Consider the following 288358-nt stretch of genomic DNA (forward strand, 5'->3'; position numbering starts at 1 on the left):
CCTCCTTATTCAATAGAAAATCAAACAAATAAGACCGTCACACAAATGCATCATATATTGTCTTCTGACTATTTTTGCTGATGAAATGGATAATGTAACACATTCTATGAGTGGAGAAGCAAAATTCTTCTCCTTTAAAACAACTAGTACATAAAATATAACATACTCCCCAGTTAATGTTTTCTAATTTATATAATTTTGTGATAAATCTTTCAACAGTTACATAACATACTCAATTATCCTATCGTGATCTGAGTAATTTCAACACTGTTTGTGAGATTCGATCAGATTTAATGACACCCTCAAAGTAATGAACTATTGGCGACCTCCATCTCCTCACATTTTCTAGTCTTGTAAAGTGAAAACCACGCAAACACGCCATTACCACTCCTATTTTCTTCTTTAGTAACTCTGCTGGTACTTCGTGATCTTCAAACGCATCGTATGTAATTGACTTCTTATTTATTACTATCATAAATTGACTGGCTATGAACAGTGATGAAAAATTCTGGTACGCAGCCATTACCTACTAAATGACAGGTCTTTGATTTTGCTACAACTGGTAGCGCTTATGATTTGCGAGTTGAGCAACTCTTCTACCTAATAATCGCACGGAGAGCATTAAACGATTGGATTGGAGTTCAATGAAATCAAATCTAATATAAGAATCACTTTTTTTTTTGTACGACACATACACATCATTCTCAACACTCTAATTCGTCACCTAAAAATCCCACGAAGAAGGTTGAACGGTTTGATTGGTTCTATTCACAGGTTTTGTTCACAGGTTCTGTTCTTTTCACAGATTCTGTTCTGTTCATAGGTTCTGCTCACAGGTTCTGTTCACGGTTCTGCTCACAGCCACTTGATAATCACTCGAAGAAGGAATAAACTGTTTGATTGGAGCTTCCTAAAATCTAACAGGTATCCAATCTAGCATAAGGAATAGTTCTCTTCACAATTATTTTTGTAGAACGCACATTTGCTTCATGTTCAACACTCCATTTGCCCAATTCACTAGTTATATTTTAATAAAAGGTTCTGTTGTCAGGTTATGTTTATAGGTTCTGTTCACAGGTTCTGTTCTGTTCATTGGTTTTGTTTGGTTCACAGTTCTTCTCATAGTCACCTGATAATCAATTGAAGCTATTCAATCTAGCATGAAGATCAGTTCTACTCAAAGGTTCATAGTTCTGTTAGCAGGTTATGCTCTGTTCGCAGATTTTTTTCTGTTCACAAACTCTGTTCTGTTCACGGGGTTCGTTCTATTTACGGGTTATGTTCCCAGGTTACGTTCATAGGTTCTATTCTCAGATTTCTTCTTTTCACAGGTTTCATTCTGTTCACAGATCTGTTCACAGCCACCCATTCATCACTTGAAGAAGGTCGAACTGCTTGATTAGAGTTTCCTGAAATCAAGTGGTTACCAATCTAGAATAAGGTTCAGTTCTGTCCACAATTATTCACATTACATTATCTTCACATTATCTTCAAAGTACTCATTCACGCTCTTGTGAATATCGATGAATGTGCTATCTAATAAATAATCACACTCGAATTTGCTACTTTTAAATCCCATGAAGAAGATTGAACGATCTGATTGGAGCTTTCTGGAATCGGGTAGGTATCCAATCTGGCATGAAAGTTAGTTCTCGTCATAGGTTTATAGTTCTGTTCACAGATCATGGACTGTTTACAGGTTCTTTTCTGTTCACAGATTCTGTTCTTTTTACGGGCTATGTTCTATACATAGGTTCTGTTCACAGATTTTTTCTGTTCACAGATTCTATTCTGTTCATGAGTTATGTTCTATTCACAGGTTCTTTTCACGATATTCATAGGTTTTGTTCACAGGTTGTATTATGTTGACAGTTGACAGGTTCTATTATGTTGACAGTTGACAGTTCTACTCACATAATTCTGCTCACAGGTTCTATTATGTTGACAGTTGACAGTTCTACTCACATAATTCTGACTTTTTATGAGGAGTTCTAACTTCAAACTTATGATTTGTTAGTATCAATTGTTTATTTTTTGAAAATATTGACTGTGATAGTCAAAATTTTGCCTTTATTCTCGAAATTCTGACTTCAATCTCGTAATTTCGAGATCCTACTGGGAATCTATTGTCTCTCTACTGACCAATCTGCTACCCTCCCACTACTCAAGCCACTGACCGAGTTGAATGCACCGAACATCATGACCACATGTTTTATGATATCTTTTCGTCGTGTATATACCTTTTTTCTTGGGTTCAAATTAGCAGAAGACCGGCCCCTCGGGACGTGACTCACCAATTATTTCTCGCTAGCCTCACGATCGTTGAATTCATGCAAATATTGCGAAATTGTTCCGAAAACGTGTGTCTATACACGAATATTCCATGCAGTGAAGTAGATATAGGGATATTTTGGGAAAGTGGAACCCTTGATGTGACATATTTTGGCATGTGGCAATTAAGTGACACTTTGGAATAGTCTGGTATATCAACTCTATTGTCAAACCTATCCATGTCCTATACCCTTCACAAATATCGGAGTATGTTGTAGGATAGTTGTTCTTGCCACCGATATTGCTGAGCATTCAATCAAGATATACATATAGTATTCCTGTGAAGCTATTGCTGCTTCTCTAGATTGATAGGTCCGCAGATTTTTTTAAACAGAATTAGAAGCCAAAACTAGACCCTCATACAAGAGTTTCTTTGTCTTTCTTTGCATTGTTCTCCACATACTACTGTTATGATATATCAGTGATAATGACCTGTTTTTGATTGACTATTGTCAAGGGATTTACCCGAAAGTAAATCAACTCCATTGCTCCTTCAGCTTGATAGGTCAGCTAAGTAATTCCTTTTGAACTCCTCTATAAATTCCTTTGTCTCCTGTTTTTTGAAGTTCATCAGCTCCTCATGTACTGTTTCATTTCTAATGAATCTCGTTTGCTATCAAGACAACCCATTTCGATGAGGGTTGAATAACCATGAGCTCCGTGATCATGAGAAGGATAGTTCAATCATAGAAAAGAGGCTAGAGTGAAATAGAATGAAGGATCTGAGCAGCATCTCGGAGGAATCAGTCAATTTGAGAGGTTGAGAAGCTGATCTTATGGACGATTTTTCGTACGTCTACTGCAGAGAGATTTCTAGATTTTTGTTGCCAGGAAATGAAAGGATTCATACTTTCAACTCACACAATATCTCAGACATGAAAGAAGTTCATGAAGTCACAAGGTCACTGGAGAAAATCATTGAACCATGACTTGAATGTAAACTGAATGAAAGTGAACATATAGTATCTGTTCCTATCAACTTTAGCACTAGATTTTTCTTTGTCAAAAGTTTTTATTAATAATTTTTTCTTCCTCTATTTGGAAGTTTTCCACAATTTTAATATTGATAGAATAGATGCCAGAGGGGCATTTTTTTCCTCTAAAAAAACTTAGCATTGAACTATGTCTCAGGAATCAAACAATTTCAAAATATTTCTGATGATCTTGAGTTGACAACGTGTTCTTTTCTAATGAGTTCTGGGATATCTATCTATCAATATTTCTAGTCATTCATATATTCATATCGTCAACACACCTGTTTGAACAATCATATTCCGAAAACAAGTTTTTCCTGAATAACTTCTTGAACTGGCAATAATCAGATTGAATATTGAATACGTTTATAACAATAAAAAAACCACTTATATGTAAAATACAACTCTTATAAAACAAATGATCAAAATGTTAAAGTTGGTACATTCCCATCGCTCTTTTCATAAAGCAATATTCATTGTTACCAAACTAATAAACAGATCACGCATATCATAACTTTGTATGTAATTCCAGCAAATGAAACTTCAATATATATTACAGAAAAAATTATATAGATTTTCAATATCAATTAAATATATTATTGTGATAGCCCAAAAGACCCATCAAAAGTCAGCTATCAATCGTTTCGATACTTAGATGAATTTCAAATATTTCAATTTATTTTTTTTTTTGTTTTTAAACATTTCATTAGAACAACGATGAAAATAAAATAAAAACAACAATAAAAATTTCAATTTAAATCTTAGTTGCCATGGAAATGATATTACAGTTTGACACTTGTGAAAGATTTAAGTGTACTATTGTCAAAAATATTCACCTTAAAATTTTTCGAATTATTTTGTGTCATGGCTGCAAGATTGAGCGTAAGAGAGAAAATTGAAATTGTACGCTTTCGGGAGATGACCTTAGAAGTGCTAGGGAGGTTTGTAGAGTATTCAATGAGAGACATCCAGATCGTCCTCGTATTAGCTGGGGTACGGTAAATAAAATATTCAATGAAACTGGTGCGGTATCAAAAATGATGTTAAAAAGTAATCCTGTACAAAGACGAAACAGGAATGATCTAATCATTTTAGATCATTTCGGAAATAATCCTAATGCCAGTATAAGGAATGCCACTTTAGATTTGAATATTCCACGAGACACTATTCGGAGATGTTTCAAGGCGAAGAATATTAAACCTTTCAAGAAGGCGACGAAGCAAGACGCCTGGAATATTGTTTATGGGCCCAAGGGGAATATTTAAACAATAGAAATTTCCTAAAAAATATTTTGAATACCGACGAAGCCACTTTCACTACAAATGGAGTAGTGTCATCACAGAATTGTCGCTATTGGGCAGCGGATAATCCTAACTGGGTAATAAACTGTAAAAGCCAGTATTCCAAAAAAATCAACGTCTGGTGTGGGATATTGAACGAACGAATTATTGGTCCTTTCTTTTTTGAGGAAAACATTAATGCGCAGAGGTTTCCGGAATTTTAAATACAGAGTTTTGGGATGCTATTCACGAGCTGCGAATCAATGAACGATCAAATTTAATTGTCCAGTTGGATGGGTGTTCAGTTCATTATGCCAGAGATGTGAGGCAATGGCCTAACGAACATTTTCCAAACCGATGGATAGGCCGTGGTAGTTCGTTTATAGAGTGGCCACCCAGATCTCCAGACCTCACAGTTTTGGACTTTTTTCTCTGGGGACTTCTCATACAAGCTAAGACTAAGGAGGTCTTACCTTTTAACACGGTTTTTAAGCATAACTGATTTGTTCTGTTATCTCTAGGAGTGTTTATTTTATTTAGAAGAATTTCAGGTCCAAGCTATCAAAAAAAAATAACGCATAGGTTTTTTTGACCCCAATATTCATAACATTATTGCAAAAGACTATAAATAGCATAATAGTAATTGAATTAACAAAACTATTCAAAGAAAAATAATAACATATCAACCCTGAACGTTGCACATTCAATTTTTTTTTTAATTTTAAAATTGGAAAAACAATATCTTTATTGTTAAAATATCCATGGTACCAATATTAACTGTTGTCTTCTAACTTGAATTATGTTTTATTCAGAATCATCTCCTGCAACTCTTTTTTGAAGTTGATGCAAATTTTTTCAATTTTTTCAAAAACTGAGATTATTTTCAACACCTGGTACGTCACTGCTCAGATGCAACAACTGACTTCAATAACTATATAATATTGATTTTTTACGGGTTCCAATGAATACAGGTGTGTTGAAACTCATGGAAATTGATTAAATAATATTGTGAAATGTCGATTCGATACTGTTATTCAAAGTTTAGCCGCACGTCTGAGTGAATGATTTTCATTCCATATAAAATACTATCACGCTTCCATTCAGTTTTCATCTGAATTTCACGTAGACACAATCAAATCAGCCTTACCTATTAAACGCATTCTGCGTGGATGTATGTCTAACAATAGGAAAGAGGAGCTCTACAATTTATCCTTCGCTTCTCAATTCTCAATCACAATCGCCAGTTTTCTTTATTCCTTTGTCTGGAGATCTTTGTTAGCATAATACATTTTCAAAGACAAGATACTACATGGCACTCATTACTTCCAGATAAATAGGTCATTATTACATTGTATATAAAAACAGGATTTTAGTCCATACAAATTAGGTCATTTTCTCACCTGTAAGAATATTTAACTAAACTACATGTTCTGCTGATAGCTTTATCACACTGTTGGAAAATAATGAACGAATTCATAAGAACTTCGTTCAAATAGTTCTGTTCTATCGTTTTGAAGGTATTTGAAACTTCTGAATTGTTGGAAGTGACAATATTATAAGGAGAATGTCACAACGTTACTGTCAAACAGTAATCATGGCCTGCTTGCAAAATACCGAATGGAAATACCATCTGAAGGGATATTTTCACAAATGAATGCTCATAAGTCCGAAACTTGACTAGGTAGGTATACGCATGATATATAAAGAAAGAACCGCAAACTTTAAAAGCTTTCTGAATTTGAAATAATACTTTTAGTCACTTTCTCAAGCAAATGCAAAAACTGTTTTTTCACCATTCTGTATTGAAGTAACGGCGATTACACTGTAGTGTAGAAAGCCTTCAAGTATCACCTAACTCCAAACCAAATTTCGGTACCAAAGTATTCCTTAACTCAAAGATATCAGCATCTTTAAAGGTCATGATTTCTGAAGAAAGAAATTGAAATTACTTATTTCTTGTTAGGAATCACACGTTAAAAGGTAAGACCTCGGTAGTCTTTAGCTCGCACAAGTTTCGACTTCTGAGGGTTGTCGTTCGTAGGGGTGCGACAGCTGGTTAACGGAAAAACAGAACAGACAGGCAGATATTTCGAAAACGGTAACAGATAGGTAAAGGGAAATATCAGGGAAAGTTGCTAATACCTTCTAATGGGAGTGTCAACCACGAATTGTCGCTAATGTCCGAATATGCTCTTCATTGAATTTTCAAAGTGATCCGGTGTCTGGGTCACCAGAAACGTATAATGTGCCACCATGATCAGCCTGTATACTGTAAAATTCTTACGTCTTGACTATTCGAATTTCAAGGACGGCACCGTATGGTATTTGTTAATCATTTTTCAGATTCTTACGTTCCTTCAAATTGAAAAAACTTTCAAAATTGCAAAGGAGTATTCACACCTGGCAATACGCCGACGCCACAATTAATATAAACCCTTATTATGAGATGATTCTGCAACCGTGTTAGGAATCTCACGTTTAAAGGTAAGACCTCGTTAGTCCTCAGCTCGCACAAGTTTCGCAACTTCTGAGAGTTGTCGTTCGTATGGGGGCGACAGCTGATTAATGGAAAAACAGATTTTAAACAGATTTTTTTAAACAGATCAACGTCATGCATGTTTTTGGACACCCACAACTTTGTTTGACTTTCTATATTCAGTATTGAATTTTGAAATTACCGTACCCAAAAATTATTTTGCATAGGTGATAATTAAGTATGGAAAGTTATATTTTGCCCATAAAATAGAGACAATTCCTCAATGTATATTCCAGTCACAGGCTGCCTGTTTTGGTCTACAGTCAGGTAGATGGCTCTTATTTTTGATGAAATCTAGCAGCCTTAAGATATGCTTGATGACAAAGTTGTGAGCAATATTCCGGAAAAAATCCATTAGAGCCTCTTAAAGGATTGATTATGGTAAGTTTCTCCTAGGAGCTACCTTAGCAACGCTACATTGTGCTGAAACATATTGCTCTTCGATTTGACACCAGCGAAACGTTATGCTGTGTCATTCATAGAAAACTGTCTGTGACAATGTCACCAACGTCCCAGAATCCGTGTTTTTCGTTTGCATAACTGAAAAATTGTTAGAACAACTTCTCAATTGTGGATCATATGAAGTTTTTGAGTCAAATATCCTACATCTGACAGATATGAAAAGACTAGACTACAAGACTAGTACTTGGTTTGTTGGAAGTTATTTTTAAAATATATTTTTGGCAAAGAACATCATCGCTGAGGCCCAACCCTCAAAATAGCATCCAGAGCTCAACTTACAGTCAACATACCGAGGTTTCAGTTTCAGTTTCTAGGTTTTGCATCATGAAGATTATTGGTTTCAGCTCAGCTGTCAATTGATCACAGTAAGCTTTGAAGTTCCATATCACAGACAAAATACTTGATGTTCAAAAAATTATTGTGAAACACCTACAAATATGTGAATCATCGACAGATTTATGATGAAATAGTTGTTGCCGCGGCTTCGCCTGCATGGAATTTGATTTGTCACATTGAGTTTCGTGACAGACCATTTCAAACAAATAGTTACGATATTTTTTTATCAACCCAAAACTTCAGATTTCCAGCTTCAAAACTGACGAAATTCATACAATCTTTGAAACCTCATAAAAATGGATGCTTATTTAAGCTATACAAAGAACCTACCTGCATATTTGAAGATTCTAGTTTCAGTAGCTTCGGCTTTATATTAATATAAGAGCGGGCAACAGCTAGTAAGTTATATTTTTACTTTGAAAATGCAATAACTAAAAAAAATATGCCAACTTCACTTGGTAATGAATAGCTTTGGAAACCAATTTATGTTACCTATAAAGAAATTCGCAGAACTAACACAACCGTCAAAGACTTCTGCCCGCGTTCGGGTCGCGTTCTCGGCGATGGCGCTTCATTGCTTACACACATCCATTCTCACAAACATTCACATTTATATTAGTATAGATAATAACTGAATATATTTGAACCAAATCTTTCATTTTATTGACAATTTTTACAACTCCAGTTCTCGAGGAAATTTGTGAAATAAAGAAAATATAGTACTGGTAAGAATAACCCTGTGTAAGTCCTCAATCGATTCCGGTAATAATAATAACGAGTGAATTTTTAAGAGGTATAGGATTTGATTTTTCAAACAACCCAAAAAATTTTAAAAAATTGATGAAATATTTATTGAAATCGATAGAACGATCAATATACTTTAATATTTGAAGATGATTTCATGCAAATGTTGTCCGCGGCTCCATGGACAACATTTTTCGATGAAAATGTGGATCTTCCTCCAACTTTGCCAGCGCCCATTCACCAAATGGTAGACGTTGTGGCTTCAATTCTTGCACCAGCTGTATCTTATAAGGTTTTACACCCAAATCCTTTCGCAAAATTTTCCACGTAATGGAGTAACAGAAGCCCAATTGCTGCGAACGGCGGCGAATCGACATTTTACGGTCATCACGAACACTGGCGGATATAGCCGCAATATTTTCTTCGGTCCTCACTCTACGTATGCGTGTTGGTGGTTTAATGCCCAATAATGTAAACTGAGTTTGAAATTCAGTCACAAGCTTTCCAATAGCTCCCTCAGTAGGCCGACGAAACTGCCCATAAATTGGAAGAAGTGCACGATGCACTTTCTTCACCAAGCATAAATTTGGATAATAGAATTCAATAATTTGCAAGCGTTGTTCATTCGTGAGTCGATTCATGGTTAAATTATAGACCAAACTGGACAAGTTTGACAATGACACAAGACACGATTCACGCATGATCTGTCAAAAACAATGTTTCCAAAAAAGATACCAGCAAAAAAATCACTCATTATGATTTTATTTTTCCCAATCCGTTTATCTCAGTTTTCTTACTAATTTGATTGCACTATCCCTTGATACGTCTCTTGGAAGTGATTAAAGTATCTCGATCTCTTTTATAAACAAAAGAATTCGTTACAGGTTTTTTGCAAAAATGTGATGACTCTTAGCGACGTCCACGTCTATCGGCCTTGAACGTGAAGACTCGATAATTAGAATATAGATTGATTGAATTACCTTGGGCCACTCTTTGTCATCTCCAACTATAACAAACAAGTCTACTTCGGTAGACATTTATTATTCATGTAATGATCTGTCGTGGAATTCGCAAGAGTCCAAATACTGGTTATGCGTCAAATAGAGATTTTGAGAATTTGACGACGACCACAAGCTATCATTTTGAGTATTACTTGAATTAGAAGTAACTTGCAAGGGTCATGAACTTTCTTTTTTAATTTCACTTCTACTTTTATTACACTTCTTCACATAGAGTGGGAAGTTCCAAAAAAGTGGAAAAAATCAAATTGGTAATTCTCAAAAAGTGTATAAATCCTGTCCATATTTTTTCCAGGCATAAACTGGATAAGTCCAGATTAAATCTAGAATTTGTTTTTGCAATCTCTTGTTTCCAAGAAAATAATTATGATTTCGACTTCTTTCCGAATAGAAGAACCTCTATTATGGAAAGACATTGAAATTACATGCGTTAGGCTGCTTCCATGTGTAGCTATATGAAGATAATCCTTGACAGCAGTGCTTGTGCGAAAATAACAAAACAACCTTCAAATCTGAAGTCATTTTCAATTTTTTTTCAATTGCAACCTAAACTTCAGCTCTTATAGAAGAGCTTTACGTTTTCATCTTCGATCTATTGATTACTTACTTGAGAAAAGTTATCACATAGGATGATTCCTGACAAAAAGTAGTTGGAAGTATTTAGGAAACCCTAAATTTTAAGTTGTTCCATTTTTTGATACAACAAAATATAACATTTCCGCTGTTTCATACAGAAAGAATATGAATTCAGGTGGAATTTAGCTTTATATTTTCTAAAAATAAGTAGCCTCAAACAAATATAAATCAATGAGTTGAATTACTGTAACAATTATTGAGGCAGTATTAACGACATTCATAATTTCTTCATCGATATGTTAGATAGAGAAAACTGTGAGAATGTAGTATCTGATATCAAGAAAACGGAGCTCCACATCATAATAAAATGCAGATATCTTACACACGTTTTCCATATCAGGACTGATTCCATTCACGCCATAGGTACCAATTATATCATATATCAAGTCAGTTTACGAGACACAATTTCAGCGGATACACCGAAAGATATTATTTACGAATTGGCGAATAGTGAAATATCGAAAATTTCTAACTGAACGTCATCAGGGAGCTTGGAAGATTGAGAAGGAGGGGAAAATGGCGCAGTGCGTAACATACAGGAGTAGGTATACATTCGTTCAGATTCTGGATATTATTTTTAACATATCTTTCATTCACTATAACGAGACGACGACTCGAGTGACGACAAACAACACGCTCCGATGTTCAAGTTTATGAAGACAGAAGTGATTGAGACAGACAAGTTTTCTTCGTGTGGATTCCTTCACATTTAGAAATCGCTCTCAACGGAACTGCGAACAAGCTGAAAAAGAAAGATATCTCTAATTCTCTTACAGCAGCCACTCGGAATGTGGAAGTTTCAAAAGATATCATCTTTGGAAACGTCTCTGTCAATTCTTCCACAAACGCAATATTCCTAATAGACCTTTACACTTACTTCTCTACGAAAATGGTCCATTCATTACGAAGTAACATACAAATTCTTGAATTTCAAAAAAGACTGACATCACTACTATTGAGCCTTAGCTCAAGGCTAGTACTAGAGTGCCACCAAGACTTAGCCAAAGCCTCGATGTATAATAACATCATCCTGAGGTAGGTTAAAGGGCACGGCAGTAGTGAAGGTAATCGCATTGCTGACTATTTAGCCAAGGAAGCGGCTGAACTAAGAATTTTAGAACCCAGTGGCACATACGGCCTGATGTCTTCGACAATTGGGGGACTAGCCAAACGTCACACCCATGCTCAATCCCTAAAGAGATCGGGTGGATTGGAAGGATGCAGTCTTGCCAGGATCACCCTGGGCGACCTTGGGAAGCTGGCGCCAAAGAAATATCTGGCGATGACCAGGAAACATCTAGGCTTAACAGTAGGATTTCTGAGTGGCTACTGTCAACTAATAAAACACCTCTTCAATATGTGGATAGTGGACACACCTCTATGCAGGATGTGTGAACAGAAAGATGAAACTGTCAGGCATGTCCTGAATTGGACTACAACAATGAAAACTGTTCTGAAAACTATATATATATATATATATATATATATATATATATATATATATATATATATATATATATATATATATATAGGGTAATTCGAGGAGAGATGGGCACAGTTTTGAAAAACGAATGGTGTCACCATTAGTATGCAGACTATTTGCTAACCACTGTTGAAATATGTTAGTATAGAGATTATAACACACAATGTAGTGCAACATTCACGTCGAAATGGATTTATTTGGGATCTATTAGGAAAAATTCTCACCCTTGTCTTTGTCCATCTCTCCTCGCCTTGAGAGGAGAGTCGGGCACCAACAAATTTACCGGTAAGAAGAGATGGGTATAGCTTTAAGTTACACTAAGCAACAATTTTTTGTGATTTTTTCGCTGGAAATCACAATTTCTACCTAATTCAATTGAATTGTATCCCTCTACTTTTCCAATAGGCAAAATATCGAAAGGCAATGTATTATCAGGTATAGGTATAATGAAAGAGAATTAAACAAAGAACAATTCAAAATGAGGCCTGAATGTGCTAGGCTGTTTTATTAAAAGAAACAAGTTATCCAAGAACATTTAGATAAATCGTTACTAAAACCTATCATGTTCTGATATCTTGCTGAGCTTGCCTCGATCGGTTTTGACAGCACTATGACAACGTCCTCTTCATCTGCATAATTCGTCTCGTCGGTTTCCTTAAATTTCATTAACTTCTCTACTCTTTTATGAAATTTGACTTCCAAGCCTTCTGAACTTTTGCAAATTATTTTGGCAACGAACAAACGGTAGGCCATTTTTCCAGAAACTCTCACTACCACAAACGTGCCCTCTTGCAACTCTTTTGGCTCATCTTCTTTAACTTCCTCAACTTCTTCTTTCCATTCGTCAGTACTGTCGTCATGTAAGGAAATGGCCTCATCACATTCGGACTCATCGTACTGATAAGAAAGTTTTCTTCTCCTTTTTTTTCTCTTTATTTCCTTTCTCCATCGCTTGCTTTTCCTTAATTTCTCTCTTCAAAGCTCTATCCCTCTCTTTTTCTTCAACTTCCTTTTGTTTGATTTCTTTGTTAAAAGCTCTCTTTCTTTTTCTTTCTTCAACTTCCTTTTGTCTCATTTCTTTCTTTAGAGCCTTATCTTTCAGCTCGTTTATGCTTTGTTAAAAATTTTAGCCAGCTGTTTGACACAAACTCTTAGTTTTCCGGCTTGACCTGTCATTACTGATGGTATTGGAGAAATATCCATGAGCAATTTTGCTGGTGTGAGTTGCACGGATACACTTTGGGATCATGAAATATGCAAATTTGACTTGGAGTCAATTCCACTGGAGGTCACTGATATAGCACGACTTTGAATGTCCAAATCAGTCATATTAGACTCAGAGTCAACAGTTCTTGATATGTCTTCATTTGTGCCATCATCACCCAGAAATGCATAATCAGGGATGGCGTCACGGTTTAAAGGGTGTATTCCCGTCGCTTTAAATCCATTGGCACCGGTTTCAACAGTAGCAGCCTTATTCCACGCTTGCCCCAACAACTGCCCAAACACGGCTCTGTTAATTTTCCGTGCGGGGTTGTTGCGCATAAAAGTGTTGCACATACAGTTCCAATGACTTTTCAAAGATTTGAAGAAACTTCTGTCCAAGGGCTGAAGGAAGTGTGTGGTGTGACTTGGGAATCCCAGCAATATAATATCATTTTCTTCTGCAAATTCAAGCATCAGCACATCATTTGTATGGCTTTTGTGGCCGTCTAAAATTAGGAGCACTTTTCCAACAGGTTTTCGTGGAATGAAGTGGGAAGTAAGCCATTCCTTGAAGATTTCTGAGTTAACGTAGGCCTACTTTGCACACATTGCATAATCGGGCCCTGGGGGCATACCGTCCCCCCACTCCTCCTTGCGATTTTTCCCCTTGAAAATGCAATATGGCGGAAGAAAAGTTCCTTCTGCGTTACAACTGGTTACAACTGTGACAGTTTCACCCCTTTCTCCGGATGTGAGTGACGGCACGTTTCTTGAACCCTTCGCCGCCACTACTTTTCCTGGCTTGTTATTCAAAGACAATCCAGTCTCGTCCATGTTGTAGATGTTAGAAGGCTTGCCTAATAAATCGTACTTCTCCATTGGAGTAAAGCAAATCAAAGTAGTCACTCACATCTTTTTTGTTGAGAACTGTTGCTCGGGCCTCTAACTCAGTTATCGAGGATAGATGGGCACCTGCCCAACTATCCTCGTGACTTTGATGCCCATCTCTCCTTTTTGTTGAGGAGAGATGGGCATCTCGGCCATATTGTTTACATGTTCGTTAAGCGACTCCAGGCCATTTAACATTATTATCCAGCCCCATCCTAGTTATGCCAAAGCATAATTATTCAAAAAACAGTAAAAACGAAAAAGTAACACATCTTTAAAAATATGACCGAAAAATTTTGAGACCTTACCTTGACAGTGGTTTGTAAATAATATAAAAATATAGTCACAACGACTTATAAAACGACTCTACAACAATGGCCGCGCTTGCTCCTCCAACTAGCAGCGGACGAAATGTTAATAGTTCCTTAAATAACCGCTAGAGGATATTGTGCCCATCTCACCTCACTGCCCATCTCTCCTCGAATTACCCTATATATATATATATATATATATATATATATATATATATATATATATATATATATATATATATATGATATGAAATATGATAAAGAAAATAAAAGAGCTAGTAATTCGAGTATCATTCAGAATTTTCCCACTTGACAGTGTCAGCCAAAATTTTTATGAACTGTCATTTATTAATGTTTTTCTATCTGTTTTTGAACCATTTTATATTTTATTCTCACGTTAGTAAGTTCTCCACATTTATATATTTTTTACAAGATATATAATCTTATTATTGTAGTTGTCCTGACGAAGGTGTGAAATATACCGAAAGCTTGACATATAACAAAGAGTTTTCTTTGTAACAGCCCAGCTATTGATATATATATATATATATATATATATATATATATATATAAATGACATAATTATATATATATATATATATATATATATATATATATATATATATATATATATATATCTAACAGAATGAACAAAGAAAGCAATAAGTCAAGAGAAACATGGAAGATTATTAATGATCTCAGGGGAAAGAGTAGAAAGCAAAAATTGGACCATCCATTATCATCCACCGATTTCAATAACTATTTTTGCATGATAGGAGAAAAATTAACTGAAAATATTCACATTCCGTACCATCCACTTGATAATTTAATTGATATTGATATAGCAGATAATTTTATTCTATATGATAAACCTCTCAGAATTGAAAGGAGTCTTTAGGGAGATAAAAAATAAACACACCTCAGGAATTGACATCTTCTTGAATATTTTCGAAAATCTACCAGGCAATGCTGCTTTATCAGTACTGGTTGACATAATATCTCATATGAATTTTCTCAAAACATCTATTGTTATTCCTCTCCATAAAGGTGGAGATATTGGCATCTCTTCTAACTTCCGACCTATCTCTTCAATAGCAACACTTGCAAAGATTATAGAAAAACTAGTCAAGAGAAGACTAGTTGATTTTCTCGAGAGAAACCAGATATTGAACAAATGTCAGTTTGTATTCCTGAGTAGAAAAAACACTCATGATGCCATTTTTTCATTATTGTACAGTCTATATAACAAATTGAATGATGGAGAGATTTCAGCTGCCGTGTTCTGTGACATATCGAAAGCGTTTACTGTGTTAGCCATGATACACTGCTTCGGAAATTACAGCAGTATGGTAATAGAGGTGTGAGTCTTATTTGGTTTGAATCTTATTTATCTGAGCGTAGTCAAATTGTTAAAACGACTAATTATTCTGAGGAAGGAAAAATGAACTGTGGAGTTCCACAAGGCTCAGTCCTGGGTCCACTATTATTTCTTTTGTATATAAATGATCTGACATCTATTGATATTAAAGGAGAGTTCACAGTATTCGCTGACGACACTACAATTTTATGGCATGATCAAAATCCCTCTGAACTTGAAACAGTAATAAATCATGATATCAGCAATATAAAAAGATGGTGCGACGCAAATCTCCTCAGTTTTAACATCTCTAAGACGAACGTATTTTGCTTCAAATGTTCCATCAGCAATTTACAAATTGACAACATTTTTGTTGAAAATAAACCATCAACCAAATTTCTGACACTGATTTGAAATTTGAAGACCATATCAAGAGTCTTAAATCAAAGTTATCCTCAGGGTCTTATGCAATGAGGCTGACATCTTATGAGTTGGGATTTGCTGCTGCCAAAGTAACATATCACTCTCTCATAGAATCTCATCTACGATATGGAATTCCTTTCTGAGGTGCTTGTACTCTGACAACACTGCAATCAATTTTATTTATACAGAAAAGAGATGTACGTTTTCTATGTAAAGCAAAACCACGAGATTCTTGCAGACCATTGTTTAAGGAAAAGAAAATCCTCACTGTAATATCTATTTTTATTATTGAAACTATATGTCTCATAGCAAAACATCAAAATCGATTTTCAATTAACACAAACGCCACTCGACAAAGAAACGACTTTAATTTGTCCATTCCAAAATATTCCCTCATTGAAGACTCTTTCATTTATAATGGGTTGAAAATGTTCAATCACCTACCATCAAATCTGAAATTTGCATGCAATAACGTAAACTTTAGGGAAGTTTTGAAGGATTTTTTTTGTGAGAGAGCCTATTATAATGTATCAGAGTACTATTAAGATACTTTTCATGTAATCAATATTGAAAACTTTCCAAATAAACTCTTCATGGCTATATTCGTGCAAGTGATGTATTGTGCTATGTAAATACTAATTGTTTTTGATATTTTTTTTGTTCTTTGTACATATGTTCAGTAACTGTATGTATATGACTTTGGATAAGCAGATAATAGTACATAAATGAGTGGTATAGCTCAAATATATCTTCAATAAAATCCCAAAGTTAAAGTCTTTGTTTTGCAGTATGAAATGCTTCTTAATTTTGGAACTAAGAATCAAATTAATTCAAGAACATGTTGGTGGACAAAAATACAGGCAGAAGAAGGAAATTAAATTAGGTACTTTTATAATGTTGCCAAGTTCATACCAAATGGTAATGACGTCACGACCACCGTTTTTACTCGATTTTGAAAAAACTACAGACAAAATAATTGTAAAACATATGAAGCGATGCACTATTGTACGTGTAGTTTTCATCTATGTGGTTATCCCAATATCAGTGGCAAGGTTTATCGTAACGATATCATACTAAGCTTCCAAGTCAAAAGTTGACCTTGCAACTACTTGTTTGGCAACATAATGAACGCCACAAATACATCACGGTGTGTTTACATTCGTTTCGGTGATCACTGTACTTTTACGGAAAATAAGGCAGTTCCGGCGGATGTAGGCTAGGCAGGATTGTATGAATTACTGAATTACTCACCGTGAATTTTCTGCCTCAGGAAATACGTGCAGAGATTTTTACGAAAGACCCGAAAACCTTGAGAACTTTATATAAATGTGGGTCGTGAAAGATTGATTGTCAGCCAAGAAATTTTCATTTATAAGTAGTGGCGAAAATTATTTGTCAAGTCTTTTTTGAGCGTAGATTTGCATTACAATATATCTCTCCAATGAAATAGTGGGCAGTAATGTTAGATACAAATTGAAGTGGTAAAAACATAGAAATGTTCATTTCTCTCTTCAAAAGAAATTAAGTTTATACTTCTATATCCTACAACCGTATTTTATGTCAAAGTTATCTTTTGCATTAGATAACATTATTCCTTTCAAGAAATGAGATAACCTTTGGGAAAGTGGCGATGTTTACATTTTTTCTATTACTGAAATGATACTTTTCAACGTAGAGTACATACCCATCAAGGTGGAGGATTTGACACTCTCAGGTTTTTGCGCCAATTGAGCCTAAGCTCTATCCCCAGTAAGAGTTTTGCATTTCTTTATATCAATCTATTTCGAGAGCAATTAATAAAAGTTTTTGTACCTAAAGCAATAATTGTGCAACTGCTGCATTGGAAATTTCGTAAGGTTCATTTTCGAACTCACTATCGCTGCTTTTTTCCACAGTTTATAGTGATAGTTGCGAACAAAAACCATGTGAATTTTCAAAAATATACCCTTACTGAGTAAAACATTCAAAGTGAAATGGAAAACTTATAATATGCTTTCAAAAAATATATTTTCGTTGCAATAACCATCTCGGATATGATACTCATAAAATACTCAGCTGTGCCCGTGGCTATCTGTCAAAAGAGAAACAAAGAAATAATATGACACAGCTAATTAAGTGGATGACATTTTCAAATATGAGACCACCGTCGAATTAAAAAAAATGAGTCGCTTACATTTCCACTCATATTCTGAAAAAAAACACAGTAACCATTCGTACTAATTAATAATGTCAAGGTTCGGTCAAAGAGAGTGCTACAGTCGAATCTTCCTTATGAATTGCCTACAGTTGGGGCAACCATAGATTACGCCACTAAATGACGTGGCTACTACATCGATCAACCTGAGCTTTTGATGAAAAAGTTTTCCGGTGGGTATTCACCAGATTCCACTGAGCTGGAACCTATGATCTCTTTGAAATTTTGTTCATAAGATGTATCTGTTACTAGTTAAGAAATCATTCTCTCATTTGCATTAGAGTCATGCAAATTCATCGATCCATTTTTTTCGATAAAAAAAAATTGCAGAACTGACAAAACACTTCTAACTTCTATATCTCTCACCAATAAACAGCTGAAACTTTGAACATGTGTTAGAAACGAGTGTACCGACATGAAAAAATAAAAAAAACGCCAATTGAATGTACCTACCCACAAATTTGAACAACAGTCTACGTATGTGTGTTATTACTAACGCATGTGTTATCATTTGTTGCCCCAACTGTACATAATTTAACTGTTCCCAGTTCGTTGACTGCTGGAGCAACTGCTTAATATACTTCAATTATTCGAGATTCGAGAATTACATCATTTCGGATAATTTGTTAATTTGACTGTGTGATATTACTTTTTTCGTGGGAAAGTGAGATGAAGAAATTGAAAGATTACGGAATCGGAGGCTGAAGCTTGAATGAGTTGCGTATTGTTTAAGCCGTCAGGAAGAATAAAATTATATCATCGACTATTCTTCATGGCTGGGGAAATGCAGAACATCTTATTGTTAGAGCTTAGTTGTCATGATGAATGTGATTCCCATATTCATATGATAATGAACCATTATATATAGCGGTATTATTTAATGTTCTAGAGATACGATTGGACGTGTCACTAATTAAACCATTTCTTCAATTTTCTATGTAATTTACGGTTTTGCGACAGCACTATGTGAAAAAAACGCATCGCAAACAATTCTGCTGTATAGTCTCATAGGGGTGAACCAAGTTTGAAACAAGTCTGTAGTCGGATAATCATTCTTTAAGGTTAAGTTAGGTTAGGTCCAAAGTGAGTAGATCTATTCGACCCTCCACCGCAACCCGCAATGTGCTCTGCTGTTTCATCAGTTTCCAAACAGCGGCGACACACAATGTCTTCCGACCGTCCGAGTTTCTGCATATGATGATTCAAATGACAGTGACCTGTAAGAAGGCCTGTTAGACATCGTAGTTCATCCCTACTGTAGTCCAACAACTGTTTGGTATCAAGTTTAGAAGGGTGAATAAACGCCTTGGAGTGAGCCAATCCTGGAAGATTCTGCCAAAAGTCCAGCACCCTCCTTCGCAAGGGAGTTGTTCTTCGAACTCAAGTCTATAATTGTGAAAATGTTGCTTTTTCAATTGGCATGAGGGTTTGCTGGCCAAACTTCGATGCTATAGTTTGTCGGATCATTTTTGTGGGTGGCTCTCCCGCTTGTAAGTGAGAATCTCTGGAAGGAAGATTGACTGGCAAGCGCGGGTAAAGTACCTCGGCCTCCTAATAGACCGTAGGCTCACCTGGAACCCGCACATCATGTGCGTTGAATCAAAGATCGAAGGTCGGATAGCTAGTCTGTACCCTCTGGTCAACAGAAAATCCAAATTAAGCGCGAAGAACAAAATTATCATCTACAATACGATGTTCAAGCATGTCATCATGTATGCTTCAGGCGTCTGGGGATAAGCGGCTCCGTCAAACATTTCCATCTTGGAAAGATTACAAAACAAGTTAATTAGGATGATTGTGAATGCTCCTTGGTTCGTGCGGAACGAAGCCATCCGCAGAGATTTGCAGCTGCCTTACATTCGGCAGTCCATTCAGTCGAGGAATCAGCGAGTTTTTGAAGGTACGGAAACTCACGAAAACCCGTTAGTTAGGGAAGCCACATATTATGCTGTAGACGACCCCTCCCGATATAGAAGGCCCCGACACTCTGTTGAATGAGGCCCTCATGTCCCCCGTTAACGGACGAATAGCTTTTTCTTCCATCCCACCCCAGGCAGGTAGGGGTACCCCGAGAAGGGCGGTACGGATGTCTGAAGACTTCATACCGCCATCGCATCAGTCATGAACCCATTGGTCCTTCTCGAGACCAACAATCAGCTAAAAGGGTAAGGGAGCTGGGCTCCAATTCCGAATGAAACGAAGATGACCTTCCACAAAATGTGACGTAATCCATCTTGATTTCATGCAGGTTGAAGCCTGGCTCCCTTCCCCTTTCAACTGGTGTTTGTCAGAAAGACAAACGGGTCATGACTGGCGTTTGTTGGTGGCATGAAAGTCCTGAGACATCCATACCGCCCTTCGCTGTATACCCCTACCTGGCTGGGGTGAGATGGATGAAGATATTATTCATCCGTTAACGGAGGACATAGGGGCCTTATTCGACAGAGTGTCGGGGCCTTCTATATCGGGAAGGGTCGTCTACAGCGTAATCTATAGCTTCCCTAACTAAATACAAAATGTGAAAAACCAAGAAAAATACTTAATAGAAATAACTGCGTGAACGCAAGCGAGACATAAGTGGAACCACCTATTGGTGTGACATCCAAGTCATCTTGATTGGTCAAACCACTAACACTGACATGAAAACTTGGCAGCCATACTCTCAAGGGCATACACTTTTTCAAATGTTTTTGTCTGTAGTTGGTTTTTGGTATGGTAATTTTCAAAATATAAATTGATATCCATTAAAAAACTTTATATTTCATCTTTTCTCGAATTTTTATTCGGTACTTTGATGAGCTGTCGCGAATGAGGAAGCGTTGTCACGAACTATTATACTATTCGTATCCAAATTTCGGATCAATGTGTTTTCAAACTATTCTTCGAAAATATTAGCTTCCATGTTCTTATGATAGTCAACATTACAGTCCTCAAGTTTTTTCCACGTAATCTCAAAGAATTCGGAACTCATACTCTACTTCCTTCGCAATGCACAATGCTTAGTCGTGATCCTTTGTTTGCAGGCATGTTAGGCGTACACATTTTCGAACCATCAGTCCACCCTTTCGTAACTATGTCGTGAGTGTCATACTAAGTTTCTTCCGAATAGAAAATTTGCCGTTGTTCTTGTCTATATATTATATATTCATTTTTTCGAAGTATTTATTAGGCAATTCCACCATTTTTCTGCTTTCCATAACTGCTTGACGTTTGTTTATTATTTTAACTGTCAATACTAGTTTCTTTATCCAATTCTGAAGAATTTTGTCACAGCAGCTCACGTTATGGCCGGAAGTATTCAATTTCTTTCTTATGATTTCAGTTTTGGGAATCTCATTGCTTTTGTAACAGTCGTATATTGTTTTTTCATTGATTTTATTAGATGAACATCTGAAGGTTTTGGTAATCACGTATCACATCGCGTCTTGCGTTCATTAGGTTTGTTTATGACTATTTTACGTACAGTTGAGAAAGGAATTTCGGTCAAATCTGATGTTGCTTGTAATATTTTGTTTCCCTCGAAACCAAACTTGAGATGTAGATACTTATATACGTTGAAACATAGTCTCTTTGTTTCAATATTCAAATGCATCCGAATCTCATTCAGTGGTATCTCTTTTTCGCATTGTTCACCATCGCTATTGGAATCACTACACAGGAAAGAGTATGCGTTGTTATCACACTCGTTATAACTATAAGTACTTGTCCAAGGATACCGAATTTTAAACAGATAACAAAAATTTAAGTAATTAAAACTGCATCAATATCGAATTTCAACACTCAAATCGCGATCAGTTCCTGAACTGAACATTGCCAACACGACGGCTCGCATTCAATTCGTCATCGTAACATGACTACAAAATTTTATTCTATGACTCTTCAGCCAATAATTCAGTCAACGTGGACTACTTGGCAGCGGCTTCATTTCTTTGTATTGGTTTTTTTTGTCCTTCGAGGGCGCCGATACTTTAAGTGTGCACAATACCAGTTACTTCGAGTATACAAGTGTTTTGCATGTTCGGAGATTTTCTGATATCGAAAAGAATATATTATATCAAATAATTTGCATCAAATTTTGTGTAAAAAATGGATTGAGGTGCTCAAAAACACTTGAAATGTTGACAGAGGCATGAAGTGATGGTATACTCTAATGTAGTGAATTGAAAGATGCTATAATGATATAATATTCCATCTCATTTATTTTATATTCATTGCTCAGTGTACAAATTGAAAGCAACTTCTAAAATACAATATTCAAAGTGGAATGAAACATCTAGTGAATTCATATGACTCTATTTGTTGGTTTTATAATTCATTAAAATAAATACTACTATTGCATCTAAGTCGTTAACCAGTTACAAACACCCAAACGGCACCAATTAACTCTCAAGAAATCCAAATCTTGTTTTCATAAGCAAGTGGGTGGATGAATTATCAATATCAATCTCGGAAGAGACGATTTGAATAATCTTTCTATCAGCGGCACGGGCTCAAGAAGCCTTTAAATCAAATTTAAAGGTGGCCAGGCTAGTGTCCGCTTCGTATATTTCACTGCCGCAAAGGCACCGCTCGAAAACCAATCAAAAGTCTCACAGATGCATAAATAATTTCGATAACGATGGGCGTACAGACATCCGAAGAGATGAAATGTAAATATCACGGATTTCGATTGAGGAGATTAGTTCTGTTAGTGGGGTTCAATGAACGCGGGAAGTATTTGTAGAAGGTCTTGGCTGAGGGAATAGCTTTCAATGGGAGATATCGGATAAGGATTCCATTTGAGGCATATTTATTTTTTCTGTGTTGGCTACTCATTTGTCATCACTGTCAGCTGTCATTTGTAGACGATGTTTGGAATATCAAAACTTCAAGATATATTTGCAATTTGTGTGTTTGTCGTTAGTGTCAGTCATTATATGTAGTTGATGTTTCTATTGTCAATTTCTGAGTTCAATTTGCGTTTTTATTATATTCATTTTCCAACTCTCAATATTCAGTACAGTAAGTCTCACTGAACGGATCAACTTGCATCAAAATTTCCTGTATAAAATCTGTTTTTCGGATGAATGTACGTTTAGTTTGAATAGAGAGGTGAATCGGCAAAATTATCGATATTGGAGTGATACGAATCCTCATTTATACCGTCAAATTCATACCCAACGACTTCAACAACTGAATGTTTAGGCAGAAATCTTAGGTAACCACATCATAGGATCTTTTTTTTTATCGAAGTCCCTTGAAGGCCCGTTGCATGTGCTCCAAATAAAATACGATATCGTCTACATATTTCTGGGTACTCAAATATAACTTTTAAAATCTTAAAATAACAGTTTGGTGTTGAGTGTTGATGTTGGTGTTTTCTCTCTGTTATCTCCAGAATCTTTCGTAAAACAATTTTGAGTCATCTAATCTCTATCTCTATATAATATATAAGAATCTTACAAAGTTGTGTCAATCCTCATACAATTCACAAATTGTAGAATAAAGTTATATGTACGTAAGCCAATTTTTAAATGTCTACATTTTCTAAATATTACAAATTTGATTTGACTATATATTTTATTATTTCGAATTATTGAATTACTTATTCATTCATGTATTCAAAGCGCAAGGTTTGTATGCATATTAAATAAATAAATTACTTCTGTCAAACGAGAATCAAAGGAATTTTCGAATCTCCGCAGTACTGCCACACTGGCAGTTTTCTCAGTGATACCATAAAACACTGTACTCATCAGTCGACAAATTCGATTTGACACAAGAAGCCATAGACTTTCCAAGAAAAATTAAAACAAGACGCCCCACACTGAAAGACAAGACTGTTTCAAAACTGGACACCGTCATGGGAAATTTAATAACTTTATGACTTCGGCTGAACCACATGTAGTGAAGCAGATACCGGATGCTTCTGTGGGAATGAGGGCGGATTTGGAGAAAAGTTAGTCCCGCACATAAAGATAATATGATTAGAGATGCTAAGGATGCAGTATTGGTTCTTGTACAGCTTGTTTATGAAGAGGATTTGATTTCTTTTTATTCCTGTGAATGCAAGGTACAAAAGGTACACTTTTGTGTTTTGTTAGTTTTGTGTCAGCTTAACCTTAACCAATTTTTTATCGACCTCTAGTAAAATAAATATCTATAAAGTGCTGGTTGATTTACCGTGGGGATTTTTCATTGGACTTTCAGCGGTTTTCTATCATTATTGTTGACTGATCTATGATAGATTCGAAACTGAAATCCATTCAGTTGTGTTTTCCTGAAATTTCTACTCCTTTCAAAATATCTTCTTTTTCATTTCTTCACTCTTACTTTATCTTCACCTTATTCATATTTATTCACTCATCAACTCTCACTATAAGTTCTGCTTATAAATTCATGGAGCAACTATTGCCTCTCCACAATAGTTTTTTGAAGTTGTGGTTTAAATTATACTTGATAAATATACATAACTCTTTTGAATAACACTTTACTGTGAGATTTTCACTGGACAGTTTACAAAATCAGCGCACGTGTTTCGATATACAGAAGCTTCCTCAGGCCTAGCTAAATTCTTACTAATCGGGCCTTATATAAATTAACAATTCGAATCATCTGACCTTCCACATACTTGATAATTTTATCATGGCCTTGGAATAAACTATTTACATATTTAAATATTATACAAGGATTTTACGAACGCATTTAAATAAATATGTATTGAATGCAACTCACGTGTGTTAACGTATCAAATAATTAACTATTCAATAAAGATTGAAACAGCAGAGCATATACTTTGTGCCTGCCCCGCTGGGGACGCAATCAAGTTCTTAGAGTTCGGCAGATCCGTACTCTCACCATTTGACCTGAAAAAACACTCATTAAACAAACTAATCAGCTTCGTTAAGAAGCTGAGTTTATTTGGTCGAGTGTGAATAGGTGTGAGCCACAATAAACCCTTGTGGGTTGCGGTGTAGGGTCGAATATACCCACTTACTTCAGAACTACCTACCTACTTATGAAAAGATATAAGTGGTTTATGCACGATGGGACTCCAGCTCCTTTTGGTGTTCTTGCTTTGGTGTTTCTTGATATCACGTAACCTAATCGCTGGATTCGACGTGCAGGACCTCAAAATTGGCCAGTTTACAGTTCTGATATGAATCCTCTAGGTTCATATTCATGGGGTCATCTGAATGCTCTTGTTTATAAAACTCCTGTACTAGATGTGAATGACTTGAGTAATCGAATAATTGACAATTGCATTGTCAAAAGGAATACTCCAGGTATTTTTGAACGTGTCAGACAATCAATGACAAATGATGATAGAAGATGGTTAATTTGCTCGTTTATTTAAAGGTCGAAATCGTTTATTATTTACTTGGATGTTTTTAAAAGTGATATTTTTTTCTCGAAAACGAAGCTTGATATGAAGAAAACATTAGCGACGAAAAAGCTGTATTTTTAGTTGCTTAATCTGATAAAAATTAAAAACTACAAAAAGCCAGTACCGTTCTTGTTTTTTTCTTTATATTGTTGGTCGAGACGCCACTGGATCTAATAATTTCAATCTAGTTCAGGCTAAAAAAGCGCCTTATCACTTCAAATAACTGTAGCAAATTTCAACAAAATCGGTGAAAGGATATTTATAGTATTTAATTAATACCGTTTTTTTTTTAAATTTCAACGCCCTTTATCCCTGAAACAAAACAACTACGGACATATGTTCATAGGAACTTTCCTTAAAACGACCTAACGAATCACCCTCTGAAGTTTCGTACCCTAGCTAGGAAACACCCTGTATTGGTGGGTTTACCCACCAATTTTCGTATTTTCTCGAAAAAAAGGCAATAATATCTAGCTCGTAACTGTTGTTTATTTAGAGACTTTGAGTCACAAACTGCCTGCAGTCGATTAACAACCTTTTATGGTTCGAGACGAGCAATCCACACGCCCATGATTATTGACGACATCCCAAACGTCAGCAAATAATGGACATTCCAAAATAAAAACAAGTCGACAGCATCATATCGATACGACTAGATCTTATCAGACTTCCGGTGGACTGACTTCACATACTAGGAACAATGACAGCAAGTCCTTTGAACAGGCAGCCCATAATAAAAGCTGTGAGCGGGACAAAATGAACGTAGGTGTAACTAATAGAACAATAATTGTTTTTTCGAGACTGAAGGTGCAGTAAAGTTTTGTTCAATTATGAGATATAATTGGTTCACTTTTAGAGGATTCTATAGGGAATTGGTCATTTACAGAACTGGTCTGTGGACGTAAAAATATTCAAACTGCATTTTGTCATATCTTTTGGAGAGAAATTCAAAATTTGTTTACTGAATTGTATTGATGACCCCATAATGTACTGAAAAATAATATAGTCAATCTAGGACAATCTAGGAATGTATTAGAATAGATATAAAATAAGCTAAAATGTTACCTTCGACACAAAACTTTCCATTGTACCACACATGGAAGCCATTATGTCTGCTACAAACAGAATATATGGATTTATTACACGAATCTCGGAATCATCTACATCGAAAACCTTATAATATGCTTTCGTCAGATCAAAATTAGAATATGCATCCATAATCTGGAATCCATCTCATCAGTTGTATACAGAGAAAATTTAATCAGTACAACGTCGTTTCTCTCCTTTAGATCAGACAATATCTATCCACCAATTGGATTTCCCCATGATACATTTTTAGCTAGACATGCTATGAATAGCTTGAGTTGCCTCGTGATTGTCACTCCATTTTTTTTTAAACTAATTAATAATTTAATTATTGACACACATATTCTGCAAAAACTCAATTTCAATGTACCAAGATCAACCTCTAGAGTGGTTAATCCCTTTTATCAACACCACATACAAATATTCTGAAACGTTTACCTCTGCATAACATATGTGCCAAATGCAATTCTGCAAGTTGTCAGCTCGACATATTTTACTGTTCCATTTCTGAAATTAGGTCTTTTCACTTCAGCCAAATCTCTATGTATTGTTTTCATCTTATAACTTATTGTAATTGTATTGCATTGTGATTTGACTTATACCTATCCCTGTTGAACTGTAGAACAATGTATAAATAAGTAAATGAATAATAAATAAATAAATAAAAAATCTATATACTACCATTGCCAAAATTAAAAAACAACATATTATCCAGCACCAAAAATTCATTGCAACAATCCTGATGAAAGAATTGAACCAAATGATGAAAAATTGACACACCACAAAAACCACCACAAAAATGAAACGTTATATGAAATTAAAAATAAGTAGCCGATCAGTTGAACACCACATACACTAAAATAGTTTTGCAGTATATAATTAGCAATATCAGATAACTATAGACCAGTCGCTTTGAGATCATTGATATCAAAAATCATGGTCAAAGACGTATAATTCCATACCCTTGAATATTTGGAAGGCTTCAACAAAGCCATCAATATGGCTTACGGAAACAAATTCAACAGGGGACCTTTTATCCTATGTCACCCATATTTGGAATAACGCAATCGAGAAACATGGAGAATCAAGAGCTGTTGCGCCTGATATTTCAAAAGCCTTTGACCGTGTATGACATGAGGCTTTGCTGGCCAAACTTTGATACTATGGCTTTTTGTACGGCTCTCCAGCTTCCTGAAAAAACTTTCCCTGCGAGTATCCATCGATGAATTCGTCTCAAATAGTTTTACAATTAACGCTGGTGTTTCCCAGGGATCCATTTGGTCCTCAACTATTTTTTATTGCATATCAATGACTTATTGGAAAAAACCAATAATCCAATATATTGCTTTGCTGAGGACAGCACACTTGTTTCGTCATTCCATTTCTTCTCTCAAGTTCCTCAAAAGCTTGGAACGCTGTGTTGAACCAGAGAACTGTACACACCTCAACAACTTCTGATGCTTCATAAAGCTCAGATCAGATCTTCTTTGAAGTATTGTTCTCGTATATGGAGCTCCTCCCCTGAGGATACCCTGGAGCTACTGGATTCCATCCAGAAGAGTCATCCGCCTGATTGAAAACACGAACATCACTTGCAACGTTAATAGCCTGGAACATCGGAGAATAGTTGGAGATGTGTCTCTTTTCTATAGATATCTTCACGGAAAGTGTTCAAGTGACTTGGCACATTTGATTCCACCAAGAGCGGTACATATTAGAAATACGGGACGGACTGTGGCTGCTCATCGTTTTGGGGTTCAACTCAGTACCCTTCGAAGTTCTCTGTTCAAGAACTCTTTCATTTGGAGAACTGCGTTTATGTGGAATAAACTTCCTGAGATCGTTTTTCCAAATAGATTCGATCTCCAGCGATTAGATTCCAATGGGAACCGCTACTTTCGCAAAAGCACCGCTCTTAGAGCACCTTAAAGATTTTCTTGTAGTGCTTGTGTTTTGTCCTTGAGATTAACAATTTCCTTCGTTCTTCTTTCAACAGATAATGAAGAAATTAAGAAAATATAAATGTTATGAATCCTGTCTTTTGTAGAGTGATTAGAAATGGAAAAATATTCATTCTCCAGGTTGAAAGTGACCAGACTTCCATTTCCAATTACTAAGAGTTCATTCCAAAGATGGATATTTCTCAATATATGAATGATGTAATGAAGATACGTACTGTCGTCCCTAAAAATTCTTCTTTCCATTTGAAAGAATCATTCTATGGCTGGGATTGAATCAAATGATCATATGAATGTCTATAAGTACTGTCATTGTGACAAGCTATCCCTTGGTGGTGAGATAATAAGAAAAGTGAATATTACTGGAGTTTTATCCTAACATATACCGTTATTTTTAATCATTTTCAAGAGGAAGTTCAAACTTCCTCTTGAAGATGGTCACAAATGATCATCTTCAAGTGAGTGGTGATTGATGTTGGAATAAAACTGCAGTGATATCCATTACTACGTCAAAGGTTCTAAACAGTGCAGAACAAGTGTCTGAAACTTCTAAGTACGAGTTAAGAGTTCAACACCCAACTATTTTCCTTCAAAATATAGTTACTATCAATAATTCTTATCACTTTAGTTTTAAATCCGTAACTGCTGATATATGTGATGTTACCTAACTCAAATATTATTCAGTTTGCTCAAATTCGTCTTCACAGCTAGAAATGTATGAAACTAAAGTGAGAATGAAAGAGATTACATCCGTTCTTCTCTCTTCATAATTCAACCATGTATAATATATGATTAAGTGCTGGTTTAACAACGTTCCTGTCGGCCTAACACCAAGATGCAATTTCAAATCTAGCACATAAACTTCAATAGCTATGCACGATTAACAACGTCCTACAATTCACACCGTTGCTCAATACTTCCGTCCTAAGGTCTAGAACATAATAACACAACTTCATGAATGATGGAACATGCCATCCGACAATAATAACGATGATGTTAATGCAGCTAATGACCCTACAACAAGTATTATTGATCGTCTGATTTTTTATTTGTTATGTTCCGAAAAATTGTAGCAGAAATTGATGATGACAACGAAATATCCTGATTTATACTGTAAAGGAAAGATTTTTCAGGAAAGAAAAGATTTTTTGCTTCAGACCCCTCCATAATTATCCTAACTGGAGGACATATTTAGGTTGAATCACACAGAAACTACTCCAAATGTCCGTCACGGGTGTAAATACTTGTCTCCATCAGAATGTCATTTACTTCCGTCTAGATGTGTATTGGCAAGCAGATTTTTTCCTCACAGTATAGTTAAGCCTCGACTCGTATATTCAGCAGGCATATTATCGGTGAAACTGTTCATCATCCCTACCACAGTTTGTCAATTTTAGCCCGAAGTTTTGAGTCGAAAATATACTTCTAGGTCATGAGGTCCGTAAACCTGTTTGAATTCGATTCTCCACATTTTCCGAAGTTTGTTTCAGCTGATCCCAAACAGCTCAACGAAATTTCCTCTTCGAATTTGCTCTCTCTCTGGCCTCCCCTTCCATAACTACATATAAGAGGTAGATTCTAGAGTATTCCCAATGTTATTGTTGCCGATGTAAATATTTATGATCCCCGATACTCTTGTGAATTACAACTAGTTTCTTCACTCTAACTAGTGATCGTTTTTGGTTAATCTTCGTCCCCTTCTTCTTCCAACCATCTTGTATAAGTTATTCAGGTCCAGCTGCAAACGACGTTGGAAAACCCTCTTCCTGCCTCTCTCATTATTGCAATATGAACTGAGTAGATTCAAGTGTGTTTCCAACGCTGGTGTTGGTGAGATTTTCATTACCTGTTTTTCTCAATACGTTTTTGCACTCTAACTACTTTGGTAATAGTGATCGCTTTTGGTTCATTTTTGGCCAAGACACCAAATATGATCAATCGATCATATGCCGTGTCAGCCTCTATATCTTTCTCTATCTCTCTAAATATTGATTACAGGTCGGCTCAGGATCTAGGGCATTTCCAGAAACTCAACCTCATTCAAAAATTGTATTTGTTCACGTCGTATTCTGAGAGAGTTTAGCTCCTTTGTCTTGAGCCTTTTGGTGAACGTTACCAAGTTCATTTGAGTGGTCTCAGCTTTTAACCATCTTGTACCAGTTTATCAGAACCTGCTGCATGTGAGCTCCCACTGTATGTTCTTACATTTGTATTGGACTACAATGACCAAGCTATCTTCATAGAAACAGACTACATATCCATCATGGTCTTGAAGATGAAGTAACTCTTCATTAAAACGTTGACTTGTTCAAATGCTACAGGCATTCAACTTTCCACATAAAAATCATTAGCACTCATTGGTAAGATTCCTTTAGAGTGTTCTTGTTTTACTGAATGTTCAGTTCCTCATTTCTTGGTTCAATTGAAAGCCATTTGTGAGTACATCTATAGGACAGTGGAAACTATGCTTCCTACTGGGATCTCAATTTCGTAACTCTCCGAGACAAAAACCAATACCAACAAACACTATATTTCCATTTGTTTGGTTCAACTTTTCAGGAGCGAATCCTGTGAAAGACTGCATTCTTCAAGTATTTCTTCAATTATCGTGAATTGTGTGTTTTTTCATCAGATGTTATATATCAAAGGTAGATTTATTTTCAAATGGCATTTTGATATACATATTTTCATTCATTTCGTTTACCTTTCTGTTGGTTTCTTCGTACTTTCATTTACTCGTTTTGCTCAATTTTTTTTATTCATCTATTATTGTTTCAACCCCAGTGAAAGAGTAAGATATAAATAAAATAAATCAAACTGAATAAATATTCATGTAGTACAGCTGATGATACCCTAACATGAAAGGAATCACAGCCATCTATTCCGAGCGAAATCAACCGTGAAGATATTCATTTCCGAGAGTATCAATAGCACAGTCATCCAAGTAAAAATTTCAATAAATCATTTGGTAATTATATAGCAACATGAACATTCAGAAAATGACTACTGGAATTTCATCTTGAAGAAAATTAAAATTAGACATTGGATCCATTTGGAAAAACGTTCTTACTTCTCCAAATGAAAGAAGTCTCAAACAGTAAAGTTCGAGGTGTACTGAGTTGAACCTCATAACAATGAGCAGCCACAGTCCGTCGCGTATTTCTGATATGTGTCGATCTTGGTGGAATCAAATGTGCCAAGTCACTTGAAAACCTCCAGTGAAAGTATCTATGAAAGAGAGACAACTCTCCAACGATTTTGCAAAATTTTTGGAAAAATCTATAAATAAAAAAATGGTGCATTTCTTAGAAAATAAAAATTTGTTTTCTCAATGTCAATTTGGTTTCAGAGAAAACAGGTCCACTGAAAAAGCCATCTTTGAAGTAGTTAATTTAGTCAACAATTCCTTTAGAAATCAAAACAAAACTATCACTGTTTCGGGTATAAGAGGAGTAGCGTTAAACATCTTTGAGGAATATTTGTCTGATAGGATTCAGAGAGTTGAAATAAATGATTCAATTAGTGAACCTCTATTAATAACCAGGGGCGTACCTCAAGGAACGGTGCTTGGCCCTATCTTATTTCTAATATACATAAATGATATTTTTTCAGTGATGGACTTCGAAGGTAATATAACTTCTTTTGCGGATGATACAGCATTAACTTTTGTCGGGAACACATGGGAAGAAGCTCATAGAAAGGCTGAGGTAGGTATGAATATAATTTTCCACAGGCTAAGTAATAATTTACTGAGTGTCAACGTCAAAAAAACAAAATTTATTGCATTCTCCTCAACAGAGAAGGATCAGTCCACTATTACAGAGTTGTATTGCCAATTGCATATTTTCAATTATGGAATATCATTGACTTTAGGTCGATGATGGTCACTATCTTGCACTGATGAGTGGCTAATGAGCCCGAAACCGGTCGGCAAGTGTGGCCGTTCCAAAATTGAAGGTCGACTCTTTCAGTTGTATTGCCAATTGTATATGCAGGAAATTTTCTGTGAAGATTCCTGCACTGACGCCTGTCGGATATAATCCAACACCCTTCGTGGTATTAGCCAGGGGAGTAGTTGTTTTCTGAAAGACGTCAGTCCATTCAACCTACTGTGTAGGTATATTCGAGACTGGCTTGAACGTTTAAAGTTCATTTCTTTAGATTTGTTTACTGCCAGTATTCATACATAGCCCACTGACTTATAAGAAAGAAGAAAAAAATCCTTTCTTGTAAGACAGGTTGGAAAGTCTGCAAAATACCGCTGCGAGTTCATTTGCGCATTTTCTAAGTACGATAACGGGACTTCATCAGGGCCATACGCCTTGTTGATATTGAGCTGTTTCAAAATTCGTCTGACTAGACGCTGTCAAAAAGTAATTTCCGGCATTAGACCATTCAAAATACGTTATATATTTGGGAAAATTGATAACAATTTCGCATTGGGTAAGTTAAAAAACATAGATTCAAATGTTTCAGCACATATTTCGAATATTATATACGTTGTTTCTGCACCAAACTATGTATTGGTCAAATGGAGTGATCCTTTTCTTGAATAATTAAAGAACATAACAGTAGAACATAGGAGAGGAAGGCTTGAAACTGAATCATAACATAATAGATTCATGAATTCAAAAAATTCACTGGATGGCCAAATAAAATTGAATTTTTTACTCTGGTGAATCTATTTTTCAAGTTTATTATATGTACATTCAATGTGTTGGTGAATTTTTTCATGTTTGGATTTTCAGTTGGTTCATACCTTGACTCTGAAATTTTTTGTAATGCTTAAAATTTTGATTAGTCTAAATCCAAACACTGGTAAAATCATATGTCCTCAAGCAGGTACAAGGTCACATCATTTAAATTGTTGTGTATATAGAGCACTAATTGGGTAGAATTCAGTCAGTATTAATACGCCTGAAGAAGCTAAGCAAAACACGTGTTGCGGATTTGTAAACTGCACAGCCAAAATCTCACAAAAAAGTTTAACTTGAATATTTCTGCAATTTAAACAAACATTTTTGTGGGGCCTTTTCTATAAGTTACAAATCACACATTGACTTATATTGCTCCATAATTTAATCTCAGCGAATAATTGCCGAGAGATAGAACATACAGAGTGGTCCAAGGAAAAGTATGCACCTTGCTTTTCTCCTTTTTTTGTAACTTAACGCAAAAATGCTCGGACAGGTCAATTTTGCTTTTGAGGGGGACACATTTTAGATGTATTTTTCTACCTGTGCCTTTAATCCCCTAGCGAGGGTGAGTAAAAACCCTAAAATTTTAAATGGAAAGTGGGGTCGAGTGATTTATCATTTGAAAGGGCACAAAATTATCTTTCCAATGATACCTAATTTGTTGTATTTCACTCAAACATGTAGGTATTATGAAGAAAAACAACTACAACCCAGTACTTTGAAATGTGTAATTGACTTAGTAGAATCCTACTTCAGCAAGTGCTAAAAATGTGACCCATTTGCTTCCATACAATAATACAGATTTTATTCAAATCTATTCCTAATATTCTGTAGCATAACAGGTGTTATACTTCTGCATGAACGTTTGCCTAAATTTTTTTTGTACACTAATCTGCTGTTGTTATTTGAACCAAAAAACGCACGAGAGAAATTGAGGAATGTAGTAGTGATATAAATGCCGTTTTTTTCCTCATTTTCATTAACACCAAAAATATCTATTCAAGTAAATACAACAAATTAGGTATCATTGGAAAGATAATTTTGTGCCCTTTCAAATGATATATCACTCGACACCACTTTCCATTTAAAATTTTAGGGTTGTTACTTACCCTCGCTAGGGGGTTGAAGGCACAGGTAGAAAAATACATCTAAAATGTGTCCCCCTCAAAAGCAAAATTGACCTGTCCGAGCATTTTTGCGTTGAGTTACAAAAAAAGGAGAAAAGCAAGGTTCATACTTTTCGTTGGACCACTCGATATAATGACTGTACTATAACTTCAACATGGAACACTTGTCAAACCCGATGGTGAAAGATGAGGGTAACAATGTTATTCATAATAAATAAATATGAATAATTCCAATTATCATTTCATTTCATACGCTTCATTGAGTAGCTTATCCTTGGCTGAGTTCACTTGTTGATTTCTTTTATTTTATCGTTTATCTCGCTATTATTTTCATTAGATGTGGGCTGTCTATAGAAATTTGTTGTTTGGCGGCGTAGATTTCGAAAAGAGAAAAGCTCGTTTCTAGTGATATTGATGTGGTTGTGTTAATGGCGTTTTAGTAAAAATGTGATGAGATTTAATACTAAACTTGTTTAATTCCATGTTAGTTGAGATGTAATTACGTTTCTCATTACCAGCATTAATTGGGAATATAATGACCGACGGATTTTATATATTTAACAAAAAGTGCAACTTTTTCATATGAAACTGGATATAATTATTGATTTGCGACTGATAATATATTCTTAACTTTTCATAAACATATATAATTTCTTTCAATTCAAGTTTAACTCCCAATTTTGTGTTATACAGTCTTATGTATTTTCTTTTCCAGAAATTCTTTTTTGTGAAGAAATTCATTAGATTCTGCTCAGTTTTTTTTAATATTTTTATAATCATTACGCAGTCAAAATTTTGATAAATATCTATCGAATATGCAGTGAATATATAATGAATGGTTCAAAATAGCTTATTCTTTTCTCATGAATTCTTCTGAAAATATTCATCTTCCAAAATTTAAAAAAATAAAAATTGTACAGGTAGTTACACCTTTCAGTTCACCCCAAAAAGTACTGCTTAAATTCAATGTGTGTTTCACAAAAGAGCTAAAATTTGTACAGTTCCTCAACTTTTCCAAGGCCAGAATTTATAAGTTGCAATTTTTCCTCTTCCATTTGTTTGATTTTCAAACTTCCTCTGAAATGAAATAATAGTGAAATCAAATACAAGTAAAAATAGAACAATTGTATAAATGAAAATAAAGAAATAAAAAAGAAAGAAAATAAAAAGTGAAGAGATTCCAATTCATGTTAGTTCACGACGTTTCGATTGTTAGTATCTACAGTCGTCTTCGGGTGATGACTGGACTGATTCCTCCGAGAGATGACTATTTATAGGTCGTTCGAGTACTTTCACTTACCCCCGCTTTCCATTTTCCGCTTCACTGGTTCCGTGGGAGATGACCGCTTGGCGGAAGTTGTCCATTTTTCGCTTGATGATGGGTTTCCATATGTTGCGTATTTCTACGCTGGCTTGGCTGAATACGTTGTTGGACAACATGTATGCGGCTTCCTTTAATTTTCTCCTAAACCAATGTTCCTCTCTGTGCAAGATCTCAGCTTGGGACCACTCGATGTTGTGTTGATGGGTCCAAACATGGTCTGCTATTCCAGATTTGCTGGTTTCCCCTCGCTGTGTGTGTTTCTTGTGCTCGGCAATGCGAACATTCAATGGCCTCTTAGTTTCACCAATATGGGATTTTCCGCACTCACAGGGTATCCGGTAAATGCAATTCTTGGAATCGGTAAATGCAATTCTTCCTTGCGAGGCTCCTGCTGTCTTCTAGCCAAAGTCTTTTCTACCATCGTTTTGAAGTAACCATTCCGTTGAAGATCATTTTTGATGATGTCTAGTTCCTTCTCGAGACCTTCCTTCGTATTACAGAGCCCAAAAGCACGGTCTAATAGAGTCTTGATGATTCCTCTTTTAGTCGATTGATGGTGGTTGGATTCGTGGTTCAGATACTGTCTCGTATGAGTGGGTTTTCGGTATACAGATGTTTCCCACTTAGTATCGGTCCTCTTCACTGAAACGCCATTCTTAGACGTTTTGGTATTTTATATAGTAGACAATGGAAGTCCGAACTAGTGAAATTCATCATGAAACATCATGATTGTCAATCACCTTCAAACAAATTTTATTAACACTTACTTAATTCAAATACCACTTTTGACTAGTTTTCTTGACAATTATTACCTATCTTCATTGGAAGAATACTTTTATAATTCAGTCTCAATTTTGCTCTCACACTGTTAACACCCATTTTTGTCAATGAAATTTAATTTTTGAAAAAGGACTTCGACCTCCAAAAGTTATATTTTATGATACTTTCCGCTTTCCATCAACTTTAAGCTGAATATCCAAATAACATAAAAGAACGATACACGCGATATGTTGATTTTAAAAAACCCACTATAAAAACGTGACCTCCTACGACACCGGTACAGTATTGATTTCTGCCAAACATATGTTCTCGAGAAATATATATATAGAGTCATCGTTATGGGAGAATACAATCGCAGAAGAAGAGTGACAGTAGATTTGGATGATATCGAAATACTTCCATCGAAAGTGAGCGTGGAAAAATTGTTGCAAGTACCTGTTGGAGACAAGGAAAACGTATTAAACAGAAATAATAAAAGTGGGTTACGAAAAAGAAAACAATCCGGATGCTCCCCCCTTCAAAAGAACATCTGTGTAAAATTGCCAGGTAAAATTTTTGGCGCAGGACTTGCATTGTTTATATTCAATACCAAACCTACAATTCACCATTTGTATTGTGATACTGAGACCTTCATTCCAAGTTATATGAGAAATAAAGTGATACATATACGATCTGACAGATTCAAAATGGTAAATTGGTTACTAGTAATTATTCATAGTATGATATAGTTCATGTGACACTTCATTTGGCAGTTTTTCAATACTGTGTTCTTTGATAACTCAACAAAATGATTTGTTTGTAAGGGGTAAGCCGATTTTTTTCAATGAATTCATAATAATGAAATCTACATAAGTGCTAACATGAGGTACACTGAAAAAGTCACCTCCGTAATTCTTAATAAAAAGTCTGGTTACTCTCTAGTTAGTTTATAAATAATTGCCTATCGAAGTTGATGAAACTAATGTTTATATACTGAGAATTTGGAAAGAGTTATCCATTTTACTTTTACAACTCCGATTTTCCACTAGTAACCACAATTATTGGAAACTCTTTATTGACAGGTTTTAAAAGATTGGAAATGCTAAGATAACACATTTCGTAGGCCAGAAGACAAAATATTGTTCAGGAAAACATTCCACGTTGATATTTCCAGTCTTCAACATTTCACTGAATGATGACTAGTTAAAATTTAAAGAAAATCAGGGCGAACATGTCTTTTCTGAACTTTTCATCCTTTGAATATATCAACGATTGATTTATTCACAATCATTCATCCATTTTCGTGGACATGAAAATATATCAAGTCATTGACAAATAGAAAAAAAGTTCCATGTTCCAGATTCTTTTTGAACTCGGTTTTACTGACATTGTACTAACTTTCAGATCCAAATAATGACGATTGTTTGTCGTGTATGAAAGGTCGAGATGGATATAGAAAACCACTCGTGGACTTGTTTGGCAACCGACAAGAAAGTCAACTGTTCAATCACAGCAAAATATATGGTTCAGAAAGAAGAATCGAAGTTCCCATTTTTCAACAGGAAGAGAATTTGATTCATTCACCAACAAAAAAACCTGGTGAGTAAAAGTCCCCACAAGAATCGATAGTTCGACCTGGAAATTCATTCAATTATTTTCTTCGCAACGACGTTTTAAAAAAATATTTCACTCAGAAATTGATAAGCGCTACTGAATTGTATTCTGGTTCATATCAATTAGTGTAATATTTACTACTACTTTTTATTTTTTGTTTTCATAGCTTCAATAACTAACAAAGTTTTTCATTGAACTGTGCTGAATTGGGTCATCCTGTAGTGTTTGAAACCTGTTTAAATATTGAAAATATGTTTCCAATATTAGAGTCGAATAACTTCTATTTCATATTTTTTGTCTTGTCTCTTCTCTAATTTATAGTCAGAAACTAAAACTAACTTGATAGTACTGACAATTTCTACAATATTGAAGCTCTACTTGGATAAGTCATTCAAAATCAATTTTATAATGTACCTCATGTACATGTATTCATTTTATTTTTGGTACACTCCTAATAAAGTCTTGAACATCAAACTAATATTCACCTCAACCTAATTAATATCAGGGGTACTACAGAATTCAGAATGTACTCCAAATTCATTTGTGCTGGTCTAAAAAATAAAGTCACCAAATAACTAATAAATGTATATTATAGCACTTCTGCCTGTTTTTTCGTGTCTATTGAAAACAAGATGTTCAAAGGAGATATATCTGGAATATTTTCCAAAAAGTATAGCTTTACTCATATCAATTCAATATCGAAAAATGTTCTGAAATTCATTCATCATAGTTGAAGTCAACATCTGGAGAAATCGTGAAAACAAAAAGTTAAAAAAAAGTTTATTGGTACACCAAACTGTAACTATACCAATCAGTGGTCATTTTCAATTTACTTCAGTAACGATAGTAACCTAGTTTCCTTGGAGTAATAACTTTTTTCGATTCGAATTCGAAGGAACTTGTATTGTGCATATTTAAAAATACTACTTTCCTTCAGGTTTACCCACGATTTCACTATTCTCAAATTGCTATTGTTCCACTCAAGAAACAATGAAATGCATCAGGTGCATAATAAAACCGAAAGTTTTCAAGATAAATGGACTGTCTCGCCACATGGCCTTTGGTTAAACTAGATACGTATTGCAAAGTATTAGTTCACCGAGGTTATGATTCTTTACTTACTATGATCTCACAATAGATATTAGTATACACAGAATCTCAACTGAGAAAGTAAATCATAGACCATATCATTTTCAGGTGTCTATGGCAGTATTTGCCAAACGACTCCTTTTTATTCATTAATTTCAGCAATTAATTATATGATTGTCAACTGGGTTATGGATGAAGAGTTTATTCCATGATATTTTTCGATTATCAAAGTTATCAATTATTTCAAATTGGTTGAACAAGTGGCACAGAAAAAACTTTCAATAATTTCGAAATATTGATTTTCAAACATTCCTTTTAGGAAGTTATTACAACAAAGCATTATTCATATCATGCCTAGCTGCTAAAAAACTGCATCAATTTCCTTTCATTTGGAAAAACGTTATCAGGAAATGTATTCCACATAAACGCAGTTCTCCATGGAAGAGTTCTTGAACTCTTCCATGGAGAACTGCGTTTATTACAAACGCAAATTACAAAATATACACACTATATCAATTTTTACAGAAAAACACGTATATTCATATACTTATACACGAATGTTCAACAAGTTTTAACCAAATCCAGAAATTCATCAATTGCATATATAGGATTATTGGTCAAGAAAGTTTACACACTTTTTTCAAATTTGTTGATAGAACTGTCCCTTATAGTCCTCGGCAGTAAGTTATAGTAGAAACTTCCAGCCCATTCTGGTGCCGCTTGTGAGAAGATTCCCTCATCCTTTTTTTGTATCAAGATGGAATAGTAGAAAGCCAAAAACTTTCTTTCTCAAAAACTAATCACTCCTAAAAATACAACCCTTCAATTCAGATTTCGAAAACTTTTTAAGTGTATTGTGATTTCTTGTCGAATATCCGAGTTTTTCTCTATGTTTTTAATATTTTTGGGAAAAAAAGTTTTTGGCTTTCTACTACTCCATCTTGATACAAAAAAAAGAAGGATGAGGGAGTCTTCCAAAGAAAGGAAGGAAGTAACTCTATACATGGATGTGTAGATCATGCAAAGAAAGTCTGAAAGGAAGTCTGAAAGGAAGTCCTCCTGAAACAGCTACTTTCATATAAACATTGAATTATACGAAAGAAAAAAATTCTTTCTAAACAAATACTTCTATATGAACACTGAATTATACAGAAGATACTTTTCTCTACTCAGTTTGTATTTCAAACATTTGTTGTGTAATAAGATCAGATATCATTCACATGAGTTCTACTTTAAATCAATGGTGACAAATTGCACTTACATAGAACACTGCCATCCTTACTGGTATACACCGATGTTTCGTCTTAAGACACTTGCCCTAAGGCTCTTCAGTACCAATTGGATAACATTATGGAAAATACACACACTTCATTCATGAATTACGATTTTTTTTTGTATCAAGATGGAGTAGTAGAAAACCAAAAACTTTCTTTTCCAAAAATTAATCACTCCTAAAAAATATAACCCCTTGAATTCAAATTTTTAATGTTGTTATGAACGTATACTAATATTTACAATGAATAAATTCCCAGTACAGAAAGTATTTTATTTTTTTTAAAGACTGGTCTACACGATTATCGATATTCTAGATTGAAAATCAGTCGTATAATTCTTTTTTGATTAATGAATACACGACTACATTCTGTTGCTTGTGTCCATGTGATAATGTTATAACTAATTGCTGAATGAGCGAGAGCATAGTAAACATTCATTAGCGATGCTTTGCTCAGGATATATTTTAACCTGTAATTAGCAAAAAATGTTTGATTTAATTGTTCAGACCAATTGAATTTTTCATTAATGATAATGATAGGCTACCCGTTTCAATGAAAATTGCATGTATTTTCGACATTCGACATAAGTCGAATAGGAATATTTATTCCTATCACATAATTATTCTGTTCAATATTATTGTATATATACTGTACCAGGTCTGATGTTGCAGTTTCTGTGAATTTTTTTCCAAAGGAGTCAGCAGAATAAATTTTTCTAAAAAGTTTGAGAGTCTCTCATGCATGCATCTCTCCAATACTTTAGATAATGGACTGAGAATGGAGATGTCCCTATAATTATCAACATTTTTGGAGAACACGCCTATATATAGGTATTGTTTCTGATACTTTCAGAACATCTGGGAATTTTCCCTTTTCTACGTAGAGATTTATTATTCTGGCAAGAAAAGGAGATAAGAATTCTTTGCAATTTTTTATGAGTTCAATCGGAATCTCATCGATACTAACCGATTTCTTATTTTTTAGTCGACATTTAATATTTTCCACTTCAAACTCAGAAAATGGTATAAAAGACAATGTATGGTTGTTATAGTCATCTGTGGAACCAGAGTTATCAACACTTAGGTATTTATATGTCTGTCTGAAGTGATTATTGCTGTGAAGCAATCGTTCATTCCACAGGATCTGAGCTCTGCGATCTTGCCTTATTTTTAGTACTTAGTATTCTTCAGTATTTCGAAAATATGTTTATTTGAAATTTCAGGTTTCAAAGAAAATAGCCCACGTCTGACCAAATCTGATGAACAATGTGAAACACTGAAAGAAACTCCACAAAGGAAAAGAAAACCTTCCATGGAAATAATAGATTCTCCAAGTCCTGGCGTCGCGAGAACATTCAGTTTCATTTGTTTTTCCAACATTCCAGAAAATGAAACCCATAAACGAGGTGAGAAATATGTTTTTAGAAATCTCAAAAAATATTTGAAATCTAACTAGAAAACAAAAGTTGAAACTATCGTACTTGACCTGTAATTGAATCCAAAACATCTACCACACTAGCGCATATTTGTAATCATTACCACAAGAAGCCATCTACGAGTTAGTGTGACTCTTTGAGTTTCTGATCATTTTCATTTCGATGCAGTGACAAATTTTGAAAAATATCAATTTTGATAGAGGTGATGATAGAAGTTTGATTGGTAGTGTCATAATATAGATCCAACAGCAAGTTTTTCAGCTGTATCAGGAATCCATAATTCAATCGTATATTGATTCGAAATTTCAGGATTCAAAGAAAATAGCCCACGTCTGACTAAATTTGAAGAACAATGTGAGATATTGAAAGCGACTCCTCAAAAAAGAAAACGTTCCGTTGACACAGTAAATGAAAGGAAAATTTTGCAAAGAATAGATGGTTCGACCCCTGGCATCGGGAGAAAGTTCAGTTTCATTGCTGTTTCCAAAAGTTCAGAAAAGAAATCGCAGGAACAAGGTGAGAAATATGCTTTGAGAACTCTCAAGAAGTATTTTTAAATCCGCCATTTTTATGAATTTCGATTGAAGCGATTTTTATTTACGGTGCGACGCGTAACTTTCACGAGACCGAAAGGATTTTCAATGAACGTTTTGCGAATCGTCCTGTCTGTAGAAAATATTTGAGGGAACTTGTATCCAAATTCACAACTACCGGCAGTGTACATAACAAAAAGCCCCCAAGTCATCTGTCCATTCCGGAAGAACAGCAAGTGCAGATAGTTGGTGAAATAGTAGAAAATCCTGAATAGTCTACTTATTCCGTCGCGAATTTTTGTGAGGTGTCTCCTTCACCAATTAACTGAAGATGACCCTGATCGAAGAACAGAATTCTGCGAAATCGTGACGGAACCATTGCAGGGCATCCTACCTATTTCCACAATATTTGTTTTAGTGACGAATGTAAATTTTTTTAAACGGCAATGTTCACAGACAAAATTGCCATTATTGGAGTGACACCAGCCCTCACGTTTTCCGGGAAACACATACCCAATATCCAGAAAAAATTAACGTTTGGGCAGGAATATTGAGAAACCATATTGTAGGACCTCTATTTATTGATCAAAATTTAACAGGGGAACTGTATTTGAATATGCTGGAAACTACTGTTAACCCTCTCATCACTGAAATCGTGATGAGAGGGTGAAGATCCAAATAACTTCAGACATATATCCATGCTCTCAACACAATCTCTGAAATTATAGAAAAAATTGTGAAAAAAAGGGTATTAGCTTTTCTCTATAAATACAATATATTAATCAACTGTCAATTCGGCTTTGAGAAGGCGAAAGGCACAAATGATGGAATCTTTTCCTTTCTTGAACATGTCTACACACATCTCAACAATAGTGAGGTCGTAGCTGCAGTATTCTGCGATTTCTCCAAAGCTTTTGATTGTGTAAATCATGAACTTCTTTTGCAAAAGTTGAACTACTATGGCTTGAGAGGAGTGTGTAATGACTGGTTCAGGTCTTACTTAAGTGATAGAAAACAGTCAGTAAGATCAAACGAAAAACTATCACACACTAAGGATATCTTATGGGGCGTACCACAAGGATCAGTACTAGGCCCGATTTCTTTCCTCATTTATGTAAATGACCTGGTGACTCTCTCAATTCAAGGAAGTTTTACCATCTTTGCGGATGACACCACGATCCTTTGGCATGGAAAAAATACTTCTAATATGAAAGAAACTATCTCTAGTGAAAGTTGTGAAAAAATGGTGTGACACAAACTACTTGTGCTTTAATATTAAAAAAACAAACCTACTCACCTTCAGCTGTAATATTAACAATGAATACTTGAATGGACAAATTCTTGAGAATAAAAAGCAATCCAAATTCCTGGGAATCTTCATGGATAACAAATTAACATTTGATCAACATATTTCAGCTTTGAATAAAAAATTGGCATCAGGATGGTATGCACTTCGAATAGTTTCAAATGAACTGAGCTCATCCACAACAAAAATGGTATATTATTCCCTGATTGAGTCCCACCTGAGATATGATGGTGCCTTCTGCGGATTTTGCAGTCAACAACTTTTTCATTCAGTGTTTGTTTTGCAAAAGCGAGCGGTTAGATACTTATGCAAGGTGGGAGTACATGAGTCATGCAGACCATTATTTTTGAGAGGAAAAAATTCTCACTGTTACTTGTATTTTCATACTTGAAACTGTTTGTCTGATTCACAAAAAACATAACATGGTTGGAACTCCGGAACCAACAAATTACATAACCGGGCAAGTAACTGAAAATAACATACATCTTCCTGTTCCAAAAACCAGTCAGACAAAGTATTCTTCAATTTATGAAAGTAAAAAGCTGTATAATCGCATACCTTACGAAATAAGGAAGGAAAAAAGATATAAAAAGTTCAGAAATCTTGTTAAAGATGCCCTTGCAACTAAAGCGTACTACAATCTTGATGAATATTACAATGGAACTTTGCTGTGATTTAAAATAGGTGTTTTTTTGTTGTTTATATTGACACCTATACTTTAAATTAGATTTTATACTGGGATATACAGTATATATAATGGAAACACCCCCCTAAAATTTGAAGTTGCAAACCGATTTTAAAAAATTTGAAATGTTTATTAAAGTTTCAGGGCATACTACGATATTTTTTCTTAGTCGAAAATCGGGATTTTTTATTAGCGATTTTTTTATTGAAAAAATCACTACGCCACTGGATTCAGAGTGCCTCTAAACAGGTGTGACCAAAATTTCATGAAAAAATATTCATTATTAACAAAGTTATGACAACTCAAAAATTCGAAAACTCACACAGCTAACAGTCACAAAAAACACCCTATATCAACAGATATAGTATTTTCATAATTATATATAAAATTATTACAATGTGTTAAAACAACGATAAAAATAAAATAAATACAACAATAAAAATTAATTGGCGCTCCGGGGCGACTTCATTGATTCCAGTGGCGCATTTGCTTTTTCAGCTGCAAGAAAACCCGGAAAAACCTGCAGCACCACATCATCTGAAGATCTTGATCTAACAATGTCCTCTCTCTCATAAAACAAAATGTAGGGAGTCTCCAGAGGCTCCAATAAATTCAATGCATCGCCAGAACACTTCGTGACACGACTATCGTCAATCTTAAACCAGTCCGTTTCTTCTTTGACCAAGGCGTAATAATGACCACATTCAACGCCAGAACCACAGTGAACAATGACTGCATGAATATTATAACAGTGGTCTGCTAGGTTGAAATGTTCTTCTATTTCGAACCTTCCAAAGAGTTTCTTGCTTTCGTTAGAGGTTGAGTCTTGTTTGAAAATCATCAGTGTTATTATTAGATTGACTGGTGCCTCAGCTATACTTGTTTCCTTACTAACTTCCAGTTAGTTTGGCGCATGTCTGACAATACAGTTGATCATCACCTGTTAAAAATTCCATTTTCAGATGATTTAACAATAAGCTTTGCACGGACTGGTAATTAGTCGTATTAGGAAAAGCTAGATGAAGTTCCAGAAATTCACATAAGTTTTCAGTACTTCTTGAACATTTACCACAAAGTAAACAAGTGAGGATTTTTCCAGCAAAAGATTTACAAACACAAGACGAGATGGGTTGTACATTCAGTCCAGAGCGGCTGGGAGTATTGATTTTGCTATTGTTTTGCTCACGAAGAGTATTCAACAAGAACCCCAAGAATTCGGAACAATCCTCTTGTTGTCCTAACGTCCTAACGAGTATCTAGTGGACTTCAAAGACTCCAGGAAATCGGTTGGAGGTAAAGATGATAACTTCTTACGAAACTGCAGCTGCATGAAAAGTTGTTTGAGTTTGATGAATAAGCAGGAAACATTCTCGTTCTCGTTCATCATTAAAACTTCGTTCTTGAAATTCTTCGTCATGAACAACACTTGTAAAATGCTATTCATGTAACAAGTGTTTCCTAAATTATCCAGATATAGCCATGAGAATATTTTTTTATGGTTTCAACAATAAAGTGCCGCCAGATGAAAAAAAACAAATAGCGTAAATATTTTTAATGAAAATAACGTAATTACATTCAAGTTTTCACGCAAATTAACTAAAACTAAGACCTAAAATTTCAATTTAAATCTTAGTTGCCATGGAAATGATATTACAGTTTGACACTTGTGAAAGATTCAAGTGTACTATTGTCAACAATATCCACCTTACAGTTCTTCGAATTATTTTGTGTTATGGCTGCAAGATTGAGCGTAATAGAGAAAATTGAAATTGTACGCCTTTCGGGAGATGACGTTAGAAGTGCTATAGAGGTTTGTAGAGTATTTAATGAGAAACATCCAGATCGTTCTCGTATTAGCTGCGGTACGGTAAATAAAATAAATAAAATATTCAATGAAACTGGTGCAGTATCAAAAATGATGTTAAAAAGTAATCCTGTACAAAGACGAAACAGGAATGATCAAAGCATTTTAGATTATTTCGGAAATAATCCTATTGCCAGTATAAGGAATGCCACTTTAGATTTGAATATTCCACGAGAAACTATTCGGAGATGTCTCAAGGCGAAGAATATTAAACCTTTCAAGCCAAAATTTTTACACACACTTCAAGAAGGCGACGAAGCTGGAATATTGTTTACGGGCCCAAGGGGAATATTTAAACAATAGAAATTTCCTAAAAAATATGTTATATACCGACGAAGTCACTTTCACTACAAATGGGGTATTGTCGTACAGAATTGTCGCTATTGGGCAGCGGATAATCCTAACTGGGTAATGAACTGTAAAAGCCAGTATTCCCAAAAAATCAACGTCTGGTGTGGGATATTGAACGAACGAATTATTGGTCCTTTCTTTTTTGAGGAAAACATTAATGCGCAGAGGTTTCTAGAATTTTTAAACACGGAGTTTTGGGATGCTATTCACGAGCTGCCAATCAATGAACGATCAGATGGGTGTTCAGTTCACCAATGGATAGGCCGTGGTAGTCCGTTTATAGAGTGGCCACCCAGATCTCCAGACCTCACAGTTTTGGACTTTTTTTCTGGGGACTTCTCACACAAAAGGTTTACAAAAACCGCTCAAGAGATAGAAATGAACTTTGTGAAAGAATTCGACAGGTATGTGCAGATATTAGCCCTCAAGAACTAAGGAACGTAATCAGAAACATTCGTAAGCGCTACGACGCATGTATCGAAATACGTGGTGGATTAGTAGAGGATACTAGAATATGAGTTAGAATTAATTGTTGCACTGAATCGAAACATTTCAATAATTAGTTATTAGTTACGTTTATTAAAATGTTTTGCTTCATTGTTAGTTGAATTGTGTGAATGTAATTCCGTTATTTTCATTAAAAATATTTACGCTATTTGTTTTTTTTTTCATCTGGCGGCACTTTATTGTTGAAATCATTAAAAAAATGATATATTGTGACTGTTAGCTGTGTGAGTTTTTGAATTTTTGAGTTGTCGTAACTATGTTAATAATGAATATTTTTTCATGAAATTTTGGTCACACCTATATAGAGGCACTTTAAATCCAGTGGCGTGGTGATTTTTTCAATAAAAAAATCGTTAACAAAAAATCCCGATTTTCGACTAAGAAAAAATATCGTAGTATGCCCTGAAACTTTAATAAACATTTCAAGTTTTGTCCCAAGGTAGAGCTTTTAATACTTGACATTTCAAAAAAAATTTATTAAAATCGATTTACAACTTCAAATTTTAGGGGGTGTATCCATTAAAAATGGGTCACATTGCCATGGCACATGAACTTATGTTCAAATTGTATACATTTGTTTTTTACATCTTTTGAAAGGGACTATACAAACTATTTTGTCTACAATTTGTTAAGTTTTATTTTCTATATTTAATCTATTAGATATGTGAATTTAATTTTGCTCAAATTGTGTTTCTGTGTATTTGTGTTTTTGAATTGTTTCTTTTCTCGAATTCCTTGAAGTGCTATATATACCAGATGTTTTAACAAGCTTTGTCAGTAAGATTGCATTTTCTTGGACAATAAAGTATATGTCTATTCTATAGGGTTGTGAAGCATTTGTATAGGAGCTTCAAAAAGATTTGTCACAAGACCCCCCTTTCCATTTGATTTTTCCCCACTTGGCGCCCAGTCGCCATCTTGAAAGTTTCATCTGTCAATTTCACTTAAAAATAAAGTATTCATGCATTAATTTCATTATCCCAAATTTCAATTTTTTCAGTTGACCCATTCAAAAAATAAAAGTGGGGGACCTTACAGAAATGCACTCTATATTGGTTAGCAAAAGCAGACATATTTTCATATTTTTTCGTGAATAATTTAATTACTAAAGGGAATATAGTGATGATGCAGATTATGGTTTGAATTTTTGAATATCGTTAATTGCAAAACGTTTTAATAGATTGAATTGGAGACCCTGACGTGAAATTAGTCTAATAACTGACACTCGCAAACCACGTTTTAACTTTCGTAACTATTTGTCAAGTCCAAACATGCTTCTCAAAAACTGAAGATTTTTATTACTCTAGTGTAAATGGGTCTTCAAAACACCCTACTCAGAATATTTCATTACTTCACGAATATCTTGAGAATACATCTGAGTAATGTCTTGTTTGGGAATTTCCTTTTTTGTGATACTTTGAAGTCGTTCGAAAAAAAACCCAGGTCCCAACTACCCAGACTCTCAAGACGCAAGTCTACCGCAGACAGTTTATGAACTTGAAAATTAAGGATTCAACCCGGAGGCCCTTTGTTAAAGAACAGTCGAACGTGCAGAGGCCGAGCAGAATAAAGGCAAGAAGCAGAAGCTGAAATATTCATACTAGTCCCAACATGTCCGACAACATACCGGCCTTGATGCTTTCGTGTGGTTCGATCACGATGGGTCGCTATTTGGGCACTCTTTTGTGGGGTTTAGCGCTTTTCTTCGCCGCGGGTCCAGGCTTTGCATTCAACGCTATTCTCGACCTACCTGATAAACAATGCGTGCGAGATACTGGGTGTGCAAAATGTGAAAGAAATTTTTATGACAACCGTTTATCGAAAATTTTCGGTAGTTTCATCACAAGAAGACTAACCATTTCATAATTTTGTGAAATGTATCAATAATGAATACAAATGAATTCTATAATGTTGTTTCAAAAGTTTCATCCGGTTTTATCTGTCTTTTTTAGACTGTAATATCTCAGTGAATACTTATTCAATTCTATCGAAATATTAATTACTTCTTGGATAAATTAAAATAAAGAAAGAGATTCTCAATCGATGTTTTTATTGAAAAATAATCCATACTGTTATGATTGTGATGAAAAAAAATTATGGAAGTTGCAAGAAATACAACTTATAATTTCAATTGTTTTCACCTTCTTCATCGTCGTCTTCCGACCACTCTAGTATTCCGAAGTCCTCTGCTTCATCGTCTATAACGACATTTATCTCCAGGTATTCCATGAATTTGGGTTTGAAGGTTCTGTCTCCACTGACATCGTTGTGATATGGTATATCATTGAGACAAACTTGCCCATTACGCTGAGCACAAGTTGACGGGCATTAACCCCAATTTTCTACATCCACATCGCGAACCAGAACCACTCTTGCAGTTGCAGAATATCCTGTTGAGCAGTTTCTCTGAATTAGGTGCTAAAATTGTTGTGATAGGTTCCAGGGGTTCGTGACACATTGTTCAACCTCATTCCTGGAGTTCCAAATCATGTCCTAACCAAGTTTGAACTTGATAATAAACACGATTGAAATGCTGGTGAGCTGTTGTATTCATTGGTGGTTTATTCAGTTTATTCAGTTTTGTAGACTTGACGTATTGTTAATAAGGAAGATGATCGATAATGTCCACAGATTTAGGAGCATTATAGATTGTCAACGAGATCTGAATTTCATTCTCAAATAGTCTTTGAAAGTACAGTTGACCTTAAATGATTCTTTAACAACGCGCTCTCCTCCATCAACATATATGAACTATTTTTGAAACAAATGTTCTAGGGAATTTAATCTTCTACTCTACAATATTGATATCGAAATAAAAACAAACCCATGGGAGATAAGACATTAGCAAAAAATGTGCGAAAAATCAATTTCTGTGACCTTTGAACTCTGATTTTAATAATCGGGTTGACCCTACTATATGTAGGTTTTGAGACAACTTTCAGGATATCATAATACAAGTTTATACGAGTTTATAGCAGGTTATCTCAAATTCCAAGGTGATCTTACTGAGACAAAAACGACGGGGGACTTTATTTTATAATATGTAGTGATGAAATGGCCGAATTCAGAGACTTTTAATTTGTAAAAACTTTCTGAATTCAATAATTGATCAGATTTGTGTAAATTTCCAGCTGGCATCTGATATACTAATTTGAAAATACGTTTAATTTATCTTTTTTGCAATTTTAGTATTGGCCTAACCCAAAATGACTACTAAATATTGCATATTTGAGTTTAACAGGAGGTGACAAATATATTTTGAAAAGTCATGTGGAGATAAGTTCGAAAGAACTCAAATGCCACAGCATTGGTATCGAAAATTTTGAGATTACAGTCGAAATTTCGACTACAGCGCCTGCTGTAAAGGTAAAAAACGAAAAGTTCCAATTTTTGGCTCACCCTGTACTCTCCCTAAACCACTCCACTTTCCATACTCGATACGGAGTGCGCCCCACGTAGACCCAGTCCGAACTTCCCGCTGACTCACTCGATATTCTCTCGGATCGCAGTCAGTTGTTTGTTTGCTTTCAACGGAGGTAGATTGTACGTCGCGCAATTAAAAATCGATATACACGTGTTTGTGATTTCGAATTATCGGTCGTTAATTTCCGTGTGACAGAGACTTGCCCACTTGGATTATTTTGGTCGATAACGCAGAGTTCTTAGGTATGCAACTGCGTCTATTTTTATAAGTTTATTGGCGAAAATCGATTCGATGCGTCTGTGTTAAATTTGTTTGCAGTTTTAGTTACTTGTAATTGCAGATGAGCATTTAGGCTTGCGCCAAGTTTCAAAGAAACACTTACTCAATGTCATGAATATTTGTTTAGATCTCATTTATCAGTTATTTCTAACCTCAAAACCGTCTGTCAACATTATCTTATCGAGTTCAATAGGACTGTGGGACAAGGTTTGCAAGATTTAAACTATGATAAGCGTTGACACAAAAGTCAATATGGTGTTAAGTTGTTAAAAGAATCAACATGTTCAATATTTCACATCCTAACTACTTACTTATTCATTCTTTGTTTACAAATAATGATCCTAATTCGACTATAATCCCAATAATAATGGACCAATGTGTTGAGAACTAAGATTTCAGTGTTCTGAACATTCCTACAAGGCAGAAAGTTGGTTGAAAGAGAGAATTTGCAACGATGAACTCTGGTATACCTTTAATGATGATGGAGAAACCTAAGTTTTTAGTTGAAGATATAGTGTAAATAGCAATAACAACGGTGTACCACAAGGGAGCATTCTTGGTCTCTTTGTCTTGTTATGTGTAGCCAATATATCTTATTTGTTGACAATCTTTTACATCGGGTAATTACGTACGATATGAATGGTTGTGAAAATTGCATGGCAGAGTGTATCAAATATTGAATATGTTTTTTACAAAAACTGCTTTTGCTAGTGATAAAGCTGTAATTCACGCAGACAGAATTGGAATATACATAAGTCGATCGATCAATCATATACATTTGTATGTTTTAAGATTATTCATTCAATAGCTTGTATTTTTATGTTAGACTATACTTATTGCTCAATATATATTCTTACATTTTTATTCTAGTATTTATTCCTGGACCTCACTCCCGGTTTTTCAATCATGATTTTTTCCATTATGATTGTCTATTAGCGTTCTAAATTGACCATTTACTAATAGCATATTATTTTTTGTCCTTGTTCGTGACCATTCCTTGCTAATTGCTCTATTTGGATCCCCTGTTTTTAAAGTTACTTATTCAAAGCAACATGTCAGGTTTAGTTTTTATAATTCTATTATTTGATAGCTACCTATATCAATGTTCAGTCATCAAGAATTGTTCAAAAAGCATATGTTATTCGTATCTAGCTGTCAAAAAACAAAATTCTAATTTTTTCCAGGATCTCTCATATCTGTCGAATTCATTTTCTTTTTAGTATCGAAATGTGAATGAAAAATGAAAATTCAACTCACAACGAAAAATTATATTGCGCTTTCTCGTTTCAGGAATATAGTGAAAAAAATACCCTTTACTTAATGAATTGTCAAATTTAGTATCGTGTCGAAAAGATATTTTAGCTAAAAAGAAAATACTTCAATAAATAAGGCAGTAGTTATTGAGATAATTAAGTATCGATAATAGAAAGTCATATTATATATTGGGGATATCATCAAAATGTTTCATTCAGGTAAATATACTGAGAAATATATGCATCTGTCAAACAAAACAACAATGAAAATATGATATTCTACAAGGTACTGTTCCTGGGACAGTTCTCATCTCTCTGTACATACTATAGTAATTCTGCACCAAAACGGTAACAGTTAAAGTTTGAAATGAAATTTGAGAAACTGATTCTATAATACGTAACATTGATTTTGTATTGAAAGTGTGTTTTACAAACTTGAATTAACTAATAAAAACTGTGATTCCAAGTGCGGTTCTTGGTTGCCCCTTATCTGAAATTCCACATTTATAACTAACCGTACAACTACAAATATAGCCACTTCATAGGTTTGGTAAAATCATTTTGACTTATTTCAAAGAACTGTTAGAAGTACACATCACTATCATATTTTTTACGATTTGAAGTGTTCAAGTTAATAATATTATTCACGAAGTTGTAAATTTTGGCCTCTGAATCTTTCAATTCTACTTTTTTGTGATATCCTATGAACTAGTCGGTCATGACATATCTTATCCTTGGTTTTTTCGAGTTTTTTCTCATCTACTAAATCTATAATTTTCAATAATGTCAATCAAATTATAAGTCACAAGTTAATACCTAGCCATAAAAATAGTGGCGTATTGAGGCAAATATTTACACAGGTACCATCCTTTTTCAATTGTCCTTCATAGCTTCAACATCGATTTGTCCTTAAAATGGAAATACCTTGAGAAAGCACGCACTTACCTAGTTTTAAAATTATTTTTATTTACCAGGTAACAAACCTAAGGCAGTCTAGTCTAATTAGCTTCAAGAGAGCAAAGCCTTTAATCTGATACTGATACTATTTTAACCTTGATTTTACTTACTTGTGATGCACCGTTTGGAACCTTTGGTGTAATAATTAATATAACTGGAGTTTTTTTCCAACACCAAACCGTTATTTTTAACACCTCGACACGTGTTTCGATCACCAAGTGATCATCTTCAAGAGGAAGATTTCACTGGTTTGTCTTTGCTCTGCTATGGTGTGGTGGTGTATTTCTTAGTCAAATATTCAAAATATAAACAATTTTTATAGAATGACAGAGATTACTAATTGTTACAATTGAAATACCTATATGTCACCAGTTCCTCCACTTTATCATTGAACAAACTACTTCAATCTGATGATTCGGGGTTCTCATTCATCTCATCTCTAACACCACCATTTATAAGTATAGGTAAATATTGTTCATCGTGCCATTTTCAATGATTATAATAATAAATACTTTCAGTGAAGAGATACCAACCTAACCTAATGTTATGTTGGCAACATTGGAAACGTAGCAAGCGCCTTTGACAGATGTCAATGATTTTTGGTCCGTAGTTTTTGATGTTCTTGGTTTTGCCGATGTACATGTGATCATTGTCAAATTAATGAAACATAGTTCAATACCTATGTTTTTAGGTTTATATTAAAACCTTGTTGCAACCCGATACCGACATAACATTGACCAAAAATCATTGACATCTGTCAGCAACAAAGGTGCAAAAGCCGCGTTTCCATTGTTGCCAGCATAAGACCTAATAAATGACAGAATTCAACATCTGCAAATGATAAATCAAGGCAGAGATACTGGTATGAAGCTATCCGGATAAAGTAGATACATCGATAAAAAAATATTAAATTATTTGTGCACCCACCATTTTTCAATATGATACACTTGACTAGCTCAGTGAAAAAAAGAACCGTTCTAGTTTTTCAATCCGCCTGAAGGCGTAAAAACGGTGTGGAAATATTTATTTATTTATTTTACGGGATCACCCCCATTTGAGAATAAAATTAACAATTATATAATAAAGTAATATACTACATTACATTAACTCAAGTTATTATAAAATACATATCATAATACTACCATGCAGTTAAGAGATTGTTTTTGAATTTTCTGAGAGATATACCAATTACTTCCAATTTTCTTTCATTAATAAGTCGAAGTGTACGATCAACAGGGTTATGTAAGCCATAATTTGTAGAATGAAACCGTAAGTGAAACAAATCGCTGGGCCTTAGAATTCTGGGACATTGAAATTAATATTTTCTAGAATTTCAGGAGCAACAATTAAGCCATTCAGTAACTTGTATATGAAAATTAGATCAAAGTTTTTCTTCCTTTTTCTCAACAGATTGAGATTAAGGATTTCTAAAATGTTGCTATAATCATGGTCAATAACAGGTATACTCATTCTATGAGCACAAATTCTTAGGAATTTGTTTTGAACTCTTTCAAGAGTAAGATTGTGATTGCCATAAAATGGAGACCATAACATTGAGCCATAATCTAATATTGATACTACCAGAGACAAGTAAACTATCCTTAAGACTTGAAGGGACAGATGTTTACCATGTCGTAGAATAAATCCAAGACATTTTGCCGCCTTTACCACAATATAGTTCAAGTGGTCTAAAAATTGAAGTTGTTCATCAAAAAAACACCCAGATCCTTCACAGACGAAACATAAGATAATCCATGGCCATTAATTACATAAGAAGTATCAAATTTTTTATTTCTTTTATAAAAACTTATGAAACAACATTTTGAGATATTCAACTGTAAATTATTCTCGGAGCACCATGTAACCAATCTATCTAGGTCATCTTGCATTAGTGTTGAATCATATAGTGATCTTATTGGCATGAAAACTTTGAGATCATCTGCGAACATCAAAAAATCAGTATGATGGAAACATTCAACAATGTCGTTAATAAAGATATTGAATAACATAGGAGCGCAATGAGAACCCTGAGGTACCCCGGATGGCACCTGAATTATAACCGATGTAACGCCTCCAACTTTAACTTGTTGGGTTCGATTACATAAGAAACTTCTGAGCCATGTTACATGTTACATGAAAAATCACTCCAGGAGAACATATCTCAATCTTACCTGGAAAACTATGACGTGAAGTTTTTTTGTCGAATCTTTAATCAGTAAAACATATCTCAATCTTGTAGGTGTACACCAGGGGTCGGCAATTAGTTTTGGGTGGGACCCGGAAACTGTGGTAAAATTTAAATGTGGTCCAGAAAAAAACAACTGATAATAATTAGGTGCTACATATGCATTATTTTGGTCTCAAATAAAATTCTGAATTATAAAACAATAGACCTAAAATTAATATGAGAAACTACACGGACGGTCTTAAGCCAGTTTTTTATAGTTTGGTTCTCGATAGGAACAGCAAATTCAGGTGTGTCTTCTAGGTGGGCGTCTGTTGATCTCGAACGATATATATTTTTCAAAAAATGTATTTTTGAGAAACATAGTGGCCAAATTTATAGCTACTTTCTTGCAATTTTCATGCGTTGCCCAAAATTCTTCAGTGAATACATTTATACATTTGCAAAGATACATCTTGCAAATCAATTATCTCTATTTGAAGTGATGACTTTGACAGATTCAACAATTTGGCAGCCACATTTGTCCATTCTGTCTCAACATCAACTAATTCGCACAAATACAGGCTAAATAGGAAACTAATGAAACCATATTAGTTGTAGGTACTTGTAAAACAGGTTAACTAGGCAACTTATTGAAATAAAATAAGTACTAAGTTGACTTATATGTAACTCAAAAATATTATTTTAATTAATAAAGGTATTGTATAACTTATCTACCTATTAATTCACACTTGCTATACAACACACAATATTTGGTGGTTCGAGGTTCGACCTTTCGCAGTCTGTTTGCGGACCGCAGTCCGCCTGTTGCTGACCGTTGGTGTACACATTCATTTTTCGAAAATACGCATTTTCCACCCCATTTCTACCCCCTCAACAGCTAACTGAAAAGAGAAAAAAACGCACCATAACTTGAGAGGTTGATCCAAGATTTGAACCTGTAAATGTGAAAAGTGATAAAGAAAATTCAATATAATTTAAGTTTCAACGGTAATTTACAGAATTTTGGTATTTCCTGAATATTTACGGTAAATTAATGTCCAATGTAAGAACTTATCAATATTATTATAGAAGAAAAACGAATGAATGAACAGTTTTGTTCTACTTTATTTCTTACCTACTCTGTATACTATAATACTTTATTCACGGTTCTGTTCAAGGGAATACCATTCTGTATCTTATTTACACTTCGGTAACAAACGACTGTCTTTACGTTGAGATTCTTCTGAGATAACCCAGATACATGAGAATGAGTCGCATAAATTTGCTTACATTTGACAATCATCCTTTCAACCGTATTATTAACACACTGTAAAAAGTGATAAGCGTATAGAACAATTCCCATATCAAATTTTTATATGCGTGTCACTACTTAAAAAAGTTTTTTTTAAGTAGAGCTATTGAAAGCGCTCGCATATAATAAATAGAAATTATAAAGATTCAAATCCTGTTTTCGATTATATTAATATCAAAATACTGAAAACAAAGGAAAGTTAGTTGCATCATTCAAAATAATATATGCATGGGACTGATAATATATTTTCCCTAACAAGAATAGTTTAGGTTAGGTTAGGTTTGCAGCTATCACGATAATCCATGTCACAAATCAGTTTTTAATGCGTTTTTGGCAATAAATATTTTATTAAAATCTCTACCACATCCCCATGACATTATACTTAAGGAAATATGCCGTTGCAAAATATATACTTAAGAGATTTTTTTATCTACAAGCAATTTCATTTGCTTGTAGTTAATATTTTATATTTTGAAAATAAAGCTCTACAGCTAGGACTCGGTGTAATGTCAAATATAATTCTCATGATTCTTTTTTGTAGAATAAATACACGTCTTGCACCAGTAGAAGTACCCCACATTAGTATATTTTGAGCCGTATGAGAATAGGCCAAAGAATAATAGACCATCTTGATACCATCTAAGTCAAGCAACTCTTTGAGCTGGCGTATTGCAAATATTGCCTGGTTCAATTTTTTACACACATGGTCAATGTGAAGCTCCCAAGACAAGGTTTTATCTAAGTACATACCTAGGAGTTTGACTGTATCAGATAGTTGGACGTTTTTAAGATTCAATGTCTTTCTCAAGGAGAAACCCAAGTGAATTATTTTATTTGCATTCAGTTTCAGTTGGTTTCTGTCACACCAAGAAATCATTGCGTCCATGACTGAGTTTATATTGAATTCTAACTCATCTATTGTGTTACCAGACACTGATATAGTAGTGTCTTCTGCGAACATTACGGTGTAACCATGTTTGATATATTTCCGGAGATCATTTATATAGATTGAAAATAGCAGCGGTCCTAATATTGAACCTTGTGGTACACCAAGCATAATATCTTGAATATGTGATGCAGTGTTATTCAGAGTTACAACAATTTTTCTGTCAGATAAGAATGAGGTAATCCATTCAAGTAAGAAACCTCTGATACCAATGTTGTACAATTTAATCATCATAATTTCATTTCTTACTGAATCGAATGCTTTCGCTAGATCAAATAAGATTGAGACTACATACTTTCCCTTATCAATGTTATTGTAAATGAACTCAAATTTACTAGCAATAGCTGTTCTAACCGATCTAGCTTTTCTCAAGCCATGTTGTTGATCAGATAAGATTTTGTATTCTTCAAGGAATAGAACAATTCTATTTGCAACTATTTTTTCTATTAGTTTTGATGGCACACTTGATAATGAAATTTGGCGATAGCTGTCAATATCTACTTGGGAACTTTTTTATGTATTGGTATAACCTTTGCAGTTTTCCAGACTTCAGGAAAAACTCCCTCAAATATTGATTGAACGATTATTGGGTGAACATGCTGGAACTGTTATCAGTAGCGATAATTCTCTACAGTTTCCAATTTTCACTCTATTACCAATTCTGAAAATTAGTGATAATCTCGCCTTCTTCCACACATCAAAAATTGTTTCTGTCTCCAAACAATGGATGAAGATATTTGCAAATTGCCAGAAAGAGTGCCTCTCAGAAATTTGATTCCACATAAATGCAGTTCTCCAAATAAAAGAGTTTTCAAACAGTGAAGTTCGAAGTGTACTGAGTTGAACCTCAAAATCGTCCTGATTTTTGATATGTACCGCTCTTGGTGCAATCAAATATACCAAATCACTTGAACATCTCCTGTAAAAGTATCTATAAAAAAGGTTGATCTATCAAGGTTGCAAGTAATGTTCGTATCTCTAACCAGGCGGGCGGCTCTTTTCTGGATGGAAACCAGCAGCTTCAAGGTATGCATGATAACAATAATCCAAAGAAGGTGTGAGCTTTATAAAGCATCAAAAGTTGCTGAGGTGGGTATATTTTTCTGGTTCGGAACAGTATTCCAAGCTTTTAATAAGCAGCCTTTGCAATTCCAGTGACATGATTGTGCCAAGACATATTGGTGTCCATTTTGACCTAGCAGACAAGCCCTATTAGCCTTGAACAGACAACGTGTTACCTCAGGGCTAGTACTAGAGTGCCACCAAGATTTAGCCAAAGCCTTGGTAGATAATAACATCCTGAGGTGGGTCAAAGGGCACGACAGGAGTGAAGGTAATCGCATTGCCGACTCTTTAGCCAAGGAAACGGCTGGATTAAGAATTTTAGGACCCAGTGGCACCTACGGCCTGATGAAATCGGCAATTGCGGAACTAGACAAATGTTACACCTATACTCAATCCCTGAAGAGATGGTACGGATTCAAAGGATGCAGTCTTGCCAGGATCACCTTGGGCGACCTTGGGAAGCTGGCGCCGAAGAAATATCTAACGATGACCAGGAAAAATCTAGGCTTAACAGTAGGATTTCTAACTGGCCACTGTCAACTAAGGAAACACCTCCATATTATGGGTCTAGTGGACACATCTCTATGCAGGATGTGTGAACAGGAAGATGAGACTGCGAGTGTCCGGAGTTATCAGCAATGAGAGAGTGTGTGTTTGGCATGTCTTGGCCTACACCTGTCGATATAAAGGAAATGTCTCCCAGTCTCCCTTCCTGGAAAGGACAGGATGGACGATGACCTAGGAGAACAACTCCTCGGGAGGATGTACAATGGGTCATATGTAGCCTAAGTGCTGTTGGCCTACACTCTACAGATACAGATACAGACCCCAAAAAACTCATCGAAGCAGAAAGCGGAATTGTCCCCCCTGGCATTATTATATCCGTCTCTGAGGTAAGGTAGAAGTAGAACGTGTGTCAGATTGTCACTCTGACAGATTTTGTGCCAAGTACCTGGATTCTTGAAATCGCCACTTACTGAAAAATGAGAAAATGAGTTGACTATGTCCTGCGCATTTTCGTATTATTTGTTTTCCAAGACTAAGGTTCTAGGCGTGCATTTTGAGAATAGAAGAATTCTATGTCTGATTATGAATGACAAAAGTGGGAGTTCTAGTGGGTGGATGAAAGTTTAAAATACGTTTTGTACAAAAAAACTCCTAGAACTGACTTCGTGTTGAAGAACATATCTGGGGTCGGTAATAGTAATAGGCCCTAATACTATACAGGTCCTTTGCCGTTCATAAGATTTGCTGTTGGCAACAGATATGCGAAGTGTGGTACGTATGCTACGTACATATGGTTATGACAAAGAAACCAAAGTAAAATCGTCCCAATGGAAGAGCCCAGGAGAATCAGTACCAAAAAAGCACGCCAAGATGGAGCAAATGTCAAGGTTTTGCCCAACTTTTCCTTCGATTACCGTTGCGTAGTGCACCAGGAGTCCTTACCACATTGTCGTTTCATGCCTAAGCCACCGTATTCACCCGACCTGGCCCCTGCGACTTTTTCTTGTTCCCAAGATTGAGAAGACCCATGGAAAGACGGCGTTTTGCGACGATTGAGGAGAGAGCTCGAGGACCTTCCAAAAAGTGTATATCGGAAATGCTGTACGAGTGTATTATATCTGAGGGGGGTTTCTTTGAAGGGGATTGAATATAAATTGATGAATAAATCAATATTTTTGAGAAAAATGAAAATTCACTTAATTTTTTGAGCAAACCTTGTATACAGAAACTAGATCATATCAAACCACAAGACCAACTGACCGTTTTTAAAAGTATATACCTCTCGAGTTTCCTCTGACCTAATTGTTCCTAATATTATATCATTAAGACATTACTTATATTTCATAACCCACATTAATCCAACACTAGTATTTTATAGGCCATCATAAATTCTCGCATTTTTCTTTCAAGTAACATTCACACTCTGATAGTCGCTTGCGATTCATAATTGTTTGCTAAGCCTTAAAATTACGATAATGCTGCTTCAAGGTCAAAGCTCTCTCCTCAAGTACTGTGAAATGTGTTATCATTATTAGCAGGTACGATGATAAATATTCGTTCAATATGTGCATGGAAGAGGTACTAATATTTTGTATAAAGCAAAGACTTGTTTTCAAATATTTAACTGACTAGAAGGAGAGTCAACAACCAGGTGTGTGGTATATGGACAAGGCAAATTACCGACTTGACTGTCTTGAAGTTTCTTAGAAATATTTCGTTTTCGTTGAATATTGTGGTTGGTGAAATTTTATCTGTTTCCCCAGGAAATTCTATATTATCATTGAATACTTTGGTCATTCGCCATATATTACATTGATAATTTCTTTCAAACCACCAAAACAGAGTTTTATAGCTAATAGCGTTCCTTCCAAACAGCAATAAAACTTAGGAAAATTAAGTTACTGGCAATCTAATTATAATCACAGAACCACACCTCTATTTGCTCTCCCTAAAGCTCACAGTAATCTTGGCAAAAATACACCTCTCTATAGACTGTGCAAAGTTGTGATGATAGATCCCATCATAATATCAAAAAACCCTTCTTTTTTCAGAAACAATATATTTTCACTCGTTCGATTGATGACTTATTTATTTTGTTGAAATTCATGTTGAATATAGAATAAAGAAAGTAACTGAAAATGGCCTTATAAGCCGAAACCGGTCGTAACGAATAAATAAACACAGTAGAAACCAGACAAAAGTATTTTCTTTATTCTATATTCAATATATTTTCACATTATCACAAATTGGTAACTTGAAAATGAGCAAATCAAACGAAAGAAAACATGACAATCGAGACAAAAACGCACCTCTCCACAAACTATGTCAGTTTAGAATTAATTTGGATTTTTTCTGTTCATTTGTACACACATCGGAAAAGTCTAGGTATATTTTTAAAAATGGCAATAATTTTTTTTAGATCGCTTTAGGGAAAAAAAGTTGACGGGTGATTATTAAACGAATGTAACTGACAACAAAATTTATTAAATGGTCAAAAATACTGACTGCGCATATAAGCAAAACTAAAAAAAAATATGGCTCTTCTTTGGCACCCCGAAAAAAAATCATAATACAAAAAAAATTGGAATCAGTACAAAGTATGGCTTCCACGCTGGTTTATTACGGCCCTACATCTATCGTGCATCGACAAAATGAGATTGTCAATGTCTTGTTGAGGTACATTTGCCCATTCAGCGATTAAAAGCTCTCTCACTTGAAACGCTGTGTGAATGTTCCCCATATGCGGAGTAATTCTTCGTTGAAGCATGTCCCACACATGCTCGATGGGCTTCAGGTCCGGTGATTGTGCTGGCCATGGCAATACATCAACTCCTTCGTTGGTGAGCCAGTCAGTCACTAGACGCGCGACATGTGAACGAGCATTATCGTTTGCTGGTGTTGTTTTCACCAACAGCACCAGCAAACGGACGAACGATAGGTAGAAGAATGGTGTCGAGGTACTGTCGAGCTGTGAGGGAGCGATTTGGAAAAACGAGATCGGTTCTGCCGCCGATCATGATTCCGCCCCATAGCATTACTGTACCACCTCTGTATGTGTGGACTTCTGGACGTGTCTCAAACGTTCATTATTTCCAGGTCGTCTCCACAGTCTTACTCGACGAGAATCTGGATGAAATCCAAATCTGGATTCGTCTGTAAACAAAACTGTGGCCCAATCATTTACATCCCAGTTTTGATGTTCTTGTCACCACTCTAATCTTCTACCGCGATTGCCTCTCGACAAAGGTGGACATCTAAGTGGCCTTCTGTTGTGGAGATCTGCTTCATGCAGTCGATTTCTGACAGTATCACGACCAATGGTTACCTGTTGCGTCTGCTGCAACACGTTAACCAAGTCAGGTGCTGTGATTGTCGGTTGTCTTCTTGCGGTTAAGACCAAAAATCGGTCTTGAACTGCAGTTGTAGCGCGTCCTCGCCCTGGATGTTGTTCGGCTGGACTGCCAGTTTCACGGAAACGCCGCCACAATCGACTGATAACACTTTGGGAGACCCCCAAACGAAGAGCTACATCATTTTGTCGCATGCCACCTTGAAGAAGTCCTATAGCTCTATTCATCTCAGCCAATGGTAAGTGATGGCGTTCCATGTTAAAGCACAATATTTCCAGTTTAATTGCTGAGCAAGAACTGCATAGAATGTACAAACTCGACACTTTCAGATTATTCATTTTAGCCGAAAACCTACAGTTTGTAAAAAACTTGATAAAAGATTAGTTATCGTTTTTGCAGGCTTTGTTCAACCCATAGAAATCTACAGGGTGGTCGAGTGTACCAATATAACCGAAATTAAACGACTCATGCATTTATTTTTATGATATTTAGTATGTTATAAAAATATCCCTAGAGTTTTCCGATGTGTGTATATATGTATGTAGATACTCTTCATTTATCAATCACATACTAAAAATTGTATAATGATAATATTCACTCTTAAATATTATTGTTTATATTAATTATAATAATTAGTTTTGTAACCAATTAATGGAATGGATTTTCTGTAGATTACATATATATAAAATAAAATAAACAAGTAAAAACTGACAACTTTGAAATTGACAGCCATGAAAATAACATCTAGGCGTCATTATTTTCGAATTATACTCAAATTTAAACTTTTCAAATGTTACCTCGAAAACAGCAAGCAAGCTGTAAGAGTGAATGATACTACTAGTGATCAAAAGCAAGTTAATTGTGGTGTTCCTCAAGGCACAGTATCGGGTCCCTTATTAATCAACATTCATATTGATGATTTATTCAAAATGCCCAGTGAGGATGAATTCATTGGATTTGCTGATGACACGACAACATTTTATGAGGCAGAAACCTGAAGAACTAGTGGAAAATTGGTTTGACTGCCGTCTTCTAACAGTCAGTCTACGAGAAACCAACTTTTTCCTTACAGCTGAAATATACCGAATAGCTGACTATATAGGAGTATTGAAATTATCAACACTCGGTATAACAGCGTCGGTCTCAGTTTTGCGGGTACATTTAAATTCATTAGAAAGTATTCAGAGGAGATTTTCAAACTAATCTGCGGTAGACTAAGGTGTTGAAGACACCATCCTGGCAAGTCATGATGACCCCCTTAGTTTCCGACTTCAGCCTACTCGACCTGAGGAAAGCGAAAGTCAGGCGCTTTGATAAGCCAAGGTCTCCAATGTTATTGAAGAAGATCCCATGCATTGGCTTATCCTTGTGTTTCCGCAGAAGTAAGGTGATCTCTGCGGCTTTTAAATGAGTTTTTGCTGAACGGGTTCCAACTCGATGACAGAGTTGTGGTCACCTTGTTCAGTGTCGAAATCTAAACCGAGATCATCAGCTGCTCGGGCAACTGCCCTGAAGAGAAATGTTCCAATTTTTGCTCTCTCATGGTCTCGGACCATGCAGAGAAGGGGATCCAGTACCATTCTGTCATGTGGACACTTCAAAGTCAAGAGTCCACGGCCTCCCTGTTGTCGGGGGAAGTACAACCGTGGAACGGACGATTTGGGATGCAAACTCCTATAGAGATGCATCATTTTTCGGGTCTTCACGTCGAGTTGATACAGCTCCTTCCGAGTCCACTTCACTACTCCAAACGAGTAAGATTGGAACGGCAAGCAACTTTGTTCTTCCACGTCAGTTTATTATATTTATCATTATTATTATCAGAATTTCAATCATAGTCAGTGTTCTTATCAAATTGAACCATAAGATACAAGTAACCCACTATTGATACCTGACTTTTTCAGGTATATTTTTTTAGGTAGATTTATTACTTAGGTAGACTAATAGTTACTAGGTTATAGTATATACGGTGTAATTTAGAAGTAACTTATGCTTGAAGAAGCTATTGTATAGCAAAACACGTGTCGCGGTTTTTGTAAAACCCTTATAGTGAAAATCATATAATAAACTCTATTTATTAGTACACTGAAAAGTATTAGACTTGGCCACATATATATTATGAACTGATTTTTCTGTTATCAAAAGTTTTTTTGTTTCATTGTTAGTTTTATTGAAACCTGTATAACAACAGTGAGTTTCCTTTCAATGGTAACTTAACTAAAAAGCGATAATTGGAATAGGAGAAAGTAAACCTATAACGACACCGCTTACAATTTCTAAAAAACTCGATTTTTATCAATGTGCCGAACTCTCTAATGAGGTTTTCACTTCGGTACGTTTGTGTTAACTATTGCTTTTGCGTTTTTATGTTTTTCTGCCACCGAAAAAGGAAAAATAGCTCAACTGTTTATGACTTCACTTTCCCTTGCGACACACACCTCTAATCACTATTTACACTTTCATTTTTTCGGCATATTCCATTTTTTCCAATATTGAAAACGCTATAACATCAGAACACTTTCTAACAGACCGCGCAACCATGGAAAAGAAAAAACAATAACGTATTTTACAAATTTGGATATTGTTTATGATTGATATCTTCCCAACCTTACGCTGCGCCGTACAGAAAAAAACATGGGACTGGAATATTGGGAAAGTTTCACTTTCAGAAAAATTACGTTTTCAGTGATGGTGTTGATGTCTACCGCAGAAGCAGACGAGACGTCCATATTAGAAGTTTCATTCGACCATAGTCCACCAGCTCGGATTTTGTTTTCTCTAATCAAAAAAGTGATAATTTAATATGTTTCTCTCAATGGATGGATGTAGAATCTTCTAATTTCACAACACAACAAAAAATATTTTTTGAATGTTTCCTACACTAAATTAGTCAATTTCTACTAATTTTGGGGTGATAAAAACGAAAATAACAATGAAAAATTTTTATTAGCTCTGGTTTTTGAGATACACAGTACTTAATCTTAAGAGTAGTTATACTATACGTGAAAAGTAAAAGTACATAAAACAATATTGTTATGTTTCTTTTACAATATTTTAAGTACAAAATTAATAAAAAAAAACATTATTCTTAGTGTTTTGACAAACAAAAGAAGTTTGTACCACCAAATTTCAATTAAGTCCATCCGATTCATTGTAAGATCGCTGTCGTTTAGCTTGTCTTTTATAAAACACTTCTGGAGCATCCCTACATACAGACCAGCAGTAGTCTGCAAGCATTGCTTCATTCCAACGGCCCTGATATCTCTGTTCCATTAAGGCAATGTCTTGATGGAATCTCTCTCCATGTTCGTCACTCACAGCTCCACAGTTTTGTGGGAAGAAATTAAGATGAGAGTGAAGAAAATGAATTTTTAAGGACATGTTGCATCCAAGTTGGTGGTAAGCTTGAAGAAGCTCTTTAACCAATGCTGTGAAGTTATCATCTCTTTTGTTACCTAAAAACCCATGTACAACCCCCTTAAAGGCTTCCCAGGCTCTTTTTTCATTTCCTGTTAAAATCATGTCAAAAGCAGGATCATTTACGATTTCACGGATTTGAGGCCCAATAAAGATGCCTTCCTTGACTTTAGCATCACTCAACCTGGCAAACTTTGCTCTCAAGTACTTAAAAGCTTGTCCTTCCTGGTCCATGGCCTTCACAAAGTTTTTCATTAGTCCCAACTTAATATGTAATGGGGGAAGGAGAACATCCTTAGGATCTACAAGAGGCTCGTAAACTACATTTTTCTCATTAGGGTTTAGGTCTCGTGTAGGCCAGTTCATTTTTTTAAAGTGAGATTTTCTATCCCGACTGTCCCACAGACACAAAAAACAACAGTACTTGGTGAACCCTAATTGCATTCCTAGGAGTATAGCAATGACTTTCAGATCACCACAGATGTGCCACTTGTGTTGTTCATATTTGATTGATTGGAGAAGTGTTTTCATATTTATATACGTTTCCTTCATGTGAACTGCATGACCTATAGGAATAGAGGGTAGCTGATTTCCATTATGCAGAAGTACAGCTTTTAAGCTTAGTTTTGAAGAGTCTATAAACAGTCTCCATTCAGATGGAGTGTGATCCAAATTCAAGCAGTCCATCAAACCATTAACATCAGAACAAACTACGAGGTTTTCTTTTTTCTCAAAAAAAGGAAGCAAATCTTTTTGACGCTGTCTGTACTGAGATATTTTCACATGATGTTTTAGAAGATTCCACTGTTGTAGTCTTGACCCTAACATCTCAGCCTTTTCCTTAGACAAGCGAAGATCTCTTATAAGGTCACTCAACTCTGCTTAACTAATCCTGTGCGGATCACTAGACCTATCGCTTACCTCAAAATCAGGGTCATAGGATGTAGAAGGATGGGTTGCTCCTTCTAAACAGTCTTCATCACCTTCCTCTAAAATTTCATAGTTTTGGGGTGGAGAAGGGACTGGCAAATTGTCTGAGTGTGGTACAGGCCGAAGAGCAGATGGGAGATTAGGGTATTTAACCGTTCCTCTTTTCTTCATAGATAAACCTTGCTTAATGGGAGGAGTTAAGCAGAAATAACAGTCGTCTGTATGATTGGTAGGCTCACGCCAAACCATAGGTACTGCAAAAGCCATTGCCCGGTTTTTATTTTTCAGCCACTCTCGCAATATGACGGAACAAGAATTACAACATATATGAGGAGCCCATGATTTATCTTGGTCCCCAACTTTCACACCAAAATAATGTTCATAGGCTGTCTTAACGATAGGTGTCATTTTACGTTTCTGAGCCTTAAATGTTATTTCACCACATATATAGCAAAAGCTATCGACAGAATTCACACACTTTCGAGGCATTTCAGATCAGCACTTAAATTAATTTAAAAATCAACTTCACACGATAATTTCAATAGCAACCACGTGCGTACAATTGACAAACTCACCTAGGTTATGTTTACTACTTAAGAACAGCTGATGAGAGGGGTGTTATGTAAACAAACATGTGTACCAACTGTTGGTTATGAAATATTTCATTTGTTGAAAACTCAATATACATATATATAATATAATGATACTATATCTTGAAAACAAGAGCTAATATATAATTTTTATGGTCACTTTCGGTTTTAACACGTGGAAATACATTAAAATCATCTAATTTCAACCCCGAAACAAAAACTTTGTTGTGTTGTGTTTCAAATATTCAAAAACATGAATTTTATATAAATATAAAGAAATCATCTTGGACTAGTTCTGAAATTACTACTCCTCTCTCATGAACCAATCAAATTTTGAGGAACAATATCACAATTAACCTGTTCACTTGCAAAACAAAACTTACTAGAATCTTCTGGGACACGCTCAATAGATAATAAAATTGTATTAATTACCGTAGAAGAATCGAAAAAATTCATTCATTCTGTTGATGTCATTTTCCGCGACATGGTTTTATTCGGTCTACAAATAAGTTAGACATTCTTGAAAGAAAATGAAAGTATCAAATTATGTGGAGTGAAACAATGTTTAATTGCCACAGATTTGTAGTTGATTGAATTTTCTCTACCGCGTACTGTACGTATTCAATAATATCTTCTTCTATCAAGGAATTGCGCTGAAGTATGTTTATTTTGAAATTTAGTTATTCATTTATTTATTTGTATCCAAACAGACCGGCTGGTCTAATTACATGAATGAATATACAAATATATAATTTTACAAATAATTTATAGTAATTTACAAGCCATAAACATGAAAAATGAAGATAAAAGTAAAAATAAAAGTAAAAGTGAACTATGATTTTTACAATATTAGTGTCAATTTGACAAATAAGAAAATTTATTTGAGTAGTAATTATAATCAGTGATGATAAATTAATAATTTATTATTAATTATTATTCACCAAGTGAACGACATATTGAAAAGAGCTATGTTGTCAGCGGATGTTCCTGCAATTCTGGAACCCTTAGGTACCAGTCGAGATGATGGTAAACGACCAGATGGCATGTCTCTCATACCATGGAAATACGGTAAACCTGTGGTATGGGACTTTACTTGCGTTGACACGGTCGCGGCTTCCCATCTAGCCGAAAGTTCCAAGTCTGCTGGAACTGCAGCATTGTCTGGCAAGAAATTGAAAAGGAAAAAATACCAAAATCTTGGAAACAACTATCTGTTCCATCCAGTAGCGGTTGAAACTTTTGGTGTCTCTGGCCCGGAGTCTCTGTTATTCGTTCATGAACTCGGAAGGAGAATAGGCCAAGCAACGAAAGATCACCGTTCTACCTCTTTTTTTGTTAGAAAGAATTAGTATTGCTATTCAACGTGGCAATGCTGCTTCAGTACTTGGAACTATTCCTCCTTCACATAATTTTGATGAGATCATGCATTGCCCTAATTTCAGTACGGAACTGAAACCTTTTCGAAACAAGCCAAAATATGTGGATATTTAGCAGTCTCCTATCAAGGTTAATTCACAAGTGACTGATCCACCTTCTTCTTTTTCAGTGCGGTCAGTGGACTCAGGTCATTCTTGGCCCCAAAAAATGAGTTGCATTCCTCGTAGAATTGGTACCATTTCAGTGGAAGCGCTTCTTGAAGCAAGAGCCGAATCGATCCCTCTACGAAACCCTTTTTCACTTGGAAGGATCGATCGCAGCTTGAGAAATGGTTCTTATGGAGATTCTGTGAAACGTGTTCTTCCTTACGAATCAGTAGAGAGTTGTCCTGAAAATCTAGAAAAGAAAATTGGATTGGATAATTTAGGAAACACTTGTTACATGAATAGCATTTTACAAGTGTTGTTCATGACGAAGAATTTCAAAAACGAAGTTTTAATGATGAACGAGAACGAGAATGTTTCCTGCTTATTCATCAAACTCAAACAACTGTTCATGCAGCTGCAGTTTCCTAAGAAGGTATCATCTTTCCCTCCAACCGATTTCCTGGAGTCTTTGAAGTTCACTAGATACTCGTTAGGACAACAAGAGGATTGTTCCGAATTCTTGGGGTTCTTGTTGAATACTCTTCGTGAGCAAAACAATAGCAAAATCAATACTCCCAGCCGCTCTGGACTGAATGATTCCGAACAACCCATCTCGTCTTGTGTTTGTAAATCTTTTGCTGGAAAAATCCTCACTTGTTTACTTTGTGGTAAATGTTCAAGAAGTACTGAAAACTTATGTGAATTTCTGGAACTTCATCTAGCTTTTCCTAATACGACTAATTACCAGTCCGTGCAAAGCTTATTGTTAAATCATCTGAAAATGGAATTTTTAACAGGTGATGATCAACTGTATTGTCAAACATGCGCCAAACTAACTGACTGTTATAAGGAAACAAGTATAGCTGAGGCACCAGTCAATCTAATAATAACACTGATGATATTCAAACAAGACTCAACCTCTAACGGAAGCAAGAAACTCTTTGGAAGGTTCGAAATAGATAAACATTTCAACCTAGCAGACCACTGTTATAATATTCATGCAGTCATTGTTCACTGTGGTTCTGGCGTTGAACGTGGTCATTATTACGCATTATTACATTATTATTTTTATTATCAATAATTTCAAACAAAAGTATCAAAATGTAAAGCACCCTTCAATCTTCCAAGGATAGAATTTTAAATTCATGTCTAAGTTGGGTAGTTCTAACTGCATTATAATCGGGATATACATGATGCTTTCTTCAATATATGTATCTTAAAAATTTGTTTTGAATTTTTTCTAGCAAGAATAATGTAGTCTGGTATTCTTCATGCCAAATTATTGCACCAAATTCTAATTTGGGCCTTACTAAGCTTTAATACAAAATTTAAGGGAATGTACATTGGTAAAATTGAATGATTGTCTAATTAAATAACCTAGCAATCGGTTTGCAGACTAAGCTATATTTTTAATATGTGTAGAAATGGACAGTTGATAGTCATGAGTAATTTCCTAATCCTTCACCTTAGAACACCAATTTAGGGCCTCTTCATTCTTTCTGAGGCTCTACGGTTCTAGCTGAATTTACAAATGAGGAAAATGAACTTTCCAGCTTTCCAAAAGGACTAGAAAAGAAGTTTGACATACTACTTATTTAATGTAATTGCAATAATATCATTTCAACTCGTCACTCAAAAATATCTAAATAATGCAGAAGTTTACAAAATATCCACTTCCAGTCAGGTCATTTTCATGTTACATTGCGATATGAGCTTCTTCGAAAACTGAAGCCAAGTAGGAATCCATTGTAACACCTCTGTATCAAAGCAAATCTTGTTCTTTGTAACTTCGAGGCTAATCAAAGTTACTTCCACAAATCAAGATCAATAACAAATATAGACATTCACAGTCAACTCAGTCCAAGCATAATCAACAATGACTTTATCATTAATAAACGGCGAATAAAATTTAATTGGTTTCAATAGAAATGCGATTGCATCTAATATACGAAGCAGTGAGTTGGCAGATCAAGCTGGAAGCTAGTACCTTAGCGTAAAATAAGTATAATATGTTAATATACTCGAATATGCATGGCCTACCGCTGTGTGAATTATTATTTCGCTTTGTCACAGCGATTTTCTTTTGCTTTCAGTTTTGCATGAAGCAGTCATAAACCTGTCTATGGTTATTTGAGTGGAAAAACATTCGACCTTGAAGTAACTACTTCACCACGGTTTCATTTGTATTTTTAAAAACAAGGATTCTCATTCACCTTGAACTTTGAGGAGGTGGATTCTTGCGACGCGTCACTCAAAAGTTCCTTCTCGCTATATTTTTCGAAAGCACGTTGCTAGGTTACGCAAAGCAACGTGCTTAAGAAAATTGTGCATATTATTCAATGCTTGGGAGTCGATATTACATGCGTCGTGGAATATATTTATAAAAAACATTCGAGAAAGAAAAAAAGCATCAGACGATGATGTAAAACGATAAGATACTCATCGAGGTGTTTGTTCATAACACATGGGCTGAAAAGTTCGGGCCTAAGAAAGGAAAGGCGTTTGTTTTTGTTCAAAACTGACTTCATTCATCAACGTTATATCCATCAAGAGTCACATAAGGTAAAACACCCAATTTTTGACACTGCACCAAAGATTGACACTTCATTATAAGGAACTGCAAGAATTTCCATAATATACTTACGCTAACCTCTCTGTGTTGGCTAGGCCAAAACTAGAATATGGATCAATAATGTGGAATCCCACGTACAATTAATATGCATCTGCAATAGAGTACCAAAGGAATTTCTGAAATTCCTCAGTTTCAAAGTTACTGGATCTTATCACCCAAGAACTTGTAATTACTCTGATCTGCTTTATGTATTTGAACAGAGAAATCAGGCATCTGTTTTATTTTTATATTATAAGTTATTGAATGGCAAGATAGACTGTTCTGTATTACTACCAGAAATTGAAATCTTAGTTCCAAGACTAGCATTTAGGTACAATAATACTTTTTTATGAAAAAGGGCACAAACGAACTCGATGTTGAAGTCAACAAACAAGCTCTTTAATATCGATAGTTTTTCTTATAGCCTATATAAAATTGAAAATAAGTTTCGTGTGAAGTGATATTGAATAAGTATATGTTTTTTCTTTTACTTGATGAAAAAATATAGTCCATTGTATGATTTTCACTATAAAAGGTTTTACAAAAATCGCTATACAATAGCTTTCTCAATCGTAAAATGATAAGTTACTTCTAAGCTACAACTATTTCATACTATAACATATTACCTACTTGTATGCCTACTTTCTATCTGAAAAGGTCAGGTATATATTCATATGGGTCATGTCCGATGTTTCATTTAGGTCAAACTGGAAGAACGTTCAAAGTCCGCATAAAGGAACACAGAAATAGTTTCCAGAACAGAAAAATAAATTCCACATATGCCACTCATTTAATCACAGAAGGACATGAGTTCAACCATGAATTTAAGCCCCTCCATTTCCAGAAGAAAGGTTTGAAACTTAACATGTTGGAGAGTATGGAATTGAACAAATTTAAAAATCTCAATATCTTATGAACTATCAAGAAAAGTCAAGTATAATTACGGTACTTTGGAAAATGTAATTTATTCATATAGCGAAACACGTGTTGCGGTTTTTGGGGAAACTTTTATAGTGAAACTCATACAATGAACGGTATCAAGGAGTTTTTAGATATGAGGTATCCAAATCGGTTGAATCATCACATTTATATAAAATTCTGTTTTCTGCGTAATCTACATTTTGTTTCGTGCAATACACCATAAAAATTATCACGATTCTTAATATAATCGTTTCAAAATACAATACGATGACTTCGTAAAAGTGAGTAAGTCAACCCACATGATTGAACCATTCGAAAACGTGGGCCATATCTGAACAGTTCATGTCTGTATCGTTTTTATTACTAAATCATTTTCAAGTAATGAATTTTAGTGCAATGATGGTAAACAATTGACACAGTTATTTTACGACAAGTCTGAAATTCATTTATTCTTGGAACATATTCCACTAGCTGCACCCCGTAATGCAAACAACTACCGATTGCAAATAAATGAACTGATTTGTTATTTATATTGGTGCGATGCTCCGTAGAAATTAGGCAAATTATGAGAAATTCCGCAACTCTCTATACATCATGAACACTGTTAAAAATAATTGTGAAAAACATGGATATAAAGGGTGTCCCTGGACTTCCTCTTTTCCTCTCGGGAATGTATAGATGGGGTCAAAATATCACCAGTACTTCATATAACTTTTTTTCCTAAAATCCTTCGTTACCAAGTAACGGGCCCTCGGAGTTACAAAATGAAAAATGTTTTTCTTTAATAACTTTTCAAGTGAATATTCAAAATCATCCAAATTTTGGTAATTGACTAAACAAATGAATTCCTTCGATGAGCTTTCATGCAGGAGTCAGTTGTTTTGCTACAAAGTCAGGAACGGACTACCCCCGATGGTCCACACCCCAAAACTTTGAAATGGCAGATATTTTTCAACAAATTAAGGTTACTTGGACAATTTTATGAATAAAAGTACTCGTGTGGAAAGTCGATCGGAGCAACGAGTCTTGATAAAAATGTAGTTTCACTCGACGACATCAAACCCGCTCGTCCACCATTATTTGAAATGAATAATTACCAAAGCAGAAATAATAATGATAACGTTAATTCAACAACATTTATCCTGAGATGTCTACCATTATTCGAAAATATTAGTTTTTAAGGAAAATGGAAATGATAGGTAAAATATTCATAACGAATTTTTATAATGCAAACACGTTTAACTAACGAAACTCAAGAGCCTCAAGAGCAAACAGAAATGAAAAATTCGCTACAGAAACTGCTCGATATGACCACCTTCTCTCTCTATACATTTTCTTAGTCTGCGAAGACACCCTCTCTGTATTTGAAATAGCATTCCAGGGTCGTTTCGTATGGCTTCACAATGTAATGTTATTCTATTCAACAATGCATCTCTTGTGTGAATAGGTGTAGCGTAAACAAGGCTTTTTAGATGCCCCCACAGAAAGAAATCCAATGGATTTAAATCCGGAGATCGCGATGGCCATGAATATGGCCCACCTCTACCAATCCATCTATTGTGGAAAATATGGTTCAGATGGTCACGCACAATCGAAATAAAATGAGGAGGAGCGCCATCATGCATAAACCACATATCTCTTCGGGTTTTTCAATGATTCCTTTATGTCTTTTCTTCTTTCTGTTGTCGGTGCTTTGATCTAGAAGCTGTATTAGCTGTTTTGCATTTAGCGTACTTTTTCTTTGTAGACTTTGATAGGTTTTAACAATACTCTGTCTGGTGTACCCCTTTTTTGGGCCTATATAATAAGCCAGTGATTAATCTTACACTGTTTCTCCCGTATTTAGTCAATATTCCTTCTGGTTAATAATTGATATTGTCATCCAGATCGCACTTACAAAACGTTCAATAGATTTTGAACAGATTTTGACTAGAATCTGGAGACATTACACGCGATAAACTCAATCTAATCGAATTTCAGTGTTAGATTAGGAATCACACGTTAAAAGGTAAGACTTCGTTAATCCTTAGCTAGCACAAGTTTCGACTTCTGAGGGTTGTCGTTCGTAGGGATGCGACAGCTGGTTACCGAAAAAACAGATTTTAAACAGATTTTTTTTTCCAGATTTTTCAGATTTTTCAAAAATATTCCCATTTCCTTCGGACTATAATATATTCCATCAGAACATTTTATTATCATTTATTTAATGCCTCACAATAACATGTCTCATAACAATTTATGCCCGAGTGTATCGAATAGCTTGTCACTATCAGTTCGTAAAAGCCTTAGCAACTTCTTTTTATGGATTTTCAAACGACAATGCAAGCTGTCAATTATGATTTGTCTGCATAGTTTTTCATTTTTGAGAGACTGTTTCAGCTTTCTCACATACATTAATTGAGATAATTGGACCGAGAAATGATAGTTTTGAAAGAAATGGTATCTGAACAAATAAGAGTCGAAGCAATTGGTAGTTAAATATTAATATGCTGAAAGTTGATATTGGAGACACAAAATAATGAACCATAATTAACAGAATCAAATGGGTATGGGATAAAAAAGAGAAACTATTAGAGAATAATGATATTTTTGCAAGTACCGGCTCCAATTCACTATCTTCATTCGAGATGATTCTGGAACAAATGGTGGAAGAAAATATTGATTGTGCTGAATTTAAAAAACAGTTTAGCATCATACTGTGGAAAACACTGTATGAAAGAATTCAGCAAGAATAATACCTCAGAAGTTAACGTAGACAAAACTATTAAAGAAACAAAATGCAAAAAAATGTAAAAAAGTATTTTTTTGTCAGATTAGGCGAATTCCTCTAGATATTCGTCAGATTATGAGACAGCATGTCTAAAACATGAAGATGAACCATATATATCTTAATCTGACGCGCTTGACTATTTCATAATTGCGATTATTTTGCACATTATAATAATGGCCGCGAGTTTGCGTCAGATCGAAATCGTCAGATTATTGAATAAGAGCTTTTTTTGTTGCACTTAACACCCCCTTAGAAAATCTGACGCGCTCGATGAATTTTTTTTTTTACTTTCAACCTTTACGTACAACCACCCGCATCATGCAAACGATCAGATTAACATACGAACATTACGTAGGACATTGATGCTATCAATATCTGATGTATGTCCATGCAACAGTATTTTTTTACATATTTAAAAATCTATAGCCCACCGATGAAAAGGTATATATTATATAACTTTTTTTTCTTCTTATCATCTAAGCTTTGCAACCTAATATGTCTCTATGACAAAAGTATTGCCAAGAAACCACTCCTGTTACAATGCCTCATAAAAAATCGCGGCTATATTTCACATTTTTTATTCAACTAACGCCAATGCTCCGATAATATTTTGATTTATATCTGAATAAGTAAATGGGTTCGGTATGAAATTATTGCACAATGTTAATTTTTGTTTATGGTGTTCATAGTTATTAGTGGACTTTCACTATTTGCACACAATGTATGATTGATTTTCGAATTATTGTTTATATTGTTGCCTAACAAAGAATTGTGTAAGGAACCGCCAAACTTTCGAGACAATAAGTAGACCAGGAAAGGTTAGGTTTGCAGGGTCATATACAAAATTATAGAGAAGTGAGTCTCAAATACTCTTAGATGATCTTACCACGTTCGATCGAACCATATCGAGTGGTCCAACGAAAAGTATGCACCTTGCTTTTCTCCTTTTTTTGTAACTTAACGCAAAAATGCTCGGATAGGTCAATTTTGCTTTTGAGGGGGACACATTTTAGATGCATTTTTCTACCTGTGCCTTCAACCCCCTAGCGAGGGTGAGTAACAACCCTAAAATTTTAAATGAAAAGTGGGGTCAAGTGATATATCATTTGAAAGGGCACAAAATTATCTTTCCAATGATACCTAATTCGTTGTATTTACTTGAATAGTTATAAAAAAAGCAAGAACATTTACTCGATATTGTTGGTGTTAATGAAAATGCGGAAAAAACGACATTTTTATCACTACTACATTCCTCAAAAGAATTTAGGCAAACGTTCATTGATTCAGTTCGATTGGTTTTGAAATTATTTCAACTTTACTGTAAAAATGGTTCATTCCATTCCTAAACGAATTGAAATTGTTAAACTTTATTATCAACATAATAGTTGTGCTAGACTTACTGCTCGCCTCTTTAATAACAGTTATCCCGGAAAAAATGTGAATGATTCGTACGTTGCCAAGTTAGTCCAAAAGTTTGTCGATACCGGATCTGTCTGTAATGTGAAACACCAGCCACGGAAACAGATCAGAAATGAAGCAGTGGAAGTCGCTGTTTTGGGACATGTTGAATTGGATCATTCTCAAAGTACCCGTCAGCTTGCTGCAGCCTCAGGTGTCTCCCGTTCGTCCATAATACGGATATTAAAAGCCTATAAATTTCATCCGTACAAAATTAAATTAGTACAGGAACTCAATGAAGATGATCCTGATAGAAGGCTGAGCCAGCTACTAACTGATGATCCGCACCTATAATTCAACACGTGCTTTTTCGATGAGAGTACATTTTTTTGAGTGGAGCTGTGAATAGGCCTAATTGCCGTTACTGGGATAAAAGTAACCCACACTTATTCCGAGAGGTCCATACCCAGTACCCTCAAAAAATCACTGTCTGGTGTGGCATATTAGGTAGTCATATCGTAGGGCCACTTTTTATTCCTGGGAATTTAACTGGTGAGGTCTATCTGAACATGCTTGAAGATACAATTGATCCTCTCATAACAGAAATAATTGAAAATGACCAATATCGTAATGATGATCGGCTTCATTTCCAACAAGATGGAGCACCTCCTCACTATGTTGCTCCGGTAAGAGAGTTTTTAGATGACCGGTTTCCTGGACGGTGGATTGGAAGGAGAGGCCCCATCGAATGGCCTGCCAGTTCACCTGATTTATCGTCTTTAGACTTTTTCCTTTGGGGACACTTGAAAAATAAATGTTTTGCTACGCAGCTTGAGTCCATAGAAGATCATCGCCAACGAATTATAGCAGAGTGCAGTAGTATAACACCTGATATGCTACAGAATGTTAGGAATAGATTTGAACAAAATCTGTAGTATTGTATGGAAGCAAATGGGTCACATTTTCAGCACTTGCTGGAGTAGGATTCTACTAAGTCAATTACACATTTCAAAGTACTGGGTTGTAGTTGTTTTCCTTCATAATACCTACATGTTTGAGTGAAATACAACAAATTAGGTATCATTGGAAAGATAATTTTGTGCCCTTTCAAATGATATATCACTCGACCCCACTTTCCATTTAAAATTTTAGGGTTGTTACTCACCCTCGCTAGAGGGTTGAAGGCATAGGTAGAAAAATACATCTTAAATGTGTCCCACTCAAAGGCAAGATTGACCTGTCCGAGCATTTTTGCATTGAGTTACAAAAAAAGGAGAAAAGCAAGGTGCATACTTTTCGTTGGACCACTCTGTATAAATGTCTTTCATTTCTTCTGCATCAATTTTTTCATTAGGTACGGTAACTGGAACGATAACTGAATTATTGTTTGTTGATATTTGTTGAAATAATCAACTTAGCAGCCAAAATCAAACAAGAATATTATACTGCACAGTTTATTAGATTAATCAATATAAATTTCACAAGTCTGAAAACGAAAATTACGAGAGCTGTTTTGTTTTTTGCGCCATTCTTATGTGTTTGGGTAACACTTTTTTCTGAATACTAAAACCTAATTTTTTTCCAGGTCGATCTTTCACGTGCTCAACTCCTATGTAAGTATAACCTGTTTTTCTCCTTCAAGAATCTTTTCAACAAATATCCTCAGTTTTTCATTGTTCGCGTCATAACAAATAATCTGTAATTGCACTCTACAGTGTCCCACATTGTTAAATAGTTTTACAAGCAGTTAATAATTCAATGCTGTTCTTACTATGTAAATAATTGCTATTGAGAGGCGCATAAAAACGTGCAAATCAGTTTATATAATCATCATCATCATCTTTATATTGAGCCGTGACTAAAGTACTGTAGTAATAAACTATATTGACGATGTAATCAAGCTTCAATAATAATGTTTCTTTTTTCATGAATGATTTATTTTACGGGGAAATTCTACAAGATATGACAGTAAATTGTACTTGATAATTTATTTTGCTATTGGTATTTATTACCTGTTAACCAATTCTGTGAATTATTCAAGAAACACTCCATTATAATATGTTCACTACACTACACGCCTGAAGAAGCTACTGTATAGCCAAACACGTGTTGCGGTTTTGTAAACTTTGTAGTGAAAATCTCTCAATAAAGTGTTTGGACTCGCTTGCCAATAGTTTAGTTTTCAAAAACACAAACAAAAAACTAGTTTCAGTTTGGAAAACAAACTCGAAACTCAAAATCCACGAAACAGACAAAAATTTGTTTGAGTCGTGTGTTCTGTTGTGAGATGAGTGTAAATCAGCGTTTCTGGTGAAAGTTTGGTAATTTTCTTTGATCTACATTATAAGCTCTATAATATATAAACTTGGTAGAGTTGAACATGTTAGCTCGCACAAGTTTGGACTTCTGAGGGTTGTCATTCGTAAAGGTACGATAGCTGTTTAATGGAAAAATCATATTTTGTTAAATGTTTTCTTTATTAAAAACTGGCCTACATCATGATGCTAGCATAGCTCGAAAAATTCGTTTCTAAAAACTCTGTTGGTATGTTCTAATGAGCCCCAAAATATCAGGTAATATTGAAGGGTAGACTGCAATGCCAGTAGCTTAAGTATAGTGAGTGACAACGTGTCTCTTATATTTTGTATTATACTACAAAGAGAAATTAATTTGGTGGTTACTTTGTTCATGTGCGATTTTCAAGTGAACTTTGGATCTAGCATTAACCCCAGGAATTTCATTTTATCAGCGACGTCAATACATAAATGAGGATTGGAATCATGACATTTTTTTTGGTAGAAGCTATATATATCACATTTTTGTTGATCTCAGTGTTATTTTTTGATTCGATCGAGAATATTACAAGTTCTGTTAATATCATTGATGAAAATAAAGGTAGGGGACAAAGTACCTAACTCTGAGGTACTCCTGCAGTGGTTTCCTTTGAATCTAACCGTTTATCATTCAGAACAATGGTTTGAGATACGACAGATATGATTCTACCCAATAATATGGTTTACGTCGTATCTCTATTCCTTCAATTTTCATCAGTAATAGTTTGTGATCTACTAAGTCAACTGAGGTCATAAAAAAGTCGGACAGTTATTACTTGTACTGTATATTCCTAGTTACTTTCTCATTTTACTAATGTCAGTTCTGTGTTACAATTACAACGCCATGAATTGCTTTCTCACATTGCACACCTGGGTTAGTACTTCCTCCGCAAACTTAGTTACAGTACTTACCGTACTTACACACGTTTCAATTGGTACTCTTTTTTTAACGATTCAACTGGTACGCTACATGCAGGATACGATGTACCTCATGGCCAGTGTTGCCAATAAAGTTCGAACTACTCAAAATATTCGCGTTTTCAGTATCTTGGCGCATTTGTTATGCTTTCCGATTTTTGTGGACTCTCTGCATTTTTTACAACCTTTCGCTTAGTCTCAGTCTATCAATTTTTACCTCAGATTGCCTCTGGCTCATTAACATTTAGTGTTGGAAAATACGGTCCAAACAGATCTTCTTTACTATATATTTTTCATGACAAAATAGCTTTCATACTCATGTTAGAAGAGTGACAAAGACAGTAGTCCGGACAAAATAGACGACAAAAAGGGTTGAGCTTACAAAAATTACCAACATGTTGATTTTTTGTATAGACCTCAAATACGTCACTGAAAATGAAATCGCGAAAGTCCCTATATATACCACTTGTGCGTTGTTTTTATTTGATGTCAGATGTCACAAACAGATCTTCTATACTATATATTTTTCATGAAAAATGGCTTTTCGACCCAAAATAGACGAAAAAAAGGGTTGAGCTTACAAAAATTTCCAACAAGTGGGTTAGCTGGCAAAAGTGACAAATGCTGAAAATTTGAAACGTTTCTCGGCGAGATAGGAGAGTATATGCTCTGTTACCAGAACCTGAAATTTACTTGTGAAGAATAATCCACTCCAGGGTGTACAGATCAGGGTCTATGTCCCTCAATCTAGTGAGGACACGATCAAAGATCAGTCTGTGACCACCTTCATCGAGGTGAGCAATACAGATGTCTGGCTTTAGAAGTAGGTCTCTTGTGACGAAACTCGCATGTGACAAAAGGTACACTCTTCTTGGAATTTCGTTTATTGATCTAATATTTAGGTTTTGGAAGTTCAAGATGCAAGATGACTCGACACCAAACCGTTATTTTTAACCCCTCGACACGTGTTTCAATCACCAAGTGATCAGCTTCGAAAGGAACATTAGTCTTCCTCTTGAAGATGATCACTTTGGATCTAGATGAACACTTGGTGTTCAAGAGGAAGATTAATCTTCTTCTTAAAGATGGTCGCTTGGTGAGTGAAACACGTGTCGAGGTGTTAAAAACAACGGTTTGGTGTTGGGTTGATATTCGGTTCCATCTGACAATACTTTGGATTCATTTCTGCAAAGCTTTTTCGCCTTTGGTTTGGGTGAATTGTCGTTTGAGAGTGAGCGTTTCCACATCTGCTTGGGGAAAGTTCAATTTCTTTCCTGTTACAGGGTCTGTTTCTGCTGCTCAAGAGCTTCGTACAAAGTATAACCTGCTCTTTACGAGGCCAAAAAAGCATCATGACCGCAGGATCAGAACTGAAAAGCTCTTTGTTAAGATTTCACAGGGATTCCAGTTAGGGCAACAAGCCGTAACAGTTAGGATTAGGCTTTATTCAACGTAAATCTCTTTTAATGACTCTTTGGTTACTTTAGGATTCATAAAGGATCTCTCAAGGTAACTAGGAAAAGGAGATCCATCACGGCAGACTCCTCAAGGTTTTCTGCGACGAGGGGGCACTCGATATCTAGAAGGTCCATCACATAACTCGTAGGTTTCCCCCACTAGTGATATATGGCCTTTGATGTCTACCGCAGAAGCAGACGAAATGTCATATCTGATAAAACGTGATAATTTGATATATTCGTTAATTTTCGATGAATGAATTTCGTAAATTAGGCACCGAAGTCTTTTCTAAGGTTATGATTCAAGTATGCGTCCGTTTTCCATTAGTTCGTTTCGCTCTTTTGCGGATTTTTGAGATCAACCTGTCCTTGTGTTGTGTTGGCAACACTGCTCACGGTTTAGTACCGTTAGAACTCTGTCGCTGCTATTAGTTTCGATAGTGGTACCCATTAGAGTCCAAACAAACTTTTTCTTTTCTGTTTACTTTAATGTTCCCAGAAATCAATTATATCGGGGATATTATAGGCGTGGGGTTTGGATTTATGGCTTTAGATTTTGTTTAGGTTATTTTGTTTATTTACGAGCAGGGTGATCGATGTGTTCCTCAATGTGGGTACTGTTCAGGTACCAGGGCTGATTCAACTCGGATTTCTAAGAAGAATCTGACAGGAAATATTGTTTTTGGTTTATACAAATTATGGCCTAGCTGGAAGGAATATTTACTATGAGAAGTTGTCACGCGCAAAATGATATATTTTGAATATTTCACAGACTTGCGTACCTCAGAAGAATATTTTCGTAGATCAGATGATCTGATAGGATGAATTTTTCATGTTTTGTGGGGTAAAACTGGATTCCAAATCTGAACAAAATGATTCTTCTTTTGTTGGCTTTGAATTATTGTTGCCACCCAATCCGGTTTGTACAAATAAGTACAAATTTTACGATATCGAACTTTATGAGCTTGGCTTACGTCAAACTGTAGGAAATTCAACTTGCACACGTTTTCTGCACCAGTTGGTGTTTATCTAATATGTTTATATAGAGGATGACCCAAACCATGTCTTTAATTAATTTATTTATTTATTTATTTACGGACCTGCCATTTTACAATAAACATATAAATAGTGTGAGAGAAAAAAACAATTGAACAATAATATAGAATACTGAGAATACAAAATATCAATTACTTATGAATAATAATAATCACCAGTTTCTTCATAGTAGGTCTATAGGGTTAACCTGATTATGGTAAGAATATAGGTAAGTATTAATCAAATGAATCAATAGAGATGCTATTTTTTTGCTAGCCTAAACATTCTAGTAATGGATTCATATCATCATTTATAACTTTAGGAAGATTGATATAAATCAATTTCAGCTCGGCGGTGCTCTAAAGTAGATAAATTCAAAAGTACTCATAATTAATCGCACTTCTGATATTAAAGCTTGGATGCACATGATCTCAGAAAAGTATTTTGTACTTTCTCAGTCTGATATAGAGGACTCAATATCACGCAATTACTTTCCAAAACCGAGCACACAAAAAAAAAATTCAAATGTAATAATAGAGAGTTCGTCTATGGATCGTTGAACAATTACCATTAATTTGTAAGTGATCCATATGTATGTGATCCAATTTTTCGTTTTTTGAGTTGCTTTTAATTTTCAATGTTTTTTGTAAATTTTTTTGTCAGATCTGTTAAAATTTTTCTCAGTGTTTTTCAGGAAATTTTTGTTGTAACATAATCCCACTTTTTCTCAGAACTTATGTGTGTCATGTGAAAATAAGACATTCTGATGAGGTTGATGTAAAACACCATTTTGTGACATTAGGAAAACGTTTATTCATGTTAATAAAACAATTAAATGTGAAGGATGATTTGATGATTTTTAACAAGTTTGTTAACATCAGGCTTGAATTTACTCGAAAACAGCCGTGTCAGTGCGTTCGGTAATCTGCAACCGATTTCTCTTTTTAGTTAGCAATGTTGCCACAGCACTAAATCCACGTTCACACAAATACGATGATGGGAATGCTATTTATCGTTGAACGATGGACCACAATCCAGGGTACAATTGCGGGATTGGCTTATGTAGCCAAAATTCTTGATATCCATTTTTGAATTTTATTTTTATTTTTTCGTTTGTTATCAGTTCTATGAGTTCGCTCCCATCTGGGGTGATCCTGCTGTTTTGACATTTGAAAAAGGATCCCAGTCCGGTATTTCCAATTTTAAAATGTCTTGGAATCGTTTTGCGTTCTGTGGAGGTTCTCCAAATGTTGGCAGTAAACAAGCAAGTCGTCGTTGTTGAAGGATACTGCTGACAAATTAGGGAAATTGCGAAACTCACGTCTGCCGATATTATTCTTGTATAAGAGCAATTTGGCTACAAAAGCAGCATTGACATTTTTTGTTTAATTCAAATTCAAGTCGTCACCTTGAAGTTGGAGATTGACATTATTAAACGTGCGTTAAGCGTAAAGGAGCGGTAAAGTTTGTGTCGAAGCAAAAACACATTTTCAAATTAGCCATCGCCTCCCAAACCGCTTCAACGTCTCCAATCTTCTCTGTGCCCTTTACTGCCCCCCTATAGGCCTCCAGCGCCGACAATGGGGCGTTGTCGCCCACTTTGAGAAAACTAGTCTACAGTGATGACATTAACATACAATAAGAAAAGTAACGGTCCAAGAGCTGAACCCTGTGGCACAACATACTCCATGTTTCCTCCACTAGAACCAAAGCCACGGTTAACAATTTGTTTGCGATGTTTTGAATATGTTTTCAACCATTTCAAACGTTTATTTCGAAAAAACTCGCTACGGCTCTGCCCACATGGTCGAGTGCCTGCATCCTACATCTCGCTAATTATGAAAACAAACACGGCTCTCGTTCTCAGCTAATCTCGACGACTCAGTATAGTGATGGAAACGATGGATTATCGGCTAAAAGCGAGAGGAAAGTGAACGCGACTTTGTTGAAGGTATCGCGAAGAGTTACGAAATTGTATGATTCAATCCAAGAGGAATGAACAGGGCTCTGAGGCCATTTTGAAATAGGTTTCGTGTTTGAGGCTTGCCGTTTACTTTCAAGACCATACATTCTGTAATAAAATTTGTTTAATCTATATTTTCTGTTGGGAATTATGACAAAAGAACAACAGCACCAAAACCTGATATTTGAAAAAAAATTCGGAACCTGTAAACTGAATTTCTCATGAATGTTTTCCAAGTATCTCCCAAGCACATTGTTTCGCCGTAAGACACTTGCCTTGGATTGAATCTGGATAACATTATAAGAAAAAACTCACATTTCTTTCATAAATTACGATTTTTATGTCGCGGAATAAGTTTGATATACTTACGTCATCGATGACATCGTAATGACATTCATTCATTACTTGAATAAATCCCAGCCAAAAGGAATCTTGTTTAATCCTATGAAATAATTTGAAAGGGTAATATTTTTAGGATTGACTAGTTTTTAGGAAAGAAAGAAAAAATGTAGGAATCTCCCAAAGATTTTTTTGTATCAAGATGGAGTAGGTAGGTAGGTAGGTCTAAAGTGAGTGGGTCTATTCGACCCTCCACCGCAACCCGCAAGGGTTTATTGTGCACTAGTATGGAGTAGTAGAAAACCAAAAACTTTCTTTCCCAAAAATAATTCACTCCTAAAAATATAACCCTTTCAAATTAAGATTAGACTAGTTCATGAATTGAACGAAGATGATTTCGGTAGACGTATCGAGTTTTGTGAAAGTCTCACTAAACGGATCAACTTAATGATAATAATAATGTTTATTTTTAAATATACAACAGCACAAGATAGTAACATGTTATATATTCCAATACAACAAACATGTAAACAAAGCAATACAAACAAACATGGAGAAACCCACTAAAACCGAAGTTGTGCGTGGGAATTCTTCAGTTGCATAACATAACTGATGTGCAGAATTGATTTTACATTCAATCAAGGCGATGACAAAAACTTAATATTAAACTAAGACTAAAGGACACAAATGAATGATTAATTTTTTAATAATAATATATATATATATATATATATATATATATATATATATATATATATATATATATATATATATATATATATATATATATACAGGGTGTCCCTGGACTTCCTCTTTTAACGTTATCATTATTATTTCTGCTTTGATAATTATTCATTTCAAACAATGGTGGACGAGCGGGTTTGATGTCGTCGAGTGAAACTACATTTTTATCAAGACTCGTTGCTCCGATCGACTTTCCACACGAGTACTTTTATTCATAAAATTGTCCAAGTAACCTTAATTTGTTGAAAAATATTGAAAAATATCTGTCATTTCAAAGTTTTGGGGTGTGGACCATCGGGGGTAGTCCGTTCCTGACTTTGTAGCAAAACAACTGACTCCTGCATGAAAGCTCATCGAAGGAATTCATTTGTTTAGTCAATTACCATATATATATATATATATGCTGAACGGGTTTTTCCGGGTATTTGATACGTGTATGTGATATTATCTCTAATTTCACCGACGTTTCGACAAAATCTTATTTGTCATTATCAAGATGTGTTGTTACGTGTTCAGAAGTTTGTTGACCTTGCTCAACTCACTTCTTACTATACTGGTAAAATGGTATTCGTTACGTGTTCAGAGATAGAGTAGTCCATAAACTCTCTACTACCTACTACTTACATGTTGTTGAGTTTTACCTGAGTTCTTCTTCTTCTTCTTAGTTGACCTCATCTCCCCGTTAAGGTATCGAATATGAACTTCTGAACACGTAACAGCACACCTTGATAATGACAAATGAGATTTTGTCGAAACGTCGGTGAAATTAGAGATAGTATCACATACACGGATCAAATACCCGGAAAAACCAGTTCAGCATATTCCTCCGTGAAAACTTCAGATTTCATATATATATATATATATATATATATATATATATATATATATATATATATATATATATATATATATATATATATATATATATATACAAATATGAAAGTTATTGAGTGTCTTGATATAGAAACAGAAGTTAATATCGGACATAGCACTCATGAAAGTGGCAAACCATAGACACGTGTTTCGGGCTTTTGGCCCATCATCAGTATGGTGCAGCCAAGTGTAAGGATGGGCAACACTTGGTTACCAAAAGATAGAAATACAAATGCACGGAGCCACCAACAGGAGCCAACCGCACATTTGTGGTTTCAGTTGATAGTGTTGCCCATCCTTACACTTGGCTGCACCATACTGATGATGGGCCAAAAGCCCGAAACACGTGTCTATGGTTTGCCACTTTCATGAGTGCTATGTCCGATATTAACTTCTGTTTCTATATATATATATATATATATATATATATATATATATATATATATATATATATATACATCCCGATATCAATATGGCATCCATACATTGAATGCGCTGATAGGGCGTCCATCATAATTTGAAGAATTTACCGAATATATTTCATGGTAAGTACTAGAAAACTGATTTCTGTAGGCTGGCATGACATTTTTACCACCATAAAAAAATTGAGTTCACTATTGATTCGATAGTAGAGCGTCCGTCCGTCAAACATTCATAAGAACTCCTCAGTATACACCATCATCAGACATCTGATTGATAATAGGGAGTCCAATAAGTATATTTTCATACATGAAATAGATTATTGGGAATCCTTACAACGTTGCCAATATTTACCGCATTAAATGTAGGCAGCAAGTGGGTTTTAATTTCTTCACATCTGTTTTTCAACAAGCGTTGTGCCAACGACAAATTGCGTATGGATTTCAGGTAGCCGGTATGTATTTCATTTTTACATAGGTACCAAGTGATATTGACTGATCATGAAAAGTTTATTCCATAACGAAATTTTCAATATCATTCGATAATTTTTGTCTTGGTTGGCATATTTCCATTTTAACACTGTATGATATTTAAGCGAGCCGAATATAATGATAGGAGAAGTGAAACCGACACATGCATGGTGTGATTATTGAAAGTTCAACTTTAATTACAAAAAGTTCATTGTATATTTCCATTAGAAAACAGCAAGAATTCAAAGTATTCAAACTAGTTGAAGACGCCAAAATGACAGACGATAGGATAAATAATATGAATTACCAAAGAATGTAAATATTCACGGCCGTAGATGACAGTGTAAAATCTGTTTTCAGCGTTTGCGTGGTTTGCAGGTTTTTATGCCTGACGTTTCGTCTACTACTGCGGTATACATTATCAGAGGCGATGTGGTAACGGTTGCAAAGCCCGAGTTCGTGGTCGAGTTGTTGTTCCCGTTAACTGAGTTATTGAGCATTGAAAAATTTGGTTGTTGAAAATTGGACGTGCCTGAGTGTTTTGTTGAGCACAGTCATATTTACTCAGTGTCATATTTATTCCATTTGGCTGATACACACTACACAGGATAGCCATCTAGAAGGCATCAAGACCTGTCAAGATTCATTTCCGTGTATGGTATACGATTTTTCGAGTCATGCATTTTTCAATATTTCTTTAAGGACTGACCTAAATATTTTTTAATTTTTTCTAGAGTTTTTCGTTTTTAATACGCTTTTATTAGGTCGACCTGTATGTATGTATGTAACTATGTAGTCAAATCTAAGAAAACTAATTTAACCATCTTTTAAAGATCGTAGCGTTATGAAAATTGGCTGTTTTATGTGATTTTGATGACAATATGGTAGGTACTCTGGAGCTGATCTGATGATGGAGCCGGAAGATAGGCACTAGGATTCCATGATGAAATATCGTATCATAGTCGTGTTTGGTCTTGTAATGAACGTGAATCTCTTTTTATCAATGTGCTCCACAAGATCACATTATAAAAGTTCAAAAACATTATATTTTGTTCATTATGATTTTTTTTAGTAACATAACATATTGTTTTAATTTTTCTATATATTTATCATTATATCCTGTTTCTGTATCAAATAAAGACATTCGGTAAGTTGAACAAACTGTTTTAGCGCAATTTGTTTATAAATTGTGTATGACCGTATGGGAATTCAAAAAATTTTTATCTTCATAATATGATATTCAGAAAAAAATACGATTTTTAATTGTTTATGAACGTTTTTTTATATATCTCGAATGTTCAAATGATTATTCGGAGAATGTTTTCTATTTTGAAAATCATAATTGACATTTCTCTACAAATTGACAGAAACATTTTTCATAATTAATTTTATCATTTATTACCAAAACAATTTATTATTAACGCATTCTTAACCGTCAGAGTTAGTATCTGAGTTTGATACGTAGAATGCCTGAATCAGTTTTCGATATACTGGATGGTTAGTATTTTGTTGATCAACAATCATGCCGTACTCGAAGTTGAAATTGTCATCATCCCAACAACATCGGATGCACTCATCACTGTTTTTCTACTGCTTTAAGTTTTACTGCAGTTAGATACCTACTATGCAACTACAATGAACTAGTTTCAGTAATTCTAAACCTGCCAATGATTCTGGTGTTTTCATGGACAAAAAGAGAGTCTCAATTTTTTCTCATCCCCAATCTGTAGCTGTTGTAAGATTGTTCAGCTATGTTCGAACTTGACTAGTCTGATCAAGAAGTGCTTTTTTCTTCTTCAGCAGTCTCCGAAAATTATGGTTGAGGTGTCATTCGATTCGGAATAGCGTCTAGAAAGTTTTTGGGAACGGACAACTTTCGGAAATGAAAATAGCAAAAGTTATAAACAATTTAGTGAAAAATAAAAAACGGGTTTAGTTATTTCAAAACTAATTGAGATTTTCAAATTCGAAAATAGGAAGAAATTTTCTATAATAAAGTCTTAACTCCCGGAACTGTATGACCAATATTTATAATTTTCCCGAAGCCCTGAAAATGAGATCGTAATCGGATGTTTGGCCGCCGTGAACCGTGCCTGTTTGGGCCGTTTTTACAAAAAAAAATTTGGCATATAAAATTTATAAATCAAGGAATGAAAGAATTCAGGCAGATACTCAAATGCTAAATTAACAATAATCTGTCGGTGAAAATGTTTATTGCAATTATTCGATTTATTACGCTATTGTTAATATTTTTATTTTCACCACTAGTTGACAATTTTTTTTTAAATGTTTTTAAATGTTTTCAATTATTTGGAACAAAAAAAAATTAAAATTTTTCATTGTTTTATAAATAAACAATTTGTAATAAACAAATGAATTTTTTCATTTCATTTTTGTTCTTGTTGCAATTAATGAATGAAAAACAACCCTGTATTTTTTTTTTATTTTTTTAATTTTTTATCGAATTTTATAAATTTTGGCGCTCTATAATCAATCTATTTTTTCATCATTTAAATTATTATATTCATTAAACTAATGGAGATACAATGAAAAATCGCTAGACTCATTTTTTCTCCATTAATAATAATAATAATAATATAATAATAATATTTATTAACTTCTCTCGTTAAAAAGTATAAAATTTCTTTCACAAAATAGTACACAGTAACAAGGAAGACGTCCATAGTGTGTAAAACACAATAAACATAATACAATACAAATTAAAAAAATGGAGTGTAAAACATATTAAATATAAAACAACACAAATTTAAAAACATTTACCGTCTAACATACAAATGGGGTGTAAAACATAATAAATATATTACAATACAAATTTATAACATTTATAGTCAACATACATATGAGAGGGTAAATTGTTTACTAATAGCTGCCCGTCTAGAGTGAAGAATTATTGGTTTGCAAAAAATTCATTGATGGTGTAGCAGTTTTTTTGGATGAGATAGGCTTTCAATCGTGCTTTAAAAATCGAAATATTAGGAGATTCTCTCACTGTGCCGTCTAACTTATTGAAAAATTTTGGGCCAAGGTATAGATAACTTTTCTGAAAAAGTGCAGTCCGATGTGCAACAGTTACCAAAAAATTTTTTGATCGAGTTGAGTAGCCATGATTTTCTCGATTCGCTTCAAATGAAGATATATTTTTGAACACATAAATACATGATTCATATATATACAACCCAGCAAGAGTGAGAATTCTCAATTTCTTGAAGGAATCTCTACATGACTGTTGCCATTCTAGATCATCAATTATTCGGATAGCATATTTTTGGAGTATAAAAACTCTTTGTGCAGAAGATCCCTTCCCCCAATTTAGAATTCCGTATCTTATATGAGAATTGATGGTCGCATAGTACAGGCTGAGCAGAACTTCCTTGCTGCAGTGATTTCGCATGAATCTTAGTGCGTAGCAATTTTTTTTCAATTTATCGCAGAGTAGGTCAATATGTGGATTCCACGTAAGTCTGTGATCTACAGTGAGACCAAGTATTTTTGTTGTTGGGCAAGATGTAACCTCCAGATCGTTATATTTAAATATACTAAGAGGGTCATTCCTATTACCTAATGAGAATTTCATTAACACTGTTTTGTTGATGTTGAGTGGTAGATGGTTTTTAGTAGCCCATGTAATTACTTTATTATAGACCACTTCAGTTAATTCTGGAAGTACTATGGGATTTTTTGCTTTAATCAAAAGGTTGGTGTCGTCTGCATATGCAACTATATGTACCATTGTAAGATCATGAAGGTACTTTATTAGATCGTTAGCATAAATTAAAAAGAAAAGTGGTCCCAGTATGGATCCTTGAGGACACCCTGATTTATTGTTATTGATTGACTTTTCACACCTTGTACAATGACTTGCTGTTTCCTATTTTGAAGATATGTCTTTATCAAATCGTGAGCAATTCCCCGCACCCCAAGTCTATTCATTTTCAAAAGTAATAACTCGTGATCTACACAATCGAACGCTTTTGAGAAATCTATGAACAAACCGCACATTTGAAATTTGCAGTCAAGAGAAGTTATTAAGTGTTCATTGAAGTCATATAGAGCTGTTTCAGTACTTCGATTTTTCGTAAAACCATGCTGATTCGATGAGAGAAGGTGATTTGCTGTTAAAAATGTTAGCAGTTGATTTTTAATATTTAACTCAAATAATTTGGATATACTGGATAGTAAACTTATTCCTCTATAATTATCATATGTATTAGGGTCTCCTTTCTTGAATATTGGAGTAACTAGTGCAACTTTTAATTTTTCAGGAAATATGCCATGCTCAACAGAAAGATTAATTAGATATATTAATGGATTACACAACTCATGAGCACATTTTTTAAGGAGATTGTTTGAGATACTGTCAACTCCGCTAGCATCTGAATTTTTGAGTTTATTCACCATGTCAAAATAACCAAATTCTGTAATTGGACGTATGAATACGGAAAATGGCGAATTATCAACATTACCTTCCATAAAGTTAATATCAGTGTCCCCGTGTTGTATGACGCGAGTAAAATTGATATTGAAATTATTGGCCACATCAGTACTTGAAACTTCATTTTCACCATCGTAGATTATAGTTTCTTTATATTTGTTACCCGATTTTTGTATTTTTCGAATAGTTTGCCACATGGTTTTTGTTTTGTTAGTAGCAGAGTTTATTTTGAGATTATTGATTATAATATTGTTATTCCTGAGTTTCTCTCTATAAGTTTTAGCTAACTGCTTACTAATATTCTTATACTCATTATTTATTCTAGCACATTCTGAATATATTCAGCTGAAGTTTGATTTTTTTTATAAAATTATTCATTCGAATTATTCTAATTTTTTACAAATTTTTTTTTTGAAATATTGACAATTAGTGGTAAAAAAATTGTAAATTAACAAATGCGGTTTTTTGCATTGCACACAATTTTTCAAGAAACGCTATTTTTTTTTAATCATAATTTTTATTAAAGATTAGGATCCAAAATAAATTCAAATATGTTATAAACGCATTTGTTTATAACAAATTTTTAAACAATAGGTGATGAAAAAAATATTTTTATGTAGCTTCTGATTTGAAAAAAAAAAATATACTAATAATAATAATCAAAAAAAAATTGTTCTTCGATTATTTAATAAACTTTTTAATTCAAAAATGCAGTAAATGGTTAATAAATAACTGAAAAATAATAATTTTTCAATATTTTGGAAGTAAATCAATTCCTAACCGTTATAATCATAACTCTATGGAAGGAAAAAAATTCCACACTTTTAGTTTGAAAAATATCACACTTGCAATAATGATAATCGAGTGATAAAAAATTGTTAATTAACAATAGCATAATAAATCTAATAATTGCATTAAAAATTTTTTACCGACAGATTACTGTTAATTTATCTTTTGAGTATATGACTGAATTTTTTCATTCCTCAATTTATATATTTTATATGCTATAAATTTTTTTTTGTAAAATTAACCTAAACACGCACGGCCTACACGCGGCTAAACACCCGATTTAGAGCTCTATTTCAGAGCTCCGGGAAAATTATAAATATTGGTCCTACAGTTCCGGTAGTCAGGACTTTTCGATAGGAAATTTCTTCCTCTTTTCGAATTTTTTTTTTTCGATTTTGAATATTCCAATTAGTTTTTGAGATATTTCCAAATAACTGGACCCATTTTTTAATTTTCACTGAATTGTTTATAACTTTCGCAATTTTCATTTCCGAAAGTCATTCCGAAACATTGGCAAATGTTTCTCTGAAAATAGCTCAGCATTCTTGGATTATTCTTTCCTTCAGTGGCTTTATTGAATCAGATTGCGTCGTCTTTAAAACAACCTATTTTAAGTAAGTGGCCCAGAGGAAAAAATCTAGAGGAGATAGGTCCAGGGATGTGAGAGGCCATTCAGTAGAATCTCTTCTTCCAATACATTGATCAGCATAATTATTATCTAACCATTGAATAACTGGAACTACAAAATAATAAGGTTCCCCATTCTGTTGAAAATGTAATACATTTTCTTTCAAAGATAAATTGCCGTGTATGTCTCTGTGATTCTCTAATTCATGAACTATCCGAGGTTCGATAGATCTTTCTAGCATGTGATCATACATTTCGCCATTTACATTTTCTTCTATATACAGTGTGTAACAACGAAAACCTAACAGAGCCGTTTTTGAATATAAAAAGTAAGATTTTCAAAAAAGCTCGGACACGTCGATTTCTAATTGAAGGGGGACACCTTTCAGACTAATCAGATTTTTTGTAGTACGCACCCCCTCAGAGAGGTGCGTCCGACGACCTTTATTTAGATGGGGAAAGTAGGTCGAGTGGCACCTTGTTTTAAAGGTCTTTCGAATACCTTCACAACTCTGTTAAAAGAAAATTTTTGTAACGATTAGTTTTCGAGATAATTTGAAGTTAAAATTGCCATGTTGATAATACATTAGACAGACCACTCGGTAACTTGTATGCCTAAATAAAAAAAATTTTAAGCAGTTCTTCTTATCAATTTTTTGTTAAATAACAACGTTCGATTGTTTTGTTGAAACGGGTCGTGTATTGTTATTTGTTTAAACATTTCTTTCACTACTGCCGAAAGGGTTTCAGTTATTGCTTCATTTTTTGGCAACGACCAAAATGCTAATAAAACATCAATTTTATTTAACGAGCAAAAACCTGGTAAACACCTAAGCAGAAATCACGTTCTGGATTTGGTCACAAAATTCAGGGAGACAGGTTCGGTTTTAAATGAAAAAAGTGATGTTCAGAGAAGGGTAGTGAATGACGATAATGCGATTGTAGTGTTTGGTCAAGTCATCGCCAATCCCAGGTTAAGTACCAGAGGTTTATCCGCAATGGCAGGAATAAGCCATATGATCGCATGGAGAATCCTTAAAAACCACAAATACCATCCTTACAGAATTAAACTTGTTCGTGAACTCAATGAGGATGATTTTGACCGAAGACAGGAGTTTTGTGAGGGCATGAGTGAAATATTAATGCAAAATCCCGAACTGCTTTATAACATCTGTTATTCGGACGAAAGCTCATTTTATTCAAATGGTTGCGTGAACCGTTACAATTGCCGTTATTGGTCGGATGAAAACCCAAGACAATACGCAGAAATACATACCCAACATCCCCAAAAGTTGAATATCTGGGCCGGAATATTAGGCAATCATATTATAGGTTCATTTTTCATTGATGGAAATTCAACCGGTGATTCTTATTAACAACTTCTTGAAGAGGCAATTCAACCTTCATAAGTAGGTGCCACTCAATTTACCTAAAATGTAATGGTGGTAACCAACCCCATCCCCCGGAGAAATCTCCTCGTAATAAACAAATAATTCGACATCAAATGGACACGTATTAGCAGGTTGTCATAAAAAGCAAAAATTTATTTTTTTTATGAGAGTTCTGAACGTAACTTGCACCTTAAAAACAATTTGATTTATTTTAAAAAGAGTTGAACTCAATGCAAATACCTTTAAAACTTCAAATTATCTCGAAAACTAATCGTCACAAAAATTTTCTGTTGACAGAGTAGTAAAGGTATTCGAAAGACCTCTAAAACAAGGTGCCACTCTCCTTCCCTATCTATCCCTATCTATTATCGAGACGAATAAAAAAAATAGAAGAGGCGTAAAATATTCAAGTCTTAATATTAATGCTACGATGGTAAAAATCATGTTTTTGAAAATTTACTAAATTATTAATAGAAAATAAAATTTATTCTGAATGAATTCTTTTATTTGATGAACCAAAACTTACTGCATCGAATGTAGCTTTGAAGAGTACCATTGAAGAGCATATCTTAAGAGCTTTCAGATAATGTATCACAAGTAGGTGGTTGCCTTTCAAAAATATGAAGTTGTGGTGGCTGGGGGCAAGGGTGTGAGAGAAAAAACAAGTTAGTCATCACATCATTTGTTTCTCCCTTTGTATTATGAAAGTTGTTTTCAGCGATTTCTTATATTTTATTTGGTTGCTCAGAGATAGACCTTGTAAGTTTTCAAATTGTCACCCTGTGTATGAAACCGGCGCCGACCTACAAACATACCAAATCAACGATATTTCTAACAAATCATTGAGACTTCCCTCTCGCAAAAACTATTGCATTGTTGTCAGTTATATGGACGCCTCATAATCGCTCACATGTATGAAAAATATACGGCACAAGTATACGCGTACCTCCCGAGCGCCACCAAAATAAAAAAGACTCAACTAGAATATACGCCAATACATATAATTTTGACAATGAAATTGATAAATAGGCGCCCATCTGAAATTTTGTCAGATGGAAGATAGGGAACCTCTGAACTGCCTGGCATGGTGAAACAATTCGGCGTCCATATATGGACGCCTCATTGAAACCGGACGCCCGATTGATAGAAAATTGTAAATGTACGGAAGCTCTATTGATAGTTGGATATATATATATATATATATATATATATATATATAATATACATCGGAAAAGTCTAGGGATATTTTTATAACATACTAAATATCATAAAAATAAATGCATGAGGTCGTTTAATTTCGATTAAATTGGTACCCCCGACCACCCTGTAGATTTCTATGGGTTGAACAAAGCCTGCAAAAACGGTAACTAATCTTTTATGAAGTTCTTTACAAACTGTAGGTTTTCGGCTAAAATGAATAATCTGAAAGTGTCGAGTTTGTACATTCTATGCAGTTCTTGCTCAGCAATTAAACTGGAAATATTGTGCTTTAACATGGAACGCCATCACTTACCATTAGCTGAGATGAATAGAGCTGTAGGGCTTCTTCAAGGTGGCATGCGACAAAATGAACACGAACTCTTATCTTTATTAGAAGAGGATGAAGACCATCCAGAAGTAGATATATTTATAGAACCACCGTGAGTAAATACCGAAGAAAATAGTGACAAGTCGGATGACGAGCATATTGGTAATATAAATCATTTATGTCGTGGTATACTGAAACAAAATTGCGAAGTAAGACTGAGGGAATATGATAATAATGAAGAAGGACAACCAACTTCGTCAGTACAACTTTTTCAAGAGCCGGAAGCTAGTGATTTTTCCAAGGCTAGCACCGGCCGAAAAAATCATTCAAAAAAAAGAAAACGCACAAATCACAAATGGACTGGCATTGCTTCTCATTTTTCTTCAAACCAAACTTGTAAACCAAAGGAACCGTCCCTGGAAGCTAAATTAGCGCAAACTCCAGTAGATTTCTTCAATTTATATTTTGATGAAAATCTTACAACAAAAATTGTAGAGGAAACAAACCAATTTGGACAACAAAAAAATAAAGATTCACAATTCCAAAAAGATGAGTTATATGTTATACGTGGTGGAATGTTGTTTTCAGGATATACGAAGTACCCCAATAAAAGGATGTACTGGAATACAAATGCTTGGCCGTTTTCCTGGACCCGGCCAAGACCTTCGATACAGTTGATCACGAACTATTATTAAAAAAATTGAATAACTATGGTATTCGAGGCAATGCTTTGGCTTTGATGAAGAACTACCTATCAAATCGAATCCAACGAGTGAAAATTGGAAATAAAATAAGTGACGAACTGATTGTACAAATTGGTATACCACAGGGGACAGTTTTGGGGCCAATACTTTTTCTCATTTACATTAACAGTATAACAAAAATTAACAATTTCGAAGGTGATATAATATGCTATGCCGATGATACTGCTCTAATTTTTACGGGAACATCTTGAATGAAATAAGGGAGACAGTAGAAACAAATTTACAAAAAATATACATGTGGTTGAATAATTCTAAACTATCACTGAATGTAAATAAGACAAAGTATCTAACCTTCTCCCCTACACTTCGTGATCAACCCAAAAACTACGAAATGAAAATGCATATACCGCTCTGTGATAATCAAGGTAGTTGTAACTGTCAGACAATAGAACATACTGCATCTATAAAATACCTCGGAGTTATACTAGATCAGCACCTAAAATGGACAGAACATATCAACTTTGTTACAAAAAACTGCCCAAAACATTTTATTGAAAATCATCTTTAAAAAAAATAAACTATTTTCAACAAGAGAGTTATATCGAGAAACCAACATGTTAAATATTCATTCGCTATACGCTTATCACTGCCTAATAAGAATGTTCTATAAACGAGCAGATTTTGCGCAGACACATTCAAGAGAAACTCGTTCAAAAATGAACCAGGACGTAAAAATTGAATTCTTCAACAAAACAGCGACCCGAAATTCTTTCTTCTTTCATGGTTCAAAAATATTTAACATCTTACCAAAAATATAAAAGATATTACATCCTTCAAACGTTTCAAAAAAGAAGCAAAAAAGTATGTATATAATCATCCAGAAAAATTTGCAATTTTATAATGTAATAAATACTTACCTTTAATTGTTCCTATATATTGTCTATCTAGGCTCTTCACATACACTACCGGAAACTTACAATAATACCACACCAAGTTTGAGGATAGGTTATACCCCAATCGAAATGTTTCAAATTGTCCAGTCTCTTTCGAATGCTAATTTTGGAAATTTAAAATGATATGTATATATATGTATAATCATAAATAATGTAAGTGAACTGCATATGCCATCTGAATACAATTACATAAGACATTCAATTGTACGAATGACATTCTGATTTAGACATCACAAAACAGGCTATAATAGCCTAGCGTGAGTCTAATTCAGTGAGTCATTAAAAAAATAATATATTGAACTGACCTATGTTATTAAACTTGAGAATTCAATGAAAAACTTGAGATCGGTTTTTTATGGCTAGAAGCTACATGAAAATGATTTTTTGAAATTTTTATCTGATATTCTTCGAAAAATTGTTATAAACAAATGCTTTGTGTGTGTAGATGTTGAATTCTGCCATTTGTTAGTATAGGTTAGTATGTCTTGTACTGAGAATAGTTATTATTATTATTAAACTTATTATTAAACATATTAAACATATTAAACAACTGAAGACGTTCAAAAATATTGAGTAATAGTATGCGTTTGAATCGCTTTGAAACTTTACTGAGACACATACATTTCAACGATAACGCTAAGCTTGATCGCAATGATAGACTCTATAAGATTCGTCCTCTAATAGATGCCCTCAATAAAAATTTTAAATACCATGGAGGATTAGAGGAATCTTTATCTATTGATGAAAGTATGATTCCTTATTATGGAAAGCAGTATGCTAAACAATATATAAAAGGAAAACCTATCCGTTTTGGATATAAGAACTAGGCCAGTGGTAGTAGCAATGGATATATGATTTATTTTGAGATTTACACCGGAAAACCAGATTCAGAAATGGTTTTTGGACTTGGAGGAGACGCAGAAGTTCCTGCAAACAGTGGCTATACATTTTTTTTTTAATAACTACTTTACGAGTCTCAGTTTATTGCAGCATCTGTCTGAAAAAACATATGCTCCACTGGAACAGCGAGACAGGATCGTACCGAGAAATGTCCATTTCCTGAAGCGAAATTTTGGAAAAATAAATCAAGGGGAACTTCTTACTTTATACATTGTGAAAACGCTTCTTTTGTGCAATGGAAGGATAATAAAGTCGTTACTGTTGGAACGAATTTTGATCCAACCGATATTGTAACAACCTCAAGATGGTGCAAGGAATCCAAATCTAAAAGGTAAGTTCCCCAACCCAAAATGATTGCAAACTATAACAAAAATATGGGAGGAATTGAAAAAATGGACGGACTTATTTCTCTAGATAGGACGAGAATGCGACAAAGAAAATGGTATTGGCCAATAGTTTCATACTTGGTCGATGCTAGTGTGACAAATGCTTGGATTCTAATGAAAAAACAGATGATTAATGACCCAAACTGTTCTTCTCTACTTTTTTCCGAAGATATATAGCTCTCAGTTTGCTTCAATCTTATGGCAACAAATCAAGCAGAGGAAAAACGACACCGCCATTTCAACTTGCTTCCAGATTTGACAAAGTAAAGTTAAGTTTTGCATAGGTTGAAATGTCAACGTTTCAGAAGCATGGCATTCAGAAGCATTTGCTCAAGAGAAACGGAAACATTATTAGAAATATTCAATTCGGGGTTGCAGAAAATATGTTTTTACTCAAAGGAACGGATGATTTCAATATGAACGACGACACCACAAATATCACAAACTGGTTGGCATAGATTTTGTATAAAGAACTCATCCAGTTTAATTACAGAAGAGCGATCAAACTGCTTTAAAAATTCATCCACGTGTAGATTCGACCGAACACCATAAGTGAGGATAACATTCATAACATAAAAGTCTTATTTTTTGAAAGGTCACGAGGTAAGTTACTCATTATTCAAATAAAGCTCATTAACAAGATACGGGTTTTTATTTATTCGGCTCCTCTAATGTCTAATGTCGCCGGTACTCCACAGATCCTAGAAGAGATACCACCCGGTAACGTAAATAATAAGAGTACGTCTACAAGTAATTAACAGAGACATTCAACGCAATAAAAGGTACAATAACACTCATAGTAATGTCACGAGAGGTATATCTTAACCTTTCTCTTTTGTCGTAGCAATAAACAGTGGAAGTATCCCATGGTTCGTTACACAATTAAATTTCATAGATGACAAACTGGCAGCGAAATTCAATGTAACACATTTATTTTTCTTTGAAAAGAATAGAGCAGCATGTTTTGCCTTGAAAGGCTTATGAAGATATAACACAGTCAAACGTCCATTGTCTTGCCGACTGGTTACATACAGTGTATTCAAATCGCTGTGTATCATATTCAATTCAAACGAGATTACTATGGCTGGGATTAAATCGAATAAGGGAATGAATGTTATTACATACTGTCACCGATAAAATGAGTAGATTTAACTCATAAAGCCGTAATTTTATGAATAAATTGGCCATTTTGAAGTCTACCCACTAATATAGTATAGGGGAGAGATTTTATATAATTTTCTTCAAACCAAAAACCATAAACCCCGTTATTTTTCCCATATTTTTCACATACAACTATAAACAGGTTTCTGCTTAGAAGTTGCGTGGAAAACATCTAACGGAATACTGCCTTTCGATATTTGATCTCACGACTCTGTCCCTAATTAACAGATTATCGTTGTTCGCGTAATTATGTGTCGCCTCATTTGGATCGACACATGAATCGAGAAACTTATTAATAACCTAACAGTTCTGACACTTTTTTCTGATCGCGAACATCTAATCAAGATTCAATTTGATGTTGCCGCCATCCATTTATAGAAACTCAATCGCTTTTCACAGTTATTTATTAAATTCGGTGGGTAATCATTTCTTATGGAAGTTGAAATTCAGATATTAGAATAATCGAGACCACCAATGATCGAGAGGAATGTGGATTCTATGAGATCAGATTTGATTGCGATAGTTTTCGAAAAATTATTGGAGCATATCTGAGTGGACAGCTGAAACAGATTTTGGTACATTTCAATTTTCTTGGAAACTGTTTTCTTTTGGAGTACATCGTTTATTATGATTTGTTCTTGTTTCGTCAATTCGTGATTCGTCACCTGCCCCAAAATTTCTTGTTTCGTCACCTGTACCTCTTTGACCTACACTAATATTATAAAGAGGAAAGATTTTTTGTTTGAATTGAATAGGCTCCGAAACTACTGGACCGATTCGAAAAATTCTTTCACCATTGGAATCCTACATTATCCCTGATTTAATTTTAAGGCAGTACGAAGTTTGCCGGGTCAGCTAGTATTATTATAAACAAACAAACTAAACTAGCGTAGGTGCAAAGATGAGGTGACGAAACAAGAACACCTTAAGCAGGAATATTTTGCAGTTGACGAAACAAAAATGAAATGGGTCATAACAGGTAAAATTTCCCTAGGTGACGAAACACGAATTGACGAAACGAGAAACTACCTTTATTATAGTTATTGAACCCGTGTATAGGTTTTCTTATTATTCTGAAATGAAACTTTTTAGAGGTTGAGAATGATAATAATAACTAAGCTAAATTGTCAGAAGAATAGATCTTATTGACAAAGCGTGAAGGTGAATAAAAATGCATACGTGCATATACGAAGTTTATACAGTGCATTTCTTTCAATGTCCCCCCCCCTCCTTTTATTTTTTGAACGGGTCAACTCAAAAAATTCAAATTTGAGATAGTGAAATTAATGCATGAATGCTTTATTATGAAGTGAAATTGACAGATGAAACTTTCAAGATGGCGACAGGGCGCCATCTGGGAAAAAATAAAATGGAAAAGGGGGTCTTGTGACACATCATTTTGAAGTTCCTGACGAATACTTCACAACCCTAGTATATGAAGTCAATATCTTCACCTACTACTAATTGGCGGATTATTCAATATTGTAGGATCTCTATTTATTGATCAAAATTTAACAAGGGAACTGTATGGAACACCACCACGTTACCCCAAACAAGTAAAAACCTGTTTGGATACCACTTTTCCCGGACGTTGGATTGGCCGTCGAGGTCCTACAGAATGGCCAGCCCGCTCGCCATATTTGACATCTTTGGACTTTTTTATAGGGCTATTTGAAGCAAAAGGTGTACGAAACTAAACCTGCTGTTCATATGTCAAAGTTCATATGTCAAGTAGTTGAATGTCAATGTATTCAGGCAATTATTAAAAGTTCCACCATTTTGTAGTAGTTGAAGATATTGACATTATATTCTAGGGTTGTGAAGTATTCGTCAAGAGCTTCAAAAAGATGTATCACAAGACCCCCCTTTTCATTTAATTTTTTTTCCCAGATGACGTCCAGTCGCCATCTTGAAAGTTTCATCTGTCAATTTTACTTCAAAATAAAGTAGTCATGCATTAATTTCATTATCCCAAATTTCAATTTTTTGTGTTGACCAGTTCATGAAATAAAAGGGGGGGAACATTACAGAAATGCACTGTATATAAGTACTTTCAGATATTGAATGAGTTTGGGGAATGTTCCTCCTAACGAAAATCAAGTAGTTTTCATAAAAGAGCTCTAAAACAACGCATTGAAACTCATCATTTCAACCTTTTTGTTTGAAAAATTATTTAAATACTTAAAAAAAAGGAATGAAATAATGCATTCGACATTTAAAGGGATTCTTTTCCATTTCATCATTTGGCAACATCGGTTATAGCTAATAAAGGACAATGAATCTATTACCTGTATGAGACAAACAAAGATGACATACTTCAGAAGCGTGCTGTTTTGTTTACTTATGTTTCGAGTTCCGAGACATTCTGTGATATATGACATTTTGTGTACCTAACCTATCTTCCTCTATGCAAACTCTATATCCTCTTTGCAAAAACTACAAAATAGATGTATGCGTATACTCCTAAAATGTAATAGATACACCCCTATAATGACCATGCTTCAGGTTCTCGATTGGCTATCTGTAAAAGACAGGCTTTCCTATTTTTCCATGATATTTATTTTCAAAATTATTACTGGAAAATTTCCTACCTATTTCAACCAGTTCATAACTTATCAAAATGAAATCCATGATTACCCTACACGAGGGAATAAGAACTTATATGTTACCCGAACAAAATATACCATGACAATGAATTCTCTTTTCCATAAGGGTCTCTTGGACTACAATAAACTTCCCAATGATATTAAATGTAGTGACTCCATTTCAATTTTTAAAAACCGTCTAACTGAATATCTGAAATGAAAATATGTTTGAGTTTAACAAATCTTCCACATTTATATCAGCTTTTCAGTTCATTGGTCTATCGGGAGTTGTACACTCCATCCTCTGATTTTATTTACTTTTATTATTCTTGTTATACTTTTGCTTGTATTTTCAAAATGTGATTGTTATAACAGTATTATGTATATTAGAATCCCTATATTAATAAATGCTCTTATCTTAAAAAATATATAAATAAATAACAAAACAACTGTGTTTATGTGGTTTATGGAGGTGGTATTGAACTATAATTTATATTTTGCACTAATTGTTGATTTATAAAGATAATTTTCCTTTTTTAAAGTAGAATATCTAGGTACGTATTGGCGCTGTTGCCAATATGTGAATTAGAAACAAATCCCTTTAAAAATTAAAACCCAACATTTGAAACATCAATTTGAATACTTTTCGAAGTGAATTTGAAAAACGCATCAATTAAACTCAACTTTATTTTGTTCAAACTTGCATTTGCTGTAATAACCCAAATTGAGGAACATTCCCCATTTGAATATTTTCTGAGTGCTTCGTACATTTTCTCTGTTCGTGATCCTATCGAATCCACTAACTGAATTATCATTTATATCATACACTGGATCCGGATGTCACGCAGGTAGCTGAAGCTGCATCGAGGTGACTTTAGCGATACCTTCAATTCGAGGTGGTTTGACCGAAACCAAAAATTGCGGCTGGAAAGTCCCGGACCAAATGACTCCGTGCATTTGTATCGTTTCTGCAAACAGGTGTTGCCTAACCCTGCACTTTCGGCTGAACTAAGAATTTTAGGACCCAGTGACACCTATGACTTGATGACTTCGACAATTGTGGAACTAGCCAAACGTCACACCCATGCTCAATCCCTAAAGAGATGGGATGGAATCAAAGGATGCAGTCTTGCCAGGATCACGCTGGACGATCCTGGGAGCTGGCGCCGAAGAAATATCTGGCGATGACCAGGAAAAATCTACGCTTAACAATAGGATTTCTGACTGGGACTGTCAGCTAAGGAATACCTCCATATTATGGGGTTAGTGGACACCTCTATGCAAAATGTGTGAACAGGAAGATGAAACTGTCAGGCATGTCTTATGCGAGTGTCCGGAGTTATCGTCAATAAGAGAGTATGTGTTCAGCGAGTCTTGGCCTATACCTGCCGATATAAAGAAGATGTCCACCTGCCTGGAAATGACAGGATGGACGATGACCTAGGAAGACAACTCCTCGAGAGAATGTACAAGTGCTGTGGGCCTAAGTGCCTAAGTGCTGTGGGCATACACTCACCCTCCCTACCCTACAGACACAGAACCCTGCACCTTGCACTTGACCATACTGTACTGATGACAGCTAAAGAGCCACAGAAATGTGCCTGTGTTTGCATATTCTCTGAGTGCTTCGTCCATGAATTTTTCTGGTTTTGATTATCCACCACAAATCCACCCACCAATCATTTACATTATAAACTGGACCCAGATGTCACGCAGGTATGACTTTAGTGATATCTTTAATTCGAGGTGACCGATCGAAACCACAAACTGCGGCTGGATTCTGTTGATGACTCCGTGTGTTTGTATTATTCCTGCAACTAAGTGTTGCTTAACCTTGTCAGTGGAAGTTATAGTAGAAGAATTCGTCCAATCTACAATATGCTCTATCAGTGTAAGCCCACGCACTTAGGCCACATGTGACCCATTGTACATCCTCCCGAGGAGTTGTCCTCCTAGGTCGTCGTCCATCCTGTCCTTTCCAGGAAGGTGGACAGGTCGCTGGGAGACATCTCCTTTATATCGACAGGTGTAGGCCAAGACTCGCCGAACACACACTCTCTTATTGACGATAACTCCGGGCACTCGCACAGGACATGCCTGACAGTCTCATCTTCCTGTTCACACATCCTGCATAGAGGTGTGTCCACTAGCCCCATATTATGTAGGTGTTTTCTTAGCTGACAGTGGCCAGTCAGAAATCCTACTGTAAGGCGTAGATTTTTCCTGGTTATCGCCAGATATTTCTTCGGCGCCAGCTTCCCAGGGTCGCCCAAGGTGATCCTGGCAAGATTACATCCTTTGATTTATTCCCATCTCTTTAAAGATTGAGCATGGGTGTAACATTTGACTAGTTCCGCAATTGTCGAAGTCATCAGGCCGTGGGTGCCACTTGGTCCTAAAATTCTTAGTCCAGCCGCTTCCTTGGCTAAAGAGTCGGCAATGCGATTACCTTTACTCCTGTCGTGTCCTTTAACCCACCTCAGGATAATGTTATTATCTACCGAGGCTTTGGCTAAATCTTGGTGGCACTCTAGTGCTAGCCCTGAAGTAACACGGTGTCTGTTCAAGGCTAATAGTGCTTGTCTGCTATCAGTGCAGATTGTTATGTTTTTGCCAGAAATTCTTTTCTTGGTTATTCCTTTTGTGGCGATTGAGATACCACCCAGTTCTGTTTGGACCACGCTGGCATTTCTTCCCATTCCCCACTTAATCCTTAGGCTTAGTGAGTACACTCCACATCCTGAGCCTTCTTTGGTTTTTGAGCCATCTGTATAAATCCGTATTGCATTTGTAGCATCTGACTCTGTGTTCTGCTTAATTTGTATTTTGTAGGGTTTATTAAACACAAACCTGGGTTCAATTGCATCACTTGTTGCCTGCAGCAGAGGTTGCGCAGTAAGCGCTTCCCGCCATAGGCCCAGCCTCAATCGACCCATTCCTACTTCTAGGTTTACACCAGCCGTGTGCAATCGTACCATGGCCATTAACGCAACCTCCTTAACGTACAGATCCAGAGGGGTCAAACCCATTCAGCAGAGCTTTCTCAATATCTGATTCTGCGGAGATCTCGGTTATCATTACTGTGCCACAGTATAGTGGTGGCATCTGCAAATGATGTGAATTTGCCCTCTATATTCAACGATGCCAGATCAGTTATATACAGAAGGAAGATGATGGGACCAAGAATAGACCCCTGAGGGATTCCACTGTTTATACTAGCTGCAACTGATGATGAAGTTGAATTTTTGACAGATTAACTCCTACCGGTAAGATATGATTTAAGCCCATTGTGGGTTATTCTGGCAATGCCGTAATGGAATAATTTCATGCCCATTATTCCATGATTTATACAATCCAATGCACAGACCACTGCTGCAGCTAAATCACGATTGTTATCAACTTCGTACGGAAAGGAGAATATGGACAATATTCTCAACTCTGCTGGTCGAACGCTGGACATCGAAGGACTTGTTAGTGCCATTGAAACTAGTCAACAATTGATGTCAAATATTTTACGATGTAAAGGACAGGAAAATGAGTATTCTATATTGGACGCCAGGACAATAAGGTATTACAGTCAATGAAAAAGTTGAAGAATGTGATACACACGAGTCATCAACTGAATATAAGGGCTAGGAACCAGGTGTATGAGTACTAACTCATTGGTACGGAACCAGATTGGAAAGTGGATAAATGAGAAACATAATAATACTGGGAAAAACCCCGATTAAGGGCCAAATGTCTGAATTCCAATCATTGTTTTTCTGAAACTTGTCTATTTTTAATTTTTTTCAAATTTCATTAAAACTCTAACAAATTTTTGTTGGAATTTTGTCGGAATTCAGAAGATATTTCGTTTAAATTTCATAGTTATTTCTTAGTTTTTTATTATTATGACGAAATTTATTGAAAATTTCAAAATGTCGAACTTTTTCTATCAGATTGAATTTCTTGAAGTTGAAATTCTATTCATCTTTCTATTTATGGGAAATATCATTATGTAATGCACAATATATACCACTCAGTAAAAAAAATAAAGGAAAGTCCGGTGTTTTCTGACATTTACAATAATTCCACCGTCATTTATTGTAACTTCATATTTCTGTATAACAAAATTATTGGAGTTGATACCGTGGAACAAAAACCGAACACGGAACAAATATTAGCCATCTATCACTTGTCAGCTGTCACGCGTCATTCATCTGTCACTTGGACTCACGTGAAACGAAACATATCCCACCAGAGAATTCAAAAACACGTCCGGTTTTAATGGAATTCGAAATGTGGGGCAAACTCGTTCACTCTACATTCTTCGCCACATTTCTCAGCGCGAACCAAGATAAATCGCGATAAATGTGACTAATGTTGTTATGGCAGAGATGTCATTTCGATAAATTTAATATCATGCACTGCCGTCTAGCCTTATACGGTTTATCACGTGCTACGTAATGCCAGTCGTGCCTAGATGCATCTTTCCTAACCCTAAATTAATCCCCATTACCGGTGGAGTAACAGTGACTTGCACTTTTAGTTCTCGTGAGAGTGGCATCGCTAGGCTTCCGTGGGTATCGATACGTTAGTCCAAGCATTGGAGTTAAAGTACGGCGACACTGTATAATTTTGCCCAACTGCACAGATTTGCACAAACATTGGGATTCAAGACGGATTTTGGGATTTAAGACGGATTTCCACCAACCGGACTCGCTTGCGACTATGATTCGTGTTTGAAATGAACAATAATACATCAAATCAGTAGCAATAGCCAGCCTAGTGAATAGAAATTTATACCCACAACAGATTAACACTTTCAATAAGGTAATAATGTAGCCTACCGTTTCCACATAGCGAACTCTGTTGACAAAAACACAGACAAAACACCGAACCTTTTGATCTTTCCGCCTATCGACGAAACATTTCGTTGTTGACAAAAACAGTCGTTCTTCAAAATGTTTCTCATTTTGACTATTCAAGTTTTTGTTGTGGTTTTGTCCGTTCGGTTCTTTTGTTTCGACGAATATGTGACAGTTCGGTCACAGTTTTGTACTGGGGCTTTCATTGGTACCTATTTTATTGAGAATGAAAATGAACAAGCAGACAGAACTATATAAAGAAAATAAAAAGGGGCCAAGAACTGAACCTTGCTGGACTCTTAAATTCGCAGGTGAAGCCGTTAATGTGGGTAGCCTGCAAATGCCATTCGGTGCCAAATTTGTTCCTCTGGTGCAATTGAATAATTCAGAGCAATTCGTTCAGAGTACTTCTGCAAGTGACTTGATCATTACCTCAAACTGGCACGATGGTCGATTATTTACTTGGAAACCTAACTAATATTTATTACAGAACCATGATGCAAGTAAGCATTGACCATACCTGACTTGTTTCATTTTAATTGTTTCATTATCTCTCTCCAAGCACACGTGCACTCTCAATTTCAATCTCAAGAATATTTTACCATGAAGGAATTTGCAGTATGCTCTTATGTTGCAGCAACCTCATTTGTTTCGTTAAGAATTTCAAAACTTCGAAACGCATATGTGAACATGATTTCTAGTTTATTGTTTCAATAAATTCATTATTGAACGAGAAATAATAAAAATGCGAAAAGTTATTTGTGAGAATTCCTTCCGATTGTTTCGATAACAAGGATATTATTCCTTGAATAACACAACACAACAAAAAAAATATTTTTTGAATGTTTCCTACACTAAATTAGTCAATTTCTACTAATTTTGGGGTGATGAAAACGAAAATAACAATGAAAAATTTTTATTAGCTGTGGTTTTTGAGATATACAGTACTTAATCTTAAAGAGTAGTTATACTATACGTGAAAACTGAAAGTACATAAAACAATATTGTTATGTTTCTTTTAGAATATTTTAAGTACAAAATTAATAAAAAAAAACATTATTTTTAGTGTTTTGACAAATAAAAGAAGTTTGTACCACCAAATTTCCATTAAGTCCATCCGATTCATTGTAAGATCGCTGTCGTTTAGCTTGTCTTTTATAAAACACTTCTGGAGCATCCCTACACACAGACCAGCAGTAGTCTGCAAGCATTGCTTCATTCCAACGGCCCTGATATCTCTGATCCATTAAGGCAATGTCTTGATGGAATCTTTCTCCATGTTCGTCACTCACAGCTCCACAGTTTTGTGGGAAGAAATTAAGATGAGAGTGAAGAAAATGAATTTTTAAGGACATGTTGCATCCAAGTTGGTGGTAAGCTTGAAGAAGCTCTTTAACCAATGCTGTGAAGTTATCATCTCTTTTGTTACCTAATACCTAATGTGATATTTTCACATCATGTTTTAGAAGATTCCACTGTTGTAGTCTTGACCCTAACAGCTCAGCCTTTTCCTTAGACAAGCGAAGATCTCTTATAAGGTCACTCAACTCTGCTTGACTAATTCTGTGCGGATCACTAGACCTATCGCTTACCTCAAAATCAGGGTCATAGGATGTAGAAGGATGGGTTGCTCCTTCTAAACAGTCTTCATCACCTTCCTCTAAAATTTCATAGTTTTGGGGTGGAGAAGGGACTGGCAAATTGTCTGAGTGTGGTACCGGTCGAAGAGCAGATGGGAGATTAGGGTATTTAACCGTTCCTCTTTTCTTCATAGATAAACCTTGCTTAATGGGAGGAGTTAAGCAGAAGTAACAGTCGTCTGATTGATTTATCTTGGTCCCCAACTTTCACACCAAAATAATGTTCATAGGCTGTCTTAACGATAGGTGTCATTTTACGTTTCTGAGCCTTAAATGTTATTTCACCACATATATAGCAAAAGCTATCGACAGAATTCACACACTTTCGAGGCATTTCAGATCAGCACTTAAATTAACTTAAAAATCAACTTCACACGATAATTTCAATAGCAACCACGTGCGTACAATTGACAAACTCACATAGGTTATGTTTACTACTTAAGAACAGCTGATGAGAGGGGTGTTATGTAAACAAACATGTGTACCAACTGTTGGTGATGAAATATTTCATTTGTTGAAAACTCAATATACATATATATAATATAATGATACTATATCTTGAAAACAAGAGCTAATATATAATTTTTATGGTCACTTTCGGCCTTTAACACGTGGAAATACATTAAAATCATCTAATTTCAACCCCGAAACAAAAACTTTGTTGTGTTGTGTAATTAATGTTGTAGGTTGCATCAGTTCATCTACAAACATTCAAGTAAGGAAAAAATATCTGCAATAAAATACACACTATAAACATATTTTTTTATGAATCCACAGAAATCTCATACACCTTTCCTATAATTTTTTAAACATTACCCTAAATTACCTTCCTTCTCTTATTCAAAACATCTTACTCTTGACCATTTATTCCCCTGCCCGAAAGGACTTTGAAAAATAGCTAGAAGTCGCAAGGGGTCAAATCTGGACTATACAATGGGTCGAAAGCTTTGGAGAGGTCACAAAGTGTGATTGACGTATACCTTCCTGTTCAAGTCCCTCGACCACAGCTCTTACGACATTCAAAACAGCATGTATTGTGTAAAATGTGAATTGTGTTTTTGAAAATAAGAGTAAATCCGATGTTTGATCATTCATGAAAATATTATTAATAGAAATTCGAGACAGTGACACAAAGACCAATTTTTTCGAAACATCCATAATTTTTCGAAGCGACCCGATAATTTTGCTAATATATTTTTTATTCGACAAATTTCTTCGTTCCACCTACATATTTTCAGATGAATGAAGGTCACACCTGTATCACCTCAAAATTCAATATTATATAAATAAATCGTTTCACTGTATGGTATAAATTAGTGATCTGTATTTGGTCATCGCCTTATTGAATATTTTTCAAGGAACTTAAATGTTCCCGAGTTAGTTTATCAGATCCATAATCGGCTGAATTAATATGAACTTAAGGTTGAAAAATAACCTCAATTAATTTTAATGAATGAAGTGATAATTCACACGAAAAAATTGTCCAATTAAGAAAGATTAGCTACAATGTATTACGATTTTTATAACTGTCACGTAAGATGCGAAGAAGACTGGTAAATATATCATATAAAAAGTGTGTTACCTAATTTTCAACAAGAGCTTCGTTTTGAGATGTCAAGAGTTCAAGAAATTATTGTTTCTTATAAGCTGGTTGTCACAGAAGGCGTTGAACCCATTAAGAGATGATGAAATGAGGCATAGTTTTTTATTATACAGCTGGACCAGTTTCCAAAATGAAAGCACCAAATAACTGAAAAAAAGTTTTTGACATGATAATTTACAAAAAAATTAATAAAACGATTATACGAAGGAAAATAAGACATTTGAATTGTCATATCAGTGAATACTTTTTCAATTTAATTATTTGCTGGGGATTCGATGAAGTCGACGAAGGCCGTTTTTGTTTTATTCTGATAGGCAGATGTTCTACCGGTGGAAAAGCTAGAAAAGATGGTAATCAGTTGGCAAGAGATCTGGAAAGTATGGTGGGTGAGCCAACACTCAATTCGCTCAATGTTCGAACGGCGATTTATGAAACGTGTGGACGGATGTTGTCGTGGAGCAGGATCGGACCTCTTCTGACAAGGACCAGCTGCTGCCGCAGTGTCAATAGATTCATCAGGCAATCTTAAAGAACAAAAAATAAAAATTAAGAAATAAAAATGGAAATAAAAATAAAAAGTTGAGAGATTCAAAGCCAAGTTAGTTCACGACGTTTCGATTGTTAGTATCTACAATCGTCTTCGGGTGATGACTGGACTGATTCCTCCGAGAGATGACTGGACTGATTCCTCCGAGAGATGACTATTTATGGGTCGTTCGAGTACTTTCACTTATCCCCGCTTCACTGGTTCAGTGGGAGATGACCGTTTGGCAGGAGTTGGCCATTTTTCGCTTGATGATGGGTTTCCATATGATGCGTATCTCTATGCTGGCTTGGCTGAATACGTTGTTGGACAACATGTATGCGGCTTCCTTGAATTTTCTCCTAAACCAATGTTCCTCTCTGTATATGATCTCAGCTTGGGATCACTCGATGTTGTGTTGATAGGTCCAAACATGGTCTGCTATTCCCGATTTGCTGGTTTCCCTCCTCTGTGTATGTTTCTTGTGCTCGGCAATGCGAACATTCAATGGCCTCTTAGTTTTACCAATATATCAATCAATCAAAATATACTTTATTGTCCAAGAATAAAAATTCTCACGAAAAAATATCCAGTCACCATGATAACATCACAAATGTACAGTTAGCAAGGAGATCATAAATACACATAAATTCACACTTACAATAAGCGGACATAATTACATATACAAAAGCAACAATATTTACACCACTAAGCCAAATAACATTGAACAACAAAACTACGATGTGCCAATTAAATGAATGAAGTAACATGCCGGAAAAACAAAAAGAAAAAATTTTTACATTTTGTACTGTGAGCGATTTTACAGATTTTTTGAACTTGACTTCACTTTTCATGACACGCAAGGTTAGGGGAAGGTGATTGAAAATTTTCTTGCCCTCAAAAATTAGAGAGTTTCGAGTTAAGGTTGAGGAGGGAATTGAAAGCGAGATCAAGTGAGAGAAGCGAGTGTTATAGGTTGACTCAGAAGTAATTATAGCTTGGTATTTCTTGTGCATGAGGCAAGCCATTTCCAAAATGTAGATACAAACCAATATCAGAACTCCATATTGCATAAACAAGGGACGACAGGATTCACGGTAATCAGAACTACATAGGTATCTAATTGCCCTTTTTTGGAAAGAGAATACTCTTTGAAATAAATACTGAGCACAAGTGCCCCAGAAGCAGATTCCATAACGAAGATGAGATTCTATTAGTGCGTAGTATACGTTCTTCGCTATACCCAAATTCAACTCATTAGCAACGACACGAACCGCAAAGCAACCTGAAGCTAATAGATTGCATAGTTTTGTAATATGGTTACCCAACTTCAATTTATTATCAATCAGAAGTCCCAGAAATTTATTATTCGTAGAAATGGAGATTGGTTCCTTGTCCAAATAAACATCATCTAAGTCGCCCTTGAACGTTACGATATTTGTTTTGCTTATATTGAAAGCTAGAAGATTGGAATCACACGAATTCTTAACTTTTTCTATATCTATGCTTATGTTCTAGTTAAGCTCTGAAGAGCTTTTGTTGTGCCATAGAATCGATGTATCATCTGCAAAAATAGTAATTTCACCATTGATGTCTAAGTTGGTGAGGTCGTTAATATAAATGAGAAATAGAGTCGGGCCCAAAACTGATCCTTGAGGAACTCCACTCTCAAGTACTTGCTTTCCAGACTTAATACCATTGAATGATACAATTTGGCCACGCTCCGATAAGTACGACCTGAGCCAGGACAGTACCGTCCCTCGAAAACCATAAACGAGTTTGCGGAGCAGTATTCCATGATTTATGCAGGATCGGAACTAAGGCGTACTCCTGGCAACTTTTAGGGAAATAACGGAACTTCTCGAATAAAAATATCTGATATCGAGTTGTGATTTAACACAAATGACTCCCTGAAAACCAGTGAGTTATAGATTGCCGGGGGTAATCTTTATGCTGAAGGAAAACCACTCGTTCAATCGCCAGTATATCGCCCCTATAGCCTCTGGTAACCGATAAAAGTGAACGGCACATTCTATTGCCGAAGAACCATCGTGAGCGCTCTACAACTATAAAATCAAAGACGACTGCCTAGATGTAGTGGTTATCGAGAACAAATGAGCGACCTCAAGCTCTTCAACCGTTTTACTTTCGAAGGCACTCCGATCGGACGTGAGCTGGTCACGGCGTGCTTGGATTAACGGTTGCCTCCACGTGAATCTCCGTTCATCTAGGTTCCGATTTAAAAATGTAGCGAACGGTTTTTCCGCATTTTTTTAGCCATTGATGCGAGTAAACGAGTAAACATCGTCGTTGTTTACGGTTATCGATTGCGGTGTCGATTGTTCGCGGTTAATGTAGTAATATGGGCTTCATGGAGAAAGACAGGTGTATCCTTGAATAGTTTAATCGGCAGTATAGATACTGACATCCGAATCTGCTGGGATGATTTATTTTGAAGTTGACTACAAGCAACTATAAGCATTTGCAGTGTAACTGAAAACCAGCGTGGAGTATCTGTCCGAGTTGAAGGAACACTGTCCCGGTCAGGGAAATGGAAGCTGGAGTGCCTCAGGGAGCTGTGCTGCCCCCACTACTTCACAGCCCTAACGTGAGCGACCTTCGCAGGTTAGCCTTCACGCTCTCCTCGCCTGTTCCATGGTTCGTGGGTTGGGGGTCGTCTACATGCAACGCGCATTGGACGACCTCGAACGCTGGTACCACGATTGGAAGATCCGAAATAATCCAGATAAAACTTGGGTGATATACTTTGGGAGACGTAACGTTTCTCCTGACACCAGGGTAACGATCTCAAGCAGGGAGATCGAATGGCAGTCCCGAGTCAAGTACCTGGTTCTTTTGATAAACCGTCGACTCACCTGGGTACACCACATTAAGAACATCAAGAGCAAAGTTCAAACGAGGATAGTCAAACTCTATCCTCTGATTAACCGAAAATGAAATCTTGGGAATAAGGTTTTATTGTACAATACTCCGACTAATATTTTTACTTCGGAAAGATTGCAAATGAAGATTCTTCGGTTCGTGCGGAATGAAGCTATCCTATAAAGCATTCCATCCAGTCGAGAAATCAGAGAGTTTTCGAGTCAACGGAAACTCATAAAAACGCATCAGTTAGGGAAGCTGTATATTATACTATACACGATCTCTCCCGATTCAGAAGGTCCCTTCGCTCAGTTGAGAAGGCCACACGACGTCCATAAAAATTGAACAGTTTGTTCATCAAACACCAGTCATGATGGAGTGCACAGGGTCAGGACGGCATAGAGGTCGTGCACCTTGATATCGTAACCAACCTTCGTCCTTCTGACGAACAAAAGTATGGGAATATCTTAACCTGATTTATATGAAGACGATCGAATAGCGTGGAGTATCATTCAGTTGATCTAGCATTTTGGAACGCTTCCACAATACCTTGCTGTGAATATAAGTTTTGTAGTTCTGCAGAAAAATGCTACAGTTAACCCTCAAAACCTTTTGGTCGAATGCAAAAAGGACCTGCCTACCTTGTATAAAACGGGGCTCAATCAAAGTTATACAAAGCATAGATTTTCTCCAAAGTACAGTTTCTACCGAGATCCACTGCAGTTTTGCAGAAAAATTTCACAGTGAGCCATCAAAACCTTTTGGTCGAATGCAAAAAGGACCTACCTACCTTTACAAATCATAGGTTTTCTCCAAAGTACAGTTTTCACCGAGATCCACTGCAGTTTTGCAGAAAAATTTCACAGTGAGCCATCGAAACCTTTTGGTCGAATGCAAAAAGGACCTACCTACCTTTACAAAGCATAGGTTTTCTCCAAAGTACAGTTTCTACCGAGATCCACTGCAGTTGTGCAGAAAAATTCCACAGTAAGCCCTCAAAACATTTTGGTCGAATGCAAAAACCATCTACCTACCTGGTATAATATGGACTTAGTCAAAGTTATACAAAGCATAGGTTTTCTTAATAAAAGTACAGGTTCCACCGAATTCCACTGCAGTTCTGCAGAAAAATTCCACAGTGAGCCCTCAAATGCAAAAACCACCTACCTACTTGGTATAAAATGGGGCTTAATCAAAGTTATACAAAGCATAGGTTTTTTGCAAAGTAGAGTTTTCACCAAAAAAAAAATTTGATATAAGAATTTAAGAACTATGGCTTGAAAATATCCAAAAATTTGAAATGAAACTCACCTTTCAAAAGTACTTCCCAAAATGCTTTCAGGTATATAAAAAACCATGGAAAGACTATTTCAAACGGGAATATATATGAAAAGGTCCCGTCAAAACGAACACCATCCAATATTAATGTAGACTGCATTCCGTAAAAAGATACTGATCAAAAATTACCAACTGATATTCATATATATATTACCCAACAATATCATGATGGGCCAAAAACCGTCGAAGAAATAGGAAGTACAATAGCAATTTGGAATTATTGCTACTCTTGGATACTTCCCCTTCTACTATGTAAGGAAGAAACAAACAAGTTTCTGGTGAATCTATAAGAATCTTAACTACTAGCCAAGTAGAAACAACAGATACTATATCAGACAAAAACTGGTAAAAAACAGGAAGTTTTATTTCTCATTTTTCACTGTTGTTGGGCATATAACATTGTTCAAATGGCGCATAAATCATGCTGAATTTGATCGATGGCATTGGGTTATGTTGACTTTGAGGACCGCTGTGATTTGTGGCTTATTCGCATACACCTGCAACTCAAGAGAACCCCACAAGAAAAAGTCTAACGGGCTCAAATCGCGCGATGTCGGTGGCCAGTTCACATCACTTCCACGCGAGGTGACCATGCCCTCAAATCGCTCGTGAAGATTATCCAATGTGGCATGAGCTTTGTGGCAAGTGGTGCCGTCCTGTTGAAACCACATGTCGTTCATCGTCCAATTCAGGTAATCATCGAAGATGATTTTTCTATGAAAATTAGGATCAGTTGCCAACAGAGAACGTCGTTGTCTGTATTCGTTTACTTTCAGTTCCTGGCTCTTAAGATATAAGGAAAGAATAGATTTTACTATTGGAGGTTTCTATGACAAAATATTTATTTTATACCTTTTATCCCTTCGTATGTGACAATGTTAGAAACCATTTTGTTGACCAACCTGGTTTTGGTGAACCAGTTAACTATCTAAATCACTACTTGACCAGTATGTGTTTATCTTTGGTCTGACAGAAACAGTCTTTTCTCGGGCAGGTATAAGACTCCTCACCAGATTATTTCATATTATCACAACTTTATTGGAATATTTTGTGAGTTTAATCCTTAGTTTATCTGAACCATTCAGATAAATGTAAAAACAACAGATCGTGATATTTATTCATGAAAAATAAAGATATTAATTCATCAGTGTTTTCATCATATCGAATTGTCCTTCATTGATAGTATGTTTTATTTTCATATGAAACTGACGCTTCAGTGACCCACAATGTTATTTTTTATCTCTATTCACCCATGACCAACGGAAAAAAACAAACATTACTATGGCTCATCAATTATTAAGTTCCAAGGATTCCTCTCGAGCAATTTATGATGGCAATTAGTATATCTTAATAGCTCCAATGTCGAATGTATGAAGTTCCGATACATTCATTGTCCGCATCTAAATCAATCAATCCAAACTACTTTTCTAAGTGCAAGGAAGAACATCACTTTGCATACATTACCGTAGCGATGTTTACATCCATAAATTAAAATGAAAGTTCGCTGTGTCTAATAGATTCTAAATATATGGTCATGTTCAGCTTTCTTTTCGGTTCGGCATATACACAAGGTATACCCACCTATAATTATCGAGAGTTGTACGCAAAAAGCAGCTGTCTTGTCGCACGTTAGCGGGATTTCTCTGCGGTTACACCGTGAAATGGACAATATCCTAATCGAAAAACATACAAACGACTACACAAATGAAGTTGTCCAAAGTACCTAGAAAGTTGTTGAAAACTGAATATCGCCAACACTGGTGAAACCTTAGACTCTGTAGAGTCAATGACATTTCTCTTCGATGTTTATATTGGATAATTATGGGTCATCTTAATTAACCTGGCATCATCCTTATTCAGTTTTACTTGGGGGCTTCTGTAATGACAGGTTTGATCGAGAGATAACATTGATGTCTATGGTCAATTTAGACGGTCTGAAGTTTCAGTCTCCTTTCATTTCCCGACAGGGAACACACGGAAAAACGTATACCAGATCAAGACTTATTTAGACGGTCTGACGGTCTGAATTTTCAGAGTCTCCTTTCATTTCCTGACATGGAAGACACGGAAAAACGAATACCAGATCCAGACTTCAATTTAGACGGTCTGACGGTCTGAATTTTCAGAGACTCTTTTTATTTCCCGACAAGGAAGACACGGAAAAACGTATACCAGATCCAGACTTCAATTTAGACGGTCTGAATTTTCAAATTCTCTTTTCATTTGCCGACAGGGAAGACACGGAAAAACGTATACCAGATCCAGACTTCAATTTAGACGGTCTGACGATTTCAATTTTCATAGTCCCTTTTTATTTCCTGACAGGGAAGACACGGAAAAACGTGTAACAGATCCAGACTTCAATTTAGACGGTCTGACGGTCTGAATTTTCAGAGTCCCTTTTTATTTCCTGACAGAGAAGACACGGAAAAACGTGTAACAGACCCAGACTTCAATTTAGACGGTCTGACGGTCTGAATTTTCAGAGTCCCTTTTTATTTCCCGACAGGGAAGACACGGAAAAACGTATACCAGATCCAAACTTCAATTTAGACGGTCTGATGGTTTGAATTTTCAGAGTCCCTTTTTATTTCCCGACAGGGAAGACACGGAAAAACGTATACCAGATCCAGACTTCAATTTAGACGGTCTGACGATCTGAATTTTCAGAGTCCCTTTTTATTTCCCGACAGGGAAGACACGGAAAAACATATACCAGATCCACACTTCAATTTAGACGGTCTGAATTTTCAGAGACTCTTTTTATTCTGAATAAAAAATGTATACCAGATCCAGACTACAATTTAGATGGTCTGACGGTCTCAGTGCCGTTTACCTGGTGACAAAGACTTCTCAGAAGCTCATCAGATCATTATTTGTAAAGAAAAACTGAATGACATCATGACATTTTTCACACCGAGTAGGTGTTTTTCTCAAGAATAAAACATGATGTCTATTGGAAACGTATTTGACGGCATGATGTCCTAGGCGAGCTTTACACGGTCAATATTATTATGCCAAAATACATTGAACGTGTATATAAGGAGTATATTAGAACAATAATATTGAAGTAAATAATATTTTGTCAATTGAAGGCCCTTCAATATTATTTATTTTTATGAGGAATTTGTTGTCATATATATAATAAAACACCTTTGAAGCTGTTGCCTGCAAATGTGATTGTAAGTCGTTTCAACGGTTAGCAGGCCTTCCTCAGAATCGTATCCTGCTTCATTATGAATGGTTAAACCAATGCAACTGTAGGTTGAAACAGTTGTTGATTCGTTCTTAAAAAAATTCAGCTAGCTTTTATTTCACACTCATTGATGACCATAGAAGACGCAATTAGAACTCGTAAATCCATTCTTACTGACTACAAAATTGAAACTGACATTTTATTGAACAATATCATTGATTCGTGAGAGAGTTGGTGTTTTGTTGCCATATATTATGTCCAAAATATTGATCATGTGAGGTTATGGAGAATTTGCGATTTGGTGCGAAAGTTTTTCAGAACTTTTGACGAATAGTTACAAAACGGACTTCATTGTTGTTTTTTGGGGTCACCAGTCGAGTCAACCATAGGAATGACATCATGGCAATAACTGATCATAAGCAAATGATTGGCATAACATATGCAAAAAAATTATTATACTCTCTCCAAGCCTATTATAATTCTTCTTTGTTGACACATCCACAAACAATGATGTAAACGATATAATCACATTATTATTTAACGCATTCATTAACGTCAACCTTTGAGTTACACACCTTTTTCGTGATTGAGATTTTCATCATTCTTGTTGAGTAACAACAGTAACCGCACCCTGTAAAGATTTTATTTTTCTTCAAATATTATTTAGTTGAAAAAACTGATTCATATACAATAGTAAATACATTGTCACATTATAAATAATCAATATGAAAAAATACAAACATTCTGATTAAAAATACAAATGTATAAATAAATAGTAACATAAGAAAGTCATACATAGGAATATACTATATTTTCATTAAGAAATCCTTCAATCGTCTTTTGAGTATATTTATCGAACCACTATCTTTAATTTCTTGAGGGAGGTCATTAAAGCAATGACTTATGTGTACTATTTTTTTTATATTTTTCAACTTTTATATTGTTAAACTATTGTTGAACGATTAGTTTTTTAATATGGATTTTCATCAAGTATCGGTCAGTTCTATTTAATTTTTATATTGTTTCTGTTTCTGGTATTATGCCCATATATTTCAGCAACATAAGTTAATTTATTCTGTAGATATACAGGTGAATATCCAATTTTGATTTTAAAAATAAAAATTAGTGTTTGCTACTCGAAGAGTTTCTTCACAGCTAGCCATTGAAGGGTTTGCAACATATTTGCTATGGGTGTTATCCTCGAACATTGTAAGATTATTCGCATAGCACGATTCTGCATCTTTTGTAATCTGTTTATTTCATTTTAATTGAGAAAGAACAGAATGGTAGAACAATAATTCAAATGTGGAAGGATTATGGAGTTGTAGACTAATAAGACTTAACATTATTTGTCAGCAACCAATCGACTATATCGTCAGATTTTTTAACTTCGTCCAACTTATTCATAATAAATGGAAAAAAAACTTACCGAAAAGTTAAAACCTGAAAACACCTTGAAATTGAAAGAAAACACTTTAAAAACACATTAAAAATATTACCAAAAAGCACTGCTATATAATACAATACTGCCTGTTTTATACACAAATAACAAATATTATCAAGAAACACTAAAACGATTTACCTAAATATTTTTCAGTCCCGGTCCGTCGTACACCAACTAAGACCAACTGGAGGCTAGCCTCCTCTAACGCTATAATTTCTGCAACTAAAATTACAAATCGGGACGTATGTCGCTGACTGGATCGGTCTCGCGGAGCTTGTGTTTTCAAAGCGGTCGGAGGCTTGGCTCCCTTGCAACGTATCAACGTATGGCATTTATTATTTCTGGTTGATGGTTTCTTCGTTATTCGTTCGTGGGCGGTGCGTTTGAAGTTTGTTGATGCAGGATACAGTGCGGTAGGAACTACGATGTGAGTGATAGTGTTTTTTCGGGCATATTATGTATTCATATTGAAAATCAATGGTAAAGTAATGATACCCAAGCATTTCTTTTATATAGTCATAATTATTTGTCAATATCTTTTAATTTATTGCGATGAATAGCCTCAGGTATTTGGAGTGTTGTACTCGTGTATGGAGCTCCGCTCCTAAGCATATCCAGAAAAGAGTCATCCGCCTGATTGGCGACTTGATTTTCCTGTAGTGCTTGTTTATTGTCCCTAAAAAAATTGGTATTATGTTCAAATACATCTACCTTACTCAACTTTTCCACAACGTTTACTTTTGAAATATTCAATTTCTTAATTTTTTTATGAATCAAACTTATCCATTCCTCCGGGTAACTTTTTCATTCCATCGTTCTTATCTTCAATTTCAGCAGTCCACAATAGTTGCTATGAATGAGCGAATCACATGACAGCAATACAAAACAATAATAAATAATCCAACGGTATATTCACAGTTTGGTGAGCACTCATTATTCATTACTTCGCAACTAGATTGTGCGGTTGTCTGTCACATTTCTCTTATGGTTGAGGCAGATCAGAGTGTTTGATAATCGAAGGGCTGACGTTTATCAATAATTTGAAGATATGAGAAATTCTACAGAACTAACTCATAGTCTGCTATGATGTACTGTCGACTTTCTTATTATATGAATATTATTTTTCACATTCACTGTTATTATTTTACGTATACAATTCTGTAATAAATGACAAAAGTATTATACAGTGCTAGTCAAAAGTCCCCTCCCCCCCTCGTATCTTTGGAACGGGTATACTTATAATAATGAAATTTGGAGGGTGGAAATAAACGGATGTAGGCTTCTTAACTGGTCATAACAGGTGACGCAATAGTCATAAATGACGTCACAAGGCCACTGTAACCAAAAATTTTAAATGGGACAGCTCGTTTGAAAGGTATTGAAAATACCTATTCAGTCATACCAATTTTGTTTGGGTTTCGGCTGATTTTGATTGATAAATTGAAGAAATACGAAAATTATTGTTTCGCATTTAATTAATGAAGATTTTAAAGTACGCCTCTGGTTCATTGTCAAAAAGGTTGACGTGTTTGAATTATCTACTTGTCAAAAGTGTTTAAACCTTGAAAATTTACCTAAGCTATTGTTTAACGAGACGTTTAAGTGTTTACATAGGCAAAATGGTACGTACTGTAGCCGACAAAGTAGCAGCTATCTTAATAATTGGTGAATGTAGAAACAATTTCCATGCAGCGGAACGACTGTTTAATGAGAGGTACCCCGATCGCCCTACATCGAGGGTTTATTTGAGGGAGCTTCTTCGGAAGTTTGAAGCATCAGGTAGTGTTCAAGATGCCAAACGATCTGGTCGACCAACAATTAGTGATGACAAAAAAATTGACATACTTGGAGAAATGGTAGTGAACCCTACTTCTTCCACAGCCCAAGTTGCGTCTATCTGTGAAGTCAGTCAAAGGACAGTACATAGGGTGTTGGCTAAAAACAAATTTCATCCATACAAATTAAAAATGGTGCACCAACTTTCAGATGATGACCCCGACCGAAGACTAGAATTCTGTGAAACTATGTCCGATAAAATAAACCAACAACCAGGCTACATACAGACAATTTGTTTTAGTGACGAAAGTACTTTCTTTCTCAATGGAAATGTTAACACTCAAAATGTGAGGTATTGGAGTGAGGAGTGACACAAATCCTCACATCTTTCGTGAAAAACATACTCAATTTCCAGAAAAAGTAAATGTTTGGGCAGGTATTTTGGGAAACCACATAGTTGGGCCTCTTTTTCTCAATGCTAACTTAACCGGTGAATTGTATCTGGAGATGTTACAAACTGATATTGAGGCGTTAATTCTTGAAATTCTAGAAGATAATCCAGATGAATTCGACAACTTGGAAATAACGTTTCAACAAGATGGTGCTCCTGCACACTATTACGGTGCAGTAAGACGTTACCTAGATGAAGAATATCGTGGTAGATGGATTGGACGACGAGGTTCGATCGAATGGCCAGCTCGGTCACCGGACCTTACACCATTAGATTTTTTTCTATGGGGGTACTTGAAATCTAAGGTTTGCGCTACAGCACCTGACAGTATTGCCATTCTGAAACAACGAATTGTTGAAGAATGTAGGGCAATTTCCGCTGACACACTGGGACGAGTACGACAAGAGTTTAGCAATAGGATGCATTACTGCCAGGAAGTAGATGGAGCACATTTTGAACACTTATTATAAGAACTGGTTCTTAAATCTTCATTAATTAAATGCGAAACTATAATTTTCGTATTTCTTCAATTTATCAATCAAAATCAGCCGAAACCCAAACAAAATTGGTATGACTGAATAGGTATTTTCAATACCTTTCAAACGACCTTCACTTGCCATAGGGTCCCATTTAAAATTTTTGGTCACAGTGGCCTTGTGACGTCATTTATGACTATTGCGTCACCTGTTATGACCAGTTAAGAAGCCTACATCCGTTTATTTCCACACTCCAAATTTCATTATTATAAGTATACCCGTTCAAAAGATACGAGGGGGGGAGGGGACTTTTGACTAGCACTGTATATAACTGTTGATATTGTATACTCTGGCCATGAAACACATGGCAGAGCAGATTGACGCATAATTTTCTTCTCGCTTCTTCTGAAAAAGTATCAACAGCGAATGCAGGCAATAGTTCGATATATTTATGACGGAATCAACATGAAAAACTTTGTTGTAAGAGTTTTTGGATTATTTTTCAATCCGTTATGTAGAACTATCCAACATATCGTTAATAATATGATTGCTTACTTTCAGTGAATTTCTTACGTAATCAATCGATGAACAATCAAACTTTGAAATGAGATTAAAAAGGACAGTTTTTTCAACATTTATTTCAAATAATCTTTTTTAATAATTTATTTCAAATAATCTCTTGTATATAATAAACTCAATAGACTTCTTGACCTGGTATTTTTTAATGGGAGTGTCATGTGGAGAAATCAATGGATTATTTCGTAGTCCAAACTGATGTTATTTACACAGACTTCTCTAGTAGCATTTGGATTATCTCTTTCCTTAATCGAACTCTTTCAGTCCTATCTACGGGATCGAAAACAATATGTTTAGCTCAATGGTTTCAAATCTATCGAATATAGTCCTTCTTCTGGTGTTCCACAAGGGTCAAATCTGGGACCGTTGCTCTTCAATATCTTCACTAATGATATTGCAGATGTAATAGAGTGTGTTTCCTCTTATATGCCGATGATCTAAAACTATACTGCCTCGTTGAGAATATAGATGATTGTGTGAACTTTTCAGCAAACGTAGGACAGGTTGTAGAATGGTGTTATCGAAATAACTTGTCGCTAAACCCGGATAAATGTAAGGTCATGTCCTACAGCTTGAAAAAGAACATCTTGATCTTTGATTATTCAATAGAGAACGTTTCCCTGGTGAGACCAGAAACATTTACTGATCTTAGCGCCACATTTGACACTGCACTATCATTTAACAGGCATATCGAAAATGTTGTAACATCCTCCTGTCGTTTGTACGGATTAATTGCACTTAACAGTTGTGATATCAAAGAAACTTCGACCTTAAAAACTTTATTCTATGCTTTCATAAGATCAAAGTTAGAATACGCGTCAGTTGTGTGGAGCCCCTTTTATCAATATCATATTGATAGAATAGAAGCAGTTCAACGACGATTTTTAAAACTGTTAAGCCTAAAAACCAGTGGCATTTATCCTCCAATAGGAACAACCCACTCTGAATTGCTACAAAAGCATAACGTTTTCAGTCTCGAAAAAAGGCGTGAATATTATAGTGTTGTACTAACCTGTAAAATTATCAAAAGCATAGTTGACTGCCCAACATTACTGGAAAAGTTTAATATTCACAGTCCTAGAATCTGTTCCAGACACCCGAGTATTTTCTATATAAAAACATCACGCTTAAATGTTCTGGAAAATTCTCCGATCCATACCATGTGTAAAGTGACAAACTCTATTAGCGATAATTTAGATATATTTAGTTGTCGTGTCAAATATAAAATCCCACTTCCTAAAATAATTGTTTTGTCACCTATAATGGATATAAAATGCGTAGTCCTTATAGTCACTTGTTTGTATTGTTTGTAGTGTTTGTAGACTTTACAGTAACTTGTTTGTGATCTTTTCAAAAATCTGTTCAAAATCTGTTTTTCCGTGTGTTTATACTCTATTATTACCTGCTCTGTAATTGGGTCATGTCCTGTAGAGTATTGTATAACAAATAAATAAATAAGTAACCTAGATTGAGCGAGAAGTTACGTCTATAATTTACTTCCAATCAATATACAAAATAATTCTCAAAAAATAATGAAAGAATGGAGAAGATAAAATAGATATTTTCACTTCCTATAAGCGGACGTAATATCGAAGTATTCAAAGTGCAGGGAAAAAAAAGGTCACGATTCATAAATATTCCCGAATACTCCACACTTTTCAAATAAATCGCACTTCTATCAATCAATCAATTTTAAACAATTTATCATGGATGAAAATTACTCAATTGTTGTCTGGCTCCCCGACTATAACATTTAACGGCTTTATAAAATGTTAAGTCACTCATAGACCAGCTCAACCTTTTACTCACTGTTTAGTGCAATTTTTTGTCGTCCACAGAATTGTTATAAGTGAAATTTTTAATATTTCATGTGGTTGTCAAATTCTGCGTTAAGCACGCTTCGAAAGATAAGAGTGTTATTAGAACTGAACCACAGATTCAGTTGAATAAGCATTTAGTACTATGGATTATGGATTATTTTCGTGGCTTTATCGTAAAATATTTTTTTAATGAAAATCTATGAAATTATACATTTTGGAACAACCTGCATAAAATAATTCAGTAATTGAAACAAGTATTCAAAATTTCAGCAAATTCATCATTCCTATCTGAAAAATATGCCTCTTACCTCCTGTAAGCTGAACGCAATGTCAACTGCCACATATCGAGACTTATTTTCGTAACCTCAGAAAATTTTTAGTAACAAATTCTTAATATTTTGTTTTTGTTTCAGAAATCCATCCAAAATGAGTGAGCGAAGAGGAACAAAGGGTTTGGAACTCTGGTGCAAAAAAATGACAGAGGGCTATCCCGGTGTCAAAATCGACAACATGACAACATCTTGGAGAGACGGACTTGCCTTTTGTGCTATTATACATCACTTCAGACCTGACCTCATGTAAGTAATTTATTTTATAAATTTGTTCTTGGGTTCCTAAAAAATAAGGGGTGAAATTAAACAATCTCAGAAAAATATCCAAAGAACATATAGGAGGTTGAAATACTCATACACATAAAATTCTGTGTGAAAAATGGAATTACGTCCTCAAAATACTCGAAATGTTGGCAGTGGCATACGGTGATTGTACACTGATTCAGGCCGACAAGATGTGAATAACGACGCTCGCCCTGGACGCCTCAGCACATCAACAACTGATGAAAATGTTAAGTAAGCGGAGAATCTCGAATCACTATTAGAGAAGATGCTGAGGGTGTCGGCATATCGGTTGATTCATGCCACGCACTTTTTTACTACACGCATGTAGCTTGATTGACTGACTGATGACTGAGTGACTGACTAACTCACTGGCGGACTCACTGTGACTGACTAGCTGACCGTTCCACTGACTGATAATTGATTGACTGACTGGTGGCTGACTGACTCACTGGCTGACTGACTCACGGATTTATGACTGACTGACTCAATGCTTGATGACTGACTGACTCACTGGGTAATAAATAATGACCAATTCACTGATTGACTGACTCCCTGGTTAATGACTCTCTGAGTGACAGGCTCACTAATTGACTCGAATGGCTCACTGACTGACTCACCGGCTCACTGGTTGGTGACTGAGTGACTCACTGAATGATTCACCGACTGACTGACTCACTAACTGACTCACTGGCTGACGATGTAGATTATTGTCCATCAAAATTTAATCTGCAGAACAAATTGCAATTACAAAAATCATTTTCAATTTTCCAGTAATAATTGACATTTGAAGATCTAATAATGTTCACAGAAATTATTTCATTCTGAAATTTGATAATCAAAATTTCTGCTGAAGAAGTTTGATGTTGAAAATAAATATTTTTTTAAGCAATTGTTATCAAAATGCTAAGCATTTTTCTATACAACAAACACGATGGTTTTGACAAAGTATTTTCGAGAGGAAATAACATCTTGACAAAAAAATTCAGTGTTTCATTCGAAAATTTCGAAAAAAGTGTTTTCGAGATTCGATTCACCCAGTATATCTTCATAACAAAACAGACTGTCCAAATGAGTTTTCATTGACAATGGTCGACCACATGTTCGTACGGTCAACAAGAAGTATTATCTTAAAGATATGCGCCGCTTACGAGTAGTCATACAAAGAAACACGTCCGGTATTGTGGAAAAACAACTCATGGCCTTTGCATCACGATAATGCACTTGCTCACTCGTTATTGCTTGTTCGTAATTGTTTTGCCAAAAACAACACCTTAATGATTCCTCAGCCAACGTATTCACCAGATTTGGCTCCAGCGACTTTATCCTGTTCTCAAGATTGAAGAGAAACATGAAAGGGCGGCGTTTTGCGATGAATGAGGACATAAATATCGATACGCTGAGAAAACTAATGGACCAAGTAATGTTCCAATCAGCTTCTGTCACACCAGAAATCTCAGTTACTGTCTGATGATTGACTGATGACAGACTCACCGACCGAACGACTGTTGACTGACTGATTGACTCACTGACCGACCGATCCACCGACTACTGACTGACGGACTCTCCGGTTAATGGCTGACTGACTCACTGGTTGATGACTGATGACTGACTCACTGGCTGACTGATGACTCACTGGTTGATGACTGATGATCGACAGACTCACTGACTGACCGACCCACTGGTTGATGACTGATTGACTCACTGGGTAATAACTGATGATCAACTCTCTAACTGACTGGCTCACTAGCTGACTCGAATGGTTGATGACTGTGTGACTCTGAATGGCTCACTGACTGACTTACCGACTGGCTCACTGGTTGGTGACTAACTGACTCACGGAATGACTGACTGAGTCACTAACTCACTGGCTGGCGATGTAGAATATTTTTCCATAAAAATCTCCAATTTTATCAAAATTGAATCTGCAGAACAAACTGTCATTACAAAAATCACTTTCAATTTTCCAGAAATAATTGACATTTGAAGATCTAATAATTTTTACAGAAATTATTTCATTCTGAAACATTTTTCAAAAGTATAATCTGTTACCTAATTCAATTATTCTGTTTGTAAACAGATATATGTGTTTTCAATTTAATTGTCATATCACGAGATATTTGACAGTTCACATATAAAAAATAATAGGAGCCACACATAATGAATGAAAAGTTTTGTATAACGTTCAATAACCCATCTGTCATACATCACCTTCTTTTGTCACCCATTATAAACCATCCATTTTCTGTCATCTGTCACATGAAATATATCAACGTACACGCAAAGTCACTTTTTAAAAATATATTTTAATTACAAACTGTGAAAATTCGAAATTACAGAGATGTTTACTGTATGAAATCTAGCAACTGACTAATTTATAAATGGAGTTCAGTCTTCAGGTCGATTCAGCAACATCAGCATAAAATGGCGTCAGCGATGCTGGATAAGCTCTTCTCCCTTAAGGTGGTACGATGTAATTCATGTCACTTGTCATCAACAGGTCTTCTTTCACCCTTATTCAATCTCAATCCTTACTTATAATATGGTTTCTTGGTTTCTTCAATTTTCCCATCCTCAGCACACCACTACACCTTTTGAATGGTACTTCTATTTTTTTCATGAGACAAAATATATCTATAGAAATAGTCAATGTGACAACACACCTTCTGAGAAACCATTTATAAAGAGTATTTCCTTGAAACCGACATTTTTCATTCGAATCGAAACATTATTCTAATTAGAAGCAATTTCATTGAAATCGAAAAAAATACGCGACGTACAGTTAATGCATCTAGCAGCGTCAAGCAAGTCGGCGATTTGTGTGCCGGCTCTGCGGTCTCCTGTCAAGGTTCGATATATTTCAGCAATGAAATCTTATTATTGAAAAATGCGAACTCTGAAATTTCTTGTTGGTCGGGTAATGAATGATTCAATGTGATAATTTATATTTTGTTCATGTATCGAATGATTCCATCGAAAATATTTCTGGAAGCAATCTTGTGGTATTACTTTTGATGAAAGAATTGCAAAATTCATTAGTAAAATATTTGGCGAATGAAATTAGATGATTTTCAATCTCAATGTATTTCTACCTATGCTTCCGGTATCCTGCACTGTCAATCACGGCAACAAAAGGTTGAATGTAACAATATGTGCGGTCACAGAGTTGTTGTTTGGCGATCTCAGAATATTGACCTAAGCATCTTTTACTACTGTCTCAACAACCTTGCATTGTTTGCAATGGGAAAAATATAACCGTAAATTGTTCACAATACAAAAGCGGCTTCTCTTCTAGAAGATTACAATCTCATGTGAGTTCATAAAGGAAGATATACTGAAGTTGTGTACTTGCAGTTATCTCCATATAACAGTAACAACTGTTAGGTTTATACAGAGACACAGGATGTCATAATGTGAGAGAATATGAGTCACAACATTTTCAAGATTGCATTTGATTTCCTTCATTAGTGTACAGGGTGGAAAAATGTAAGAGGGCGAACGTCCGGAAATATTGTTTCGTAAATATCCGTGTTCACAACAATAACTTGACAAATGGCGAACATCGCAAACAATTGATTTCAACACAGCACACTAGTTGTTTTCATCCACTTTTCGTTTTCATTTTTTATTTTTTGGGAAACAAAGCGGTCTACGAAAACAAATCAAGGAATAAAAACGTGTTGTTTTTAGATGTTTTGCCCAATACAAAATTAAATATTATAAGAAACAGTGGCATACATTTATTCAATAATATTGGTACCGATCTGGAGGTGATTGAAAATGCAAAACAAAGGAGAATTCCATTTCGCTTATTCCATTCACAAACCCACTTCTTTGGTCAAAAATTTCTTCCCAGACATCAAATACATTAAGGAAACCTTATATTTAATAATAATTTTGACATTTCGGCGTTTGTGGCATTGAATTGAATCTGTTTACTTTCTGTTAGACTAAAAATACAGTTTCATTGACGATTCCTGTAAGGAAAAAAGTCTTAGCATTGGTGACCCCGACAAACTCACGACATGGAAAAAGATGCCTCGATAAATTCACAAACATCCTTGCTGAACAGACCTAGACGAGGAACTGCAGGGATCAACAGGAATCTTGATGATGACTATATCTGGCCTGATAAGTTTAGCATTAGTATTAGCATGAAAAAAAAGAGAACCAGTAATTTCGGATCCTAAACACGACTATACGAAATTACTCATCAATTACTCATCAAACATACCACGAAAAATGAAAAATTTAGACACAGGATGTAGGAGTGAGAACGCTCAACCACTTCCACCACTAATGGGGCAAGTCCCAAGGGAGAGGCACACCCGAGAAATAAGGCCATTCGTCAACGTGGCGATGGATTATTTTGGACAACTTCACGTTAAAATTGGTCGACGAAAAGAGAAGCGTTGGGGAGTCATCTTCACCTGTCTGTCAATAAGAGCTTTTCACCTGGAAATTTCACACACTCTCAACAGTGAATCGGCTATTATGGCTGTATGGAGAATGGTAGCGAGAAGAGGGCAGCCGAAGATCATCTTTTGTGATAATGGAACAAATTTTGTTGCTGCTGCGAAAGAACTGAAGACTGCTCTCCAAAACATTAACAGTTCATCTGTTGTGGATGCAATGTTGTCTAGAGGAATTGTCTCTCAAAGAAGAAACTCTACAATTTTTTTTGCTGAAGCTGAGCTTATAGTCAATTCCAGGCTTCCTACCAGAGTATCAAGCGATCCATCCGATCTTGAAGCACTTACACCCAATCATTCTCTTTTTGGTCGTTAAGTGGAGATGGCTCTTGTATACGCCTCAGCCCAGACAACGATTGTCTGGGCAGGGGTAAACGGGGTAAACAGAAGATAACCCAAAAATCTATCCAAGTTATTGATGTTGTTATACTAACTGATAACACTCTACCGAGGTATGCATGGAAGTTGGGGCGCGTAACTGCAACTTACTCAGGTCCTGATAGCAGAGTACGTATCGTATTAGTGAAAACTTTAAATGCCGAATACAGGCGACCAGTGACAAAAATTTGTTTATTGGATCTAGAGGAAAAATAGTTCCTCTAGCAGTAGGGAGGATGTTGAAACTTGTTATTCAGATTTTATGATTATTCATTTTGTTGCTTGTTTTTATATTTTTTTGCTCACCATATATTTGTTATAAAAAAAGAAAGAGACTGTCAGAAGTTATTTTGGAAACGTCATTAAAATTTTGTTAGAACAAAAATACAGTTTTAATGGCGATTCCTGAAAGGAAAAATAACTAGAGTCTCAACACTGGGGAACATCAGCGTTGATGGTAAAAGTATATAATAGATATCCACCGATGGCCACTCGCAGGAAACGTTTTTTCAGGAAGCTGGAGAGCCATACATAGGAATGATCAGACAAGCCATAGCATCGAAATTTGGCCAGCAAACCCTCATGTCACACACGGTCAAAGGCCTTAGAAATATCAACCACAACAGTGATCTCAACATTAACATTTATATTTTATTTTACTATTGTCCTGAAATGAATTTATATTATGCCAGTTGTTTTGTAATGTTTAATTTTTCGACTGCGGTTCAGTGGTAGAATAACACTTTGCTAAACTACGCCACGTAAAATAAAGACCATTTATTATTACTATATATGATTTATTGGAAAACTAGATTGTCATTCTGTTTTATAAATTCATAGGAACGTGTTCTCATCAATCATTAGTACCTATATTCAATCAATATGTGCTGAAACATGATGAGAATTGATAAACTTGCATTTCACCTGCCATCATGTGGGTAGACAACCAGTTCTTGTGTTGATATGATTTATAGAAAACTGAATTAATTAGAATATTTATTCGCATCAATAATTAAACAGTCTTTCAGACCACAATTCTGGAAGTGCATAATTATTTTTATAGTTCAGCGATTCTAATTTTAGATGATTCGTATATTACTGTATGTACGAGTAATAAACGACTAGTTTCTGAAAGTTTCATAAATAACCGATATAAAATGGTTCAATCCGCAGAAGGAATTGTATAATGAACATTTTGAATCACTCGTTTGACCTCAAACCAGATGTATATCTATAAATGTATATGTGAAGGAAATTATTTAACAAGTGTCCTCTTTGGAAAGTTTCCTCGCCATATTTGTCTTGAATTCATTAAATATGAATCACATATTTATTACAAAACTAGGAAGATTACCTTCACATCTCGATAATACCTCCTTAAATGGTCAACTTGATATCGGGGCCATTTCCCTATAACTTAAAATCGTGCTGATTTCATTAAATTGTGCTCAGCAGGAAGAGGAACTGAGATGAAAATGTCAGGTTTCACGTTCCACCACAGATGATATGATCATTCGTGTGAAAATTGATCATTACTCTCCAGTATCAGTGAAGATGACTCTATTTGTACTGTAACATCTAATTTCTCCACTTTTCATTTTATATCGTTTGCCACACAGTCTGAACACAAAAAAAACACTTTTTGCCAACTTCAATTTGAAGTTTGTAAGATACCAATTGCTGCAATCTACAGCAGTACTCCGAATAAATTATAATCTGAAAGCTGACAATTATTCGAAGTCCATATTGTATGGTATGATTTTTATTCATTTCACAGTTAGGTATACAAAAAGACGTTAACAAGAGAGGCAGAGATATCTACTTTCAGTAATGTCATACTCAGAATCGGTTAGCGCTCTCTGTGTATATGCTTGAATGGACGGATACAACAGATGGTAGCATTGCCTTAACTTTGAACCGAGTCCGATTCCAAGTGTGAAAGAAACATTTTTATAAGAGTTTTTCTGTGCTTGGCTTCGCCTAAGAACGCACAGTGGTTATTAGAAAAAAAATGTTTGAGAATCGGGGTAAATTCTAACTTTTGAGGTATTTATGGATATCAACTGGAAAGCGGATTACGTAAGTGATGAAATCGGTCGGTACTAGATGAAAATTCGTTACGTTTTCAAGAGAAACTTCATTGTGAGAGATAAACAACACGTGTTTCGTCATACAATAGCTTCTTCAGGCGTATATAACGAAACATGTGTTGCGTTTTTGTAAAATGTTTAGTGAAAATCTCACGGATTATATAAAATCATATTTTGAAATTGTCAATTTCAACTAATCCAATCGTTGAGTTATGAGGATATTTTCACAACAGTTGTTTTATATTATAGTTTTGACAGGTAAAATCATAAAAACAGCTAAAAGCATAAAAACAACTGAAAACATGAAAACAGGAATAAATTAAGTGACTTTGTCGCAACGAGGTCATTGAATATAATTGAACACTCGACAATAACGAACGTGTAGTACATTGAATATTCAGAGGTAATCAATAATTCAATAATAATTCGACTATCATCATAGTGGCTTGCTAAGGTAGTCAGCTTCATACTTTGTCTTAGATATCACGTTGTCCTCTACTGGCACTTCAGGAGTTCCACAAGGATCCTATTTGTGTCCTTTGTTGTTCTTTATCTTCATTAATGTAATCAAGAAATGGTTCAGATTTTCACACAACAAATTCTCACTTCGTAATCCTTGTATTATATACTTACAAAAGTGTATGTCGTCACTTTATTACTAAATATGTGCAGTAATTTTTGGAACAGGGTGTACACATTTACGTGTCCAAAATAGATAAATGAAAATTTATAGTTACATGCAGTTTCTTGAGAAAAACTTTATATTCAAATGTTCAAAGTCAATCTACCCAATTCCAATTAGTCAAATTCATGTTCAATGTTTATTGGTAATATTAGTAGTAAAAGACATTCCATATGCACCATACTTGTAGCTGTGAAAAACCTGGTCTGTCAGGAATGGCAGAGCAAAACCGTCTGTAATTGAATCGAATAAGTTTATTCAATTGAACAACTTTGAGATACTTTCGAATTAAGCTTTTGATTGTCATTTCATTTTTTGCAGAGACTTTTCAAAACTTCACAAAGACGACGTTTACCACAACAACGAACTAGCTTTTAGAGTTGCAGAACATCACCTAGGCATTCCAGCCCTTCTTGAACCAGAAGATATGGTTGAATACTCGGTTCCTGATCGTCTATCAATCCTGACATATTTATCACAATTCTATCAAGCTTTTGCAGTACCTCAAGGTAAGCAGACTTCATTTATTTGTACATATCGAGAAAAACTTGAACTTTCATGTAAAATTGTTTTCCAATCTGTCTTATCAACTATTACATTACAAAATATAATTTGATAGTCAATAAGAAATAAAAATTAATAATAATTATGTATTTATCAACAAATAATAAACTTTATAAGGCGTGTTTTCGACAAGGACTACAGGTTGACCTTGAAACTATGTTCTTATCGCACAGTCACAGTAAATATACAATGCCGTTTCTGGACCAAAATCCCATGCTTTTTCTTATGGCGCTTCTTTTCTGTCATTTTCAACCATTTCAAGATTATTCGAACTGGTCGGTGAGGAAGGTCTTTGGCCATTTGGATGAAATGAGTAAATATCATTTGGGTGGTCGTATTACATGGAATTGAACTTGGCGATGAGTAATACTGAAGCTCTGTACCAACACCAAACCGTTTTTTTGTAATACCTCGACACGTGTTTCAATCATCGAGTGTTCATCTTCAAGCGGAATCAGGTTTTAAGAGTTTGGTAAAACCACACTTTCACCATCTGACCTCAAAGATCACTCACCATAAGAACCAATCGGTTTCGTCAAGAAGCTGGGTTTATTTGGTCGAGTTTGAAAAGGTGTGAGCCACAATAAACCCTTGCGGGTTGCCGTGAAGGATCGAAAAAGCCCAGTCCCTATTGACCTAACCTAACCTCAGCATTTATACCAAAGGCTGACGTGTCAGAAAGGTACTAAGCCGTATCTTCGTTGACAATAGTCGAATCGCCGCATGCAGCACATCAAATGAAAGGAAAAGGAATGCAGAACTTATTGTAAATTGAAAAACTAAAATGGCGGCCAGTTTTTCTTCCATACCAATAAACTCGGCATTCGTTTTTCTTTCATTTGATGTGATATCTCAACAACAAACCGTTATTTTTACCACCTCGACACGTGTTTCAATCACCAAGTGATCATCTTCTTCATCCCCGAGTTCAATTTTATCTAATACGACCACCCATATGATATTTCCTCACTTCATCCTAATGGATGAGGACCTTTTTCGCCGTCCAGTTCGAATGACCTTGAAATGATTGTAAATTACTAAAATGAAGCATGTTGTTTTGGTCCAGAAACGGCATTGTATATCTACTAATCTCCGACCTCTTTCTCGAAAACGATTCAACTTATGAAAAAAAAAATTATACAAAAGTTGGAAGGAATTTAATCCTTTACAATATTGATAATGAATAAAAATAGCGAAAAACCCATAGGAAACGAGGTATTTGCAAAAAATTTGCAATAAACCGATTTTTGTGACCTTTGACCTTCGATTTCATTAGTGTCGTACACCCTACCATATGTAGGTTCTGGGACAACTTTTATGATGTCAAAATACAAGTTTATAGCTGGGCATCTTCAATTCCGTGGTGAACTTGCTATGATTACTGGACTATAAGCCGATTATTTTCGTTGCGCAAATGTATTGTGACTATACTTATCGATGTCGAATGAAGTATTGTGTGAAAACGATTGACACACTTCCAAAGATAGTCACGTACTCGAACGAACCATTAGGGTACGCCCGGTATGTGCTCGAAAATGGCAATTTAAAGACAGTGATGATGCTGGGTTTCGTAACAGCAATAAATCTCAGATAGCGAAGATTTGCCAAGATTTGTTTTAAGTAACGAGCTTGTTAGGTAATTTTGCAGCGGTTTGCACTGGGAAATATTTATTCATGGTAGCCGGGTCTTTCAAATGCTGTTGGAATCATTTAATGACCGAAATTAAATGAAATGTAGAAGTTATATCGAAGAACGAGCCCAGTAGTGTTTTCCTAAATGAAAATATTTCAGAGAATTGAAATGATTTTCTGCAAAATATTGTCACAAAACACTATCAACCTGCTTTGAAGAATTTAAATGTATTTAGCCTTCTGGTTAGTTGCGAAACACTTCAAGATGAAATTTATATTCATTAATATAACAAAAAAAACACTCAAATGGTGGAAGTTTTTGTTCGTTTCAGTAGACATTTATACTCAATTTCTGCAGTCAAGAGAGCCAGAGCAAAAAGGCTATGGAAAACACATTCAACTGAGCTGTCAATAAGCTTTCAATTACAATTTAGGGGTTGTAACTTTTGAGCTTAATCATAAAATGTTTGCGTTGGAGACTATAACTACAAAGTATAGAATTGGCCCATCTTTTTTATTTTAATATTATTAATTATTATGTAAATATCGAAAATATGCAAATATAAATCGTATATGTCATAGAATTCATACAATAGTTATATTATTATGTTGTTTTTATGATACAATATTCATAATGTTCATGTTCACCTAAAGTTTTCTTTCTGTGATCAATAATGCATTGGGAAGTAAAGGGTTCATTTTTAGGCCAAACGGCATTCAGCAAAATCTAAATGCACCGTGCCTACTAAATTTCAACTACGAGGTGGGCTAAAACGTTGGTAGGCTAACACACAGATGACGCTACTAGTATTGAATCAATTAGATTTTTAGTTAACCCTATCCTTCAAAAGAAATGTGTACAAAGTTCACAGCTGTTGGACTATTAGTTTCTGGGACTAGAACATTTTGAGTGAAGCAAGTTTTGTTAATTTCAAAAAAATAGGTAAAAAGGAATTTTGTGTGTTGACGAAGCAATGCTTTTTGGCGAAAAAAATACTGTTGAAGGCTTTGCTTGATAAACATTGACTTTGCAGTATGAAAATCTGTCGTTGAGAAGTGGTTTGCTAGTGAGTTTTTCGTGAGCTTTATTCTCAGTAGAAATGTATTTAGTAATTACTTTTAATTTGTAGTAGTAGTTACTTTTAAAATAATATTCATTTCCACCAACTATTTAGAGATAAATATATAAATACTATAAAAGCAAACACATAAATTAAACTTTTCAACTGAATAATTCATGTACTCTCGGTGAAGAACTATTGTTCTTCAATTGATATAGTTAGGTCTTTCAGCGTCGATAACTCAGCCACAGATCTACTGAATAAGTCTTTGTTCGTTTTTACATCTATCACTCAGATATAACCATCTTCCACTTGATGAGCTTCAGTGATAATTTCTTTGGGTCAGATGTTTTCAAAAACTGGAAGTCACCAACCTTGACTTCTTTTTATAATGAGTCAATTTTCCTGTATTCGTCAAAATAGTCCAGTTGAAAATAGTATAATCTGACTATGGTGAAGGTCGAACAAATATGGTTAGATGACAATTTGGTAATGATATCTGTAGTAGTTCTGATTTCATTATCTTCATCTGTTCCAACAATTGTCTTTATTCACTTAGGACATTCTCTTGGTCCCCATACGCTGCCTTGTGGTAAAAAATTTGCAATTTTGTGAAGTAATTTTTGGTTCAAAAATTATTGGTTATTTTGCATCGTCAGCCAACCAAGAATAGGTCATCTCTATGAAACGTGTGTTACAATGAAATAGCTGAAGAAGTAGGTATGAAATGTGAAACAAGATTTATAGTTTGTAAACTATTTCATTAGTTTTTTATTTCATTAGTATTTTTCATACTCTCATCATTAATTTCCATCTGCCTAAACCACCAGGTGTTCACCTGTCCCGTGGAGCAACATTTTCTTTTGTCGTTACTCAATCATCTATTTCAAGAAAGTCTGAAAGGTAAATTTCTACCTCATCGGCCAAATTTCGTAATATTCAACTCATGATTTCACTCTTCTAGATCTGTATATAGATATATGACGTTAAATCAAAACATGCCCAGTCTATATATCATTTCTTGACAGGCAGTACCCAATCATCTTCACTTTCGCAGCCGTAATTTTTATGTTACGTATCGAGCAAAATTTCTAAATGATTATACGTTCATAGTTTCATTTTGATGGGCTTGATTAAACGGCATTCAATCTTTACTTTCTAATTACAATAATATATCGTTTGCCAATCCTTTGATCATATCAGTTCTCGCAGAGATTATTAGATAGACATTATCGGGTTAATCTGTTGTTGGATCTCGGGAAGGAAAAGTTATAATGGGTTAATTTTACTCGTGTTCAAAACGATCTTTTTCGATTTTTGTTTCATTTTCTACGGATGGCACTACGAACCATATTTATGGAAATAATGGTCAACTCGATGGTTATATTTATTTTAATCGTCCGATTAAATTAGCCAACCTGTACCTTATTTATTACAGAGAATAAGGTTAGGTTGAGTTAGGTTCGACCCTCCGCTGCGAATTTGCAAGCCAAAATATTCCACTACAAAAAAAACAATGGAATTGATTGTTGTAGATCACGATTTATTTGTTTCAAAAATTATTCAGAAACCTGCGCTTGCTCTTAACCTGTTACTGTATCGATGGTAACCCAGTCATGATTGTAAAGTACCTAACAAAGACCAAATTTCCTGAGCCTCAATATAATTTTTTGCAAAATCACCAATCCGGTGTACGTCAGTGAAGTTCGGGCATGTTATTAAAGAACTGGATTATAAGACAAGTATATGCATGCATATCAAAACTAACATGAATAATGAGATCGTGATTGGCAATAAAATTAACGAAGTTAGACAAAATCAAGATAAGATCTGAGAATTATGCCGAACCCCTTTCAATAAAATAATTTTAATTAACCTCCTGACCCCAGTATGAATTGTCTGTGAATTTGTTTGAGTCGAATTGAAAGGCGACCAGGGGAAATTAATGATTACATTAATTACTATCATTGGTACTGGTAGAGGTGTACATATATTTATCCAAGGATTTTTAGAGGAGTTGTGTACACGTATTCAATGATCTTCGACCTTTTGTGGATTCGTGACCATCTTAACATTGAGCATTGAAAGAAGTACTTGCTGTTATGGGCCATTCACAACGGTTTTCCCCTGTAATTCACAATATCCACATATAACACTGAAAACTGCGGGTATTTACATTGTACAAAGCGCCGATACCTTCATCAAAGTGGAATGACCATTAATATTCGAAGCTTTATGGGACGACACCAGAAAACCTCACAACCTTCTTCACAAGTGACAAATATCTCTAAGTATATTATCTCCAATGAAGAGGAATGCAAGAGCTTAGGATTCTTTACAATCAACACAGTATTAGAATTGAAAAAAAAAGACAAATAGAAATTCAATTCATAAAGCTTGTTACGGGGATACTTATCAAGGGATTCTACAAAATAGTCCATAGGAAAAAATAGGGAAAGAACAACCTGCTATAGTGATTTTTCCCCAACAAATATCTCGCCATTTTCGCAGAACTGTCGCCAATAAAATTCTTGTATTTTCAAACGCAACTTATTCATTTGTACTTCTGTTTAAAAATCTGTCTTTCCGTTAATCAGCTCGTTTGAGTACTCTAAACTTTTGCTTCATATCAAATACCTAGTTTCAAATGATCTTCACGAATAGTCTGTTGATGACTGCAGTTAACCACGGTTTTCCTTTATCATATTTCTCCAATGAATCTTTTCTCACAACGCTACATGCATACATACAAACAAACATAATAACAACACTATCAAAAAAGATATTCTATCACAAAGGGCTGAAAGAACCTGAACCCCAATTGAAAACTATTTACCAATTTACAAAACAAATTCGTAGCAGTTTGGATGAACAATTTTTATGAATTCTTGAATCGACTGATTTCCATGCACTTTGAAAAATTACGTATCATTCCTTTCTCCCACATACAGGGTGTAACATAAGTATGTTCAAATATTCAAGTGACGTATTCCTGAGACAATTTTAAGAAAAAAAGTCTTTATTAACTTATGTCCGAAACTGCTTCGTTTCGGAGATACGGGGTGTTGAAACTGAATGTTTTGTTCGCTTTTTAAAAATAACTCTTGCAAAAAATAAGTTATTTGCATGAAATTCGGTATCCGGGATTTTTTTTGACGTGGGAAATCATAAATTCGTATTAATTTTCATGTAACATCTAGAGGACGCTGCGTACGCTGTCATTATTTATTTCAAATTACCTTAACTTTTTTGACAGTAAACTTTTGGTAGTTTTCGTGAAAAAACCTAATTCCCACACCTTTTCCAAATAAAAAAGGTACATCTCCTCAACAACGCTGGCGGTGATTGTTTTCGAGATATTTACAATTTTCTATATCTATGCGTATTACTTTATAGCCAAATTTGATTTCAATAATTTTTGTCATTCTCCGCTTGCAAATTAAGTTAATTAAATCGAGTAGGCTGTGAAAGTTTGTTTGCTGTCACATTTTTGACTATTAATTGACAAATTCACAGTCCGGAGTTTATAAAGTGATTTTTGCATACGGCTTGGCTGACGGAAATTCAAGCGAGGCCAGACGCATCTATCAGGAAAGGTATCCCCAACGCGTGACTCATTGTGCTGCGATATTTGCGAATCTTTTCCGGCGACTTTTCGAATCTGGACGCTTTGAAACAAAGTTTGCAGACAGCCACGGACTACAAGAACTGTAGAATTGGAGGAGGCGGTTCTCGAAGAAATTAGTGAACATCCAGAGACAAGTACAAGAAAAATTAGTCAAACTTTGAATGTGAGTCACATGACGGTTTACAGAATTTTAAAGGAACAGCAATTATATCCTAATCATATTCAGCGTGTCCAGGCAGTTACGCTACGTGATTTCCAACCACATATCGAATTTACTCAATGGCTTCATAGAAAAGTCGAACAACATCCACAAATTTTATCGAAACTCCTCTTCACAGATGAGGCTAATTTTTCAAGAAGTGGTATCATGAACTTCCATAACAACCACATCTGGGCGGAAGATAACCCACATGTGATAACGCAAACTCATTTCCAAGACAGATTCTCTTTTAATGTATGGGTATAGGCATAATTGGGGATTATTTAATTGGGCCCTATTTTCTCCCCTTAGGTTTGAATGGAGATGCTTACCTACATTTTTTGGAACAAGAGTTTTCCTAACTTATGGAAGATGTTCCCATTGGTGTCCGAAATCACTCTTGATTCATGCACGATGGAGCTCCTGCTCATTTTAGTGTGATAGCAAGACATTTTTTAGACGTAGCATATCCCCAACGATGGAGAGGAAGAGAAGGCCCCCGAGGTAACCGGACCTCAATCCCGTCGATTTTTCTTTTTGGGGAACGTAAAATCACTAGTTTATGATAACCCCATTGAAAACGAGGAAATGTGAGGGATCGCATCATAGTTTTCTGCGAAACGATAAGAAACACTCCGGGTATTTTTCAACGGGTGCGGAATTCTTTGATGAGGAGAGCAGAAGCTTGTATTACTGTTGGGGGTTGTCACTTTGTAACAGTTGTTTCGTTCAATTTTATATGCTCATTTTCCTAATAAATAACATAGTACTTCTCCGAATTGTTTTTTACAAACTCCGAAATGTAGCACTTTCTAATTGAATAATTAAACCTGACAATTTTTCTTAATTTGAATTGAATAAGCAGTTTGATAATGCTCAGTTTAGGAGAAATCTGTACGGGTATACTGCGTATAAAGTTTGATGAAAATAACTGAAATTGCAAAAAATGTATGACAAAAACATACCATGTTTTGAAAAATTTCAACAATCTGTATTTCGAAAACGAATCATTCTTCGTTAAACATTTTATAGGAAAAAGTTGTTTATTTTGACGAGATCCACCACATACTTAGTTTTTGTAATGTTCTCAGCAACTTCACTTAGCGCCCTAGGAGCTAAGTAATATGCATCGATATAGAAAATTGTAAATATCTCGAAAACGATCACCTCTCGCGTTGTTGAGGAGATGTACCTTTTTTACTTGGAAAAGGTGTGGGAATTAGGTTTTTTCATGAAAAGTACCAAAAGTTTACTGTCAAAAAAGTTAGGGCAATTTGAAATAAATAATGACAGCGTACGCGGCGCCCTCTAGATGTTACATGAAAATTAATACGAAATTATGATTTCACACGTCAAAAAAACCCGGGTACCGAATTTCGTGCAAATAACTTACTTTTTGCAATAGTTATTTTCAAAAAGCGAACAAAAAAATTCAATTTCGACACCCCGTATCTCCGAATCGAAGCATTTTCGGACACAAGTTCATAAAGACTTTTTTTCTTAAAACTGTCTCAGGAATACGTCACTTGAATATTTCAACGTACTTATGTTACACCCTGTATATTTCGTCATAGTCATGATTGAATTCCACAGTTGAAAATGGTGGAAATGGTGGAAAATGTGACTTCTTGTTCGAATAAACTACTCCTAGGATATTTTATCCTATTGGCAGGAGTCCTCTCCGTTTGACCAATGTGAATGTTGAACCAGAAGTCACTAGTCGAATTAAATACGACAAGCGATTTTTGCGAGAAAATTCAGTTTTTCCCAAACACACGTTTTCGGATATTCACGGGTCAAAAATAGGGCCTGAGGAAACACAATTACTGGAATGGATTTCATGGAGAGATGGAAAGAAAGTCTAGCCTTATAGACTACTGCATTTTTTTCCGAAGAATTGAAAAAGTTGATTTTAGACTGATCCCAAACAGTTCAAAAAAGTTCCTGGAATATTCTGAAGTATTCTTCTTTTCCTAATCTATGTTTTGAACAATCTCAGTACGAATACGGGTTTCACAGTTTTTTGTTCGTATTCATAATTTTCACAGCTCCTCCAGTATTTTTTTGTTTCTAGCTGATTGATTGATTATCTTCTGTCAACATTTTGTTTTCCCAACATCAAATGCGATTGCCCAATTCAGTCCAATCAAAGCTTCGACAGTTTCCACATTTCCGTCCGGTTCGATGACCTCTGCATCGATAATCGCGCCCAGATTATGTAACAATTCAATTATCCAACTGCCAACTGCGATAACCGAAATCGATTCTGATGGCGGCATTCGCCAAAGAGGCTCACAAATCGACGTGTCAATCGGATGAACCGCTTTCTCCTCAAGATCACAGCCTCCGCGAAAGTGAAAGCAGCCACTTTTCATGGCGATTTACGATCTGTTCGAGCGACAATGACGATTTTTATGGCCGCTCGACGTGGGACCTTGAATTAATTAACGAGATGGCAGATGCCGATAAACTGTCGAAAAAAATGGGATTGTTGGTTTTTTATAGCGGCAGTGGCGGGTGTAGAGTTTATTGTACTTGAAAAACTTGCAATCTTCTAAGATATGTTTCGAATGTCAATCTTTGTTTTAATACCGCGCAGAAATTGTCTTTAAAAGCACTACCCTCTTCCAAATCCATGAGTTCTTTTTTGCTTTTTTGAAATAACTTTTTTAGCCGTGGTCTGCGGGTTTTTATACATGTAGTTTCGTCTTCTACTGCGGTAGACTTTATCAAAGTTAGATCCTGGTTTGCTTCGACATGGTATCCTTGTATACTGTTACGTTTTTCCCCGTGGGTTGGTCAATAATTGACTACACTGAATAATCAAACTTAACTTCATTTCACTTTAATACAACAAACACTTCAACTATTATTTGAATGTCTATCGCCTTACTAAATCACTTCGCGTACCGCACTGTAACGTCAACTTGACTGTCTCGATATGCTCGCGGCTAGCGTTTAAGTATCGTAATCGAATTTCGTAGAAATTTCGCCGAAGTTCCGTCGAAACTGGTAGCATTATTCTCGCTGCTTCTAGAGCAGAGAACATTATGCTTTGGCGCTCTCTTATCTACGTCACGTTTGATTCATGATTACCAGTGGTGGCCGGCTTTATTTTCTTTCGGGCATGATTTAAAACCATACGATGGTTCTAGTTAAAGAATCGAAGCGACTAAGTATTCCCAGCAGATATAACTGTCCCCTTCGCTCATTGTTGATCATCAACCCAGTGGGATGGTGTTTTTTGACGAAAAAACGGATGGTACTGCCATGGGCAGTCCATTGAGTCCTGTGGTGGCGAACTTTTTCATGGAAAATTTCGAACAACGGGCCTTAGAGCAAGCGGCCGTGTAAAACCATATTGTTGGCATGTTGTTCATACGTTCATAGTATGGCAAGACAGTTTTTTAACATATCTCAATTCTCTCAACCGAAAAATTTAATTCACAATGGAACGAGAAATTCAAGGGACTTTAGCCTTCTTGGATGTTCTGGTGAACAGACATGGAGAGAAAACATTGGGCCTTAGAGTGAACAGGAAGCTAACATACTCAGACAGGTACCTGAATAGAGGCTCTAACCATCAGCCACGACAAAAGACAGGGATAATTTGAACGTTGGTTGAGAGGGACCGACTTAACTGTGGATCCGAGAGTGTACCTGAGGAAGTCAATCACTTAAAACATGCCTTCAAAGGAAACGGCTACAGCAAAGGAGAATCGAGCGGGGCATGCGACCCACGAGAGAGTTAAGTTAGGTTAGAAGGTCTCTTTGACCCTCAATCGCAACCTGCAAGGGTTTATTGTGGTTTACACTCGACCAAAAAAATCCAGCTTCATAACGAAGCCGATTAGTTTGTATGGTGACTGGTTTTTCAGGTCAGATAGTAAGAGTGCGGCTTTGCCAAACTCAGAAAACCTGATTCGGTCCACAGCGGGGCAGGCACAAAGCATGTGCTCTGCTGATTCATCATTTTCCAAACAGAGGCAACACAGAATGTCTTTCGACAGTCCGACTCTCTGCATATGATGATTCAGATGACAGTGACCTGTAAGAAGGCCTGTTAGAAATCGTAGTTCATCATTGCTTTAGTCCAACAACTGTTTGGTATCAAGCTTCGAAGGGTGAATGAACGCCTTGGAGTGCGTATAGAGATGCCAATGACAGGTTCTTCGTGCCATCCAGGTGTGAAATGTTTGTTTGGAAAAGCCTAAAGCTATGCCAATGACAGGTTCTGGTCCGATGAAGCTGCTTGCAGCACCCTCCTTTGCAAGGGAGTCAGCAGTCTCACTGATTGTCCGAATGTTATACTGTATAAGCACTAGCAATCTTCCTTGCAAGAATTTTCTACAACGATAATACTTTGTTGAACCATTGTGAAGAATCACAAACTCATAATATCAGTACGACCATTAATCACGTCTTAATCGGCTGATACATCAACTAGTTCTTCGCGTTTTCTCACTCCCCTATCTCGATCTTGAAATACGTAACATCTAATTATGTTAAAGGCGTGAAAACCGTACGGATCGTATCATCAAACCGAACCGTATATATTTGTATATTCGTAACACGTGCACGCGTCCTACAATTTTGGAATAATGTTTGGTAGTTTGTGTACGTGTTTGTATGCAAAGTACCATTTCACGCATACATTACCAGTCCAGAGTCATTGTACTCTACAGGTGATAATATATCAGTGACGTGACGAAAAATATATCACAGAACAGTGGATGAGTCGGTACCCATTATCTAGTTGCGGGGTTATGAAATTCGTACGGTTTATATTTGAGAAAATTAAAATACTGACCTTGATAATACCAAATAAAAAGTAGGTAATAGTTTTTCATGACAGAGTTAATGTTCCTTGAAGTTCTTGGGTTTCTAATCTTCCGCAATTTGAAAAACCAATCAACAGAGTATCCGCTGAATTGTAATGATAGGCAAACTGGAAAGTAACTGCAAAAACTGCAAAAAATAACTGCGTAATATAAACCTTCGATGTTACTTTTTAAGGAAAAAACACAAGCACTACATAAAAATCCTCAAGGCGTTCTAAGAGCGTTGCTTGTGCGAAAGTAGCGAGTCCAGGCGCGTGCCTAGGATAATTCCATGGGAGGTAATCACCCATTTCAGGCCCAATATTTACTATGAAGGGTTCATATACATTTTGAAACGTAAAACTTCAGTAACACTAAGGCTTTCATATTTAATTCTTTGAAAAAATAGATAAATAAACAGAATAACCTACAAAGCGAAAACAATAACTCAAAAAATGAGGAAAAGGTGTAACTGAAAATAAATAAACAGAATATTATTCAAAACGAAAACCATAACTCAAAAATAAGAGATTGTATAAAACGCAAAAATGAGAGAATGTATAACTAAAAATATAGAAACATAACATAACAGACAAAATAACAAAAACAGGTTATAATAGATGAATGGTATTAAATTGTAAAATCCAAATTCCTTTTTTTTAGCGCTATATCTATCTATAATATTATTTATATTAATTTTTATATCCCGATGAATATTTGGCAAGACAAGTCCTGGTAAACGAGTGTCCGACATGGTTGATCTGGAGCTGGAGTTTGGTAACTAATTGCCACAATCACCAGTTTTTGAAACTGTTGAACTTGTAGAATTCTGATTATTGATTATATCATTGATATAATCCACGCTCTCTGATTCCTAATATCGACAATAACGAAACCTGAAAATAGTGAAAACAATAAGTAATTATAAGCACTACAGCACTACTAAAATCATTATTCGGTTCCGATACGATACATCGCTCACAATGCTACAAAGTTAAGAAATCTCACATTCTCACCTTCTTGTTCAAAATCACGATAACACTCATAAATTTTATTCCATATAAGAATCCACTCCCTACACCGTGGGGTAAGTGATCATTTGGTTCGAGAATCATGTGCCCTGAGCAAGCGCAGAGCCAAGGATGACAGCTTTCTGCATCTGTCCGGCTATGATTTCTGACTCCAATAATCAGAACAACCAGACAGAATGGTCTGGATTATTATTATTATTTGAACTATCGTCTTAAAACAGAGGAATGTCACCGGAAAGCGAAGCCATTGTTAAATCAAAATTTTTATAGGAAAACAACGTTGATTTCAATAAACTGGCAAGTGTCTAAGAAGTGAAATGAGAGTTGAAAGTGATGTAGTGATTTGTGTTGTGCAAGAAGGCTTGAAAGTCGTAATTTTTGGAGCTCTAGAAATGACGGAGAATGCTTTTTGCTTTCGGATCCATGATCTACACGTCTAAAAACGTACGTACATCAACAATTTTTTTCAAAATCGGGTATAGCCTTCCGAAAATTTCACCCGTTTTCTGTGCCACACATTCTCTAATCTATTCGTGATTAATCTAGTAATAACAATTATAGAAGTATCAAAGTAATTATTGAAATCATCATGTTTCGCAAACAGTCACACATGCATTGTTCCATTCTAGCTGAAATGATTAAGGTAGGCAATTCAGAAACTGGTACAATTCTCATCCGGTTTCGATTTTTCCATTTGGGTTTCGCCTTATAATGATTGCTGTATTTGTTGTGCTATTATCTCGGTCACTTCCTGTCCGGAACGGGTATTGTAAACATTTCCATGGATGTTCGAGAGAGACAGATCCGTTATTTCATTCCAGTTTGTGTGACTAAATAGATTAATACGTTTACTTTTAGAAAATCGACAGTTCTTCATCGAATGAATCAGTGTTTTACTGATCCACTAATACTAGTTCGATAAACTCCCTGACTTGTTCAAATCGTTTTAGTAATGCTGGTTTGTGAAAGTACATCCTGTTGTCGATAGGAAGTTGAAGTAAGTCATACGGTTTAATATTATAAAAGGTGTTTATGCAACTCCGGTTGAATTTTTCACAAGAATACCTAACAGTATTTTAATGGTGAAAGAATGTTTATTTTCATACCAAAAATATTATCAAAAACTTCCTAAATTCCATTGCTCTTGTGAATTAGTAGAAAATATGTCTTATTAGTCAGTGGGATATGCTTGAAGACTGACAGTAAACAAATCTAAAGAAATGAACTTTAAATGTTCAAGCCAGTCTCCGATATACCTACACATAGAAACTTTTTTTACGATAGTCGTCGGTCCATTCAACCTACTGTGTAGGTATATCCGAGACTGGCTTGAACGTTTAAAGTTCATTGGTTTAGATTTGTTTACTGCCAGTCTCCAAGCATAGCCCACTGACTAATAAGAAAGTTTTCCTTCCTTATTCAGAGGAATCGGGCAAATTTCGGATATGCAGTTGATAAGTACCTCGTCCACTAGATGGAGTGACATTTTGATGTTCGATCCAACTTAGGAAGAGGAATGAAATACTCTGAAAGAATTCCGATTTTCAATTATGGAGTATCATTGACTTTAGGTCGATGATGGCCACTATCTTGCACTGACGAGTGGCTAATGAGCCCGAAACCGGTCTGCAAGTGTGCCCGTTCCAAAATTGAAGGTCGACTCTTTCAGTAGTATTGTCAATTGCATATGCAGGAAATTGTTTGTGAAGATTCCTGCACTGACACCGGTCGGATATAATCCAACGCCCTTTGTGGTATTAGCCAGGGGAGTAGTTGTTTTCTTATAGGCCTACTGTGTAGGTATGTCCGAGACTGGTTTGAACGTTTAAAGTTCATTGGTTTAGATTTATTAGTAGAAAACTTGGAATTATCATCAGATAGTATAATTTCCTAATTGTAACAGCGAATTTATTGATAAACCTAAATTTTGTTTCAGGTTCTGCAGCCAGAATCGCCCCCAAAAGACCCCAGACTGTTCCAGATCATGGAATCGTATCACCAGCCTCAACAAGTCCGCCTAAAAAAGTGAGAACCCGTGCCAAATATTTCTTTTTCTGTTTATTTTTGTGCAATGTGCTGTTTTGTGTTTCATTTTGTCTTATGATTTATTTTTGATTTGAGTTTCATTAATTTTTGGTAGCTCTGTGCTGAGTATCGAAAGCTTACAGGCTGTGGTGGAGGTTAATTTTAAGCTAACAAAAAGCGGTGTCAGTTATGTTGGCGGCTTTTTGCACAATCCACGTTAATAAGTGATGGTAGGCAATAATTATAACAGTTTCGCAAATTATAAAACATAATCAATGACTTTAGATCGGTAGTCATGAAGGAAAGGCGAAGAAATCCTTATTAAATTCCTAGCAGTGCAAAAGTATGTGAATTACGGTTCAAGTTGTTTTCTAAGTGGTAAAAAATGCAAGGGTGAATTATTTATTTACAAAGTATCACTGGAGTTTCATCCCAACATCAAAGCTTAATTTTTAACACCTCAACACGTGTTTCAATCACCTAGTGATCATCCTCAAGAGGAAGAGTTTAATCCTCCCACCGCATACTTCTACTAAAACCTATGTGATCAGATTTGAACACTTCTTTAGTGTTCTCCACTTCTTTGGTAATAGCTTTCGTATGTCATAGTAAGACCTCCCTTGATGACAACGTCATCTATAGACAAGACTTTTCAAGGCTGTCAGTTGCAAATCCAAAGTCGGCATCTACCGTTGAACGAGATTCGTCTTCAGTCTTTTACTGCAGCTTTCACTCTAAGGCAACTAGATGAAACTAGAGTCAAAACAAAGCATACCTGCACAAAATCATCGAAAGTGTAATGTCTCTCGAAAAATTGGTCATTATCTTCTTTCTCCTATTCCTTCCGTACTTCTGTTCTGAACTACTAACCGCCGTTCTTTTTCACATTCCGAACCACTACATGTAACGTAATAATTATTCATCCTATTTGAGTTCTTCGCGAAGAAACAAAACATACCCACCTCTTCATCCTATAGAAGGCAACGTTTATCTATTGCATGATGCTTTTCTTGAAGTAAGTATCTAATTACATGACTATATTCTCAGTTCTCCCACAGATACTTCACGTTTGCATGATTCTGGTTTCACAACTAACTCATTGCATGACACTAACGTTATACAAGGTGTCTAATAATCCATGTAGTTGGGTTTCTGGTGGTTTCCAAGAAGTAAGACAAAAAAACAGACTAATAAGTTACATGTTAACTGTATTTGGTTGGAAGTTGAATTGCAGGTGAATAACTTGAGTCGAACTACCAAATTTTTGTTGAAACATAACCAAACAAATGAGTTGTCTATATTTTCATCAGTTTTACTGAAGTCATTTTTATAAATCGTTAAACAAAGTCAATATCTTCAGCTGTCTTCTTATTCAATCAGGAGAATCATGGATATATTATACACCTCGTTTTTTTCTCAACTTTCTTATTCAGCTGGCTTCTTGAATTATTAACTAATATTTCGATAATTTTCACATGAGGCCTTTCAGAAGACAAGCAACAGTTATCAAAGTGCTTGAAAAGATGGTAGGCGGTTGGCTAGAGATCTGGGAAGTATGGTGGAGGATCCACTGTTCATCACACTCCGTGGGATTCCTCAAATCCTCGACCTGGATTGCTGTAGGTCGAGGAACCTATGCGACTGGAACGAGGAACCATAAAGCTGATGAATGCGCTTGACGCGGATCATCAACTCCATATTTAGGTCCTGAACCAGCTCTGGGGATACCAAAATCATTGGTACGAAACCAGATTAGGACATGGACCAATAAGAAGCTCCCAGAGTACTGGACAAAAGTACCTGGCAACAAACACAGTAGAACCTTCATTAGGTAACTGTGCGAGAAAAGAACCGAAGAGCTACTTCAATGTAGTAGGGATTGGCTCAGAATGATTACAGAGTTACTAACTGGTCATTGTCCGCTTAGAGGACACCTGAATTAAATATGCTCGGACAGTCAAGCGGCGTTGGAAGCTCTTAGCTCCTACCGAGCAACGTCTATATTGGTAGCAAATTGCCAAAAACGACTCTCCTTGATAGGAAGACTTAACGGATTGTCTTTGGTCTGGATTCCTGGCCATACTGGCCTGAAAGGCAATAAGGCTGCTGACTTCCTTGCAAAGGAGGATGCTGCAAGTAGCTTTATCGGACCAGAACCTGTCATTGGTATCGCTTTAGGCTTTGCCAAACAAATATTGAACACCTGGAGGGCAAGAAGATTCATGAGCTTCTGGCAGAATCTTCCAGGATTGTCTCACTCCAAGGAGTTTAATCACTCTCCGAAGCTTGGTACCAAACAGTTGTTGAACAGTAGAGATGAACTACGATGTCTAAAAGGCCTTCTTACAGGTCAGTGTCATTTGAATCATCATATGCAGAGGCAAGAGTTCAGCAGAGCCTCACCATACAAACTAATCGGCTTCGTTGAGAAACTGGGTTTATTTGGTCCAGTGTCAATAGGTGTGAGCCACAATAGACCTTTGCGGGTTGCAGTGGAGGGTCGAATAGACCCACTCACTTTGGACCTAACCTAACCCAACCTACTGTAAGGCGACCACTTGGAGGCTTGTTTTCGAAGCTAAAATCTCCGGAACGAAATTTCGCAAATCAGCACTATCATTGCTTAATGCTTGTTTGATTTTTCGGGCTGTTTCGGCAGTATACAGTGTGTAACAACGAAAACTTAACAGAACCGTTTTTTAATATAAAAAGTAAGATTTTTAAAAAAAGCTCGGACACGTCGATTTCTAATTAAAGGGGACACTTTTCAGACTAATCAGATTTTTTGTAGTACGCACCCCCTCGGAGGGGTGCGTCCGACGACCCTTATTTAGATAGGGAAAGTAGGTCGAGTGGCACCTTGTTTTAAAGGTCTTTCAAATACCTTTACAACTATGTTAAAAGAAAATGTTTGTAACGATTAGTTTTCGAGATAATTTGAAGTTAAAATTGCCATGTTAATAATACAATAGACAGACCACTCAGTAACTTGTATGCCTAAATAAAAATAAATCATTTTTTTGTTCAATAAAATCCCTTTTTCAAAATCAATACCCACTCCACTTCTTCCAGTTTTCATTAGTACATCGTTCGATTGTTTTGTTTAAACGGGTCATGTATTGTTATTTGTTTAAAAATGCCTTACACTACTGCTGAAAGGGTGCAGTTATTGCTTTACTTTTTGGCAACGACCAAAATGCTAATAGAACATCAATTTCATTAACGAGCAAAACCCTGGTAAACACCTAAGCAAAAATCACGTTCTGGATTTGGTCACAAATTTCAGGGAGACAGGTGCGGTTTTAATAAGAAAAGAAATGTTCAGAGAAGGGTAGTAAATGACGATAATGCGATTGGAGTGATTGGTCAAGTCATCGCCAATCCCAGGTTAAGTACCAGAGGTTTATCAGCAATGGTCGGAATAAGCCATATGAGCGCATGGAGATTCCTTAAATTCCATCCTAACAAAATTAAACTTGTTCATGAACTCAATGAGGATGATTTTGACCGAAGACAGGAGTTTTATGAGGGCAAGAGTGAGATATTATTGCAAAATCCCGAGACCCATGATGAAAACCCAAGACAATACGCAGAAATACATACCCAATATCCCCAATAGTTGAATGTCTGGGCCGGAATATTAGGCAATCATATTATAGGTCCATTTTTCATTGATGGAAATTTAACGGGTGATTCTTATTTACAACTTCTTGAAGAGGCAATACAACCTCGTATAGTTGAAATAATTGAACAGGATCCAAGATGGCAAGATGAATTTATCCATTTTCAACAAGACGGTGCACCACCCCATTATGCCCAGTAGGTTCGAAATTTTTTGAATAATCATTTTGAAGGACAATGGATTGGCAGAAGAGGTCCAATTGAATGGCCAGCACGATCACCAGATTTAACACCACTGGACTACTTTTTGTGGGGATATTTAAAGTCTAAAGTTTATGCTACACAGCCAGCCAATTTGGATGAATTACGTCGTAGAATTATTGATGAACGCCGAGCTATAACTCCTGAGATGTTGAATAATGTAAGAGCAAAATTCGAACAAAATCTTTATTGTTGCATGGAGCAAAATGGCGCACATTTTGAACATTTACTCTAAATTTCCTATGTGAGTTACCCTTATTAGGTGTTACTTTTTTTGTGTGTGCTTTAAAAACAATTATTGGGATTTATTAACCCTAAAACAGTTTTTTAAACTTTTCTGTGTCATCAGCATTCAAGGAAATCAGCAGGTTGTATTCGTTGTGTAGATAAGTTTTTAGTATGATTCACTTTTTTGTCAGAAGCATAAAATATCCACGTCAAAAGGCAACCTTCATAAGGAGGTGCCACTCAATTTACCTAAAATGTAAGGGTGGTAACCAACCCCATCCCGCGAAAAAATTTCTTCATAATAAACAAATAATTCTTACTTTTTTACGAAATCAATTGGACACGTATTAGCAGGTTGTCATAAAAAGCAAAAATTTATTTTTTTATGAAAGTTCTGAACGTGAATTGTACCTTAAAAACAATTTGATTTATTTTAAAAAGAGTTGAACTCAATAAAAATACCTTTAAATCTTCAAATTATCTAGAAAAATAATCGTTACAAAAATTTTCTTTTAACAGAGATGTAAAGGTATTCGAAAGACCATTAAAACAAGGTGCCACTCGACCAACTTTCTCTATCTAAATATGGGTCGTCGGACGCACCTCTACGAGGGGGTGCGTACTACAAAAAATCTAATTAGTCAGAAAGGTGTCCCCCTTTAATTAGAAATCGACGTGTCCGAGCTTTTTTTAAAAATCTTACTTTTTATATTCAAAAACGGCTCTGTTAAGTTTTCGTTGTTACACACTGTATAACCATGACATAGAAGAATAAATGTTTATTGATAACGAGCTACAAAAGCACCTGTCATTAAAACGGCAAAGCTCTTGAAACAACCTAAAACATCAAGATGTTTCTAAATTAAATATTTTCATTATTGTCTCTGTTCTACTGAAGTTTCACTAAATATTAATAAACGATTGTTTTGCTGGGGTATTTCTTTCATTAAAAATATCTTCTCATTCTCATTAACTTTTTATTTTTATTGTTGTTTTATAATTTCACAAATAAAAATACAGATAAGTTTCACCACATTCATATATACGAACAGCACTGTTTTTTCTTCTGATAGGTCTCAAGCTGCTTATTTTCTGTCATTATTTGTATGTAATAAACAGTGTGGGTTCAGGGAACTAATTGCACCGCACTATTATGCTCTGTTGGGAATTATTCACATTTTCAACTTTCACAACATGAACGTATTCAAATATTTGATGTTGTCATGGAAGGTACCTTAGTTTTGATAAGCCGTGGAATCAACCTAGGATGCGGGTAGTTCAATGATCCACAGGAATTGTGAATTGTGTACATTCTGAATGAAAATTGAAGGAGTTCTGCTGTATCAGCTATTCTGAAGAAAAACTATGAAGATTATGCAAAACTCTACTACAATCCAACAAACTTCAATATTGTTCAAGTTGAGAAGTGTTTCTATTTCAAGATTAACCAGTACATGGAAAGGAAACGAAATAAAAGAAAATATGGAGAAAACCTTCGAAACCTTCAAACAAGTACCCGATATAGTCGATTCATTCAACATTGGATTGACTCTTAAAATTTGATGAAAAATTAACAAGTTGATAAGTAATTTTGAAAGTAATGCACCCATTATTTTAACTCTATCCAACTCTAACAGGTTAATGTCATTTATACAATAAATGAGTATTAGATACATGGGCTGTTCAAAAATTAAGGTGTTCAAATTTCGCATGCTACATACAGTCTATCAGTGAATTTTTTTATGTTTGTTCGAACAAATCTTCAGGGTTTGAGCTGTTTAGCATGTTTACTTTGTTGGTGAGAGTGTTTTGCGTCTTTCTCTATGTTTTGCTATCGTAAAAAATGGAGCAAAGAAATCTATTCAAATTTTGTGTAAAAAATGGAATGAGGTGCTTAAAATACTTGAAATATTGACAGTGGTATACGTTGATTGTACTTTGAATAAGAAAACTGTGGTACAAGCTTTTCACAGAAGGCCGAGCAAATATGAATTATGACGCTCTTCCTAGACGCCCCAGCACATCTATAATCGATGAAAATGTTGAGAAAGTGAAATTGCTGAAGATATCGGCATATGGCTAGAACTCCCGATGCACTACGCCACGGTAATAGAAGAAAAAGATGAGCAAAACCGTGACATTTGATCAAACTTGCCGTGCTTTTTGGTCTTGGCCCTTCTGGGCTCTTCCATTGGGACGATTGAACTTTGATTTCGATTCGTTACCAGTTGTGACTCTCCTAAGTAAATCTGGATCACCGTTGACGTCATTAAACATTTCCTGAGCAATGCCTATGCGGCGGTATTTTGGTTAAAATTCAGCAATTTCGGAACGATCTTCGCTGCCATGCACTTCATGCCCAAAGTTTCCGAAAAAATTGCATGGCCTGAGCCAACCGATATGTCGATATCCTCGGCCACTTTACTCTAGATAACTAAGCCAAAAGATTAAGTGGGGAATGGGAAAAAATACCAGCCTGATCCAAACAGAACTGGCTGGTATCTCAATGGCCACAAAAGAAATAACTAGGAAAGGAATTTCTGGCAAAAACATAGCAATCTGCACTGACAGCAGACAAGTCCTATTAGCCTTGAACATGTCACCTCAGGGCTAGTACTAGAGTGCCACCAAGATTTAATTAAAGCCTCGGTAAATAATAACATTATCCTGAGGTGGGTTAAAGGGCATGACAGGAGTAAAGATAATCGCATTGCTGACTCTTTAGCCAAGGAAGCGGCTAGACTAATAATTTTAGGACCCAGTGACACTTACGGCTTGATCATTTCGACAATTGCGGAACTAGCCAAACGTTAGTTTGAATTTTGGAGGAGTTAGTGGAGGAGCACATATTGAATATGAGCACGGACCACATGACAACGGAGTACACCTTTAACACAAACTTCACGAGCAAAATCATAAGCCGTGAAGAGTGAAAGACCATTAGTCATCCCGAAAACATGTTTGGAAAAAACACCTGGTATACAGATGGATCAAAGACCAAACATGGAACGGGAGCTGGAATATACTGAGCGGAAAGAAATCTAAACTACAGCTATCCGCTAGGACTATACACATCCGTCTTTCAGGCGGAAGTGTATGCTATCTTGCAGTGTGCAAGGCTTATTAAATTGAGACCTCAAGGAAATGAACGGATCATTTTTTCAACAGACAGCAAGAGCGCACTACACTCACCCTCCATACTCTACAGATACTGATACAGATCCTCAGCAACTTCTCTAATAGTAATTCGATGATTCTTTATAACAATTTTCTTTCCTTTCTCAACAAAAATCTGAACATGCTAAATAGCTAAAACTGTGAACAGATTCGAAACGAGTATACCGAGATGAAAAAATTAAAAAATTGCTAATTAATTTTGAACATCCACTTAATTTTTTGAACAGGCCTTGTACATTAGATATTGAATTATCAATGATGACCTGGAAAGTAAACTTTGCCATTTTAATTTCAACAGTCTTAATCGTACGAAAAATACAGAGTGAACAAAAACCTCATGCGTGGTTACATACTCATAATTGTTATTTTTCTTCTTCTGAAACAAACATCAATTGGCTGACTCTGTACCATCAGAACAATGGTGTTTACATACTTCCAACACAATGTATAACAGGAAATTTTATGCGCTGTTGTAGATTTGTGAGGTGAAAGATCTTGGGATTCTACTTCATTCAAAATCATATCTTTTGTGCAGCATTTTCAGTGTTCTATTGTTCAAGTGTAACGTCACACTTGGCATGCATTGCCAAGTGTGTGAAAATGATACATCAAATGCAGAAGATATAAATATACAACTATCAAAGCAACTATTAAGCTTATGGCAACAATAGAAAATATATTTGGTCAACGTAAGACAAATTTCAATGCAAATGTTTTGAAAAATATGATTTGTCCCTTCTTAGGTTTACTAGCAAATTTAACGGTTTTACGAGGGTGGTCTGAAAAGTTTCCCTCCTCTACTTGAAGATGTTAGCACTTATAAATAAAAGCTGGTGAATTTCGTTGTTCATCTGTTGACAGTTACTCACCAAAGTTTCAGCCATTTTGGACGCGCAGTTTTTATGCATTAGTCGCTTCAGTAAGTTGATGGTGTGTTTTCATGAAAATGGGCAAAATCGAGTATCGATCTGTCGTTAAATATTAGTTTTTAAGATGCAATACGCCTGCGCAAATCAAAGGTGAGTTGAATTATGTGTATGGGAACATCACAGTAAATTTTTGGACAGCTGAATTTAAACGTGGCCGTAAGAGCTTGGGAAACGATGAACATTCCGGACGTCCAAAAACTGCAACTACCGACGAAAACATCACCATAGTTCACCAAATGGTGTTAGACGACTGCCGAATTGAAGTGAGAGAGATAGCAGAGGTTATGAACATGTGAAAAAAGAACGTTTTTGTGCGATTTGCGCACGTTGAGATTCCAAACACTGTACTTCAAAAGGAGAACCGGCTCCAAAACATGCAAAAACTGATTTTTTGGCTGGGATAGTGATGGCGACTGTTTTTGGGATAGTTATTTTAATCGAGTATCTTCAAGAAGGAAAAACCAGTACAGGAGCATACTACGCATAATTACTTGACAAGCTGAAAGAACTGTTTCACCAAGAAAACGCATCGTCTCACACCTAAGCGGTTGCCATGGAGAAAATCCACGAATTACGGTTTGAACTGCTTGACCATCCGTCTCACTCACCAAATCTATCCCTAAGCGATTCAATTCAATAAATCCCAATCCACAAAGTATTGCCAAAGAAGGTGTAGTTGGTTACTGATGTCACTAATATTAGATTTATAAAGAATGTATATCATTTTAAAGATCATAATACTTGGGTACTACAGGGCCGAAAGTTAGTCAAGTAATTTTTTGGAAAATAGATCTGCCTACCTATTTTCGATAAACTGTTACATTGCACAAAAATAACAATATACAGATGTCTCCTCATCCAGCTTCAGCTTCTTCTATACATAACCCACACTGTTTATTTTCATAGGAAGAAAGTTTGGACATAATGGGGCAATACAAACCCGAAATCTTTTGTTAAAGGTAAAAATCATCATCTCATTACGTGTGCTTGCATGCTTGATTTGTTTAAGAGAGTATCATCAATATTTCTGTTGATAGTAACTTATTATTTTTGGTATGAACTTTGAGTCATTTCATCTATTATGGTGGTTTAGTATGTTCACCAGAAATTTGTTCAATTTTTGTCGAATTTGGATTGTTAAGTTGGCGGAAATTCGGTCGAAATTTTGAAGAAAGCCAATTGCTTAATTGTCGACGTTTTGAAACTTCATTGTTTCATCTGCAGGACTCTGAAATATAAGTCCTGATGGTGAAATAATGAGTTTCAAAACGTCGACAATTTAGCAATTGGTTTTTTTTCAACATTTCAACCGAGTTCCAGCAAACTTGACCTTCGAAATCATATTCAACAGTCGCCATCCTGTTTAACTATAATATTTTTACCGAACCTCTTATTTAAAAAAAATTATAGCAAACAAGTCTTTTTTCTAAGAACATACTTAACTTCACCAACCTGTCTCTTTACAATATTTTTGTTACTCAGATATTATTTATACTTTCAGGTTGCACGTAGGTATCCATTGTCCATAAATTATGATTCTGCTACAAAAATAGTAAAAGATGAACATTTCAAAACTAATCAATTCGTACTTATATGGTTTTATTGACTTTGTTGTATGAAGGTTTTCAACTGTGTTCTTGAGGTAGAAGTCAAAGTTGAAGAAAACTTGTTTTTTTGTCAATATTTCGGAAGTTTTATAACTTTTCTCGAACATAGTACTAGTACTAATGAAATTTTCTTAGATAGCCCTTTAATTGTTACCGTAAGTTTCCATTTATGAGTTTCTTCGCAGATAGATAATATTTGAAGAACCAACACCAAGAACCAACCTAATTGTGTTGTATTTCCTGTAAAAAAATTGCGTTTTATTTACTTTTGGCTTCACTGACGAAGGCAATAAACTAGAAACATATAAGGTCTCCAATTGATTATAGCAAATCCTTGAGGAAATATAGAGAAAGAGTGGGTATGGCGATGGGACCGAAAGACCCATGTATGTTGAACCTCAAAACGATGAGTAGCCACAATCCGTCTCGTATTTCCGATATATTCTGCTCTTGGTGGAATCAAATGTGCCAAGTCACTTGAACACTTTCCGTGAAAGTATCTCTAGAAGAGAGACAAATCCCCAGTCTTTCTTCGATGTTCCAAACTATCAAAGTTGTTCCCTGTCTCCAGTTAAGCGTATGGCTCTTTCCTGGAAGGAATCCAGCAACTTCAGGGTATACATGACAATACTGATCTGAAAGTCGTGTTCTGAGCTTTATAAACCATCAAAGGCTGCTAAGGTGTGTACAGATTTCTGGTTTAGAACTGTGTTCTAAGCCATTGAAAAGCAGTCTTTGCAATTCCAGCGACATGATTTTGCCAAGGCATATTGGTGTCTTTTTTAACACCCAAGAAACGTATCGAAGCAGGAAGCGGAATTGTCTGTCGCGACATTATTATATCCGGTTCGGAGACATTTATCTTTTTGGAGAAAATCGATGCCTGGGTTATTGTAGCATTGAATTGAACCTGGTTACTTCCACTCCAAATCGCTTCTAGATCCTTAATAAGATAAGTAACCTCTTGCTGTCGGTGAAGATGTGCCCCCGCAGCCGATGTCCTGGAATCTAAATGGAATGACGAGACAAGTGTGCTGTCGTCAGCAAAGCAATATATTGCTTGCTGCAATATATTGCTTTTGCTTCTTTCTTTGATATTGAGGGTGCATTTGATAGTACCTACTTATGAATCATCCATGCGTCAAGGGAAAAGACATCCTAGTCCATGGCAAATATAGCAAAATAATGGGGAGGGGCATTCAACAGACGCTAAGTATTGTTAGAGGATGGATTGGGAAGAAAGGGCCAAACAAAACGCCATCCAAATCTACCATATTAACATTCAAAAGGATTAAGATAGAGGGATTAGGACCTCTGAAATTTCGAGATGAGCAGGTTAACTTGGAATCGCCATATAGAAAGAATGAAGAGAAAGGCGGAGGTAGCCCTGATGATGACCAAACACATCTAAAGAAAGACAGAAAAGATTGATGGTTGAGCACATAATAACTTCCACTTTTCCTAGCGACCAAAGATAAAATAAGCCACCGCTATTGACAACTTAAATGGGTGAAAAGACTTACCTATTTGGTAAAAACTGGAGCAATATGAAGCACACCAATAGCAGCATTGAAAAGACTTCTGAATCAACTACTTTTACACTTATGATGCACTGTTTGGAACCTTTGGTGTAGTAATGAATATTACTGGAGTATTACTTTTACACTATTACTTTTACACTTTGTATAATGGGGAAATGAGAGTGGTACAATTCAGAGGCACTACCTTTCCGGTTGAAGTCACAAACTTCGCTCGCTAGAAACTCCTCGTATACAGATGTGTCGAAATCCGAACATAGGATGGGAGCCGAACTAACAAAATGTCTGAATTAGTGTTCTTCCCAAAGAGACTGAATGAGGAATGACGTGAAGAACCGAAACAGCTGGCGAATAGAGATAGATTGACTCTGCACTAAGTGTTAGGACATTCTGGAATTACAGGCAACAATGAAATCTAAACCAATCATTGGTGAAGTCATATCAGAGAAACCTTAGGAGCAAGCAAGGTCAGTCAAATCCAGGAAAAGATCGGAAAAAAATCAATGATCCATGACCCTGTATTGTTTTCCGCACAATCATATCTTTAACCATTTTCAAAATAGCAATAGTTGGACAATGGAATATGTAACACACTCAATATCGGTTTTGGAAATAGGATTAAGGTTTCTGTATTATGTATTTATTGCTTCAAGATACAGTCCGATAAACCAATTGTAATACGTGTTGAACTTTTCCAGATGGCGTTAACGAGTGTAGGGAAGCTCCGTAGAGAACCCTGCACCAAATGCGCGCTTCCAGTATTCATAGCAGAACGTCTGAACGTAGGAAAACTTCTCTTCCACCGCACCTGCTTCCGCTGCGCGCGGTGCGACAGTCAGCTCACTCTTGCCAACTACTACGAAACAGAAAACAGCGAATTCTGCTGCGAAATCTGCCCGGACGAGGAGAAACTCATGTCGAAAAAAGCTACCGAAACGCTCCTTCTGCGATCTCTGAGCGACGAAGAGAAAAGCGCCAGTTTGAAAATGATCACCAATGACCCAGATGAATTCAGCACCATGTTTGAAACAGCCTTGGAAAGCGTTGGCGGAGACAAGAGTTCGGGCTCAGATTACGCCCAAGCTCGGTCTCGGTTCTTCAAAGCTCAGATTGAAAGTAGCGATTCGGGGGCTGATGAAGAACCCCCCGATCTTCCTAAATCCTCACCTCCCGATCTTCCGAAATCCTCACCCCCCGATCTTTCAAAATCCTCACCCTCCGATCTTCCGAAATCCTCACCCCCCAATCTTCCTAAATCCTCACCTCCCGATCTTCCGAAATCCTCACCCCCCGATCTTTCAAAATCGTCACCCCCCGATCTTCCTGAATCCTTACTCCCCGAGTTGGCCAAGAGTGACAAGACTGACCCCAAGGACATAGTAGTGGACAGTGCGCGATCCGATAGCAGTTTTCCTGACAGACCTACCAGTGTAAATATTAGTACTAAAGTTAGTGTTAACAAAAGAGAAAGTTCCAGTCCTAGGCTGGATGAATCTCGTAATGTTGTTACCAAAGATGTATCCGCACAAGAGGGTGACGTTTCATTGGTCAAAGCTCGAATGCGATTGTTCGAAAGTAATCACTCTAAAGATTCTGATATTAGTAAGTCTGATGTATATAGAAAATCACAAGGTAGTGAGAAAGTGCCTAAAAAGCAAGAAAAATCGCCCGTAATAACCATTCCACTTATTAGGTTAGAAGAGTTAGAAAATTTCGACGACCGTTCGAACAGAGAAGATGATAAAATCATCGCTGAACCAATAGTTTCGATAGATAAGGACGAAACAAAACACAGCATTCAAGAGGACATTGTTTCAAATAAAGACATTGTTGAAGAAACCCCGTGCACTAATCAGGAACCGGAAGTAAAGCCGGTTCAGGATAGTCCAATCAGTGACAAAACAGAAAACGTAGAACCTGTGAATGAGGAATCAATCCCAGCTCAGGACATTGGTGTTGAGCCAGAAGACTCGATCATCATAATAGATTCCATGGAGGAAAACGTTGACGATATTATACTAGTAGATGACTCACCACAGAAGACTGATCCCCCAGTAGCTGATGCTAATTCGGAGATGAACGATAATATCAATGATGAATCTGTTATAGCACAGCCAAAAGAGAGCGAATACTCTTTCGCATCTACTGTGTCTGTAATTACATTCGACGACAGTGAAAAATCCCCTAGTGCTGTGAAAGAAGACGAAGAGGTACCTCCACTGAAAGGACCCTGTGAAGAAGAAAGCCCATCAAAATTGTCCCTGGCAGATAACTCGATTTCCTCTTCATTCACGACTTCAGCAGAATACCCTGCAGAACTGGATCCGTTTGGAGAGGAAGCTGAGGTTGAAGAAGGTAAACCTGAAGACTCTTGCAACCGATCCCTCAATCCTTTCGGTAGTGAGGACGAGGAAGAGCAACCTGAACCGAAGAAAAAGATTATACCGAGTGTTTCAGACGGACTCATAAAAGGGACTCCAGATCACCTCTCCAGGGTACATGTGGAGAGGATAAGCATAAATCCCTTCGATGAAGATCCCAGCGAGAAACCTTCCAAGCCTTTGGTAAGTCCGAGAATGAGGAAGAAGAAGGTAATTCCCAACGCAGCCGATCGAGATATACAAGGGACTCCTGATCACTTGGCAGGTGTACTTATAGAGAGGGTTAGTGTGAATCCATTCGAGTCTCCCCAACCAGTAGCCAGAAAGAAAAAACTTATTTCGCCCACAAAAGGGAGCCTCAACCCGTTTTCCAGTGATGATGAAGACCAAGAAGAGGTGGCTGTTAAACAACCTGTACCAAAACCAAGAGTATCAAGGTAATATCTCAATCAATTTTAAAATAATATACAGGGCGGCTACTCATAAGATTTTTTTCTAATATAATTTCATTATAGCCCTAGCCCTGAAGGTCATCTATTCGAATTAATGTGGATGCATGCATTCTATCCGTACCACTTTGTAGTCACTATACGAAGGATAAGTCTTTGTATGGTATCGCTCATGTTGGTGGCATTGAAAAAAATACTCACAACCATCCTCGTATAAATTGCAACACATTCAACCACTTCAAGCGGCTTGCGCTTGTCTGTAGGTGTTCTTCAATTATATGCAACTGCATAACGAAACGTGTCAAGTTCATCAAGTCGTAAATAAATTTCATCATGAACCACCGGATTTTCTCGTAGAAAGTATATAATACCCACATTCCGAACGGAATAGTTTAATGATACACCATCGTATCACACAGATATCTAATTTACCTACATAGATAAACCCGAATGACCGTTATTACAAACAAAACAAAACAATGAGCATCAAGAAAAGCAGCGGTGGCTCAGTACGATTCTCATTCGTGTTGAATTAACTTCTTGGTGTTAGTTTACTACAGAAAAAAAATCGGAAACGCGGTTAAATTCGAATCGGTTCGTCCCTTTTCATGCTCTGCTCTAGCAGTGAGTCATCAAACTGGTTAATATGCGATAAGTGTCTCCTACTGCAATAATATCTTCATTGTTTTATTGGCGGTGTTTTATTCAACTTCGACTGAGAATATTAGATTAGTAATGCTCAAATATCGTGTCACTAGGACGTCAGTTCAACCGCAGAGCCGAAGCCTAGGGAGACCGGACAGTTGTCCTTGAACACGAAGATCAATTTTGGGTCCAACTCCTCGATTTCGAGTGGTAGTGCGTACGGTAGTGCGAGGAAGAAGAAGCCCGCTCCCAGGCCGCCGATTCCGACGAAATTCGATGAATCCGCCAACAGTTCCTTGACTTCGAGTCCAAATCACAGTTTGGTAAGTTATTTTTCATTATAGCGCGTCAGATATTGATAGTATCAATGCCCTACGTATTTTTAATAATGTTGGTATGTTAATCTGATCGTTTGCATGATGTGGGTGGTTGTACGTAAGAGTTAAAAGTGAAAAGAAAAAAATTTTAATCGATCGCGTCAGATTTTCTAAGGGGGTGTTAAGTGCAACAAAAAAAAGCTCTCATTCAATAATCTGACGATTTCGATCTGACGCAAACTCTCGGCCATTATTATAATGTGCAAAAAAAATTCGCCATTTTGAAATACTCAAGCGCATCAGATTAAGATATATATGATTCATCTTTATGTTTTAGACGTGCTGTCTCATAATCTGACGATTATCTAGAGGGATTCGCTTAATCTGACAAAAACAATATTTTTTTTAATTCAATTCATTGAACTTTATTGATTGGAAAAGCTCAGGAAATAGCATGCAAATAAATTAGTGTATGTTTTTTAAGTAGGATACTTGTATTCTAAAAAAAACTAATTTTTTATATACAATTGATTAATTAATGAAGAAAAGAGAAATGAAACTTTCTATGTTTTTTACCACTTTTATTTTTAACTAACGTTACTGCAGTTTCGTCCTATAAGGACATTTTCAAACTTATATTTTGTATAAGTTTGAAAATGTCCTTATATACTTATATATTGTATCAAACTTATATATTATATAAGTTTGAAAATGTCATTATATATTGTATAAGTTTGAAAATGTCCCTATAGGACGAAACTGCAGTAACGTCAGTTACAAATAAAAGTGTTAAAAAACCCAATATATTGATCAATGAAATCAAATGTTATCAAAAAAAATTATATTAGCCTACGAACTTTTTAAACCAGCTGTTTTAATTTTTTAATTATCTCAAACAAAGTTTTCGTTGATATTACTTTCGAAAAATCTCTGATGTAAATAATATATAATAATAATAAAGATCTTTATTATTTTCAAATAATATACATATAGATTTTAACATTGTATGCAAAAAAAAAAAATAAAAACATTTCTGAAAATAAAGGGCGAAGTTCATTTTCTGCAGACAAACGATAGTTTTACTACGAAAATGTTCTTCCACTTAACCCTAATACAGTGCGTCGAAGAATTCATACGCGTTTGTACATGTAATTGACAAATAGACAATGAGAGAAATGAGTGATAAGTGACGAAAATCGTTATGTTTGTTGGTTTGGCAGCGGGGCAGAGGGGTATCTAGACTTGTGTTTTGAATAAATTATTTTTATATTCTGATCTGAAGCAAGTAATACTGAGGTTCTTCAAACTTTCAGGAACGGAATTATATAAATTATAAATTTGGTAGGTGAAATATCGTCTGAACATTTCAGTTTTGAATTTAGGTGGGGATAATAATCCTTTAAATCGTAGATTTAAATTATGTATGTCTGTCCTGAAAGATATTTTGTTGTACAAATATGAAGGAGTTTTAGATAGAATAATTTTGTAATATAAAGTGACCGCATGATGAACTCTTCTATTTTCCATATTCAACCATCCAATCTCAATTAATTTATGTGATATTCTCTGATTTTTCCTCACGCCGTATATTAGCCTCAAACAGGAATTCTGCACTTTTTGAATTTTATTTTTGTAAATAGTTGTTAAGTTCGGACCATAGACAGAGTCAGCGAAATTAAAATGTGATAAAACTAATGTTTCGCACAGTTTCATTTTGATTTTTCGAGGAATTAAATGCCTGTTTCCATAAATCAGTTTTAGTGAACCATATGCCCGTCGAATCAATTGATTAACATGTTTTTCGAATCTTAGGTCTGCCTCTATGATAATGCCTAGGTTTTTAGCTTCTTCAACAACAGGGATCAATTCATTATTAATTTCTATATTAATAGGAAACTGAAATCTAGCCCGATTATACATAGAACCAAATAACATTACTTTAGATTTAGTAAACAATGTTTAGAAGCAAAATTAATGAACGTCGCCAGTTCCCTATTAATTATTTCAGACGCATCATCTGCTAACTGCGGAGGAAAAGTGTGATAAATCTGTGTATCATCATCATAGACATGAATCTTACATTGTTCCAAAGATTTTATTAAATTGATGGTATACACAGAAAAAAGTAAAGGGCCCAGGATTGAACCTTGAGGCACCCCCGAGTTCAATGTCATATATTCGGACTGATTTGATTCAACTTTTACACACTGTTTACGATTGTCTAAATAATTTTGTATAAAGCCAACAGCCGATTCTGAAAAACCTATATAGTGCAAAATATTAAGCAGTAATTTGAAGTTGATAGTGTCAAATGCTCTGCTGAAATCCAGCAGTACCAATATTGCACACAGACCTTTATCCATTGAGGCAATGATATCATCGACTATATTAAGTAAGGCTGTCGTACAGCTGTAGCCTTTACGAAAGCCAGATTGAACAACAGGCAATAGTGAGTGGTCGGCTAAATGCTGTCTTATCTGTACTTCAATGGATCTTTCTAGAATATTGGAAAGCATGGGTAGGATACTTATTCCTGATATAAAACTATAAATAGATATAAATGAGTGCTATTGATGAGATAGAGAGTGTACATCTTATTTTTATGAATCATTCTAGTATCTCCAATATGAGTAATAATATCAGAGTTACTTTATTTGAATTTGGAAACCATGTATCATACTCAACTGCAAGATAAAAAAAATTAACAGATTTCGATCTAGTACAATCAAAAATATACCGGGTAGCGAAAATTCAATTCCACACTACTGCTATCTCGGTAACAGGAGAAGATACTATGATGGTTGGATTAGACAAAAAAAAATGCGCTTTTCAGAATGGAATTATGTTGCTCCCCTAGCTAATACCACGAAGGGCGTTGGATTATATCCAACAGGTGTCAGTGCGGGATTCTTCACAGAAGTAATTCATGCATATGATATTACAACAACTGACTGAATCGATTTGTATATAGGAATAAAAGTTGTTTGTCCTTATTTGAGTATTTGGGCCACGTCGATATGCAGGTGGTTTGTATCTCGACAGGCATAGGGGGCGATGACAAATATGTTCCACAAACTGGGCTTCAGCCTAGGTTGAGGAATGATACTCTGAAAGGAATTCGATTTTTAATTATCGGACATCATCGACTTCATGTTGATGAAAGACACTGCACTGACGAGTGTCCAAATAGTCAGAAAGCGGTCTGCAATCATTAAAAATCGATTCCGGCAGATGTATCGCCAACAGCATATGGAGGAATTATATCTGTGAAGAATCCTGCGCTTACACCAGTCGGATATAATCCAACGCTCTTCGTGGTATTTGCCAGGGGAGTAATTGGTTTCTAATATGTGTCAGTCCACAAGCCTACTGTGTATCATTTTCACTATAAAGAGTATTACAAAAACTGCGACACGTGTTTCGCTATACAATAGCTTCCTCAAGCGGAGTTTTCGCTAGCGAAACACGTGTCGCGGTTTTTGTAAATCCCTTCATAATGAAAATCGTACAATAAACTGTATTAATCAGTTTTACTATGGATTTTCATCTAGTATCGGCCAGTTCTATTCAATTATGAAATTGTTGAGTTTGGTTTTTCTGCTCTGTAATTTTTATCGAGCAAAATTTGAAATAATGTATGAAGGTTTTTGATCGAACTTCTTGAGGGCTACAATATGGACTCATTTTACTTTTTGTACGACGATTTTATTATTTCAAATACGGGCCTTATTTTTTTCAACAAATTATGATGGCTTTCTGAATGCTACATTCAACTATGTACCACTTATAACATTTTCTCGATGTTTCACCTTAAAAAATGTCAAATCTGAGTTGATTGTATCTGAAATTTAATAAACCTAAACTTGAAGCCTGTAATGGATATCAAATAATCAATTGTATTTGGAAAAATGTCGAAAATATTCAACTCTGAAATTTCGTGAAAGTCGTTATTCGTTTATACGACAACAAGTTATCGTCACGTGAATCAAGTTACCATTTCCTTTCATTTTCATTCGATCCATTGTACCCGAGATTGTACCCGAAATATTGGAAATCAATACTGAAGTCATAATATCGTAATGCTATTTCTCTGAATGAGGAAACACAACACGAAAAAACACTTTATAGTTCATTCTAGTTGAAAGAGGTATGCAGTAATTTGCACTGATGAAAGCATTAGTGAAAGAGGCATTAAAATTTGCTATAAAAAGTAAAATTGATGAGGGTGACTCTGAGTTGATGAAACGTCGCACAAAAAATAAAATAAGTTCATATTGTCGACGACTTATTCACATTTTTTGACGTTCGTTTAGTATTGTTCCGTCTTTTACATGTTTTTCTATTATAGCAATATTCACCCCATTCGGGAGTGAGACACAAAAAAAACAAGAAAGCTCCTGCTCCTCCTGTTCCGAAATTTGCTTCGACGCCAGTTTCTGCTCAGAAAATGAAGGACTCTCCTATCACGTTCCCATCTCCAATCAAGATGGAAATAACGGAAGATGCTGAAATTCGCAAAAAGATCACTGACGACAATATTGAATCAGAAATCGGGACACACGACGAAAAGGACGTCAAGGATGAAATGAACAGAAATAGGCGAAGTCAAGATCTTTCAACACAAAGTAAGTTTTCAAATGAATAATAGTTCAAAAAACTAAAGGAACAGGCTTTAATAGCATATGCACACATCGGAAAAGTCTAGGGATATTTTTAAAAATGGCAATTTTTTTTTTTAGATCGCTTTAGGGAAAAAAAAGTTGACGGGTGATTATTAAACGAATGTAACTTACAACAAAATTTATTGAATGGTCAAAAATACTGAGTGCGCATATAAGCAAAACTAAAAAAAAATATGGCTCTTTTTTGGCACCCCGAAAAAAATCATAATACAAAAAAAATTGGAATTAGTACAAAGTATGGCCTCCACGCTGGTTTATTACGGCCCTACATCTATCGTGCATCGACAAAATGAGATTGTCAATGTCTTGTTGAGGTACATTTGCCCATTCAGCGATTAAAAGCTCTCTCAATTGAAACGTTGTGTGAATGTTCCCCATATGCGGAGTATATGAAGCATGTCCCACACATGCTCGATGGGATTCAGGTCCGGTGATTGTGCTGGCCATGGCAATACATCAACTCCTTCGTTGGTTAGCCAGTCAGTCACTAGACGCGCGACATGTGGACGAGCATTATCGTGCATTAGGTGGAAGTTTTCACCAACAGCACCAGCAAACGGACGGACGATAGGTAGAAGAATGGTGTCGAGGTACTGTCGAGCTGTGAGGGAGCGATTTGGAAAAACGAGATCGGTTCTGCCGCAGATCATGATTCCGCCCCATAGCATTACTGTACCACCTCTGTATGTGTGGATTTCCTGGACTTGTCTCAAACGTTCATTATTTCCAGGTCGTCTCCACAGTCTTACTCGACGAGAATCTGGATGAAATCCAAATCTGGATTCGTCTGTAAACAAAACTGTGGCCCAATCATTTGTTGGGCCACAGTTTTGTTCGTTTGTTTTGTCCTATATATGGACATTTTCAAACTAAAACAAAATAAAAGTGGTGAAAAACATAGAAATTTTCATTTCTCTTTTCAGCAAATAAAATTCTTATTCTTCACCTCCGTTATTAAAAATTTTCTTCATTTCAGAATCCTCCTCAGATGAACATTTACCAAGTCTTTCCATCCCGAACAAAAGCACGTACGGCAAGTGGAAAAGGAGAAAAGGACAAGCCCCATCCAAGCCCATACCCCAAAAAAGGACCATCAAATGCTTACCGATGGCTGAAATCCGTCGAGAGCTGGAATTCATTGAAATCCAGCAGCAGGGGTTGGAAAAGCAGGGTGTCCGTTTAGAACAGATTATTCGAGAAAAGTGTGAGGGCACAGAAGCAAACACCCCTTCCAATCCAGGTAAAAACCCTCTCATTAACCACTAGATTATAAAATCAATTCAATATTATTATTTTTAACTGTGTGGTCTTCATTTTGCAGAAGATGATATTCCTATTGATGTTGAAGATTTGATACTGCAACTCTTTGAACTAGTGAATGAGAAGAACGAACTATTCAGAAAGCAAACTGAACTCATGTACTTGTAAGTATTTTTACTATGTAGGATTTGTAAGTGGAAGATATTTTTTGGTGTCCTGCAATGTCACCTGATTTAGGTCCTTTAATTTTTTCAACCTCTTTCATACAGCTATACAGCAAGGTAATTACTAGCTGAATAAAAGAAAAAGGGGAAATGATAATAAGTATACACATTGTTTCAAGTAATGGGGAATGACATCAGGACCTCCAGAAAAATGTGTTTAATGTTTAATTTCAGCAATTGAAACAGAACTTTTCTATGATATATTGCACTTTGTAGCTTCCAATGAATGACCTGTTTCAATTCCAAAACTATTATTCAATAACAAAAGTTATTTTGGTGTAACATATGAAAGTAGTTGTTTGGAATGAAATTTTTCAGGTAATTCAATGTCCATGTATATGTAATTGTTTCGAAAGAGCTTTCTCTTCCACTTTCTTTCTGAAAGAAACTTATGTGCGTGTAAAATGTTTATTTTGAACTCAGTTGCTCTTTTCCTTTCTTCTGAAGTCTTCCACATTGTGTAATCTGTGTCTTGTGACGTGTGTGTGTCGTCTGTATCGTGTGACGTGTGTGTGTCGTCTGTGTCTTGTTAAGCCGTGTGTGGTGACGTATGTGTCGTCTGTCTTTTGTATCGTCGTCCGTCTCCTGTATCGTGTGTGTCCTGTGACGTGTGTGTCTCGTGACATGTGTGTCGTCTGTGTATTGTGTGTCTCGTGTCGTCTGTGTATTGTGTGTCTCGTGTCGTCTGTGTATTGTGTGTCTCGTGTCGTCTGTCTTTTATGTCATCTGTCTTTTGTGTCGTCTGTGCCGTGTGTGTCTTGTGCGTCTGTGTCGTGTCATATGTATCTTGTTTCATCTGTGCCGTGTGTTCTGTTTCGTATGTCATCTGTGACTTGTGTATTTTGTCGTCTGGCTTTTGTGTCGTCTGTGACTTGTGGCTTTTGTCATATATCTTTTGTGTCGTTTGTTTTGTGTAGTCTGTCTTTTGTGTGTCTGTATTGTGTGATTCTGTGTCGTCTGTCAGAAATTTAAACAGAACTCTTCAATGATATATTGCATTTTGTAGCTTTTTATGAATGACCTGTTTCAATTCCAAAACGATTGTTCAATAGCCATATGAAACTAGTTGTTCGGAAAGAATGTTTTCCGGTAATTCAAAAGCTTTCTCTTCCAGTTTCAATCTAAAAGAAACGTATGTGCGTGCTATACACATCTTTGTTAAGAGTTTATTTTGAACTCAGTTGGTTTTTTCCTTTCTTCTGAAGTTTTCCACATTTTTAATACAAAGATGAAGGACAAGAAAGCTTTTTTCCTAAGAACTAATCTCTCCTAAAAAATATTCCCGTTTTAATTGAAAACTATTTTATTTCAAAGACGAATTCCACAATTTCACATACATATACACATTCTTATGTTGATGTATATGAATTTTTTGTTTAATTTTATACATATAGAATTATATTTTTTGGTTTCAATCATCAACTGTTTTTTTAAATATTACTGGAGTGTTTTCCCAATACCAAATCGTTACTTTTAACACCTCGACACGTGTTTCGATCACCAAGGAAGATTAAGGAAGAGGAAGATTAAAACAGTTTAATCTTCCTCTTTGAAGATGATCACTTGGTGATGGAAACACGTGTCGAGGTGTTAAAAGTAACGATTTGGTGTTGGGAAAAAACTCCAGTAATATTCATTACTACAACAAATGTTCCAAACAGTACATCATAAAAACTGTTTTTTTCCTATAGAAGAAGGCAACAACGACTTGAAGAGGAACATGCAGATGTGGAGTATCAAATAAGGTGCCTGATGCTACAACCGGAAGCAAATAAGACAGATTCCGATAAAACTAGGGAGGAGGAGCTGATAAAAAGGTGAAAAATTGTGTTTATCTCATTATTTCCAAACGTTTGGAAAATTAAATATAAAATTATTTGAACAATGTATGAATTAAATCAGTCATTTGAAAAACCCCAATTGTCTGCATACCGAAACTTGTGAAAAAACAAAAACAATGGTGAAATCTGCATTCAAGAAACATGTTTTGTGAGAGTTTCACTTGACAGTTTTACGAAAACGCAACACATGTTTCGCTGTACACTTGCTTCCTCAGACATATGTATATTTGATGCTTTATATATATTTTTACAAATTTAGGTACCTGAATTTCAAATACCTGAGTTTTACCTACCCAATTAATGTTGAAAATGTGTACCTCGCTGGTCATTCAGTATATGATGCGAATTCTTAAATCCATTTATTTCTAAACATTCTAAGAGGCTGAGTTTCAAACTTTCCCCTTCTAAATGTAACACGTCATAGTCATGATTGAACTCATGTCCTTCTGTTAAAAGATGATTTGCAAATGTGGAATTGATCTTTCCATCCAAGAAACTACTTCTATGTTCTTTAGTTCTTTGGGAAAAAGTTCTCCCCGTTTGGCCAATACAAAGTTTTGAGCAAAAGCCACAAGTCGATTTATATACTCCTGATCTATTCGACAGTGAAGTTCTCTCTTTATTGTGTACAATAAATTTGCTTGAATTATTATTTGTTTTGTTCAAATAGATTTAAATCTGAGAACATTCCTTTAGGTTTGCAATGTTTTCTTGGACCGGGGCAGGTGGGATAAGTGAATGTGCTTGATATAAACTATTCGAAAAAATTAAAATCGATTTTTTTTGACAAGAGGGGTTTCTCAAATGATTGATTTACTTTAACTTGGGAATAATTGACAAAATTCTTCATTGCAGGTTGATCGATATCGTGGAAAGGAGAAATGAAATAGTTGAATGTCTGGAAATGGATCGGGTCAGAGAAGCAGAGGAAGACGATAGTATAAGTAGCCACATCAACATGTACACCCTGAATCGGGATGTGGATAAATCGATTTCCGAAAATCCGAAGAAGGAGAAAGATAAGGACAAGAAGAAACATAAAAAAGAGAAGAAATCAAAACACAAGTCCAAGGATAACGTTGACATGGACAAAGACGTTGATGAAAGTGAGACTTACAATACTTTGGAGAAGAAGAAAAAGAAAAAATTCGCTCTTTTTTAAGGAATCCGAATTCGTTGCCATTACTTTAAGATATTTGAAACAAGTTTCTGGAGCTGTGCTTTATTTTTGTTTTTATCATTGAGTCAATATATTTTTTGTACTTTCGTTACTTATATGTTGTGATTTTTATAGTATTAAAGATTCAACTTTTGAACGTGCTGTGTTTTTTTTGTCATGTCTGCCACATCCAACAAGCTTTGTATATGTGAATAATTCAATTCAAAAACACCGGTTTGCAAACCTTTGTGTAGAAATATTAGTTTTATTTTCATAAGTGGTGAAATAAGCATTCAAAATTATCACTTGTCTAAGCAAACTTTTGTCTGACGCAGTTACATGAATATTAATCAATCTGAAAATAGGTGTTTTTATTGGAAGTGAATAACATGCGAAAATATCAATATCCTCTAATTGAATACTGAAAAATAGAAAGTATTTTAAGGCCATGAAAAATAACAGAAGAACTGTTCAAATATTTTTGATCACTTTGTACAGTCCCACTCGTTAAAAAACACCTCGTTCCATGAAAACTATGTTCAATGAAGTAACTTCACACCAACGGTATACTCGAATACAAAAAAGAAATCTTCAGTTTTCGTTCACAAGAATTTGGTAATATTTGGGATCATCCTCAAAATCTCACCAAGTGTGATCACAAAACTCTCTTGGTTCAATCCAAAAAAATTAAATTAAGCATTATTTACTTGACAACCAAACATTATTTCCGATCATCAACAGATAACAAGACACAGACAACAAACAAGACACATACAGACGACACGGGACACAAGACAAACAATACACAAGACACCGACGACACGACACAAGATAGAACATAAAACACATACAGACGGCACAAGACACTGATAGCATAAGGAGTAGAAGCAAAGTTGAACTTTGATTTATGTTCATAAATAAGGCAAACCGTCTCTAAGATAAAAAGTTCGCTGACTGTTAAAATATTATTGGCAGTGAATAAGTTCCTTCACTATTCTCTGGGTTTTACTTTACAGAGACATCTTAGTACCCTCTTCTGTAATATCAATACAGAAGAGAGAAAGGTATTCCATAACGAAGTCGAAATTCAATAAGTGCATGGTAAATGGCATTTCCAATATGGAAACCCAAGTCATTTGAAACCACTCTAACTGAATAACATCCGGAGGAGATCTTACTCTCGAGTTGTTAAAGGTGTTTATCAAATTTCAGCCTATCGTCAATGAATACACCGAGAAATTTTGTGTTTAATTTATTTTGTAATATGGCGGCGTCTGTTGAAATTTCATCAAGTGAACATTTGAATGATATTATATTCGTTTTGTATGCATTTATTTAGCTCCACTGAGTTTTATCATTTCTCAATTTTCATGATGACCTACCACGTAGTAACGGAATCATCCATCAATTTATTGAAAGGAACATCTACATTTCTTTGTTAAGAGATAATTTTGGTATCAATTGCTTTCTTCCTTTCTTTGTAAGATTCTCACATTTTTTGTGCATAGAGAAGTAGAAAGCCAAAACTTTTCTCTCCAAAAAATAAATCTCTCTTAAAAATATACTCCTTTCAATTTGAACAAGAGTATAGTGTTAGGAATCACACGTTAAAAGGTAAGACCTCGTTAGTCCTTAGCTCGCACAAGTTTCTCAACTTCTGAGATTTATCGTTCGTATGGGGGCGGCAGCTGATTAACGGAAAAACAGATTTTAAACAGAAACAGATATAATGTTTCAACAATTTTTTTTCTTTATAATCTCCTTTTCAGTTACAATTATTCATTACGATATATATGATCAGCTAGAAAAAAGAATTGCTCTAATTGAACGATTACAGAAATATTTTCAATCAGAAATCAAAATCTTTGTAAAATTGGAGATTCCTTAAAAATTAGAAAAATTTGACAAACACAAAAAACTATTCAAAAATGTACAACAGAGAAAAAATAGCCACTGGAATTATTACGACAATATTCAATAATATTCCTTTGCACTTATCGGTAATTACTGCACTGGGGACTCCGATGGAATTATAGAAAATAACAGAAAAACTCAAACGTGGGTTTTCACAGGGCTCCATTCTGGGTCAGTTTCTTTTTTCCAATTACATGAGTTATCTAACTTGTATCAATACATTAAGTAGAGATAGTATTTGCTAATGACACAACTATCATCTGGAACAGTCCCAAAAGAGAAACCAAAAAAATTCACTTTATTGACATTCAAGTGTACTTGACAATTTTTTGACAATAATGGTTAGCAAAACCTATGCAAAGTTCTTAGGAATCCATCCACACATACATAAAAGTTTTGCTAGCTATGAGTTTGAAATGATATTGAATTAGAAACAGTACCGATTATAAAGCTATATATTATAGACGTTTGTCATTGTACTGTTCTTTACTCCATTTGACATTTCAAACTTTGTTAAACTTTGTAACAATGATTTATTTCATGCACAAAAAAGTATATTATCATCATATAAAATAGAGTATGAAAAGAGGTGAAAGAATCTTCTTTGGCAATGAATTAATTTATTTCAAAATTAGCAGTAATAGTTCAACTGCATGGAACCATAAGACAGCATTTATATTTAAAATAAATGAGTTTTTATAATATATGGTATGTATTTTACTTGCCACAGTTTAGCAAAATCACACATCTATCAACCTTTCCTTAATTACAGTTATCAAAATCTTATAAAAACTTCCGATAAATCTCTCTATCGTCTTTTGAAGCCATACTTTTTCCTTTCATAGAACAAGTCAGTCTTTGAACTTCCTAAATTGACAATCTTGGGGCAGCCGTCTCTGTCCTTCTCCTGGATTGTGCACTCCTTGCAGTAGTAGGCATCCGAAACGCCAGGACCACCACATATAACACACCTACCCTGGTAAGACCCGTAGTTGCATTCGTCGCAAATCCTTACAAGAGTGCAGGGTCTCACATAGGAATCACAAATCACACACTTTCCGTCGCATTTTTCGCAAAGACGTCCTATGGCTACTCCTGGTTGTTTCCGGCAAAATATTAAATCCGGGTGATGCTTCGCCATGGTGGGTCTGTAAAATATAATTATTCAGTTAAAAATATTGAACTACAGAATAGGGTTTTATAAAGCCTCAAATATTTTTTTTCAAGACAAAATTATTTGTACTTGGTGCTCATTTATAAATAGGTGATTATTTTATACTCACAGTAATAAGTTACAACTTATGTACTCCAATAATTTTTCTCTCTCTAATCCGTAAACAATAACGAAAATCAAAAAACTACTTACTTCAAATAATTTTGAAGGTTAGGGCGATAAGTAACAAAATACAAGAGGTATGACAAATGACATTGAACAATACAAACTTCAATGACAGCTGTCAAAAGTGACGAATACACAGAGCAGCCAACTGAAGAAAAATCCCTGTGCTACTATTGGAAATTATGAATCATTTTTGAAAATTTAAAATTTTGATCTGCAGTTTGAGCATGCTATAGGTATCACTACTTGCAGAGAAAGTTGAATAAATAAATACAGATAGATATTCATAACAAATGACGATCCACAGCAAGTGGATTGTAACATAAACTGAAACATAAAATGCATTCACTTTATACAAATGAAATATATTCTAGAGTAGGAATATAAAACGAAGAACGAGATGAGTGTGTAACTTCTTGAACTCAAAAGTTTTAACTTTGCTAAGAAAATTATCCAAATGGCCAATTCGCATTCGCGACGACTATTGCCTCGAGATGGCAGTGAAAACTCTAGGAAAACAAAGAAAATATCAAGTGACATTTGGTACTGAAACTTCCACGGAATATGTTTTAAAATTCAAGAAGATCCTCATGATATACTGTTGTGTCAGAATTGTTGGCAGAAATAATCCTTCTCTTGGAAGATAATACTAGACAGACATTTGAAGGCGAAGCAGTCATCAGTATCAATCTTGTGATATCCAATACGTAAATATCGCGTGGTTCGCCCATATAAATTTCTGTTTCTTATGGTATGAAGATGTTATTCAATTGGTTCAAATGATATTGCAGAAAGTAGCAATGTAATTTTCATATAAATCATTTAGTCAATCTAAAATGTGTACTTTCGCTGGTCTAAATCTCAGCATTCATATGTGGAGACAGGACATCTCTCTTATTACTTGAGATAAGTTCGCTCATTATTATTTCGGGGCAGTTTCGAAGCGTTATTACGCAAGATAAATGTGCCATCCGAAAAACTGTACTCATCACAAAGTCTTTCTACTCGTCTGAATATACCTTCAAGCTGTATGACAACCCTGAACACTTCTATGTTTTCCAAAGATACAAGTTAAAAAAAAACCACTCGAGTACAGTATTAGGTTGAGAGAGTGGTCGAAAGTTGTTTAAAATTATTTGATAACCCATCTTGTATCCGCATTTTGTCAGCAATGACCGTTGCTGTACCTTCAATGTCTGTAATCTTTCTGCTCAAAATACAAATTTAATAATTCTTTATGTGTTTTGTTGCGTCTTTTTCACACAGATATTTGTTCAATTAACTTTATTTGCCTATATATGATATTCAGCGCGGTATATTGTGCCCATATCAAGCATTAATGTACATAACCGAACACAAATCGTTTTTCGAATGGAAGGGAATGTAGAATTAAAATTTAATTTCGTTGGCATAAAGGGATATTTTGTGTTGGCAATTCTGAGAATTTCGAGCGAAGATCGAATAAATAAAAACAAAGAAAGGTGGTGAATATAAAAGTGAAGTGACGGATCATAAATCGTAACAAAAACTTGAAACGAAAAACCGTTGAAAGTTATCAGTTCTTTTTTTTCTGTGAAAAACTGAGCGATTTGAATATAGCAGAAAACCTGACCAGTTCAACAAGAATAGTACTTTTTTTAGGATAAAACTCCTCGGAGTGGAAAATGTATTCCTCACCAGCAATGCGATTATACAATTCTGAAAGTAAGTATAAAACATGTTTTTTAGAAAATTTCCTTCAATCAATGGTCTTTCAGATACAGACAGTCTCATCCAGCGAAAGCCTGGAGCTAATCAAATATCTCGAAAACCGTTTGTAGACAGATCTGTCAACAGCAAAACTCCAGAAATCAGCAAGTTTGTTAAATCCAAACTACAGTTTGCTAAAGACGCCGCAGGACTGGAAAAAGCTTCCCACAATGATTTTGCCTGCAAAGAGATACCAAACATTTCCATTTCTTCACAGAATGACGATCTCAGTGCTGAAGATTACATCTTCTCAGGAAAAGTTGTGGAAGGTGAGTTGATGGAATTTATAGAGAACATTCATTTTTACTTTCATGGTTTAACTATGATGACTCAATATATAGGTGTTTCATAAATGAAAACTATTAAAATTAAATTCAAAGTTCCCGTTGCTGATGTTTTGATGGCCTTAAGTGTAATAATGGCGAATATATGTAAATATTTCTAAAATATTGTTGCTGCATAATCAAAAACCCGAAAGTCTGGATCTTGTTATGAAAATCTTTCAAAACAGTGGGCTTTATATCCAGTTTACACTATATCTAGATCCCATTTCACATATTCCGTCTAATTTTTCCATCACATTTCAGAAATATTTGTTATATCTGTAAAATTTGTTTCCACTCATCAACAGAATTTGGGCAGTTAATTATTTATGAATGACAGTCAGTGTTTAATAAATTGTGTTTCAGATTTCTCCGAAGATTTATGGCCGGATCTCCATCTTGGCAGAGAGGGTATCATCAATATTCTCCGAAACTACTGCCAACTTGGCGACACTCCTCCACCCTCACCAACTTCTGATTGCTTCGATATTGACCCTATCAATATTGATCCACTGTTTTTCTCACTGCCTGATGACAATATGCATGCTTCCCCTGTTGTATGGGAGGAGTGCTGTGAAAATGTTGACGTACCAAAAATAGAGTCCGATGACGATTTAGATTCATCCCTAGGTTAGAGTTGTTCAAGTTTACTTGTAACTGTGCCGAGGGAATAGTTGAATATAATCTTAACAACTTACGTACTTCAAAATGGGTTGATTCTGAAGATATTACACTGTCTGTTAAGATTATGTTAAATATTCCTGACAGATTATTAGCCTGTCAGATGTGTTTTGTATGTATATATTTTCATTTTCTACTGTTCTGTTGTATGTGATTTTATGAATAAAACTTGAGCTTGCTTATATTTTTATTTTAAAAAATACAACTTTGTGTAGACATACATAAGAAAAAATAACAAAACAGGTACAAACTTGAATATCATCTATCAAATAAAACTACAGGTAAGCATTAAAGTTCCTGTATTTCAGAAGCAAAAGCCAATATTGAAGAGAGACTAGGAATCGATTAATTGACCCTCATTATACAATGTAATGATTCGCGTAGATGCATACTAAATCATTAACATAGCTTGTAAAAAGTTGTGATGATGCTAATTTGGGTAGCAAAACGCGCTTAGGGAGACAGCATTTTTGTTCTGCTGAGGAAAGGGTGTTTTCAATAGGTTCTTTAACGTATGGAAAAACCAGTTGTTTGAAGGAATTGCGGAAAATATGAATTTGACACTTGGCTTCTTTGAGGAAAGGCTTCAATTGATGTGACAACCGATACTGCTGAAAAATATACAAAGTAGCCAACTTAGAAAAAATAATCGTATTCCAAATGAAATTCACTGAAAATTATCATGGTTCACTTTTGAAACGATATACAGGACCCTAAGCCTACTTACAAATCACAAAATACGCAAAAATGAGTAAATAATCTGATTTACATCACTAATAAGCCATTAACATCGGAGGTTTTTCCTTATTTATGGTGGCTTCACTATCTCAGAACACGAGACAGTATAACCTTTCTATAAGGTTTTGCCTTCAGTTGAATAAAAAAAAATGTATCACATACTTAATCTGTATGGCACCTAAGCTAAGTCACAAAACTCAAAATGAAAAGTATCTGCAATTGGAAACTGTCACTGGATATGAAAAATTAGCACAACAGCTACTCCCTCTATTTTAGTTTTCGTTGGGTGAATTTGAAAAGGTGCTCGTTATCACAACAGATCTACAGCTACCAATTTCCTCACCTCTAAAGGTGGCAACTCACCATCTCATAACATCAGAAAAGTTACTCTGTATTACTGATATGATTGTGTACCATCTTATGCCACGGTATGAACAGTGGGAAAATATAGACTTGTAATAGTAAACAATGGAAAATGAAAGAGATTCTGCGAGAGTGTAGGTTTGACCGGTTTTCAAATTTGTGCGTATCATTTTCAGGTCTCATAAATTAATTCGATGTTTTTTTCAAACTACATTGAATTGTAGGATATTTCTGTTAGGTGATTTTTCCAAGCGACAATATCTGATAACAATTTTAGTTGGAGAGTATTTTTATATTTATATATTTTGTACTTGTTCCTCGATAAGTGATTTATGACTGTTGAATTTATGGATGTTCAAGTTTTCCCAAATGTCCATGCGGTTTCCCTTATTGACTTGTTTTATGAGTTTTATGTTCTCTGGTAGGGGAAAGTTATGTTTGTTTTGTATGGCGTGTGTTGCGAAGTTTGATTTATATACTATTGGGTTTATGTATGCCTTTTTGTATACTGTATACAATGCTCGGACCGTAACAAATTCTATATCGGCCAAACCAAGAAAAAACTGATCCAAAGGTACGATGAACACAAAAAGGCATACATAAACCCAACAGTATATAAATCAAACCTCGCAACACACGCCATACAAAACAAACATAACATTCCCCCACCAGAGAACATAAAACTCATAAAACAAGTCAATTAGGGAAACCGCATGGACATTTGGGAAAACTTAAACATCCATAAATTTAACAGTCAAAAATCACTTATCAAGGAACAAGTACAAATCAAAACACAACAAGACCTAACATGCAATATATTAAATCAATATACACTCCTAGAAACAATAAACCTAGAGAAGATTTAACACAAAGAATAGTATCTGATGTAATCCAAATACAGGCAAATTTACCTAAAGCAACAGAAGTACCTGTATTGAGGCGTTCGGACCGTATAAAAAGACACATAACAGGATGACACATTCAGATAGAATAGTGCCTAGAGGATGACAGCACGGCCAGCTGTCAAAAGCGCTCGCAGATAATCAAATAGAAGTCATAGAGCTTCAAATATTCAAATATATATATATATATATATATATATATATATATATATATATATATATATATATATATATATATATATATTGTTATGAGAAGTTTGATGTTGAAAGTTTTAGTAAATCAGAAATTTCATTCTGATTATTTATGAATAATATAGGCTAGATACTTTACCTTGGTTTGTAATATCTTATTTTTATTTTCTTAGCAATGGTAGTGCATAAGACTTCAATTATGAACCATTTCAGTAAGACTTTGTTTCAAAGTAGTTCCAAACAGCTCAATATTCATGAAACCATTAATCACCAGTTACATTCTACTGGAATAGATTAGAAATAAACAAAATTGAAATTAGAAATTTGTAAAACAAAGATTGTCAAAAATGATTTCAAAGTTTCCTATCTAACCAGTAAATAAAACACTCAGTACATGAATATGTTGCAACTTATAAATGACCAATGAGAAGAGTGTAATTACAAGTAGGTGTCAACAATTCAAGAAGTAACAATTTTAAAATTGAAATTATAAAAACTGAAAACCTGATATAAAGTAAAGTTATCAAAATTGGTAATTATTATTATGATTGTATAAATATTAGTATAATTCATTAATATAAGAAGTGTGAATTAATCAAAGTGCAGAATTTGGCAAATTTCAAATTCATTGCCATGTTAAAGAAGTGAGTGTTAGGTTGCTAAGGTATCTTTCTGGCACTTAGCTTTTCTTTTTTTGCATTTTCTCTATCAGCATGCATCTTATAAATGTGAAAAACACTACGAATTCAAATTTACGACTTTTAATAAAACAATTGATGCATGCATGCTGATAGATGCATGCTGATAGAGAAAATGCAAAAAAAGAAAAGCTAAGTGCTCCTCAATTGTTTTATTAAAAGCCCTAAATTCATATTTATAAGATGCATGCATCTTATAAATATGAGCAATTGAGGAGCACTTAGCTTGTCTTTTTTTGGATTTTCTCTATCAGCATGCATCTTATGAATATACTCCTCAATTGTTTTATTTAAAGTCCTAAATTTGAAGTCATGGTGTTTTTCATATTTATAAGATGCATACTGATAGAGAAAATGCAAAAAAAGAAAGGATAAGTGCCAGAAAGATACCTTAGCAACCTAACACTCACTTCTTTAACATGGCAATGAATTTGAAATTTGCCAAATTCCGCACTTTGATTAATTTACACTTCTTATATTAATGAATTATACTAATATTTATACAATCATAATAATAATTACCAATTTTGATAACCTTACTTTATATCAGGTTTTCAGTTTTTATAATTTCAATTTCAAAATTGTTACTTCTTGAACTGTTGACACCTACTTTTCATTACACTCTTCTCATTGGTCATTTATAAGTTGCAACATATTCATGTACTGAGTGTTTTATTTACTGGTTAGATAGGAAACTTTGAGATCATTTTTGACAATCTTTGTTTTATAAATTTCTAATTTTAATTTTGTTTATTTCTAATCTATTCCAGAAGAATGTAACTGGTGATTAATGGTTTCATGAATATTGAGCTGTTTGGAACTACTTTGAAACAAACTCTTACTGAAATGGTTCATAATTGAAGTCTTATGCACTACCATTGCTAAGAAAATAAAAATAAGATATTACAATATATATATATATATATATATATATATATATATATATATATATATATATATATATATATATATATATATATATATATATATATATATACATATATATATATATATATATATATATATATATATATATATATATGTGTGTGTGTGTGTGTGTGTATGTGTGTCTGTGTGTGAAATATATTCATGCAAAATGAAATGGAGGGACTTATCGATCTGATCACCACAAAATTTCTGGACAAAGTTTTAGTCCATTGAATAAAATATAAATAAAAATAATTGAAACACACTTGAGAAAGGATTATTATCAGTGAACATTATTAGTTCTTTCATTTTCCATGTGCCTCTGTTGCTATAGTAAAAAAGAGAAGACAAAACTAAGAGATGACTACATTCTATTCCAGCTTGGAGCTCTGAAGAAGATGTCTAAATAAATGATTCTAGAAACTATTTAGACTTATTGCACAGATGACTAGAAATTGAAAAACCTAAAAAAGCAATGAGTCCGAGCTATGCCAATCGAGTACAAAACAACTTTGACAAACCTCGTGTATCAGACATCAAGAGTGTAAATCCAAAAGTTTATTAATTTCAGTCAAGTAAAATGTTTTCTTCATCATCAGATAAAAAAAGATTCCTAATAAAACTTTTCTCTTAAAAGCACTTACCATTCAAAAACCAGAACAAATTACCAGTCAATGGAATGTTTGGACAGAAAAATATTTAAAACCAATTAAACCTACGATCAACAACAAGAGTGGCAGAGACCAACAAAATGCACTCTCTTCTATAACTCGGACCCTCAAGAAACGACAACCTGCGTAGCGCACCCCAAGCTATGTTATGACTTATCGACGTTCTCCAACACCATCGAGCATAACTGAAGGCAAAACTTGGTAGAAAACTCTTTGAGGAAACCGAACGAGCTGGTTTTCGCATCACCGATTCGCTCCTCATCAAAATTCTTGCAAAACAGCAAAATAGACAACGGATAGAAGTACTTATCCATATTCTTCAGCAGAATGCTCTCCAGAACAACGACAGGCAGACCGTTTGTCAGCCAGAACTCGATACACTTCATCAGGACGTTTTGCATCAGGATATGGTTCTCTGACGCATGAACTTTCCCCGTGTAGAACTCGACGATATGAGAGGCGGCGTCTATGACCTCCTTGACGGTCTTGTCTCGGACCTCAGGCTCCAACTGAGCGGCCTTCATCTTAATCTGCGCGTTGTCGATCTCGGACACCATCTTCGATACGCTAGATATCGGAGGAGAGCCTTCGTTTTGTTTCAGCGACTGCACGTAATGCGAGATGTTCTGTCGGATGTCTCCTACTTCAGAGACCTCGCAGGGGCTCTCGAGACCGCCCTGGTGCTCCACTTCGTCGCCCCACTGCCGGATGCTGTCCAGGGAAGAGCTGGAGCTCAGAATGTTCGCAGGAGAACTGTTGGATAACTTGTCAGCTTGGTTGAGATCGTTCAAGTCATCTTGGATGTTCCTGACGATGAGCTCTACGTAACCTTGATCTTTTTCTTTGGTCGGTTTCGTGGTGTAGAAGCTCTGTCTGCTGAGATCTAGCGTGTCCATGTGCTTCTTGAAGGCTGCGAGTTGGAAGCCGAGGCTATCGCCGAAATGGCCGTCCAGTATCGCTATTTTCGCAGCTGCCTGATAGTTATTCACCTCCAGACACTTCGCTAGTATATTCTCAGTATCGTAAAACCCGTGGTAAGTCTCCAGCACATAGTGCAAAGTCTTGTTTCCTAGCTTCAAGTCGGGGACATCATAAATATGCTCAAAGGACACGCTAGGGTGCGGTTCGAAACTTGCCTCCGGATTTTCTATCGAACGGATCGAATAAGGAATGAAATTCTTCGAGAACAGCAATTTCTGGTCGCTCGGATTGAAGGTTATGGCCATTGTCGGTAGGCCTGGGACTTCTATGGGGTAGTTGTCGATGTTGCCGGCTTGAATGGTGTTCGGGAATTTCATGACCCTCCTTGAGTTTTTCAGGAGGACCATTTTTTCTTCGTTTCTACGGTTGTCTTCGTCCAGCGGCCGTCCCAAAATCGTCTGAAATATAAATAATTCATTCATAATTAATATTGCAACTTATTGATTTTCCTAGAAAATCACAGGTCTATACATAAAATTATGAATAAAAATTTAAACCAAATGCAATAAAATGAGTTGAGAAATCAATAGATCTAAAAGTGGTTTATGAATCAGCAATACAAAAAAAAATGTCAAACCTAGTGTAACAAAATCTTTAATTTGAATTGAAGGGTTTATATTTTTAGGAGTGATTAATTTTTGGGAAAGAAAGTTTTTGGCTTTCTACTACTCCATCTTGATACAAAAAAAGGATGAGGGAATCTTCCAAAGAAAGAAAGTAATCAATTTGAAAATAAGTAGTTCCATACATGGATGTGTAGATCATGCAAAGAAGTAACTTTCAGACACAAACTGAAAGAAAGTCCTCCTGAAACAGCTACTTTCATATAAACATTGAATTACACGAAAGAAAATTTTGTTTCGAAACAAATACTTCTATGTGAACACTGAATTATACAGAAGATACTTTTCTTTACTCAGTTTGTATTTCAAACATTTGTTGTGAAATAAAATCAGATATCATTCACATGAGTTCTACTTTAAATGAATGGTAACTTTGACTTGACAAATTGTGAAGTATCTAGCTAGATGGCTATGTATCTTCATTCAAAAATGTGGGAAACTTCAGAAGATATCAGGAGAGCAATTTACTTCGATTAGGTTAGGTTCAGTTTGTAGTACAATATTACCCTTTCGAAGTATTCTGAAATTGATTCTTACCTGTGCCATTGTCGGACTACCCCAAGCCAACACCTTTCCAGAATGGTCGATTGCCATGGTATACTCCAACCCGCACGAGATGTGGAGAAATTTCTGCGAGAATGAACTGTTCATGTTGTCCTTTGGCTTCAATTTCGGGCCGTAGAGTTCGTCGTCCTTGCTTCTGCCCCATAAAATCCTACCTTCATGCAAAATCACGGAGTGCCTGTAGCCGATCGCTACCTGTTCGATAGGTTTATCATTAACCGATGAGTACACATGTACGCTAGTCTTATAAAAGTCGGATGGCCTACGCGAGAGCCCGTTGTGCTTCTGGTTGTTCTTCGACTGCAGTATTCGGACCTCTTGCGGGTTCACACCCCAAGCATATACTTCCTGATCGCTGCGAATTGCAATCTGAAAAGGAGTTGAAATCCAACTGAAATGTGATCAAGTTCTACTAGGAGCGTTTTACTGGAAGTGGCGCAGTCGGTAGGATATAAATGCAGCGGTGAGTAGGACTTTTTAATTTACATAATGTATCAAATTATATATAGGATTTAAACTATTTGAAGAAAATGTCGATGTTTGAGACGTGCCGACTGATAGGTTTAATTAGATCTAAAAGGATTACCCAATAAATACTCGTAAAGTCAATATTCACTTACATTATGGAAATATGATGTAGCAACCTTATCAATCGGTTTAAAAACATCCGGTTGAACCAGAACCCAAACTGGTCTAGTAGCCTTATTAGTCTTCACTTGTAAACTCTCCAGCTGCCCGAAAATATTCGAGCCGAACCCGAAAATCCTTCCGTCACACGTAAGAATCAGAGTGTGAGCGTGCCCCGCAGCAACCTATTTAACAATACAAAAAAACAAAACGTTCATTCAACACGTCGAAATATAAAATGCTTATGTCTAAGATTAAATATCACTTACCCATTCTCCTCATGAGGAGGGGGAATGGGGGGAAGGAGTAGGTGGAGGAAACATCAAGAAGGTGAGAAAGTGGAAGATTTAAATAGACGAGGTCGAGAAAGGGGGGAGGCGAGAATTGTGGAGCCCTGAAGCAGTACCAAAAGGAAGCATAACCTCATGGAGCAATGAGACACTACAGAGGAGTAGTGGGAGCAGATATAAATGTATGGCTTACCTGTTTCACAGGATGATCAAACTGCAGGAGCTTCGGGAAGAACTCGTTATCACAATTACCGTGTCCAAGTTGGCCGTGGATGCCCCATCCCCAGGTGTAAACCTTGCCACTGGACGTCAGCGCTACGCTGTGGTACTGACCAGCGGACAGGTCGATGATCTTCAGGTGCGGGATGGACGAGAGAATTTGGGGATAGGGGCTCTCCTGGACGCAGCTGCCCAGACCTAGCTGGCCGTATGTGTTGGAGCCCCACGAATATACCTGTAACAAAAAAAATTCTTTGTTTATTCCTTCATTGTTTGAAAAACACAATGTTGTTTGAATATATAATATGAATGTAGTAGAATTCAGCAGGAAGTCATTGGTCATATCGATTCAGTTGTTGGATGTCAACAATAACAAACATGGAAAAAAGTTTGAGTATATGTCCATCACATTACAATACGATTTTATTCAATTCATCTAGTTTTCTGAAAACAAGCGAAAACCAAGAATATCGCTCTTTTTTTAAGGAATGCTTGGACAAGGCTTACAGAACAAATAATAATTTAAGCAAATTGATTAAAAACAATAAAGAAAAAACAGGATATGTAGAATTTATTTAGTATAGACTCGCCTGAAGAAGCTACTGTACAGCGAAACACATGTTGCGTTTTTGTAAAACAAATTAGCGAGAATCTCACAATAAAGGGTTTCTTGAATATACAATAAAGTGATACTGTACAGTGGACTCACGCAGTTTATACAAAAAAGTTTGTAAGGGTCTATCAAATTTAAAATTTCATACTGACTGGTAAGTCAATATTAGGTGTATATTTATGCCTAACATATCTCGTAATAAAAATATCAAATACTTCTTGTTCTAATTCACTGCACCATTAAATCAGAAAAAATAAGCATATCTGATGTAAATACATATTGAATATACATTACTGGCAACAATTCCATTCAAAATGGTTAAATTGAATTCATTCATTGTTCTCGTTCATTCATATAAATGATGTATAATATCATTCAATTACCATTTTCCTGTCTAGTGATCGCCTTTCAATAAACTCACCGGAAATAATCACAGATTACAACCGTTTTTAGCCTTGCTTCCAAAAGGTAGGTAATTTAGAAAGTAAACAACATGAGATTTTGTCGATATTAAATAATTAACATGTAATTACCCAGAATTTACTATTTAAGTTTTCATACTTTTTTGTCGATTACAAATAACACGCGACGCGAAGATTTATAGATATTAAATTTTAATGATTTCGTAATAATATGAATCTAATATTTTTTGTGTGGCTCAGAAGTCATGCATGTCTTTCAGTCACATATAAATCGGACCTCAACGAATGGTTATTAGTTTATCTAGAACGCGAGTTTGAAACTGAAATATGATGAGATTTCCCATTTTCATTTTGTGTCTGTCACTGGTAACACATTATGCTGTATCAGAGGTATGTTGATAAAATTATTTTGGAATTGGAGAAAGGAAAATATTTTTTTTATTTCAAGATGACTGAGAAGCAGATAAAGGCGACGAAAAAGTTGATTCGAAACACTTGCCAGAACAAATCCAAAGCACCAACTGGTATGTAATATTTATTAATTCTGACTGAAAAAAGAAAACAAAGCAGGTTCTAAAAGTTCCTCCTATACGTCTTCTATTTAAAAAATAAGATGAATTTTAATTTTTCTCAAGAAATATTCATTTGTTAGAAATAGAAATAGTTTTATTCATCATTAAAATTTTTCACACATACACAATGGCTAGATTAAATACATGAGAAAACTTACTGGACTAGTCAAAAAAGTAAAACGCTAAAAGCTAAACACAAATGTTTGATCTTGAACAAATTTAAAAAATAACTACACGTATAAAAGAAACTATGTCAATTATCTACGCACTGAAAGCAAGAAATTCATCCATACTGTAGAAGCAGTTATCCAACAAGAAACCATATAGTTCATTCCTCATTACAGTTCTACTTTTATTGATTCCTATAAAAGTTGTTATTTTATTGAAAAATTGAATACCCAAATATTTTGGGGAATTCTGACTGAGGTAATTGAGGTAACACGTCTGTTCAAGGCTAATAGGGCTTGTGTGCTATCAGTGCAGATTATTATGTTTTTGCCAGAAATTCCTTTCCTGATTATTTCTTTTGTGGCGCTCAAGATACCAGCCAGTTCTGTTTGAACCACACTGGTATTTTTCCCATTCCCCACTCAATCTTTAGGCTTAGTGATCTGGATTACACTCCACATCCTGAGCCTTCTTTGGTTTTTGAGCTGTCTGCATATATGCGTATTGCATTTGTAGCATCTGACTCTGTTTTCTATTTTTTTTTGTATTTTGTAGGGTTTATTAAACACAAACCTGGGTTCGATTGCATCACTGGTTGCCTGCAGCAGAGGTTGCGCACCTTGCCATAGGCTTAGCCTCCATGTACCCATTCCTACTTCGAGGTTTACACCATCTGTGTGCAATCGTAACATGGTTATTAATGCAACCTCCCTAACGTACAGGTCCAGAGGGTTCAGACCAGTAACTAATTCCATTGCCGCAGTTGACGTTGTTCTCATGGCTCCTGTGATGTTTAAACAAGCCAATCGCTGTATTTGATATAATTTTTAAATGACCGTTGCTTGTAGAACTTTCAGTCCCCATGCAATGGCTCCATACGTTAACATAGGTCTTATTACTGCAGTGTAGATCCAGGTGACCACACGGGGTGAAAGACCCCATGCGCGTCCCACTGTCCTCCGACACTGCTCATAAGCCACATATATGCTCTTTTTGCTCTACTCTGTAGGTGAGAGTTCCTGTCAAGGATAGTAACAAGGTATTTCACCTCTTCAGAGTCGTTTAGTTAGCTTTTGAAGATTTCGGGAGGTTTTAAGGTCGGTAAACTTCTTTTCCTGGTGGAAAGGACCATCTCAGTCTTCTTGGGATTGATCGACAGTGAGTGTTCTTCACACCATGTTTCTATTAATTTGAGCCCATCCTGCGCTTTATCGCACAGCATGTTCACAAATCTGCCGGTCTGAAAAATAACTATGCCATCTGCATCCTAAATTTTCTTGACAAAAATCATATTCTCCACTCCAATCAATATAGCTGTCAAGCCTCTGAGAGCACAAATGATGCAATGTTTGCTTTTTTAGAAGAACTTTACCTTCACTGAACGTTGGTAAGCCTGCAGTGGCAGTATTTTGTGATCTGACAAAAGCATTCGACTGTGTTGATCACAAAATATTGCTTCAAAAAACTTAAAATCTACGGATTTAGAGGAAACATCTTGTTGTGGTTTGAGTCATATCTATCAGATCACGTTCAAGTAGTGAATTTCAAAAGTTCATCATCAGATAAAATGAGCACTAAATGCGGAGTACCTCAGGGATCTGTCCTCGGACCTTTGCTATAAATGATCTGGCATATATATCGATTGAAGGAAAATTCACAAGTTTTGCTGATGACACATCTATACTTTGGCATGGAAGCACTGATGCACTAAAAATTAGGGTAGAGCATGATATAGGCGAAGTTAAACAATGGTGTGATGCCAATTTATTATCTATCAATATATCAAAGACCTTTAAATGCCATTTAAATGTAACCTGGACCATATAATTCTTTAAGAACACATCATTGATCATAAACTAGAGAACAAACTTTTAGGCCTCAACATAGACATCAAATTAAAATTTGGAACGCATATTAGTATACTATGCAAAAAATTATCCTCAAGTGGTTGTGCGATGAAGCCTATCTCTAACTCTTTGGACTATCACTCTACTAGAAAAGCATAATTTGCACTTTTCGAATCCCACTTGCGGTACGGAATTGGTTTCTGGGGGAGCAGTTGTCAAAACTTAATGCGTCAAGTTTTCACAATACAAAAAAAGAGCGGTGAGATTCATTACCAGAGCTAGAGTGCAAGATTCCTGTAAGCCTCTTTTTTTAGCACATCACATCTTAATAGTCTACTGCCTCTTTATTTTAGAAACAGTCTGCCTAATGCACAAAAAGCACAAAGATAACATCACGAACTCATCTCAGAGTTATGCCACTCGTCTCACATTCAATATTCCTTTTTCTATCCCGTCAACAGCACAAATTAAAAATTCGATTCTTTATAATATCAAAAAATATTTGATACTTATTGCTTTACTAGAGAGCATCTAGGGTATCCATTCTCCTATCAAAAGCTCCCTCGATATCTATGAATATACCCAGGGTGGATTCTTTGTTATCCAATGATCTTTCGATTCTGACAACCACATGGTGAAGGGCCGAATCAGTACACTTTCCCGGAGTATATGCATGTGTAGTCCATCCTACCTGGTTTGGATATAAATACTACTCGTAGTTCTCTCCATTTACGGGGAATATACCTCAGAGCTAGAGAGGCTCTGAATATTCCAATATTACATGAATATGAATTTTTAGTACATGCATAATAAATTAAAATCCATTATCTTGATAATGTCTTCAATTATTCTAAATACAATTTCATTGTATTTTTAGAGGAGCTTGACGCTATGCTGAAAGGGAATTTTGATCAAAGCAAAGCCGCACAGGTATAAACTTCATTTAAGTTTTTGCAATAAGAAAATCTGATTATTTATTCTATTGAAAAAATCAGACTGGCTTTATCAAAGATGTTCAACAATCCTAAACTTATTTTCATTCCAGTGCTACCAATACTGCATAATGAACACATACAAACTGGTAAGAATGTCAATAAAACTTTAAATAAATTCCATGAATTTTCGTAATATAAATTTGTAGCTCAGAACCGACAACTCCTTCGACTGGGAAGCGGGAATAAAAGCCCTAAAAGCCAACGCTCCAGAAAGAATAGCAGGGCCGGGAAGCATCAGCATTGAAAACTGCAAAGATGCTATGAAAACAACAAACGACAAATGTAAAGGTTCCATGGAAATCGCAGAATGCATATACAAGGATAATCCCGAGGTTTGTATAAGGTTATTTTTCGATAGACTACTGTTTCATGTTCATTCGTTTCAGAACTACTTCTTACCATGAGGAACAAAGCTCAATGAACAAATGGTAACGTTCTTTGTAGGGTATCGTGTCTCTTGATTTTGATTATCTAATAAACTTGTATATTCTCATGCGGAGTTTATTTTTGGAAATGTCACTCAGAAACTTTCAATACATTTGCAAAGAATTACCAGGTACAATTGAAATAGGTTCCATTTCGACTGAAATCCCAAAGCATTGACTTTGATAAATACATTTTCTGAATTCAAATATTTCTTTGAAAGTGTGATAATGACTCAGTTTTTTATACAGTGAGGACGAAACTAGTCCCCTCTCTCAATTTTTGAACGGAACAAAATATTAAGGGCAGACATTAAAAAAAGAAACAGAGATGAACAAAGTAACTACAGACCCATATCATCATTGCTAAATCCCAGTAAAATTTTTAAAAAGCTCACGAACAAACGTTTACTTAAGTTTTTAGATGATAATGTGTCGTTAGCAAAAAAACAAAATGGATTCCGTAAAGGTAAATCAACCATACAAGCAATATATGAAGCCATTGAAAAAATTCAACATCATTTGAACAAAGATGATTGTACTGTTACTTTGTGTATTGACCTGTCAAAAGCATTTGACAGTGTCAGCCATGAAATTGTATGCAACAAACTTGATAAATATAGAATCAAAGGCACATCTTTGGACTTAATCAAATCCTATTTGACAAACAGAACCCAACATTTGATTGAAAATGACATCTCGGAGATAATTAAATCAGAATCAATTGTGATTAAAAAAGGTGTGCCACAGGGATCCATCCTAGGCCCATTATTATATATACTGTACACAAATGAAATACCAAATGTAGTTAGTGAACATATTGTATTATATGCTGAGAATGTATAGGTCATCGTAAAAGAAAAGAACTCTCAGTTGGTCAAGACAAAGACAACAAATGTGCTGGATGTATTAAACAATATCCTCACAGCAAATGACCTACTACTTAATATCGACAAAACTCAAATAATTCATTTCGCAAATAGATCCTTGCCAGAGTTGAATACCTTTGAATATAATAATCAAAATATAAACATATGCAATCAGGTAAAATTTTTGGGACTGTTAATAGATAGGAGACTGGAATGGAAAAATCACATATACTAATTATCAAAAAATATTGCAAAATATTGCTATGCATTGAGAATACTGTTGGAACATGTCTCAACCTAAGCTGGTCTCTTTGCATAACATGCTTATATTCAATCTAGGATAAAATATGGAGCAAATTTTTAACTTTGATAAATCCTTACATATATGAAGCAGTAGTATTTGTAACAGGAAACAAATCAGAATTTTTCATTAACTGTGAAAAAGATCACTTATACAACACCAGAACAAAGAATGATCTTAGAAATGAGAAATGCAACTATAGGTACATACAGAGAAAGGTCAAATATAGCGTTATAAACATTTACAATAAATTTCCACTCACTCTAAGCAATCTTCCAATTTCAACAATGAAATGTCGTTTGAAGAACTACCTTGTAGAAAAACGTTATTATAGCTTGCAGGAATTCTTTAATGATAGCATGCTAACTACATGAATTTTTTTTGTCTTAAAACTACGTGTGTGATAATGTTCATTATGTATGTGAAGTTCCACACTCCTAGGAGTTTATATGTGTACATTATATGTAACCGGAGCAAATAAAGATCTATCTATCTATCTATCAGGTGATCTAGTGAACGCTTCGAAGAGATCACGTTTGCCTGTCTACTGGTTGGGAAAATTGTCAATTCTGAATGAGTTCTTAACTATTATTAGGTTTCAGCAAGATGAGATACCTTATTACCACGAGCTGGTTTGACTAGATGACAATTATCCAACCTGGTAGATTGATAAATGTGGTCTCTCAAAAAGAACCTCTGATATAACACCCTTGGATTTTTGTGAGGACTGGTGAAATCTAAAGTTTACGTTACACAACCGCAGCCTACTCCAGAGCTCATGGTTATAATAAGAGGTGCTCCCATGATGAATTTGTAAACAAACGTCATTATTGTCAGGAAGTGTTTTCCCAAGAAACATTTCCTTTCCAATTCATTTACTTTTATCCAACATTTTAAATATGCGATCAATGTAATGTAACTCAACTCACCCCATAATCTGTGAGGGCCAACGTATGTTTTCTTCCGCAACTGACGCTCAGGACTTTAACCTTCATTTCGGAGAGTGTTTGAACCAAACGTGGAGGGCTGCTTTGCGTCAGTAACGGGCCCAGGCCTAGACATCCCGAACTGGACACTCCCATGGTATACACTTCGTTATTACGTACCACCGCGCCATGTTCATAGCCGCAGCTAAGGGGATGCAAGTCTGGCAGTTTCTTCACTCTGGGATAGGATGGTGAGGGTTCAACTACTTTTATGTTATCGAGCAAGCCGAGACTGAAACTGAAATGGAAATATTTGCGAATAGGTACAATTGAAGGGTAATAACATACTGTTACAAAGAACTACTAGATGGCGCTACAACTATTAAATCCATATGATTTTAGTTAACCCTAACCTTCAAAAGAAACGTGAACAAATTTCACAGCTGTCGGACTTATTAGTTTGTGGGATAGAACATTCTGAGTGAAGCAAGTTTTATTAGTTTGAAGAAAATGGATAAAAATGAATTTCGTGTTAATAAAGCATTGCTTTTTGGCAAAAAGAAAACTGTTGAAGCCAAGATTTGGCTAGATAAAAAATATTCCGTCTTGTGTTTGTTTTGACTGTTTTGTCGCAAATATTGCTTTGTTCATGAATGTAACTCTTTGTACAAAACAGCATATTTATCATTATTATTATAAAATGAGGTAAAATAAGCGAACGAAATGTTTTACCTACCAATTATTCTCGGTCTTGAAAGCCAGCTGTATAAGCACAGTTAGGAATGTTTCGATGAGATCTTTCACGGTCACAACGCTTCTGTCAGAATTCTCAAAATCCACCGACTCAATTGTCGTATCCAAACTGGAAGAAAACTTAGTCGTCTGAAACAATCTGCAGACCAGAGGAATCGCGCAAGGCTGACTAGGATCCAACTGCGCTGCCAAACGTCGCAGCACGTCCACAGGAAAAGCTTGGACATTCGTTCGAACGTACTGGAATATGAAATGAGAAAACTGGCCGAAGATCAACAAGTTCTGTGTAAGCGAAGGTTCGGAAAGGGCGCAAAGGAAGTCTTGCTCGGTGGGTCTGGGCGCTCTGGCGCTTTGCAGGATTTGGCCCAGAGCGGCTACCACTTCCGCTTGTAAGCCTCTGGATTTGGCCAGGAGGGTTACGATGTTCCACTGGCCGGCTTGACAGGCAACGTTCACGGCCAGGATTTGGTCGTAGTGTTCTTCGTAGCAGAGGAAGTTCCTATTGTTATTCAAAACATAGAATAGAATAGTTCATTTGAAAATTTACATTCACATTTATAGCAAGTCAAAATACATTTGAAATAGTTCACATGTTAAAATAAATAATAATAAACAGAGCACATAATATTTTATGTGCTCCACTGTTGTTATGCTAGTGAATATCTAATCTAATCTAATTCTATTGGATCTCAAGTAGAGAATTCTAAATAAAAAGTGGTTTTGCTCGAGTGCCTAAACGAGTCAACATCGTTTACGTTTTGCTCCGCATTTATCTTATTTATTACCACGTTATATTCATAGTTAATCACTGTTTCAAAAACCGACGTATGTATTGAACATTTTTATGACTTTTTTGCCGCAGTCGAACTGAGAACTGATAAACCTTGGCTTTCTCTTTTTTGCCTACCCCTCATTGCCATAGGCGTAGGCAGAATTCCGGCATGGATATATTGCTGCACATCCAATTAAAATCTTTAAGTGAATTTAACTAAGTCAACCAAACGAATTGCCTTTGAGTACAAGGGCAACAATAAACCAAATAGTTTTACCTCAACTCACAGAAACCAAATTGTTGCACAGCATGAACACCAACAACCCAGTTCCTAGCACCAGTTACGTATCAGCCATCAAGACATCACCCAAACCATCTTTCCCAAAAAAAGAGCAAGCCATAGTGATGCACGCTGATGATAACCTGAAGTTATTTGACTATGTTGAAGCAATAGGCGATATTGTAGGCCCCAAACATATTACGTTCGCATCAAGGATTTCGAATAATAGAATCTGCATCTATCTTGCCAATTCCAATCTTGTTGACGATCTTATCAAATCCCACTCAGTCATAACTATCAACAATACTGCTATAAACATCCGCCGACTCGTTTCTCCAACAAAACGAATAATCATCTCAAACATATCTCCCTATATACCTCACGAACTTGCTGAAAATGCTATTAAGAGCCTCGGTTTACAGATTACCTCCCCTGTCTCATTTTTGAGAGCTGCTATTCCAGGCGACGAATACTCCCATATATTAAGTTTCAGGCGACAAGTTTATGTCCTTTCCCCATCAGACAACTTTGAAATGCAGACTTCATTAACCATCCCTTTTGAGGGATGTCTGTCCACAGACAAAATGGAGTGCTTCATTTGCAAGCAACCTGGACACATCGCTTCAAATTGTCAAAATCCTCCAACTAACATCTTACTGACACAATCCACAATCCAAAATCAAATTCTACAAATCAAATTGAGAGTAACGATTTGACTTTGAATATAGATCAGATTGCCCCACAAGAAACCCAACCTCTTACAGCTCTGACCATAGCCCAAAAACGTGGATACTCACAAATTTTAACAGAAAGTGAAATCTCAAGTCCACCCGCAGACATAGAAAACGCTATGCCCCCCCCTACATCCCCCTACAGCAGATTTTACAGTTAATAAAGCGGTAAAGAAGAAGCGTAGGGTGGATGATCCAAATCTTACGACATCCACGAAAGAATGTATAGCAAAAACCTACCAGAAAACACCAGATGTCTTCATACTTCCTATAGATAATCTTCATGACTTCCTGGAAAATACTTTTGGTAACCCTAATCCGCGCCGAGAAGCCCGAAAATACACAGATGATATTACTGGCCTTATCTCAAACTTAAACCTTATTTATCCTGACCTCACAGATAGATCCATAAAGAACAGAATAACCCGGATAACAAACAAGATGAAAAAGACGCTCAAAAACGACACTGGTGAGACCCGTTGTCTGGGTACCTCTACTGATCCTAATGATGATGAATATAGCTCCGATTGCCCCCAGCAGTCACGTAAATCGTCATATTGAATCTTTCATCATCATGCCCATCTTCTTAATATAATGGAACTGCGACGGTTTCTACCCCCGACTGGAACGATTACAACAGCTCATCCCAGACTTCTCACCTGACTTCCTGTGCTTACAAGAAACTAATTTCATCAAATCTCATAACCCTTTCTTAAAAATTTATGCTGGCCATCACTTCATTAGAACTACTCATCTACGAGCCAGTGGCGGATCCTCAGTTTTTGTCTATATAGATATTTTCCATCGAAAACTACACTTGAACACAAGTCTAGAAACAGTCGCCATCAAAACAAGCTATATTTAAAGAAAATTGGAAAATTGCTAAAGCAAACTGGGATTTTTACAGCCAAACACTAAATGCAAATACAGAAAACATCGAATTTTCGAATGATATAGATCAGGGGCCTCCAAACTTTGAAGCCTTCGGGCCATAATGATTTTTTCAGTTTGTTCCAAGGGCCAATTCCTGCCCTTAACTATATTTCTAGACTAGGATAGTCGCAAAGTGCGTGACCTAAGCAAACTTACGCTTTTTCTGCATTTCAATTATTATTGTGTATTGTGACACTTAACGACATCTAGTGGCGAGTGGTGGTACTATCTACTATCTTTTTCAGCTACCCGCTAGGTGGCATTAGGCGTAATTAAATATTTGGAATTACAGCGTTGGTTCGAGAAAGTTCTGGTTCTAGCTAGTGTATTCCGATCACCTCGAGATGGCAGTAGTAATTATTGCATATGAAAAGGCTAGCGGCGCAACTGCGAGTTAGTCTGCGTAGGAAAGGCGAAGAAAGCGAAACTGTCTATTGTGAAATAAAACAACACCCGCCAATAAAAGTATTTTGATTTGACTTATTGTTTTTATGTGTGATTTGTTAGTATGGAAAAGAAGCGAAAAATCGACAGTGAATGCAGAACGTTTCAACAAAAATGGAACTTTCAGTATTTTGTGATTGAGTCCAGTAATAAGGCGCTATGTTTAATTTGTAATGAAACCATAGCTGTTCTCAAAGACTATAACATTAAACGACACTATGAATCGAAACATCTTCAAAGTTACTCCAAGTATACAAGAAGTTTGCGGAAGGAAAAATTTGAAGCTCTGAAAAGCGGACTCAAATCGCAGCAATCTTTGTTTACTAAAGCGAATACTGAACAAGAGTCCGCAACTCGCGCCAGCTTTCGTGTGGCTCTTGAAATCGGAAAACGTGGCAAACCATTCACCGATGGAGAAATGATATAAGAATGCTTGATTGCAGTAGCCGAAGAAACATGCCCCGAAAAGGTAAATTTATTTAAAAGTGTCAGTTTGTCAGCAAACACCGTGGCTCGGAGAGTGCAAGACATCGCAGAAAATATATCATCTCAACTGTCTGACAAAAATGGACATCATGAGTGGTTTTCTCTAGCATTGGATGAGTCAACGGATGTGTCAGATACTGCTCGGGTGTTGATTTTTATTCGCGGAGTAGATAAAAGCTATAAAGTGTATGAAGAACTTCTTGATATTGATAGTATTCACGGCACGACAACTGGGGCAGATATTTTAAAGGGAGTTGAAAATGCCATTAATAAAAAGATCCTTCGATGGAGAAATTTGAAATCTATAACAACTGATGGAGGCAAAAATATGTATGGTAAAAATAAAGGACTGGTTGCACTTGTGTCAAAGGCTGTAGAAAATGATGGTGGTTCAAAACCATTAGTCTTAGATTGTATCATTTATCAACAGTCCTTGTGCGGAAAATGTTTGGATATGTCTGAAGTTCTAAAACCAGTCATATCAGTTGTTAACTTCATCAGATCCAGTGGGCTGAATCACCGACAATTCAGCTTCTCCCTGATTTATACACCAATATCAAATCCTTCAGGCAGAAAATAATATTATCGCAAATATCGCAATTACGTAAAAAATGTTTCACACATTTTGAAACATGTGAAATATTCAGCCACACTACAGAGACTGAATTTCCCGTCAATTTTGCAATCGAAACTTTGAGTGCTTTGAAGATAAATTTTGATACACGTTTTTCAGATTTTGATGTCATTGCGAATGAAATTAGGCTTTTTCAAAATCCTTTTGATTCTGACATTGAAACCCTGGCTCCGGAAGTCCAAATGGAAATTATTGATTTACGGTGCAGTGATATGCTTAAGAACAAATATCAAAATTCATCTTTGTTGGAATTTTATAAGAGTCTTCCACTGGAACAATTTGATAATTTGCATAAATTTGCTCGTGGGTTGTTTTCTGTTTTTGGTACTACTTACTTGTGTGAGAAAACGTTTTCCAAGATGAAGTACACAAAAAATGTTTACAGATCTAAATTAACCGATGAGCATCTTGAATCTCTTTTGATAATTGGTACAAGTAAAATTGACCCACAACTACAAAGTATTGTCGGTGGAAAATCACAATTACATAAATCTCATTAGTGTTTTTGTTTTACTGTGATTCATTTCAATTATTTGTTAGTTATTAATATGCTTAAACTTAGATACTTAAGTTAAGTTTTCTTTGTCATCATTTCTGTCATTAAGTTTTACCTTGCAAGTAAATAAAACCGAGTAATTATCATTCTGTGTTTTCTTCTTCAACTTATCACAGCAATAGTAACAACAATTAGGTAATCATTGGCTGTCGCGGGCCAGATTGATGACAGTAAATCATTGGCTGTCGCGGGCCGGATTGATGACACTGGCGGGCCGGATTTGGCCCGCGGGCCGTAGTTTAGAGACCCCTGGATTAAAGTAATAACTCAATTGAAATTCACCATAAATATTATAATGCTAGAAATGGTTAAGTACGGACCTGTTAATTTTGCATACATATGATGACTAGGTACAAAAGTGAATCAACTCAGACTCTAGAGTATAATAAACATGAAAGATAATTCGAGATATTTGTAACAAATTAATTAATTGATATAAGAATCTGAACAAACATAACTGGGAATGTTCAAAAAGAAAGATTTTGAGAGTAATACCTACGTCAAATATTTATATGGACAATTGGACATTTCCTTTGATTATTCTGTACTATTTCATCATTATATTGTTTTCTTTTCTATACTAAAATATGGTACCACTATTTTGTATTTTCAATTATTCTGTACTATTTCACCATTATATTGTTTTCTTTTCTATACTATAATATGGTACCATTATTTTGTATTTTACCACTATATTATACTGTGATTTTACTACTATATTGTATTTTGTTTTATATTATTAGTATTCTGTTATGTTATATATTATACAAACTTTTTCTTTATTTACAACAAAATTGTACTGTGTTTTAATAACTATATTACTGTATTATGTATTTATTATCTTTAATTTAGTTTAAGATTTTACAAACTTTTTTTATAACAAATTGTAATTGGGACTACCTGTTAAATAAAATAAATAAGTAAATAAATAAATACATTTAGTGTATTCTTTGTATTTCTAATTAATCATACTCTGGCCACGATTTTTTCAACCAACATAAACCTATTTCAAATCAAATCAAAATATGCTTTATTACCCAAGATATGAACATCTTATTGGCAAAGTCTAGTAAAGTAAAACATGTATGTGGGACAATTAACAAATATAAACTATAAAATTATGCTTAAAGACATGAGCAGAGTATATAGACAGAACAATATTAAGCCCAGCTGAACAGATACAAATATAAGTACATGAATATATGAATATTAAGTAAATGTAAATATATTTTCTAACAAACTAAATCTCATATAAAATACTCAAGTAGATAACACTGTGTTTCAGGTTCAGCTACAAAGCAGAGCACATGAATATGACAAGTGTGATTTTGCCGAAACGTCGTGATCATATCGAAGACGAACAGATGAACGTATATAAAATACTTTCCATTGATTCAACAGATAGTTGATGGTCGCTACTAAATCGGATCATCTACTATTGACTCTACTTTTTTCATTGAAAGAGTAGTGCTTATACGATACTTTGTAAATTGTGTTTGGTATGATTGTTGGTACTCACATGAACTCCTTGGTGTTTGATATCCGTTGAATCCCTCCGAACCTCAACACCAACTCCGTATAAGCCATCACGGCTAGATTGCCTATATGAATTTTTGTAGCTATAGACATGTCCACTTTGCTGGCGCTCAAACACAAGTGAATAAATTTCAGCAGAGTCCTACAGTCTGCCGACACAGCCAATTTCAATACCCTTTTCAGTAAGTGCACTTTAGCTTGTTTGTACAGTATTATTCCAGAGTGGTAGGATCCTCTGGATATGAGAAGGTCTCCGCAACTTTCCAGCAGTTGCTGAATGTTCAGTCCGAATACGATCGAGAGCTTCTCTGCTTTTTCTAAATTGTGTTCATCTGTTACGTATTGCACGAATTTCCTTACTGGAGAACACCTAAAAATCAGTTATAGTTGAAAAGTTAGTCCTTATATATACAGTGTGTCCAATTGAATTTCCATTATAAATTCTAGATGAAGGAGTGAAGTTGGTGTTTCCTATAATAGTTTTGAATATCAATGCACTGAGTGCCCACGATTTGAACGATCGACAGAAATTTTTACGTTTCAAGGTCTGTTACTCTTTGCTTTTGGATCGGATCGTCACAAGTGATAAAAAGTGGATCCTCTACAACGTTCAGGACAGTGGTTGGACACCGATGAGCTACCCATGCACTTCCCAAAGGCAAAGCCCACAAAAAAAGACCATGATTAATGCATGGTAGTTGGCAGCTAGTATGATTCACTGTAGATATGTTTATTTACTTCACAGGGTATTTGTAGTTCTACATGAAAACAGTGGCAGAATACATTGTCTGTAAAAGTACGTCACAAAATATAAAAACTCAAATCTACATACATTTCAAGAATATGGAATTTTGTTGCCTGTAAAATACGTTACAAAATACCAATTCTAAGGGCATTTCAGGAATATGGACAGACAGACAGACATAATATGGACAGACAGGAAGTGAATCTTATTCCAAAACCAATACAAACTGGAATGAACTGATAAATGGTAACGATGCAGTGAGCATATTTCACATAAATACCCAATGTTTATCAAATTAGGTAGAAAGAATTGAATAATTTTTAAATTACTTTCAGTTTGATCTGTTCTGTCTCTGAACATTGGCAAAAAGAAAACAATTTGAAATCTATCAATATTTATGGCTACATACTTGCAAGTTATTTTTGTAGAACCCAAAGGAAACATGGGGGTGTTGCAATTTTTCTGAATGATAACATTAAATTTAAATCTATTAAACTCACAGCATATTGTGATGAACTCAATGCTAAGTTTTGCGGAATCTAATTGATCTTAATTAGCTTATAATAACGGTCTATCAAACAAACAGAAATGGTAATATTGAAATCTTTTTCAAAAATCTAGATCTTTGAGACAATTTTCTCAACAGCAACAAAAAAGTTATATTATTAGGTGATTTTAACATTGATTTTAGGGAAAACTCCTCGATACTAAATGCTTTTCTGTGCTTGGTAGGTTCTTATGGTCTTTCTGTAACAATAGAAGACTTTACTAGGATATCTGCTCAGAGATCTAGTTGTCTAGATAATATTCTCACTAACTTAAATCCAAATGCTTATAAGACTGGGGTGTTGGAACCCTGTCTTTCTGACCATGCAGGACAGTATATAGTCGTTGATGGAAAACCTGATGGTGCATTCAATTTTATTCATAGGAAATTAACAGATTCCGGACTGCTCGAAATTAAAAAACAGTTATCTCAGGTGAACTGGAATGACTTGAAATTAGTGCTAGATGTTGACATCATAGCTTCCTTCCTAGTCACTACCGTACATGATTTGATAAATAGTATCTTTCCGCTAAAAAGTACTAAGACAAAAAAGAAAAAACAACCTGTAGTTTGGTTCACCAGTGAACTAAGGTCGCAGAGAAATATATTAATGGGTATAAAAACTATATGCGATTCAACCAAAGACCCGACGAACTTAAGGGTTTATAAGATATCAAAAAAGATTACGAAAAAAATCTAATTCTTGCCAAAAACCTTGCATATGATAAGTATATTCTAGAAGCTGAAAATAAAACAATAGCAAGTTGGTGTTTAATCAAGCACGAAAGAAATTCGGTAAAAATAAAAAATGATAACTTAACAAATGACTTGTGTTCGGAGGATTTAATCGATTCCTTCAGTAATGTGCCGGAAAATATCATTAAGTCCCTACCTTCTGCGTTAGACTCAGAATTATTAAGTTTCAAAAATTTTCCAGCACCTTCCCCATTTTTCACGAAACCTGTTAAACCAGCTGATGTTAAAGAGGCCATCACTTTATTGAAAACTCCACCTGTACTGATGTTCATGATTCAATCAGCCGAATTATTAAAGCAGTGAGTGACATAATTGTTGAGCCTTTGATTGATCTAATCAATTTGATGTTTGTAACAGGAAAATTCCCTGATATTTTCAAATTTTCTAAAATAATCCCTGTATTCAAAAAGGGTGATAGATTTGCATTTTTTCAAAAATAATTGAAATAGTAATGAAAAAAAAATGGCCAAGTACTTTGAGGACAATAAGTTCATTAATGAATCACAATTTGGCTTTCGCTTAAATCGCTCAACTACTAGTGCAGCTACAAGGGTTGTCGAGAGGCTGATTGAGGGTCTTGAACAAGGTTACCATTTGGGTATTACTCTCTGTGACTTGTCTAGGGCCTTTGATTGTGTTTACCATGATATACTTGTAGAGAAACTAAATTATTATGGAACTAGAGGGGTAGCTCTCTCTCTTCTTGAGTCATACTTATCTAATCGATCTCAAACAGTATTTTATAACAACAGTTTGTCCAGTTATAGAGATGTGAAATTTGGTGTTCCACAGAGTTCCGTATTGGGCCCGCTGTTGTTCATCATATATCCATATGCAAGTGTTCTATTTGCTGATGACACAACACTGATATATTCACATAAAGATTACAGCTCCCTGATCTCTTTAGCTGCAGATGCCAAGGGGAAAGCCGAAAGGTGGTTCACCGCAAACAGGCTAAAACTAAACAATGATAAATCACAGAACTTAATAGTTACCACTAATACATCTCTACTAGTGGAAAATAATGTAGAGCTGCTAGGATTTATTTTGGATGAAAGACTCAGTTGGTCAAATCATATTCAGCAGTTGAACTTGAAACTGTCCAGCTCACTTTTCAACTTACGACAACTTCGCCTTATTACCAACACTAGTGCTCTTATAATCGCTTACTTCTCTCTTTTTGAAACCCATCTTAATTATGGAATATTGCTTTGGGGTAGCTCATCTGCTGCATGTAGTGTATTTCGATAACAAAAAAAAAAAAAATAAGGATCTTGGCTAATGCCAAGTATAGAAAGACTGCCCAACCACTGTTCAAAAAGTTGAAGAACATGACTCTTCCTTGCCTATTCATTTTAAGTTCTCTTGTGGAGATCCATAAGAATCTACCAAACTTAGTTACACAGTCTGATATTCATCAAAATAATACTAGAGGAGCACACAATATCAGAATACCCAGATATAGACTTACCAAATCGGCAAATAATTCTTTAAATTTTAGCTTATATAATATTCTTCCAGATGATCTAAAAAAGGCCAACATGTTCTGTTTCAAAAAAATTATCAAACTTTTTTTAATTGAAAATTCCTTTTATAAACTAGATGAATATGAAGAAAAGGTGAAACAAGGTGGAATAATTTGATTTATGCTCACTGAGATATTATCTTTAAATTATTTACTCTTATATGTATATTCTGTTTATATTCTATTGTGGTAAATGTCTAGTTCTATATCTACTTAATGTTTTTATCCAATGAACAAACTTTTGTGACTTGCTAGAAATATGCAACTGTATATAAAGTGGTTAAATAAAGTACTTACTTACTTACTATTTATTGAATAAGTGTACACTTAGATATTCCAGTTTTAAGTAAACTCATAAAAACAGACAAAACTTTTAAAATAGACAAAAAATAAAAAATATTTGTTTTCCGATTATAATTTGATAATGAAATCACTCCGTTTTTGAAACATCTACAAATATACTTTTCAGTTGAGTATTCACTGAAAATGGGAATTATTCAATAGTTCTATTTTTCGATATTATTTTTGGAATAACTTCTGAATGACACGGTATATAACTATGCAATTCTATATTTTTAAACGTACTTTTTCGGCGGAATTCTTATATGGATAGCAATGTATGTTTTTTAAAAGCTCAAGTGTAAATCTCAAATTATTTTTTGAATACCCAATAAATATAATTTCATAACTTTGAAATACCAGGCAGTAGCAATTACCCCGTATATTATTTGAAAAAAAGTCCTTTACTTTTACATGAAACATTATTTGATAATTCCACTCCTTCATCTCAAACTTTTAATAAAAGCTCAATTTTACCACACTGTATAAAAATGCATTGAACCTGAGAAAAAAATACTCACTTGATAATAATTTTGTATACACAATTGTTGGTTACAATAACACAGGTATCGATCCTGGGTTTTTGTAAATTCAGATCATCTACAGTCTTTGGTAACTCAAATAATTTATCTTTTTTATTATCGTCTCTACTTTTTCTTAACCTAACCGAAGACAAATCAACTAATTTAAATAATTGCAGGATTTTCCCGTCTTCAACTTCGAATTGTGCCATGACGCAGTCACCATTGAATTCCTGAAAAAAATACGCAATATTTACTCCAACCACTTTACAACCTGAAAACCGATCGATGTCTTACAGAATCTCCTTCGAGCCTGCATTCGCACAGCTGCGAACTCAATATTGAAACAATGTTGGAGTCTTCATTGACGGTGTAAATCAATTTGTCCGTCAATAATACTGTTGAAGTTTTTTGTGGTAACTTGTGAACATATAAAGGAGCTGATTCCACATCTGCAGCATGTACCTGGAATTGAAGTACTTTTGAAACTTGCTGACGAGGAAGAAATTGAAGAGATCATCGATTCCTTTACTGGCAAAATTGATGAATGACTTCGTGGTTACTTGAAATCAAATGAATAGGTTTAAAAGATATATTATTTTCAACATCGAACTTGTCCAGCAAAAACTTTAAAAATTAAATTTCCGAGTTAAACGAATTTGTGATTAAATATGGACCTTGAGGTATCCAACACTAAGTCAGAAATATTTGATGCTATTATATATTTCCTGTTGGAATTTCTTTCCAATAAAATATGTAGACTCCTGTCTACAATCTAGCCTTCCGGTAATTCACATAACTCTTTCACAAATTTTCACTCAAAATGCTTTTTTAGGTTGCTTAGATCACTCACCGTAAGTAAACAAGTTGGCTTGTAAAAAGCTGAAAACAAATATCTATTCCTAGCGTACTGGGGCGCAAAGTACGTATCACATAAATGGGGTAGGAGTTCGGGTCCAAAATGGGTCGACTCTGAATGAGAAGATTCGCTCGCAGTGTCACTCGTTTGACTATCTCTGCGACCTCCTCTCGCTTCGGATATTCTCTGTTTCAAGGATGCGAGTTTATCGATGCCGAGTAGCTTTAGGTTATATAGTCGGGAACGATTAGAATCGTCCGCCTGAAAAGAATGTATTTGAATAATACTAAACGGTTTCATGCAGTTGCTGAGTACCTGAGTATTTGTTTCCGGAGGCCAGAGGTATCCAGTTGAGTGATGCTCTAAAACTAATCTCCACTGTTGACCGCTAACAGCATTTATCTATAAAGAAAAATTCAATGTAAATTGGAAGATATATGAAAAATGAGAAACAAAACTTCCTTGTACATAAGTGGTATACAGTACAAAGAAAAGTATATTGAGGGACGACCTACTTTAAAACTATAAAATTTCAAATATTGCATATTATCAGTACTCACCAATAAAGAAACTGTATCCAAACTATTATCTTGGCACATACTAAGATACTTGACAGCTTCAGAAATAGTACAACTACCCAAACATCTACCATCGGTCAGGCTAACCAAAACAATGGCTCCATTTTCAAATCCAACAAGGGCGTTCTGATTACAGTCCAAAGTTTGCCACCAAACCACACTAGTTGGCTTAGATTCTGGCATTTGCACGTGTCTAGGAAAGTGTGTTATATCATTCAAAGCCCATTTGCAGTCAATTTTTTGCTTTCTATCAACTAAACTCAAAGCTGGAATGATGTATAGTGAACAGTCTAAAGCTGAAAAAAATTAACTAGTTAGAAACTCAGGTAAGGACAATAGATGTCTAATGATACAATATTACTGACATAACATGTAATGAAACAAAATGAAGAACTTATTTGTCGGAGAAATCACCAGAAGCTTTTTTAGAAAAGATCACACGCATTATTATGAAATAAGATAAACAAAAGTTTCCTGCGGGAGATTCTGACTTTATCATTAATTCCTCATAGTCCACAACCTTTTTGATAATCCCAAGTAGCTGTGCCATTTTCAGGTGGATTGGTCGGTTGAATAATGTTGAATACATTTCTTTTTGTATGGAAGAGCTACATCTAATTACCCTTTTACTGACTGACTTTGTCAGTCAAATATCACAAAGAACTACAATAATGCAGTTTTTGTAGTTAGCAGGTTCCATTAACAATACTTACAAACTACGAGCAGCCAAGAAGCCGAGGGGTCAAAACAGATTGCTTCAATTTCTTTGTGGCCATCTGTAAACCAAGGAACTCTTTTCAGGATAGGGGTCATTTCCCCATATGTATAATGTAAGACTACATCATTATCACTGTAAAAAATAAGGTATTAGAGTCAATATTCTTGTAGTTTCATCTCCACTACCTTGTCACCAGGGCTAATATTTGTTTCACCCCATTTTCACATCTTGCACACAGTTTTATTTTTATATTTTGAAGAAGGGGTTGTATTTCAAAAATATCTTGGGTTACATCAAGTGACATGCTAATGTATTTATTAAAATTTTCAATTCATGTCATTATTTTCGTATCATTTCCTTCAAGATTGTTGATACAAAACATGACCTTTTGGCAACTTGACACTTAAAGCTGGGTTAATTTGATAGTGCAGGGTTGCTATGTCTAGAAGGGTTGGTGGTAGCTTTGAAGAAAAATTCCCACATTCGAACATAATAATTAAGAACTTTCATGGAAATCATCCCTCATAGTTTAGTTTTATAAACTGAATACATTGTACATTTGGAATGAAGTATGACTTTTATTTTCCCAAATCATTCGGTTTTTCTCTTCAAAGCTTATATGATGTATTCCAGAAATTTGAAAAATATCAATATCGGCAACGTTCAATAACCATTGTGATTCGACTGTCAAGTCTCTCTCTCTCTCTCTGTTTCCTTGGCCGTTGCTTCTCACTCGAGCGCATTTGGCCAGATCCAGGTTCCTCCTGTTCATAGTGAACAGCGTCCGGGGGCGCAGCGATCTCGCTGAAGGCAATGCTGCCAACCTAAATTTTTGCATTCACTTCTTTTAACAAAAAACACTTTACTTTTTACTGGTCGCCTCCTTCTCAGGAGGCCTTCAGATGAAAATAACACAAATACACCTGTTCATATATTCTAAAGAACTAACGACCTCGTGGAACTCGTCGACATCGCAGGGAGCAGGGAGCCACCAGTCCTTTCATCTCTTACTTCATAGCTTATTCAAACGTAACTCTATTTTAGATTACACTTCATTTTTAGCTTACACCTTTTGGACTTCACTCCGCCCATGACGTCCACGTGCCATCAACATGGAAGTCCCACTGTCAAATCAATATTTGACATTCAATGTTCAATGGAGCTGCAAATGTTATGACATTTGATTATGTTGACATCTATTTCTTTAGTACATACCTATTTTGAGTCATTAAGGCCATTTTGAATTATTATTGGAAAAAAAGAGAATTGTGTACAAAAACTGAATTGATCTCGATGAAGTTTTTCCTTTTGGCGATTAGATGTCAGTGTTCCCTGAATTGAATCATTTGCATTCAAACTAATTATCATTTCGGTATCGTTCATTGAATATCTCGAATCCATAGTTAGAAACATCTTATCAACATACCTACATCATTATAAAATATAAGAACACTACTTTACTCTAATTTCCAAACATAAGGGTTAGGATATAAGCGCTAGCGCCACCTATTGTCATATTGTTTAAAATATTTAGAAGTGTGGAACATTCAGATTTTAATAAATAAAATGTGTAGTTAGATGGCGTCAATTATATCGATTTTAGATTTAAAATTAAATACAAACCCCAAACATTACTAAAACTTACCACAATACAAAAAAATTCAAAGGTCAGAATGTTTTTTTATTTATTTGAATCGTTAAGTTTTTTAAACTATAGAACGCAATGAATCCATGAATGGATCAATTCGAACAATTGAACGACATAATTACTATACTGAAATGTCAGTTGAACTATTAGTTGTCACATTTTTTTACATTTTTACTTTCTTCTACACCGATTATCTGGTCAACTTTCCATACTTACACGAAACTTTTGAAATCTAAGAAAAACATGGTGTACCCCCATTCTTACAGAACAGAGCACAGCGAGACAAAAACCACGAACTCTGTTTACGGGGAATACTACGAAGCTATGAAAAGCAAAAAAATCAAAATCCAGCCCGCTCTCTTAACTATACTGCAATTCATCGATTCCAACAGGATCGGCTTCATCGACGACCTGAAAGAAGCCGTCCAAATAAAGTCAGTTACTTCAAAGCTAGAGTACAGAAACGAAGTGAAGAAGATGATAAAGTTCACGGAAAGTTGGTTGAAAAAACTCGACATGAAATACGAATGCTTCAATATCGGGTTTTACGAGTTGGATGGAGAGAAAGTCAGGTTACCTCCTGTTATTCTAGCTTCTTTGGGAAATGATCCGAAGAAGAAGACCGTAAGTACAATTTTGGGTAATTATTCAGATTACGTGGTTCGCGTTTATAAAAAAAATATTGGACTTACGGTTGGCTCAATTTTTTCGGAAATTTCGGGTATAAAGCGTGTGGCAGTGAAGTTCGTTCCAAAATTGCTGAATTCGCACCAAAAAAACGTCTGGGTGGAGCACATGCGAAACGTCCAATTTCCCATGACTCTGGCCACTGTGGTTTGAACTTAAGAAAACCCACAAGAAAAGGTCTAACGGGGTCAAATAGCACGATCTCGGTGGCCAATTCACATCACCTCTACTTGAGAAGATCATGCCAACAAATAGCTCGTGCATAATATCCAATATGGCATGAGCTGTGTGGCATGTGGAGCAGTGCTGTTAAAAATACATGTCGTTGGTATCCAGAATATCCAATTCAGGCCAAAAGAAGTTGGGAATCATTAACCTATAGTACTCACCGTTGACAGTGATGGCCTGGCCAACGTCGTTCTCAGAGCAATATGAACCGCTGCTGCCGCCAGCCCAAAATCCACATCAAACAGTGACTTTTTCGAGATGCATTGGACGCTCTTGGATCTCATGTGGATTATTATCGTCCCAAATTCGACATTTCCTTTGTTCAACGTACCCACCCTTCCAGAAATGGTCAATGAAAATTAGGGTCAGTTGCCAACTGCTCCAGAACCCATTCAACGAACACACGTCGTTGTCTATAGTCGTTTTCCTTTAGTTCATCGAACAGTTGAATTTTTAAGTCAGGACGCAAGATTCGCCAAGTTGCACAGTCTCACAGACAGCGGTGATGTTTTTGATAGACCTTTCATTTTATCGATGTACGGGTGTTTTTCAAATGTATTCACCACATTGCGAATAGTCACTCGGTAGGTAAGAGGATTCAGTGGCGATTCTAAAACTTGAGGGCGAAGTGGGGGCACACCATAACTAGGCGCCAAGATTCAGTAGAAAGGCACAGGTATCTGAAGTAATACTATATTTCCCATTAAGAAAAGAAATAATATCACAAAACTCTAATAGAAGAATTATTTCATAAATAAAAAATGCACACTATCAAAAAGCCAGCATACAAAACAAAACATTTTATTACCTCTTGGAGAGTATCTGTATCTGTAGAGTAGGATGAGTGAGTGTAGATCCACAGCACTTAGGCCACATGTGACCCATTGTACATCCTTCCGAGGAGTGGTCCTCCTAGGTCATCGTCCATCCTGTCCTTTCCAGGAAGGTGGACAGATCACTAGGAGACATCTCCTTTATATCGGCAGGTGTAGGCTAAGACTCGCCGAACACACACTCTCTTTGGCAACCTTGAGGCTTGAGGTGTCTCACGGTGGCGTCCGCGAAGGTTTTGGAAGGTGCAGCGTCATTACTGTCGTTGCGCGGCCTCTTCAACCTTCTTGGGGTTCCCTCCGTGGAGGTGTACAAGTGAGGGAGCTTTCCTGCTGGGGCAGCCGGTTCCTTGCCTTTATTCGAGGAGGAGCTTTTGACGCCCGCCGCAGGAAGTGCCCTTGCTGTTGGAGGTGGAGTGGGGGAGAGGGGGTGCACTTAAAGTTGCTGCCACTCCTGCCTCTTCCGCTCTCTTTATCTTTTTGGCCTCGGCGTCGCAAATGCGCTTACGCCTTGGCCTTTGTATTACATCAGGAGGAGATTTGCTATGTCCAGCCTCTTTCCAAGCGGTAGATTGGGGTGGACATTTCTGTTCATTCCCAGCCACCGCCTTAGATTGAGGTGAGCACTTCTGTCCAGCCTCGGGATTGGTTTTTGTTTTTGTTGTTTCTGTTTTTGTGTTTGTTTCATTCATGTGTGTTCCCAGAGTAGAAAGGGAAGAGTTGGTCACCTTTGGCAGAGCCCCGCATTACTGGAGGTTTCGCACCCAGATCCCCAAGCTGATCGTTTGTGACCACTGCCATTCAGCTGTCGGCACGATTCCTTACACCTTAGCTTGGGTAGGCTGGTCCACGGTGGTATGGTTTGCAAAGGCTTTTGGGGAGTTTCAGTTCTCCACACCCTACTTATTTCTGCCACTGACCAGGAGTCCGACGACCCCGTCCGTAAGGCCACATTGGCTTCTCGGACAGGACCTCCAGTCCCCTGGCCGTTCACCTATCCGCCACCCCGGGACGCGCTCGATAGGAAGCCCAACCCACGGGCTCTTAGAGGGTAAACTAACCATTTACATACGCTGCGCTGTCCAAAAGTCGTTCTTTTAAGTTTGTACCAAGGAACGTAAAATTTTCTGTAATTGGAAACTGGAAAGTCTTGGAAGTCATCTGATAACGGTTGGCAAGGTCCGTTTATAATTAGTTGACTCACTTTTTCAGGGATCAAAATAGTATTTTTGAATATAAATGGGTCGGCGACAAAATTGAAATATCAATTATAATATGTAAAAACAAAATGTTTTTCCCACCTTTATTCGCAGCAGACATCTTATCAGAATGGTCTTGTTCTTGAGTACCTACTATCACTATCCAAATACGAATTTAAATCTACTTCCGTAAATGTTAAATCAGCAAAACCTAATGAAAAATCGGATTTTGTTCTTACTTTATAGGTTGATGTAGATGAAACATCAAAAAATGTTGACTCCGTACTAACCGTGCTCTCCGTAGTGTCAGATTTATTTGGAACCGATTCCTCTACACGACTTTGAGTTTGAACTAATTGTTCTTTTGTTTCTCTGTAAATGTATGTTTCCATAATGAATACGATTTCGCATCTTCAACTGAAAATTAAGAACTTACAAATTGAAAGTTTTACAAAAATTTAATTTTGTTTATAAGAATGTGATGTAGCGGCATATTTTAACTTCTTTTCGCGTAACTTTCGATAATCTGCTCGACAAACTGTTTATTCGTCAAAGTAACAATAACAAGCCAGACTACTACTACTGCTTCGAGTGCCACGCCGAGATACCTACAATCAATTTCCAATCATCTCTTAGAAAATGATCACATTCGCATTAAGGTACGTATTCACCAAAAAAGCGAGTACGAGCGAACATGAGCGAACACGAGCAAACATACACGAATGCTCGCTCATGCTCGCTGGTGCTCCCTTTTTCGGTGAATACGCACCTTAATATTCTACTTTGATCATTAGCAAACCAGTTAAAGTCCCACTCAACAACTAAAATGAAACTGAATTCACGCTTTCCGCACTATATCTTCCCAGAATGGAGTTCACACCATTAAAATCTAAAGGTGCGTATTCACCAAAAAAAGCGAGCTCGAGCGAGCATTCGTGTATGTTCGCTCGTGCTCGCTTTTTTGGTGAATACGCACCTTTAGACTGCGAGCGATATGGGATTCACAACTGATCGAGGCCGAGGTATTGAAAGCGAATGTTGCCACGTTTATTGGTTTTCCGTGTTATTTACCGAACAATATATTTGTGAAATATTTAAAATCGGAAGGGCGCTAAGAACAACACTTTGCAAAGGGCGGGGGGGGGGGGGAGCATGCTGCCCCTCTCGTGGCGCCGCCACTGAGAGGATTATGGAGACCGTAAAATTGTAGAAGTTCGGAACTCCCTTTACAGAAAAACAAAACAACTAGCACCTATCTTGCTATGGAGTGACAAGCATCTCATTTCAGGTCTGCGCATATCTTCACTTAGACGTTCCAGACCCTTCGGGCCAGCCGTGGGACACTGATCCTTGGACGTTGACGAACATCAAAAACGTTTTCTATGGAAGTGGAGCTGCTTGTGGTAAGGGCCCTCTGATGGCGTGGTTCCACGTCATCCAGGCTTTCAAAGACTCCAACATGACTCTGCCCGTCAACTTAAAGGTCGTCATCGAGTCTATGAACCATCAGAACTCTCAGGGTTTCGCCGATTTTGTCGCCACCAGGAGCCAAGATTTTTTCAACACTGTGGACTATGTGGTGGAATGTGATTCGGAATGGTTGGGTGACAAGTATCCCTGTATAATTTATGGCACGGTTGGTGAGTGTCGAGCTTTTCTGAGTGATTTAATCGAGTACTAATGGTACTCAGTAGGGCAACGAATCTAACTTTTCAACTATCGTATCTTTAACAGGGGCAATTTTTTGTAAGCAACAAATTCTCCTCATCATGGGATTTACATATAACTTAAATCTCAATTGATCTGATTTGAATGACATTTTCAATGATTTGTTTTCAGAACACTGTGTACATCAGGAGTAAATTTTTCATACTGATGTTATTGTGTTGATGTTGTTTGTATCATATACCTACTCTTCTGGCAAGGTCCACTTCGGGAAGGGTAGCTTGTAAAATCCTCCAAAGCACGTTGGACGTTGTTCACAGTTGGTGCCTGAGGGAGCAGATGTCTGTCAACCCCAGCAAAACTGTGTTAATCCCCTTCACCAAGAGAAGGAAATTGGACGATCTAACGCCACTTTTCCTCAATGGTGGTCATTCCATTTGGAACGGAGGTGAAATATCTTGGCATTGTCCTTGATAAAAGACTCACCTGGAACGCTCACATGGAAAAAGTTTTACACAAAGCCAGAATGTCTCTATGGACATGTCAAAGGATTTGTTTGGGTTTAGGTCCCAAACAAATCCATTGGATTTATGTGATGATTGTCAGACCAATGATCACGTATGGTGCAATTGCTTGGTGGCCGAAGGCTTTACAGAAAAAGGCCCGAGCGAAGCTCTCTGGCTTACAGAGACAGGCTTGTCTGGCTATCAGTGGTGCCATCAGTAGCACACCGTCAGCGGCCATGGAGATCCTTCTAGATCTACCTCCTCTACACATTTTTCTGGAAAGAGAGGCTAGATGGACTGCATACAGACTTGTGCACATTGCCAATTGCACAAATCAATTCAATGCAGAGTGCAACAGACTGTTGGTTGACATTGGAAGTCACAGCATTCTGGAAATGACCTCTGACTTTATGCCTCCAACTGTCAACTACGAACTGCCTCATAAAGTACTATTTCCGAGTAGAGAGGACAGGATCCTGGGGGAGAAGGAAATATTAAGAGCAGATAGTTGTTGGTTCACAGATGGATCAAAAACACCTTCCGGTTCTGGTGCAGGTGTTTTCAGTCGCAGACCCAGGACAGAGTTATATTCCCGCCTAGGAACTTATGTGACTGTATTTCAAGCGGAAATTTACGCTATTGAATTGTGTACGGAGAGATTGGATAAATCCAACCTCACTCACAAGTCAATAAAAATATTCTCGGACAGTCAAGCGGCGTTGGAAGCTCTTGGCTCCCACCGAGCAACGTCTAAATTGGTAGCAAACTGCCAAAACAGACTCTCCTCGGTAGGAAGACTAAACAGATTGCCTCTGGTCTGGATTCCTGGCCATACTGGCCTGGAAGGCAATGAATCTGCTGACTCTCTTGCAAAGGAGGGTGCTGCAAGCGGCTTCATTGGACCAGAACCTGTCATTGGCATCGCTTTGGGCTTTGCCAAACACTTAACACCTGGATGGCAAAAAGAGTTATGGACTTCTGGCAGAATCTTCCAGCATTGGCTCTAACAGGCCAATCTTACAGGTCACTGTCATTTGAATCATCACATGCAGAGACTTGGACTGTCGGAAGACAGTGTGTGTCGCCTCTGTCTGGTAAATGATGAAACTGCATTGCATATACTTTGTGCCTGCCCCGCTGGAGACCGAATCAGGTGCTTTGAGTTCGGCAGATCCGTACTCGCACCATCTGACCTGAAAGAACACTCACCATACAAACTAATCGGCTTCGTTAAGAAGCTGTTTTTTTTGTCCGAGTGTGAATAGGTGTGAGCCACAATAAACCCTTATGGGTTGCGGTGGAGGGTCGAATAGACCCACTCACTTTAGACCTACCTACCTACCTACTCTTCTATTTCACAATAGAACAAAAAATATATTATGGTTTGAATTGATTAATTTCAATATATTTTTGTTTATATCTTATGAAACATATTTTTAACAATGCCTTTGAAATAAAATTGTCTCCTACTGTTTTCATATGAGTCTTACAATCAGTTGATTCGTTGCAGGAATTTTGCATTTTCAAGTCACAATCGAGAAAAGTGAGAATTCCAAAACAGAAATTAAGGATGATATGGAGAATATATTCAAAGCTTTGGTTAACGAGGAGGGTACCCTCAAAATAAAAGGTTTCTATGATTATGTCGAGCAGATTACTCCAGATGAGGAAAAAATTTACGAAAACATCCAGGAATTCGATCCTGCTGAGATACGGTAAGCTTGAAATTGATTTTGATCCTGTTGAGATACAGTGACCTCGTTATCATTTTTGATCCTCCTGAGATAAATTTTGATTCTGCTGAGATTTGGTAAGCATGTAATTGATTCTGATTTTGCTGAGATTTGGTAAGCTTTTAATTGATTTTGATTCTGATGAGATACGGTCAGATTATAATTAATTTTGATCTTGCTGAGATACAGAAAACTTGTAATTGATTTTTATTCTGCTGAAATACGGTATGCTTGTGATTAATTTTGAACCTCTTAAGGAATGGTAAGCTTGTAATTAATTTTGATCCTGCTGGGATACGATAACCTTGTAATTGATACGAGATGCTGAGATACGATAAGCTTTCAATTAATTTTGATTCTGCTGAGATAGGGCAAGCTTGTAATGCATTTTGATCCTGCTGAGATACGGTAACCTTGTAGGTAATTGATTTTTTATTCTGCTGAGATATAACAAGCTTGTAATTAATTTTCATTCTTCTGAGATATGGTGAGATTTTGATCCTGCTGAGATATGGCAAGCTTGTAATTGGTTTTGATCCTGATGAGATACGGTAAGCTTGTGAATAATATCGATCCTGCTGAGATATGGTAAGCTTGTAATCGATGTGATCGCTTTTGATACGTGATCATTTGGTTGAAGAAATTCTAGCTTTGCATTGTTCTTTGAGAAGCTTTCGAGACTTCCATGTTATTTTTTCATTCATTCGAATGAAATATAAGAAAAAAATCATTATTCATCGAAATATTGACCTAATTTCGAATGTACCAATTTCAGAGAGTCTCTGCCTCCTCACAAAAGATCTTGGGACAAAGTGAAACTCCTCATGAGTTTCTGGAGACTTCCGTCGATATATGTAGACGATATCGAGGAATGCATCTGCGATAAAAAAGACTTTTTGATAATCAAGAGGAATTTCATCATCAAAATCGTCCCCAAGCAAGTGTGCGATAGAGTCGACAAGCTCACCAGGCAACACATCCAAAATTCTGCCAAAAAACTGAACATCGAAAACAAAGTAACGTGTAAGCTGGTCGCATCGACTAGACCATGGTATGAAAATTATAGATCGCCAAGCTTTGCGGCTGCTAGAAAAGCTTTCATACAGGTGAGGGGACAATATTTGCAGAGAAATTTTACTTCGAAAGTGAAAACAAATAAGAATGTGACCATGACTCTTAAGAATGGCGTCGTTTATCATTCGAGCGAGCAACGACCATTTCTCGATGGTTACATACTATACTTTTTCTATAACTCAAACAAGAATATTTCATCTAAGCAAACTACAAGCAACCTAAAAATGGCATAAACATGTTTTCTACTATCTGTTTCAATTAATTAAAGATAATGAGTGATTTTTTTTACTGGTATCTTTTTGGCAACACTGTTTTTGACAGATCACGCGTGAATCGTGTCTTGCGTGTCATTGTCAAACTTGTTCAGTTTGGTCTATAATTTAATCATGAATCGACTTACGAATGAAAACGCTTGCAAATTATTTAATTTTATTATCAAAATTCATGCTCGGTGAAGAAAGTGCATCGTGCACTCCGTCGTGCAGTTTCGTCGGCCTACTGAGGGAGTTATTCGGAAGTTTTAGACTAAATTTCGGACCCAGTTCACATTATTGGACATTAAACCACCAACACGCATACGTAGAGTGAGGACCGAAGAAAATATTGCGGCTGTATCCGCCAGTGTTCGTGATGACCGTGAAATGTCGATTCGCCGCCGTTCGCAGCAATTGGGCCTCTGTTACTCCACTACGTGGAAAATTTTGCGAAAGGATTTGGGTGTAAAACTCATTTCTGGTTGAATGGATACGTTAACAAGGAAAATTGCCGTAACTGAATGAAGACCAGCCACAAGCATTGCAAGAGCTACCGATGCATCCCGAAAAAGTCACTGTTTGGTGTGGATTATGGGTCGGTGGCATCATAGGGCCGTACTTCTTCAAAGACGATAATGGCCGGATTGTTACTGTGAATGGCGAGCGCTACCGTGTGATGATTGACGACTTTTTATTGCTCAAAATGGAAGAATTTGACATGCCTGACATGTGGTTTCAATAAGACGGTGCCACATGCCACAAGGCACGCGAAACAATTGCCCAATTGAGGGCCGCCTTCGGTAAACAGTTTATGTTACGTTTGCCGGCCAGTCAATTGGCCGCCTAGATCTTGTGATTTAACTCCTTTGGATTATTTCTTATGGGGTCATAGTAAGGCTCGTGTCTACAGGGATAAACCAGCAACGACTGACGCTTTGGAAGCCAATATTGAAGCATTTATACGTGAAATACCGGTCGATATGTTAGAGAGAGTGTGCCAAAATTGGACCTTGCGCAAGGACCATCTAAAGCAGAGCCGCAAACAACATTTGCATGAAATCATCTTCAAATATTGAATTATATTAATCGTTCTATCGATTCCAATAAAGAGATCATCAATTTTTTCAAATTTTTTGTGTTGTTTTGAAAATCAAATCCTATACCTTCTAAAAAATCACCCGTTAGTTAGAAAATTGACTGAAAGAAAAATTAATTTGCGCTCGAGAGCACACGAGATTTTAGAGTTTTTAATTCAATTTGAGAGACATTTTTGACAAATGTCACTATTTTTCCCACGTTGTAGATTTCTGTTGATATACTGATGGTCTGACAAGTTCGTAGACTAACACACAGATGACGCTACTAGTAGCAAATACATATATTATTTTTAGGTAACTCTAACCTAACATTTTGAGTGAGGAAACTGTTATTAGCACAAAACAGCCTGTTTTGTGGCTGTTTTGTGGTTATTAGTCTGAAGAAAATGGATAAAAAGGAATTTCGTGTGTTGCTAAAGCATTGCTTTTTGGCGAATTAGGAATAAGTGATAATCAATGAACATCGAGTGCTAAGTAACAAGAAATGAGTGATTATTAATGAGTAATGAGAAATGAGTAATGAATACTGATAATTGAGTAATGGGCAATGATTAAAAATGTATGTAAATATCTTTTGATTTGGAATCCATCTTTCTTTTCGAGATATTTTATATGGTTGAAAAACATCCAAAATAAGAGACTAATGACCATGTAGTCGAATTCATTAATACCATAAAATATCTTTTGCGAGTTCACTAGAAAATTCAAATGAAAGGACAACAGGAGTATTTTCTAGATTAAATTGAGTTGTTCATAGGATATCGAGATATTTTCTTTATTTCTCAGATATACAAAGAAGATCCGAACTTGATACGCGAGGACCGCGGAAGAGAAACTGCGACAATATTTGATAACGTCCTTGAAAAGAATATGATTATCCTTCCATTGTGCTCCAAAGGAACTAATTCTGGAGAAGCTAACGAGCATATTTCCAGCAGAAATTACTTCGAAGGGACCAAAGTCATTGCTGCATACTTGTTCCAGATAGCTCAAACGAGAGAGGAGTAGAAGAGATTCAAACCCAGGGATTTATTTATAGATTTATCAGTTATAGATATAAAGGAACAATATGTGTAATTTATATTTTTTTAAATGTTTATTTTTGAAATGCCTTTTTTCTTTTAGGTGGCTCAGATTGTTTTGAGTGACATATGTTTGTTCTAGAATTTGGTAGATAAAAAGTCAGTTCATTTCTAGAATTGATTGGTGGAACATGAAAGTTGAAGTGGGAGAGTAGTTCGGGACAGTCAATCAGATTATTCACTAGTTTATAAATGAAAATTATAGAGTAGTAGGTTCTTCGGTTTAGAAGGGATAATAGATTAAATTTATTCAGTAGTAATCTGTTGTCGATGCCTTGTTCAGGGTAAACTCCTTCTAGCTTGTAAGTAATATATTTCATGAAGCCTCTTTGTATAGACTCGATTTTGTTTACGTGGACATTGTATATGGATGACCATATAAAGGAGGCATATTCCAGCCGAGATTCGACGTTTGCATTGAAAAGAGTTAAAAAACTGTCTCTGCTACGAAAGTTCTTACAGTTACGATAAATGAGCCCTAGCATCCGTTTGGCTGAGCATGTTATTGTGTCATAGTGAATGGAGAAACTCAGTTTAGGGTCAAATGTGACACTAAGATCCCTTTGATCAGTGCTTATTTGAAATATCCATGATGGTGATTGGGGGCAAGTTTTATAATCGTAGAGATGTAGTTACACTTTTTGATCTGTGTGAATACTTCCCATATGGGGATGTTAGAACCCCGTTTGTTATGATTACGGATGATATACACTCGTGTAAACGTAGTGTTTGCGAATGCTCTTTTATGTTTGTTGTTAAACAAGAATCGACTGGTAAAATGAGATAAAACACTTTTTTAAATTCTCGAATTTGTCGACTGCCCGTCTCATGAATGCCATTAAAACGAAATGCGGAGGGTGTTATGGGATAGTTAATACGACGGGCGGACTGGCAATGCGCTGTATATAATTATGATCTCGTACCCGTGGAGATATCTGGTCACGATTGTGTTAAGTATAGTGTTTTGGTACACCAATAAGCTGAAGAGCGGACCATCAGGGCAAAGGATGTGGCTAGTACCGCGAGAGAGCCCATTGTGTGGTTTGTGCGGATACTGTATCGACTGGTACTTTATTGGACTTTTTGATGAGAGAATATACGGGGTGTGGAGAGATGAAGTTGAATTGTTCGCGTGTTAAGCGAACATTAGAACAGTAGAAGGTTTGGTTTCAATAGAAATCTTGGAATAGCTATTTGTATAACAAGGGAGGAAAGTGTTACTTTTCCTCCCGAGAATGAAGTTTACTGCCCGACGCGTAGCGGAGGGCAGTAATCATTCAAGGGAGGAAAATTCACTTTACCCCCATGTTATACATATGATTTTTCCGCCTCCCTCAAATTTTTAAATAATTTATTTATGAAACTACCAAAAAATAATTTATTTATGAAACTTACTAAGAAAATTTATTAAAGAACTAAAACTGAGAAGTAGGTACGGTATAACTCATAGGGACGGTATTTTCATACTTGCATCCTACATATTATTTTTAATTTCTGCTAGAGTAATTATTTATAGTGATGTTAAACGTTCAGTTTTGAGCAGTGGTTATTTGAATACCACTAGAACTGAGAGCTGGATCCAACACAGTTTTCGTGATATTTTCACTAACTATATTATTATACAGCTGGTATCCCTCGGAAATACTCGTACTTGGCTGATTACAATCAGTTTCATTAACTTTGGTGACTCCCATAGTTAGGTTCGAAATTTTTTGCTTTTTTGCAAGAGATTGCTGCACATATCCTTCAGCGATATTTGTAGACTTCCAACCTCCGTGTTGCTTTAAAGTAAGAATGTCTCCTCCAGAATTTGCAAATAAACTTGCCGAGGTAAACAATATAAAAATGTAAAACATAAACTAATACGCTACGGAATGTTTCTGCAGCACACAACTATATAACATTATGAAATACTTTAGGATAAAGAATTAAAATTAAACTTGTTATACCTTATGTAAACAATTACCAACTTAAATTATTCAATGATTGTTTAAAACGATCATAAGAGACACCAAAAATACTGAGGTTTTTGTAATCTACTAACTTTAGGGTTCTTTTCAAGGGTGTATGTTTGCCATAATTTGTATGATGGAAGGGTTTATGAAATAAATGGCTGTGTCTAAGATTCATGTTTGGAACATGAATGTTGACAGATTCAAGTAATTCAGGACAAGTTATTAGTCCATTAAGCAGCTTGAATGCATAGCATAGATCTGAATGAATTCTTCTGGTTTGCAATAGTTTAAGCCCCATTTCTTGTAATATACTTACTCGAATAATCATGGTACTGTATTTGAAGACCCAACTTGAGAGAACAAAATCTCAGAAATTTATTTTACACTCTTTCTAGAGACACACAGTGCACATTGTAAAATGGTGACCAAATGATACATGTATATTCTAACTTAGACACCTCTAGAGCTAAATAAATCCTTTTTAATGCTTCAATGGAAAATCCTGAACAATGACGTAAAATAACACCCAGTGTTTTGGATGATTTCACGCTCACTTGGTTCATATGGTTTACAAATTTGAGTTGTTCGTCAAAAATGACCCCAAATTTTTTATAGAGGAAGTGTATTCTAAGTGCTGTTTATTCATGTTATTAAAATAAACATTTCAATTTGAATTTTGAAACTAATCTAATGTGAATGATGAATTTGATGATTTTCAACAAGTTTGTTAATATCAGGCTGGAATTTACTCAAAAACAGCCGTAAGTCACCGCGTTCCAATTTTAAAATGTCCTGGAATCGTTCTGCGAAATCACTGTTGAGGTTCTCCAAATGTTGGCAGTAAACAAGCAAGTCGTCGATGTTGAAGCATACTGCTGACAAATTAGGGAAATTGCGAAACTCACGTCTGCCGATATTATTCTTGTATAAGAGCAATTTGGCTACAAAAGCAGCGATGACATTTTTTGTTTCAATCAAATTCAAGTCGTCACCTTGAAGTTGGAGATCGACATCATTAAATAATTTATACAGGTCTGTCAAGTACGCATTATCATTCTTTGAAGTGATGAGGTTGTCGTGCAATTCTTTGTCTTTGTTTTCCAAGAACTCTATTACAGAGTCAAATAGATTGTAAAATCAACTCAGGCAGTTACCTCTAGATAACCAACGTACTTCTGTGTGAACTAGCAATCGGTTGAAATCTTCATCATTAGCAACACAAAGCTGATTAATCAATCTGTCATTTAAAGAGCTGTTTCGGATTTTATTGACTGCTTTGATGAAATCAAATCGAAACAAATTTGTCTTTTTGATTCACAAGAATACTAAAAGATTTAAACTTTTCAAATGATATTACTTATAAATAAATCGATGTTCCTATGAAAGCAGTTGTTTCGAGAGAGTTTTTTCTGCCAGTTTGTGACTGAAAGTTACTTCTCTGCATGATCTAGACATCTTTGTAGGAAATTTATTTTGAAACGAATTGCTTTCTTCCTTACTTTGAAAGAATCCCACAGTTTTTTGTATAAAGATTGAGAAGTAGAAAGCCGTAACCTTTCTTTTCGAAAAATTAATCTCTCCTGAAAATAGGCCCTTTTCAATTAATATTTTATGAAGTTTCTTGAATTATCTTCCTTCGGACGACGGCACAAAACAAAAGTCATTAAAACTATTAAAATTATAATAATCCACGGTCTACTTATTCATTTCGCCAAACGGTGAGCGCGCAAGACCTTTTACTTGGCAGATACATTTAATATAATTTCATTTTCGAAAAAATAATTCACCTGATCGAAAAAGATTACTCGGCAAATTATTACCAATAATACTAGTCATCTTGTTTCAGAACAATCTTCTCAACCGTTGCCGTATAATTTATTGGAGCACTAAATTCTCAAAAGTTAATATTCATTACCTACTTTCCCGTTTAGCATTGTAGTAAATATTCTGTATCGAATGTTTAATATCGAATAGAAGCAGAGGCGGGGAATTTCACTTCGAACGAATATATTGTTTGTTCCACTAAATATTATCAACTTATCAAATTTTATTGGTGGAGGTTGTGAAAATTCATGTTTTCTCATCTACACTTTTTCCAGTGGGTGTTCCATAATTCATCAACAAATATAAGTTTTTGTCTTCAATTTTTCAATTGTCACTAATACATACTATATAATGAAGCCATATGTTGCTGAGATTGGATAAAAGCAATGTAGGTATATCGTTTTATACCGTTTGATTCCTATGACATAAGACACAACCTACTAATAATGTCTGTTGAAAACAAAAACCGCCTCTGATGGGTTCCATATTTCAATTGATTGAACCAAAAACACTAAGAAAGGACACCATATACCTATGATACATGAAATCAGACTCCAAAAACAAAGCACTCATGATCTAACACCAGGCAGCGTTGTTTTGGTCTTATCAGCACTCGAAGCTGACAGCTGACACTTGAATAATTGAATGCACAGTCAAGACGTTATGGTCTTAGTAGCTGAGGCCATTACATGATGAAAGAGAAGAAGACTATTTTTGGATATTTTCATTCATATCTGAAACCATATAACCTCCAATATCTTGAAACCGAAAGTCTCGACTGTCTCGAGTATTAAAAACTATATGGAACAAATTACAGTGGAAATGGAAGATAGTTCATCTGATTGTAGCTTGGGCGAAAGAGCTACCCCAGTTGAAATTTACGGGAACGGGACATGTTCAAAAAAATACAAAAATTCTCGAAAACCAACTTTCTCTCAAAATTAGGGTCAGTTGTCAACTGATCGAGCCGATTCAGCGAACACACCCCGTTGTCCATGATCGTTCACCTTCAGTTCCTGAGTCAGTTGAATTTTGTATGGGAGCAGGATAAATGACAACTAATTTGACAGATGTAACTTCAACAAGATGGCCGTTACCAATGGGCTTGTTTCATGATTTTTGGTTTATAGTTCACTTGACAGAAATTTTAAATTGAAAAACAGTGCACTTTGTTTCATCTCTCTAAATACCGTAGTTTTCCCGCAATTAATTATTAAAATTCGAATGTGGTAGGGTGGGTGACGTCACGACCCTATTACCGCTTCTTGTTCGATCGACCAATAGAAACAATAAAAATAATCAACATTGCCAATTCGTAAAATTTACGGGGCCTATAATTATCAATTTCATAATGGAAGTGTATATGAACCCGTTGACGTTTCAATTAATGAAAAATTCGCCACATGGAATAAAATGTTTACGATAGATCATGTTTGAAAATAAGTTCTATATCTAAAATCAGTACACAAATTCGACAGATCACAAAATATTTACCTAAACTATGATTTTATGCATTGCTTAATAATATACAGTTTTGAAAATCAAAAAATATAGCAAACTGGATTTAGGAATCATTTCATATATTCAATTCATTCTACAATCCTTAATATGTACAATTGCTATTTATTTAAAAAAAAGATTCCTACATACTTAACTCTTTCTAATATAGCTACTAAATTCAAGCGTTATAGGCTCGCTTGGGTGATTTGTTGAATCTTCCAAAACTTGAGAGGAAGGTTGAATGAGGTCAAGTACAGACAGAGTTGATTGTACTCGAACTGATCCAACAAAAGGTTCTGAGTTAATACCATTAATCATATGATAAAATTCAATAAAGTAAAGTGTATCATACTTTCAGGGACAGTATTAACTCCAGATAATACTTTCTGTGGAGAATACTTGAAGTTGAAATAAAAAACTGTGTCATTAAATTCAATATTTTCGTCTCCCTTTCATTTACAGTCACTTTTTGAATGATTTCTATAAAGTCTTGGAAGAGTAGAAGGATTGTAGTTATTTCTTTTAAATACTTTCACCCATTTTTTTCTCATCATTTTATCCTTTGGGAACCTAAACTCATTATATGAAATAACTCATTTTTAAACCATTGCGTTTTCTGTTTTCTTGTGCCTTTCCGCACAATTATAATCAGCACAAGAATGCACCATATTAATATTCAAATATATCTATAAAACACTTTTAAAACACATACAAACTAAACTCGATGAAAAAAAAGAATTGTTCCTACGCGATCTATCAGCTAAGAAAAAGTTGAAACTCAATGTTGCAAAAATGAGCAGAATGGATCCGAATAAACCAATAAATTGTGATATGGGTACTCCATTTTCCTGAGAAAATGAACGATCAATTAAAATTTTCTGTAATTATTCATTCATTTTTTTAAGAATGAAGCCAGCAAACAAATAAATATACAATAATAAGATCGCTCGAATCCACGAATTAAGCGTAAAAATGGACAATAATGTTTGCCTTGATAACTGATATAGTACAAGTTATATCTAAATATGATTCTAAATAGAAATTAACGAGATATATTTTCAAATGATTTTCGAATGCTCATGAACCCTAATAAAATGAATCAATTATGCATTTATGCTACCCACCAAAAATAAGAAATTCAACGTTACTGGTATATTAGCCATATTGTCATCCAGTTAGCCAGCGCCTTTTATAGTGAATGCGTTAATGTGCTCTTTCTAATGTCAACGGTTCCCACAAACTTCGTATTTTTGATAAAATAATTTCAAAATGAATGTTGAGCTTAGTTTTGTTAAAGCTGGCTCCCGACAACTTATCAAGAGTTGATTATGAAAAGCTCGATGGATTTTACTCGAAAAATTTGCATTTGGTACCGAAATGAAAAATTGAAACGGTAGGTGGTATATTTAGTAGGCCCCTTTTATTTATACGAAATTCATTTCAGACTTTATCGAAGGATGGAAAGTTTTGATTTAATTTTTATTTTATCTCGGCCAAGGAGCAGTATGGTGACTGAAAAGAGAAGCAAAAATATGTACAGTGAAATGAAAAATTACTCCAGAACATATCGATCCAAAAATAACCTGAAAAAATATTTTTCGAAATGTAAACTAATGACACGGAATATGCAGCAAAATATACACCCGCCGAGACCTACCTTTTACAAAAAAACGTTCTTTAATTAGATAATTGTAACAGTTGTATTCAACCGAATTGACAACAATAACAACAAAAATGGCGTCTGTCAAATTGCATCATCAGATCTGTGATTGGATATTGAAAACCAATACACTTGGCAACTCCGCTCTAGACACGATCAATTTTATTGGTCAACAGACACGCGGCAAATTTAAATTCTTGCTTTTCAAATTGTTCTTTTTTCTGCAAATATAAAGAGATCTTGGGACCGATTAGGCTTGATAAGTTTAATATACCCCTAACTCGATCAGTCTATAAGCAAACCAGTATCATTTTCCATAGCATGAAACATGCCCATTGTCAAAGTTGGGAAGTCTCTGTTGGACGACCCTCATTGCTTCGATTATCATCAATGTTCAAGGAATCGTTCGAAGTATTTTGTCCACAAAAGACTACTTTAATTTTTGGCCTTTCTGCCCCTCCACAGCCCCCGCCCGTGGCCCCCACGACAATAAATTACCATCGAATCGAACAGAGGGCCCGAGGCAGAGTATCCCAAGAAATGAATCGGAAAAAAGTGCGAACCCTGCTGAAACAAGATGTACAGTACTTAAGATGGCTCATAATAAAAGTTATTATCGAGTGGTATGTGTACACACATTACCAAGTCGTGACTATCTCTTCCCACCGTGTAATGAGGAGGCCCAACGTTCTGTATCTGCTCTCTCTCACTTCATCTGGCACTATATCTTGTTCTCGTTATCAGGGGCGGATCGACGGAGGGGGCGCGTCAGGCCCTGGAGGTTACTGATCTGGCTTCGAGTGAGAGTTCAGGCGAGAGGGCGTGTGTGATCCACTTGATCGGAGAAATTCACATTGTGCTTTATTTTCAACATATTTATATCAATTATTTTAAGAATGAAGGCAAATTCTCAGCAACGTTTGTAACAGAAAACAATACGTTCAAATTGAAGAAGAATTGAATACAGCAAGTTTAGAGCTCTTTAGGAAATGACGTAAATATTGAGTTGTTTCAAAAATTCTGTCTGTTTTTATGAGTCTACTTAAAACTGTAATATCTCAGTGAATACTCATTCAATTTTAACGCCATTTGAATTAGTGTCATTTTGACAATGTAGCAATCAATAAGTGCATTGATTCCGTCGGCATAAACATTGTGTACTTGGGATTCGATGAAGTCGACGAAGGCCGTTTTTGACTGGTTCTCTATACATGGGGATCTCGTAAACTATAAGAGATAGAGTGTCGGTTAAATTGTGGCAAAGTTGCGTATTTTGGAGATCTTTTCAATGATGTAAAAAAATCCAATATAGCTCTTTTGGATCTGGAGGAAAAACCGAAAAATACCAAATTATTTTTTTTGCCTATATCTTCTTCATTCGATAGCAAAATGTGGACAGATTTTCAATATTTCTGCGAATAAAGAAGATATAGTCAAAAAAATAATTTCGGATTTTTTGGTTTTTCCTGTATATTTCCAGAAGCAAAAGAGATATATTCGATTTTTTACATCATTGAATAGGTCACTAAAATACGCAACTTTGCCACAATTTAACCGACACTCTATCTCCTATAGTTTACGAGATCCCCATGCACAGATGTATATATGTATGTATATATGTATATATATTGATTGATTCAACTAGTTTTCCTTTATTTCCAGTATTTTAATACTAACATTTGTTCACAAAAAGGCTCTGCTATCATCGTTATGGCTCTATTCAAACTGAACGTTTTATCTTCTTGTTTTTTCTTTTATACGGTTAGAACGCCTTACTGCAGGTATATATTCTTATTCAAAATAGATTTTTCTCTTCTTTTAATAGCAAATAATTTGTTAAAGGAAGGGGGATACTCGACAAAAAAATATTTTTCCATTCTGGTTTGTGTATATAAGATCTCATTCAGTTTCCTTTCAGTAATGGTTCTAGCTGTCAAGTCACCTAAACCATTCATTTTAATGAATTTAGGATGGCGCGGCCTATGAAAAATTATCTTTCATTCTGTCAACTGTTTTTAAGATTCAAAAGCAATTTTCAAAACCTAGTTGATATATTATTTTCCAATATATATTTACTTTTATTTTCCCCCTTTTATTCTCTACCTCACTTTGATTTTTTCTTCTTTCTACTCACCACTCAATATGTGAATAATCAATGTAATCCAGGTTGATGACTAAAACACAAGCATTGCTTAGGTAGCTTAGCCTGGACTCACAATTTCCAGTTTTAGTTAGTTCTTTCCTTTTTTTTCTTCTAGTTCCTCAAGTTATCTTGTTTCAATGTTGAATTCATATTGTATATTATGCTTACCTGAATAATATTTTACTTACTATTCCCCATACATTTCCTGTTGTGATGATATACGTGACTATTCCTTTACACGGTGTATGTGTCGATAGAAAAATAAATAATATTACCATTATTTTTTTTCGAGTAAGTACCTACATTTCATTTATACTCATCTGCGTCCAAGAATTCATGAAAATTTTTCTTTACGAAGACGATGTGATTTCTAGGGGATTGACTGAAAACGCAAACCTCTCCTCTTCAAGATGAAGGAGGATCTGAAATGTCGATTGATATCGTTTTTGGTCTTTTCTGTAACTTTCAACGCAAGCTAAATGGATGACACCAGAGCCTAAAATAGTGATTCATGATCTACTACTAGACATCTCTGTTTCGACCTGACATCAGTATCGTCAGACTGAATCGAAAGTGCTATGTTCAAGTGAACCGAGCCCAAAAGACAACCCTGAATAAAAAAAGGTGGTAATATCCTCCTTACGAAAACGCTATTGGAAAGAAAAACAGAAAACTCTAACCCCACCCATCCAAGATAAACAAGGACTCTTAGTATCACCACTGATGAGACTTATGATATATCGAAACTGGGCTATCTTCGTTTTGTTTTTAGGCTCTGGTTTCAATCAATTATAGCATCCTATCACCAGAAAGGAAATTTTGTTTCACTGAGATACTAATATTGTTGGTCTTTCTTCTAGCAAGGATAATGATGACTCAATTGGTATAGCAACACACAATATTTCTTTAGCAGTTAAAATACAACCCTTTATGTTATTTCCAATTCTATCTGCGACCCTAGGGATATATGGTATATTTGCACATGCAACAATCTGAGCCGCCTCCTCCTCGTTTTGAACCGTGGAGCTCTTCAGTTTCATGGCCTTGTTGATCTCTGGTACACTGAATCTATTCGACCTCAAGGTCACTCAAAGACGTTCCAGTTCTTCTTCGAGATGCTTTGGCTCACATATTCTATGAGTCTGTTCAGTTGGAGTAGAGGTGACTCCTCTCTTTTGACTAGGATGGTGGTTTGATAGTGCGTGCGTGTAGGTATATATCCATATGCGTGGGTTTTCGGTACACATTGTGGGTTAGCACATCGTTCGATGAGTACATCTAGGAATGCTGTCCGTTGGTCATGTTTAGTCTCCATGGTGAACTTGATTTTGAGGTGCTCAGCGTTCAAGTGGTCTAGGAAAAGGTTTACAGCGTCCCTTCCAAGTTTCCAGACGACGTAACGTTGCCACGAGGTCCGTTTCAATTCAAAGGTGCAAAAGTGTCGATTGCTTTCTCTTCAAAGCGTTACATAAAGTAGTGGGTTAAGTGTATTTTCTATCGCCACGCCATCTAGTTGCTCACAGAAGTTACCCCTCCATTAAAACAAACTCCTTAGGAGTTGGGGGTCGCTGACTATTATCTTCAGTAGTGATAATTGACCTTCTGGAATATATATCTGTGGAGCAGGGAGGGAAGTGTAGGCCCACAGCACTTAGACCACATGTGACCCATTGTACATCCTCCCAAGGAGTTGTCCTCCTCTAGGTCATCGTCCATCCTGTTCTTTCCGAGAAGGGGGAAAGGTCTCTGGGAGATATCTCCTTTATATCGGCAGGTGTAGGCCAAGACTCGCCGAACACATACTCTCTTGTTGACGATAACTCGGGACACTCGCATAAGACATGCCTGACAGTTTCATCTTCCTGTTCACAAATCCTGCGTAGAGGAGTGTCCACTAGCCTCATAATAGGTGTTTCCCTAGTTGACAGTGGCCAGCAAGAAATCCTACTCTGGTTTCTCTGAAACTTATATCAATTGAGGTTAAGGTTTGAGTATAGGGTTCCCATCGTTCAATTAAGAACTTCTAGATCAAGCTTGAAGGTTCCTGAAGGCGGAAAAATGGAATAGCGTCTAGAGGCAGATATATGCCTAAGGCGTGATAGAAGAGATTATTGACGGTTTGATAACTTGCGATTCATTGTTTATGCCTAACTCAAAACACTCATTCTGATTCGAGAATGATGTTATGGTTATTTGTCTCGTTTTCTTTGAAAATATTAATGACTGGTTTTTCGGTTTTAGTTGCATTTGTTGCATCGACTGAAGCTGTCTCTTTCTTTATAGTTTGTTTTTTACAATTTTAATGATTTTTTTAGGTTTTTTAGATTTTTTCAATGGTATTTGATCTTGAACAATTGTTGTTATTCAATAATAGTGCGGATTACATACGGGAATGTGTACATTTTAAAAGTTGTTACCTATTTTGTCTGTAATAACTGATGGTTCTAAAGCGTGTTTTTATAGAGGTATAGAATTTTAAGTTGCAATAAAACAACGATGGATTATTCGATTAACATGAATTTTATTTATCCGAAAGATAATCTTGTGGCATTACATTTTAAATATGATTTCTGGCATATGACCGCCACGGCTGGCGCGGATATAGTCCAATCTGGACGTCCAATTTTCGATGACTATTTCCAACATTTGTGGCCGTATATCGGCAATAACACGGCGAATGTTGTCTTCCAAATGGTCAAGCGTTTGTGGCTTATCCGCATAGACCAATGACTTTACATAGCCCCACAGAAAGTAGTAGCGGTGTTAAATCACAAGTTCTTGGAGGCCAATTCACAGGTCCAAAACGTGAAATTAGGCGGTCACCAAACGTGTCTTTCAATAAATCTATTGTGGCACGAGCTGTGTGGCATGTTGCCCGTCTTGTTGAAACCACATCTCCTGGACATCATGGTTATTCAATTCAGGAATGAAAAAGTTAGTAATCATGGCTCTGTACCGATTACCATTGACTGTAACGTTCTGGCCACCATCGTTTTTGAAAAAGTACGGACCAATGATTCCACCAGCCCATAAAGCGCACCAAACAGTCAGTTTTTGTGGATGTAACGGTGTTTTGACATACACTTGAGGATTACCTTTACTCCAAATGCGACAGTTTTGTTTGTTGACGTAGCCATTCAACCAGAATTGCGCTTCACCGCTAAACAAAATTTGCTAATGAAAATTGGGAACAACGGTAATCTCGTTTTGGGCCCATTCGACGAATCTACGCCTTACTTGATGATCGTTTGGCTTCAATTCTTGCACGAGTTGGATTTTGTAAGCACGCAAACCAAGATCCTTCCGCAAAATCTTCCATAAAGTGAATGGACACAGATCCAATTCCTGTGCTCGATGGCGGATGGACTCCTCCGGGTCTTCCTCAATGCTACGCTGTACAGCAGCAAGAGCTTCTTCTGTACGCACCGTACGGCGTCTCTGGGGATGCGAGTTATCAATAAGAGTAAACGTGGTGCGAAAACGTTCCATGGTTAATCGAATTAACTGCTCTGATGGACGATTTTGTCGACGATAAAATGGACGTAGTGCGCGATACGTTTTCCGCACAGAACCATTATTTTCGAAATAAAATTGCACTATTTGCAAGCGTTGTTCAGGCGTGAGTCTATTCATGATGAATTGCCAAACCAAACTAAGAATAAATCACTTGACAGCTGTTAAATCGGTCGCCATCTTGAAAAGTAATGCCAACTTAAAGTTCTATACCTCTATAAAAAACACCCATTACAAGGTAATAAATCATTAACTCCAAATGAAATCGATCGGCTAAAACACGCTAATGGAACTGTATTTACTGGAAAGACGATCTGTTTCAAAGCAACTATACTAAAGAATTTAAAACGTATACACACATTCTTTTGAAGTATTCAATCATAAATGATTATTGACATCGAATCCTATCTGTGTATCGAAGAAACCTGACACCTAAAACACATTAACATCGGGCAGCTTATTTTCTCCGACACTTTTACACAAACAGTGAATGGCATTTCACTTCTAGATTTTTAGATAAACCAACTACAAATTATTTCATTTATTATTACTGCGTCGATCATATCTCCGTCCGAACTTTTATTGAATATTTTTTTCACCGTACCTAGCAGAGATACCGTAATCTAATAAATTACCTTAATTGATACTATGGCACCATAATGTATGTTTTTAATCTTATTTGATCATCTCATAAACAGGCAATCTTGTTTTTTAAAGGCACACTACAAAACCGATCGCCGTCTTAAACGCGTATTATGGGCTGGAAGTCATTAAAAGCATTGTAGCATAGGTGTTAATCACACTCGATTATAGAAGAATGTTATTTATGAAATGAAAAACCGTTGATTAGTTCTCAACTCCCGCTAACTCGGGATTAAATGAAGTTTTGGTTTTCGTTCACAGGTGATTTCAGGTTCGTAGGTCAAGTTATTTTGGATACTGGTAATACTTTTGTACTAAAACGGAGGGTCTCGGACCTCTGATACTTCGAGGTGAAGAAATACAAGTGTTGGGGGAGGTTAAATATCTGGGAGTGATTCTAGATTCCAAACTGACCTGGAACCAACACTTGGACAGGACAAAGAGGAAAGGAGGTAGCACTGATGCGCGCCAGACGCACCTATGGAAAAACATGGCGGCTAAAACCAGACATGGTATATTGGCTATACATGATGGTGGTTGAACCCATGATAACATACATATCATTGAACATGATAACATGGTCTGGTGGCCAAAGATGAAGCAGGCGACCGCTATCAACAATCTACCTCCTTTACACTGATAATGAGGGAGTCCAGGATGGGCCAATTCAGACTGAAAAACTCACCGAACTACAAAAGATCGGACCGAACAGAAATTGGTTAGGATAAATAATATTTTCCGTTTACATGACACATTAAAGAAACTACGCAGAGCGAGTTCCAACAGAAATAAGCATAAGGAAATAATAAAGTTTAAATAAAACTGGAATAACTAATATTAAATCAAATCAAATCAAAATGTACTTTATTGTCGAAGATGAAATATCATTGATAAAGTGTTACTATTCTAAGAAATATAAGATACACAACTTAAAAGATATTGTCAAAGATAAAATATTATTAACAAAAGTGTTATTTTAAAGAATATAAGTTATACGAATTGAAAGTAATATTTGAACATTTGGTGATTTCAGCATTTTGAAGTGAAAAAGTAGTCAGAAAGTAATAATATATATGCTAAATATTGAAATAAATAATAACAATAATGAATATTCTCTTGCAATACATGAATGTTAGTATGAGAATATAAAAACTATAAAGCATAAAAATATAGAAGTGAATGCATAGGAAATAACAGTAAGTATTAACTCCGTAAACATTTTCAACTACTCAGTTCAGAGCTAAATGTAAACATTAAACAAAAAGTTAAAAAAGTCACATAGTTTAAATACCAGTAGGTACTGAAATACAATAATTAAAATTAATTGTTTATATAATTTAAATTTCTGTCTGAATAGAATTTGTCTAAAGAATAAAAAGCTTTTGAAATCAGAAGCTTTTTTACAGACTTTCTAAATTTAGTGGTACATGTTATGCCTTTGATCTCAATTGGCAAATGGTTAGAATTTTTTTTTCCATTACATATGAAAGACCTCTCAATTTTTGATGATATTGGAATCGGTAAACCTATATTGAGCTCATTTCTGGCATTTCGTCGTGGTGAAATGAAAATTTCCGTCCTGTATTTTTTTGCACCAGACATAACATTTCCAATATAAGTATGGAAGGCAAGGTCAATATTTTATGTTTTCTGAATAAAGGTCGACAGGAATCCCTGAATCCAACTCTACACATATTTCTAATTCCTCATTTTTGTAGTACAAACACCCTATCAAACGTGTATTGGCAACACGTTCTCCAAAAACAGATACCGTATCTCAGATGGGAATCGATGAGAGCAAAGTACACATTTTTTGCCATATTACTGCCGAATTCATTTGCTGATACTCTGACTGCAAAACATCCTCATGATATTTTTAATTTATGTGACCTTCAAAATCAAAATTTTTATCAATTTGTGATCCCAGAAATTTTGCTGACATTTTGTTTTTTATTAATTGAGTACCCAGGTAGATATCTAGTGTGGAGCACTTGAGGGTGATGATGCTAGTTTGTGAGATATTAAATGGCAAGAGATTAGCATCACACCAGTCTTTTATTTTTATAATATCCATGGTGATCAAATCATGCAGTTCCCTTTCATTTTCGCAATGCCAAAATAATGTAGTGTCAACAGCGAATTGGGTTATTTCTGCGGTTATATTAATGCGGGCTAGGTCGTTAATATTTAACAAGAAGAGAATTGGGCCTAGAACCGATCCTTGTGAAACACCACAAGTAACTGTCTGGAGATGGGATATGTTGTCCGGGAGTTTGACTTTCTGAGTACGTTCTGACAGGTATGATCTGAACCATTTCAAAGATATATCTCTAAAGCCATACAGTTCTAGTTTTTGCAGCAGAATTTCATGATCCACGCAATCGAAAGCTTTTGAAAGATCGCAAAAAACTGCCGGTGCTATTTCACAATTATTTAAATTGAGATACACGTTTTCCAGTAGATGAAACATAGCATCTTCCGTGTTTTTCAAACTCTGAAACCCAAACTGACTGCTACTAATAATATTATGCTTTTTCACATAGCATAGAAATAGGCCTTTGTGCAAAGGAATAACAATTGTTGTTTTTAAACATGCCGGAAATACACTCGTTATGAAGCTTGTATTTATAGCTTCTACCAAAGCGGTGATAGTGGAGTTGGGCAACTTGGTAAATACTTTTATGATCATGTCATCCCAACCAGCTGAGTTTAAATTTTTAATTTATTTAAGAATTTTTCTAATTTCCATAACATCTGTAGGCATGAAAAAAAAACGTTTCTGAAACTGATTTGTCTTTAAGAAAAGTCAAGGGATTAATATTGGATTTAATATCCTTGGATAAATTATGTGCCACAGTGCAGTAATATTTGTTAATACAATCAGATTTTAGGTCAGTTTTCGTAGGAGCAATATTCTTTTTTCCCCCGAGGTCATTGATGATTGCCCAGCTTTCTTTTTGTTTGTTTGCAGACCTTTCCATTTTTTTCATATAATGAAGTTGTTTTGCACTCCTTATAGTTCTTCTATAAATGTTTTTGTACCTATTATATAGGGATTTGAAGCCTTCATTGTTACCTAATTATTTCCGAATTAAATATAGTGATCGTAGATTTTCTGCTGAGACCTTAATGCCCTTTGTGATCGATGGCTTTTTAATTTTAGTTTTAATTTTGCAAATAGGGAACGCAGTATTAAAATTATTCGAGAGAGTTTCATGAAACCAACTCCATGGGTCATCATTGGGATGATATAAATCATTCAACTTTGCATCATTGCAAAGATCTACAAAAGTATCAACATTTTTTTTGCTGTAGATTCTTCCAAAGCGCTTTTTTGGCCTCGATAATTTTTGAGAAATTAAACAAAACAGACTCATGGTCAGAGAGTCCAGCACTGACAACTTTACAGCTGATTTTTCGGGTATTTGAACATACATAGTCAAGAATAGTACTTGAGTATTTAGAAATACGTGTAGGAGAATCAACATGCATTGTGAGATCGAATGTTGTCAGCATGTTTCCTAGTTCTAAAGTTGCTCTAGAGAGTTTATTTTCAAAATTTATGTTGAAGTCCCCCGTAACTATAATAAGTGCCTTGGAAGGGATTTGCAATAACAGCATTTCTAGTCGCTCTAGAAATGCTGTTATGTTGAAATGATTTTACATTTTCGCAATATTTTTGGCTCAATTTGTAGGGTAAAAATCCACTATATTTGTCTTTCCCCCCAGACATTGTGAAGCCTGGAGACCCATCCTTCTGCATACTGCTGTAATAATCACTAACATTCAAATATTCTATTATTTTTAATGATTTTTCTTGCCGGTCGGTGAGTGCTGAGTTAGAAAGCAATGGTCATTAAATTAAATCGATCCGAAAGTATTCTCCTAGGTGGCAACGGTATTGAAACGAAAGCAATGAGATGAGAGGGGCCCCACAACAGAGTTAAATATGTAAACTAATGATGAGGCCCCTTGTGGTGATATTCGCTGTTATGTTCAACGGTAGTGCTTGTTCCAGTCATCCATGAACGACTCGTTTCTCAATTTTTTTGTTAAACGATGACCAGTCGAATTGTGAACGATTTATATTAGTCCCCGCGACTTTGGATAATACTATACTAAAATGATATTCGAATAAAATGTAATGAAATTTCAAATTCATCATTAAATTATAACGTTCCTCGTATAACTTCCAGGTCACACATAACTTTTACATCGACGTACTTAACTCACAACACCACTTTCACTGTCCTTTGATATCTATGTCTACAAAATATCGATATATTCTTCTCACCCTCATCATGAGATAAGGGTAAGTAAAGTAAAAAGTAAATTGATTCAGGAAAGCAATATATAATGAACTGCGTAACTGATTGAAACTGATGCTTATATGTAATAATGTTACATGGTATGTAATGCTAATATATATTTCCTTTTATGTTTTAATTTTTGTTTTTCAGGACTAATATAAGCTTTTCATTTTGTATTATGTACTACTGTAATTGGGTCTTATGACCTGTTGAATGTATTTTCCCACTGAGTAATATTCTATACTAATCTAACTATTTAACAAAGAGGTGAACTATTGAAGAGGCACTGTATTGTGAGATTTTGTTGCGTCAATTGACGCAGTAAAAAATTGTACTGGGATTCATTCCCTAGTTGCTCTATGTGTCCAATTCAGCCCAGTTTATCATCAGTTGTAATTTCTAATAACTTGACACATTATTTGCAGACAATAACTTGACAGAGCAGTTTTTAGAAACAATATATCTTAGGTTTTGATAATATTGTTCATTTGGAGTTTGTCAGACAAAGACAGAGAGAGCAAGGCAAATCAAGATGATATCCTCAACAAATAAAACACACTATCAGGAAACAGAGATTGGTGCAAATTATTGATATAGATTCAAAAAATGAATGACCCCATAACTGATCCTTGGGGCACACCACTGAACTGCGACCTTGAGTTGACCAAAGTTACCTCTGGATTTATTATTTCCACCAAATCTATCGTCTCTGTAACTATCAAAACGGTCCCCTTGAAAGCCGTCGTCATTTCTGATATTATCTTTGAATCTGTCATTGCGATTGAAATTATTTCCTCTGTCAAAATTTCCAGGGCCTTCCAAAAAACTGTCTCTACACAAACCTCTGCCGAAATTTTCAGAAATATTCCGTTGTCCACCTAATGAAAAATTAAAGCTACTTCTAGTTTGGTCATCAAAGTTATTTACAACTTCTCTTTGTTGACTATAGTCATCCCTGTGAACTTTATCTCCAAAACTGTGATTTGACTGTTCATTGAATGGCAAATTGGAAGAAGGTGGAGGTATGTTAAAGTTGCCTCCTTGATGAGGCATTTGAGTGGGCGGTGGTCCACTGAAATTGGGCCTCCCGTGAATGTAACTAGGTCGCATAGTAGATATACTATCTACAGCAACATTTCTTCCAGTATCAACAGAAGGGTTCTGTGATACCATCGACAACATACTTAAAAGCTTCTGATCACCCAATATGGTATTTATTCCTTTAGAAATTGCGTCAAAATCTGGACCTTGTGCTGCTGCTGAAGGAGGTGCCTGTTCTTCTAGTACTGGCTCTGTTTTGCTCAATTCACTATTCTCTTTCTCAGGTACTTCATCTGGTTTTCCCTCATCTCAACTTTTGAAATCAATGTATTGAATACCTACGATTGAATTAACGGAAGCGAAACACCTCTTACACAATAAACATTCAGTTTTCAAATGAGAATATCGTGAGAAACATGATTAGAGGCTTTCGAGAGGTCACTGATGTATTGGTACTACAGTAGATATTTCATTTAGGAAAGTCTAAAAAGAAATATGAAAGCTAACATTCCCGAACTGCTGTTTTCACAACATTTTACATTTACAATCTTTTTTATTTTCATTTTACTCAATAATTTCTTCATTATTTTCATCTTACTCATTTTGGTTCGAATGAAAACTTCAATAGAAAGTTAAACTATCCAAACAATAGTGAAATGGAAAATCTTATAAAGGGTATAGAGTTTTGAAAAGAAATGAAACAGAGATGAATTTTAAATTGACATGAAATTTACTTTATTCGGAATATAATCTTCTGGCATTATAATTCCAATATGACTTCTGGCATATGATTGGCACGGCTGGCTCAGACGTAGTCCAATCTGGAGGTCCAATTTTCGAAGACTTTTTCCAACATTTCTGGCTGTATATGACTAGCGACTTCACATAGCCCACAGAAAATAGTCTGGCGGCGTTAAATCGCCCGATCTTGCTGAAATCACAACTCCCGCACGTCATGGTGGTTCTATTGATGAACGAAACAGTCAGTAATCATGGATACCTAGCGGTCACCATTGGCTGTAACGACCTGACCAACATCGTTTTTAAAGTACGGACCAATGATTACATCAGTCCATAAACAGTCAGTTTTTCTGAATATAACGGTGTCTTAGATTAGGTGAGTGGGTCCTCCACCGCAACCCCCAAAGGGTTTATTGTGACTCACACCTATTCACACTCGACCAAATGAACCCAGTTTCTTAACGAAGTCGATTGACTAAATTGTACTGTTCGGCTCTGCCGAACTCCAAAAACCTGATTTGGTCCCCAGCGGGGTAGGCATAAAGTATGTGCTCTGCTGTTTCATCATTTTCCAAACAGCGGCGACACACATCATCTTCCGACCGTCCGAGTTTCTGCATATGATGATTCAAATGACAGTGACCTGTAAGAAGGTCTGTTAGACATCGTGGTTCATCCCTACTGTAGTCCAAAAACTGTTTGGTATCAAGCTCCGAAGGGTGAATCAACGAAGGATTATCATAACTCTAAATACGGTAGTTTTGTTTATTGATGTATCCATTCAAACAAAAGTAGTTCAATCGTTGAACAAAATTGGTTTATGAAAATCGGATCAACGGCAATTTGGGCCTATTCACCGAGTCTACGCTTTGCTAGGTAAAAGTATGGTTTCAATTCTTGCACGACTTGGATTTTGTAAGCACGCAAACCGAGATCTTTCCGTAAAATCTTCTATAAAGTGGATAGACACATATCCAATTCCTGTGTATGATGGCGGATATGCTGCGCTACGCTCTACAGCGGCAATGACTTCTTCTGTACGCACTGTCTGTACGACGTCTCTGTGGATGCGCATACTCATTTAGAGTAAACGTTCCATTCGAAAACTTTCCATAGTTAATATTACTGGAGTTTTTTCCCAACACCAATCGTTATTTCAACACATCGACACGTGTTTCGATCATCTTCAAGAGGAAGTTTAATCTTATTACACCAAAGGTCCTAAACAGTGCATCAAAAGTTCTGTTGTTACTCGAATCAACTGCTCTGATGGACGATTATGTTGACTGTAAAATGGACGTAGTCGCGATACGTATTTTGAACAGAACCATGATTTTCAAAATAAGTTTGCACAATTTGGAAGCCTTGTTCGGGCGTCAGTCTATTCACGTTGAAAAGCCAAACCAAACTGAACATAAATCAAATGACAGCTGACAAAATGGCCGCAAGTTAAAGAAATGTTGCCAATTCTAAGTTCTATACCTCTAAAAAACACCCTCTACAAAACCAAAGTCTGGGGAAACATTTTTGAACAAAAATTATGAGAGTAATTCTAGAAAAATAAGAAATCTACCAAATTCCTCTCCACTCTACTCCACTGGCTCTTTGAGCAATAACGCCTTCCTCTGTGAATATTTTATTCCACTTACCATATTGATTGATAAGGTGACGGATAAACATTAATCACCAGAAATCAATTTGAGCCTACCTGCTTGAAGTCTTCCTGAAGACAATCACTACAAAGGACGCTAATGAGGCTCATCAACTATGGAGGTGAGAAGTTTAACCCTAGCCCGTGTAATGAATTGAAAATTATTGCTATCAAGAAACTGTTTCTTTTTGATATACAGGGAGCGGTCGAAAATAACTGAAATAAGTGATGTGACATTTTTACGTTAAAAGAAGTATCAAGATTGAAGATTAAGACGAGATTCTTGTTTTCTCTACCCCTCCCCCCTGGAATCAAACCGGAGTTCATTTTAATCGAGTTACTTTCAATATTGATATTTAAGATTAAATTATTAATGGTAGAATTATGTTGTATATTTTCCATTGAGTGTAGTTGAAAGGACTGTTATATTGTTTGGAAACAAAACATTCGAGGAAAGCAAATTATTTAAGAAATCCGCCGGTACAGTTTGAAGTTGGGACTTGTGAATAGGATGTGATTTATATCCGCTAAAGAAAAATTGTCACATGAGCATAATGGATTCACTTCAATGCCTATTTTTGCCAGATGTGCAGAAAACTTACCATGGTTCATTTTCATTGGTGTGATGGTAGTGGCGTAAAGTCTTGAAAAGTTGAAGTTGTCTGTGTGGGGGATACTTTTAGGGATAGTGGGGTGGAATAAAGAATAATGATTTTTTCATTTAGATGAGAACTCTTTCCAGAGTCTCCCCCAATTTAGCCGTATTTGCAGCGAGCTGATATCAGTAGTTATCAAAGATTCTTGTTATTTTCATCAGCAAGTGTTTCAATGTTATTGATAATAGTTGCACTAGCAATGAACAAACTACAAAACTTATTATGAGAGTGAAAAAACCATATTTTCAAAAATATTTGACTCTGTTACATATTCTGGTTTTGAAATTATGTTGGAGGTAATTTTTTTCAATAGATTTCTCCTCGGGGTGGCAAAATGGAAATTAAACAGTGCAGGTATCAGAATTTGAGTCACAAAGAGATATCAAAATTTATAGAAAACTGGTTGAGTTTCAATGAGTTGGTTCTTGCACTCACAGTGCTTCAACAAATTTTCTATATCCCGGCTATGATTCCCACTCCCTATTTAGACGTAACTTTGAAATATCCCTTTTTTTCATAAGCGATCTCTTCTGTCAACGAGAAGAAATGCTGGAACACTAAAACTTTGATATTATGTGGTTCAAAATAATATTACAGAAGATCACTAAATTCATATGTTGCGTTTATCGACTATATCAAGCGATACACAATGTAGGGTTCTATTCTCTTCACTTGCAAACACCATTGACTTTCTGCAAATCAATCATCCCAGGGCAGAAATTTCACTATTCGGTGACTTCAATGTCCACATTATCGAATGGCTCAAATTTTCAAATATCAAAGACGAACAAGGTCGCGAAGCTGAGGCTTTTACAATAAGCTGCGGATTCACTCTAGATTATAAATAAGTCAACCAAGATTCCTGACCGTGATAGAGAATATGCTAGTTTGAAGGTGATTGACAATGTTTCATGATGAATTTCACTAGTTCGGACTTCCATTGTCTAATATATAATAATTGAATATTCTCCTTTTCTCCTCTCTGTGTATGATCTCAGCTTGGGACCACTTGACGTTGTGTTGATGGGTCCAAACATGGTCTGCTATTCCTGATTTGCTGGTTTCTCATCGCTGTGTGTGTTTTTTGTGCTCGGCAATGCGAACATTCAATGGCCTCTTAGTTTCACCAATATAGGATTTTCCGCACTCACAGGGTATCCGGTAAATGCAATTCTTGGAATCGCAGTCCGCGTTTTGTGGCCTGGTTGTCGTGAGGTTGCTACGGATAGTTTACCAGATCTGAAGCAGGTTCTGATGTTGTACTTGGAACCAATTCTTCTTTTCCTCTCCATTAATCCTCTGATGTATGGAAGTGCAAGCACTGGTTGTGACGGCATTTCCTGAATTGGTTTTTCTAAATGGGGTTGCAAAGAGATCATGGTTTCGCAAGTCTCTGAAAGGTGTATTCAATGAAATTTTTGTTATCAACGTAGGACAATCGACACGTTTATTGAATAATTTGTACAGCATTAATATATCTGACATTTTTCTTCTATCTGTAAGAGACAACAAAGAATACTTTTTGTGAACTGGACGGAAATTTCCATTGATTATAGAAAAGTCAGTTTTACTCGCCAATTGTTTGACGAATTTATTTTGAACACTTTCAATTCTCTGTTGGTAAATCGAATATTGTGGACTCCAAACGACAGATGCAAAGTTCAAACTACTATACCTACACATATGAGTAATATAGATTAAAAAGAGTTTTTGCATTACTGAAATATCTTATATTTCTTATAATGAAACCCAATAAACGATTACACATATTAACGGTCGTGGGATTTAAAAATCATTTTGGAATCCATTATCACTCCCAAAGCACCTACTTCATTAACTGTTTTGATTGTGTGATTGGTGTAAGATATTTTGTGACATTTATCGAGATTCAAGTATAGGCTACTATTGCCACATATTTCTGCTAATGCTTCAAGCTCATTTTGCAATCTCTCACAGTGCTGGATTTCATTGATGGTTCGATAAATCTTGAGGTCATATAACAAAAAGTTGGAATGTTGAAATACTTCAACAATATTGTTAATATAAATTATAAAAAGTAATGGTCCCAAGTGACTCCCCTGTGGTACACCTGATGTAACCACAAAATGTTCTGACTGGTATAAGCGTTAACATCCACAACTTGATGCCTTCCTTCCTATCCCGACCTCCGCAAGTCTTTCAATGATCAAGTTATGACTTATTTTATCGAAAGCCTTGCTGAAATCCATATAGATCACATCCACTTGCATCTGTCGTCCATACTCTCTAACACATAAGATGTAAACTAGATTAAATTAGTATCGATGGATCTACAGGGGAAAAAACCATGTTCTTGTGCTATTATTTTATTTTGTGCATGATCTAAAATAATTCTATGCATAATTTTTTCAAACAATTTTCCGGAAATGCATAGTTTGCTGATAGGTCTATAATTCTTAACGTTACGCTTATCACCATCTTTGAGGAGTGGCATGACGATAGAAGATTTCCACTTACTAGGAAATCTTCCTGTCTGTAGGGATAAATTATAGATGTGAAAAAGGGGTGACATCAAGTTCTCTTTACATTTTTTTATAAATATCCCTGTTATGCCATCTGGACCAGGACACTTCCGTATGTTTATATCATTAATTGCTTCAGAAATTTGCTGTTCAGAAATGTCAACAGAGTAGTCAAGATTATCATTAAACATTGAACGCCACTCATATTTGGAATACCGCAATAGAGAAACATGGAGACTCAAGAGCTGTTGCGCTTTATATTTCTAAGGCCTTTGACCGTGTGGCCGTCGATGCATATATCTCGAATACTTTCACCATCAACGCTGGTGTTCCCCAGGGATCTATATCGTTTCCAACCCACTTTTTATTGTATATCAACGACTTATTGGAAAAAAGCAAGAATCCAATATATTATTTTGCTGACGACAGCACACTTGCCTCGTCATTTCATTTGGATTCCAGGACATCGGCTGTGGATGCACATCTTCACAGGCAGCAGGAGGAGGTTGCATATCATAATGAGGATCTAGTAGTAATTTCGAATTTGGATGAAAGTAATCAGGTTCAGTTCAGTGCTACAACCGCCGCGGTTTTTGTAAAACCCTGAAAAATCATTCAATAAACTGTATTAATTAGTTGAAATATCTTTAGACCAATCAATGGGACAAAGTAATAATAAGACCATTTGTATAGTGTTTTGTTTGGAGAAATAAAATCTATCGAATTTCCATTTTGGTTGTTTGAAAAAATGAACTAATGGCATTGTAGGCTTCTCATATCTCTCCCGAGTTATCTCAGTTCTTCAACAAGCCGGGCAGGTTCCACCCAACACGCTGGTCCTGCCTGAACGATATTGCTTATTATAACTTGTATCTATTCTCCATCAATAATATTAACGAGAAATATGTAAATGCGCAGCTCCCATTTCATTTTGAATTATCCAAATATGCGTTAAACAAACAAATCTAAATATGTAAATAAACAATTAGCCGAACAATGGTATAAGTTGTATATAAATACGATCTGCCTAAAATAAACAAGCGAAGGAGCGTGCTTGCAATTGTCTGTAGAAACAATCCTCATAAGTCACCTGTGATCCCAGAATTGGAGTCGTGAGTAGGAAAATGGAGGATGATTCACCCAGTGGCGTTACGTGCCCCCTCAAAAAAATAATGCCATTTGCAGCTATGAAAAAATCAGGGGGTTTAATGTATAAATACAACTGCCGGACCGAGCTATGACCGGTGAGAAGCCCCTCCCTCAAGATACGATATAAATGAGTATAAATCTGTTATCATTCTGTTAGATTATTCGAGCCGTGAACGTGAAATTTCAAACAAAAGTTTCTATGCCTTTTTCCTAACACTTTCTTTGTCATACACCAAGGCCGTAGCTAGAAAACAATTTCGTGGGGGTTTGATTTGGTGGAACAGTAGAAAAACATGAAATATAAAAACTACGAAAGAAAAGGAAAAAAAAGAAAAATTATGTTACGTGATCATATATATTTATTAGAAAGCCATTACAGAAATATTAACATCTTTTTACAAAATCAAATTTAGTTCTCTAACTTTCTTTGCAGCAAAAAAATCAATAACCTCCTCGGTGTCGATGTCCATTCTACGGTGGATTGACATTAACGCCAAATCGTTTAGTCGTTCCTGGCTTGTGGAGTTTCTTAAAAGAGTTTTGAGGCATTTCAGAGAAGAGAAAGTCCTTTCAGGAGTAAATGTAGAAACAAGTAGTGTCGCCAAGATCTTTGAAAGTTTGTACGCACATTGCCGTAAGGTTTTTCCATTGTGTATCGGGGAAGTTTTTTTCAATTTTATCTTTCAAGCACTTGGTTCGTTTTGCCAAGGACTTGATGAAAATTCTAACAGATTTTATAATTCCAATAGTATCTGTATCTGTAGAGTAGGGAGGGTGAGTGTAGGCCCACAGCACTTAGGCCAAATGTGATCCGTTGTACATCCTCCCAAGGAGTTATCCTTTTAGGTCATCGTCGATCCTGTCCTATCCAGGAAACATCTCCTTTATATCGGCAGGTGCAGGCCAAGACTCGCAACACACACTCTCTCATTGACGATAACTCCTGACACTAGCATAAGACATGCCTGTTGTATTTGACATGCATGCGTTGTATTTGATATAATTTTTGGATGGCTGTTGCTTGTAGAACTTTCGGGGGGATCAATCCCCCTTGATCCCCCCCTGGCTACGGCATTGTCATACACCGACCCAAATTTTACGTAGATACGATTTCTCCCACCGGCCAAGACTCAGTTCGGTAGCTAAAGCAATATTCTGAAAAGATTCTATAATTTCAACAGTATTCAATATTAGAACCAAAGGAAAATGAAAGCCTGTTATTCTGAAGTGTGGAAACTTGACAAATTTTTTTCTACTCGTGTCCAAGCTATCATTTATAACAGTGTTTGTTTTGAATGGATTCAATAAATATCTAATAACATACCCAATATCTTCACATGAATCAAATGTTACTACTGGACTATCCCTTGATTTTCTCTCAATCCTTACAAATGTAATGACCTATTTTTCACCTCTAAGTAGTTGCAGGTTTTTCCTTGAAGGATCGAACTTGAGACCTTTGTTATTGTTTCAAACTTATATACTTATGTCAATGATCTCAAGAAATTCAAAATCTTGAAGTTCGTCAAAACATCCAAAGAAATATCATAATTATATTTGAATGGTGCCACAGCAATAATTCAAATCTCGATGTCAAAAATTTCTGTGTGATCAGGAACTTCTCATTTGGGACAAACTGTATCTTGGGCTAACAGAACCATGACAATTTTATATAATCTGTTGCATAATAATATTAACTTCACGTATTTCGTATCAAAAATAAATTTCTATGTTCATTATCATGGCACTAGAAGTGATATTCTTCTTAGATTGTGCAAAAACAATGCATTCAAATCACCCGTCACCGATTCGTTGTAAAAATGTTAATACAATTTGCCATTCCTCAGTGATATTTGCCGCTGCATTATATCTAACGTATCCATTGATATACTTTTCTACTAACAATATTTTACAAATTTTGAAAAGTTAAGTTTTTGAGCATTTTCTGTAATCAGGTCCTGTACCCGTTAGAAATGAACCAATTATTATTATTATTATAAAAGCTAGCTTTAATTTTGATGTGATTGGTTGATTTTTATAAGTCTCTCAATACCAAGTTATCCCTGCAATGCCACAACGGGTTTTATAGATTAAAAAATATTTTAATTACCTAAAATATTCACGTCAGAAATACTGAGTAAGCATTTTTTTCTCAAAAACTAAACTCATCCGCCCTTCGACAATATTGGGCCTCGTAGCAATTTCACCCAGTACCCCACTGCTTCTACCTGCATCGGTTGACATTTTTTGTGAGACTTTTTGTACGTAAAATATAGGCAGAGCCAGCAATAGATTTTGTTTCGTGTTCAAAACATTTTAAACTGTTTGGGAATATGGGATTCTCGGAATTGGAACTACTTGTTAGCGATTGTTTTATAACACAAAATGCAAGGGTAATGAATTAGCCTGTTTTATTTCGACCATTCACATCGTTAAGAAATGACAAAATATTTTAATACCAAATGGGATGGGGTCGTTTGTTTTTCGGGTCGGGTAATTGGAGACTTGATGAATTCAAACTGGTTTCTACTTACTTCGGATGTCAATGGTGACTGCGAATAAATATAGTTGTGTCTACTTTCAGTCTGTGATATCAATGAAACTTGCAGGATTTTGAAACCAAAAGTGGTTTGTGCCACGGTGTGAAATAATAGACACCACTTCACAAAACACTTTATTACCATTCCAATATTCACAATAAATCCAACTTGATGAAACTTCTTTCATCAGTTTCATCTGTCATTTAGGATAAGAAAAGAAGAAAAAAGAAGAAGAAAAAGTCACAAGTCAATCCAGTCATCGAATGTTCACATTTTATATTTTATGGTTTGTTTTGTTTTAGTTGTAGTTTTATTTTTATTCGTCTTCGGTTTTTAATTTGTACGTTCAATAAAACTGGATAAATTTTTAATAAAAGAACATGGTGCAAGTATGAGCAACGCAAAAGGTAATTGAAAATGATTATAATGTCTGTTTGGATGACTATTTTAGCTTGAACTTTATATTAGAAGTATTTGTTTTTAACAAGGTGATTTTTTACAGGAAGAATTTAACCAGTTTCATGTACTGAGGACGAGAACTACGACTTGATAAGATCACAATCACCACTAGGTTCACGTCATGAAACTTAAAAAAAAAGTTTACTATCGAAAACTATCGATAATCATCGATAGTCAAAAGTCGAACTCTCGAATACTATCGATGGTCAAGACTATCGATAGTTCTCGACCCCTGTGATAAATGGTTAAAAAGTGAATATGTTCATCACATATCGGATAAACAAGTAAAAGAGCATTACAAAACCATGACATAACAAAATGATCTGTTCTTTGACCACAGAACTACAGAATACCGTACAAAAGAGCAAAGAACAGGATCCATAAACGTGATTATTATCAACAGAAAAAAATTTTGGAGTTGTCGAGAGAAAATCGTGATAAATATTCAATCGAAACTAAATTATATATCTAATAACTTTCAAATAATTTGAATTTATCGCGAAAATTGACATTAAACAACAACAACACAGAATATAGGCCACAGAAACTTGACCCTCAAAATCTAATTACCTCCAGATAGGAATACACAACTATAAATGTAGGAAATACATTTATAGTTGTATTGAAATCATAATTGATCTGAATCTATATTTATAAATGCTGAAATCACTCACTAAACATTCACTCATTAATCTCTGTTTTTCCGTACTGGTAAGCCCTAGGAAGCTATAATTTGATATGAAGGTGGTTCTCAGGTCTTAGATGCGCAGAAAGGAAGGATTTTCAAATTTTCAACTGGGGTGGGATAGAAGAGGCTTGTTTTCATTTGAAAGTTACCTATTCATCAATGTTTCTCCATACCGGTATATTTTCGGAGGCTGAACTTTTGCAAGTAGGTTCATTCTATATTTTAGGCTGGCAATAAGAAAGGATTTTTGAAAATTCCAACTGAGGCGCCAGTCGCGGGGGAAAAGGCGCGTCCATAAAACAAAATTACCGTTTATTCACTGTTTCTTCATGCCTTTAAGTTTCTGTTTGGTGAATTTGTATTTAGTATCAGCATTGCACCCGTGCGGAGCTGGGTCATTTTTCACAACCATTTTGACATTTCATATTGAGGATACAGTTGTACACTAGTGAGTTGCGACATTGAAATAAATGTAAAATGCTCACAACTTCAACAAGACCGCGAGTATTTTTGTCACAAAACGCGGGGTTATACAAACAGGAAGACAAAAAAAACAATGAAAATCAATGTACCTTCAACCGAACGACGTATAGTTATGAGACCCGAGATGGACCAGATAGGAGGAATAATATTAATTTGGAAAATTCGTCCGAGCCGCGCGGTGGCAGCGTTCTCGCTCCGAAACGATCACAGCACGCTTGATGTTATCGCACAAAATTAGATTTAAGTGGTGTCGTAAACTAGTCGATTTGATAACCCGAACCCAAAACTTTCAACGCTTTATTTACGTTTTTTATAAGTGTTCCCTTGTCGAAAGGAGCTTCTGTGTAATAAATGCCAATTAGAGGGAAACAATAAAGCGTGCTTTGTTTATGTTGCTATAAATGGGTATGGATTATGGGAAAATTTAATGGGAATTGATGTTGTTTCGGTATGTGTTAACAACAAGAAAAGATAAATAACAGGTGCCACTTGAAAAAGTCCCAAAACACGAAAAGGATCATTAATGAAAAAAAAAATTTTTTACAACTGTGTCATTTGAAACAAACTTCAACAAATTCATTCAATTCAAGTGGGCATTTATGAAACTTCAACTTTCATCTTTACGTTCATTTTCAATTTAACTACAACTATGTCATCAAAAATGACAGATATTTCATGGAACACTATTGTTTCCTAAACTAGTCATGTCAACCTAATTTTTTTCTGTGACATCTGTTACCTCTGGTTGAATTTTGCGAATATTGAAATCAATAATATAGCATGAATAATTCATAAAAATATGCCATTTACATGTTTTGGTTTCATATATTTTCCCATCTCCATCGATAGATGTATGCTAAAATTAATTAGATTCTTCTTGCTGTTTCTCATTATCTCCTCAACTCTGATTCACTTTTGTGCATCCACGTCACTGCGTACCGAAAGACATAACCTTATTTCAGATACAAAAGAAAATAACCTCGGAATAAATGAAATACGTAGGTGGCTTGGACAGGAGATGAATGCTTGTTTCAGTAGCTGACGATTTGAAAATTATCTGATGTTCAATCTCATGAAGAACGACGAATTCGTGATCAAGAGTAATGATTATTCAAAAGAGATTTGACTAGTGAAAGGGGTTAGAGGCATTTTCGTGTTCCATGACTTTTTGTCATACATACCAAACTTATCTTGAATATGACACACCTCATCATTTACGTATACTCTGTTCTTGAAGTTTCATGAGATAATTACAGAAAAAATAATCTTGAAATACATACATAAGTTTTATATATTTTGGTTGCAAGATATATATTTTCATACGATGATGGTGATTGCAGGTTTATGTTAGGTTGTTTCAGTCCACGTATGAAACCTCTTGAAAATATGTGATTTTATAGAAATGATTAGCAAAAAGAAATAATTCCATTCAGTTTCATTGAATTTGGTTCATGCTTGAAAATTGTGAAACAAAAAGTTTTTTCACAGGACATTTTATTGAACTTTATAAAATAAAATAATCATTGTAATTGATCATTATAAAATGATACATTTTAGATTATTTTTTGGATCAAAATCTATCATATGTGTAGTTATTGGTAACATTGCATAGAGTAGTAGTTGGCAACACTGACTCGGATGAGGCCCGCGCCAGTGATAGGATAGACAAGAATTAAGAATTTATGAAACATTATTGTAATGACTTCTTATTAATCGAAAGATTTGAACAATAATCATTGGCTATTAGTGTAATTAGGTTTCGGGTTGAAACCTGGAGTGTGTTATTGAATACTGGAGAATCATGGAATCGTTATTTAAACCACCTGAGCCCTTGTGCATTCAAGGTAGGAAACGAATTCGAACAAAGGAAACAAACATTAGAAAATGAAGATATCAAGAAGCAAGTAGCTGTATTTTTGAGCTTGCTTGGAGAAGATGTGTTGGACATTTACAACTCATTCACATTGACAAGAGAAAATAAATCCATGAAAAAAATAAGGAAGACATTTCAGGAAGATTGCTCCCCTCAAAGGAATGTAATATATGAGAGGTTTATATTTAACTCTAGAGGTCAGAAGGAAGGTCAGTGTTGCCAACTACTACTCTGTACAATGTTATCAATAACTACACATGTGATACATAAAATGTCAATTTGGCAAGTGTCACCAAATAACAAAGTTCTTTGGTAAATATTCGTTTTGAGGATACCTACGTATTTTGATGCGTAGATTACGAATTTGAAAGAAAAAAGCAGCGCTCTCCCTTGTTTACAAAGTTAAAGCCCTTCAAAATTCAGAAAAGGGCAACTTTTCAACCTTATTTTTCACAAGATAAACTATTTAAAAACACAAGTATCTATTCACTAGGCCACCTTTAAACCTTATTTCTCCTCAATTGACACTTTTCAATTCAACAATCAACATTTTTCTTATAAAAAACCTAATTTAAAAACGAATGCTTGCATCAGTCGTACCAACTATGTCATTAACCTTAAAAACGTAAAATACAGATAGGTATATAACCAAAAAGCAGCTCCACACATTTTTTAATACTTTTATTGAAAAAATGTTGATTGTTGAAGTGAAAAGTGTTAAAGAAGGAGGAATAAGGTGTAAAGGTGTTTTAGTGAATGAATGCTTGTGTTTTTAAATAGTTTATCTTGTGAAAAAGAAGGCTGAAAAGTTGCCCTTTTCTGAACATTGAAGGGCCATAACTTTGTAAATAACGGAGAGCGCCGCTTCTTTCTTTCGGATTCGTAATCTACGCATCAAAATACGTAAGTACACTCAAATTTTTTTCAAAATCGCCTGGTGCCCTCAAAACGATTAATTACCTTAATGGATTAGTAATTTCCGGTGTCAACGGCATTGTCTGCTATAGTAATTAGGCTTGTTTTCTAAGTAACATGGGTTAATAACTTTCCGAGCCCTCTATGTAGCAACATAGCTATTAGCAGACCGCAACAGAATCAACCAGACTCCAACTAGAAAAATTTTCGCCGGAAAATTACAGATTTGAATTGGGTTCGAACCTAGGACCATTGGATGGTCAGTTTGAGGCACTATTACTTATGCCAATTCATCGATTAGTCACTGGAATTCAATTTAATTAAAGAGTGGGGTAGTTATTTTGAGGGCAAGACAATAAAATCGTAAAATGAGTGGTCTATCACACAAAAAAATTAAAAAACTTAATTCCGAAGCCTACTTTCCCACCTGAATTTCCGAGAAACCATTAGAGCTCGCAGTAAAAGTTTTTCAAAATCTCCCTAGGACACCGTCGTGTACACACAAAGACCGAACACCCAACATGTCTTCTTCAGATTCCGGGAATTCTAAATAAAGACAGGTAGAAATGCCAAAGAATCTCATTAGGTCTTTGATTTAATTAACGTAAAACATATAAATGTGAACCCGCGATACTTTATTATGGAATAATAAATTGGATTGAAATTATCACGTCGTTGGGCCACCGAAAATTCAAAATTATAAATTCCTCAATTTTTCTCGTACGGAGGATCGTAAAAGAACGTTCTTTCTCATCAATATAAAGTGATATTTAAAGCCTATACCTTGTTAATGTTTTAACATAATATTAAACACCGTAAGACGTCGCATATACCACATTATGTACGCCTACTGTCATTACTTGTGTTCCTTTTTGGACGTGGCTACTGCCTCAACCGAGCGTTAACACTAAGACAACATTTTATCGAATAACTAATAACTTTCGATTGACAAGATATTGGGATATATGAATATGAAAATAATAATATGTCTTTATTCACCATAAAAGTTCAATTAAAACTGACAAAAAAACACTTTCAGGATACATGCGAACAAGTGGTGTATCAGCCTAGGCTGTATTTCCAAGGTCGGGGAGCGACTAGAGACGTAAGAGACAAGAGACAGTTAGGTGAGTATTTAGTCTTTTTTTCGAAGTTTTCAATAGTATAAGATCGAAACTCAGAGGGTAGTCGATAATACGAGAAAAAGCGGTTGAAGATGGAAGATTTGATTTTGGGATGACTGAAACTGAACTGTTCCATGTGGTGAAACTTTTAATTGTTGAGAATGTTCTAAGCTTCTTCAGTAAGTAATCAAGTTGATGAGATATCAAAACTCTATGTGTGTTGGTGAGTGAATGCAGTGCCCTAAGTTTCGCAACTTTTAACCATAGAGATCAATGTCGAAATAAACATTTACCGTCCATTGAAAAAATCCTTCAACATACTTAAATATTCATCAGATTTGATTAAAAAAAACTGTTTAAAATCTGTTTTTCCGTTAACCAGCTGTCGCATCCCTACGAATAACAACTCTCAGAAGTCGAAACTTGTGCGAGCTAAGGATTACCGAGGTCTTACCCTTTAACGTGTGATTTCTAACACGGTTTGGAGGATAGCAAGTGAAAATCGATTGTTAATAACTCAAAACATCATTCCTTATAGTTCGTGTTCGATTAATTTCTCATGAGAGAGAGTTTCCTCGAATTTGAAAAATGTTTCTAGTTATTATCACTTTATTGGAGTTTGATAACGGTGTGGCTTTAGAGATTCGAGTACACGCTTGACATTCCGGCTTTTACAACCAATACAGATTTTTATTTTGGTTCTACCGGTCAGAATATTTGTATATAGAATTTCCCGCTAATTTATCATAAATTCTATCGGCGACATTTTACTGAATGCCAACCCGCGGTAAGTGTCCATATAATCAACAAATTTTTCACGTTGAATTTGACGTATTTATAAGTTACCGTCATTTATTTAAAGAGCATTTCAGCATTCCAACAGTGAAAAGTTGTGACACTCCAAAATTCCAGCTTTACCAACCCGGTTTTATAATACATATAAATTCGGGCGATGCTACCTGAAAAAAATCGACCATTGAATGTCCCGTCTTATCAAATAACAGAAATCTGTATCGAGTAACACGAAAACGGAATGGCCGCTGATAATCAATGGACATTAATTTGTTCGCTCATTTTCACGCAAGTTGCTGTGCATGCCAAGAGGACGAGCGGCAGAACTACTCGTAGACTTGGATCCCTGCAAAAGGGATCCTATGAGACTTTTGGAGAGACAGTGAACTGTTATTTTTTTATAAATCCAAAGGAAAATGCATTTTCATACTATACAGAACGGTACTGATTACGATTTGATTGAGGAGTTAGGACGGTAGCTTTGTAGATTGACGTGGTTGGTTTGCTCCACTCACTCAATCGACCGCTGTGTGAATCGGTGGTTCAAGCCGCGAGGCCAGACGATCGATTTCCACTTCCTATCGTCCAACCTGTGCTAGGAATGTTTCGACTTCTGACGGTTATCGTTCGAAGGGGGACGACAGCTGGTTAACGGAAAAACAGATTTTATGCCGAAACAACATACTAAGCGAGGATCAATTCGGATTTCAAAAACGCAAGAATGATGCCATATTGGCGCTAATGACCAAAGTCTACAAACGAATTAATGAAGGGCAATCAACCGCGGCAGTATTTTGCGACCTAACCAAGGCCCAAATTCTGTTAGACAAACTTGATTATTATGGTTTCAGAGGAATTAGCCTGCAGTGGTTTAGATCTTACCTGGAGAATCGTAGCCAGTTGGTAAAAACTGACCACTATTCACGTATTGGAGCTACTAGATGTGGTGTGCCTCAGGGTTCGGTACTGGGACCTATTTTATTTTTGTTATATGTCAACGATATCTCCCATTTGAATATATCTGGGAGGTTCACGTTATTTGCAGATGATACCACTATACTTTGGCACAGTAGTGATGAAACAGCTTTACACAATGTCATACAACGTGATCTCGAAACAATAAGAACGTGGTTTGACAATAATCTCCTTGTACTCAACATCTCCAAAACTGACTTGTTAACCTTCAAATGTGAATTGGACACAATAATTCTTGATTCAACTAATATTGACAATTCCCCCTGCACAAAATTCTTGGGTCTTCATATTGACAGTAACCTGAGATTCGATGAACATGTTAAAAAACTGTCTAAAAAACTATCCTCTGGGTGCTATGCCATTAGAGTCATCAATAATGAGGTAGGATTTGCAGCAGCAAAATCTGCCTACCATGCATTAATTGAATCGCATATAGGTTATGCAATTGCTTTTTGGGGTGCATGCAATAAAAATTTATTACAGATGATCCAAGTTGTACAAAAAAAGAGCCATTAGAGCCCTCTTCAAGATTAAGAGTCGCAAATCGTGCAAAGAATACTTTAAAAATCACCAAATCCTCACAGTGATCTCTATTTTTATATTGGAAACATCTTGTTTGATTCATAAGCACCGTGATCTATGTAAAGGAGCGTCATCGTCTTACAATACTCGATCTTCCCGCCTCGTAAAGGACTCTATTATATATAACGGCTTGAAAATATGCAACTACCTTCCAGCAAGAATTAGGGAAATCAAGAATTATAATAGATTCAGAGGTAGTGTGAAGGTTTTACTCTTTGATCATCCCTTCTATAGCTTGGATGAATTTTTTATAGCCAAATTATCTGAATGAACTCATTATCCATATCTGTCATTGCTGAGGCTCAATTATGTGAATATGTATGTATGGATGGGTATATATATACAGGGTGTTCATTTGAAAACTTCCCACCACGAATTTATCGAAAACTACTGATTGAAAGAAAAAACGCCGAGACACGTCAGAAGATACATCAAAGGGGACAACTTTTTAACCAATAACTACTTCACCCCCTTTCACCCTCTGCACCCCAGGATCATTTCCTTGAAAATTTTAAATGACAAGGGGTATCGAGTGATAGCTTGTTTGAAAAGTCTTCCGAAGTCCTTCATTTTGACGTTTATTTTTTTCAAATCGGTCGATTCGTTTTCCAGAAAATTAGAAAAATCTGCATTAATTTTTATTTGTTCCGATAGAAAACAAAAACACACGAAAATATCACTTTTCATTTCAATTACATTTAAGGTTTGCCAAATCCACAATTCGTTTATAATTCAAAACGAAAACTACCAACATAAACAGCAGTTCGAATGATTAGACGTGGCAATAACCAAATACCAATCCCAATTTTTTCCGCGATTTTTTCATCAACACAGATATCCTAGGCGAACTGTTTTTATTGTTTACATGTGTAGTTATTCTCAGTTGCTAGGTGAAAGAAGGAATTGAATTTCCTGTCAGTTACCTCTGTCACAGTTTTCAGATCGTGAAAAGTAAATCATTGATTCAGAATCTATTTCGAAAATGGTTTACACACTAGCCGAAAGAGTGGAAATTATTCTGATTTATGGTGCCCAAAATCAATGTGCTCGGCAAACTGCCGTCACGTTTAATGCCAGACATCCAGATAAGTTAACTTCGCATAGGTATGTTTTGGACCTAGTTACTAAATTTACTCAAACTGGATCGGTTGCAAATAAAAAACGTGATAATAGAAGAGTTTTGGATGAAGCCGCTCAAATTGAAGTTTTAGGTCATTTTGGAATAAATCCTAATACTTCGTTACGCAAAATTGCTGCTGCGACTCATATTTCATTAGGCTCTGTACACACAGTTACTAAACTCCATAAATTTCATCCATTCAAAATGAAAATATTGCAAGAGTTAACCGAAGATGATTTTGATAGGCGAGTGGAGTTTTGTGAAATAATGACTGCAGCGATTAATGATAATACCATTCGTGTGAAGAATGTCTGCTTCACTGATGAATGCACATTTTATCTAAATGGATTTGTTAATAAGCATAACTGTAGGTATTGGAGCAATGAAAATCCGCATGCTTTTGTGGAAGGGCACACCCAGTACCCTCAAAAAATTAATGTATGGGCAGGCATTTTAGGAAACAAAGTGCTTGGGCCATTGTTCATTGATAGAAATTTAAATGGAGACATTTATTTGGATATGTTGGAAACTACTATCAATCCGCTTATCACTGAAACCATTGAAAACCAAATCGAAGAGGATGGAAACCCTACACTTGATGAGGCTCAGATATATTTCCAGCAAGACGGTGCTCCTCCTCACTATGTTCTTCCGGTTCGACAATGGCTAGACAACGAGTTTCCCGATAAATGGATAGGGCGAAGAGGGCCTATAGAATGGCCTGCTAGGTCCCCGGATTTGACGCCATTAGACTTTTTTCTATGGGGCCATTTGAAGTCCATTGTGTTCACTCCCCAACCTGCAAATTTGAATGAACTTCGTCAATGCATTATCGACAGCTGCCATGATATCCAACAACATGTATTTGAAAATGTCCGTCAGGAATTTGAACATCGCCTATATCATTGTTTGGCCACCAACGGGCAACATTTTGAACAATTATTGAAATAAAATGTAATATTTTTGTATGTATTGTTTCGAAAATTCCCAAATTAGGATCAATAATATTTTTCTAATTTTCTGGAAAACGAATCGACCGATTTGAAAAAAATAAACGTCATAATGAAGGACTTCGGAAGACTTTTCAAACAAGCTATCACTCGATACCCCTTGTCATTTAAAATTTTCAAGGAAATGATCCTGGGGTGCAGAGGGTGAAAGGGGGTGAAGTAGTTATTGGTTAAAAAGTTGTCCCCTTTGATGTATCTTCTGACGTGTCTCGGCGTTTTTTCTTTCAATCAGTAGTTTTCGATAAATCCGTGGTGGGAAGTTTTCAAATGAACACCCTGTATATGTACCATTATTTACTCTAATTTGATCAGATCCTGTATTTATTTGTGTTTATACATCTGTAAGTGTTATTTTAACTATATTTTAACATACATCCATGTACGACAACTGACTTTGTCAACAAGAATTGTATTCTTTCGACAATAAAGCATATTCTGATTCTGATTCTAAACAGAACAGAACAGAATTTGCCCTGCATCGGGAGACGTTGGAATACCCCTTCGCAAGAACAGGTCACCCATATAGATAATAGCCCTCTTCTCAGTGTCACCAAGCGAACTTATGAAATATCGGGTGCCTTCACTGTAGAAAGTCCTATCACGTTGTTGCGGAGGCTACCGCGGTGAATCTCCTTTCCCTATCTACTCTATTACTATGAAATAACCAAAAAGTTTGACCAATCTTTTCTGTTACATCGGAACAAGAGCATGAGCTTCTCAGTTCTCCAATTCTCAGTTATTCAGCTGGAAAAAGCCCTACGTGGCCAAATTTGGAGTTATTTATAGCTTATACTTATACATTCCCTCATATGGGAAGGTTATTGCGGTCACCTTGACCTTCTACCAATCAACTAAAAGCTCTTCGGTATGCTATAATGAGGCTGCGGTAGAGAGAAGATGATCTTTGGTATGCTATTATGGCTGCGGTAGAAGAGGGTCAACAGGTATGGATCCAAAATTAAATGAGGAGGAACTGTCCTTTCTCTTGACATACCGCAGAATCAATTTCTATATGTCACATTAGAAATTTTATCTCACAAGTTCGATAAGTTTTCAACTTCACTATCGTTAATAAAATTTTATTTATTCAAATTAACCAGTTTCAATTCTGACAAGTGACAGATGACTATTGAAGCCATTCAAATTTAAGCTCCCACTTCTTGACATACCTGTAACATATCTGTAACTTATGTTCCTATTATTTTTTTTGCAATTTTCACTCTAACATTTTTACTGTGGAAGATAGTTTCAGATAGAACAGTCATTGATTGACCTTATCTTATATTTGGTTTCAATAAATACTTGGAATATAATGTGTCGTGAAGAAAATAGATTCATTTCAAATATTTTATAAATTGTTCGTTTGAAGAAATCCAATTACGCACCCTATCTTGTTTTTCCATTGTAAATAAATACTACCAACCCAACTACCAACCTAACATCCAACGTTAACATTTTATAACACATCCACTAATCACTAACCGCAAAATAAAAGTCTCTTAACGTCAATCTCTCAATGTCAATCTACGAGAACTCATAGTCCCAGTTCAAACCACATTATTCGTTGAATAACATATTTAAAAAAAATCGAAATTTGCTCTGCAGCTCGTTCTCCATAAAAACGATTAGTTGAATGTGTCGGCAATATTTGACATAGTTTAGTGATTTTAGAAATTGAGGATTGAATAACAAACAAATTATAAAGAAAGACAATATATTAGTGTTTTGATTCTCAGGAGTAGAAAATAAAAATTTTGCTACTTGACAATAATGAATACCTGGAAAAACACTTGGATTTGTCTTTTTCGGCGGTTCGTCAAAGGCTCCGTCATCATCCGCGGACGGACGTAAGAAGTTCGAAAAAGTGTGTATGCACCTTAACCCGCTCGCCTAGCGAGATGCGGGGGTGAGATATACGCGAATCGAAGCGGCTCTCTATGATGTGCGGCGTGACGCTATGCGGACAAATGACAGACGTTAAAGGCTACGTGATCTGAACTATGCATATGCGAGAGGACGCGGTCTTTGTTAGTGTGAGAATCGCTACATACTCTGCGAAAATCTTTACCGCTCATCTCGCTCATAAAGCAGATAAGGATTTTTATGGTACAGAAAAGCTAATTTCTCGGCCTTATATAGATTGCGTGGCGGTATTGTGTTTCTTATTGAGGATAATAGCAGAAAAATTGACGACAAATTGAAGTCGCGGTTATAAATAGGCGTTTTTAAGGGGACGCAGTCTAAGGAGTCATGAGAAATACATCCTCAGTCGTCTAATGGTCATATAGCATAATATACTGTTGGCTTTATGAAGATTTGTACATGTTTTTGTCATCTCTCATTATTTTCATCTCCCTAACTTTAATGCTGAAAATATATATATATATATATATATATATATATATATATATATATATATATATATATATATATATATATACTGACGATGCCCAATAGGTTGAAACAGCTGTCACACAAGATATATCAACTGAAACCACAAATGTGCGGTTAGCTCCTGCTGGTGGCTCCGTGCATTTGTATTTCTATCTTTTGGTAACCAAGTGTTGCCCATCCTTACACTTGGCTGCACCATACTGATGATGGGCCAAAAGCCCGAAACACGTGTCTATGGTTTGCCACTTTCTTGAGTGCTATGTCCGATATTAACTTCTGTTTCTATATATATATATATATATATATATATATATATATATATATATATATATAGGCCACAAAAAATCCTATACATGCATAACTTTTTCGTTAATTTATATGTTCAATTTATTGTTTTTCGCTCATTTTTACTGCCCTGAAGAATTTTCCCATTAGAAGCGAAAGCTTGTCAAAGTAAAGCACAGTTTGATTTTTTGACTGAGAGACCCTGTTAATCTATTTTACCGTATATATATATATATATATATATATATATATATATATATATATATATATATATATATGTAGTAGTAAGTAGTAGTAAGTAGTATTCAGAAGTACTTTAAATTATCACCTTGTTATTTGAATCCCTACTTTCCCACTCACCTGTATAAACGAAATGGAACGTAGGTAGCTATATCGTTTACTTGAACTATACATTTTAGATCTTCGTTGAATAATTTCTTCATATTTCCAAAGCACACCTGGTACATACACATGGATATGTTCAAATAAACGACAAAACAAAACAGTACAAGAACATCTCCAGATGTGATACCGACTCGTTTCGTATTCGTCGGTGGACATTTCGTTGGAACCATGCTGGCTGGGAGTTTAACGATGGTCACGACAGAAAGAATACCTTTACGATGTGTGTTCGACCTTTATCTTAACTTATTGTTATTAGCGTTCGATTTATTTTGATGGGCGAAGACGAGCGCAAGAAATATGCTTGAAATTTCTCTACTCTCACGGCTGCTTCTGAGAACTCGACGAGAGGGGTATCTCTTACTGGAATACCTACCCTCATTTCATTTTTCACATTCCGATTCCGATGTTGGTTCATCTGTCACTAATGATGGGCTCATGTATACAAGGTGAATACATACATATTTGGCCGATGTGATCTAGAAAATATGTTTTATTTCGCGATGTTGCTTTTTCTACAAAAGAAACATAGAAATCATGCAGGCGTGTATAGGACTGATTTTTGTTTAAATTGAGGTTGGAACTGAAGTTCATCAAAAGAATTTATACTCACCCATCTCTGCCAATCCCAACGGATCTAGATGAAGCCGTTAATCAAAACTTCGCAAAAACCACAACTCCACCACTAACACAAGCCGAGGCAACCACAGCCATAGAAAAAGCAAATCTACTAGGTACTAGCTGAACAATTTGCGTCCCACACCACAGTTGATTTTATAGTGAAGGCAACACCCACTATTTCCACAATGGGATACACAATGCCGGAAATTACTTTTCGACAACGTCTAGTCAGGCGTATTTTGAAATAGCTCAATATCAACAAGGCGTCTGATCCTGATGAAGTGCCCGTCATCGTACTTAAAAAGTGCGAAAATGAACTCGCATCAGTATTTTGCAGACTTCACGAACTGTCTTACAAGAAAGGGGTGTTTCCTTCTTATTGGAAGATTGGTCGCCTTCAACCTATTCCCAGAAAAGGCAGGAAAAATCTTTCAAATAACTATAGACCAGTCACTTTGCTATCAGTGATATCAAATATCATGAAGAAATTCGTAAACCGCCATATCTTCAGATACTTGGAAGGCGTCAACATCTTGAACGATCATCATTCTGTGAAAAGCTTGTACCACTTATGAACATTTTTCTGACTTAGAGTACAGCCACCGTATGCCACTGTCATCATTTCAAGTGTTTTTGAGCACTCAATTCTATTTTTTACATAAAATTCTTTGATCCATTTTATTCGATAGCAGAAACTCGTTGAACACGCAAAATACTTTCAACTTTTGTGCCTCTCACCAACAAACTGAACATGCTGAACGTATTTGTTTCGAGTCAGATTATCACGTGTCCGTTTAGAGTAGTTTTACACGTGTTCGTGTTTTCACGTGTCCGTTTCTGATCGGATTTTCACGTGTCCGTTTCTGATCGGATTTTCATGTGTCCCTTTCTAATCGGACTTTCACGTGTCCGTTTCGAATCGGATTTTCACGTGTTCGTTTCGAGGCGAGATTTTCAAGTGTTTACGTAGAGTAGGATTCTTTCGTGTTTTCACGCGTCAGTTTCTGACCTGATTTTCATGTGTCTGTGTCTGTGTTCGTTTGTAATCGGATTTTCACGTATTTGTTTCGAATCAGATTTTCATATAATTGTTTCGAGTCGGATTTTTACGTATTCGTATTTGTTTCGAATCGGATTTTCACGTGTTCGTTTCGAATCGGATTTCCATGTATCCGTTTCTAATCGGACTTTCACGTCTTTGTTACAAATCGGATTTCCATGTATCCGTTTGTAATGGGATTTTCACGTGTTTGTTTCGAATCGGATTTTCATATAATCGTTTCGAGTCGGATTTTCACGTATTCGTATTTGTTTTGAATCGGATTTCCATGTATACGCTTCTAATGGGACTTTCACGTGTTTGTAACAAATCGAATTTTCATGTATCCGTTTCTAATCGGACTTTCACGTGTTTGTTTCGAAACGGATTTTCACGGTTATTTTTTCGAATCGAATGTTCATGTATCCGTTTCTAATCGGACTTTCACTTGTATGTTTCGAATTGGATTTTCACGTGTCCATTTCTAATCGGACTTTCACATGTTTGTTACAAATTGAATTTTCATGTACCCATTTCTAATCGGACTTTTACGTGTTCGTTTCGAATCTGATTTTCAAGTGTTCGTGTGTTTTCGTGTGTTCGTTTCGAATCGGAGTTTCATGTAATTGTTTCGAGTCGAGTTTTCGCGTGCCCGTTCAGAGTAGAATTTTCACGGATTCGTTTCGAATCGGATTTTCATGTATCCGTTTCTAATCGGACTTTCACGTGTATGTATCGAGTCGGATTTTCACGTGTTTGTTTCGAATCGGATTTTCACGTGTTCGTTTCGAATTGGACTTTCACGTGTTTGTTTTGAATAGGAGTTTCACGTGTTTGTTACGAATCGGATTTTCACGTGTTTCTTATGAATCGGGGTTTCACGTGTCCGTTTCGAATCGGATTTTCATGTATCCGTTTCTAATCGGGTTTTCACGTGCCCGTTCAGAGTAGAATTTTCACGGATTCGTTTCGAATCGGATTTTCATGTATCCGTTTCTAATCGGACTTTGACATGTTTGTTTCGAGTCGAATTTTCACGTGTTTGTTTCGAATCGGATTTTCACGTGTTCATTTCGAATTGGACTTTCACGTGTTTGTTTTTAATAGGAGTTTCACGTGTTTGTTAGGAATTGGATTTTCACGTGTTTCTCACGAATCGGGGTTTCACATGGCCGTTTCAAATCGGATTTTCACGCGTCCCTTAAGAATAGGATTTTCACGTGTTCATTTCGAATCGGATTTTTGTATTCTTTTCTAATCGGACTTCCACGTGTTCGTTTCGAATAGGATTTTCACGTGTTTGTTTCGAATATGATTTTCATGTATCCGTTTCTAATCAGAGTTTCACGTGTCCGTTTAGAATGGATTTTCACGTGTTTATTTCGCATCGAATTTTTGTGTGTACGTTTGGACATAGGAAATAATATATTATCCTAATTATGTCGTCTATGTATTCCTCCGTCTGTCATGGGAGTTTTTTTTCATTTTCTCACGAAAGAAATGAAATATTGAATATTCGAAATTTTTGTCCGTTATTGGGACAGTAGTGGTTTAGATCTCTGGCTTTAAAAAAATGGAAAAAAACAATTTTTTCACAATCTTGCCTTATTTTCATAGTATGTAGGTAACCCGCGAAACATTTACCTCATTTTTTGGACAGTATACGTGTAATGAATCACAAAAAATGAACCAGAAAATACTATCAGCAACACTTCATATGCATTCATCAAAATATGTCAACATCGTATACCTGAAGATTAATTTCAAAGGCTGGATCTGAAAATGTTCCCTTGCCATTATCATCAAGATATGAAACGATTTTTATCGAACTGGGCACTTGTCAACTTCACCACATACTTCGTAACACACGTCTCATCTTCCTAGAGATACGAATAAATTTATACTCATACACTTACCATCACACAAGATTCATAATATCGAATCGATTCTCTTGTACATCCAATGAAATTGTAATTACTCCTTTCTCGCATGTAATCAGCCTGATCATCACAGAAATAATAACTCAACAATACCAGCCATTTGCTGCATTAGCATCACAATCAATCCATCGGAGACAAAAAAAAACTTTCGACGTCAATAATCTCGTTAAGTATGAAAAATCACTTTGTAATAAATGACGAATCGGTTGAAATGATGCTGTGGAATTCACAACACTCACGGTTGAACAATAGACCAGTAATCGAAGATAACTATCATATTAATTCTTCACTTGTTATCCCGAAGATATAATTTCTAAAAAAATATGTGCAATTGTGCAACCATCTATGTTATATTTCTTTAACCTCAATAGTTTTTGTCGGATACAACCCTCAATGGCCAAAATATTCATGACTTTTGCCAGTTCATCTCCACTAAAATTATAATTATTTCCAAATTGAATAAAACAAAGTGAGTGCCAAGTTGCACACTCTCATCGAACAAACGCATGACCTCATCTCAAAAGAATGTAGTCTGGAACCGCCGGTAAAATTCTAGACGAGTACCGAACCGTCTACAGAATTCTCGAAAGGACCTTTACCGATATCAGCCCGTCTTCCCGACCCAAGAGGGCAGTTCAGAAAGTGAATCGAGCGGCTAAACAAAAAATTCGAATAGTGGAAATAAATTAAGCGTTAGTTGTTAAGTGTTATAATAAATGAATTAGTTTGTGACTATTGAAATATTGTTGGAGATAAATTTGTTCAACACAGTTAATTCATTAATTTCAATAGCTATTTTTCGTGTATGTTGGCAGTGGTGTGCCCGACGTTCTGTTTACAGCTGCGGTAGACATTATGAAAGACATTGAAGCAACGGACGAAATTCTCTAGTTGTTCTTTGAGCAGATACTATGTTCTAAAATCATTATACGATCCCTATATTTCTGAAGTTGAATATAGAATGATGAAAATAATGTTTGTCTAATTTCTACCAAGTTACGACTAGTTTCGGTTTAGTAGACCATTTTCAAGTAACTAATATATCAAGTCAAGACAAGTACTTGAATATACACTGAAAAGGTCACTGTTGTATACTGTTCGAGAGTAAGCTACATACATAAATTATTAGAAAAATAACTGCAATAATCGGCGACAATTTTGTTACCCATATAGGTGAATATAACAAAATATTAACAACTATTTCAGGAATAGACATTGAATGAATTCTTATACCCAATATTCAAAGTGTCTTCTTGAACTGGCCTATAATCCGTAGTAGGTTTCGAATCGAAATCTCCATGTCATGCTAATAATTACTATTGTATGAGAGAGGTCGCCATGGATTACATACACACTGGTCGCCTGCTGATCAGGTGAATGTTCCAATCCAATGTTTGGTTTTACTCACCACACTCTATAGAAACATAATCCTAAAGAAATCTAAAAAAAATACAGATTTTTATAGTTGTTTATATTTACATATGATACAGTTTTTTGTGTCTTTTTTCACTGGACTTGTCTGCTATAAGTAGGCTTACCTTAATTTCGGTACACCATTCCAGGACCTCTTTTTAATTGCTGGAAGTCAATCCCGGACAATCCCGATCATTTGTAAGTACGCATAGGGGAAAAATCATAATTGTATAATAATAATTAAAATACAATATTTCAGTTACAAATTCAACCTTTAATTATTCATTAACTGTCTATTCTAAGTATCTGTATTAGTTATTTAATGATATAACTGAAGTAAAGTCCATTTATCTGATCTATTGGATCCTGCTGATATTCTGATTGTTGGCCTTCGGCTTTAGTTGGACAAGGTTGATAATTTTCTGATGACGGAACCTTGTTTAGAAACATTTTATCGATCTTTTCATAAAAGTCCACGCAAGACAACTTTGTATTTATTTTTATATTAAGGAGTTCCCTTACCACTGAAATTGATATGCGTCCTCTTTCTACACTCCATACGCTGCCCATTATTGAAAATACCCTCTCCACTGGTGCTGATGTGCCTGGCAAGCACATCCCAAATTCCACCAATTTGAAAATATTCTTGAAGTCGATGTTGCCTGTTGACTATTGACTAGTGTAAAAATAGCAGCGTCACTATTGCCAACGGCTAGACAGCGCAAAGTCAAATTTCCCCATTTTTTTCAACTCCACATCGAAAATCCTTAACTTTTGTCAATCCGGAATCATTTCCAGACAAATGGTTAAATCCCGGACAGTCCGGGCTAATCCCGGACGTATGGTGAGCCTAGCTATTAGAAGTAAAATATCATTTGAATTACCACTTTTCTTATGCTGTTCATATTAGATAACTTGATTACATCTTCAGAGTCCTGTACAAAAACATCTAAAAAATAACTAGAAACAATTAATAACATACTCTTCATACTGACCCGGACATACAGGAAAATATATAATGTTTGAAACCTAAATTGATGTGGTCATACCAAACGTTCATTTATGCCAATCGAAAACATACTGAAATTATTGCTGCCCAGTAGAAGATTAATATATATGTTCATTCAGTATGAATGTTGGCCTGTGTTATTACACAGGCCAACAAAAAACATGTTTTTGAAAACTTTGTTTACTTTAATAGCTGATTTTTATAGATTTTTGTGTGCTGAATCCAAATCTGGTCTTAGTTTTTTTCGTATCACCCATAGTTTTTGAGAAATTGCCTTTTTAATAATTTAAAATCTGTACGGTGTTAATGAAACACTATGTTAAATCACTATCATGGTTCTTATTTCCAGTTGGTTACTTGAAATAATGATATAGTGTTCTAATGTAGGTTTCACTAGTCAGATGGAACTCCTTTCTCTCTTTTCTTTGAAGTTTCTTGTGTAGCTTTTCCTGCGATGAGTCGCTTGTTAAGCTTCACGGTGAAGTGACCAACAGTAGTTTCCCATCATGTTGATGTCCAGCGGCCCTGGTGACGTTTTTCTATCAATTTAATATCTTGGTGCTCTGCTCCTCACCAACATTTTCTAAATTTTCCGGGAAGTAATCAAGTTGACTGTTCAAGAAGTGAACTTTCAGGCTCACCAAACATCCTAGTTTCTTAAAATTCTTCAACATGTTAGTTACAATGGTACGATATTCTGGGTCTTTTGCATTTCCTAAGAATTTTGTAACAAATTGCTTGAATGAAATGCATGCTTCTTTCTCATGTATGGTCATTGTGGTTTCAAAGATTACGTTGAACATCATTTTTCGAATGACGCCTTTTTTAAGTTTAGCCTCTGGAAAGTTTGTAAATTTCTGATAGAGATACTTGAAACAAGGTCCATCTTTAGGCAATGCCTAAACAAACAAACTGTTAGGCCTCATGAAACAAACTGTTTCATGAGGCCTAACCTTATATAGTCTAGTTCACATGTACTTTTTTTTGTAACATTTTTCAGCCCTGTCCAAAAATTACGACCAAGGTGTCATTCGATTCGTATTTTTGCCTAGAAAGTTTAAGGTAAGGTCCGAAAACGCGCCGATAAAAATTACAAAAGTTTTAAACGGTTAAGTGAAAAAAATATGGGGCTTTAGTTTTTTCTTAATATCTCGGAAAATTTTCAAAATTTTGGAAATTTGAAAAAATATTTGAAAAGATCAATGAATTTGCGTGAAAAAAGTCCCGACTCCCGAAACTGTATCTCGATTATTTATAATTTTTACAGAGCCCTGAAAATAGAGCCAAAATCGGGTAGTCTGGCTTCCGCGCGCCTTTCGTCACTCTGACATAAAAACAAAAAAAATTATTTGAACATATTAAATGTAAATATTAGGAATGCAAAAATTCATGTAATGTTGGGATACATCAATAAACAATAATCCGCATTCAAAAAAATTTTATCCCAAGTTTAACGATGATTATAAATTTGTTAAGTAATAACTTTTTCTGAATTGAAAGTTGATATAAAAATCCCTATAATTATGAAACTGAAACCCTAGCATTTTTTTCTTTTGGTGAAGTTATCCTTAATAGGCAAAAAAATAGATTACCGTTGCCAAAATAAAAAATTGTAATTTTTTATTTTTTATTAACAATTGAAAATTATAATTTTATAAAAAATACATTAGAAAATTCTTTATTTTCTATTGTTCCAATGTCTCATGGCTGAACTAATTATTAATATTTTTTTTAATTTTTTATAGCTATTGTTGATAAATTTATTTTAAACAAATACATTGTTTAAAGCAATTCGGAAACTTTTTTTTGCATTATGTTAATGGAAAAAAATCATGATTTTTAGAAAAAAAAGTGGTTTCTTAATAACATTTCTTTGTTGCTAAAAAATGCGTTGGTTACTTAATAATCGTTTTTTGTAAGTAAGTATTAAAATTAAGGAACCGATTTTTTTTAAATCATAAATTCTATTGTTCTTTAAGGTTTTGAAAAAAAAAATTTATTTTTTTTTATTTTCAATACTTGTTCTATAATAAAAGTAACTATGTGTTTTTTTAATATCACAATATTAATAGTTTTATAAAAAATAGAATAAATTAAACAGTCTATATTTGCTATAGCACATTGGAACTCTTCATTATCTTGAATCTATATCTGACAGTACATCAGAAAAAATTTCAGTTTGAACAGAATTAAAATCATCTGGAGGTTCTGGAACCGACAAACCTATATCGTACCCCACTGGTCGGATGGCGGAAATTAGGTTAGGGTAGCTGATTACCTTCCTGTTTTTCGAGTTATGGCCAGTAATATCAATACTACAAATGTAGCAATCATCAGTGTGGTTTCTAGGTTCCCTCCATACCATAGAAACAGCTTACTTGAAGGCTTTTTTCTCCTTTTTTGACCATTTTCTAAGATCTTCAACACAAACATAACATAGCTTTTGTGGGGACAAGATTTATCCTGATAACCAAGTTTGATTCCAAAATAAGAGACATAAACCTTTTTCACAAAGTCTGTAATGTTTCTTTGATGTTTTTTAACAAGAAACTCACAACAAATATAACAAAAACTGTCAGCAGAGTTCTTAGAACCGTGATTGGATATTTTAATGAGCACAAGTACTGGAAACCAGAAAGTAAGGTTAGGTTGACAGTAAACAAAACATCAGCTGTGAACAGAACAATATAATACCCCTTTTTCTGGACAGTAAATGTGTATCAGCAGTACTGCCAACTCTTCTACATCCAGCACAAATTTTTTTACAATTTTATTTGTAGTACATAAAAGCTGTTAAATTCTGTAATAAATCAAAAATTTTAATATATTGCTTTGACTTAAACAGGTACGAAATGATTTGGTAGTTATTCCACGGATACCATATCCAGTAATAGTTGGTGACTGATAGTATCAAAAGCATTAGAAAGATCACGAAAGATGTAGAAGAATGTTTTTCTTGCTCCCGACTTCTGTATATTTTTGAAGTCAAGCAATTGCATTCTGTGTACTTTTTCCTTGAAGAAATTCAAATTGACCATCGAAAAGCAAATTGTTTCATATTCCAACTACGATTTCTGGCAATATGAGGAATGTTAGAAAGAGCCCCTTCAAATTTGAGGTTGAAATTTATAAGTACGATATAAAATTCAGTATGAAATGCCCCCTCCTTTATTAGTTGCGACAAAAACTATTTGCAAAGCATAAATGGCAATCCTCAAAAAGTAGAAATTTCACAAAAAACAATTGAGATTCCCATCAGTTAGTCTCACTTGGCAAATTTAAACTTAGTTTGTAAGGTGATCTCTTCACGATGTACCAAGTGCCAAGCTATTTTCAAAGCAAACAAGATTTTGCCGATTAAACACATTTAACTATTTTGTCTCCGTTGCCCAAGTGTACGATTATTGAAAATTTCGAACATTTTAATATTTGGCGAAGGTGCCAGGTCAACAACTCGCCATTTTATCGACCTTATTTATGAACCATATGAGTAACTATTTGCTCAATACATAAACACAGCCGAGACATGGCCCGTGTAACATGTTATAATTGAAATATGAAAACACTTGCTACACAGAAACATCGATGTTCCTCGTCAACAACGCAACATATTAGCTACGCCGAGCATCCTTAACCTATAATGTATTCAGAAGTGGGATAAAATATATTTATAGCCGTTGTTTTGGCACTGCCACGGTCGACCGGCACATCTGGTGGAACGTTTCGTTCCTAATACGGCAGATATGAATTGTAACCGACTTTTAGCATAATGCCGAGCCATCCGTTTCGTTTATATAACTCGGCCGTCTATTGTTTTACATCGACGTTATATTTATAGCGATGCCGGACGAGTTCAACGCCGACATGAATCTGCGATTGTTTGGATGTGTCTGGGAAAATAAAACGAGGCTGGAGATATATAGAATAGCAAGAAGAATTGCAATGAAAATCAGAGGGTTTGTACATGAACTGGGGCGATTTGATTTTTGTTGTAACAAATCACGAAACGACTACGGCACAATTTTATGCATACATTAGTCATTTGAGCATTTTTACGTTCCTAGAGTAATGCTAGCACATCTGATATAGCTTCAGATGAAAAACTTGAGAGGAGTCAAATCCGGTGAATGAGCAGGCTATTTCAACAGGCCGCGCGCCTACCAATTCACATGCATGGGTTTGTCTGACCCCACTAATCCCTATATTGGAATTGTGTCAACCCTCTTTCGGTTGCAAAGTTAGGAATCATCTTTTTTTTTCAGTTTCCAATTCATACACCAGTAATTGCGCAACCTGTTATCCAAATTCATAACACTAAGGATCATTGCATATATAATTGAAATTCTTTTCCAGCGATGTGTCACAAAACTTCCATTTTTATAAAAATAGTTAATAGCGTCCCGTTTCTGCGGAAAGTGATGTGACAGCATTGGCCAATACCAAGTTCTTGGTATTGGCTCTTCTGGGTTCTTCCATTGGGACGACTTGGTCTTTGGTTTCGATGTCATAAGCATTTACTCATGAATCGGCACCAGTAATGACTTTTTTAAGCAAATCTGGATTGCCGTTGAGCGATGCTAATGCAACGGTTTTTTGATCAAATTTCAGCAATTTTGGAACGAAATTTGCCCAAACTTTTCTAAATAATTGCATGTCCTGGGCCAACCGATATGCCGACATTTTCAGCAACTTTTCTAATAGTGATTCGACGGTTCTCCGTAACAATTTTCTTCACTTTGGCAACATTTTCATCGGCACTGACTCGTGTCTGGCACGTTTTCGATGAAGCACCCTGTATACTTGTTATTATCTGATCGGGGGCAGGGACAAAACTGATTGGAGTAAGAAAACTGTAAATCAGGAGTTAGGTCAACTTTATGATGGTGTTTGGCTAGATATCTAACTATTCTTCTTTCCAGTATTTGCAAAGTATATCCATGTTAGTTAACTCTTTCGCTTTGGATACTTTGTGTGTATGTTCTATTCTGTTGCCAATCACAATTAACATCTCATGGTTAATTAACATTTTGGAGTGTTTTATTCATCAACTCATTTTTCATTCGACCGAATTTGACAGAACAAATGTTCTTGAACTCTATTAACAGGCGCCCATCTTGTTTCGCCAACGTATGTAAAATCATTAAATGGCACGGAGGGCAATCTCGATGCAACAATCAAAACGTTTCATATTCATGGTATAATTAGTTAGTTGGGGACAGGAATCGAGTAATCGGCTTATAAATAAATGCGTCCATTGTTAGAGTTCTCTATCGGGACGTTATCTGAGCAGTGGCAGTCCAGAGATGGAATCGCGCCTATCTATCATGTATTGTCACACCGGCCCCGATCGTTCATTGTTCTCTGATCCAGTCATTTGAGTGGTACAGTTCAGGAATGGCGGACCAGAACACGCTTTAATTAATTTTCATTTTTGTGGGGCCTCTCCGGATCATCCGGAGACCGAGTGGGTTGCGCTTGATTGAGAACGGTGGCTTTTGTGTTTTTGTCATGTAGGACGATGTCGCGCTCTTCATCTGGAAACGGAATTATTAATGGTTGACTTCGTCGAGGTCATTTGTTTGAGTTTCGGGAGAGGTCCCGTGGTTCTGACAAGAAAATAATCACATTTGATTCAAATGCGCTCATAATTCACAGGCCAACGATGAAAACACTTTTTTACTTTATTACAGAATTTAACAGCTTTTACATACCTACAACAAATAAAATTGTAAAATCATTTGTGCTGGATGTGGAAGAGTTGGCAGCACTGCTGAAACACATTTACTGTCCAGAAAAAGGGGAATTATATTGTCCTCTTCACAGCTGATGTTTTGTTTAGTGTCAACCTAACCTTACTTTCTGGTTTCCAGTACATGTGCTCATTAAAATGTCTAATCGCGGTTGTAAGAACTCTGCTGACAGTTTTTGTTATATTTGTGGTGAGTTTGTTATTAAAAACATCAAAGAAACATTACAGACTTTGTGACAAAGGTTTATTTCTCTTATTTTGGAATTAAACTTGGTTATCAGGATAAATCTTGTGCCCCGCATTGGGTATGTTATGTTTGTGTTGAAGATCTTCAAAAGCGTGTTTTTTAGTTTTTTAAAACTATATTTTTTTAGTTGATTAGCTACTGTTTTTTGACAAATTCTATACATATTTCTGCATGTCACTAAGAAAGTATTATTATCATTTTTCCGGATTCAGGGTAAGAACGGACCCCATTTTTTCGTATTAGTTGTCCGGAGGAATCGCCATCGTGCCGGATAGTCCGAAAGATCCATATCGCGGAATAGAAAACGTGCCCCGAATGCTCTCTAGATGTCCCACACATGACGGATTTGTTACGTTAATATTCCGACAGCGAAAGGCGGGACGTTTGATGTTCGTCCGTATTTTTTTCGGACGTTCCGTAATCGCGGCCCAGATTCCCATCTGAGAAAAGCGGAGGAGATATTGCGGAAAGAGCTTTGAAGAAGGTTTGAACGTTATTTTTTCGGCGTTTATTCGTTGGATATGTTAATGTCGAGCATGAAAATTCGCTCATTTTGTTTATTTGATGGTTTTTATCTCGGCAATTGTGGCCACGTTTATGTGAGAGGTCAAGGAGGTTCTTTGGTGAGTTTTGAATGAACGATAAAGTGGCAACTGGTTTCTCTTTGCTCTTTGGTTTATTGGGCTCCGTAACTGGACCATTACCCAGATCCGACGTTTATGTAACTGGGTTACATTGGGCATTTTCAAATTCTTTTTCTATACATTTTCATAACTATCAGATATAGGACTGACGACTTCGTCGATATCCAAGCTAGGTACTGGCGTAGGAGGTCGTCAGTCCTCTCAATACGTATTTTATTTCTGTTTTCAATGGATCCTTACATTATTTTAGAATACACAACCCTTTTTGATATCCACGTGCCATCTTTGAGGGCGGTCGTTATCGGTACGACCGTCCACTGTCCCTGTCAGAAAGAAAGTCCTCTTGTATGGCCTTTACTCTAAAAGAAACTAAGCAGAAACTTTGTTCAAAAGGCTTGTGTCCAACAGCTTTCTGGCTGTTGAAGCAGCTTCACCGCTGAAATTGGTAAACAAGAATTACTTTATCTGGCCGCTGGAAAAAACTCAACATTTTGCTTTTACTGAATAATTACACCTTATAATCTGAAGGATAACAGTTCTGATTTTGTCTATAGATAGATTGACAGACATATAATTTATTGTCCAAGAAAATATAATCTTATTGACAAAGCTTGTTAAAAAAATCTGGTATGTATAGTACTTCAAAAAGTAAAAGAAAAGAAACAATTCAAAAACACAAAACCCAGAAACACAATTTGAGCAAAATTAAGTTCACATATGTAATAGATAAAATATAACAATGAAAAATAAAATTCAAACACGTTTGCCGAAAGAATAGTTTTTATAGCCCCTTTCCAAAAATGCACAAGAACAAATGCACACAATTTGAATATAAGTTCACATGTCATGGCAATAAAATAACATATATCACAGTATAAAATATGATTTGTAGTATAGGTGTCAATATAAACAATAACAAAAAAACACATTCTATATTGAATAACAGCAAAGTTCCATTGTAATATTCATCAAGATTGTAGTACGCTTTTGTTGCAAGGGCATCTTAAACGAGATTTCATAAATGAAAAAATACTGTGACTTTTTTTGGAACAGGAAGATGTATTTTATTTTCTGTCACTTGCCGGGTTATGTAGTTAATATGTTGCGGAGTTCCAACCAATTTATATACAACCCTTTACAAGAATAAAATGAAATCACGATCAACAGAAAAAATTTCACTTCTTAAAATGGATTAGATATATACATCATTCATTTTTCAAAATATGTAATAACATTTGATATACAGGGTGTAACTAAATAAAAGTAAAACATTTAAGGAGGTGATTCCTCATCGAAAAAAAGATAGGATCTTGCATATAAAGCAATTTCATTGGAGCATCCCTTGTTAAGATACAGCCCCTTAAAGGGGGTACATAAAATTTGTATAACAATTTTTTTCACAAGCACTAATAAAGTTGCAACATTGAAATTAATCTGACGTTTTGTACTACCAAAAAGACACTTAGCCAGAAATGTATTTGGTTTACCTCATGGTTGTAAGGGGTGGAAAATGCAACCCCTAAAATTTATTTCCAATGTAACATTTTGTCTTAAAAATTTATTTCCGATAGCCTGTTTCATTCTAAACAGAAAATGTCTCTTGGGTTTTTTGCCCAAAATAAACCAGTTCGCAGCAGAAAATTATTTTAGAAACAACTACAGAGATACATCGTCATGAATGCGAAATTCACTTGTTATTAAAATGGCATACACAAATTAGGAAATGGCTGATATGCATTACGTTTACAGTCTGTCGCAGGGGAATGGGTTAGAAGCTTCTAGAAGATATGCTGAAATGTATCCTCAACGGCAGCATCCTTCACATAGAATATTTGCTCGAATTCATCAACGATTACGAGAATATGGTTCATTCGACAAAAGAACGCAGGATTGTGGTCACCATCGAGAAGTACGAACACCACAGCTTGAGGAATCAGTACTTAATTTGATTGAAGAACAACCTACTGTTTCGAATTTCAAAGGAACAACTCTTATACCCTTACCATCTGCAACGAGTACAGGCATAGTTACCGCGAGACTTTCCGAACCGTCTTGAATTTTGCAATTGGATGTTGGAAATGATTAGAAGAAATTGTGACTTTCTGAAGACGATAGAATTCACAGACGAATGTAGTTTTTGTCGGGACAAGATTATTAATTTTCATAATTACCACATATGGGCTGATGAAAACCCTCACGCTATTGTCGAAACTACGTGTGGCTCGGAGTTATTGGGAATGATTTAATTGAGCCTCATTTTCTACATCCTCTATTAAATGGGGAGGCATACGTTCAATTTTTAAGTGCATGCAGTACTGCTGGAGGAAGTTCCTTTGGGCGTCAGAAGGGATATGTTTTATATGCATGATGGGGCTCCCGCTCATTTTAGTCAAGTAGCACGTCAGCATTTAACTGAAACATATGCAAATCAGTGGATAGGTCGAGGAGGACCACAGAACTAGCCCACTCGATTCCCGGATCTCAATACTCTCGATTTCTCTATTTGGGGCCATTTACAGAATTTGGTTTATCTTATTTCTATTCGCGATGTAGAGGACTTAAGAAACCGCATCATCGATGCGTGCAGGATAATCAGAGAGACTCCGGGAATATTTGAGCGAATACGTGGCTCAATGCGCCGACGTCTAGATGCATGCGTATTGTCTGAAGGTAGACGTATTGAACATTTACTATGATTTCTACATGTTGTGTGTTTTGTTATCAATAAATTAGTTTTGTTTATTACCCTTTAATCGTTTAATGCAGGTACTAACCAAAATAACAATAAATCTATTTCGCATTTATAACGATGTATCTCTGTAGTTGTTCGTAAAATAATTTTTTGCTGCTAACTGGTTTATTTTGGGCAGAAAACCCAAGAGATATTTTTTGTTTAGAATGAAACAGGCTATCGGAAAAAAATTTTTAAACGGTAAACAAATAATTAGACAGAAAGTTACATTGGAAATACATTTTAGGGGTTGCGTTTTCCACCCCTTACAACCATGGAGTAAACCAAATAAATTACTGGCTAAGTGTCTTTTTGGTAGTACAAAACGTCAGGTTAATTTCAATATTGTAACTTTTTCAGTGTTGTGAAAAAAATTGTTATACTAATTTTATGTACCCCATTTAAGGGTCCGTATCTTAACAAGCGATGCTCCAATGAAGTTTCTTTATGTGAAAGATCCTATCTTTTTTTTTATGTTTTACACTTATTCAGTTAAACCCTGTATACTAGACCATCAAATTAATTTAAAAGCGCATTATTCAGAAATTCAGCGCTGTGCTTTTCCTTTTTTGCCCTAGTCGTAGCCAATATAATATGCAATTTAGATACACAGTTTTGAACTGTGTATCTAAATAGGTGTGTTGACTTTCTTGATTTTCACTTTTTTAGATACCATGTAGGCCGAAATAGCATTAACATGCTCAGAGTTCCGTGCACACAACATAAATTCACAAACGGAACACTCCAAAATACATTATCCTTCAGACCACCCCTAATCTTATGAATAAAAGAATAGTGAGCAATCTTTCATTTTCATTGACCACCAACACAACAATGCGTTTTCTGCGTGTGAAAAAATAGTTTCAACCTGTCAGATTGCTTACGGAATTAAAATCTGGTTTGATAAGATCGTACAGGAACTCGGATTTAGGCGTTTCCGGGAAGGGTGGTCTCGTAAATCTCCTTTGAATTCATTGCGTATAGGGGTGCGTTTTTTTTGTGGATACATTCGTTGCATTTGAAATAAATTTGGTCTAAATATGTTCGTGGGGACAGTGTCGAGGGATTAAACACATTCTTACTTGACCATTTCTATTTTGCTTTTACAGTATAATAAAATTATACTGAATACAATTATCTAGAATTCATTTATAAAAATATTTCAATTGAAGGGGTTATATTTTCAGGAGTGATTAATTTTTGGGAAAGAAACTTTTTGGCTTTCTACTCCTCCATCTTGATACAAAAAAGATGAGGGAATCTTCCAAAGAAAGGAAGGAAGTAATCAATTTGAAAATAAGTAACTCTATACATGGATGTGTAGATCATGCAAAGAAGTGACTTTCCGACACAAACTGAAAGAAAGTCCTCCTGAAACAGCAACTTTCATATAAACATTGAATTACCCGAAAGAAAAAAATTCTTTCGAAACAAATACTTCTATATGAACACTGAATTATACAGAAGGCACTTTTCTCTATTCAGTATTTCAAACATTCGTTGTGGAATAAAATAAGATATCATTCACATGAGTTCTACTTTAAATGAATGGTGACAGATTGCACTTATCATCATCTTAAAAAGGAAAATTGAACTGTAGTACAATGTGATGTTTCAATCACCAAGTGATCATCTTCAAGAGGAAGATTGAAATGTAGTTTAATGTAGTGTTTCAATCACCAAATTATCATCTTCAAGAGGAAGATTGAACTGTAGTTTAATGAAGTGGTTCAATCACCAAATGATCATCTTTAAAAGGAAGATTGAATTGTATTTTAATGTAGTGTTCAAATCACCAAATGATCATCTTGAAGAAGAAGATCGAACTGTAGTTCAATGTATTGTTTCATAATGTAGTGTTTCAATCACCAAGTGACCATCTTCGAGAGGAATGTTGAACTGTAGTTTATTGTAGTGTTTCAATCACCAAATGATCATTTTTGGGAAAGAAAGTTTTTGGCTTTCTACTACTCCATCTTTATACAAAAAAACAAGGACGAGAAAAGCTTCCAAGGAAAAGAAAGAAGTAGTCAATTTTAAATAAGTAACTCTATACATGGATGTGTAGATCATGCAAAGAAGTAACTTTCAGACACAAACTGAAAGAAAGTCCTCCTGAAACAGCTACTTTCATATAAACATTGAATTACACGAAAGAAAAAAATTTTTTCGAAACAAATACTTCTATATGAACACTGAATTATACAGAAGGTAATTTTCTCTACTCAGTTTGTGTTTCAAACATTCGTTGTGGAATAATAATTCACATGAGTTCTACTTTAAATGAATGGTAACAAAATTGCACTTACATGGAACACTGTCATCCTCACTGGTATACATCGATGTTTCGCCTTAAGACACTTGCCCTAAGGCTCTTCAGTACCAAATTGTCCTGCGAGTCCTGCAGAACACAGGACTCGCGTACAACATAGCCGGCCTAATTATTTGTTTATAAATAAGCAACTTGTTGTCAACACTGAGCTTAGAGTTCCGTGCAATGAGCGGATACGTGCGTTTTATCGCCGCACCCGCTCGTTGCTGTTTCGAATTGCTATATTGATCTAATCAGTGGTGTTAGGCTGGACCACGTAAACATAATGAACTCAGATGATAATCCTGAATAACAGATATATGGCACCTTCATAAGGAAAGATTTCCATGCTAAATTTCTCATCTGAAATGAAATCATGTTGGTTGGACGGAAGAGCAATATCTGCCTTGATTTATCACGTGCAGATGTTGAATTGTCCCATTTGTTAGGTTAGGTTAGTATCTCTTGTACTGAATAACCTTTCAACAGAAGCATTTATTATGATTACTACATTAAAACTGTGGAAAACTACCAAAAATAACAACAATGAATCCAATTTCAAAAACACGAATGCTTTCTGGAGATTATTGATTAATCATGGCCAGGAAATGCGAAAATTCATCTCAATTATAATTGAATGCTTTGTCTTTCGTGAAAAATGTCAAGGCTAATACACACCACTGTTTGTCGATCATTCCCATCGATTTAGTGGTGAATAAGACCTTGCGCATTTATCAAAAGTGTCAAGCACGTTTTCGGGCAATGCGAAGAATACCAAAATGATTAACTTCTGAGAAGAACGTCTAGAGCTGCATGTACGGGTGGCGCTTATTTAGTATTGGCGATGTGCCTCAATTCTCGACAGCTTACGATAATTTATGAGACTTATTCGAATCGTCAAAGCTGTCTTCTTGACACTGAATTGTAAATTCCGAGCGGTGAAGTACGGATCAGAAATTAGGAAGGCGAAGAAGAGCCAAAAATAATTTTTATAAGAGAAATCACTAAACTCCAAGTATAATGTCCCAGCTTAACAAAATTATTATTATAAAATGTCACTTCAGTCTCGTATTATTGTAACTTTCGACTTCGAACTTGAAATTTTATTAGGGAAAATGAGGGAAATCGGGATCGCACGACATAAGTGAAGGTAAGCGGCTGGACAAAGAATTTTAGGATCTAGGGACACCTACGGCCTGGTGACTTCGACAATTGCAGAACTACCCTCTGGAGACACCCTACATTTCGTTCTATGAGAGAGAGGCCATTGTCAGATCAAGATCTTCAGATGATAAGGTGCTGCAGCTTTTTCGGGTTTTCCTGCAGCTGAAAAAGCAAATGGGCCACTGGAATCAATGAAATCGCCCAGGAGCGCCAATTAATTTTTATCGTTGTTTTATAATTTCAGAAATAAAGTGGGAATTGAATTGAAATCAAATGTTTAAATCAATTGTTCAATACTTCACTTCTTATAATAACTTTATTGAACTAATTAATAATTGAGATCTTGCCTAGTCGATTTGGTTTATTATTTTAGGAACTATATTTATTGACAAAAATTTGATTACCATTGTCAATATCGGTTCAGAATCGTGATTGTTTGGACAATACCATTGTTCACACATATCACACAATAGTCGTCCTGTTCAAATTCGCTATACAGGGTGTTTATTGAACATGCGGCAAAATATTATGGGACAATCCTTTGGACTATTCTAAGGATATTTTGTCCTTTGATGACGTTCTGTTTCGAAGATATGGGGAGAAAAAAAATGTCGACAATAACAATTTAGGTAATTTTATAATTATTAACGAGTAACCTCGAATAGAGACATAACGATAGAAAAACCTTCCAAAGTATACATCAACGACTTCGTGAAACAGAAGCATTGAAGCGAAATGGAGGACCAGGAAGGCCAATGACAGTAAGAACGGTAGAAGTAGAAGTAGAAGAGAATGATAGAAGAAGCTCCAGGTACTACAGTACTACAGTATTGCAAATACTTTAAATGACGATTTGGAACATTTGTTGTACCCATACCACATATAACGAGTTGAGGCATTTCTTCCTGCAGATTTTCTTCCATTGATTCAAATTCCTCAACTACTGACGCTTATTATTTTTATCGTTGAAGCCAGTTTCTCAAAAAATGCCATAAGGAATTTCCACAATAAACATGTTTGGGCTAAAGAAAATCCATATGAGGTGTTTGAAGATCTCTTTCTACATCAGTTCTTTTTAAACGTTTGGGAGGGAATGTAGGTGTAGGTAACCCTGCCAGGAAGACTTGCCGACGAGATATACCGCAACTTTTTGGAACAAACGCTACCTCAGTTTCTGGAGCATGTTACAAGAAATGCAATGTGGTTTATGCACGATAGTGCACCAGCGCATTTTAGCATATTGGCTCGAGAGTTTTTAACAGTAACATACGGAGATCGCTGGATTGGTCGAGCTGGACCTCACCTATGGTAATAAATTGTTATTGTCGAAATTGTTTTTCGCTCCGTGATTTCGAAACAAAGCGCCCTATCAAAAATCATCAAAGGACAAAATATCCTTAGAATGGTTCAAAGAATGGTCCCTTGATTTTCTGCCGCATGTTTAATAAACATCCTGTATACAGGACAACAGTTAGCGTCCTCCGTATCATTGTCTTCATCGTCCTGGCCTAAGTCTTCTGTATTTACGTTTGTTACCGAATTATCATACGATTCCTGCAAAATCTGCTCCTTCACCTGTGAAGACTCCCGTCTTTTTCACCAAGCCCTTGCTCTTGTACTTAACTGCTATAGTTTTTTTGTTTTCTATTTCAACTAAGGCATCTTCCATGAGTATAAAATTGTTTCATGCTGCTTTTTTCTTCCTTGTCTTGCTTCCAGAACAGGTATTTTCTCAGACAACAGTTATCAGTGCCCTTGGCATCATTGTCTTCATCGTCCTGGCATTGGTTTTCTGGATTTACGTCTAATGCTAAAGTATCATACGATTCTTGTAGAATTTGCTTATTTACCTTTAGATAACCCATCTTGTGTGGCATTTGTCCATGCTTTTTACTGCTTTGACCTCATTTTTTTGTTTTCTTTTTTGATCAAGACATTTTTCATTGGCATTGAGTTCAAAATCGACGCATGCTGCTTTTCTTTTCATTAGAACACATGTTTTCTTATCCAACAGTTATCCTCGGCATCATCCTCTTCATCGTCCTGGCATGAGTCTGATACCGAAGTATCATACGATTTTAGCAGAATTTGCTTCTTTATATTCAGAGAAACCATCTTGTGTGAATTATTTTCTCCTACGCACGTCTTTCTTTGTTACTGCTATAGCTCTTTATGGGCTTCCTTTTTGGACTTTAATTGGTATTGAGTTTAAAATCATTGCATGTTGCTTTTTTTCATTGCTTTGTTTTTAGAACAGGTGTTTTCTCAGCGTCCTCGGCAACATTGTCTTCATCGTCCTGGCATAAGTCTTTCGTATTTACGTCTGATATCATATGATTCTTGCAGAATTTGATTTTTTACTTTTGAAGAATCCATCTTCTTTCCTACGCATTTCTCTTGTATTTCAATTCTTCAGCCTCTTTTTTGTTTTATTTTTCGCTATGGCATCTGTCATTAGTGTTGAATTCAAAATCGTTACATGCTGCTTTTTCTTTCCTTGCCTTGCTTTTAGAACAGGCAACAGCTTTCATCGTTCTTAGCGGCATTGTCTTCATCGTCCGTATTTACGTCTGATGCCAAAGTATCATACGATTCATGCAGAATCCTCTGTCTTTGCCCTTGCATTTTACTGCTTCAGCCTCTTTTCGTTTTCGTTTTCGACTAAGGCATCTTCCAAGCGTTCAAAATCGTTGGATGCAGCTTTTTTCCTTGCTTTGCTTTTAGAACAGGTGTTTTCTCAGACAACAGTTATCAGTGTCCTCCACATCATCGTCTTCGTCGTCCTGGCATTAGACAAAGTACCTCCAGAAAACACATTTTCTATGTCTATCCCTTTGCTTTTTACTGCTTCACTTTTTTTATCGAGGCGTTTTTCATTGGTGCTGAGGTCGAAATCATACTGCTTTTTTGTCATTGTCTTCAAGAACAGCTGTTTTCCAGATGACTATGGCATTTCGTATTGAGGCGATGATTCAGAGTCGTTCGTTTGGAAGTAGTGGAATGAAAATATCTGGACCGAAAGTTCTACAAGCAACGGCCATCCAAAAATTATATCAAATACAGCGATTGGCTTGTTTAAACATCACAGGAACCATGAGAATAACACCAACCGCGGCAATGGAATTAATTACTGGTCTGACCCCTCTGGACCTGTACATTAAGGAGGTTGCGTTAATGGCCATGTTACGATTGCGCATAGCTGGTGTAAACCTCGAAGTAGGAATGGGTCAATTGAGGCTGAGCCTATGGCGAGAAGCTCTTACTGCGCAACCTCTGCTGCAGGCAACCTGTGATGCAATAAAAAAAAATTGTTTAATGTCTAAACAGGAATGAATCCCAATAATAAGACATATTAATATTATTAACAAGCATGTTACAGTTTATATCTGCCTATATACACACAATACACATACATATATACATACATACATACACATATACATGCATACAATACTAATTTATCAACTGGAAACACCTGAAGCGAGTAAACAAAAAACAAAATAAAGTAAACATTCAGGAGAGTTGAGCAAAAAATTAGGTGGAAAACTTGTGTGCAGCAAGCTAGGAGAGTAATTGAAAAAAAACCATAAGTCAGATATAGAGCTAACAAGTAAAAACATAGTTCAGGTGTATTACAAAAAAAACATAATTCAGCAGTAATACAGTAGTAGTAATAAGCTCACATGGTAGAATAACTTTCAATTTGGGCTCATGTATTTTGACTAGAGTAAAAGTTTCTTAACGTGGTTCTTAACTTGACCAATAGGTTCATAATAAATGTCGAGATTTTCACAAAGTTGATTGTAAAGTTTGCTCATTGCAACAACTGGTGACTTGAATAATATGTTTGTTCTAGAATTTGGTAGATAAAAAGTCAGTTTATTTCTAGAATTTGATTCGTGGAACATGAAAGTTGAAGTGGGAGAGTAGTTCGCGACAGTCAATCAGATTATTCACTAGTTTATAAATGAAAATTATTAGTAGGTTCTTCGGTTTTGAAGGGATAATAGATTAAATTTATTCAGTAGTAATCTGTTGTCGATGCCTTGTTCAGGGTAAACTCCTTCTAGCTTGTAATATATTTCATGAAGCCTCTTTGTATAGACTCTATTTTGTTTATGTGGACATATACATATATGGGTGACCATATAAGGGAGGCATATTCCAGCCGAGATTTGACGTATGCATTGAAAAGAGTTAAAAAACTGTCTCTGTTACGAAAGTTCTTACAGTTACGATAAATGAGCCCTAGCATCCGTTTGGCTGAGCATGTTATTGTGTCATAGTGGATGGAGAAACTCAGTTTAGGGTCAAATGTGACACCAAGATTCCTTTGATGAGTGCTTATTTGAAGAGGTGTGTTATTTATGCAGTAATGATGGGAAATAACATTATGTTCAAGGGTGTATTTTGAGTATTCACAATTGTTTATATTGAGGGGAAGATTATTTTTGGTACACCAATTGTACAAAAAGTCAAGGTCTTTTTGTAAGATTAAGCAGTCCTTCTGTGATGTAATAGGCCGAAAGATTTTCAAATCATCTGCAAAGAGTAAGAAATTGCTAGATAGATTATTTCCTATGTCGGTAATGAAGAGTGAGAATAAAAGAGGTGCTAAATTGCTTCCTTGAGGGGCACCACTAATTGCAACGACTTGTGACCTAGATTTGTGTTTAATAAACCCTACAAAATACAAATAAAACAGAACACAGATACTACAAATGCAATTCGCATATACCTATATTCAGACGGCTCAGATACCAAAGAAGGCTCAGGATGTGTAGTTTACTCCAGATCGCTAAGCCTAAGGATTAAGTGGGAAATGGGAAAAATACCAGCGTGGTTCAAACAGAACTGGCTGGCATCTCAATCGCCACAAAATAAATAACCAGGAAAGGAATTTCGGGCATTTTAGTAGACATGTCCTATTAGTCTTGAACAGACCACGTGTCAACTCAGGACTAGTACTAGAGCGCCACAAAGATTCAGCCAAAGCCTCGGTAGATAATTACATTATCCTGAGGTGGGTTAAAGGGCACGACAGGAGTAAAGATAATCACATTGCCGACTCTTTAGCCGAAGAAGTGGCTGGACTAAGAATTATAGGACTCAGTGACACCTACGGCCTGATGATTTCGACAATTGCGGAACTAGCCAAACGTCATACCCATGCTCAATCCCTAAAGAGATGGGATGGAATCAAAAGATGCAGTCTTGCCACGATCTCCCTGGGTGATCCTGGAAAGCTGGCGCCGAAGAAATATTTGGCGATGACTAGGAAAAACCTACGCTTAACAGTAGTATTTCTGACTGGCCAGGAAATACCTCAATAGCATGGGGCTAGTAGACACCTCTATGCAGGATGTGTGAACAGGAAGATGAAACTGTCAGGCATGTCTTAAGTGAGTGTGCGGAGTTATCGTCAATAAGAGAGTGTGTGTTCGGTGAGTCTTGGCCTGCACCTGTCGATATAAAGGACATGTATCCTAGTGACCTGCCCACCTTCCTGGAAAGCACCGGATGACTGATGACCTAGGTGGACAACTCTTCGGAAGGATGTACTTTGGGTCACATGTGGCCCTCCCTACTCTGCAGATACAGATTTCTGGATTTACTTGCGATCGGACTATCCTGCCCTTCCCACTCAACAGTAACTGTTACTTCTGGGGTCATGTCAACAATTCCAGTAGTTACTGAAATAGAGTCAGTAGAAACTTGCACTTCATCTTTCCATCTGAAAGACATTGGGATCTATGGGAAATATAACATTTGCTTCAAATCCCACGTAGACCTTGTTCATGGATGCAACACTTGAGATAGAGGAGTGTAAACTAACCTATGATATATCTCCTTTGTTTGTCGTGTTTTTCATACTTTTAGATTTTCTGTAGGCTATTGGCCTTAATTCTGCTCTCCCATCCGGATGTCCCTTGTTTTGTCACCAAAATTTGAGCATGATAAGGACGATGGTCGATATCAGAAAGATACCCTACCTATTAAACATCGATATGGTAATATAAATGCATCCCGTCTCGCTGAAAAAAGGCCCACCTCATATGAATACAAGAGCGCATAAAAGGCAATAAAAATCGTCTCTCTCTCCGTAATGGTCAGTCGCAGGACGTCGTCAGCGACATTCATAAGTCAGAGAGCGATAAAAAGTGGTGCGAGATGAATGTATGCATGCGATCGGCGATTTGTGTTTTGGCGCTGGAGAAGCGACGCATTCTGCGCGTTTCGGACTCGCTACGTCGCGCGCCTTCAACCGCTTTTTGCGGGGACGCGGGCAGGGGCGGCGCATCTGTTTTTTTTGAGGAAGGTCGATGAAATTATATTCTTCAGTAAATTGGTGAAACTTCGAAGACTATTAAAAGTGCGCGGGAATGACCATCAAGATTACATCAGAAATAGACAATTAATAGGATCAAAATTGTCAGACGGTGAACATCGAGTTGAATGGAACAAAACGAGAATGATTGCCAATGAACTTCACTGCTGGAGACGTAAACTCAAATAATCAGCATATATTATCATATCTGGAGGGAAGTGTATTTCGGTCAGCTTCTTAGAAAACTATCATACTTGGCTATCTGTCTTGAAGGGAATTTTGGTTAGTGGCGAAATAGCAACAGACTGACACCAGAGCTCACCTTGTACTACATCGAATGTATCAGGAGTCAATCATCAACATTGAAATAATTCATATTTTGAAACTTCTTTGATATCTGTCGAAGAATTCCAGAAGTGAAAATAATTAGCACAGGAAAAACTGCGTATAAACTCAAGTTTTGTCCATTTCTGATGACGGTGTCAGAATTTAGCATTTGAGAAATAAGAGACATGTATACTTTCTAAACAAAATTATTGAACACGCTCTCTCAGGTTTTTATCTTTTCAATCGTTTGAAACGTCGTCCTCACATAGGTCTCTTCAATCTTGGAAATTGGATTTGTTTTCCACAATACCGGAAGTTTTCTTCGTGTTGCTTCTAGCAGGCGGCCATCTGGCAAGAACTCCAGATGTACTAAGCCACGGTTATCGAAGAAACCAGTGAGCAAAACCTTGACAACTGATCGAACCTGACGAGAGCCAACCGATATGCCGACATCCCCAGCATCTTCATTCACCACTTGTACCACTTTCCTGACTCAGAGTACAGTTACGGTATGATAAAAAACTCACCTGGAACGCTCACTTGGAAAAATTTTTACACAGACTGTCCCTATGGATATGTCGAATGATTTGTGGTAAAACTTGGGGTTTGGGTCCCGAACAAGTCTATTGGATTTATGTGATGATTGTCAGACCAATGATCACTGATGGTGAGATTGCCTGTTGGCCGAAGGCTTTACAGAAAACGGCTTAGGCGAAGTTCTTTGGTTTACAGAGACAGGCTTGTCTGGCCATCAGTGGCGCCATCAGTACTACACCGTTAGCGGCCATGGGAATCCTTCTAGATCTACCTCCTCTTCACATTTTTCTGAAGAGAGAGGCTAGATAGACTGCATATAGACTTGGGCCCATTGCCAATTGCACAAATCAATTCAATGCAGAGTGCAACAGACTGTTGGTTGACATTGGAAGTTACAGCGTTCTTCAGCGATCAATTACGAACTGTTCCTGAGTAGAGAGGACTGAGTTCCGGGGAGAAATAAATATTAAAAGCAGATAGTTGTTGGTTCACAGATTGATCAGAAACACCTTTCGGTTCCGGTGCAGGTGTTTTCAGTCGCAGATCCAGGACAGAGATATTAACCTGCCTAGGAACCTATGCGACTGTATTCCAATTCAAATGATATTGGAAAAGTCAAAAAAAAAGAAAACACAGCACATTTATATATAAAATCTTGAATAAGGTAATATTCTGATAATTACCACCGGTCATATACCTAAAATATAAAATAGATATTTAAAATACATTTAAAATGCATTCAGGCACCATAGTTACTCATTAAAAAATGCATCTACTTCATAGTAACATTTACTGATTAGAAGCTTTCTCAATTTGTTTTTGAATATTCTGTAAGTCCTCTCACTCGCAATATCCTCAGGCAGCTTATTATATAACTGAACCCCTATAAAGGAAGGGGCATTTTCACAGAACAGGGTTGTTCTATGTTGTGGTATCTGCAAGCGATTACCGTATCTTGTATTATAGTTGTGATCATCACCACTTGTCGGGAGGTTAGAGAGTTGTAATTTAATTGCCAATAATGATTTCATGATGTATATACATGGCACAGTCATGATAGTGTCTTCAATGAAGTAGGGTTTGCAAGAATCTGTACGTTTAATTCCGAAAATCAGGCGTATTATTCCCTTTTGTGATATCAGCAATCTTCGAGATGATACTGCATTGCCCCAGACAACTATATTATAGGATATATGGGGATATATGGGGGCATAGTAGATATTGATAAGCTGAAGCTTATTGAAGATGTTCTTCATCTGCAAAATGGCATAATACCCACTATTTACTTTCTTGCTGATATGATCGATACAATTTCTGAAGGATAGATTGGAGTCTAAGAACGTGCCTGAAAACTTCGTTAATTCTGATGTAATCAATGTCGCGTTACGTATACTTATTTCCGGGTCCATACTGTTGTTTTTTATAGAGTATTGCATGAGAATGGTTTTGTTGTGGTTAAGTATACACAAGTCAATAAAAATATTCTCGGACAGTCAAGCGGCGTTGGAAGCTCGTGGCTCCTACCGAGCAACGTATAAATTGGTAGCAAATTGCCAAAAACAACTCTCCTCGGTAGAAAGACTTAACAGATTTTCTTTGGTCTGGATTCCTGGTTATACTGGCGTGGAAGGCAATGAAGCTGCTGACTCCCTTGCAAAGGAGGGTGCTGCAAGCAGATTCATCTGACTAGAACCTTTCATTGACATCGCTTTAGGCTTCGTCAAACAAAGATTGAATACCTGGATGGCAAGAAGATTTAAGGACTTCTGACAAACAGTTGTCGGACTACAGTAGGGATGAACTAGGATGTCTAACAGGCCTTCTTACATGTCACTGTCATTTGAATCATCATCTGCAGAGACTTGGACTGTCGGAAGACAGTGTGTGTCGCCTCTGTTTGGAAAATGATGGAACAGCAGAGTACATGCTTTGTGTTTTTGTATACCTCATTCCATTTTACACGAAATTTGCTGCAAATTCTTTCATCTATTTTATTCGTTTGCAGAAAATCGCCGAACACGCA

The 288358-nt window shown here is 35.7% G+C and overlaps 6 protein-coding genes across 7 annotated transcripts; 4 read left to right on the forward strand and 2 right to left on the reverse strand.

Moving 5' to 3' along the window:
• Nucleotides 1-36815: 36815 nt before the first annotated feature.
• On the forward strand, nucleotides 36816-172852 carry MICAL-like (protein). The gene is made up of 16 exons (XM_074175785.1): nucleotides 36816-37064; nucleotides 37902-38096; nucleotides 41697-41879; nucleotides 42219-42425; nucleotides 78161-78188; nucleotides 125594-125758; nucleotides 133738-133925; nucleotides 148288-148376; nucleotides 160436-162555; nucleotides 162634-162778; nucleotides 163326-163535; nucleotides 167878-168154; nucleotides 169188-169451; nucleotides 169533-169635; nucleotides 171387-171512; nucleotides 172392-172852. Exons 1-16 carry the CDS (start codon nucleotides 36857-36859, stop codon nucleotides 172696-172698), a joined length of 4815 nt encoding a protein of 1604 aa, XP_074031886.1. The 5' UTR covers nucleotides 36816-36856; the 3' UTR covers nucleotides 172699-172852.
• Nucleotides 172853-174868: 2016 nt separating this feature from the next.
• Phf5a (PHD finger protein 5a) lies at nucleotides 174869-176075 on the reverse strand. 2 transcript variants are annotated; one of them, XM_074175547.1, is made up of 2 exons: nucleotides 175976-176075; nucleotides 174869-175757 (listed from the first exon to the last, which is right to left on the reverse strand). In XM_074175547.1, exon 2 carries the CDS (start codon nucleotides 175748-175750, stop codon nucleotides 175418-175420), a length of 333 nt encoding a protein of 110 aa, XP_074031648.1. In that variant the 5' UTR covers nucleotides 175751-175757; nucleotides 175976-176075; the 3' UTR covers nucleotides 174869-175417. The 2 variants fall into 2 exon arrangements, with proteins under 2 accessions (XP_074031648.1, XP_074031647.1); XM_074175546.1 differs by having other exon boundaries at nucleotides 175893-176051.
• A 1327-nt stretch (nucleotides 176076-177402) lies between these two features.
• On the forward strand, nucleotides 177403-178883 carry LOC111509671 (uncharacterized). Its single transcript, XM_023165455.2, has 3 exons — nucleotides 177403-177652; nucleotides 177706-177966; nucleotides 178387-178883. The coding sequence occupies exons 1-3, from the start codon at nucleotides 177613-177615 to the stop codon at nucleotides 178653-178655; spliced, it is 570 nt and encodes a 189-aa protein (XP_023021223.2). The 5' UTR covers nucleotides 177403-177612; the 3' UTR covers nucleotides 178656-178883.
• Nucleotides 178884-181297: 2414 nt separating this feature from the next.
• Nucleotides 181298-208030, reverse strand: ca (RCC1 and BTB domain containing protein claret). The gene is made up of 14 exons (XM_023165473.2): nucleotides 207530-208030; nucleotides 207340-207476; nucleotides 206609-206922; nucleotides 206364-206450; nucleotides 206043-206309; nucleotides 205487-205654; nucleotides 205190-205422; nucleotides 200740-201126; nucleotides 194368-194883; nucleotides 193635-193929; nucleotides 186471-186731; nucleotides 185981-186172; nucleotides 185334-185729; nucleotides 181298-184571 (listed from the first exon to the last, which is right to left on the reverse strand). Exons 1-14 carry the CDS (start codon nucleotides 207646-207648, stop codon nucleotides 183339-183341), a joined length of 4605 nt encoding a protein of 1534 aa, XP_023021241.2. The 5' UTR covers nucleotides 207649-208030; the 3' UTR covers nucleotides 181298-183338.
• On the forward strand, nucleotides 187760-191606 carry LOC111509689 (general odorant-binding protein lush). Its single transcript, XM_023165485.2, has 6 exons — nucleotides 187760-187921; nucleotides 187980-188055; nucleotides 190996-191048; nucleotides 191164-191199; nucleotides 191260-191445; nucleotides 191500-191606. The coding sequence occupies exons 1-6, from the start codon at nucleotides 187859-187861 to the stop codon at nucleotides 191515-191517; spliced, it is 432 nt and encodes a 143-aa protein (XP_023021253.2). The 5' UTR covers nucleotides 187760-187858; the 3' UTR covers nucleotides 191518-191606.
• Nucleotides 208031-209109: 1079 nt separating the features above from the next.
• Nucleotides 209110-219362, forward strand: LOC111509700 (cytosolic non-specific dipeptidase). Its single transcript, XM_023165497.2, has 5 exons — nucleotides 209110-209616; nucleotides 213225-213576; nucleotides 215618-215822; nucleotides 216616-216946; nucleotides 219052-219362. The coding sequence occupies exons 1-5, from the start codon at nucleotides 209236-209238 to the stop codon at nucleotides 219271-219273; spliced, it is 1491 nt and encodes a 496-aa protein (XP_023021265.2). The 5' UTR covers nucleotides 209110-209235; the 3' UTR covers nucleotides 219274-219362.
• Nucleotides 219363-288358: the final 68996 nt, after the last annotated feature.

This window comes from Leptinotarsa decemlineata, unplaced genomic scaffold, assembly GCF_025532065.1.
Source record: "Leptinotarsa decemlineata unplaced genomic scaffold, Ldec_3_MD MMD2_tig00001064_RagTag_RagTag, whole genome shotgun sequence".
NCBI lineage: Eukaryota > Metazoa > Arthropoda > Insecta > Coleoptera > Chrysomelidae > Leptinotarsa > Leptinotarsa decemlineata.

Coding starts and splice junctions, on each gene's coding strand:
- Phf5a (XM_074175547.1), bottom strand. CDS start 175,750: ATGGCGAAGCATCACCCGGATTTAATATTTTGCCGGAAACAACCAGGA.
- ca (XM_023165473.2), bottom strand. CDS start 207,648: ATGTCACTTGATGTAACCCAAGATATTTTTGAAATACAACCCCTTCTT. Junction 205,423..205,486: donor GCAGGCTCGAAGGAGATTCT/GTAAGACATCGA, acceptor TATTTTTTTCAG/GAATTCAATGGTGACTGCGT. Junction 201,127..205,189: donor GTATACAAAATTATTATCAA/GTGAGTATTTTT, acceptor ACTGATTTTTAG/GTGTTCTCCAGTAAGGAAAT.
- LOC111509689 (XM_023165485.2), top strand. CDS start 187,859: ATGATGAGATTTCCCATTTTCATTTTGTGTCTGTCACTGGTAACACAT. Junction 187,922..187,979: donor CACATTATGCTGTATCAGAG/GTATGTTGATAA, acceptor TTTTATTTCAAG/ATGACTGAGAAGCAGATAAA. Junction 191,049..191,163: donor ATCAAAGCAAAGCCGCACAG/GTATAAACTTCA, acceptor TTTTCATTCCAG/TGCTACCAATACTGCATAAT.
- MICAL-like (XM_074175785.1), top strand. CDS start 36,857: ATGGGAGAATACAATCGCAGAAGAAGAGTGACAGTAGATTTGGATGAT. Junction 38,097..41,696: donor TTCACCAACAAAAAAACCTG/GTGAGTAAAAGT, acceptor TTGAAATTTCAG/GTTTCAAAGAAAATAGCCCA. Junction 171,513..172,391: donor GAGGAGGAGCTGATAAAAAG/GTGAAAAATTGT, acceptor TCTTCATTGCAG/GTTGATCGATATCGTGGAAA.
- LOC111509700 (XM_023165497.2), top strand. CDS start 209,236: ATGGTGTACCCCCATTCTTACAGAACAGAGCACAGCGAGACAAAAACC. Junction 209,617..213,224: donor ATGATCCGAAGAAGAAGACC/GTAAGTACAATT, acceptor ATCTCATTTCAG/GTCTGCGCATATCTTCACTT. Junction 216,947..219,051: donor CTAGAAAAGCTTTCATACAG/GTGAGGGGACAA, acceptor TTTATTTCTCAG/ATATACAAAGAAGATCCGAA.
- LOC111509671 (XM_023165455.2), top strand. CDS start 177,613: ATGTATTCCTCACCAGCAATGCGATTATACAATTCTGAAA. Junction 177,653..177,705: donor GCGATTATACAATTCTGAAA/GTAAGTATAAAA, acceptor ATGGTCTTTCAG/ATACAGACAGTCTCATCCAG. Junction 177,967..178,386: donor CTCAGGAAAAGTTGTGGAAG/GTGAGTTGATGG, acceptor ATTGTGTTTCAG/ATTTCTCCGAAGATTTATGG.